Source organism: Aotus nancymaae, unplaced genomic scaffold (genome assembly GCF_030222135.1).
Source record: "Aotus nancymaae isolate 86718 unplaced genomic scaffold, 86718_ANA_hifiasm-v0.15.2.pri h1tg000097l, whole genome shotgun sequence".
Lineage (NCBI taxonomy): Eukaryota > Metazoa > Chordata > Mammalia > Primates > Aotidae > Aotus > Aotus nancymaae.
Genome location: NW_026988512.1, coordinates 2,738,412 through 2,987,500, shown reverse-complemented (window position 1 = coordinate 2,987,500; position 249,089 = coordinate 2,738,412). Strand labels below are relative to the sequence as shown.

Sequence of the window (249,089 nt, the reverse complement as noted above, 5' to 3'; positions counted from 1 at the left end):
AAAATAAACACCCTCTCAAAGTACTGTACTATACTGAATATAATCACACAAGAAGTACTCATTATAAAAAATATACTCCCTCACAAAGAACTTTTTTATACTGAATATAATCACACAGGAAGTACTCCTTTATAAAAAATATACTCCCTCTCAAAGTACTCTTTTATACTGAATATAATCACACTCGATGTATTCTTTTATAAAAAATGTACTCCCTCTCAAAGTACGCTTTTATATTGAATATAATCACACAGGAAGTACCCGTTTATAAAAAATATGCTTCCTCTCAAAGTACTCTTTTATAATGATTATAATCACACAGGAAGTACTCTTTTATAAAAGTTATACTCCCTCTCAGCATACTCTTTTATACTGAATATAATCACACAGGAAGTACTCTTTTATAAAAAATATACTACCTCTCAATGTACTCTTTTATATTGAATATAATCACAATGGAAGTACTATTTTATAAAAAATAAACTTCCTCCGACAGAACGCTTTTATATTGAATATAATCAAACTGGAACTACTCTTTTATTTTTAATATAATCACACAGGAAGTACTCTTTTATAAAAAATATAGACCTTCTCAAAGTACTCTTTTTATATTGAATATAATCACACTCGATGTACTCTTGTATAAAAAATATAGACCCGCTCAAAGTACTCTTTTATATTGAATATAATCACACTGGAAGTACTCTTTTATAAAAAATATACTCTCTCTCAAAGTACTCTTTTATACTGAATATGATCACACTGGAAGTACTCTTTTATAAAAAATATACTCCCTCTCAAAATACTCTTTTATATGGAATATAATCACACTGGAAGAATTCTTTGATACAAAACATACTCCCGCTCAAAGTACTCTTTTATACTGAATATAATCACACTGGAAGTACTCTTTTCTAAAAAATATACTCCCTCTCAATATAATCTTTTATATTGAATATAATCACAGTGGAAGTACTCTTTTACAAAAAATGTACTCCCTCTCAAAGTACTTTTTTATATTGAATATAATCACACTGGAAGTACTCTTTTATAAAAAATAGACTCCCTCTCAAAGTACTATTCTATACTGAATATTATCACACAGGAAGTACTCTTTTATAAAAAATAAACTCCCTCTCAAAGTACTGTACTATACTGAATATAATCACACAAGAAGAACTCATTATAAAAAATATACTCCCTCACAAAGAACTTTTTTATACTGAATATAATCACACAGGAAGTACTCTTTTATAAAAAATATACTCCCTCTCAAAGTACTCTTTTATACTGAATATAATCACACTCGATGTACTCTTTTATAAAAAATGTACTCCCTCTCAAAGTACGCTTTTATATTGAATATAATCACACAGGAAGTACTCGTTTATAAAAAATATGCTTCCTCTCAAAGTACTCTTTTATAATGATTATAATCACACAGGAAGTACTCTTTTATAAAAGTTATACTCCCTCTCAACATACTCTTTTATACTGAATATAATCACACAGGAAGTACTCTTTTATAAAAAATATACTACCTCTCAATGTACTCTTTTATATTGAATATAATCACAATGGAAGTACTATTTTATAAAAAATAAACTTCCTCTGAAAGAACGCTTTTATATTGAATATAATCAAACTGGAACTACTCTTTTATTTTTAATATAATCACACAGGAAGTACTCTTTTATAAAAAATATAGACCTTCTCAAAGTACTCTTTTTATATTGAATATAATCACACTCGATGTACTCTTGTATAAAAAATATAGACCCGCTCAAAGTACTCTTTATATTGAATATAATCACACTGGAAGTACTCTTTTATAAAAAATATACTCTCTCTCAAAGTACTCTTTTATACTGAATATGATCACACTGGAAGTACTCTTTTATAAAAAATATACTCCCTCTCAAAATACTCTTTTATATGGAATATAATCACACTGGAAGAATTCTTTGATACAAAACATACTCCCGCTCAAAGTACTCTTTTATACTGAATATAATCACACTGGAAGTACTCTTTTATAAAAAATATACTCCCTCTCAATATAATCTTTTATATTGAATATAATCACAGTGGAAGTACTCTTTTACAAAAAATGTACTCCCTCTCAAAGTACTTTTTTATATTGAATATAATCACACTGGAACTACTCTTTTATAAAAAATAGACTCCCTCTCAAAGTACTATTCTATACTGAATATTATCACACAGGAAGTACTCTTTTTTTTTTTTTTTTTTTTTTTGAGACGGAGTTTTGCTCTTGTTACCCAGGCTGGAGTGCAATGGCGCGATCTCGGCTCACTGCAACCTCCGCCTCCTGGGTTCAGGCAATTCTCCTGCCTCAGCCTCCTGAGTAGCTGGGATTACAGGCACGCGCCACCATGCCCAGCTAATTTTTTTTTGTATTAGTAGAGACGGGGTTTCACCATGTTGAGCAGGATGGTCTCAATTTCTTGACCTCGTGATCCACCCGCCTCGGCCTCCCAAAGTGCTGGGATTACAGGCTTGAGCCACCGCGCCCGGCCAGGAAGTACTCTTTTATAAAAAATAAACTCCCTCTCAAAGTACTGTACTATACTGAATATAATCACACAAGAAGTACTCATTATAAAAAAATATACTCCCTCACAAAGAACTTTTTTATACTGAATATAATCACACAGGAAGTACTCTTTTATAAAAAATATACTCCCTCTCAAAGTACTATTTTATACTGAATATAATCACAAGGGAAATACTCTTTTATAAAAAATATACTCCCTCTCAAAGTACTATTTTATACTGAATATAATCACAAGGGAAATACTCTTTTATAAAAAATATACTCCCTCTCAATGTACTATTTCATATTGAATATAATCACACTGGAAGTACTCTTTTATAAAAAAAATACTCCCTCTCAGAGTACTGCTTTATATTGAATATAATCACACTGGTACTACCCTTTTATAAAAAATAAACTCCCTCTCCAAGTACTTTTATACTGAATATAAGCACACTGGAAGTACTCTTTTATAAAAAATATACTCCCTCTCAAAGTACTTTTTTATACTGAATATAATCACACTGGAAGTACTCTTTTATAAAAAATAGACTCCCTCTCAAAGTACCTTTTTATATTGAATATAATCACACTGGATCTACGGTTTTATTTTTAATGTAGTCACACAGGAAGTACTCTTTTATAAAAAATATAGACCCTCTCAAAGTACTCTTTTATATTGAATATAATCACACTGGAAGTACTTTTTTATAAAAAATATACACCCTCTCAAAGTACTCTTTTATACTGAATATAATCACACCGGATGTACTCTTTTTTAAAAAATAAACTCCCTCTCAAAGTACTCTTTTATATTGAATATAATCACACAGGAACTACTCGTTTATAAAAAATATGCTTCCTCTCAAAGTACTCTTTTATAATGATTATAATCACACAGGAAGTACTCTTTTATAAAAGTTATACTCCCTCTCAAAGTATTCTTTTATACTGAATATAATCACAGAGGAAGTACTCTTTTATAGAAGATATACTCCCTCTCAATGTACTCTTTTATATTGAATATAATCACACAGGAAGTAGTATTTTATAAAAAATATACTTCCTCTGAACGAACTCTTTTATATTGAATATAATCAAATTGGAAATACTCTTTTATTTTTAATATAATCACACAGGAAGTACTCTTTTATAAAACATATAGACCTTCTCAAAGTCCTCTTTTATATTGAATATAATCACACTCGATGTACTCTTGTATAAAAAATATAGACCCGCTGAAAGTACTCTTTTATATTGAATATAATCGCACTGGAAGTACTCTTTTATAAAAAATATACTCTCTCTCAAAGTACTCTCTTATACTGAATATGATCACACTGGAAGTACTCTTTTATAGAAAATATACTCCCTCTCAAAGTACTCTTTTATATGGAATATAATCACACTGGAAGAATTCTTTTATACAAAATATACTCCCTCTCAAAGTACTCTTTTATACTGAATATAATCACACTGGAAGTACTCTTTTATAAAAAATATACTCCCTCGCAAAGTACTCTTTTATATTGAATATAATCAAACTGGAACTATTCTTTATTTTTTATATAATCACACAAGAATTAGTCTTTTATGAAAACTATAAACCCTCTCAAAGTCCTCTTTTATATTGTATATAATCACACTGGAAGTACTCTTTTATAAAAAATATACTCCCTCTCAATGTACTCTTTTATATTGAATACAATCACACTGGAAGTACTCTTTTATAAAAAATATACTCCCTCTCAATATACTCTTTTATATTGAATACAATCACACTGGAAATACTCTTTTATACAAAATATACTCCCTCTCAATGTACTCTTTTATATTGAAAATAATCACACTGGAACTACTCTTTCATTTTTAATATAATCACACAGGAAGTACTATTTTATAAAAAATATAGACCCTCTCAAAGTACTCTTTTATATTGAATATAATCACACTGGAAGTACTCTTTTATAAAAAATATACTCCCTCTCAAAGTACTCTTTTATACGGAATATAGTCACACTATATTATAAAAAATAGACTCCCTCTCAAAATACTCTTTTATATTGAATATAATCACACTGGAAGTACTCTTTTATAAAAAATATACTCCCTCTCAAAGTACTCTTTTATACTGAATATAATCACAAGGGAAGTACTCTTTTATAAAAAATATACTCCCTCTCAATGTACTCTTTCATATTGAATATAATCACACTGGAAGTACTCTTTTATAAAAAAAATACTCCCTCTCAGACTACTGCTTTATATTGAATATAATCACACTGGAACTACCCTTTTATAAAAAATAAATTCCCTCTCCAAGCACTCTTTTATACTGAATATAAGCACACTGGAAGTACTCTTTTATAAAAAATATACTCCCTCTCAAAGTACTTTTTTATACTGAATATAATCACACTGGAAGTACTCTTTTATAAAAAATAGACTCCCTCTCAAAGTACTCTTTTATATTGAATATAATCATACTGGATCTACGGTTTTATTTTTAATGTAGTCACACAGGAAGTACTCTTTTATAAAAAATATAGACCCTCTCAAAGTACTCTTTTATATTGAAAATAATCACACTGGAACTACTCTTTTATTTTTAATATAATCACACAGGAAGTACTCTTTTATAAAAAATATAGACCCTCTCAAAGTACTCTTTTATATTGAATATAATCACACTGGAAGTACTTTTTTATAAAAAATATACTCCCTCTCAAAGTACTCTTTTATACTGAATATAATCACACCGGATGTACTCTTTTTAAAAAATAAACTCCCTCTCAAAGTACTCTTTTATATTGAATATAATCACACAGGAACTACTCGTTTATAAAAAATATGCTTCCTCTCAAAGTACTCTTTTATAATGATTATAATCACACAGGAAGTACTCTTTTATAAAAATTATACTCCCTCTCAAAGTATTCTTTTATACTGAATACAATCACACTGGAAGTACTCTTTTATAAAAAATATACTCCCTCTCAAAGTACTCTTTTATATTGAAAACAATCACACTGGATCCACTCTTTTATTATTAATATAATCACACAGGAAGTACTCTTTTATAAAAAATATAGACCCTCTCAAAGTACTATTTTATATTGAATATAATCACACTGGAAGTACTGTTTTATAAAAATTATACTCCCTCTCGAAGTACTCTTTTATACTGAATATAATCACACAGTAAGGACTCTTTTATAAAAAATATACTCCCTCTCAATATACTCTTTTATATTGAATATAATCACTGTGGAAGTACTCTTTTACAAAAAATATACTCCCTCTAAATGTACTTTTTTATATTGAATATAATCACACTGGAACTACTCTTTTATAAAAAATAAACTCCCTCTCAAAGTACTATTCTATACTGAATATTATCACACAGGAAGTACTCTTGTATAAAAAATAAACTCCCTCTCAAAGTACAATACTTTACTGAATATAATCACACACGAAGTACTCTTTTATAAAAAATATACTCCCTCACAAAAAACTTTTTTATACTGAATATAATCACACAGGAAGTACTCTTTTATAAAAAATATACTCCCTCTCAATGTACTCTTTTATACTGAATATAATCACAAGGGAAATACTCTTTTATAAAAAATATACTCCCTCTCAATATATTCTTTCATATTGAATATAATCACACTGGAAGTACTCTTTTATAAAAAAAATACTCCCTCACAGAGTACTCTTTTATTTTGAATATAATCACACTGGAACAACTCTTTTATAAAAAATAAACTCCCTCTCCAAGTACTCTTTTATATTGAATATAAGCACACTGGAAGAACTCTTTTATAAAAAATATACTCCCTCTCAAAGTACTTTATTATACTGAATATAATTACACTGGAAGTACTCTTTTATAAAAAATATACTCCCTCTCAAAGTACTCTTTTATATAGAATATAATCACACTGGATCTGCGGTTTTATTTTTAATATAGTCACACAGGAATTACTCTTTTATAAAAAATATAGACCCTCTCAAAGTACTCTTTTATATTGAAAATAATCACACTGGAACTACTCTTTTGTTTTTAATATAATCACAAAGGAAGTGATCTTTTATAAAAAATATAGACCCTCTCAAAGTACTCTTTTATATTGAAAAAAATCACACTGGAACTACTCTTTTATTTTTAATATAATCACAAAGGAAGTACTCTTTTATAAAAAATATACTCCCTCTCAAAGTACTCTTTTATACTTAATATAATCACACTGGAAGCACTCTTTTTTAAAAAATAGACTCCCTCTCAAAATACTCTTTTTTATTGAATATAATCACACTGGAAGTACTCTTTTATAAGAAATATATTCCCTCTCAAAGTACTCTTTTATACTGAATATAGTCACACTGGAAGTACTTTTTTATAAAAAATATACTCCCTCTCAAATTTCTCTTTTATACTGAATATAATCACACCGGAAGTACTCTTTTATAAAAAATATACTCCCTCTCACAGTACTCATTTATACTGAATATAATCACACAGGAAGTACTCTTTTATAAAAAATATACTCCCTCTCAAAGTACTCTTTTATACTGAATATAATCACACAGGAAGTACTCTTTTATGAAAAATAAACTCCCTCTCAATGTACTCTTTTATACTGAATATAACCACACTGGATGTACTCTTTTATAAAAAATATACTCCCTCTCAAGGTACTCTTTTTTATTGAATATAATCACACTGGAACTAATCTTTTATAAAAAATAAACTCCCTCTCAAAATACTATTCTATATTGAACATAATCACACAGGAAGTACTCTTTTCTAAAAAATATACTCCCTCTCAAAGTACTTTTTTATACAGAATATAATCACACTGGAAGTACTCTTTTATAAAAAATATACTCCCTCTCAAAATACTCTTTCATACTGAATATATTCACACAGGACGTAGTCTTTTATAAAAAATATACTCCCTCTCAAAGTACTCTTTAATATTGAATATAATCACACAGGAAATAATCTTTTGTAAAAAATATACGCCCTCTCAAAGTACTCTTTAAACTGAATATAATCAACAGGAAGTACTCTTTTATAAAAAATATACTCCCTCTCAAAGTACTCATTTATACTTAATATAACCACACAGGAAGTACTCTTTTATAAAATATATACTCCCTCTCAAAGTACTCTTTTACACTGAATAAAATGACACTGGAAGTACTCTTTTATAAAAAATATACTCCCTCTCAAAGTACTCTTTTAAACTGAATATAATCACACAGGACGTACTATTTTACAAAAAATAAACTCCCTCTCAATGTACTCTTTTATATTGAATATAATCACACTGGAAGTACTCTTTTAAAAAATATATACTCGCTCTCAAAGTACTATTTTATATTGAATATAATCACACTGGAACTACTCTTTTATTTTTAGTATAATAACACAGGAAGTACACTATTATAAAAAACATAGACCCTTTCAAACTACTCTTTTATATTGAATATAACCACACTGGAAGTACTCTTTTATAAAAAATATACTCCCTCCCAATGTACTCTTTTATACTGAATATAATCACACTGGAAGTACTCTTTTATAAAAAATATACTCCCTCTCAAAGTACTTTTTTATACTGAATATAATCACACTGGAAGTACTCTTTTATAAAACATAGACTCCCTCTCAAAGTACTCTTTTATATGGAATATAATCACACTGGATCTACGGTTTTATTTTTAATATAGTCACACTGGAAGTACTCTTTTATAAAAAATATAGACCCTCTTAATGTACTCTTTTATATTGCATATAATCATACAGGATGTACTCTTTTATAAAAAATATACTCACTCTCCATGTACTCTTTTATATTGAATATAATCACACTGGAACTACTCTTTTATTTTTAATATAATCACACAGGAAGTACTCTTTTATTAAAAATATAGACATTCTCAAAGTACACTTTTATATTGAATAAAATCACAGTGGAAGTAGTCTTTTATAAAAAATATACTCCCTCTCAAAGTACTTTTTTATATTGAATATAATCACACTGGAACTACTCTTTTATAAAAAATAAACTCCCTCTCAAAGTACTATTCTATACTGAATATAATCACAAAGGAAGTACTCTTTTATAAAAAATAAACTCCCTCTCAAAGTACTATACTATACTGAAAATAATCACACAGGAAGTACTCTTGTATAAAAAATATACTCCCTCACAAAGAACTTTTTCATACTGAATATAATCACACAGGAAGTACTCATTTATAAAAAATATACTCCCTCTCAAAGTACTCTTTTATACTGAATATAATCACAAGGGAATTACTCTTTTATAAAAAATATACTCCATCTCAATGTACTCTTTCATATTGAATATAATCACACTGGAAGTACTCTTTTATAAAAAATATACTCCCTCTCAGAATACTCTTTTATTTTGAATATAATCACACTGGAACAACTCTTTTATAAAAAATAAACTCCCTCTCCAAGAACTCTTGTAAACTGAATATAAGCACACTGGAATTACTATTTTATAAAAAATATACTCCCTCTCAAAGTACTTTCTTATACTGAATATAATCACACTGGAAGTACTGTTTTATAAAAAATGGACTCCCTCTCAAAGTACTCTTTTATATGGAATATAATCACACTGGATCTACGGTTTTATTTTTAATATAGTCACACAGGAAGTACTCTTTTATAAAAAATATATACCCTCTCAAAGTACTCTTTTATATTGCATATAATCACACAGGAAATACTCTTTCATAAAAAATATACTCCCTCTCAATGTACTCTTTTATATTGAATATAATCACATTGGAAGTACTCGTGTATTAAAAATATACTCCCTCTCAAAGTACTATTTTTTATATTGAATATAATCACAGTGGAAATACTGTTTTATAAAAAATATACTCCCTCTCAAAGTACTCTTTTATACTGAATATAATCACACTGGAAGTACTCTTTTATAAAAAATATGCTCCCTCTCACTCTTTTATATTGAATATAATCACATTGCAACTACTCTTTTATTTTAATATAATCACACAAGAATTACTCTTTATGAAAAATATAAACCCTCTCAAAGACCTCTTTTATATTGTATATAATCACACTGGAAGTGCCCTTTTATAAAAAGTATACTCCCTCTCAATTTACTCTTTTATATTGAATACAATCACACTGGAAGTACTCTTTTATACAAAATATACTCCCTCTCAAAGTACTCTTTTATATTGAAAATAATCACACTGGAACTACTCTTTTATTTTTGATATTATCACACAGGAATTACTCTTTTATAAAAAATATAGACCCTCCCAAAGTACTCTTTTATATTGAATATAATCACACTGGAATTACTCTTTTATGAAAAATATACTCCCTCTCAAAGTACTCTTTTATGCGGAATATAGTCACAATGGAAGTAATCTTTTATAAAAAATAGACTCCATCTCAAAATACTCTTTTATATTGAATATAATCACACTGGAAGTACTCTTTTATAAAAAATATTCTCCCTCTCAAATTACTCTTTTATACTGAATAAAATAACACTGGAAGTACTCTTTTATAAAAAATATACTCCCTCTCAAACTACTCTTTTATATTGAATATAATCACACTGGATCTACTCTTTTATTTTTAATATAATCACACAAGAAGTACTCTTTTATGAAAAATATAAACCCTCTCAAAGTACTCTTTTATATTGTATATAATCACACTGGAAGTACTCTTTTAAAAAAAATATACTCCCTCTCAATGTACTCTTTTATATTGAATACAATCACACTGGAAGTACTCTTTTATAAAAAATATACTCCCTCTCAAAGTACTCTTTTATATTGAAAATAATCACACTGGAACTCCTCTTTTATTTTTAATATAATCACACAGGAAGTACTCTTTTATAAAAAATATAGACCCTCTCAAATTACTCCTTTATATTGAATATAATCACACTGGAAGTACTCTTTTATAAAAAATATACTCCCTCTCGAAGTACTATTTTATACTGAATATAATCACACAGGAAGGACTCTTTTATAAAAAATACACACCCTCTCAATATACTCTTCTATATTGAATAGAATCACAGTGGAAGTACTCTTTAACAAAAAATATTCTCCCTCTCAATGTACTTTTTTATATTGAATATAATCACACTGGAACTACTCTTTTAAAAAAAATAAACTCCCTCTCAAAGTAGTATTCTATACTGAATATTATCACACAGGAAGTACTCTTTTATAAAAAATAAACTCCCTCTCAAAGTACAATACTATACTGAATATAATCACACAGGAAGTACTTTTTAATAAAAAATATACTCCCTCACAAAGAACTTTTTATACTGAATATAATCACACAGGAAGTACTGTTTTATAAAAAATATACTCCCTCTCAAAGTACTCTTTTATACTGAATATAATCACAAGGGAAGTACTCTTTTATAAAAAATATACTCCCTCTCAATGTACTCTTTTATATTGAATATAAACACATAGGAACTACTCTTTTATTTTTAATATAATCACCCAAGAATTACTCTTTATGAAAACTATAAACCCTCTCAAAGTCCTCTTTTATATTGTATATAATCACACTGGAAGTACTCTTTTATAAAAAATATACTCCCTCTCAATATACTCTTTTATATTGAATACAATCACACTGGAAGTACTCTTTTATACAAAATATACTCCCTCTCAAAGTACTCTTTTATATTGAAAATAATCACACTGGAACTACTCTTTTATTTTTAATATAATCACACAGGAAGTACTCTTTTATAAAAAATATAGACCCTCTCAAAGTACTCTTTTATATTGCACATAATCACACTGGAAATACATTTTTATAAAAAATATACTCCCTCTCAAAGTACTCTTTTATACTGAATATAATCACACTGGAAGTACGCTTTTATAAAAAATATACTCCCTCTCAAAGTACTATTTTATATTGAATACAATGACACTGGAACTACTCTTTTATTTTTAATATAATCACACAAGAATTACTCTTTTATGAAAAATATAAACCTCTCAAAGTCCTCTTTTATATTGTATATAATCACACTGGAAGTACTCTTTTATAAAAAATATACTCCCTCTCAATGTACTCTTTTATATTGAATACAATCACACTGGAAGTACTCTTTTATATAAAATATACGCCCTCTCAAAGTACTCTTTTCTAATGAAAATAATCACACTGGAACTACTCTTTTATTTTTAATATAATCACACAGGAAGTACTCTTTAATAAAAAATATAGACCCTCTCAATGTACTCTTTTATATTGAGTATAATCACACTGGAAGTACTCTTTTATAAAAAATATACTCCCTCTCAAAGTACTCTTTTATACTGAATATAGTCACACTGGAAGTACTCTTTTATAAAAAATAGACGACCTCTCAAAATACTCATTTATATTGAATATAATCACACTGGAAGTACTCTTTATAAAAAATATACTCCTTCTCAAAGTACTCTTTTATACTGAATATAATAACACTGGAAGTACTCTTTTATAAAAAATATACTCCCTCTAAAAGTACTCTTTTATACTGAATATAATAACACAGGAAGTACTCTTTTATGAAAAATAAACTCCCTCTCAATGTACTCTTTTATACTGAATATAATCACACTGGAAGTACTCTTTCATAAAAAATATACTCCCTCTCAAGGTACTCTTTTATATTGAATATAATCACACTGGAACTATTCTTTTACAATAAATAAACTCCCTCTCAAATTACTATTCTATTTTTAACATAATCACACAGGAAGTACTCTTTTAAAAAATATACACCCTCTCAAAGTACTCTTTTATACTGAATATAATCACACTGGAAGTACTCTTTTATAAAAAATATACTCCCTCTCAAAATACTCTTTCATACTGAATATAATCACACAGGAAATAGTCTTTTGTAAAAAATATACGCCTTCTCAAACTACTCTTTAAACTGAATATAATCACACAGGAAGTACTCTTTTATAAAAAATAAACACCCTCTCAAAGTACTCTTTTATATTGAATATAATCACACTGGAACTACTCTTTTATTTTTAGGATAATCACACAGGAAGTACTCTATTATAAAAAACATAGACCCTATCAAAGTACTCTTTTATATTGAATATAACCACACTGGAAGTACTCTTTTATAAAAAATATACTCCCTCTCAAAGTACTCTTTTATACTGAATATAATCACACGGGAAGTACTCTTTTATAAAAAATATACTGCCTCTCAAAGTACTCTTTTATATTGAATATAATCACACTGGAACTACTGTTTTATTTTTAATATAATCACACAGGAAGTAATCTTTTATAAAAAATATAGACCCTCTCAAAGTACTCTTTTATATTGAATATAATCGCAGTGTAATTAGTCTTTTACAAAAAATATACTCCCTCTCAAAGTACTTTTTTATATTGAATATAATCACACTGGAAGTACTCTTTAATAAAAAAAAAACTCCCTCTAAAGTACTATTCTATACTGAATATAATCACACAGGAAGTACTCATGTATAAAAAATAAACTCCCTCTCAATGTACTATACTATACTGAATATAAACATACAGGAAGTACTCTTTTATAAAAAATATATTCCCTCACAAAGAACTTTTTCATACTGACTATAATCACACAGGAAGTTCTCTTTTATAAAAAATATACTCCCTCTCAAAGTACTGTTTTATACTGAATATAATCACAAGGGAAGTACACTTTTATAAAAAATATACTCCCTCTCAATGTACTCTTTCATATTGAATATAATCACACTGGAAATACCCTTTTATAAAAAATATACTCCCTCTCCGAGTACTCTTTTATTTTGAATATAATCACACTGGAACTACTCTTTTATAATAAATAAACTCCCTCTCGAAGTACTCTTTTATACTGAATATAAGCACACTGGAAGTACTCTTTTATAAAAAATATACTCCCTCTCAAAGGACTTTTTTATACTTTTTATAATCACACTGGAAGTACTCTTTTATAAAAAATGGACTCCCTCTCAAAGTACTCTTTTATATTGAATATAATCACACTGGATCTACGGTTCTTTTTTAATGCAGTCAAAGAGGAAGTACTCTTTTATAAAAAATATAGACCCTCTCAAAGTACTCTTTTATATTGCATATAATCACACAGGAAGAACTCTTTTATCAAAAATATACTCCCTCTTAATGTACTCTTTTATATTGAATATAATCACACTGGAAGTACTCTTTTATAAAAAATATACTCCCTCTCAAAGTACTCTTTTATATTGAATATAATCACACTGGAACTACTCTTTTATTTTTAATATAATCACACAAGAAGTACTCTTTTATGAAAAATATAAAACCTTTCAAAGTACTCTTTTATATTGTATATAATCACACTGGAAGTACTCTTTTATAAAAAATATACTCCCTTTCAAAGTACTCTTTTATACTGAATATAATCACACGGGAAGTACTCTTTTATAAAAAATATACTGCCTCTCAAAGTACTCTTTTATATTGAATATAATCACACTGGAACTACTGTTTTATTTTTAATATAATCACACAGGAAGTAATCTTTTATAAAAAATATAGACCCTCTCAAAGTACTCTTTTATGTTGAATATAATCGCAGTGTAATTAGTCTTTTAAAAAAAATATACTCCCTCTCAAAGTACTTTTTTGTATTGAATATAATCACACTGGAAATACTCTTTAATAAAAAATAAACTCCCTCTAAAGTACTATTCTATACTGAATATAATCACACTGGAAGTCCTCAATTATAAAAAATATTCTCCCTCTCAGTGTACCCTTTATATTGAATATAATCACACTGGAAGTACTCTTTTATAAATAATATACTCCCTCTCAAAATACTCTTTTACACTGAATATAATCACACTGGAATTACTCTTTTATGAAAAAAATACTCCCTCTCAATGTACTCTTTTAAATTGTGTATAATAACACTGGAACTACTCTTTTATTTTTACTGTAATCACACAGGAAGTACTGTATTATAAAAAACATAGACCCTCTCAAAGTACTCTTTTATAATGAATATATCCACACTGGATGTTCTCTATTATAAAAAATATACTCCCGCTCAGTGTACTCTTTTATACTGAATATAATCACACTGGAAGTACACTTTTATAAAAAATATACTCCCTCTCAAAGTACTCTTTTATATTGAATATAATCACACTGGAACTACTCTTTTATTTTTAATATAATCACACAGGAAGTACTCTTTTATAAAAAATATACTCCCTCTCAATGTACTCTTTTATATTGAATACAATCACACTGGAAGTACTCTTTTGTAAAAAGTATACGCCCTCTCAAAGTACTCTTTTCTATTGAAAATAATCACACTGGAACTACTCTTTTATTTTTAATATAATCACACAGGAAGTACTCTTTTATAAAAAATATAGACCCTCTCAAACTACTCTTTTATATTGAGTATAATCACACTGGAAGTACTCTTTTATAAACAATATACTCCCTCTCAACATACTGTTTTATACTGAATATAATAAAACAGGAAGTACTCTTTTATAAAAAATATACTCCATCTGAATGTACTCTTTTATATTCAATATAATCACACTGGAAGTACTCTTTTATAAAAAATAAAATCCCTCTCTAAGTACTCTTTTATATTGAATATAATCACACTGGAACTACTCTTTTATTTTTAATATAATCACACAGGAATTACTCTTTTAAAATAAATATAGACCCTCTCAAAGTTCTCTTTTATACTGAATATAATCACACTGGAAGTACTCTTTTATAAAAAATATACTCCCTCTCAAAGTACTCTTTCATATTTAATATAATCACACTGGAACTACTCTTTTATTTTTAATATAATCACAGTGGAAATACTCTATTATAAAAAACATAGAACCTCTCAAAGTACTCTTTTATATTGAATATAACCACACTGGACGTACTCTATTATAAAAAATATAATCCCTCTCAATGTACTCTTTTATACTGAATATAATCACACTGGAAGTACTCTTTTATAAAAAATATACTCCCTCTCAACGTACTCTTTTATATTGAATATAATCACACTGGAAATACTCTTTTATTTTTAATATAATCACTCAATAAGTAGTCTTTTAAAGAAAATATAGACCCTCTCAAAGTACTCCTTTATATTGAAGATAATCACACTGGAAGTACTCTTTTATAAAAAATATACTCCCTCTCAAAGTACTCTTTTATACTGAATATAATCACACAAGAAGTACTCTTTTATAAAAAATATACTCCCTCTCAAAGTACTGTTTTATACTGAATATAATCAAACATGAAGTACTCTTTTACAAAAAATATACTCCATCTCAATGTACTCTTTTATATTGAATATAATCACACTGGAACTACTGTTTTATTTTTAATATAATCACACAGGAAGTACTCTTTTATAAAAAATATAGACCCTCTCAAAGTACTCTTTTATACTGAATATAATCACATTGGAATTACTCTTTTATAAAAAATATAATCCCTCTCAAAGTACTCTTTTATATTGAATATAATCACACTGGAACTACTCTTTTATTTTTAATATAATCACACAGGAAGTACTCTTTTATAAAAAATATACTTCCTCTCAATGTACTCTTTTATATTGAATACAATCAAACTGGAAGTACTCTTTTATGAAAAATATACGCCCTCTCAAAGTACTCTTTTCTATTGAAAATAATCACACTGGAACTACTCTTTTATTTTTTATATAATCACACAGGAAGTACTCTTTTATAAAAAATATAGACCCTCTCAAACTACTCTTTTATATTGAGTATAATCACACTGGAAGTACTCTTTTATAAAAAATATACTCCCTCTCAAAGTACTCTTTTATACTGAATATAGTCACACTGGAAGTACTCTATTATAAAAAATAGACTACCTCTCAAAATACTCATTTATATTGAATATAATCACACTGGAAGTACTCTTTTATAAAAAATATACTCCCTCTCAAAATACTCTTTTATACTGAATATAATAACACTGGAAGTACTCTTTTATTAAAAATATGCTCCCTCTCAAAGTACTCTTTTATACTGAATATAATCAAACAGGAAGTACTCTTTTATAAAAAATATACTCCATCTCAATGTACTCTTTTATATTGAATATAATCACACTGGAAGTACTCTTTTATAAAAAATATACTCCCGCTCAAAGTACTCTTTTATACTGAATATAATCACACAGGAACTACTCTTTTATAAAAAACATACTCCCTCTCAAACTACTCTTTTATATTGAATATAATCACACTGGAACTACTCTTTTATTTTTATTATAATCACAGAGGAACTACTCTTTTATAAAAAATATAGAACCTCTCAAAGTACTCCTTTATATTGAATATAATAACACTGGAAGTACTCTTTAAGAAAAATATACTCCCTCTGAAAGTACTCTTTTATATTGAATATAATCACACTGGAAGTACTCTTTTATAAAAAATATATTCTCTCTCAAAGTACTCTTTTATACTGAATATAATCACACAGGAAGTACTCTTTTATGAAAAATGTACTCCCTCTCAAAATACTCTTTTATACTGAATATAATCACACAGGAAGTACTATTTTAAAAAATATACTCCCTCCCAAAGTATTCATTTATATTGAATATAATCACACTGGAAGTACTCCTTTATAAAAAATATACTCCCTCACAATGTACTCTTTTATATTGAATATAATCACACTGGAACTACTCTATTATTTTTAATATAATCACACAGGAAGTACTCTTTTATAAAAAATATAGACCCTCTCAAAGTATTCTTTTATATTGTATATAATCACACTGGAAGTACTCTTTTATAAAAAATATACACCCTCTCAAAGTACTCTTTTATACTGAATATAATCACACAGGAAGTACTCTTTTATAAAAAATATACTCCCTCTCAAAGTACTCTTTTATACTGAATATAATCACACAGGAAGTACTCTTTTATAAAAAATATACTCCCTCTCAGTGTTCTCTTTTTTATTGAATATAATCACACTGGAAGTACTCTCTATAAAAAATAAACTCCCTCTCAACGTACTCTTTTATATTGAATATAATCACACTGGAACTACTCTTTTATTTTTAATATAATCACACAGGATGTACTCTTTTATAAAAAATATAGACCCTCTCAAAGTACTATTTTATACTGAATATAATCACACTGGAAGTACTCTTTTATAAAAAATATACTCCCTCTCAAAGTACTCTTTTATATTGAATATAATCACCCTGGAATTACTCTTTTATAAAAAATATACTCCCTCTCAAAGTACTCTTTTATATTGAATATAATCACACTAGAACTACGCTTTTATTTTTAATATAATCACACAGGAAGTACTCTATTACAAAAAAATATAGACCCTCACAAAGTACTCTTTTATTGTGAATATAATCACACTGGAAGTACTCATTTATAAAAAACATTCTCCCTCTCAAAGTGCTGTTTTATATTGAATATAATCACACTGGAACTACTCTTTTATTTTTAATATAATCACACTGGAAGTACTCTATTATAAAAAACATAGACCCTCTAAAAGTACTCTTTTATATTGAATATAACCACACTGGATGTACTCTATTATAAAAAATATACTCCCTCTCGATGTACTCTTTTATACTGAATATAATCACACTGGAAGTACTCTTTTATGAAAAATACAATCCCTCTCTAAGTACTCTTTTATATTGAATATAATCACACAGGAACTACTTTTTTATTTTTAATATAATCACACAGGAAGTACTCTTTTATAATGAATATATACCCTCTCAAAGTACTCTTTTATACTGAATATAATCACACTGGAAGTACTCTTTCATAAAAAATATACTCCCTCCCAAAGTACTCTTTTATATTGAATATAATCACACTGGAACTACTCTTTTATTTTTAATATGATCACACAGGAAGTACTCTTTTATAAAAAATATAGACCCTCTCAAAGTACTCTTTTATATTGAATATAATCACACTGGAAGTACTCTTTTATAAAAAATATACTGCCTCTCAAACTACTCTTTTTTTTTTTTGATTTTTTTTTTTTATTGCATTTTAGGTTTTGGGGTACATGTGAAGAACATGCAAGGTTGTTGCACCGGTGCACACCTGGCAGTATGATTTGCTGCCTCCCTCCCCTTCACCTATATCTGGCATTTCTTCCCATGCTATCCCTCCCCAACTCCCCACCCCCCCACTATCCCCCCTCCCCCCAACAGACCCCCGTGTATAGTGCTCCCCTCCCTGTGTCCATGTGTTCTCCTTGTTCAACACCCACCTATGAGTGAGAACATGTGGTGTTTGATTTTGTGTTCTTGTGTCAGTTTGCTGAGAATGATGTTTTCCAGGTTCATCCATGTCCCTACGAAGGATGTGAACTCCTCCTTTTTAATGGCTGCATTATATTCCATGGTGTATATGTGCCACATTTTTCCTGTCCAGTCTATCATCGATGGGCATTTGGGTTGGTTCCAGGTCTTTGCTATTGTAAACTGTGCTGCAATGAACATTCGTGTGCATGTGTCCTTATAGTAGAACGATTTATACTCCTTTGGATATATGCCCAGTAATGGGATTGCTGGGTCAAATGGAATTTCTATTTCTAGGTCCTTGAGGAATCGCCACACTGTTTTCCACAGTGGTTGAACTAATTTACACTCCCACCAACAGTGTAAAAGTGTTCCTATTTCTCCACATCCTCTCCAGCATCTGTTGTCTCCAGATTTTTTAATGATCGCCATTCTAACTGGCGTGAGATGGTATCTCAATGTAGTTTTGATTTGCATTTCTCTAATGACCAGTGATGATGAGCATTTTTTCATATGTTTGTTGGCCTCATGTATGTCTTCTTTTGTAAAGTATCTGTTCATATCCTTCGCCCATTTTTGAATGGGCTTGTTTGTTTTTTTCTTGTAAATCTTTTTTAGTTCATTGTAAATTCTGGATATCAGCCCTTTATCAGACGGGTAGGCTGCAAAAATTTTTTCCCATTCTGTTGGTTGCCGATTCACTCTATTGACTGTTTCTTTTGCCGTGCAGAAGCTGTGGAGTTTGATTAGGTCCCATTTGTCTATTTTGGCTTTTGTTGCCAATGCTTTTGGTGTTTTGGTCATAAAGTCCTTGCCTACGCCTATGTCCTGAATGGTTTTGCCTAGGTTTCCTTCTAGTGTTTTTATGGTGTTACGTCTTATGTTTAAGTCTTTAATCCATCTGGAGTCAATTTTAGTGTAAGGTCTCAGGAAGGGGTCCAGTTTCTGCTTTCTGCATATGGCTAGCCAGTTTTCCCAACACCACTTATTGAACATGGAATCCTTTCCCCATTGATTGTTTTTTTCAGGTTTGTCAAACATCAGGTGGTTGTAGATATGTTGTGTCGCCTCCGACGTCTCTGTTCTGTTCCATTGGTCTATATCTCTGTTTTGGTACCAGTACCATGCTGTTTTGATTACTGTAGCCTTGTAGTAGAGTTTGAAGTCCGGTAGTGTGATGCCTCCCGCTTTGTTCTTTTTGCTTAGAATTGACTTGGCTATGCGGGCTCTCTTTTGGTTCCATATGAAGTTTAAGGTGGTTTTTTCCAGTTCTGTGAGGAAGGTCATTGGTAGCTTGATGGGGATAGCGTTGAATCTGTAAATTACTTTGGGCAGTATGGCCATTTTCACGATATTAATTCTTCCTAACCATGAACATGGAATGTTTCTCCATCTGTTTGTGTCCTCTCTTATTTCATTGAGCAGTGATTTGTAGTTCTCCTTGAAGAGGTCCTTTACGTTCCTTGTTAGTTGTATTCCTAGGTATTTTATTCTCTTTGTAGCAATTGTGAATGGCAGTTCATTCTTGATTTGGCTCTCTTTAAGTCTGTTATTGGTGTATAGGAATGCTTGTGATTTTTGCACATTGATTTTGTATCCTGAGACTTTGCTGAAGTTGCTTATCAGTTTCAGGAGATTTTGGGCTGAGGTGATAGGGTCTTCTAGATATACAATCATGTCGTCTGCAAATAGAGACAATTTGACTTCCTCCTTTCCTAATTGAATACCCTTTATTTCTTTTTCTTGCCTGATTGCTCTGGCTAGAACTTCCAGTACTATATTGAATAGGAGTGGTGAGAGAGGGCATCCTTGTCTAGTGCCGGATTTCAAAGGGAATACTTCCAGTTTTTGCCCATTCAGTATGATATTGGCTGTCGGTTTGTCATAAATAGCTTTTATTATTTTGAGATACGTTCCGTCGATACCTAGTTTATTGAGGGTTTTTAGCATAAAGGGCTGTTGAATTTTGTCGAAGGCCTTCTCTGCATCAATTGAGATAATCATGTGGTTTTTGTCTTTGGTTCTGTTTATGTGGTGAATTACGTTTATAGACTTGCGTATATTGAACCAGCCTTGCATCCCCGGGATGAATCCTACTTGATCATGGTGGATAAGCTTTTTGATGTGCTGTTGTAATCGGTTTGCCAGTATTTTATTGAAGATTTTTGCATCTATGTTCATCATGGATATTGGCCTGTAATTTTCTTTTCTTGTTGAGTCTCTGCCGGGTTTTGGTATTAGGATGATGTTGGTCTCATAAAATGATTTGGGAAGGATTCCCTCTTTTTGGATTATTTGGAATAGTTTCAGTAGGAATGGTACCAGTTCCTCTTTGTATGTCTGGTAGAATTCGGTTGTGAGACCATCTGGGCCTGGGCTTTTTTTGGGTGGTAGGCGCTTAATTGCTGCCTCGACTTCAGACCTTGTTATTGGTCTATTCAGGGTTTCGACTTCTTCCTGGTTTAGGCATGGGAGGAGACTACTGTCCAGGAATTTATCCATTTCTTCCAGGTTTTCTAATTTATGTGCGTAGAGTTGTTTGTAATAATCTCTGATGATGGTTTGAATTTCTGTGGCATCTGTGGTGATATCCCCTTTATCATTTTTTATTGCATCTATTTGGTTATTCTCTCTTTTCTTTTTTATTAGTTTGGCTAGTGGTCTGTCTATTTTGTTGATCTTTTCAAAAAACCAGCTCCTGGATTTATTGATTTTTTGTAGGGTTTTTCGTGTCTCTATTTCCTTCATTTCTGCTTTGATCTTAGTTATTTCTTGTCTTCTGCTAGGTTTTGAGTTTTTTTGATCTTGCCCCTCTAGCTCTTTCAATTTTGATGATAGGGTGTCAGTTTTAGTTCTCTCCCTTCTTCTCATGTTTGCACTTATTGCTATATATTTTCCTCTAGAGACTGCTTTAAATGTGTCCCAGAGATTCTGGTATGTGGTGTCTTCATTCTCGTTGGTTTCGAAGAACATCTTTATTTCTGCCTTCATTTCAGTGTTTATCCAGTCAACATTCAGGAGAAAGTTGTTCAATTTCCATGAGGATGTGCGGTTCTGGGTTTGCTTCTGAATTCTGAGTTCTAACTTGATTGCACTGTGGTCTGAGAGACTGTTTGTTATGGTTTCTGTTCTTTTGCATTTGCTGAGGAGTGATTTACTTCCAATTATGTGGTCAATTTTAGAGTAGGTGTGATGTGGTGCTGAGAAGAATGTATATTCTCTGGATTTGGGCTGGAGAGTTCTGTAAATATCTATTAGGTTTGCTTGTTCCAGGTCTGAGTTCAAGTCCTGGATATCCTTGTTAATTTTCTGTCTCGTTGATCTGTCTAATATTGACAATGGTGTGTTGAAGTCTCCCAGTATTAATGTGTGGGAGTCTATGTCTCTTTGTAAGTCTTTAAGAACTTGCCTTATGTATCTGGGTGCTCCTGTATTAGGTGCATATATATTTAGGATCGTTAGCTCTTCTTGTTGTATTGATCCTTTTACCATTATGTAATGTCCTTCTTTGTCTCTTTTGATCTTTGTTGCTTTAAAGTCTATTTTATCAGAGATGAGAATTGCAACTCCTGCTTTTTTTTGCTCTCCATTTGCTTGGTAAATCTTCCTCCATCCCTTTATTTTGAGCCTTTGTGTATCCTTGCATGTGAGGTGGGTTTCCTGGATACAGCACACTGATGGGTTTTGGCTTTTTATCCAATTTGCCAGTCTGTGTCTTTTGATTGGGGCATTTAGTCCATTTACATTTAGGGTTAATATTGTTATGTGTGAGTTTGGTCCTGTCATTTTGATGCTAGCTGGCTGTTTTGCCCATTGGTTGATGGAGATTCTTCATTGTGTTGCTGCTCTTTACCATTTCGTGCGTTTTTGGAGTGGCTGGTGCTGGTTGTTTTTTTCTATGTGTAGTGTCTCCTTCAGGAGCTCTTGTAAAGCTGGTCTGGTGGTGATGAAATCTGTGAGTACTTGCTTGTTCACAAAGGATTTTATTTTTCCTTCACTTATGAAGCTTAGTTTGGCTGGATATGAAATTCTGGGTTGAAAGTTCTTTTCTTTAAGGATGTTGAATATCGGCCCCCACTCTCTTCTGGCCTGTAGGGTTTCTGCTGAGAGATCTGCTGTGAGTCTGATGGGTTTCCCTTTGTGGGTAACCCGACCTTTCTCTCTGGCTGCCCTTAGTATTTTCTCCTTCATTTCAACCCTGGTGAATCTGATGATTATGTGCCTTGGGGTTGCTCTTCTAGAGGAATATCTTTGTGGTGTTCTCTGTATTTCCTGGACTTGAATATTGGCCTGCCTTGCTAGGTTGGGGAAGTTTTCCTGGATAATATCCTGAAGAGTATTTTCCAGCTTGGATGCATTCTCTTCGTCACATTCAGGTACACCTATCAAACGTAGATTAGGTCTTTTCACGTAGTCCCATATTTCTTGTTGACTCTGTTCATTCCTTTTTACCTTGTTTTCTCTAATCTTCACTTCTCGTTTTATTTCATTGAGTTGATCTTCAACTTCTGATATCCTTTCTTCTGCTTGGTCAATTCTGCTGTTGAAACTTGTACATGCTTCGCGAAGTTCTCGTGTTGTGTTTTTCAGCTCCATCAATTCATTCATATTCCTCTCTAAGTTGTCCATTCTCGTTAGCATTTCATCAAGTCTTTTTTCAAGGTTCTTAGTTTCTTTGCATTGGGTTAGAACATGTTCTTTTAGCTCACAGAAGTTTCTTATTATCCATTTTCTGAAAGCTGATTCTGTCATTTCATCACACTCATTCTCCGTCCAGTCTTGTTCCCGTGCTGGTGAGGAGTTATGCTGCCTTGTAGGGGGAGAGGTGTTCTGGTTTTGGGTGTTTTCATCCTTTTTGCGCTGGTTTCTTCCCATCTTTGTGGATTTATCCGCCTATTGACTTTGTAGTTGCTGTCTTTCTGATTTTGGTAATTTTAAGTCTGCAGCAGCTGAACTCATAAACCCCCTTTTCTTCTCCCCAGGTGTTCTGGCCCAAGGGTTTAGCACTTTATGTTTTTCAGCTGTGTTGCTACCGTTTTCCCTGCCCACAAGGTGGCAGTCTAGTCACACTCAGCCTGCAGAGGCTTCGCTGAGCTGCTGTGGGCTCCGCCCAGGTTCCGTGTGAGCTTCCCTGCAGTCCTGTGGGCGTATTTAGAACTGCTTCCGCTATGCTGGCCCGCCCCTGTAGTGACGGAGTCTCTGTAGTGGCGGGTTGTCTTGGTTACGGCAAATTGCCCCGGGAACTGCAGGGTGTTTCCCGATGGAGGACGCCCCTCCCCCACAGAGCTGGACCGTCCCGGGTTCAGCCGTGTTTCCAGAGGGGCCCTCTTTGTCCTGTAATCTCTTGGCTTGCCTCCTTGCCACAGTTCCCCTCACAGTTCCCCTTGCTGGCGCAGAGGGGACACAATCTCGTTCACTTTGTTCAAGGAGCCGCTGCTCCCCGCCCCCCGTGCAGGCCGAGCGGCTGCTCCGGTCCAACCAGCGGCGCTGGGAATGTGGGGAGCTTCTCTGCGCAATTAAAATCCGCTGCCCTGTGTGCCGCTGCGTCAGCCGAAGCAGCGGCTCTGAGATTCGTGGCACTCCCTTGCCCGGGGGTCTCCTGGCTTGGCTCCCTGCTTCAGCTCCCCTTTCTGGCTCAGAGGGAACTCTGTCTCTCTCGCTCTGCGCAAGAAGCCACTGCCCCCTGCTCCAGGGCGTAGGCTGAGCGGCCACTCCGCTCAAACCAGAGGAGCTGGCGACCCGTGGGGCTTTTCCTCCTGTGAATCTCCGGGTCTGTGGGCAGTAAAAGTCCGTCTGGAAATGCGGGGTCCACTCACCCTCTGCGCCTTCTCTCGGAGCTGCAATCCCGACTTCCTCTTAAGTGGTCATCTTGGATCGATCATGGAACATTGTAAGAATCTCATTTATTTTTAAAATAATCACCCAGGAAAGACTCTATTATAAAAAACATAGACCCTCTCAAACAACTCTTTTATATTGAATATAACCACACTGGATGTACTCTATTATAAAAAATATAATCCCTCTCAATTTACTCTTTTGTACTGAATATAATCACACTGGAAGTACTCGTTTATAAAAAATACACTCCCTCTCAAAGTACTCTTTTATATTGAATATAATCATACAGGAACTACTCTTTTATTTTTAATATAATCACACAGGAAGCGATCTTTTATAAAAAATATAGACCCTCTCAAAGTACTCTTTTATATTGAATATAATCACACTGGAAGTACTCTTTTATAAAAAATATACACCTTCTCAAAGTACTCTTTTATATTGAATATAATCACACTGGAAGCACTCTTTTATAAAAAATATACTCCCTCTCAAAGTACTCTTTTATACTGAATATAATCACACAGGAAGTACTCTTTTATAAAAAATATACTCCCTCTCCAAGTACTCTTTTACACTGAATATAATCACACAGGAAGTACTCTTTTATAAAAAATATACTCCCTCTCAATGTACTCTTTTATATTGAATATAATCACACTGGAAGTACTCTTTTATAAAAAGTATACTCCCTCTCAAAGTACCCTTTATATTGAATATAATCACACTGGAACTAATCTTTTATTTTTAATAGAATCGCAAAGAAGTACTCTTTTATAAAAAATATAGACCTTCTCATAGTACTCTTTTATACTAAATATAATCACACTGGAAGTACTCTTTTATAAGAAATATACTCACTCCAAATGTACTCTTTTATATTGAATATAATTACACTGGAAGAACACTTTTATAAAAAATATACTGTCTCTCAACGTACTCTTTTATATTGAATATAATCACACTGGAAGTACTCTTTTATTTTTAATATAGTCACACAGGAAGTACTCTTTGATAAAAAATATAGACCCTCTCAAAGTACTCTTTTATACGGAATATAATCACACTGGAAGTACTCTTTTATAAAAAATACACTCCCTCTCAAAATACTCTTTTATATTGAATATAATCACACTGGAACTACTCTTTTATTTTTACTATAATCACCCAGGAAGAACTCTATTATAAAAAACATAGACCCTCTCAAAGTACTCTTTTATGTTGAATATAACCACACTGGATGTACTCTACAATAAAAAATATACTCCCTCCCAATGTACTCTTTTATACTGAATATAATCACACTGGAAGTACTCTTTTATAAAAAATATAGACCCTCTCAATGTACTCTTTTATACTGAATATAATCACACTGGAAGTACTCTTTTATAAAAAATATACTCCCTCTCAACGTACTCTTTTATATTGAATATAATCACACTGGAACTACTCTTTTATTTTTATTATAATCACCCAGGAGGTACTCTATTATAAAAAACATAGACCCTCTCAAAGTACTCTTTTATATTGAATATAACCACACTGGATGTACTCTATTATAAAAAATATACTCCCTCTCAATGTACTCTTTTATACTGAATATAATCACTCCGGAAGTTCTCTTTTTTTAAAAATATACTCCCACTCAAAGTACTCTTTTATATTGAATATAATCACACTGGAACTACTCTTTTATTTTTAATATAATCACACAGGAAGTACTCTTTGTAAAAAATATAGACAATCTCTAAGTACTCTTTTATATTGAATATTATCATACTGGAAGTACTATTTTATAAAAAATATACTCCCTCTCAAAGTACTCTTTTATATTGAATATAATCACACTGGAAGTACTCTTTTATAAAAAATACACTCCCTCTCAAAGTACTCTGTTATATTGAATATAATAACACTGGAAGTACTCTTTTATAAAAAATATACTCCCTCTCAAAGTCCTCTTTTATACTGAATATAATCACACAGGAAGTACTCTTTCATAAAAAATATACTCCCTCACAAAGTACTCTTTTATATTGAATATAATCACACTGGAACTACTCTTTTATTTTTAATATAATCACACAGGAATTACTCTTTTATAATAAATATAGACCCTCTCAAAGTACTCATTTATACTGAATATAATCACACTGGAAGTACGCTTTTATAAAAAATATACTCCCTCTCAAATTACTCTTTTATATTGAATATAATCACACTAGAACTACTCTTTTATTTTTAATATAATCATCCAGGACGTACTCTATTATAAAAAACAAAGACCCTCTCAAAGTACTCTTTTATATTGAATATAACCACACTGGATGTACTCTGTAATAAAAAATATACTCCCTATCAATATACACATTTATACTGAATACAATCACAATGGAAGTACTCTTTTATAAAAAATATACTCTCTCTCAACGTACTCTTTTATATTGAATATAATCACACTGGAACTACTCTTTTATTTTTAATATAATCACACAGGAAGTACTCTTTTATAAAAAATATAGACCCTCTCAAAGTACTCTTTTATACTGAATATAATCACACTGGAAGTACTCTTTTATAAAAAATATACTCCCTCTCAAAGTACTCTTTTATATTGAATATAATCACACTGGAACTACTCTTTTATTTTTAATATAATCACCCAGGAAGTACTCTATTATAAAAAAAATAGAACCTCTCAAAGTACTCTTTTATATTGAATATAACCACACTGGATATACTCTATTATAAAAAATATACTCCCTCTCAATATACTCTTTTATACTGAATATAATCACACTGGAAGTACTCTTTTATAAAAAATATACTCCCTCTCAAAGTAGTCTTTTATACTGAATATAATCACACTGGAACTACTCTTTTATTTTTAATATAATCACACAGGAAGTACTCTTTTATAAAAAATATAGACCCTCTCTATGTACTCTTTTATATTGAATATAATCACACTGGAAGTACTCTTTTATAAAAAATATACTCCCTCTCAAAGTACTCTTTTATACTGAATATAATCACACAGGAAGTACTCTTTTATAAAAAATATACTCCCTCTCAAAGTACTCTTTTACACTGAATATAATCACACAGGAAGTACTCTTTTATAAAAAATATACTCCCTCTCAATGTACTCTTTTATACTGAATATAATCACACAGGAAGTACTATTTTATAAAAAATATACTCCCTCTCAAAGTACTCTTTTATATTGAACACATTCACACTGGAACTACTCTTTTATTTTTAATATAATCACACAGGAAGTACTCTTTTATAAAAAATATGGACCCTCTCAAAGTACTCTTTTATACTGAATATAATCACACTGGAAGTACTCTTTTATAAAAAATATACTCCCTCTCAATGTACTCTTTTATATTGAATATAATCACACTGGAAGTACTCTTTTATAAAAAATATACTCTCTCTCAATGTACTCTTTTATATTGAATATAATCACACTGGAACTACTCTTTTATTTTTAATATAATCACACAGGAAGTACTCTTTTATAAAAAATATACTCCCTCTCAAACTACTCTTTTATACTGAATATAATCACACTGGAAGTACTCTTTTATAAAAAATATACTCCCTCTCAATGTAGTCTTTTATATTGAATATAATCACACTGGAACTACTCTTTTATTTTTAATATAATCACACAGGAAGTACTCTATTACAAAAAATATAGTCCCTCTCAAAGTACTATTTTATACTGAATATAATCACACTGGAAGTACTTTTTTATAAAAAATATACTCCCTCTCAAAGTGCTTTTTCATGTTGAATATAATCACACTGTAACTACTTTTTTATTTTTAAAATAATCACACAGGAAGTACTCTTTTAAAGAAAATATAGACCCTCTCAAAGTACTCTTTTATACTGAATATAATCACATTGGAATTACTATTTTATAAAAAATATACTCCCTCTCAAAGTACTCTTTTATATTGAATATAATCACACTGGAACTACTCTTATTTTTAATATAATCACACTGGAAGTACTCTATTATAAAAAACATAGACCCTCTCAAAGTACTCTTTTATATTGAATATAACCAGACTGGGGGTACTCTATTATAAAAAATATACTCCCTCTCGATGTACTCATTTATACTGAATATAATCACACTGGAAGTACTCTTTTATAAAAAATACAATCCCTGTCTAAGTACTTTTTTATATTGAATATAATCACACTGGAACTACTCTTTTATTTTTAATATAATCACACAGGAAGTACTCTTTTATAATAAATATAGACCCTCTCAAAGTACTCTTTTATACTGAATATAATCATACTGGAAGTATTCTTTTATAAATATATACTCCCTCTCAAAGTACTCTTTTATATTGAATATAATCACACTGGAACTACTCTTTTATTTTTAATATAATCACACAGGAAATACTCTATTATAAAAAACAAAGAAACTCTCAAAGTACTCTTTTATATTGAAAATAACCACACAGGATGTACTCTATTATAAAAAATATACTCCCTCTCAATATACTCTTTTATACTGAATATAATGACACTGGAAGCACTCTTTTTTTAAAAAATATACTCCATCTCAAAGTACTCTTTTCTTTTGAATATAATCACAGTAGAACTACTCTTTTATTTTTAATATAATCACACAGGAAGTAGTCTTTATAAAAAAATAGACCATCTCAAAGTACTCTTTTATACTGAATATGATCACACTGGAGTACTCTTTTATAAAAAATATACTCCCTCTCAATGTACTCTTTTATATTGAATACAATCACACTGGAACTACTCATTTATTTTTAATATAATCAAACAGGAAGTACTCTTTTATAAAAAATATAGACCCTCTCAAAGTACTCTTTTATACTGAATATAATCACACTGGAAGCACTCTTTTTTTAAAAAATATACTCCATCTCAAAGTACTCTTTTATATTGAATATAATCACACTGGAACTACTCTTTTATTTTTAATATAATCACACAGGAAGTAGTCTTTATAAAAAAAATAGACCATCTCAAAGTACTCTTTTATACTGAATATAATCACACTGGAAGTACTCTTTTATAAAAAATATACTCCCTCTCAATGTACTCTTTTATATTGAATACAATCACACTGGAACTACTCATTTATTTTTAATATAATCACACAGGAAGTACTCTTTTATAAAAAATATAGACCCTCTCAAAGTACTCTTTTATACTGAATATAATCACACTGGAAGTACTCCTTTATAAAAAATATACTCCCTCTCAAAGTACTCTTTTATATTGAATATAATTCACTTTAAGTACTCCTTTTTAAAAAATGTACTCCGTCTCAAAGTACTCTTTTATATTGAATATAATCACACTGGAACTACTCTTTTATTTTTAATATAATCACACAGGAAGTACTCTTTTATAAAAAATACACACCCTCTCAAAGTACTCTTTTATATTGAATATAATCACACTGGAAGTACTCTTTTATAAAAAATATACTCCCTCTCAAACTACTCTTTTATACTGAATATAATCACACTGGAAGTACTTTTTTATAAAAAAAAATACTCCCTTTCAAAGTACTCTTTCATATTGAATATAATCACAATGTAACTTTTCTTTTATTTTTAATATAATCACACAGGAAGTACTCTTATAAAGAAAATATAGACCCTCTCAAAGTACTCTTTTATATTGAATATAATCACACTGGAAGTACTTTTTTATTAAAAATATACTCCCTCTCAAAGTGCTCTTTTATATTGAATATAATCACACTGAAACTACTCTTTTATTTTTAATATAATCACACTGGAAGTACTCTATTATGAAAAACATAGACCCTCTCAAATTACTCTTTTATATTGAATACAACCACACTGGATGTTCTCTATTATAAAAAATATACTCCCTCTCGATTTACTCTTTTATACTGAATATAATCACACTGGAAGTACTCTTTTATAAAAAATACAATCCCTCTCTAAGTACTCTTTTACATTGAATATAATCACACTGGAACTACTCTTTTATTTTTAATATAATCACACAGGAAGTACTCTTTTATAATAAATATAGACCCTCCCAACCTTCTCTTTTATACTGAATATAATCACACAGGAAGTACTCTTTTATAAAATATATACTCCCTCTCAAAGTACTCTTTTATATTTAATATAATCACACTGGAACTACTTTTATTTTTTATATAATCACACAGGAAGTACTCTATTATAAAAAACATAGAACCTCTCAAAGTACTCTTTTATATTGAATGTAACCACACTGGATGTACTCTATTATAAAAAATATACTCCCTCTCAATGTACTCTTTTATAATGAATATAATCACACTGGAAGTACTCTTTTATAAAAAATATACTCCCTCTCATAGTACTCTTTTATATTGAATATAATCACACTGGAACTACTCTTTTATTTTTAATATAATCACACAGGAAGTACTCTATTACAAAAAAAATAGACCCTCACAAAGTACTCATTTATACTGAATATAATCACACTGGAAGTACTTTTTTATATTAAATATACTCCTTCTCTAAGTGCTCTTTTATATTGAATATAATCACACTGGAACTACTCTTTTATTTTTAATATAATCACACTGGAAGTACTCTATTATAAAAAACATAGACATTCTCAAAGTACTCTTTTATATTGAATATAACCACACTGGATGTACTCTATTATAAAAAATATACTCCCTCTCGATGTACTCTTTTATACTGTATATAATCACACTGGAAGTACTCTTTTATAAAAAATACAATCCCTCTATAAGTACTCTTTTATATTGAATATAATCACACTGGAACTAATCTTTTATTTTTAATATAATCACACAAGAAGTACTCTTTTATAATAAATATAGACCCTCTGAAAGTTCTCTTTTATACTGAATATTATCACACTGGAAATACTCTTTTATAAAAAATATACTCCCTCTCAAAGTACTCTTTTATATATAATAAAATCACACTGGAACTACTCTTCTATTTTTAATATAATCACACAGTAAGTAGTCTTTTAAAGAAAATATAGACCCTCTCAAAGTACTCCTTTATATTGAATATAATCACACCGGAAGTACTCTTTTATAAAAAACATACTCCCTCTCAAAGTACTCTTTTATAGTGAATATATTCACACAGGAAGTACTCTTTTATAAAATATATACTCCCTCTCGAAGTACTGTTTTATACTGAATATAATCAAACAGGAAGTACTCTTTTATAAAAAATATACTCCATCTCAATGTACTCTTTTATATTGAATACAATCACACTGGAAGTACTCTTTTATAAAAAATATACTCACTCTCAAAGTACTCTTTTATATTGAATATAATCACACTGGAACTACTCCTTTATTTTTAATATAATCACACAGGAAGTACTCTTTATAAAAAAAATAGACCATCTCAAAGTACTCTTTTATACTGAATATAATCACACTGGAAGTACTCTTTTATAAAAAATATACTCCCTCTAAAAGTACTCTTTTATATTGAATACAATCACACTGGAATTACTCTTTTATTTTTAATATAATCACACAGGAAGTACTCTTTTATAAAAAATATAGACCCTCTCAAAGTACTCTTTTATATTGAATGTAATCACACTGGATGTACTCCTTTATAAAAAATATACTCCCTCTCAAAGTACTCTTTTATACTGAATATAATCACACTGGAAGTACTCTTTTATAAAAAATATACTCCCTCTCAAAGTACTCTTTTATACTGAATATAATCACACTGGAAGTACTCTTTTATAAAAAATATACTCCCTCTCAAAGTACTCTTTTATATTGAATATAATCACACTGGAACTACTCTTTTATTTTTTATATAATCACACAGGAAGTACTCTATTACAAAAAAATATAGACCCTCTCAAAATACTCTTTTATACTGAATATAATCACACTGGAAGTACTTTTTTATAAAAAATATACTCCCTCTCAAAGTGCTCTTTTATATTGAATATAATCACACTGGAACTACTCTTATTTTTAATATAATCACACTGGAAGTACTCTATTATAAAAAACATAGACCCTCTAAAAGTACTCTTTTATATTGAATATAACCACACTGGATGTACTCTATTATAAAAAATATACTCCCTCTCAATGTGCTCTTTTATACTGAATATAATCACACTGGAAGTACTCTATTATAAAAAACATAGACCCTCTAAAAGTACTCTTTTATATTGAATATAACCACACTGGATGTACTCTATTATAAAAAATATACTCCCTCTCGATGTACTCTTTTATACTGAATATAAACACACTGGAAGTACTCTGTTATGAAAAATACAATCCCTCTCTAAGTACTCTTTTATGTTGAATATAATCACACTGGAACTACTCTTTTATCTTTAATATAATCCTAAAGGAAGTACTCTATTACAAAAAATATAGACCCTCTCAAAGTAGTATTTTATACTGAATATAATCACACTGGAAGTACTTTTTTATAAAAAATATACTCTCTCTCAAAGTGCTCTTTCATATTGAATATAATCACACTGGAACTACTCTTTTGTTTTTAATATAATCACACAGGAAGTACTCTTTTAAAGAAAATATAGACCCTCTCAAAATACTCTTTTATACTGAATATAATCACATTGGAATTACTCTTTTATAAAAAATATACTCCATCTCAAAATACTCTTTTATATTGAATATAATCACACTGGAACTAGTCTTTTATTTTTAATATAATCACACAGGAAGTACTCTATTATAAAAAACAAAGACCCTCTAAAATTACTCTTTTCTATTGAATGTAACCACACTGGACGTACTCTATTATAAAAAATATAATCCCTCTCAATGTACTCTTTTATACTGAATATAATCACACTGTAAGTACTCCATTATAAAAAATATACTCCCTCTCGATGTACTCTTTTATACTGAATATAATCCCACTGGAAGTAATCTTTTATAAAAAATACAATCCCTCTATAAGTACTCTTTTATAGTGAATATAATCACACTGGAACTACTCTTTTATTTTTAATATAATCACGCAGGAAGTACTCTTTTATAATAAATAAAGACCCTCTGAAAGTTCCCTTTTATACTGAATATTATCACACTGGAAGTACTCTTTTATAAAAAATATACTGCCTCTCAACGTACTCTTTTATATTTAATATAATCACAACGGAACAACTATTTTATTTTTAATATAATCAAACAGGAAGTACTCTATTACCAAAAAATATAGACCCTCACAATGTACTCTTTTAGACTGAATATAATCACACTGGAAGTACTTTTTTATAAAAAATATACTCCCTCTCAAAGTGCTCTTTTATATTGAATATAATCACACTGGAACTACTCTTTTATTTTTAATATTATCACACTGGAAGTACTCTACTATAAAAAACATAGACCCTCTCAAGGTACTCTTTTATATTGAATACAACCACACTGGATGTTCTCTATTATAAAAAATATACTCCCTCTCGGTTTACTCTTTTATACTGAATATAATCACACTGGAAGTACTCTTTTATAAAAAATACAATCCCTCTCTAAGTACTCTTTTACATTGAATATAATCACACTGGAATTACTCTTTTATTTTTAATATAATCACACAGGAAGTACTCTTTTATAATATATATAGACCCTCTCAACGTTCTCTTTTATACTGAATATAATCACACTGGAAGTACTCTTTTATTAAATATATACTCCCTCTCAAAGTACTCTTTTATATTTAATATAATCACACTGGAACTACTTTTATTTTTTATATAATCACACAGGAAGTACTCTATTATAAAAAGCATAGAACCTCTCAAAGTACTCTTTTATATTGAATATAACCACACTGGATGTACTCTATTATAAAAAATATACTCCCTCTCAATGTACTCTTTTATAATGAATATAATCACACTGGAAGTACTCTTTTATAAAAAATATACTCCCTCTCAAAGTACTCTTTTATATTGAATATAATCACACTGGAACTACTCTTTTATTTTTAATATAATCACACAGGAAGTACTGTATTAGAAAAAAAATAGACCCTCACAAACTATTCTTTTATACTGTATATAATCACACTGGAAGTACTTTTTTATATAAAATATACTCCCTCTCAAAGTTCTCTTTTATATTGAATATAATCACACTGGAACTACTCTTTTATTTTTAATATAATCACACAGGAAGTACTCTTTTATAAAAAATATAGACCCTCTCAAAGTACTCTTTTATACTGAATATAATCACACTGGAAGTACTCCTTTATAAAAAATATACTCCCTCTCAAAGTACTCTTTTATATTGAATATAATTCACTTTAAGTACTCCTTTTTAAAAAATGTACTCCGTCTCAAAGTACTCTTTTATATTGAATATAATCACACTAGAACTACTCTTTTATTTTTAATATAATCACACAGGAAGTACTCTTTTATAAAAAATACACACCCTCTCAAAGTACTCTTTTATACTGAATATAATCACACTGGAAGTACTCTTTTATAAAAAATATACTCCCTCTCAAACTACTCTTTTATACTGAATATAATCACACTGGAAGTACTTTTTTATAAAAAAAAATACTCCCTTTCAAAGTACTCTTTCATATTGAATATAATCACAATGTAACTTTTCTTTTATTTTTAATATAATCACACAGGAAGTACTCTTATAAAGAAAATATAGACCCTCTCAAAGTACTCTTTTATATTGAATATAATCACACTGGAAGTACTTTTTTATTAAAAATATACTCCCTCTCAAAGTGCTCTTTTATATTGAATATAATCACACTGAAACTACTCTTTTATTTTTAATATAATCACACTGGAAGTACTCTATTATGAAAAACATAGACCCTCTCAAATTACTCTTTTATATTGAATACAACCACACTGGATGTTCTCTATTATAAAAAATATACTCCCTCTCGATTTACTCTTTTATACTGAATATAATCACACTGGAAGTACTCTTTTATAAAAAATACAATCCCTCTCTAAGTACTCTTTTACATTGAATATAATCACACTGGAACTACTCTTTTATTTTTAATATAATCACACAGGAAGTACTCTTTTATAATAAATATAGACCCTCCCAACCTTCTCTTTTATACTGAATATAATCACACAGGAAGTACTCTTTTATAAAATATATACTCCCTCTCAAAGTACTCTTTTATATTTAATATAATCACACTGGAACTACTTTTATTTTTTATATAATCACACAGGAAGTACTCTATTATAAAAAACATAGAACCTCTCAAAGTACTCTTTTATATTGAATGTAACCACACTGGATGTACTCTATTATAAAAAATATACTCCCTCTCAATGTACTCTTTTATAATGAATATAATCACACTGGAAGTACTCTTTTATAAAAAATATACTCCCTCTCATAGTACTCTTTTATATTGAATATAATCACACTGGAACTACTCTTTTATTTTTAATATAATCACACAGGAAGTACTCTATTACAAAAAAAATAGACCCTCACAAAGTACTCATTTATACTGAATATAATCACACTGGAAGTACTTTTTTATATTAAATATACTCCTTCTCTAAGTGCTCTTTTATATTGAATATAATCACACTGGAACTACTCTTTTATTTTTAATATAATCACACTGGAAGTACTCTATTATAAAAAACATAGACATTCTCAAAGTACTCTTTTATATTGAATATAACCACACTGGATGTACTCTATTATAAAAAATATACTCCCTCTCGATGTACTCTTTTATACTGTATATAATCACACTGGAAGTACTCTTTTATAAAAAATACAATCCCTCTATAAGTACTCTTTTATATTGAATATAATCACACTGGAACTAATCTTTTATTTTTAATATAATCACACAAGAAGTACTCTTTTATAATAAATATAGACCCTCTGAAAGTTCTCTTTTATACTGAATATTATCACACTGGAAATACTCTTTTATAAAAAATATACTCCCTCTCAAAGTACTCTTTTATATATAATAAAATCACACTGGAACTGCTCTTCTATTTTTAATATAATCACACAGTAAGTAGTCTTTTAAAGAAAATATAGACCCTCTCAAAGTACTCCTTTATATTGAATATAATCACACCGGAAGTACTCTTTTATAAAAAACATACTCCCTCTCAAAGTACTCTTTTATAGTGAATATATTCACACAGGAAGTACTCTTTTATAAAATATATACTCCCTCTCGAAGTACTGTTTTATACTGAATATAATCAAACAGGAAGTACTCTTTTATAAAAAATATACTCCATCTCAATGTACTCTTTTATATTGAATACAATCACACTGGAAGTACTCTTTTATAAAAAATATACTCACTCTCAAAATACTCTTTTATATTGAATATAATCACACTGGAACTACTCCTTTATTTTTAATATAATCACACAGGAAGTACTCTTTATAAAAAAAATAGACCATCTCAAAGTACTCTTTTATACTGAATATAATCACACTGGAAGTACTCTTTTATAAAAAATATACTCCCTCTCAAAGTACTCTTTTATATTGAATATAATCACACTGGAATTACTCTTTTATTTTTAATATAATCACACAGGAAGTACTCTTTTATAAAAAATATAGACCCTCTCAAAGTACTCTTTTATATTGAATGTAATCACACTGGATGTACTCCTTTATAAAAAATATACTCCCTCTCAAAGTACTCTTTTATACGGAATATAATCACACTGGAAGTACTCTTTTATAAAAAATATACTCCCTCTCAAAGTACTCTTTTATACTGAATATAATCACACTGGAAGTACTCTTTTATAAAAAATATACTCCCTCTCAAAGTACTCTTTTATATTGAATATAATCACACTGGAACTACTCTTTTATTTTTTATATAATCACACAGGAAGTACTCTATTACAAAAAAATATAGACCCTCTCAAAATACTCTTTTATACTGAATATAATCACACTGGAAGTACTTTTTTATAAAAAATATACTCCCTCTCAAAGTGCTATTTTATATTGAATATAATCACACTGGAACTACTCTTATTTTTAATATAATCACACTGGAAGTACTCTATTATAAAAAACATAGACCCTCTAAAAGTACTCTTTTATATTGAATATAACCACACTGGATGTACTCTATTATAAAAAATATACTCCCTCTCAATGTGCTCTTTTATACTGAATATAATCACACTGGAAGTACTCTATTATAAAAAACATAGACCCTCTAAAAGTACTCTTTTATATTGAATGTAACCACACCGGATGTACTCTATTATAAAAAATATACTCCCTCTCGATGTACTCTTTTATACTGAATATAAACACACTGGAAGTACTCTTTTATGAAAAATACAATCCCTCTCTAAGTACTCTTTTATGTTGAATATAATCACACTGGAACTACTCTTTTATCTTTAATATAATCCTAAAGGAAGTACTCTATTACAAAAAATATAGACCCTCTCAAAGTAGTATTTTATACTGAATATAATCACACTGGAAGTACTTTTTTATAAAAAATATACTCTCTCTCAAAGTGCTCTTTCATATTGAATATAATCACACTGGAACTACTCTTTTGTTTTTAATATAATCACACAGGAAGTACTCTTTTAAAAGAAAATATAGACCCTCTCAAAATACTCTTTTATACTGAATATAATCACATTGGAATTACTCTTTTATAAAAAATATACTCCATCTCAAAATACTCTTTTATATTGAATATAATCACACTGGAACTAGTCTTTTATTTTTAATATAATCACACACGAAGTACTCTATTATAAAAAACAAAGACCCTCTAAAATTACTCTTTTCTATTGAATGTAACCACACTGGACGTACTCTATTATAAAAAATATAATCCCTCTCAATGTACTCTTTTATACTGAATATAATCACACTGTAAGTACTCCATTATAAAAAATATACTCCCTCTCGATGTACTCTTTTATACTGAATATAATCCCACTGGAAGTAATCTTTTATAAAAAATACAATCCCTCTATAAGTACTCTTTTATAGTGAATATAATCACACTGGAACTACTCTCTTATTTTTAATATAATCACGCAGGAAGTACTCTTTTATAATAAATATAGACCCTCTGAAAGTTCCCTTTTATACTGAATATTATCACACTGGAAGTACTCTTTTATAAAAAATATACTGCCTCTCAACGTACTCTTTTATATTTAATATAATCACAACGGAACAACTATTTTATTTTTAATATAATCAAACAGGAAGTACTCTATTACCAAAAAATATAGACCCTCACAATGTACTCTTTTAGACTGAATATAATCACACTGGAAGTACTTTTTTATAAAAAATATACTCCCTCTCAAAGTGCTCTTTTATATTGAATATAATCACACTGGAACTACTCTTTTATTTTTAATATTATCACACTGGAAGTACTCTACTATAAAAAACATAGACCCTCTCAAAGTACTCTTTTATATTGAATATAACCTCACTGGATGTACTATATTATAAAAAATATACTCCCTCTCGATGTACTCTTTTATACTGAATATAATCACACTGGAAGTACTCTTTTATAAAAAATACAATCCCTCTCTAAGTACTCTTTTATATTGAATATAATCACACTGGAACTACTCTTTTATTTTTAATATAATCACACAGGAAGTAGTCTTTTATAATAAATGTAGACCCTCTCAAAGTACTCTTTTATACTGAATATAATCACACTGGAAGTACTCTTTTATAAAAAATACAGTCCCTCTCATAGTGCTCTTTCATATTGAATATAATCACACTGTAACTACTCTTTTATTTTTAATATAATCTCACAGGAAGAACTCTATTACAAAAAAATATAGACCCTCTCAAAGTACTCTTTTATACTGAATACAATCACACTGGAAGTACTTTTTTATTAAAAATATACTCCCTCTCAAAGTGCTATTTTATATTGAATATAATCACACTGGAACTACTCTTTTATTTTTAATATAATCACACTGGAAGTACTCTATTATAAAAACCATAGACCCTCTCAAGGTACTCTTTTATATTGAATACAACCACACTGGATGTTCTCTATTATAAAAAATATACTCCCTCTCGGTTTACTCTTTTATACTGAATATAATCACACTGGAAGTACTCTTTTATAAAAAATACAATCCCTCTCTAAGTACTCTTTTACATTGAATATAATCACACTGGAATTACTCTTTTATTTTTAATATAATCACACAGGAAGTACTCTTTTATAATATATATAGACCCTCTCAACGTTCTCTTTTATACTGAATATAATCACACTGGAAGTACTCTTTTATTAAATATATACTCCCTCTCAAAGTACTCTTTTATATTTAATATAATCACACTGGAACTACTTTTATTTTTTATATAATCACACAGGAAGTACTCTATTATAAAAAGCATAGAACCTCTCAAAGTACTCTTTTATATTGAATATAACCACACTGGATGTACTCTATTATAAAAAATATACTCCCTCTCAATGTACTCTTTTATAATGAATATAATCACACTGGAAGTACTCTTTTATAAAAAATATACTCCCTCTCAAAGTACTCTTTTATATTGAATATAATCACACTGGAACTACTCTTTTATTTTTAATATAATCACACAGGAAGTACTGTATTAGAAAAAAAATAGACCCTCACAAACTATTCTTTTATACTGTATATAATCACACTGGAAGAACTTTTTTATAAAAAATATACTCCCTCTCAAAGTTCTCTTTTATATTGAATATAATCACACTGGAACTACTCTTTTATTTTTAATATAATCACACAGGAAGTACTCTATTATAAGAAACATAGAACCTCTCAAAATACTCTTTTATATTGAATATAACCACACTGGATGTACTCTATTATAAAAAATATACTCCCTCTCGATGTACTCTTTTATACTGAATATAATCACACTGGAAATACACTTTTATAAAAAATATACTCCCTCTCAAAGTACTCTTTTATATTGAATATAATCACACTGGAACTACTCTTTTATTTTTAATATAATCACACAGGAAGTAGTCTTCTAAAGAAAATATAGACCCTCTCAAAGTACTCCTTTATATTGAATATAATCACACTGGAAGTACTCTTTTATAAAAAATATAGTCCCTCTCAAAGTACTCTTTTATACTGAATATATTCACACAGGAAGTACTCTTTTATAAAAAATATACTCCCTCTCGAAGTACTGTTTTATACTGAATATAATCAAACAGGAAGTACTCTTTTATAAAAAAATATACTCCATCTCAATGTACTCTTTTATATTGAATACAATCACACTGGAAGTACTCATTTATAAAAAATATACTCACTCTCAAACTACTCTTTTATATTGAATATAATCACACTGGAACTACTCCTTTATATTTAATATAATCATACAGGAAGTACTCTTTATAAAAAAAATAGACCAACTCAAAGTACTCTTTTATACTGAATATGATCACACTGGAAGTACTCTTTTATAAAAAATTTACTCCCTCTCAAAGTACTCTTTTATATTGAATACAATCACACTGGAATTACTCTTTTATTTTTAATATAATCACACAGGAATACTCTTTTATAAAAAATATAGACCCTCTCAAAGTACTCTTTTATATTGAATATAATCACACTGGATGTACTCTTTTATAAAAAATATACTCCCTCTCAAAGTACTCTTTTATACTGAATATAATCACACTGGAAGTACTCTTTTATAAAAAATATACTCCCTCTCAAAGTACTCTTTTATATTGAATATAATCACACTGGAACTACTCTTTTATTTTTAATATAATCACACAGGAAGTACTCTATTACAAAAAAATATAGACCCTCTCAAAGTACTCTTTTATACTGAATATAATCACACTGGAATTACTTTTTATAAAAAATATACTCCCTCTCAAAGTGTTCTTTTATATTGAATATAATCACACTGGAGCTACTCTTTTATTTTTAATATAATCACACTGGAAGTACTCTATTATAAAAAACATAGACCCTCTAAAAGTACTCTTTTATATTGAATATAAGCACACTGGATGTACTCTATTATAAAAAATATACTCCCTCTCGATGTACTCATTTATACTGAATATAATCACACTGGAAGTACTCTTTTATGAAAAATACAATCCCTCTCTAAGTACTCTTTTATATTGAATATAATCACACTGGAACTACTCCTTTATTATTAATATAATCACACAGGAAGTACTCTTTTATAATAAATATAGACCCTCTCAAAGTACTCTTTTATACTGAATATAATCACACTGGAAGCACTCTTTTTTTAAAAAATATACTCCATCTCTAAGTACTCTTTTATATTGAATATAATCACAGTGGAACTACTCTTTTATTTTAAATATAATCACACAGGAAGTAGTCTTTATAAAAAAAATAGACCATCTCAAAGTACTCTTTTAGACTGAATATAATCACACTGGAAGTACTCTTTTATAAAAAATATACTCCCTCTCAATATACTCTTTTATATTGAATACAATCACACTGGAACTACTCATTTATTTTTAATATATTCACACAGGCAGTACTATTTTATAAAAAATATAGACCCTCTCAAAGTACTCTTTATACTGAATATAATCACACTGGAAGTACTCTTTAATAAAAAATATACTCCCTCTCAAAGTGCTCTTTTATATTGAATATAACCACACTGGATGTACTGTATTATAAAAAATATACTCAATCTCCATGTACTCTTTTATACTGAATATAATCACACTGGAAGTACTCTTTTATAAAAAATATACTCCCTCTCAAAGTACTCTTTTATATTGAATATAATTCACTGGAAGTACTCCGTTATAAAAAATATACTCCCTCTCAAAGTACTCATTTATATTGAATATAATCACACTGGAACTACTCTTTTATTTTTAATATGATCACACAGGAAGTCCTCTTTTAGAAAAAATATAGACCCTCTCAAAGTACTCTTTTATATTGATTATAATCACACTGGAAGTACTCTTTTATAAAAAATATACTGCCTCTCAAACTACTCTTTTATACTGAATATAATCACACTGGAAGTACTCTTTTATAAAAAATACATTCCCTCTCAAAGTACTCTTTTATATTGAATATAATCACATTGGAACTACTTTTTTATTTTTAATATAATCACACAGGAAGTACTCTATTACAAAAAATATAGACCCTCTCAACGTACTATTTTATACTGAATATAATCACACTGGAAGTACTTTTTTATAAAAAATATACTCCCTCTCAAAGTGCTCTTTCATATTGAATGTAATCACACTGTAACTACTCTTTTATTTTTAATATAATCACACAGGAAGTACTCTTTTAAAGAAAATATAGAGCCTCTCAAAGTACTCTTTTATACTGAATATAATCACATTGGAAATACTCTTTTATAAAAAATATACTCCCTCTCAAAGTACTCTTTTATATTGAATATAATCACACTGGAACTACTCTTTTATTTTTAATATAATCACACTGGAAGTACTCTATTATAAAAAACATAGACCCTCTCAAAGTACTCTTTTATATTGAATATAACCACACTGGACGTACTCTATTATAAAAAATATACTCCCTCTCAATGTACTCTTTTATACTGAATATAATCACACTGGAAGTACTCCTTTATAAAAAATATACTCCCTCTCAAAGTACTCTTTTATATTGAATATAATTCACTTGAAGTACTCCTTTTTAAAAAATGTACTCCCTCTCAAAGTACTCTTTTATATTGAATATAATCACACTGGAACTACTCTTTTATTTTTAATATAATCACACAGGAAGGACTCTTTTATAAAAAATACAGACCCTCTCAAAGTTCTCTTTTATATTGAATATAATCACACTGGAAGTACTCTTTTATAAAAAATATACTCCCTCTCAAACTACTCTTTTATACTGGATATAATCACACTGGAAGTACTCTTTTATAAAAAATATACTCCCTCTCAAAGTACTCTTTTATATTGAATATAATCACACTGGAACTACTCTTTTATTTTTAATATAATCACACAGGATGTACTCTATTACAAAAAATATAGACCCTCTCAACGTACTATTTTATACTGAATATAATCACACTGGAAGTACTTTTTTATAAAAAAAAACTCCCTCTCAAAGTGCTCTTTCATATTGAATATAATCACAATGTACCTTTTCTTTTATTTTTAATATAATCACACAGGAAGTACTCTTATAAAGAAAATATAGACCCTCTCAAAGTACTCTTTTATATTGAATATAATCACACTGGAAGTACTTTTTTATTAAAAATATACTCCCTCTCAAAGTGCTCTTTTATATTGAATATAATCACACTGAAACTACTCTTTTATTTTTAATATAATCACACTGGAAGTACTCTATTATGAAAAACATAGACCCTCTCAAATTACTCTTTTATATTGAATACAACCACACTGGATGTTCTCTAATATAAAAAATATACTCCCTCTCGATTTACTCTTTTATACTGAATATAATCACACTGGAAGTACTCTTTTATAAAAAATACAATCCCTCTCTAAGTACTCTTTTACATTGAATATAATCACACTGGAACTACTCTTTTATTTTTAATATAATCACACAGGAAGTACTCTTTTATAATAAATATAGACCCTCCCAACCTTCTCTTTTATACTGAATATAATCACACTGGAAGTACTCTTTTATAAAATATATACTCCCTCTCAAAGTACTCTTTTATATTTAATATAATCACACTGGAACTACTTTTATTTTTTATATAATCACACAGGAAGTACTCTATTATAAAAAACATAGAACCTCTCAAAGTACTCTTTTATATTGAATGTAACCACACTGGATGTACTCTATTATAAAAAATATACTCCCTCTCAATGTACTCTTTTATAATGAGTATAATCACACTGGAAGTACTCTTTTATAAAAAATATACTCCCTCTCAAAGTACTCTTTTATATTGAATATAATCACACTGGAACTACTCTTTTATTTTTAATATAATCACACAGGAAGTACTCTATTACAAAAAAAAATAGACCCTCACAAAGTACTCATTTATACTGAATATAATCACACTGGAAGTACTTTTTTATATTAAATATACTCCTTCTCTAAGTGCTCTTTTATATTGAATATAATCACACTGGAACTAGTCTTTTTTTTTTAATATAATCACACTGGAAGTACTCTATTATAAAAAACATAGACATTCTCAAAGTACTCTTTTATATTGAATATAACCACACTGGATGTACTCTATTATAAAAAATTTACTCCCTCTCGATGTACTCTTTTATACTGAATATAATCACACTGGAAGTACTCTTTTATGAAAAATACAATCCCTCTCTAAGTACTCTTTAATGTTGAATATAATCACACTGGAACTACTGTTTTATTTTTAATATAATCCTAAAGGAAGTACTCTATTACAGAAAATATAGACCCTCTCAAAGTACTATTTTATACTGAATATAATCACACTGGAAGTACTTTTTTATAAAAAATATACTCTCTCTCAAAGTGCCCTTTCATATTGAATATAATCACACTGGAACTACTCTTTTATTTTTAATATAATCACAAAGGAAGTACTCTTTTAAAGAAAATATAGACCCTCTCAAAGTACTCTTTTATACTGAATATAATCACATTGGAATTACTCTTTTATAAAAAATATACTCCCACTCAAAATACTCTTTTATATTGAACAGAATCACACTGGAACTACTTTTTTTTTTTAATATAATCACACAGGAAGTACTCTATTAGAAAAAAAATAGACGCTCACAAAGTATTCTTTTATACTGTATATAATCACACTGGAAGTACTTTTTTATATAAAATATACTCCCTCTAAAAGTGCTCTTTTATATTGAATATAATCACACTGGAACTACTCTTTTGTTTTTAATATAATCACACTGGAAGTACTCTATTATAAAAAACATAGACCCTCTCAAAGTAGTCTTTTATATTGAATATAAGCACACTGGATGTACTCTATTATAAAAAATATACTCCCTCAATGTACTCTTTTATACTGAATATAATCACACTGGAAGTACTCTTTTATAAAAAATAAAATCCCTCTCTAAGTACTCTTTTATATTGAATATAATCACACTGGAACTACTCTTTTATTTTTACTATAATCAAACAGGAAGCACTCTTTTATAAACAATACAGACCCTCTCAAAGTACCCTTTTATATTGAATATAATTACACTGGAATTACTCATTTATAAGAAATATATTCCCTCTCAAAGTACTCTTTTATATTGAATATAATCACACTGGATGTACTCTTTTATAAAAAATAGACTCCCTATCAAACTACTCTTTTATATTGAATATAAACACACAGGAATTACTCTTTTATAAAAATATACTCCCTCTCAAAGTACTCTTTTATTTTGAAAATAATCTTACTGGAAGTACTCCTTTATAAAAAATATACTCCCTCTCAGAGTTCTCTTTTATATTGAATATAATCACACTGGAACTACTCTTTTATTTTTAATATAATCACACAGGAAGTACTCTTTTATAAAAAATATAGACCCTCTCAAAGTACTCTGTTATATTGAATATAATCACACTGGAAGTACTCTTTTATAAAAAAATACTCCCTCTCAAAGTACTGTTTTATATTGAATATAATCACACTCGAAGTACTCTTTTATAAAAAATATACTCCTTCTCAAAGTACTCATTTATACTGAATATAATCACACAGAAAGTACTCTTTGATAAAAAATATACTCCCTGTCAAAGTACTCTTTTATATTGAATATAATCACACAGGAAGTACTCTTTTATAAAAAATATACTCCCTCCCAATGTACTCTTTTATATTGAATATAATTACACTGGAGGTACTCCTTTAAAACAAATATACTCCCTCTCAAAGTACTCTTTTATAATGAATATAATCACACTGGAACTACTCTTTTATTTTTAATATAATCACACAGGAAGTACTCTTTTATAATAAATATAGACGTCTGAAAATTCTCTTTTATACTGAATATTATCACACTGGAAGTACTCTTTTATAAAAAAATACTCCCTCTCAAAGTACTCTCTTATATTGAATATAATCACAATGGAAGTACTCTTTTATAAAAAATATACTCCCTCTCAAAGTACTCTTTTATACTGTATATAATCACACTGGAAGTATGCTTTTATTTTTAATATAATCACCCAGAAGAACTCTATTATAAAAAACATAGACCCTCTCGAATTACTCTTTTATATTGAATACAATCACACTGGAAGTACTCTTTTATAAAAACTATACTTCCTCTCAAAGAATTCTTTTATATTGAATATAATCCCACTTGAAGTACTCTTTTATAAAAAATATACTCCCTCTCAAAGTACTCTTTCATACTGAATATAATCACACAGAAAATACTCTTTTAAAAAAAATATAGACCCTCTCAAATTCACTTTTATACTGAATATAATCAAACTGGAAGTACTGTTTTATAAAAAGTATACTCCCTCTCAAAGTACTCTTTTATATGGAATATAATCACACTGGAACTACTCTTTTACTTTTAATATAATCACACAGCAAGTACTCTATTATAAAAAACAAAGACCCTCTCAAAGTACTTTTTATATTGAATATAACCACACAGGATATACTCTTTTATTAAAAATATACTCCCTCTCAATGTACTCTTTTATATTGAATATAATCACACTGGAAGTACACTTTTATAAAAAATGTATTCCCTCTCAAAGTACTCTCTTATATTGAATATAATCACACTGGAAGTACTCTTTTATAAAAAATATACTCCCTCTCAAAGTACTCTTTAATACTGAATATAAACACACTGGAATTACTCTTTTATATTTAATATAATCAACCAGGAAGAACTCTATTATAAAAAACATAGACCCTCTCAAATAACTCTTTTATATTCAATATAACCACACTGGATATACTCAATTATAAAAAATATACTCCCTCTCAATGTACTCTTTTATACTGAATATAATCACACTGGAAGTACTCTTTTATAAAATATATACTCCCTCTCGAAGTACTCCTTTATATTGAATATAATCACACTGGAACTACTCTTTTATATTTAATATAATCACACAGGAAGTACTCTTTTATAAAAAATATACTCGCTCTCAATGTACTCTTTTATATTGAATATGATCACACTGGAACTACTCTTTTATAAAAAATATATTCCCTCTCAAACTACTCTTTTATATTGAATATAATCACACTGGAAGTACTCTTTTATAAAAAATATACTCCCTCTCATTCTACTCTTTTATATTGAATATAATCACACTGGAACTACGGTGTTATTTTTAATATAGTCACACAGGAAGTACTCTTTTATAAAAAATATAGACCCTCTTAAAGTACTCTTTTATATTGAAAATAATCACACTGGAAGTACTCTTGTATAAAAAATATACTCCCTCTCAAGTACACTTTTATACTGAATATAATCACACTGGAAGTACTGTTTTATAAAAAATATACTCCCTCTCAAATTACTCTTTTATATTGAATGTAATCACTCTGGAACTACTCTTTTATTTTTAATATAATCACACAGGAAGTACTCTTTTATTAAAAATATAGACCCTCTCAAAGTACTCTTTTATATTGAATATAATCACACTGAATGTACTCTTTTATAAAAAATATACTCCCTCTCAAAGCACTCTTTTATACTGAATATAATCACACTGGAATTACTCTTTTATAAAAAAGATACTCCCTCTCAAAGTACTCTTTTAAATTGAATATAATCACGCAAGAAGTACTCTTTTTTAAAAAATATACTCCATCTAAATGTGCTTTTTTATACTGAATATAATCACACAGGAAGTACTCTTTTATAAAAAATATACTCCCTCTCATAGTACTCTTTTATATTGAATATAATCACACTGGAACTACTCTTTTATATTTAATATAATCACACAGGAAGTACTCTTTTATAAAAAAGATACTCCCTCTCAAAGTACTCTTTTATACTGAATATAATCACACTGGAAGTACTCTTTTATAAAAAATAGACTCCCTCTCAAAGTACTCTTTTATAGATAATATAATCACACAGGAAGTACTCTTTTATAAAAAATATACTCCCTCTCAAAGTACTCTTTTATATTGAATATAATCACACTGGAACTACTCTTTTATTTTTAATATAATCACACAGAAAGTACTCTTTTATAAAAAATATACTCCCTCTCAAAGTTCTCTTTTATATTGAATATAATCACACTGGAAGTACTCTCTTATAAAAAATATACTCCCTCTCAATGTACTCTTTTATATTGAATATAATCACACTGGATGTACTCTTTTATAAAAAAAATACTCCCTCTCAAAGTACTCTTTTATATTGAATATAATCACAATGGAAATACTCATTTATAAAAAATATACTCCCTCTCAAAATACTCTTTTATACTGAATATAATAACACTGGAACTACTCTTTTATAAAAAATATACTCCCTCTCAAGGTACTCTTTTATATTGAATATAATCACCCTGGAAGTACTCTTTAAAGAAAAATATACTCCCTCTGAAAGTACTATTTGATACTGAATATAATCACACAGGAAGTACTCTTTTATAAAAAATATACTCCCTCTGAAACTACTCTTTTATATTGAATATAATCACACTGGAACTACTCTTTTATATTTAATAGAATCACACAGGATGTACTCTTTTATAAAAAATATAGACCCTCTCAAAGTACTCTTTTATACTGAATATAATCACACTGGAATTACTCTTTTATAAAAAAGATACTCCCTCTCAAAGGACTCTTTTTTATTGAATGTAATCACACTGGAACTACTCTTTTATTTTTAATATAATCACACAGAAAATACTCTTTTATAAAAAATATAGACCCTCTCAAAGTACTCTTTTATACTGAATATAATCACACTGGAAGTCCTCTCTTATAGAAAATATACTCCCTCTCAAAGTACTCTATTATATTGAATATAATCACTCTGGAAGTACTCCTTTATAAAAAATATACTCCCTCTCAACATACTCTTTGATACTGAATATAATAACACTGGAAGAACTCTTTTATAAAAAATATACTCCCTCTCAAAGTACTCTTTTATATTGAATATAATCACACAGGAAGTAGTCTTTTATAAAAAATATACTCCCTCTCAAAGTACTCTTTTATACTGAATATAATCACTCTGGAAGTAGTCTTTTATAAAAAATATACTCTCACTCTAAGTACTATTTTACTGAATATAATCACACAGGAAGTACTCTTTAATAAAAAATATACTCCCTCTCAAACTACTCTTTTATACTGAATATAATCACACAGGAAATACTCTTTTATAAAAAATATACTCCCTCTCAATGTACTCTTTTATATTGAATATAATCACACTGGAAATACTCTTATAAATATATACTCCCTGTCAAAGTACTCTTTTATATTGAATATAGTCACACTGGAACTACTCTTTTATTTTTAATATAATCACACAGGAAGTACTCTTTTATAAAAAATATAGACCCTCTCAAAGGACTCTTTTATATTGAATATAATCACACTGGAAGTACTCTTTTATAAAAAATATACTAACTCTCAATGTTCTGTTTTATATTGAATATAATCACACTGGAACTACTCTTTTATTTTTAATATTATCACAAAGGAAGTACTCCTTTATAAAAATTATAGAACCTCTCATAGTACTCTTTGATATTGATTATAATCACATTGGAAGTATTCTTTTATAAAAATATACTCCGTCTCAAAGTTCTCTTTTATACTGAATATAATCACACAGAAGTACTCTTTTATAAAAAATATACCCCCTCCCAAAGTACTCTTTTATACTACACATTTATTTTTAAAATAATCACACAGGATGTACTCTTTTATAAAAAATATAGACCCTCCCAAAGTACTCTTTTATATTGAATATAATCACACTGGAATTACTCTTTTATAAAAAGTATACTCCCACTCAAAGTACTCTTTTATACTGAATATAATCACACTGGAATTACTCTTTTATGAAAAATATACTCCCTCACAATGTAGTCTTTTATACTGAATATAATCACACCGGAAGTACTCTTTTATAAAAAATATACTCCCTCTCAAAGTACTGTTTTATACTGAATATAATCACACAGCAAGTACTCTTTTAGAAAAATTATACTCCCTCTCAATGTACTATTTTATATTGAATATAATGACACTGCAAGTACTCTTTTAAAAAAATATATTTCCCTCTCAAAGTACTCTTTTATATTGAATATAATCACACTGGAACTACTCTTTAATGTTTAATAAAATCACACAGGAAGTAATCTCTTATAAAAAACATAGACCCTCTCAAAGTACTCCTTTATATTGAATATAACCACACTGGATGTACTCTATTATAAAAAATATTCTCCCTCTCAATGTACTCTTTTATACTGAATATAATCACACTGGAACTACTCCTTTATTTTTAATATAATCACACGGAAAGTACTCTTTTATAAAAAATATAGACCCTTTCAACGTACTCTTTTATATTGAATATAATCACACTGGAAGCATTCTTTTATAATAAATATACTCTCTTTCAAAGTACTCTTTTATATTGAATATAATCACAATGGATCTTCTCTTTTATTTTTAATATAATCACTCAGGATGTACTCTTTTAAAAAAATACAGACCCTCTCAAAGTACTCTTTTATATTGAATATAATCACACTGGACGTACTTTTGTATAAAAAATATACTCCCTCTCATGTACTTTTTTTTACTGACTATAATCACACTGGAAGTGCTCTTTTATAAAAAATATACTCACTCTCAAAGTACTCTTTTATATTGAATATAATCACACTGGAAGTACTCCTTTATATTGAATATAATCACACAGGAAGTACTCTTTTATAAAAAATAAACTCCCCCTCAAAGTGCTATTCTATACTGAATAAAATCACACAGGAAGTACTATTTTATAAAAAAAAAAAGCCTCTCAAAGTACTCTTTTATACTGCATATAATCACACAGGAAGTACTCTTTTATAAATAATATACTCCCTCTCAATGTACTCTTTTATATTGAACATAATCACACTGGAAGTCCTCCTTTTTAAAAAATATACTCCCTCTCAAATTACTCTTTTATATTGAATATAGTCACACTGGAACTACTCTTTTTTTATTAATATAATCACCCAGAAAGTACTCTTTTATAAAAAATATAGACCCTCTCAAAGTACTCTTTTATACTGAATATAATCACACTGGAAGTACTCTTTTATAAAAAATATACTCACTCTCAATATACTCTTTTATATTGAATATAATCACACTGGAACTACTCTTTTATTTTTAATATAATCACACAGGAAGTACTCTATTATAAAAAACATAGACCCTCTCAAAGTACTCTTTTATATTGAATATAACCACACTAGATGTAGTGTATTATAAAAAATATACTCCCTCTCAATGTACCCTTTTATACTGAATATAATCACACTGGAAGTACTCTTTTATAAAAAATATACTCCCTCTGAAAGTACTCTTTTATATTGAATATAATCACACTGTAACTACTCTTTTATTTTTAATATAATCACACAGGAACTACTCTTTTATAAAAAATATACGCCATTCTCAATGTACCATTTTATACTGAATATAATCACACTGGAAGTACTCATTTATAAAAAATATACTCCGTCTCAATGTAGTCTTTTTTATTGAATGTAATCACACTGTATCTACTCTTTTATTTTTAATATAATCACACAGGATGTACTCTTTTATAAAAAATATAGACCCTCTCAATGTACTCTTTTATATTGAATATAATCACACTGGAAGTACTCTTTTATAAAAAATATACTCCCTCTCAATGTACTCTTTTATACTGAATATAATCACACAGGAAGTACACATTTTTAAAAAATATACTGCCTCTCAATGTACTCTGTTATATTGAATATAATCACTCTGGAAGTACTCTTTTATAAAAAATATACTACCTCTCAACGTAGTCTTTTATACTGAATATAATCACACAGAAAGTACTCTTTTATAAAAAATATACTCCCTCTCAATGTACTCTTTTATATGGAATATAATCACACTGGAAGTACTCTTTTATAAAAAATATACTCCCTCTCAATCTACTATTTTATACTGAATATAATCACACAGGAAGTACTCTTTTATAAAAAAGTTACTCCCTCTCAAAGTACTCTTTTATATTGAATATAATCACACATGATATACTCTTTTATAAAAAATATACTCCGTCTCAACGTACTCTTTTATACTGAATATAATCACACAGAAAGTACTCTTTTATAAAAAATATACTCCCTCTCAATGTACTCTTTTATATGGAATATACTCACACTGGAACTCCTCTTTTATAAAAAATATATTAACTCTCAAATTACTCTTTTATATTGAATAAAATCACACTGGAACTACTCTTTTATTTTTAACATAATCACACAGGAAGTAGTGTATTATAAAAAACATAGACCCTCTCAAAGTACTCTTTTATATTGAATATAACCACACTGGATGTACTCTATTACAAAAAATATACTCGCTCTCAATGTACTCTTTTATACTGAATATAATCACACTGGAAGTAGTCTTGTATAAAAAATATACTCCCTCTCGATGTACTCTTTTATATTGAATATAATCACACTGGAACTACTCGTTTATTTTTAATGAAATCACACAGGAAGTACTCTTTTATAAAAAATATAGACCCTCTCAAAGTACTCTTTTATATTGAATATAATCACACTGGAACTACTCTTTTTTAAAAAATATACTCCCTCTCAGTGTACTCTTTTATACTGAATATTATCACACTGGAAGTACTCTTTTATAAAAAAGATTCTCCCTCTCAAAGTACTCTTTTATACTGAATATAATCACACAGGATGTACTGTTTTATAAAAAATATACTCCCTCTCAAAGTACTCTTTTATACTGAATATAATTACACAGGAAGTACTCTTTTATAAAAAATATACTCCCTCTCAAATTACTCTTTTATTTTGAATATAATCACACTGGAACTTCTTATTTATATTTAATATAATCACACAGGAAGTACTATTTTATAAAAAATATACACCCTCTCAAAGTACTCTTTTATATTGAATTTAATCACACTGGAAGTACTCTTTTATAAAAAATATACTCCCTCTCAAAGTACTCTTTTATTCTGAATATAATCACACAGGAAGTACTATTTTATAAAAAATATACTCCCTCTCAAAGTACTCTTTTATATTGAATATAATCACACTGGAAGTAATCTTTTAAAAAAAATATACTCCCTCTCAAATTTCTCTTTTATAGTGAATATAATCACACTGGAAGAAATCTTTTATAAAAAATACACTCTCCCTCTAAGTACTCTTTTATGCTGAATATATTCACACAGGAAACACTCTTTATTAAAAGATATACTCCCTCTCACAGTACTCTTTTATATTGAAAATAATCACACTGGAAGTACACTTTTATTTTTAATATAATCACTCAGGAAGTACTCTTTTATAAAAAATATGGACCCTCTCAAGGTACTGTTTTATATTGTATATAATCACACTGGAAGTACTCTTTTATAAAAAATATACTCCCTCTCAATGTACTCTTTTATGTTGAATATAATAAGACTGCAAGTACTCTTTTATAGAAAATATACTCCCTCTCAAAGTACTCTTTTGTATTGAATAAAGTCACACTGGAAGTACTCCATTATATTGAATATAATCACACAGGACGTACTGTTTTATAAAAAATAAACTCCCTCTCAAAGTACTACTCTATACTGAATATAATCACACAGGAAGTACTATTTTATAAAAAAAAAAAAACCCTCTCAAACTACTCTTTTATATTGAATATTATCACACTGGAAGTACTCTTTTATAAAAAATGTACTCCCTCTCAAATTAGTTTTTATATTGAATATAATCACACTGGAAGTACTCTTTTATAAAAAATATACTCCCTCTCAAAGTACTCTTTTATACTGATTATACTCACACAGGAAGTACTCTTTTATAAAAAATATACACCCTCTCACAGTATTCTTTTATACTGAATATAATCACACAGCAGGTACTCTTTTGTAAAAAATATACTCCCTCTCAATGTACTCTTTTATATTAAATATAATCACACTGGAAGTACTCTTTTATAAAAAATATACTCCCTCTCAAAGTACTCTTTTTTATTGAATATAATCACGCTGGAACTACTCTTTTATTTTTAATATAATCACACAGGAAGTACTCTATTATAAAAAACATAGACCCTCTCAAAGTACTGTTTTATATTGAATATAACCTAACCGGATGTATTCTATTATAAATAATATACTCGCTCTCAATGTACTCATTAATACTGAATATATTCACACTGGAAGTAGTCTTGTATAAAAAATATACTCCCTATCAAAATTCTGTTTTATACTGAATATAATCACACAGGAAGTACTCTTTAATAAAAAATATACTCCCTCTCAAAGTACTCTTTCATTCTGAATATAATCACACAGGAAGCACTCTTTTATAAAAAATATACTCTCTTTCAAAGTACTCTTTTATACTGAATATAATTACACAGGAAGTACTCTATGATAAAAAATATACTCCCTCTCAAAGTACTCTTTTATATTGAATATAATCACACTGGAACCAGTTTTTTATATTTAATATAATCACACAGGAAGTACTCTTTTATAAAAAATATAGAAACTCTCAAAGTACTCTTTCATACTGAATATAATCACACTGGAAGTACTCTTTTAGAAAGAATATTCTCCCTCTCAAAGTACTCTTTTATATTGAATATAATCACTCTGGAACTTCTCTTTTATTTTTAATATAATCACACAGGAAGTACTCTATTATAAAAAACATAGAACCTCTCTAAGTACTCTTTTATATTGAATATAACCACACTGGATATACTCTATTATAAAATATATACTCCCTCTCAAAATACTCTTTTATACTGAATATAACCACACTGGATGTACTCTATAATAAAAAATATTCTCCCTCTCAATGTACTCTTTTATACTGAATATAATCACAGTGGAAGTACTCTTTTATAAAAAATATACTCCCTCTCAAAGTACTCTTTTACACTGAATATAATCACACAGGAAGCACTCTTTTATAAAAAGTATACTCCCTCTCAATGTACTGTTTTATATTGAATATAATCACTCTGGAAGTACTCTTTTATAAAAAATATACTCCCTCTCAAAGTACTCTTTTATATTGAATATAATCACACAGGAACTACTCTTTTATTTTTAATATAATCACACAGGAAGTACTCTTTTATAAAAAATATAGACCCTCTCAAAGTTCTCTTTTATATTGAATATAATCACACTGGAACTACTTTTTTATATTTAATATAATCACACATGAAGTACTCTTTTACAAAAAATATAGACCCTCTCAACGTACTCTTTTATACTGAATATAATAACACAGGAAGTACTCTTTTATAAAAAAAAAAAAGACCCTCTCAAAGTAGTCTTTTATATTGAATATAATCACACTGGAACTACTCTTTTATAAAAAATATACTCTCTCTCAATATACTCTTTTATACTGAATATAATCACACAGGAAGTAATCCTTTATAAAAAATATACTCCCTCTCAAAGTACTGTTTTATATTGAATATAATCACACTGGAACTACTCTATTATATTTAATATAATCACACAGGAAATACTCTTTTATAAAAAATATAGACCCTCTCAAAATACTCTTTTATATTGAATATAATCACACTGGAAGTACTCTTTTATAAAAAATATACTCCCTCTCAAAGTACTGTTTTATATTGAATATAATCACCCTGGAACTACTCTTTTATTTTTAATATAATCACACAGGAAGTACTCTTTTATAAAAAATATAGACCCTCTCAAAGTACTCTTTTATCTTGAATATAACCGCACTGGAAGTACTCTTTTATAAAAAATATACTCCCTCTCAAAGTACTCTTTTATACTGTATATAATCACACAGGAAGCACTCTTTTATAAAAAAATATACTCCCTCTCAATGGTACTGTTTTATATTGAATATAATCACACTGGAACTACTCTATTATTTTTAATATAATCACACAGGAATTACTCTTCTATAAAAAATATAGACCCTCTCAAAGTTCTCTTTTATACTGAATATAATCTCACTGGAAGTACTCTTTTATAAAAAATATACTCCCTCTCAAACTACTCTTTTATATTGAATATAATCACACTGGAACTGCTCTTTTATTTTTAATATAATCACACCGGAAGTACTCTATTAGAAAAAACATAGACCCTCGAAAAGTACTCTTTTATATTGAATATAACCACACCGGATGTACTCTATTATAAAAAATATACTCCCTCTCAATGTACTCTTTTATACTGAATATAATCACACTGGAAGTACTCTTTAATAAACAATATACTCCCTCTCCAAGTAGTCTTTTATATTGAGTATAATCACTCATGAAGTACTCTTTTATAAAAAATATACTCCCTCTCCAATACTCTTTTATTTTGAATATAATCCCACTGTAAGTACTCTTTTTTAAAAAATAGACTCCCTGTCAAAGTACTCTTTTCTATTGAATATGATCACACTGGAAGTGCTCTTTTATATTGATTGTAATCAAACAGGAAGTACTCCTGTATAAAAAATGTACTCCCTCTCCAAGTACTCTTTTATATTGATTATAAACACAACACGAGAACTTCGTGATGCATGCACAATTTTAAACAGTCGAATTGATCAAGCAGAAGGTACAATATCAGAGGTCGAGGACCAGCTCAGTGAAATGAAACGAGAAGACAATAATACAGAAAAAAGGATGAAAAGGAATGAGCAAAGTCTCCCGGAAATATGGGACTATGTTAAAAGACCTAATTTACGTTTGATAGGTGTACCTGAATGTGACGAAGAGAATGAATCCTAGTTGGAAAATGCTCTTCAGGATATCATTCAGGAAAAGTTTCCCAACCTGGCAAGGCAGGGTAATATTCAACTCCAAGTAATACAGAGAACACCACAAAGATATTCTTCAAGAAGACCAACCCCAAGGCACATAATCGCCAGATTTATTAGGGTTGAAATGAAGGAGAAAATACTAAGGGCAGCCAGAGAGAAAGGTCAGGTTACCCATAAAGGGAAACCTATCAGACTTACAGCAGATCTCTCAGCAGAATCCCTATAAGCCAGAAAAGAGTGGGGACCAATATTTAACATCCTTAAAGAAGAGAACTTTCAACCCAGAATTTCCTATCCAGCCAAACTAAGCTTTATGAACGAAGGAAAAATTAAATCTTTTGCGAACAAACAAGTACTTAGAGAGTTCACCACCACCAGGCCTGCTTTACAAGAGCTTCTGAAAGAAGCACTACACATATAAAGGAACAAGCAATATCAGCCTTTCCAAAAATATATCAAAAACCAAAGAACTTTAACACAATAAAAAATTTATATCAACTAATGGGCAAAACAGCCAGCTAGCATCAAACGCCGGTATTAAACTTATATATATTTTAATTGGATAAAAAGCCAAAACCCATCGGTATGCTGCATCCGGGCCCATCTTACATGCAACAATACACAAAGACTCGGAGAGAAGGAGGAAGATTTACCAATCAAACAGAGAGTAAAAATAAACTAATAAACAAAGAGCAGGAGATGCAATTCTCACCTCTGATAAAGTAGACTTTAAAGCAGCAAAGATCAAAAGAGTCGAGGAATGACATTACATAATGGCAAAAGGATCAATGCAACAAGAAGAGCTAACGATTCTATAGATCAACGAGATAGAAAATTAACAAGGATATTCAGAACTTGAACTCAGACCCGGAACAAGTAAACTTAATAAACATTTATAGAACTCTCCACTTCAAATACACAAAACATACATTACCACCTCACACCTATTCCAAAGGTGACTATATAATTGGAAGTAAATCACTCCTCAGTAATCGTATCGCATTTCATAGGTTTAAATTAAATATTGGTTGGCTGTTTGTTTGTTATGTTCTTCACTTATTCCTTCTTGACTATATCATTAAGTATAATTATCAGTATAAAAGAGATTTTCAATACCCATTACTAACTTGCATTCTAGCCTGGGGAAGAAAGCAATACTCCCATTCTCTCTCCCTCTTTCTTTTCCTTCTCCCTCCTCCCCATTCTCTCTCTCTCTTTCTCTTCCTTTTCCTCCTTCCTATTCTCTCTCTTTAAAAAAAAAAAAAAATCACAATGGAAGTACTCGTTTATATTGAAAATGATCACACTGGAAATACTCGTTTATATTGAATATAATCATACAGGAAGTACTCTTTTATAGAAAATATACTCCCTCTCAAAGCATTCTTTTATATTGAATATAATCACACAGGAAGTACACTTTTATAAAAAATATACTCCCTCTAAATGTACTGTTTTTTTTTTTTGTTTTTTTTTTGTTTTTTTTGAGATGATGTTTCGCTCTTGTTACCCAGGCTGGAGTGAAATGGCGCGATCTCGGCTCACCGCAACCTCCGCCTCCTGGGTTCAGGCAATTCTCCTGCCTCAGCCTCCTGAGTAGCTGGGATTACAGGAACGCGCCACCATGCCCAGATAATTTTTTGTATTAGTAGAGAAGGGGTTTCACCATGTTGACCAGGATGGTCTCGATCTCTTGACCTCGTGATCCACCCGCCTCGGCCTCCCAAAGTGCTGGGATTACAGGCTTGAGACACCGCGCCCGGCCAATGTTCTGTTTTATACTGAATATAAGCACACTCAATGTCCTCTTTTATAAAAAACACACTGCCCCTCAAAGTACTCTTTTATTATGAATATATGCACACTGGAAGTACTCTGTTATAAAAAATATAGTCCATCTCAATATACTCTTGTATATATAATATAATCACACTCAAATTACTCTTTTATAAAAAATATACTTCCTCTCTGAGTACTCTTTTTTATTGAATATACTCACACTGGAAGTACTCTTTTTTTAAAAAAAAACTCCCTCTCAAATTACTCTTTTATATTGAATATAATCTCCCTCAAAGTACTCTTTTATAAAAAATGTATTGCTTGAGAAATTATTCTTATATTGAATATAATCACACTGGAACTATTAGAAATAATATACTCCCTCTCAAAGTACTCTTTTATATTGAATATAATCACACACAAAGTACAAATTTTTAAGAAATATAAAACCTCTGAATATACTCTTTTATTCTGAATATAATCACACTCAAAATCCTCTTTTATAAAAAATATACTTTCTCTCAAAGTACTCTTTTTTTTGAATATAATCACAAGAAAAGTACTCTTTTATATTGAATATTTTCATACTCGAAGTACTCATTTTTAAAATATATACTCCCTCTCAAAGTACTCTTTTATATTGAATATAATCACACTTAAGTTACTCTTTTATAAAAATATGCTCCCTGTCAAAGTACTATTTTATTTTGAATATAATCACACTGGATGTACCCTTTTATAAAAAATATACTCCCTCTCAAAGTACTATTTTATATTGAATATAATCACCCTCAAAATGCTTTTATAAAAAATGTTTTCCCACTCAGAATACTTTTTATATTGATTATAATCACAATCAAAGTACTCGTTTATAAAAAATATACAGCCTCTCAAAGCACTCTTTTATTTTGAATATAATCACACTAAAATTCTTTATGTGAAAAATATACTCCCCCTCAAAGTACTCTTTTATAGTGAATATAATCACACTGGAAGTACTCTTTAGTAAAATATATACTCCCTCTTAAAGGACTATTTTATTTTGAATATAATCACACTGGAAGTACTCTTTAAAAAAAAATATACTCCCTCTCAAAGTACTCTTTTATATTGAATACAATCACACTCAAAGTACTCTTTTATAAATAATATACTCCCTCTCAAAACACTTATTTTTAATATAATCACACTGGAATTACTCTTATAAATAATATACTCCCTCTCAAAGTACTCTTTTATATTGAATATAATGTCACTCAAAATACTCTTTTATAAAAAATATGCTGTCTCACAAACTCCTCCTTTACTTTGAATATAATCACACTGGAAGTACTCTTTTATGAAAAGTATACTCACTCTCAAAGTTCTCTTTTATATTGAATATAGTCACACTCAAATTACACTTGTATTTTCTTTTAAGAAGGGCTGGGATTAATGCAAGTGTCTCAGCAAAATGCTACCACAAGAGGGTGTAGGGCATGCTCTGCTCTAGAGACAGACACACATTCACAAACACACACACACAGAAAATATACAAACACTACTGGTAGTGTAAAGCCAAATACGTAGTAGTACAAGGAGGGCATTGAACACATCTATGCTCCAAAGAAGGAGAGACCTTTCCCTAATTCACACGTGCATTCTCCCTCCTTCTCCCCCAAACCTGCCTCATCCTCAAGCCCACGCATGATTACAGAGAATACAATTAGGCGGCACTATCAGGTTACATAATTGTCAACGATGCTCTCATTAAAACAACAGCACAGTCAAACAGACAGCATGCTAGCATATGAAAGGGGATTAATTTTTTCACACATGGCTCATGATGAATGTAGCCACACAAGGAGGACTGCAGCTGTGCTGTGCACCGGGCATAACTGAGAGAACGGCCACCTACCAAAGTGCTTCACATTCTCATTTCACCCTCAGAGGCAGAAAGGAGGACTGCAAAGGACTCACGGGTCTCCCATGCACTCTGCAAATGACTCCCATTTCTCCTGTGGACCAAAAGAAACAACAAAAGTAGCTTTTTATTTGTAGAGCACACAACTTTTGGAAAATACACAGCTAAATCTGTCCCCGCTTTTTCGCACTTAAAGCGGGGACAGTTTTAGCTGTGTAATTTGAAAATCTTGCCTGCAAGTGCATAGAAGATGAAGTTAGAATGAGGGAATTGTGTCCACTTGAGTTGAGCATTCTTTCAGTGAGAAAGGATCTGGTTTTATTTTAACTCTTTAGAACTGATTCTCATTCATGTCAATCAACTGTGAAATTTCTGTGTTAATTTCTAGCAGAGGTAATAGAGTTAATCCAAAATCATAGGTGTATGTAAGTCCAGGTTGAAGAGTATACTCAAAATCCCAGGCACTGAGCTGAAAAAGGGATCATTTCCCCGTGGGTCTTACGTCTCACAGAAACCGCTGTGCGAAAATCGAGAAACAGATACAGAAAGTGACTGGCCTAAGGCTTGTCACTTGAATGTGAGTGGCTGAATGAGTGGCGGATGGTTGGAAATGAAATCCAAATCTCCTGACCTCTAATTTCAGAGGGTGCAGTGCCTCCCCAATGCCCAATTTTAGAGTTAAATGGCTTAGCAAGGGCTCTACTGGGTTGAAGTCAACCTGAAAAGACATTAGATTCCATCCGCACAGTCATTGCCCCCTGGTCTCTAATGAGAATTTGCCCATTTATAGTTGTAACACTGGGTTTAACCTGAGAGATCTTGACTTTCAGCCTGTAACTTTTGAAAAGGGTTGATATACTTAGGAGTTCCTGCTACAAAATAAGAGTCAAGGACCCTCTTCAGCACAGAAGAGCTGGCCTTAGTGGTAAATGGAAAAGGAGCTCCTTTAAATCACCACTCTGTCATCGATCATTAAGAAAACTTTCTAAGAACATGCATGTATTGTGTTTTTAGGAGGGCTCGGATTTATGCAAAGTTCTGAGTAACATGCTACCACAGGAAGGTGGAGGTCCTGCTCAGCCCTAGAGACAGACACACACATACAAACACACACACATAAACTTTAGACACACAACTGGTAGTGTCAAGCCAAAGGCTTAATAGTATGAGGAGGGCACTCAACCCATCCATGCTCCAAAGAAGGAGAGACCTTTCCCTAATTCACACGTGCATTCTCCCTCCGTCTCCCGCAAACCCGCCTCATCCTCAAGCCCACGCATTATTACATAGAATACAATTAGGTTGCGCTATCAGGTTACAGAATTGTCAACGATGCTCTCATTAAAACAACAGCACAGTCAAACAGACAGCATGCTAGCATATGAAATGTGATTAACTCTTTCAGACATGGCTCATGATGAGTGTAGCCACACAAGGGGGACATCAGCTATGCTGTGCACCGAGTCTAACTGAGAGAATTGCCACCTCCCACAGTGCTTCACACTCTCATTTCACCCTCAGGAACAGAAAAGTGGACTGCAAAGACTCATGGGTCTCCCTTGCTGTCTGCAAAGGACTCCCATTTCTCCTGCGGACCAAAAGTAACAACAAAAGTAGCTTTTTATTTGTAGAGCACACAACTTTTGGAAAATACACAGCTAAAACTGGCCCCGCTTTAAGTGCTACAGCACTTGCGTAATTTGAAAAAGTTGCCTCTAAGTGCATAGATGATGAAGTTAGAATGAGGGAACTGTATCCACTTGAGTTGAGTATTCTTTTACTAAGGAAAGAATTTGTTATGTTTTAATTCTTTAGAACTGATTGTCATTCTTGTCAATCAACTGTGACTTTTCCATGTTAATTACTAGCAGATGTAATAGAATTATTCCAAATCATAGGTGTATTGAAGTCTCGATTGACAAGTATTCTTAAGAAACCAGGTACTGAACTGAAAAACTGTTGTTTTCACAGTCGGCCTTAGGGTCCACATAAATCACTGTGCAAGAATCGAAAAACAGAGACCGAAAGTGACTCGCCTAAGTCTCTCAGAAAATGACTCTCAGACTTGGCATGCATTGGAAGCCCCTCCCCAGGTTTCTCTGACCCTCAAATTAAAACAGCAATACCAGCTCATCCCTGGTCTCCAGCTCCACAATCCTCAAGCTGTAACAGCAGCAGCTGCTCCTCCCTGGATCTCCAACGCAATGACTCTCAGACTTGAAAGGCCTCTCGAGGCCCTTCCCATATCTCTCTGACCCGGGAATGAGAACAGCACCACCAGCTCCTCACTGGGTCTTCAGCTATACAATCCTCAAGCTATAAGAGCAGCAGCAGCTCATACCTGGATCTCCAACTCAATGACTCTAAGACTTGGCAGGCATCACAAGCCCCTCCCCAGTTCTCTCTGACATTCAATTTAGAACAGCAGCATCAGCTCCTCCCTTGTCTCCAGCTCCACAATCTTCAAGCTATAACAGCAACACCAGCTCCTTCCTGGATATCCAGCACAATGACTCTCACAGCTGAAATGCATCACGACCCCCTCCCCATGTCTCTCTGACCCTGGAATTAGAACAGCAGCCCCAGCTCCTCCCTGGGTCTCCAGCTCCACAAACCTCAAGCTCTAACATCAGTACAAGCTCCTCCCTGCATCTCCAGGTCAATGACTGTCAGAATGGGCATGCATCACAAGCCCCTCCACAGGTCTCTCTGACCCTGGAATTAGAACAGCAGCCCCAGCTCCTCCCCGGGTCTCCAGCTCCACAAACCTCAAGCTGTAACAGCAGCACCAGCTCCTCCCTGCATCTCCAGCTCAATGATTCTCAGACTGGGCAGGCTTCACAAGCCCCTCTACCGGTCTCTCTGACCCTGGAATTAGAACAACAGCACCATCTCCTCCCTGGGTCTCCACCCCACAATCCTCAAGATATAAAAGCAGCACCAGCTCCTCCATGGATCTCCAGCTCAATGACTCTCAGACTTTTCAGGCATCACAGCCCCTCCCCATGTCTCTCTGACCCTCAAATTTGAACAGCAGCACCAGCTAATCACCGGGTCTGCAGCTCCAAGACCCTCAAACTTCAACTGTAGCACTAGGTCCTCCCTGGGACCAGGAGCTCCGGGAACCTCAGAGTTACACGGAGGCATCAATGGCTCCTCCCCAAACTCCAGCTTCAAGATCATCAAATTTAAACTGCAACACCTGTTCCTCCCTGGACTCCAGCTCCGCGAAAATCAAACTTAAACTGCAGCACCTGTTCCTCCCGGGTCTCAAGCTCCACGACTATTAAATTTAAACTACAACACCTGCTCCTCTTCAGGTTCCAGGTCCATGACGCTCAATATACCACACCTGCACTGGCTCCTTCCCAATCTCCAGCTCAACAACTGTCAGACTTGACAGTATGCACCAGCTCCGCACCACAGTTAAACATCCATCAAATTTCTCTTTTATTTAGAATATACTCACCCTCAAAGTACTCTTTTATTTAGAAAATAATCCCATTAAATTACTCTTTTATATTGAATATAATCACACTGGAAGTACTCTTTTATAAAAAATATACTGCCTCCCAAAGTACTCTTTTATATTGAATATAATCACACTCAAACTACTCTTTTGTATTGAATATAATCACACTGAAAGTACTCCTTTATAAGAAATATACACCCTCTCAAAGTACTCTTTGATATTGAATATAAACACACACAAAGTACTCTTTTATATTGAATATAATCACACTGGAATTATTCTTTTATAAGAAACGTACACCCTCTCAAATACTCTTTTACATTGAATATAAATACACTCAAAGTACTGTTTTATATTGAATATAATCACATTGGAGGTACTCTTTTATAAAAAATATACTCCCTCTCAAAGTACTCTTTTATATTGAATATAAGGACACTGGAAGTACTCGTTTATATTGAATATAATCACACAGAAAGTGTTCTTTTATAAAAAATATACTCTCTCTCAAAGTACTCTTTTATAATGAATATGATCACACTGGAATTACTCTTTAATATTGAATATAATCACACAGGAAGTACTCTTTTATAAAAAATATACTCCCTCTCGATGTACACTTATATAGGGAATATAATCACACTGGAAGTAGTCTTTTATAAAAAATATACTCCCTCTCAAAGTACTCTTTTTTATTGAATATAATCCCACTGGAAGTACTTGTTTATATTGAATATAATCACACAGGATGTGCTCTTTTATAAAAAACATACTCCCTCTCAAAGTACTCTTTTATATTGAATATGATCACACTGGAAATACTCTTTTATAATGAATATAATCACATACAAAGCACTGTTTTATAAATAATATACTCCCTCTCCAAGTACTCTTTTATATTGCATATAATCACAGTGGAAGTACTCATTTATATTGAATATGCTCCCTCTCAAAGTACTCTATTATATTGGATATAATCACACAGGAAGTACTCTTTGATAAAAAATATACTCCCTCTCAAAGTACTCCTTTATATTGAATATAATCACACAGGAAGTACTCTTTTATAAAAAATATACACCAACACAACGTACTCTTTTATATTGAATATAATTAAACAGGAAGTACTCTTTTATAAAAAATATACTCCCTCTCGATGTACTCTTTTATAATGAATATAATCATTCGGAAGTTCTCATTTATAAAAAATATACTCCCTCTCAAAGTACTCTCATATTAAATATGATCACACTGGAAGTACTTTTTTATATTGAATATAATCACACAGGAAGTACGCTTTTATAAAAAATATACTGCCTCTCAAATTACTCTTTTATATTGAATATGATCATACTGGAAGTACTCTTTTATATTGAATATAATCACCCAGGAAGCACTCCTTTATAAAAAGTATACTCCCTCTCATAGTACTCTTTTATATTGAATATAATCAAATAGGAAGTACTCTTTTAGAAAAATTATAATCCCTCTCGATGTACTCTTTTATACTGAATATAATCAAACTGGAAGTTCTCATTTACAAAAAATATACTCCCTCTCAAACAACTCTCTTATATTAAATATGATCACACTGGAAGTCCTCTTTTATATTGAATATAATCACACAGGAAGTACTATTTATAAAAATTATACTCCCTCTAAAAGTACTCTTTTTATTGAATATGATCACACTGGAAGTACTCTTTTATATTGAATATAATCACACCGGAAGCACTCTTGTATGAAAAATATACTCCCTCCCATAGTACTCTTTTATGTTGAATATAATCACACAGGAAGTACTCTTTTATAAAAATTAAACTCCCTCTCAAAGTACTCTTTTATACTGAATATAATCACACAGGATGTTTTCTTTTATAAAAAATATACTCTCTCTCAAAGTACTCTTTTATATTGAATATAATCACAGTGGAAGTAGTGTTTTAAAAAACATATACTCCCTGTCAAAGTACTCTTTTACATTGAATATAATCACACAGGAATTACTATTTTCAAAAAATATAATCCCTCTCAAATTACTCTTTTTTATTGAATGTGATCACCCTGGAAGTACTCTTTAATATTGATTATAATCACACAGGAAGTACTCTTTTATGAAAAATATACTCCCTCCCATAGTACTCTTTTATATTGAATATGATCACACAGGAAGTAGCATTTTATAAAAAATATACTGCCTCTCAAATTACTCTTTTATATTGAATATAATCACACTGGAAGTACTATTTTATATTGAATGTAATCCCACATTAAGTACGCTTTTATTAAAAAATAAACTCCCTCTCAAAGTACTCTTTTATACTGTATATAATCACAAAGGAAGTACTCTTTTATAAAAAATATGCTCGCTCTCAAAATGCTCCTTTATATTGAATACAATCACACTGGAAGTGCTCTTTTATATTGAATATAATCACAAAGGAAGTACTCTTTAAAAAAAAATATACTCCCTCTCAATGTACTCTTTTATATTAAATATAATCACACGGGAAGTACTCCTTTATAAAAAATATACTCCCTCTCAAAGTAGTCTTTTATATTAAATATGATCACACTGGAAATACTCTCTTATATTGAATATAATCACAGAGGAAGTACCCTTTTATTAAAAATGTACTGCCTCACAAATACTCTTTTATATTGAATATGATCACACTGGAAGTACTCTTTTATATTGAAAATAATCACACAGGAAGTACTCTTTTATAAAAAATATACTGCCTCTCAATGTACTCTTTTATATTGAATATGATCACACAGGAATTAGTCTTTTATAAAAAATATACTCCCTCTCAAATTACTCTTTTATATTGAATATAATCACACTGGAAATACTCTATTATATTGAATATAATCACATAGGAATGACACTTTTATGAAAAATATACTCCCTCTCAAAGCACTCTTTTATATTGAATATGATCACACTCCAAGTGCTCTTTTTATTGAATATAAACACACAGGAAGTACTCTTTTATAAAAAATATACTCCCTCTCCAAGTACTCTTTATATTAAATATAATGACACTGGAAATGCTCTTTTATGTTGAATATAATCACACAGGAAGTACTCTTTTATGAAAAAATATACTCTCTCTCAAAGTACTTTTTATATTGAATATAATCACAAAAGAAGTACTCTTTTATAAAAATTAAACTCCCTCTCAAAGTACTCTTTTATACTGAATATAATCACACAGGATGTTTTCTTTTATAAAAAATATACTCTCTCTCAAAGTACTCTTTTATATTGAATATAATCACAGTGGAAGTACTCCTTTAAAAAAAATATACTCCCTGTCAAAGTACTCTTTTACATTTAATATAATCACACAGGTAGTGCTCTTTTATAAAAAATATACTCCCTCTCAAAGTAGTCTTTTATATTAAATATGATCAAACTGGAAACACTCTCTTATATTGAATATAATCACAGAGGAAGTACCTTTTATTAAAAATATACTGCCTCATAAATACTCTTTTATATTGAATATGATCACACTGGAAGTACTCTTTTAAATTGAATATAATCACACAGGAAGTACTCTTTAAAAAAAAATACTCCCTCTCATAGTACTCTTTTATATTGATTATAATCACACAGGAAGTACTCTTTTATTAAAAAATATACTCTCTCTCAAAGTACACTTTTATATTGAATATAATCACCCTGGAAATACTCTTTTATATTGAATATAATCACACAGGAAGTACTCTTTTATAAAATATATACTCCATCTAAAAGTACTATTTAATATTGAATATAATTACACAGGAAGTATTCTTTTATAAAAAATATACTCCCTCTCAAGGTACTCTTTTATACTGAATATGATAACACTGGAATTAGTATTTTATTTTGATTATAATGACACAGGAAGTACTCTTGTGTAAAAAATATAATCCCTCACAAAGTACTCTTTCATATTGAATATAATCACACAGGAAGTACTCTTTTATAAAAAATATTCTCTGTCTCGATATACTCTTTTATACTGAATATAATCACACTGGAAGTACTGTTTTATAAAAAATACACTCCCTCTCAAAGTGCGCTTTTATATTGGATATAATCACACTGGAAGTACTCGTTTATATTGAATATAATCACACACGAAGTGTTCTCTTATAAAAAATATACTCCCTCTCCAAGTACTCTTTTATATTGTATGTAATCACACTGGAAGTACTCTTTTATAAAAAATATACTCCCTCTCAAAGCACTCTTCTATATTGAATATGATCACACTGGAAGTGCTCTTTTGTATTGAATATAATCAAACAGGAAGTATTCTTTTATAAAAAATATATTCCCTCTCAAAGCACTCTTTTATATTGAATATAATCACACAGGAAGTACTCTTTTATAAAAAATATACTCTCTCTCAAAGTACACTTTTATATTGAATATAATCACACTGGAAATACTCTTTTATATTGAATGTAATCACACAGGAAGTACTCTTTTATGAAAAATATACTCCCTCTCAAGGCATTCTTTTATATTGAATATAATCACACTGGAAGTGCTCTTTTATACCAAATATAATCACACAGGAAGTACTCTTTTAGAAAAAATATATTCCCTCTCAAAGCACTCTTTTATATTTAATATGATCACACTGGAAGTGCTCTTTCATATTGAATATAATCACACAGGAAGTACTGTTTTATAAAAAAAATACTACCTCTACAAGTACTCTTTTATATTGAATATATTCACACTGGAAATACTCTTTTATATTGAATATAATCACAGAGGAAGAACTCTTCTATTAAAAAATATACTCTCTCTCAAGGTACTCTTTTATATTGAATATAATCACACTGGAAGTACTCTTTTATATTGAATATAATCACACAGGAAGTACTCTTTTATAAAAAATATACTCCCTCTCATAGTACTCTTTTATATTGAAAATAATCACATAGGAAGTACTCTTTTATAAAAAATATACTCCCTCTCAAAGCATTCTTTTATTTTTAATACAATCACACTAAAATGCTTTATGTAAAAAATATACTCCCTCTCATAGTACTCTTTTATATTGAATATAATCACACTGGAAGTTCTCTTTAGTAAAATATATACTCCCTCTCAAAAGACTTTTATTTTGAATATAATCACACTTGAAATACTCTTTTATAAAAAATATACTCCCTCTCAAAGTACTCTTTTATATTGAATATAATCACACTCAAAGTACTCTTTTATTAGTAATATAATCCCTCTCAAAACTCTCTTTTATTTTTAATATAATCACACTGGAATTACTCTTATAAATAATATACTCCCTCTCAAAGTACTCTTTTATATTGAATATAATGTCACTGAAAATACTATTTTATTAAAAATATACTGCCTCTCCAACTCCTCCTTTATTTTGAATATAATCACACTGGAAGTACTCTTTTATGATAAGTACTCTCCCTCTCAAAGTACTCTTTTGTATTGAATATATTCACACTCAAATTACACTTGTATTTTTTTTTAGAAGGGCTGGGATTAATCCACGTCTGAGCAACATGCTACCACAAGAAGGTGGAGGGCATGCTCTGCTCTAGAGAGAGACACACATTCACACCCACACACACACAGAAACTTTACAAACACTACTGGTAGTGTCAAGCCAAATGCTTAGTAGTATTAGGAGGGCATTGAACCCATCTTTGCTCCAAAGAAGGAGAGACGTTTCCCTAATTCACACGGGCATTCTCCCTCCTCCCCGAAACCTGCACGATCCTCAAGCCCATGCATTTTTACATTGAATACAATTAGGCGGCGCTATCAGGTTACAGAATTGTCAACGATGCTCTCATTAAAACAACAGCACCGTCAAACAGACAGCATGCTAGCATATGAAATGGGATTAATTTTTTCACACATGGCTCATGATGAATGTAGCCACACTAGGAGGAGTGCAGCTGTGCTGTGCACCGGGCATAACTGAGAGAACGGCCACCTACCAAAGTGCTTCACACTCTCATTTCACCCTCAGAGGCAGAAAGGAAGACTGAAAAGGACTCACGGGTCTCCCATGCACTCTGCAAATGACTCCCATTTCTCCTGTGGACCAAAAGACACAACAAAAGTAGCTTTTTATTTGTAGAGCACATAACTTTTGGAAAATACACAGCTAAATCTGTCCCCGCTTTTTAGCACTTAAAGCGGGGACAGTTTTAGCTGTGTAATTTGAAAATCTTGCCTGTAAGTGCATAGAAGATGAAGTTAGAATGAGGGAATTGTGTCCACTTGAGTTGAGCATTCTTTCAGTGAGAAAGGATCTGGTTTTATTTTAACTCTTTAGAACTGATTCTCATTCTTGTCAATCAACTGTGAAATTTCTGTGTTAATTTCTAGCAGAGGTAATAGAGTTAATCCAAAATCATAGGTGTATGTAAGTCCAGGTTGAAGAGTATACTCAAAATCCCAGGCACTGAGCTGAAAAAGGGATCATTTCCCAGTGGGCCTTACGTCCCACAGAAACCGCTGTGCAAAAATCGAGAAAAAAATACAGAAAGTGACTGGCCTAAGGCTTGTCACTTGAATGTGAGTGGCTGAATGAGTGGCGGATGGTTGGAAATGAAATCCGAGTCTCCTGACCTCTAATTTCAGAAGATGCAGTGCCTCCCCAATGCCCAGTTTTAGAGTTCAATGGCTTAGCAAGGGCTTTACTGCATTGAAGTCAACCTGAAAAGACATTAGATTCCATCCGCACAGTCATTGCCACCTGGACTCTAATGAGAATTTGCACAGTTAAAGTTGTAACATTGGGTTTAACCTTAGAGATCTTGACATTCACCCTGTAACTTTTGAAAAGGGTTGATATACTTAGGAGTTCCTGCTACAAAGTATGAGTCAAGGACCCTCTTCAGCATAGATGAGCTGGCCTTAGTGGTAAATGGAAAATGAGCTCCTTTAAATCACCACTCTGTCACCAATCATTAAGAAAACTTTCTAAGAACATACATGTATTGTGTTTTTAGGAGGGTTGGGATTTATGCAAGGTTCTGAGTAACATGCTACCACAGGAAGGTGGAGGTCCTGCTCAGCCCTAGAGACAGACACACACATACAAACACACACACAGAAACTTTAGACACACAACTGGTAGTTTCAAGCGAAAAACTTAGTAGTATGAGGAATGCACTGAACCCATCCATGCTCCAAAGAAGAAGAGACCTTTCCCTAATTCACACGTGCATTCTCCCTCCTTCTCCTCCTAACCTGCGTCGTCCTCAAGCCCACGCATTATTACATAGAATACAATTAGGCGGCGCTATCAGGTTACAGAATTGTCAACGATGCTCTCATTAAAACAACAGCACAGTCAAATGGACAGCATGCTAGCATACGAAATGCGATTAATTCTTTCAGACATGGCTCAAGATGAATGTAGCCAAACAAGGAGGACTGCAACTGTGCTGTGCACCGAGCCTAACTGAGAGAATGGCTACCTACCAAAGTGCTTCACACTCTCATTTCACCCTCAGAGGCAGAAAAGAGGACTGCAAAGGACTCATGGTTCTCCCATGCTCTCTGCAAAGACTCCCATTTCTCCTGCGGACCAAAATTAACACAAAAGTAGCCTTTTATTTGTAGAGCACACAGCTTTTGGAAAATACACAGCTAAAACTGTCCCCACTTTAAGTGCTACAGCACTTGTGTAATTTGAAAAAGTTGCCTCTAAGTGCATAGATGATTAAGTTAGAATGAGGGAACTGTGTCCACTTGAGTTGAGCATTCTTTCAGTGAGAAAGGATCTGGTTATATTTTAACTCTTTAGAACTGATTCTCATTCATGTCAATCAACTGTGAAATTTCTGTGTTAATTTCTAGCAGAGGTAATAGAGTCAATCCAAAATCATAGGTGTATATAAGTCCAGGTTGAAAAGTATACTCAAAATCCCAGGCACTGAGCTGAAAAAGGGATCATTTCCCAGTGGGCCTTACGTCCCACAGAAACCGCTCTGTGAAAATCGAGAAACAGATACAGAGAGTGACTGGCCTAAGGCTTGTCACTTGAATGTGAGTGGCTGAATGAGTGGCGGATGGTTGGAAATGAAATCCAAATCTCCTGACCTCTAATTTCAGAGGGTGCAGTGCCTCCCCAATGCCCAATTTTAGAGTTAAATGGCTTAGCAAGTGCTCTACTGGGTTGAAGTCTACCTGAAAAGACATTAGATTCCATTCGCACAGTCATTGCCCCCTGGTCTCTAATGAGAATTTGCCCAGTTAAAGTTGTAACATTGGGTTTAACCTGAGAGATCTTGACTTTCAGCCTGTAACTTTTGAAAAGGGTTGATATACTTAGGAGTTCCTCCTACAAAATAAGAGTCAAGGACCCTCTTCAGCAAAGATGGGCTGGCCTTAGTGGTAAATGGAAAATGAGCTCCTTTAAATCACCACTCTGTCATCGATCATTAAGAAAACTTTCTAAGAACATACATGTATTGTGTTTTTAGGAGGGCTTGGATTTATGCAACGTTCTGAGTAACATGCTACCACAGGAAGGTGGAGGTCCTGCTCAGCCCTAGAGACAGACACACACATACAAACACACACACAGAAACTTTAGACACACAACTGGTAGCATCAAGCCAAAGACTTAGTAGTATGAGGAGGGCACTGAACACATCCATGCTCCAAAGAAGGAGAGACCTTTCCCTAATTCACACGTGCATTCTCCCTCCTTCTCCCGCAAACCTGCCTCATCCTCAAGCCCACGCATTATTACATAGAATACAATTAGGTTGCGCTATCAGGTTACAGAATTGTCAACGATGCTCTCATTAAAACAACAGCACGGTCGAACAGACAGCATGCTAGCATATGAAATGTGATTAACTCTTTCAGACATGGCTCATGATGAGTGTAGCCACACAAGGGGGACATCAGCTATGCTGTGCACCAAGCCTAACTGAGAGAATTGTCACCTCCCAAAGTGCTTCACACTCTCATTTCACCCTCAGAAGCAGAAAAGTGGACTGCAAAGGACTCATGGGTCTCCCTTGCTGTCTGCAAAGGACTCCCATTTCTCCTGCGGACCAAAAGTAACAACAAAAGTAGCTTTTTATTTGTAGAGCACTCAACTTTTGGAAAATACACAGCTAAAACTGTCCCCGCTTTAGCACTTAAAGCGGGGACAGTTTTAGCTGTGTAATTTGAAAAACTTGCCTCTAAGTGCATAGATGATGAAGTTAGAATGAGGGAACTGTGTCCACTTGAGTTGAGAATTCTTTTACTAAGGAAAGAATTTGTTATATTTTAATTCTTTAGAACTGATTGTCATTCCTGTCAATCAACTGTGACTTTTCCATGTTAATTACTAGCAGAGGTAATAGAATTATTCCAAATCATAGGTGTTTTGAAGTCTCGATTGACAAGTATTCTTAAGAAACCAGGTACTGAACTGAAAAAGTGTTGTTTTCACAGTTGGCCTTAGGGTCCACATAAATCACTGTGCAAGAATCGAAAAACAGAGACAGAAAGTGACTCACCTATGTCTCTCAGAAAATGACTCTCATACATGGCATGCATTGGAAACCCCTCTCCAGGTTTCTCTGACCCTCAAATTAAAACAGCAATACCAGCTCATCCCTGGTCTCCAGCTCAATGACTCTCAGACTTTACAGGCATCACAGCCCCTCCCCATGTCTCTCTGACCCTCAAATTAGAACAGCAGCACCAGCTACTCACCGGGTCTGCAGCTCCAAGGCCCTCAAACTTCAACTGTAGCACTAGGTCCTCCCTGGGACCAGGAGCTCCTGGAACCTCAGAGTTACACGGAGGCATCAATGGCTCCTCCCCAAACTCCACTTCAAGATCATCAAATTTAAACTGCAACACCTGCTCCTCCCTGGACTCCAGCTCCGCGAAAATCAAACTTAAACTGCAGCACCTGCTCCTCCCGGGTCTCAAGCTCCACGACTATTAAATTTAAACTACAACACCTGCTCCTCTTCAGGTTCCAGATCCATGACGCTCAATATACCACACCTGCACTGGCTCCTTCCCAATCTCCAGCTCAACAACTGTCAGACTTGACAGTATGCACCAGCTCCGCACCACAGTTAAACATCCATCAAATTTCTCTTTTATTTAGAATATACTCACCCTCAAAGTACTCTTTTATTTAGAAAATAATCCCACTAAATTACTCTTTTATATTGAATATAATCACACTGGAAATATTCATTTTTTTATAAAATACTGCCTCTCAAAGTAGTACTCCTCAATAATCACACTGGAAGTACATTTTATAAAAAATAAACTTCATCCCAAAATACGCTTTTATTTAGAATATAATCCCAAAAAATGTACTCTTTCATATTGAATATAATCACATTTGAAGCACTCATTTTTAAAAAATATACTGCTTCTCAAATTACTCTTTTATATTAAACATAAACCCAGGCAAAGTGCTCTTTTATAAAAAATATACTCCCTCTCAAAGTATTAATTTATTTTGAATATAATCCCACTAAACTTACTCTTTTATATTGAATATAACATTGAAAGTACTCTTTTATAATGAATATACTCCCTCTCAAAGTACACTTTTACTTTGTATATAATCCCACTCAAAGTACTCTTTATTAATAAAATACACCCTCCCACAGTACTATTTTATTTTGAATATACTCGAACACAAAGCAGTCTTCTATAAAAAATATGAACCCTCAGAAAGTAGTCTTTTATATTGAAGATAATCACACTCAAATTACTATTTTATAAAAAATACACTGCCTATCAAAATATTATTCTATATTGAATAAAATCACACTCAAAGTACTCTTTTGTATTGCATTTGATCACACTGGAAATACTCTATTATAAGAAATATACACTCTCTCAAAGTACGCTTTTATATTGACTATAAATACACACAAAGTACTCTTTTATATTGAATATAAGCACACTGGAATTAGTCTTTTATAAGAAATATGCTCCTTCTCAAAGTACTCTTTTACATTGAACATAATCACACTCAACGTACTCTTTTATACAAACTATCCTCCCTCTCAAAGTACTCTTTTATACTGAATATAATCACACCCAAAGTACTCTTTTATAAAAAATATACTCCCGATCAAACAGTCTTCAACACTGAATATAATCAAACTGGAAATACTCTTTAATAAAAAATACACTCCCTCTCAAATTACTCTTTTATATTCAATATAATCACACTGGAAGCACTCTTTTATAAAAAATATACTCCCTCTCAGACTACTATTTTATATTGAATATAATCACACTGAAAGTACCCTTTTATAAAAAATATACTCACTCTAAAAGTACTCTTGTATATTGAATATAATCACCTGGAAGTACTCTTTTATAAAAAATATACTCCCTCCCAAAGTACTCTTTTATATTGAATATAGTCACACTGGAAGTAATTCTTTATATGGAATATAACCACACAGGAGGTACTCTTTTATAAAAAATAAACTCCCACACAAAGTACTCTTTTATATTGAATATAATCAAACTGGAAGTACTCTATTATAAAAAAAATACTCCATCTCAAAATACTCATTTATATTGAATATAATCACACAGGAAGTACTCTTTTATAAAAAATATACTCCCTCTCATAGTACTCTTTTATATTGAATATGATCACACTGGAAGTACCCTTTTATATTGAATATAATCACATGGGAAGTACTCTTTTATAAAAAATAGACTCCCTCTCAAAGTACAATTTTATATTGAATAAAATCAGAAAGGAAGTACTCTTTTATAAAAAATATACTCCCTCTAAGAGTACTCTTTTATATTGAATGTAATCACACAGGAAGTACTCTTTGATAAAAAATATACTCCCTCTCCAAGTACTCTTTTATATTGAATATAATCACACAGGAAATACTCTCATAAAAAATATACTCCCTCTCCAAGTACTCTTTTATATTGAATATAATCACACTGGAAGTTCTCATTTATATTGAATATAATCACACAGGAAGTACTCTTTTATAAAAAATATACTCCCTCTCAAAGTACTCTTTTATATTGAATATAATCACACAGGAAGTACTCATTTATAAAAAATATACTCCCTCTCAAAATATTATTTTATATTGAATATAATCACACAGGAATTACTCTTTTATATTGAATATAATCATACAGGAATACTCTTTTATAAAAAATAGACTCCCTCTCAATGGACTCTTTTATATTGAATATAATCACACAGGAATTACTCTTTTATAGAAAATATACTCCCTCTCCAAATAGTTTTTTATACTGAATATAATCACACAGGAATACTCTTTTATAAAAAATATACTCCCTCTCAAAGTACTCTTTTATACTGAATATAATCACACAGGAATCACTATTTTATTAAAAATATACTCCCTCTCAAAGTACTCTGTATATTGAATATAATCACACAGGAAGTACTCATTTATAAAATATATACTCAATCCCAATGTACTGTTTTATATTGGATATAATCACACAGGAAGTACTCTTTTATAAAAAATATACTCCCTCTCCATGTACTATTTTATACTGAATATGATCACACTTGAGGTACACTTTTATAAAAATATATTCAAACAGGAAGTACTCTTTTATAAAAAATATACTCCCTCTCATAGTACTCTTTTATATTGAATATAATCACACGGGAATTACTCTTTTAAAAAAAAATAGACTCCCTCTCAAAGTACTCAGTTATCTTGAATATAATCACACTGGAAGTACTTTTTTATATTGAATATAATCAGACACCAAATACTGTTTTATAAAAAATATACTCCCACTCAATGTGCTCTTTTATATAGAATATAATCACACAGGAAGTACTCTTTCATAAAAAATATACTCCCTCTCATAGTACTCTTTTATATTGAATATAATCATACTGGAAGTACTCTTTTATAAAAAATATATTCCCTCTCCAAGTACTCATTTATATTGAATATAATCACACTGGAAGTACTCGTTTATATTGAATATAATCACACAGGAAGTACTCTTTTATAAAAAATATACTCCCTCTCAAAGTACTCTTCTATATTGAATATAATCACACAGGAAGTACTTCTTTAAAAAATATACTCCTTCACAAAGTACTCTTTTATATTACATATAATCACGCAGGAAATACTCTTTTATAAAAAATATACTCCCTCTCGAAGTACTCTTTTATACTGAATATAGTCACACTGGATGTACTCTTATAAAAAATATACTCCCTCTCAAAGTACTCTTTTATAATGAATATAATCACACTCGAAGTACTCTTTTATAAGAAATATACTCACTCTCAAAGTATTCTTTTATATTGAATATAATCACACTGGAAATACTCTTTTATAAAAAATATACTGCCTAACAAAGCATTCTTTTATATTCAAAATAATCTCACAGGAAATGCTTTTATAAAAAATACACTCGCTCTGAAAGTACTCTTTTATATTGAATATAATCATACTGAAAGTACTCTTTTATAAAAAATATACTGCCTCTCAAAGTACTCTTTCATATTGCATATAATCACAATGAAACTATACTTTTTAAAAAAATATACTCCCTCTCAAAATACTCTTTTATGTTGACTATAATCACTCTGGAAGTACTCTTTTATAAAAAATATACTCCCTATCAAAGTACTCTTTTATATTGAATATAATCACACTGGAAGTACTCTTTGATATTTAATATAATCACACAGGAATTACTCTTTTATAAAAAATATACTCCCTCTCAAAGTACTCTTTTATATTGAATATAATCACACAGGAAGTACTCTTTTATAAAAAATATACTCCCTCACAAAATACTCTTTTATATTGAATATAATCACACAGAAAGTACTCTTTTATAAAAAATATACTCCCTCTCTAAGTACTCTTTTATATTGAATATAATCACACTGGAAATATTGTTTCATATTGAATATAATCACACAGGAAGTACTCTTTTATAAAAAATATACTCCCTCTCAAAGTACTCTTTTATATTGAATATAATCACACAGGAAGTACTCTTATATAAAAAATATACTCCCTCTCCATGTACTCTTTTATATTGAATATGATGACACTGGAAGTACTCTTTTATATAGAATATAATCAAACAGGATATACTCTTTTATAAAAAATATACTCCCTCTCATAGTACTCTTTTATATTGAATATAATCACACTGGAAGTACTCTTTTATAGAAAATATACTCCCTCTCAAAGTACTGCTTTATATTGAATATAAGCCCACAGGAAGTACTCTTTAATAAAAAATATACTCCCACTCCAAGTACTCTTTTATATTGCATATAATCACACTGGAAGTACTCTTTTATAAAAAATATACTCCCTCTCCAAGTACTCTTTTATATTGAATATAATCACACTGGAAGTACTCTTTCATACTGAATATAATCACACAGGAAGTACTCTTTTGTAAAAAATATACTCCCACTCCAAATACTATTTTATATTGAATATAATCACACAGGAAGTACTCTTTTATAAAAAATATACTCCCTCTACAATTACTCTTTTTTATTGAATATAATCACACTGGAATACTCTTTTATATTGAATATAAACACATAGGAATTACTCTTTTATAAAAAAATATACTCCCTCTCTAAGTACTCTTTTATATTGAATATAATCACACTGGAAGTACTCTTTTACATTGAATATAAACACACAGGAAGTACTCTTTTATAAAAAATATATTCCCTCTCCAAGTACTCTTTTATTTTGAATATAATCACACAGGAATTACTCTTTTATAAAAAATATACTCCCTCTCCAAGTACTCTTTTATATTGGATATAATCACACTGGAAGTACTCTTTCATATTGAATATAATCACACAGGAAGTACTCATTTATAAAAAATATACTCCCTCTCAAAGTACTCTTTTATATTGAATATAATCACACAGGAAGTACTCTTTTATAAAAAATATACTCCCTCTCCATGTACACTTTTATTCTGAATATGATCACACTGGAGTTACTGTTTTAAATAGAATATAATCAAACAGGAAATAGTCTTTTATAAAAAATATACTCCCTCTCATACTACTCTTTTATATTGAATATAATCACACTGGAAGTACTCTTATATAAAAAATATACTCCCTCTCAAAGTACTCTTTTATATTGAATATAATCTCAGAGGAAGTATTCTTTTATAGAAAATATACCCCCTCTCCATGTACTCTTTTATATTGAATATTATCACACTGGAAGTACTATTTATATAGAATATAATCAAACAGGAAGTACTCTTTTATAAAAAATATACTCCGTCTCATAGTACTCTTTTATATTGAATATAATCACACTGGAAGTACTCTTTTATATTGAATATAATCACACAGCAAGTACTCTTTTATAAAAAATATACTCCCTCTCAAAGTGCTCCTTTATATTGAATATAATCACACTGGGAGTACTCTTTTATAAAAAATATACTCCCTCCCAAAGTACTGCTTTACATTGAATATAATCACACAGGAAGTACTCTTTTATAAAAAATATACTCCCTCTCAAAGTTCTCTTTTATATTGAATATAATCACACAGGAACTACTCTTTTGTAAAAAATATACTCCCACTCCAAGTACTCTTTTATATTGAAAATAATCACACAGGAAGTACTCTTTTATAAAAAATATACTTCCTCTACAAGTACTCTTTTATATTGAAAATAATCACACTGGAAGTACTCTTTTATATTGAATATAATCAAACAGGAAGTACTCTTTTATAAAAAATATACTCCCTCTCAAAGTAGACTTTATATTGAACATAAGCACACAGGATGTTCTCTTTTATTAAAAATATACTCCCATTTCAAGTACTCTTTTATATTGCATATAATCACACAGGAAGTACTCTTGTATAGAAAATATACTCCCTCTCCAAGTACTCTTTTATATTGAATATAATCACACTGGAAGTCCTCTTTTATATTGAATATAATCACACAGCAAGTACTCTTTTATAAAAAATATACTCCCTCTCAAACTACTCATTTATACTGAAAATAATCACACAGGAAATACTCTTTTATAAAAAATATACTCCCTCTCCATGTACTATTTTATATTGAATATGGTCACTCTGGACGTACTCTTTTATATAGAATATAATCAAACAGGAAGTACTCTTTTATAAAAAATATACTCCCTCTCATAGTACTCTTTTATATTGAATATAATCACACTGGAAGTACTCTTTTATAAAAAATATACTCCCTCTCAAAGTACTCTTTTATATTGAATATAATCACACAGAAATTACTCTTTTATATAAAATATACTCCCTCTCAAAGTACTCTTTTATGTTGAATATAATCACAATTGAAGTACTCCTTTATATTGAATATAGTCACCCAGGAATTGCTCTTTTATAAAAAAAAAAACTCCCTCTCAAAGTACTCCTTTATATTGAATATAATCACACATGAAGTACTCTTTTATAAAAAATATACTGCACTCAAAGTACTCTTTTATATTGAACATAATCACACTGGAAGTACTCTTTTATATTGAATATAAACACACAGGACGTACTCTTTTATAAAAACTATACTGCCTCTCAAAGTACTCTTTTATATTGAATATAATCACACCGGAAATACTATTTTATATTGAATATAAAAAGACAGTAAGCACTCTTGTATAAAAAGTATACTTCCTCTCTGAGTACTCTTTTATGTTGAATATATTCACAGAGGAAATACTCTTTTATAAAAACTATACTTCCTCACTATGTACTCTTTTATTTTGAATATAATCACACTGGAATACTCTTTTATAAAATATATACTCCCTATCAAAGTACTCTTTTATGTTTACTATAATCAAACTGGAAGTTCTCTTTTATATTGAATATAATCACACAGGAAGTACTTTTTATTTTGAATATAATCACACTGGAAGTACTCTTTAAAAAAAAAATACCCCCTCTCAAAGTACTCTTTTATATTGAATATAATCACACAGGCAGGACTCTTTTATAAAAAATATACTCCCTCTCAAAGTACTCTTTTATATTGAACATAATCACACAGGAAGTACTCTTTTATAAAAAATATACTCCCTCTCAGTGTAGTCTATTATATTGAATATAATCACACAGGAAATACTCTTTTAGAAAAAATAGACTCCCTCTCACAGTACTATTTTATATTGAATATAATCACAACGGAAGTACTCTTTTATATTGAATATAATCACACTGGAAGTACTCCTTTATAAAAAATATACTCCCTTTCAAAATACTCTTTTATATTGAATATAATCACAATGGTAGTACTCTTTTATATTGAATATAATCAAACAGGAATTAGTCTTTTATTAAAAAAAATACTCCCTCTCAAAGTAGTCTTTTATATTGAATATCATCACACAGGAAGTACTCTTTTATAAAAAATATACTCCCTCTCCAAGTACTCATTCATATTGAATATAATCACACAGGAAGTACTCGTTTATATTGAATATATTCCTACAGGAAATACTCTTTTATAAAAAATATACTCCCTCTCAAATTACTCTTTTATATTGAATATAATCACACGGGAAGTACTCATTTTTAAAAAATATACTCCCTCTCAAAGTACTCTTTTATATTGAATATAGTCACCCAGGAACTACTTTTTTAAAAAAATATACTCCCTCTCAAAGTACTCTTTTATGTTGAATATAATCCCACAGGAACTACTCTTTTATAAAAAATATACTCCCCTCAAAGTACTCATTTATATTGCCTATAATCACACTGGAAGTACTCTTTTATATTGAATATAATCACACAGGATGTACTCTTTTATAAAAACTGTACTCCCTCTCAATGTACTCTTTTATATTGAATATAATCACACAGGAAATACTCTTGAATAAAAAATATACTTCCTCACTGAGTACTCTTATATATTGAATATAATCACACAGGAAGTATTCTGTTATAAAAAATATACTCGCTCTCAAAGTACTCTTTTATACTGATTATAATCACACAGGAATTTATCGTTTTAAAAAATATACTCCCTCTAAAAGTACTCTTTTATATTGAATATAATCACACTGGAAGTACTCTTTTACATTGAATATAATCACACAGGAAGTACTCTTTTATAAAAAATATACTCCCTCTCAATGTACTCTTTTATAAAATATATACTCCCTCTCAAAGTACTCTTTTATTTAGAATATACTCTCTCTCAAAGTAACCTTTTATTTAAAATATACTCACAAATATTCTTTTATAAAAAAATATACTAAATCTCAACGTACTCTTTATAGAGAATATACTCACTGTTAAATCCTTTTATAAAATTATATTCACTCTCAAAGTAATCTTTTATTTAGAATATACTCACTCTCAAAGTACTCTTTTATTTAGAATATACTCACTATCAAACACTCTTTTATAAAAAATATACACCCTCTCAATGTACTCTTTTATAAAAAATATACTCTCTTTCAAAGTATCTTTTATTTAGAATATACTCACACTTAAAGTACTCTTTTATAAAAGTATACTCCCTCTCAAAGTACTCTTTTATTTAGAATAAACTCACCCTCAAATTACTCTTTTATTTAGAATATACTCACACTCAATGTACTGTTTTATAAAAATTATACACACGCTAAAAGTACTCTTTTCTTTATAGTATACTCACTCTCAAAGTACTCTTATTTAGAATAGACTCACACTCAAATTACTTTTTATAGAGAATATGATCACTCCCAAAGTACTCTTTTATAAAAAACATACTCATTCTCAAATTACTCTTTTATAGACATTATACTCACTCTCATATTAGTCTTTTATAGAAAATATACTTACTCTCAAAGTACTTTTTTATTTAGAATATACTCACTCTCAAAGCAGTCATATAAAAAATATATTCCCTCTGAAAACACTATTTTATAGAAAATACACTCAATCTCAAAATACTCTTCTATAGAGAATATACTCACTCTCAAAGCACTCTTTTATAGAGAATATACTCGCTCTGAAAGTACTCTTTTATACAAATACACTCACTCTAAAAGTACTCTTTTTCTTAGAATATATGCACTCTCAAAATACTATTTTATTTAGAATATAATCTCTCTCAAAATACTCTTTTATTTGGAATATACTCACTCTCAAATTACTCTTTTGTAAAAAATATACTCCCTCTCAAAGTACTCTTTAATAAAAAATATACTCACTCTAATAGTACCCTTTTTCTTAAAATATATGCACTCTCAAAGTACTCTTTTATTTAGAATATAATCCCTCTCAAAATACTCTTTTATTTGGAATATACTCACTCTCAAATTACTATTTTATAAAAAATATACTCCCTCTCAACGTACTCTTTTATAAAATATATACTCACTCTGAAAGTACTCTTTTGTTTAGAATATACTCACTCTAAATGTGCTCTTTTATTTAGAATATACTCACACTCAAAATATTCTTTTATACAAAATGTTGTCCCTCTCAAAATGCTCTTTTATTTCGAATACACTCACTTCCAATGTAATCTTTCATTTAGAATATACTCACACTCAAACTACTCTTTTACAAAAAATGTACTACCTCTCAAAGTACTCTTTTATATAAAATATACTCGCTCTCAATGAACTCTTTTATTTAAAATATACTCATGCTCAAAGTACTCATTTATAAAAAAGATACTCCCTCTCAAAATACTCTTTTATTTACAATACACTCACTCTCAAAGCAATCTTTTGTAAAAAATATACTCACATTCGAAGTACTCTTTTATAAAAAATATAGTCACCCACAAAATACTCTTTTATTTTGAAAATACTCATATTCAATGTACTCTTTTATAAAAAACATACTCCCTCTCAAAGAACCCTTTTTTTAAGAATATACTCATACTCAAAGTACTCTTTAATAAAAAATATACTCCCTATCCGAATACTCTTTTATAAAACATATAATCCCTCTCAAAATACTCTTTTATTTAGAATATACTCACTCTCAAAGTAATCTTTTATCTAGAGTATACTCACTCTTAAAGTACTCTTTTATTTAGAATATAATCACTCTCACAGTACTCTTTTATTTAGAATATACTCACTCTCAAAGTAATCTTTTGTTTAGTATATACTCACTCTCAAAGTACTCTTTTATTTATAAAATAGTCACTCTCAAAATACTCTTTTATTTAGAATATACTCCCATGCAAAGTACTCTTTTATAAAATATGTACACCCTGTCAAATTACTCTTTTGTTTAGAATATACTCACACTCAAAGTACTCTTTTATTTAGAATATACTCACAGCCAAACTACTCTTTTATAAAAAATATACTCCCTCTCAAAGTACTCTTTTATTTAGAATATACTCACTCCCAAAGTACTCTTTTATTTAGAAAAAACTAGCTCTCAAAGTACTCTTTTATTTAGAATATACTCACTCTGAATGGACTCTTTTATTTAGAATATACTCACCTCAAAATTCTCTTTTATTTAAAATATACTCCCTCTCAAAGTACTCTTTTATTTTGAATATACTCACACTCAAACTACTCTTTTATAAAAAATATACTTGCTCTCAAAGTACTGTTTTATAAAAAATATACTCCCTCTCAAATTGCTCTTTTATTTAGAATATACTCACACTCAAAATACTCCTTTATAAAAAAAATACTCCTTCTCTAATTACTTTTATAAAAATACACTTCCTGTCAAAGCACTCTTTTATTTTGAATATACTCACTCTCAAACTACTGTTTTATAAAATATATAATATCCCTCAAAGTACTCTTTTATACACAATATACTCCCTCTCAAAGTACTCTTTTATTTAGAATATACTCACACTCAAAGTACTCTTTTATAAAAAATACACTTCCTCTCAAACTACTCTTTTATTTAGAATATACTCACTGTCAATGTACTCTTTTATAAAAAATACACTCACACTCAAAATACTCTTTTATAAAATATACACTCACATTAAAATACTCTTTTTCTTAGAATACATGCACTCTCAAAGTACTCTTTTATTTAGAATATAATACCTCTCAAAATACTCTTTTATTTGGAATCTACTCACTTTAAAATTACTCTTTTATAAAAAAGAAATACTCCCTCTCAAAGTACTCTTTAACTAAAAATATACTCACTTTTAAAGTACTCTTTTGTTTAGAATATACACACTCTAAAACTATTCTTTTATTTAGAATATCCTCACACTCAAAATACTCTTTTATAAAAAATATTCTTCCTCTCAAACATTCTTTTATTTAGACTATACTCCCTCGCAAACTACTCTTTTATTTAGAATATACTCACACTCAAAGTACTCTTTTATAAAAGTATACTCCTTCTCAAAGTACTCTTTTATTTAGAAGATACTCACCCTCAAAGTACTATTTTATTTAGAATATACTCACACTCAAATTACTCTTTTATAAAAATTATACTCACTCGACAGTTTTCAGAAGATGGCCAGTTAGGTGGAGCTTGGGATTGCACGTCCGAGTGAAAGCACAGAGGGTGAGTGGATGCCGCATTTCCAGACGGATTTTTACTGCCCACAGACCAGGAGATTCACAGGCAGAGGAGCCCCACGTGTTGCCAGTGTGGCCGTTTTGGCCGGCGTGGCTGTTTGGCCTGCGCCCGGGAGCAGCGGTTCCCAGTGCAGAGTGAGCGAGATGGTGTCCCCTCTTAGCCAGCAAGGGCAGCTGAAACAGGGAGCCAGGTCAGGAGATTCTCGGGCAAAAAAGCGCCACGAAACTCAGAGCCATGGTTTCAGCCGGTGCAGCGGCTTCCGGTACAGAGCAAATGAGATGGTGTCCCCTCTTAGCCAGCAAGGGGAGCTGAAACAGGGAGCCAGGCCAGGAGATTCCTGGGCAAAAAAGCACCATGAATCTCAGAGCCTCACTGGTTTCAGGCAGTGCAGTGGGTTGCCACACGGGAAATCACACAGATCCCGGCACCTATTCAACAGGCGACCAGGTCACCTGGTAGAGGGCCGACCGTTCAACTAAAACACAAAAGGCTCTGAGGCAGGGAGCCAGGTGACCAGGCCCAGCTGGTCCCACCCCCCACAAAAACAAAAACAAAAACAAAAAACAGCAATTGGAAATGCCCTGGGTTGAGACTTTAACGGCAAGCACAACTGAACCTGGGATGGTCCAGCTCTGTGAAGGAGGGGCGTCCACCATTATGGAGGCAGCCTGCAGTTCCCGAGGTAATCTGCCATCACCAAGGCAACACACCATTACAGAGAGAGTCCGTCACTACAGAGGCAGGCCAACATAGCGGAAGCAGTTCTAACTACACCCATATAAACAGGACTGCAGGGAAGTTCACACAGCAGCTGGGCGGAGCCCACAGCAGCTCAGCAAAGCCTCTGCAGGCTGAGAGTGACTAGGCTGCCCCCTTGTGGGCAGGGAAAACGGCAGCAGCACAGTGGAAACTCATAAAGCCCTACCTCTCTGGGATAGAACACCTGGGGGAAAAAAAGGGGGTTTATGAGTTCTGCTGCTGCAGACTTAAACTTACCAAAATCACAAAGTCAGCAACTACAAAGTCGACAGGTGGATAAATCCACAAAGATGGGAAGAAGCCAGTGCAAAAAGGATGAAAACACCCAAAACCAGAACACCTCTCCTCCTACAAGGGATCACAACTCCTCACCAGCAAGGGAACAAGACTGGATGGAGAATGAGTGTGATGAAATGACAGAATCAGCCTTCAGAAAGTGGATAATAAGAAACTTCCATGAGCTAAAAGAACATGTTCTAACCCAATGCAAAGAAACTAAGAACCTTGAAAAAAGACTTGATGAAATGCTAATGAGAATGGACAACTGAGAGAGGAATATGAGTGAATGGATGGAGCTGAAAAACACAACATGAGAACTTCACGAAGCATGTACAAGTTTCAACAGCCAAATTGACCAAGCAGAAGAAAGGATATCAGAGGTCAAAGATCAACTCAATGAAATAAAATGAGAAGGCAAGATTAGAGAAAACAGGGTAAAAAGGAATGAACAAAGTCAACAAGAAATATGGGACTATGTGAAAAGACCTAATCTATGTTTGATAGGTGTACCTGAATGTGACGAAGAGACTGCATCCAAGCTGGAAAATGCTCTTCAGGATATTATCCAGGAAAACTTTCCCAACATAGCAAGGCAGGCCAATATTCAAATCCAGGAAAGACAGAGACCACCACAAAGATATTCCTCTAGAAGAGCAACCCCAAGGCACATAATCATCAGATTCACCAGGGTTGAAATGAAGGAGAAAATACTAAGGGCAGCCAGAGAGAAAGGTTGGGTTACCCACAAAGGGAAGCCCATCAGACTCACAGCAGATCTCTCAGCAGAAACCCTACAAGCCACAAGAGAGTGGGGGCCAATATTCAACATCCTTAAAGAAAAGAACTTTGAACCCAGAATTTCATATCCAGCCAAACTAAGCTTCATAAGTGAAGGAAAAATAAAATCCTTTGTGAACAAGCAAGTACTCAGAGATTTCATCACCACCAGACCGGCTTTACAAGAGCTCCTGAAAGAGGCACTACACATAGAAAAGAACAACCAGTACCAGCCACTCTAAAAACACATGAAATGGTAAAGAGCATCAACACAATGAAGAATCTGCATCAACCAACGGGCAAAACAGCCGGCTAGCATCAAAATGGCAGGATAAAATTCACACATAACAATATTAACCCTAAACATAAAGGGACTAAATGCCCCAATCAAAAGACACAGACTGGCAAATTGGATAAAAAGCCAAAACCCATCAGTGTGCTGTATCCAGGAAACCCATCTCACATGCAAGGATACACAAAGGCTCAAAATAAAGGGATGGAGGAAGATTTACCATGCAAATGGAGAGCAAAAAAAAGCAGGAGTTGCAATTCTCATCTCTGATAAAATAGACTTTAAAGCAACAAAGATCAAAAGAGACAAAGAAGGACATTACATAATGGTAAAAGGATCAATGCAGCAAGAAGAGCTAACGATCCTAAATATATATGCACCTAATACAGGAGCACCCAGATACATACGGCAAGTTCTTAAAGACTTACAAAGAGACTTAGACTCCCACACAATAATAGTGGGAGACTTCAACACACCATTGTCAATATTAGACAGATCAACGAGACAGAAAATTAACAAGGATATCCAGGACTTGAACTCAGACCTGGAACAAGCAAACCTAACAGACATTTACAAAACTCTCCACCCCAAATCCACAGAATATACATTCTTCTCAGCACCACATCACACCTACTCTAAAATTGACCACGTAATTGGAAGTAAATCACTCCTCGGCAAATGCAAAAGAACGGAAACCATAACAAACAGTCTCTCAGACCATAGTGCAATCAAGTTAGAACTCAGAATTCAGAAACCAACCCAGAACCGCACAGCTTCATGGAAAATGAACAACTTTCTCTTGAATGTTGACTGGAAAAACAATGAAATGAAGGCAGAAATAAAGATGTTCTTCAAAACCAACGAGAATGAAGACACCACATACCAGAATCTCTGGGACACATTTGAAGCAGTCTCTAGAGGAAAATATATAGCAATAAGTGCCCACATGAGAAGTAAGGAGAGATCTAAAATTGACACTCTATCATCAAAATTGAAAGAGCTAGAGGAGCAAGACCAAAAAACTCAAAACCTAGCAGAAGACAAGAAATAACTAAGATCAGAGCAGAATTGAAGGAGATAGAGACATGAAACACCCTACAAAAATCAATAAATCCAGTAGCTGGCTTTTTGAAAAGATCAACCAAATAGACCACTAGCTAGATTAGTAAAAAAGAAAAGAGAGAATAACCAAATAGATGCAATAAAAAATGATAAAGGGGATATCACCACAGATGACACAGAAATTCAAACCACCATCAGAGATTATTACAAACAACTCTATGCACATAAACTAGAAAACCGGGAAGAAATGGATAAATTCCTGGACAGTTGCCTTCTCCCAAGCCTAAACCAGGAAGAAGTCGAAAACCTGAATAGACCAACAACAAGGTCTGAAGTCAAGGCAGCAATTAAGAGCCTACCACCCTAAAAAAGCCCAGGTCCAGATGGGTTCACAGCCGAATTCTACCAGACATACAAAGAGGAACTGGTACTAATCCTTCTGAAACTATTCCAAATAATCCAAAAAGAGGGAATCCTTCCCAAATCATTTTATGAGACCAACATCATCCTGATACCAAAAGCCGGCAGAGACTCAGAAAGAAAAGAAAACTACAGACCAATATCCATGATGAACATAGATGCAAAAATCTTCAATAAAATACTGGCAAACCGATTGCAACAGCACATCAAAAAGCTTATCCACCATGATCAAGTAGGATTCATCCCGGGGATGCAAGGCTGGTTCAACATATGCAAGTCTATAAACATAATTCACCACATAAACAGTACCAAAGACAAAAATCACATGATTATCTCAATTCATGCAGAGAAGGCCTTCGACAAAATTCAACAGCCCTTTATGCTAAAAATCCTCAATAAACTAGGTATTGATGGAACATATCTCAAAATAATAAAAGCTATTTACGACAAACCAACAGCCAATATCATACTGAATGGGCAAAACCTGGAAGCATTCCCTTTGAAATCAGGCACTAGACAAGGATGCCCTCTCTCACCACTCCTATTCAATATAGTACTGGAAGTTCTAGCCAGAGCAATCAGACAAGAAAAAGAAATAAAGGGTATTCAATTAGGAAAGGAGGAAGTCAAATTGTCTCTATTTGCAAACGACATGATTGTATATCTAGAAGACCCCATCGTCTCAGCCCAAAATCTCCTGACACTGGTAAGCAACTTCATCAAAGTCTCAGGATACAAAATCAATGTGCAAAAATCACAAACATTCCTATACACCAATAACGGACTTAAAGAGAGCCAAATCAAGAACGAACTGCCATTCACAATTGCTACAAAGAGGATAAAATACCTAGGAATATAACTAACAAGGAACGTAAAGGACCTCTTCAAGGAGACCTACAAACCACTGCTCAACGAAATAAGAGAGGACACAAACAGATGGAGAAACATTCCATGTTCATGGTTAGGAAGAATCAATATCGTGAAAATGGCCATACTGCCCAGAGTAATTTACAAATTCAACGCTATCCCCAACAAGCTACCAATGACCTTCTTCACAGAACTGGAAAAAACCACCTTAAACTTCTTATGGAACCAAAAGAGAGCTCACATAGCCAAGTCAGTTCTAAGCCAAAAGAACAAAGCGGGCGGCATCACACTACCAGACATCAAACTATACTACAAGGCTACAGTAATCAAAACAGCATGGTACTGGTACCAAAACAGAGATGTAGACCAATGGAACAGAACAGAGGCCTCGGAGGCAACGCAACATATCTACAACCATCCGATCTTTGACAAAGCTGATAAAAACAAGCAATGGGGAAAGGATTCCCTGTTTAATAAGTGGTGTTGGGAAAACTGGCTAGCCACGTGCTGAAAGCAGAAACTGGACCCTTTCCTGACACCTTACACTATAATTAACTCCAGATGGATTAAAGACTTAAACATAAGACCTAACACCATAAAAACCCTAGAAGAAAACCTAGGCAAAACCATTCAGGACATAGGTGTAGGCAAGGACTTCATGACCAAAACACCAAAAGCATTGGCAACAAAAATGAAAATAGACAAATGGGACCTAATCAAACTCCACAGCTTCTGCACAGCAAAAGAAACAGTCATTAGAGTGAATCGGCAACCAACAGAATGGGAAAAAATTTTTGCAGTTTACCCATCTGACAAAGGGCTGATGTCCAGAAGTCACAAAGAACTAAAATGTATCTACAAGAACAAAACAAGCCCATTCAAAAGTGGGTGAAGGATATGAACAGACGCTTTACAAAAGAAGACATACATGAGGCCAACAAACATATGATGAAAAAATGCTCAACATCACTGGTCATTAGAGAAATGCAAATCAAAACTACATTGAGATACCACCTCATGCCAGTTAGAATGGCGATCATTGAAAAATCTCGTTTCCACGTGCAGCAGAAGAGGCCAGCACGTTCCTGGCGGGGCAGTGGACAGCGCCGGGAGCCCGCGTGACGTGGCCCAGACGCTAAGCTGCAGCCAGGGCCAAACCGCCTGCTGGGAGCAGCCCCTCGCACTGGTCTGGAAGCCCGTCTTCAGCCCCGCCCACCCCTGTGGGTTTAGAGCACGGCCCCGCTCCGGGACGACACTGGCAGGCACGCGGGGCCACAGAGCTGCGTCCCTCGCTTCACCGTCCCCGGCCAGCCCTCGGCCAGGGCTCTCCTGCCTGTACAAGCCACAATTCGTTGGGCACCTTCCTACAATTTGCATCGCTGCCTTCTGTTAGACGGTTTGTTTCTCCTCCGGACAACGTCAGGTAACAGAATCCAGGTGGCTGGTCACACGGACAGCCACTCCCCTCAGTTCCCCACCCCCGTGGCGCACCCTGCCCTTTATGACGCCTCTGGCCTTTGCGCTCTGTTGACGCTGCACCTCCCTGCTGTGACAGTGTTAGTGGCCAGTGTCCTTTTGGTGTCCTTTGACAGGAAAGCATCGCCTAGGGTTGTCACACTGCCAGGCTGTACCTCTGTTCAACCAGCTGTGGATTGAGCCGCACAGGATGTACTGAGAGACAGGCACCAGTTTGTAGCCAACTGACGCTAAGACTGACCAAATATCAGAATAGAAACTCTCGTTTATGGAAGTGTAGGTGTGACTACGTATAGGATAAAATACAAGAACAGCTGACCCTGAATGGTGGAAAATCAGAAAAACAACTCATTTCTATAGGATTCCACTGAACCCCAAATGGTAATGGACACTGTGGGAAGCCATGCGCTCCTCCTGGCAATGGGCAAGGCCAGCTGTCCTCAATCTAGCACTTTGGATGGAATTCTGGGGGAAAAAAAAAAAGCCAGCAAGGTAATGGCATATTTTGTCTATTACAGTCTTTTGACAAACACAATTGGATAAGGCATTTATATCTGAGGCATTTTATGGCATATTGCAAACATCTAGCATTTGCAGTAACTTTTTTTGTTGGTTTTTGTTTTTTTTTTTTTGACAAGCGTCTTGCTCTGTCACCCAGGCTAAAGTGCAGTGGTTCCATCTCAGCTCACTGCAACCTCTGCCTCCCAGGTTCAAGCAACTCTCTGTCTCAGCCTCCGGAGTAACTGGGATTACAGGTGCCTGCCTCCATGCCTGGCTTTTTGTAATTTTTGGTAGAGAAGCGGTTTCACCATGTTGGCCAGGTTGGTCTCAAACTTCTGACCTCAAGTGATCCACCCACCTTGGCCAAAGTGCAGGAATTACAGGTGTAAGCCACCGCACCCGGCCAAGCATTTCCATTCACTTTGAATTTGGAAATGCATGTAGCTTGAAGAACAATTTTGGAATGAATGCTCAACAGAAACCGATTACCAAGAGAAAAATGCTGGCTTACTACAATCTAGTAAAAACTGGTAGATTACACAATTATGTAGCTAAAAAAGAAACCCTGGTAATGTTTTCCCACTTAATTTCAAAGCTTAAGAAGAGGTGTGTTAAAGACTCTAAAAGCTGGAATTATGTCAGAAGCTTCACTATTAATATGGTCATGGCTTATATGGTGTATTGCTTAGCACTTTTGAAGCTCTATCCTTAATTTCGTTTTGTTTTCTTTAGAATCAGAGTCTTGCTCTAACACCCAGGCTGGAATGCAGTTGTGCAATGATAGCTCACTGAAGCCTCGAACTCCTAAGCTCAAGGGATCCTTCCACTTCAGCCTCCCGAGTGCCTGGGCCTGTAGGCATGTGCCACTGCATCCAATTACTCCTAGTGTTCTTACAACCCATACAAAGATCTCTTTGTGAAAGGCAGTTTGATATGCTGAGAAATTTTCTCAAAGTCCACTTGTCTCCCCCATTTATTTGGAAAACAGAATTACATTATAAGGAAAAAGTAACTATGTTGAAATTTCACTTAAGCCAATACCCTTTGATACAAACTGGGTTATTATGCATTTATAAAAGATGCCCTCTGCTGGCCATGAAAAAGATACATTTTATGATCTAACAGGGGCAGTATATTCACTTTATTATAAATAGGAATTAGGAAACTCCCATTCCCAATTGCTACAAGAATAAAATACCTAGGAATACAACTAACAAAGGAAGTAAAGGACCTCTTCAAGGAGAACTACGAACCACTGCTCAATGAAATAAGAGAGGACACAAACAGATGGTGAAACATTCCATGCTCATGGGTAGGAAGAATCAATATCGTGAAAATGGCCATACTGCCGAAAGTAATTTATAGATTTAACACTATCCCCATCAAACTACCAATGACCTTCTTCACAGAACTGGAAAAAACTGCTTTAAACGGCCGGGCGTGGTGGCTCACGCCTGTAATCCCAGCACTTTGGGAGGCAGAGGTGGGCGGATCACGAGGTCAAGAGATTGAGACCATCCTGGCCATGATGAAACCCCATCTCTACTAAAAATACAAAAATTAGCCGGGTGTGGTGGCACGCGCCTGTAGTCCCAGTTACTCAGGAGGCTGAGGCAGAAGAATCGCTTGAACCCAGGAGGCAGAGGTTGCAGTGAGCCGAGATTGTGCCACTGCACTCCAGCCTGGTGACAGAGCAAGACTCCATCTTAAAAAAAAAAAAAAAAACAACTTTAAACTTCATATGGAACCAAAAAAGAGCCTGCATAGCCAAAACAATCCTAAGCAAAAAGAACAAAGCTGGCAGCATCATTGTCAGACTTCAAGCTATACTACCAGGTAACAGTAAACAAAACAGCATGGTACTGGTATCAAAACAGACACATAGACCAATGGAACAGAAAAGAGGCATCCAGAGCAACGCCACACATCTACAACCATCTCCTTTTTGACAATAAATGGTATTGGGAAAATTGGCTAGCAATGTACAGAAAGCAGAAACTGGACCCCTTCCTGACACCTTATGCTAAAATTAACTCCAGATGGATTAAGGACTTAAATATAAGACCTAACACCATAAAAACCCAGAAGAAAACCTAGGCAAAACCATTCAGGACATAGGCATAGGCAAGGACTTCATGACTAAAACACCACAAGCATTGGCAACAAAAGCCAAAATAAACAAATGGGACCTAATCAAACTCCACAGCTTCTGCACAGCAAAAGAAACAGTCATTAGAGTGAATCAGCAACCAACAGAATGGGAAAAAATTTTGCAATCTACCCATCTAACAAAGGGCTAATATTCAGAATCTACAAAAAACTGAAACAGATTTACAAGAAAAAAACAAAGAAACCCTCTAAAAGTGGGCGAAGGATATGAACAGACACTTTACAAAAGAAGACATATATGAAGCCAACAAACATATGAAAAAATCTCATCATCACTGGTCATTAGAGAAATGCAAATCAAAACCACATGGAGATACCATCTCACGCCAGTTAGAATGGCGATCATTAAAAAATCTGGAGACAACAGATGCTGGAGAGGATGTGGAGAAATAGGAACACTTTTACACTGTTGGTGGGAGTGTAAATTCATTCAACCATTGTGGAAGAAAGTGTGGCGATTCCTCACGGATCTAGAAATAGAAATTCCATTTGACCCAGCAATCCCGTTACTGGGTATATATCCAAAGGACTATAAATTGTTCTATTATAAAGACACATGCACATGCATGTTCACTGTGGCACTGTTTGCAATAGCAAAGACCTGGAACCAACCCAAATGCCCATCAATGATAGACTAGACAAAGAAAATGTGGCATATATTCACCATGGAATACTATGCAGCTATAAAAAATGATGAGTTTGTGTCCTTTGTAGGGACATGGATGAACCTGGAAACCATCATTCTCAGCAAACTGACACAAGAACAGAAAATCAAACACCACATGTTCTCACTCATAGGCAGGTATTCAACAATGAGAACATGTGGACACAGAGAGGGGAGCATCAAACACTGGGGTCCAAGGGGTTAGCTAAGGGAGGGATAGTGGGAGGGAGGGTGGGGAGGGATAACATGGGGAGAAATGTCCATTATGGGTGATGGGGGGATGGAAGCAGCAAACCACCTTGCTGTGAAGGTACCTATGCAACAATCTTGCATGATCTGTACATGTACCCCAGAATCTAAAGTAAAATAAAGAAAAAAACCAAAATCATAAAAAAAGGAATTAGGAACATAAATGCAAAAAAATCAAAAAAGTCATGTTTTTCTCCCCACTGTGCAGAAGTGCTTTTTGCTCCATGCTCAGTAGCTCGTGCCTCCCTGTGAGATGCCATGCACTTTGCAGTTGTCACTGGGTGCTGCCCCATGACCATTCCCCCGCTCTGCCCCTCACCCCAACACACTCCCTCCTCCCTTCCCAAAGGAACCCAGTCTTGTGCAGGGGGTCACTTTCCTCCACACAGCCATGGGCTCGGTTCATCCCAGTTCCCTGCCCCTGCTGGTCTTGGGACAAGCAGATGGGACAGGAGGGGAGGCTACTGAGAGGTTTCTGGGGTTTCCAGCCAAAAGGGATTATGGGACCCCCCCAGTGGGATGCACTCTCCTCCCACGAATGTTGCGTTGGTGCGGGGCACCTAAGGCCAGTGGCGGCAGCAGCCTCGGCTAGCTGACAGCAAGCTCAGCTGGGTCTGGCCTCTCTCAGGACTTAGAGAAGCTCCCCTCTAGCCCAGCTGACTCCGGAGTTCCTTTCTTACAGCTCAAGACGCCCTAGTTGACGTAACACCCAGTTTGAGAAATGCTTCTAGAAAACTCACCTGGAGAGGCCCCACTCAGCTTTCCCTGCTCAACTTTGGGATGACACAAATGGGACCATCCACAGTGACTCACTGCAAGGAAAGGGTGGCAGGAGGAATGACAACTGTTCCCACAGCCCCACGAATGTTCTCATGGGCACCTTGGACACATGCTCATCTTACAGCACTTAAATATTTATTTTAAAAATCCACATCACTTTGCTTTAAAAATGTTTATTTAGTGCCTGCAATGTACAAGGCACTGTTTGGCGCCATGAGGAATACACAAACGAACACGGCGTGATTCTCGCCTTAGGAAGCTCACAGTCTAGCGTGGGAAATTAGAAATTGCACATGCACACAAATAAAAGTCACACCAGCCAAAAAGCACTAAATGCTGTGAGATTGATTACATTACAAGAACCCAGAGGAAGAAAACACTATTTAGGGATGAGAATAAGAGATTAGAGAAGGTACCTCAGAAGTAAGGGGTTTAAAAACAATAGATCAAATGAGATAGGAAAAAATTCAGAGGAAAATGCAACCCAGGAAGGCTCTAATTGAAACCAGAAGCAGAAGGTACTTCTGTGATGTGATGGAGGCAGGAGAAGCCCTGCTGGCCTGAATTTAGAATGGGAGGGGAGGGGAGAGGAGGGGAGGCTGGAAAAATGTGTGGGGATAAAGAAGGTGAGTATGTGTGCCAGGCAAAGGTGTTTCTATTTCAATGGAGGTTTCTCAAAGAGAGGTGATCTGGCTGGAGAAAGCTTAATCTGGTGGCAATGGACAGGTGGCTTTAAGAAGGCGCGGACGAGGGAAGGAGGCTGGTTTGAAAATGATGACAAGGGTCTGGACTTGAGTGATGTGGCAGTGACAATGAGAACGGAGTAGCTGCAGGTGGAAGACGGAGACAGAACTGGGGAGATCTGGCGGAGGTGAGGCGGGCGGAAAGATGACAGCAGGTTTATACCGAGACGCGTGATCCATTCACAAAGCCAGGGAAACCTAAGAGGACACGCTTTGCATTTGAGGAGGGGAGGGTAGGGCTGAGGCTGAGACCAGGGCTGGCCTCCAGGTGGAGGGGTCCAGCAGACAGGTACAAGCCGGATGAGAGTTCAGGGCACAGGGCAGAGCCAGAAACAGACGGAAAGCTGCCATGCAGAGACGAGGGTGAAAGCAGCGGCACAGGCTAAGGCCCATCTCACCAGGGAAGGGCGGGTAAAGCACAACCCTGTGACCACGTGTTCCTCAAAGAGGACATCCCCACAGCACACTCAGGAGGGTGACGACGCCTCCCACCAACAGTGCTGTGTGTCTCTGTGTCCCCGATTTCACGCCTAAGAAACAACATCTTTGGCTATGTGATGACAAGCAGGAACACTGCCTCCATTGTGGAGGGTCATCTTGAAAAGACTTACTTCAATGAGAGTTTTTAAAAGTTTTCATTATCATTTATTTTGAAGAGTTTTCTGTAATAAAACTTTTTTTCTGAAGATTTCAGAAAAGCTATCAATGTCTGTCACCTCATCATGTCTAAGAGCTGGAAGGAAACCGAGAGTCATCCCCACCCTGTGACTTCACAGATGAGGAAGGCAAGGCCCAGGCTGGCCAAGGATCTTGCCCAGCACCTCACATAGCAGGGACGGCTCAGCTAGACCCACGGGCATGGGCAGAGCCTGCCCTCCCCACAGCCACTCCCATGGCCCATGGCTGCCATCCAGATGCACAGAGAGATGGGAAGCAAAGAAGACAGAGGGACAGGCAGACAGATAGGCAAGAAGGGTTGGGAATAACACATCTATATTTTAACTTTCCGAGAGAGGATAAGAAAAAATGGCTTGTGCTAGACATTTTTTGGACCCACCAAAGCCTTACATATCTGAAAAGAAAATTACTTTGGCTTTCTGGAAACATTAAACTGCATTGAATCAAAAAAATAGACTAAGTTATGACACATCACATCTAGTAAGCCTCATAGCAGCCGCAGTAGGAGTGATGGCATTTCGTGTTGGTATGTGCATATGTGTGGAAAGGAAGTTTGCAGGGAAATAAGGTCAGCAAGAAGCAGATCTTGGATTCTTTCATCCAACACGGAAGAAAAACACCCATGGCAATTCCCTTTTGGAGAGTTAAAGCCAATCTCCTTGGAATGAAGTTCCAAATACATTCATTTCCACAGAAGATGGAGGAAAACACAATTACATTTCAAATCTGTAAGTCACAAATACATAGGCAGAGTCCTGGAGAGCCGTGTCATGGTTAACCAGTTTGAGGACATCAGTGTCTTTCCCCACATTCTGTAAACACACAGCCAGTCAATTTCCTAATGAATGCTTCCCTTTAACAAAGCCTGCTTCGGTCCTCCCTGCAGGCCCACTAGAGTCCTCCAGCAGCACGTGTCAGCGGGAGCCATCAGATTTTCCAAAAAATCTTCTTTCTATAGAGGATGTAGGCAATGAGCACCCAGAGGGCAGTGGCAGCAATGTTCTGAGTCAGGTGCTCCCTGTGGGACTGGTTGTCCTCCAGCTTCCACTGAAAGGGGAAGTAGTTCTCAAACACTTCATGGCCAACATACACCAGAATAGAATTCATTCCTTAAGAAGAGACATACAGAAGATCACGTTTCTCACAGAGGAGTCACATCTGATCCTATTTAATTCTTGAAACCAGTTCAAAGGAAAAACAGAAAGAATGCACTTCCATTACTGGCTACTGCCAAAAGTAAGTGATGCATATCTTAGGTATTGAAGTGTAAACTATATCAAAAATTATTAGAAGGCCGGGTGCAGTGGCTCGCGCCTGTAATCCCAGCAATTTGGGAGGCCAAAGTGGGTGGATCACTTAAGGCTAGGAGTTCAAGACCAGCCTGGCCAACATGGTGAAACCCTGTCTCTACTAAAAATACAAAATTAGCCGGGGGTAGTGGCATGCACCTGTAATCCCAGCTTCTTGGGAGGCTGAGCCACAAGAATCACTTGAACCCAGGAGGTGGAGGTTGCAGTGAGCCAAGATCACACCACTGCACTCCAGCCTGAGCAACAGAGCAAGATTCTGTCTCAAAAAAAAAAGTTATTAGAAAATATTCACTTTATAGCAGTGCAATTCTTGAATACTAAATCTGAAAGGAAAGCTAAAATTATTATTAATAACATATTTTCTAGGCAGAAAACCTGAGGGCCAAAGAATGTAACTATTCCTAGAATCAAAGGGCTGAAATGAGGCACTGAAATGATCTGGTCTGTCTCTTAGACCTTAGGTGGAACTGCATCTAAATCATTCCATGTATCCCTTGGAATCACCTCTTGATATTTCTTCTAATGCACAATCTCTAAGGTAGTGGATTTATATTAAGAAAGCATGCATAACCTCATTATTAAAAACCAGAAAATGGATAATGTGCCCCAAATCATTTCTACTCTTTCACAATTTGGTATAGCCTGAAGACACAGGTGGAGTCACAAACTGTCATACGTGGGTGAACACAGGGTGGATGCTTCGGAGCAGGCCGGTGACGTCTGGTGTGACCTGGGACGGTGTGGCCCCTGCTGCTTCCTCCCTCAGCCTGGCTCTTGGACACCTCCTGCCAGGGCGGTGGCTCGAGATCCCAGCACCAAGGAGGCTCCAGAGCTCCCTGGGCCTGTTCCCCTGGTCACCATCACCAATTCTGTTTGGGGCTGGTGACTTACCTGGATAAAAGAACGGGGTTCCTGTCCACAGCCCCTTCACGTCCACAACTGGGTACAGAACCAGCAGGATGAAGAAGGCAAAAGAACTGAGCGTGGTGACGTATGACAGGGACCTGGAAGGGACAAAGGAGGTGTTTCAGTGCTCATGCAGAGCACATCCAGTTGCAACATGAACAATCATCCATAACAAACATAAAACATCAGGCTTTTTCCATACATACCAGAGATTTTTGTTTACTGGAATAAAGCCTTCATTTTCAGAAACTTTCGTCAGAGCAACAGAAATGAGCCCCTATAATGGGGAAGAGAAGGATGCTAACATTTTATATTATTATCTCAAAAAACACTTGTGTTTCAACACCCATATATATTAGTTATTTAATCACGTAGAGAGGGCTAAAAATTGTTCTTATATTTTTCTCTTCTAACTGGAAACATATTTTTAAAATGAACTAAAAAATATTCTCCCAAAATATCTTCCGAATTCTACTGAGTTGAAGACGGTAAGCTTATTGATTAAATGACAGTGACTCCTGAGAGGACGCATGGCTGCGGTCAGGGTGAAATGCACAGAGAGTCAGCCTTGCAAAACTCTCCTTTCCGCATAATCTGGAAGTTGATGTCTACAACCTGGTCAGATTCACCCAGCCTCTCTGATACGGCCCTTCACACACAGCCCATACCTCAGATTTATTCAGGCATTCCCGGCTGTCTCATGGCAAATACTATCTTATTTATAAAGACATTCTCCTAAAAAAATAAGTCTGTGCATTTAGCTGGAAAGATGTATTCCTCTCTGTTATTCAAGTGGAGAAAATGGTGCCTGCTGCCATGTGGTGACAATGGCTATCCCAGTGTTGCTAAACATTTTATTCCTTTATACATGTGAAGAAGGAAAGGAATTTTAGTGAGGAACGCTGCTTACTTACAAGAATACAACACCAAGCAGTGAATCGAGTGAGGATGTCTTTGGTCCGAGCCTTGTAATACAATAGTATTTTTCCTGCCTGCAGGAGAAAACACTGTGTGACCAAAAGAATTGCCAAAGGGATATTTTTATTTCATACTCATCCACTGTCTTAACTACGAGACACACAGATTCACTTGCTGGGTGTGCTACTAGGTGCTGGGATTACAGGGAGGAGGGAAACATCACCCCTGCCTTTGCCTAGTGGAGGCTGAGGGAAGAGCGTGGGACAGAGAGGAAGGCCCTCCCCGGGGAGGAGGAGGAGGCATCAGACAGGAGGAGCCAGCCACATCTCGGGTCCTGCAGGGAACGCAGAAGCCCAGGCATGAGGAGGAGAGGGGGCACACAGGCAGGCTCCGTGGCTCTCACTTCCAGGCAGGGCCCATGGAGGATTCTCCCCAAAGGTGACAAGGGTCCCCTCAGACTAGCCTGCCTGCTCAGTGCCCCAGTCTGGGCAGTACTCGGAAAAGGGACTGGGACAGGATGGAACCAGAGGCAGGGAAACATGTAAAAACAGTGAAATATGGACTTTGCATACAATCCCTCTGAAATTAGGAATTAAATTTTGAAAATATCAAAGGATAAGAAGCTTTAAAAATAATTTGTAGTAATAGCTAATATTAATCAATGTTTTTTATGTGCCAGTTTAGAACTTTACACAAATTAACTTATTCAATCCTCGAAATGCCTTTCTGAAGTAGGTGCTGTTGAAGCACAGAGGGGGTCAGCCAGATGCCCGAGGCCACCCGGCCGGGAAGTGGCAGAGCTGGACACAAACCCAGGGAGCATGGCTCCAGGTCTGCCCTCCGAGCCTCCCCGCTGGACCGACCATGCCAGGGGCACGGATCTACCTAGACAGTGTATGCAGGGATTCCATGAATATATTGAAAAGCACAATATCAACTAGAAAGGGCTATACAGATAAAGATACTACTTCTAAATACAAAATTACTGAATCACCAAAATGTACAGCTGACCCTTGAATAACACAGGTTTGAACCGCGTGGATCCACTTATATTCAGATTCTCTTCCGCCTCTGCTACCCATGAGACATCAAGACTGACTCCTCCTCTTCCTCCACCACCCCCTCCTCCTCCTCCACACCTCCTTTTCCTCTTCCACACCCTCTTTCTTCTCTACCCCTTCCTCTTCCTCCACCCCTTCTTCCTCCTCCAGCCCCTCTTCCTCCTCCTCCTCCACACCCTCCTTCACCTCAACTACCTCCTCCTCCTCCACCTCCAGCCCCTCCTTCTCCTCCACACCATCCTCCTTCTCCTCCATCCCCTATTCCTCCACCCCTTCCTCCTCTTCCTCTGTCTCCCTCCTTCTCCACTCCTCATCCTCCTCCTCCTCCTCTTCCTCCTCCTACTGATGAGGATGCAGACCTTCATGATTAATGAATACTCCCACTTAATGAACAGGACATAGATTTTCTCTTCCTTATGGCTTTCTTAATACCATTTCCTTTCCTTAAGCTTACTTTATTGTAAAAATACAGCGTATAATATTTATATAAAATATGTGTGAATCAACTGTTGATGTTATTGGTAAGGCTTTGGGTCAACAGCAGGCTATTATCATTTAAGTTTTGCGGGAGTCAAAAGTCCTCTGTGGATTTTGCACTGCACGGGGGCCAGTGCCCCATGCCCCGAGGTGTTCCAGGGCTACCTGTGTATGCGTAAGATCTGCACTACCCAGCGGCCGAGACACTAGCCACAAGTGACCATCTCAATTCAAAATTCCATCAGGGAAAATTTAAAATCCAGTTCCTCAATCACACTCGTCACATCTCAAATGCTCAACAGTGACCCTGGCTAGGGAATGTGCCACCGGACAGCAAGAAGAAGAAATACTTCATCACCACAGAAAGTTCTGCCGGCACTGCTCTCCAAAAGTCTTCTCCCCTCCCGGTTAGCGCCCCTCAAACAAGAGTTTCAAACATCAACAAGGAGAACTTTGGGGACTGAAATCAAAACTACTCAGAACTTTAACAAAACAGCAGGTGAGATCAACCAAGAATAACCTGTATTAACTTTGGTAGAAATTCGCCTGCCCTGAAGCCATGACAGTGTTGCTGTGGTTTGATATCTGCCCCTCCACATTTCCTATGTTGAAACCTAATCACCAAGGTGGCGGTATCAGGAGGTGTGGCCTCAGGAGGTGACTGCAGTGCGAGGGCTCCACCCTCAAGAATGGCCTCAGAAAAGGGCTTGGGGCCGTGAGTCCTGTCTCTGCCCTTCCACATTCCAGCAGGTGAGGACACCCTGTGAGGACACGGCATTTGTCCCCTCTGAAGGACATGCCCCAGTTGAGTTGCCACCTTGGGAGCAGAGACCAGACCCTCACCAGACAAATGAACCTGCAGTGTTTCTGTTCTTTATGAATTACCCAGTCTCGGGTATTTTGTTACGTCAGGACACACAAACAAGTGTACATGAAAGAAGTGTGACAAACGGCACGGTGACCTCCCAATGTTACCAACACCCACACACTGCAAACTCCATCAGAAAATCTTTTTCTTTTTTGAGTCAGGGTCTCACTCTGTTGCCCAGGCAGGAGTGCAGTGGTGCAATCAAGGCTCACTGCAGCCGCAGCCTCCTGGGCTCAAGTCATCCTCCTGCCTCAGCTCCCAAGCAGCGGGGACTACAGGTGCGAGCCATTGTGCCTGGCTAATATTTTTAATTTTTTGTAGAGACAGGGCCTATGTTGCCCAGCATTGTTTCAAACTCCTGGACTCAAACAATCAATCCTCCTGCCTTGGCTTCCCAAAGTGTGGAGTAACAGGCATGAGCCACCGCACCTTGGCAAGGGAAACCTTTTATCCAGAAATTGCCATGCTAAGATAAGCCATACAAATAAGAGTTTTTTTGAGACTATAAGAATTATATCTAATTACTTGAATGTGCTGAATTTCAGTAACTTCTGGTTCTGCACAATCTGTCAAACACAACAGAATGTTTTAGTCTAACAGCACAGGAGAGAATATGCTTCCAATTATTTAAATGAAATGATTTTTAAATGAGTGATGAATAAAACATCATACATTGTCAGAAAAAGTAACCTAATGAAATGAAGCCATACCTGAACTCCTAAAAAGGCCATCAGGATGGAGCTGATGGTGCCCAGGATGCCCTCAGGGTCAAAGGCCACCTCAGTGTGGTAAAGCACCTTAACAAACAGAAGCAGAAGGCAGCGCTCACTCAATGACCCGAAAACACACACAAACAGCTCCTAGACCCAGTACAAACCTGAGTACACTCCAGTAGGCCATGGTTTTCTGTTTTTGCTGCAGAAATTCATTGCCTACTTACAGGGATTACAGGCAGATTGCTTCTGGCTAAGAAAGTGTGTGATGTGGACACTCAGCAGGGAACAGAGATGCCTAGGGACAAGCCCCAGTCCAGCAGCCACTGTGATTGCAGCAAGGGCAGTACACAGCGCTGGTCAACGACCTGGTGACATGACGCCTCCCTGACCAGCTTCCAATGCAATGCACAGTACCTTCCTAATTTCCAGATTTATTCTTTTTGGTCAACCCTACTGTAGCATCAACGGCTTCCTATCTTCTTTTAAGGCAAATAACATTTTTAAATATTTTTCTTTTTTTATTATAAAATAAATGTTACTACAGAAATTGTACTGGAAATTTACTGGACCTCTGGAAATGAACAGTGTGGCAGGTGCTGTCATGCATCCTCAGAGCCCTTCCACCCTTTCAGCATGGAAGCTTTCATTCCACCAGCTGCTGGAAGTATTCATGACCACAGCTCTCAGATGGGTGCCTCTTCTGGATCTGCCCTTGACTAAAGAGAGCTGCCTCTCCAGGGATCAGCCTTTTGCTGGGGCCTTTCCACATCACCCAGGGGTAGGAAGGGCCCAATCCCTTGCTTCAATTCAGAACAACTCTGCAGCACCACCCTGGTGCCCCTGAGATTGGCTGGGGCCTTTGTTGGGGTTCAGTGCAGCTCAACTTCTGCACCATCCTCCCTCCTTAATTCCCCAGCAGGAATTGACCCCTGCAAGGACTGCTTGATCAAATTCTGGAAATCTGACATACAAAAGAGCACTGTGCTATGATCATTTACACAATGTGTTCTCACTTGCTTTTTTTTTGTTTGTTTCCTTAGAGGGACGGAGTCTCGCTGTTGTTCAGGCTGGTCGTGGACTCCTGGGCTTAAGCAATCCTCCTGCCTCAGCCTCCTGGGTCTCAGCCTCCTGAGTAGCTGGGAATGCACGTGTGAGCCACTGTGCCCAACTCCACATTCTCACTTTAAAATTCAACATAATGTTTACACACTGCCTTATAGTGAGCCCTAAAGTCATTAAGTTAGCTGACTTTTCAAATAAACATCAGTTCTCAGTGGGTTGTATTACATGGACATGGTTTAAAGTTGGCTGGCTCCTTCTACTTTCCTTCACTTCCGAAAGCCTGAGCTTCCAGTTCTAAGTGAACTCGAGTCTCACTCACAGCTGAAGACGGGTGCTGGTAAAGGTGATCGTCTCCCAGCAGCACGCGGTCGATGTAGCCCGCAGCTCCTCCAGTACAATTTGGATACTTGCCAAAATCTCCAATGCCCCCAGGACCAAGATAACCGCTAGAAAGGCGAAAAACATATGTAAATGACAAGACCTCAGAAGGGCTAACAGAGGGACAGGGAATTAAAAAAAAAAAAACCTCAGGAGGGGTCATGATGTATATGGCTATGCATGCAGCCCAATTAAGAGAGCGCCAAGCACGCACCAGCTAAAAGGTCCCTCTGGCTAGTGCAAGCTCACCAACGAACTGCTCCCAAACTGTGCAGGTGGGAGACCTAATTTCTGTTCAAACTGACCCTCATACCACCCACAGGGAAATCACTCTGGACACATGCCAATCTCCTCTCCCCATGCAAAGAAGGCCTCAAAGGAGGAGGAAAGGGAAAGAGAATTCCTCTGACTTGAGACGTGTGAAAGCTATAAGCCCAGAACCTCTTACTGTCCAGAACAGGACATCCACAAGAGATGACCCTCAGGGGTTCGCTTACGTAGGGCACCCAGGGACTGGCAGGAGGAATGTCAAGCCCAGCCACAGGCCTTCCAGCGCCAGGATGAGCAGCCACTGGGGCCAGCTGGACGTGATGTCTCGAAGAGAAACACAGCTCCTCTCCTGAGTGGGGGCAGAAGAATAAAACACGCATGGACTAAATGCAGATAGAAGGGGACTGAGCACGTCTGAGAAATTCTGGGTGACAGGCAGCTCCTCTCCTGAGTGGGGGCAGAAGAATAAAACACGCATGAACTAAATGCAGATAGACGGGGACTGAGCACGTCTGGGAAATTCCAGGTGACTCTTCTTGGCCTTTTTGGCAGTAAGACAAAACTTGCTGACGATGAGTCAGATCTCCAGATGCTCCCTCTCCATGAAATCTCACAGCAAAGCATTTGCTCAAAAGAATTCCAAAGACAATTATATGCCTGTGCCCAAGAGAACTGAAAACATAGGTTCGCACAAAAACTTGTACACAAATAGACACAGGAGCATTGTTCACAACAGCCAAAAAGGGGAAACAAGTCAAATGTCCACCCAGAGATAAACAGGTGAGCAAACGTGGTGCGTCCCTACAAGGAACCTACCTCAGCAGTCCTCGAATGAAGCGCTGACACATGCAACAACATGGATGAGCAGCCAGACGCAAAAGGCCACATGTTATACAACTTCATGTACAGGGACTGCCTAGAACAGGTACACACACAGAGACAGACAGCGGACTGGCGTTGCCTGGGGCTGGGGGAGTTGTGAGGTATGGGGAGTGACTGGCGGTGAGTGCAGGGTTCTTCATGGGGTAAAGAAGACCTTCTGGAATTACAGACTGGTGACAGCTACACAACTCTGAATACGGCAAATATCTGCGAATTGTACACTTTGAACATGCGAGTTTTATACATCAATATACCTGTCATTTAAAAATTAAAAATAAAATGTTTAAATAAAATGAAATTCAAACTTTTGGATCTGTGTGGTTGAAGGAAGAAAGGGTGCAGCCCACGTGCTCAGTGTCCCACTGAACCCCTCACCCTATGGTGACGGCCCTGGATGTGCCTCCGTGGACCCTCAGGTCCCACAGAAGGGCTGAAATGGCGGCTTTGCTATCCGTGACCGACCGAGCTCCGTGCCCACTCATGCACGTCTCACCTCTCCTTCACCTTAAGGAAATTCACAGCCGGGGGACACATTACACTGAGGACAAGGGCAGAGGAGGGACGAGTAACAATGACTAAAACGCCCCCCAAAATAGATAACTAACATTACAAGAAGCACCCAGAGAACATGGGATTCAGTGATGAACTTGCTAGTTACGTATCTTGAAAAAAGCTAGAAAACAACACGGCTTTATTAACTGACTGTTGAATAGGCTCCAAATGGAAGACTTTAAACATTTCCACTCGAATTTTTGCCACTAATGGTGGGTGGGGGAAAGAAGTAAGTGTCAGCTGGGTAAACTCCACCCAACGATTTATAGTAAGAGAGGAAGTAATCACAAACGCGATGAAACTCTGACATGCTTCCAATGAAGAAGCAATACAAACAGCCAAGCACAATATCGTCATTCTCCCACACCCTACCCAGGGATCATCCTCAAAACTGAACTTTATAGCATTTGAATAAATAGCAAAATGTTACATGAATTTTACACATATATAAGCTATGCTACAAGGAAATTGAAAAATTGGCAATAATGCCCCATGAGACTGAACCAGCAAACTGGATGCTGGTGGTATTATTTAATACCATCAAGAATGGGGCCAGGCATGGCGGCTCACACCTGTAGTCCCAGCACTTTGGGAGGCTGAGGCGGGTGGATCACTTGAGCCCAGGAGTTCAAGACCAGCCTGGGTAACATGGTGAAACCTTGTCTCTACAATAAATACAATCATTAGCTGGAGATGGTAGTGCATGCCTATAGTCCCAGCTACTCCGGAGGCTGAGGTGGGAGAATCACTTGAGCCTGGGAGGTCAAGGCAACAGTGAGTTGAGATCATGCCCCTGCACTCCAGCCTGGGTGACAGAGCGAGACCCTGTCTCCAAAAAATAAATTAAAAAAGAATGCATTTGAAACTAGCAGAGAGGATTTTGCATGTTCCTGACACAAAGAAATGATAATAACTGTGTGAGGTGATGAATATGCTAATTACCCTGATTTGATCATTACACACTGTATGATACACGGGTATCACAATATTACTTCGAGCCTTATAAATATCAACATATCAACTAAAAATAAGAATGCATATAATTACTGCCTGCTGACAAATTTAAGAGGATAGATCTCATGCCATGTATATTTTACCATAATAAAAAAAATTGATATAAAGATTAAATTAAAATAACTAAAGTGGAAATCAGAATGTATTCGATTAGCAGAAGTACAGTATTCCATGCAGAAATTTTAAAAGTTCTAAAAACAATATCCCACTTTGTTCTCCCTTTTAAAAAAAAAAAAAAAAAAAACAGTTTTGGCTGGGCATGGTGGTTCACACTTGTAATCCCAGCAATTTAGGAGGCCGAGGTGGGAAGATCACCTGAGTCCAGGAGTTTGAAACCAGCCTGGGCAACATGGTGAGACCTTGTCTCTACAAAAAAATGAACAAAATTAGCCAAGCATGATGGTGCGCTCCTGTAGTCTCAACTAATCAGGAGACTGAGGCGGGAGGATTGCTTGAGCCTGGGATATTGAGGCTTCAGTGAGCTGAGATCGCACCACTGCACTCCAGCCTGGGCAACACAGCAAGACCCTGTATCAACAACAAAAATGACAACAAAAAGAACACAGTTTCTGGCCAGGCATGGTGGCTCCCATGTAATCCCCACCCTTTGGGTGGCCAAAGCTGGGAGGATCACTTAAAGCCAGGAATTAGAGACCAGCCTGTAAAACATAGTGAGACTGTGTCACTATACAATACATATTTTTAATTTATAAAAGTTTTATTTTTATTAAAACATGGTTTCTCACCGAAGCACAATGTTCAGGCACGGGTTTAGCAAAGAGGAGCTCCAACACAGCAACCACAAAGTAAGTAACTCCCAAGCGCTGCAGCACGCCAGGGATGCGCACCTTGTCCCAGGACACTGCGGAAGACACAGTTAAGCCAAGTGTTAGCCAAGACCTCTCATCTCATCCCAGGACAACATTATTTGTTTCCTAAATGGGAAGACATACCTGTATTGCATCTAAGTAAGTCTTTTTTAAGCTCTTGGACATAGAAATACATATGGTCAAGAGACATGGGCTCAGCCCAGCTTCCAAAAACAGGCCAATCCCTCTTAACAGAGGGAGGGTCAGGGACGTGACTCAAACTCAAAACAGGAAGCTGGCCAGATGGGAGACTGGGAAAAGAACCAGAGTGTCAGCCGAGCATGGTGGTTCGTGCCTGTAATCCCAGCACTTTGGGAGGCCGAGGCAGGCAGATCACCTGAGGTCAGGAGTTTGAGACCAGGCTGGCCAACATGGTGAAACCTCATCTTTACTAAAAATGCAAAAATTAGCTGGGCATGGTGGCGCGTGCCTGTAATCCCAGCTACTCAGGAGGCTGAGGCAGGAGACTGGCTTGAACCCAGGAGGCGGAGGTTGCGATTGCAGTGAGCCGAGACAGCGCTATTGCACTCCAGCCTGGGAGACAAGAGCGAAACTCCATCTCAAAAAAAAAGCAAAGCATCTTACTCAGGTGTGGGGATAAGCAGGACCGCACCTGACTCCGGCTCTTTCCTATTAGGAATTTGCAATCAACTCGCACGTCCGCCACGACCTCACAGGCCCGACACAAGCCACTAATTGACCCTCCCTGCCCTACCAGCTACCCGGCTATATCACCGCAAGAACAAACCTCGGTAAGAAACCCTAAAATGAAGCCTACTGGAAGCAGTGGCTCACTTTTTGGAGATCCATCATGTCCACTCTCATGTGAAACACCACCTGGAAGTGACCTCCACCTCTTGCTAGTGCCTATAAAAGTGCGTATTGCCTGAGGGATCCATTTGGCCATTGCCTAGACATCTGTGTCCTCTTTTGCTAAATGACAGTGCAAGGCCCTTGAGGACAGTGACTAGTGCCCTCCCAACTCTGATACCGGTTCAAAGCAGCGGGCTCACAAGTCTTCCCTCAGCTCTCCTGTCCCTGCATACCACCAGACTAATGACAAAGAGATCACTCCTTCCAGAAACCCAGCTGCTGTACAAGTGCCAGCGAAGGTGGATTCATGAACTGCTGCACAGTATTGAAAGCTGATGAAACCAAAATAGCAGGGGGCAAAGCTGGAGACCAAGGTGGCCTGGTCTGGTCCCTGCTGTGCCTCTCACTACACTCAGATGATCCAGAGAAAACCTTCAATCGCTCTTGGCCTCAGGCTTTTCCTCTGTACAAGAGAAGGGTTTGAGGAGTCTCAGAGGCTCCTTCCGGGTCTAAAATTCAGTAGTAATAATACTACTCACAGTTAGACAACCACTGCATATACTTTCCTAACAATTACCCTATTTGCAGGCACCTGAGATGGAGGAATTGCATTTTTTTCCAATTATAACATATAGTTTCCATATTTCAACCTGAACATATATAACAGAAGGAAAAGGTACTTACATGGACCAAGGCAATAATTGGGATTCACAATGATAATTCCTATGCAGATTAACAGGAAACTCCTCCATGCAATCTTCCCCAGCAATCTGAATTTTGAACATCCCCGTTGCAGTATAGAAGTCATTGATAGAAAAATAGAAGTTCCCATAATAAATACAAACCTAAAAATAATCCAGTTATTAATAGGTGGCCATTTCTAATGTTTTTGTCTGTATATCATTACCATTTTATAATATGCTATATAAGAGAAGCAACCATACTCTGTTTAAAGTAGCCAATTACTGAAATAATACTGACCTACCAGTAGAGGAAGAGGTGAGAATATAGCCTCATGGGGCTGGGAGGTTTTTGACAGTACATCTTTGAGTCCTGTCTTAGGAGAAAATTTCTTTAATATGAAATGGAATTTCCAAGGACAACCCTCCCATTTCATTATCGAAAAGAAATGATGATGATGATGTCACAATAATGTCTCCAAACAACTAGACATTCACTAGCACACCCTCAAAGCCCTTGAAAAACAGACATTTGAATCATTTCTACACACTTCTGTGCCTGAAAGAAAAATGAAAGCTTACTTTTTTTCTGTCTATTTAGTCTGAGACATACACATTTTTCCTTTCTTTTCTTTTACCATGCTAAATTATCTCTTTTACAAACAAAAGTTAGAACACTGATTTTTCTAATTACTTGGAAAGGGATCACAGAGATGAAAGTTCGCTTTTGCTGCATTCCTTGGTGTCTCTGGGAAAAACTGAAAGCCTTTCCTCAGAGATTTGGAACATGACAAGGATGCCTACCTTTCACCACTGTTATTTGACATGATACTGGAAATTCTACCTAAAGCAGTCAAAAAAGAGAAACAAAAAAGGGGCATCCAAGTTGGAAAGAAAGAAGTCAAAGTATCCTTGTTTGCAGATAACGTGATCTTACATTTGGAAAAACCCAGACTCTACCAGAAAACTATTACAACTGATCAACAAATTCAGTAAAGTTGCAGGATACAAAATCAACATACAAAAATCAGTAGCATTTCTATATGTCAACAGCAAACAATCTGAGAAAGAAATCAAGAAAGTAATTCCATTTCCAATAGCTACAAATAAAAAAGTACCTCAAAATTAACTTAACCAAAGAAGTGAAGGATTTCTACAATGAAAACTATACACCAATGATGAAAGAAATTGAAGAGGGCATCAAAAAATGGAAAGAAATTCCATGTTCATAAATTAGAAAAATTAATATTGTTAAAACGTCCACACTAAAGCAATCTACAGATTCAATGCAATCCCTATGAAAATACATTCTTCACTGAAATAGAAAAAATAATGCTGAAATTTATATGGAACCTTAAAAGACCCAGAGTAGCCAAAGTTATCCTGAGCAAGAAGAACAAAACTGGAGGAATCACATTACCTGATTTTAAATTATACTACAGAGCTACAGAAATGAAAACAGCACGGTAGTGGCTTTAAAAACAGGCACACAGATAGTGGAACAGAATAGAGAACTCAGAGATAAATCCATGTATCTACAGTGAACTCATTTCGACAAAAGTGCCAAGAACACACATTGGAGAAAGGACAGTCTCTTAAAAAAAAATTATGCTGGAAAACTGGATATTCATACGCAGAAGAATGAACCAAGACCCTTATCTCTCACCATATAAAAAAGCAAATCAAGCCGGGCACAGTGGCTCACGCCTGTAATCCCAGCACGGAGGCCGAGGCGGGCGAATCACAAGGTCAGGAGATCAAGACCATCCTGGCCAACACAGTGAAACCCCATCTCTACTGGGGAAAAAAAAAAAAGATTAGCCGGGCGTGGTGGCACACGCCTGTAGTCCCAGCTACTCGGGAGGCTGAGGCAGGAGAATCACTTGAACTCAGGAGGCAGAGGCTGCAGTGAGCCGAGATCGAGCCATTTGCACTTCAGCCTGGGTTACAAAGTGAGACTCTGTCTCAAAAAAAAAAAAAAATCAAATTAAAATGGATTAAAGACTTAAATTTAAGACCTCAAACTATGAAACTACTAAGAGAAAACACTGGGGAAACACTCCAGGACACTGGACTAGGCAAAGATTTCTTGATTAACACTCTACAGAAGCACAAGTAACCAAAGCAAAAATGGACAAATGGGATCACATTAAAAAGCTTCCACACAGGAAAGGAGACAATCAACAAAGTGAAGAGACAACCCACAGAATGGGAGAAAATATCTGCAAACTACCCATCAGACAGGCAATTAACAGCCAAAACATAGAGGTGCTCAAACAACTCTATAGGAAAAACATCTAATAATCCAATTAAAGATTGATAAAAAGGCTGGGCTCGGTGGCTCACACTTGTAATCCCAGCACTTTGGGAGGCCAAGGCAGGTGGATTACCTGAGGTCAGAATTCAAGACCAGCCTGGCCAACATGGTGAAACCTCATCTCTACTAAAGATACAAAAATTAGCTAGGTATGGTGGCACACACCTGTAATCCCAGCTACTTGGGAGGCTGAGGCAAGAGAATCGCTTGAACCTGGGAGGTGGAGGTTGCGGTGAGCCAAGATCACACCAATGCACTCCCACCTGGGCTACAGAGTGAGACTTCATCTCGAAAAAAATAAAAAATAAAAAAAAGACAAAAGATCTGAACAGACATTTCTCAAAAGAAAACATACAAATGGCAAACAGGAATATAAAACGGTGCTCAACATCACTGATCATCAGAGAAATGCAAGCTACGATGAGGTATCATCTTACCCCAGTTAAAATAGCTTTTATCCAAAACACAGGCAACAACAAATGCTGGTGAGGATGTAGGGAAAAGGGAACCACTGTACACTGTTCATCACGGACAACAGGGGAGACGTTCCTCAAAAACTAACAACAGAGGTACCGTATGATCCAGCAATCCCACTGCTGGGTATAGATGCAAAAGAAAGGAAATCAGTGCATTGAAGAGATACTCCCATCTTTACTGCAGCACTATGCACAATAGCCACGATCTGGAAGCAAACTAAACAGCCATCAACAGACACTTAGAAAGAAAATGTGGTGCATATACACAGTGGAGTACTATTCAGCCATAAAAAAGAATGAGATCCTCTCATTCGCAACAACATGGATGAAACTGGGACAGTATGTTAAGTGAAATAAGCCATGTGAAGTCAAACTTCACGTGTTCCACTTATTTGGGAGCTAAAAATTAAAACAACTGAACTCAGGGTGATAGAGAACAGAAGGATGGATACCAGAAAGGAAGGGTAGTAGGGGGGAGAGGCAGAGGGATAGTTAACGAGGACAAAAATACAGCTGGATGGAATGAACAAGATCAAGTCTTCGATAGCACAACAGGGTGACTGCAGTCAACAATAATTTACTACACATTTAAAATAACTAAAAAATTATAATTGGATTGCTTATAACACAAACTAGTAAATGCCTGAGGGGAGGGATACCCCATGTACCCTGATGTGATTATTATGCATGTATCCTGTAATATATATACCTACTATGTACCCACAAGAATTTAAAATTCAAAGTAAAAAATAATAATAAGGCTGGTACTACCTAATAATGAGGGAGCAATGTCACTCAATGCATCATAGTAAAGATACAAATTTCACATCACATAGGTAATGTCCCTTCACAAGAATAAGAAGCCACGAATTATCAGAGACAGAATTGAATTACTCAACTATTATTTTAAATTTTAGTTTATGACTATCATTGCCCACCTATATATCTATCAGCATTTTCACTGATACCAATATACTGTATTTCTTTAGGAAATATGATTTTATAATTACTTTCAGGATTAATGGAACTGAACTATGTGTTCAGAATTTATAATTTCCTACAAGATTTCAGGATCTTGGATACTGTATCTACATTAACAAAATATTCCCTACAAAATCACTCTTTTATACACACACGTGTAGGCACTGTGTCAAGTGTGAGAACCAGCCAGTAAGGACATCCTAACCACATAACACAGGCCCATCTCAGAGAGAGCCTCCAGCATCATCTGAAAAACAGGAGATTGGAGTCAACCCGTGGAAGAGAAGAGGGCAGACCGCCAACTCACCATGGGAACACGAGGTCAGCCACCGTCAGCCCTGCAGAACAAGTACAAAGCATAAGCAAAAAGACTCTAGAATGCAAATATCTCCTAAATCTAGTGTGGACTTCATTACACACTGGTATAGAAAGTAAACTCAGGGCCGGGCACGGTGGCTCACGCCTGTAATCCCAACACTTTGGGGGGCCGAGGCAGGAAGTTCACCTGAAGTCAGGAGGTTGAGACCAGCCTGGCCAACGTGGTGAAGCCAATGTGGTGAAGCCCTGTCTCTACTGAAAACACAAAAATTAGTCGGGTATGGTGGTGGGCACTTGTAATCCCAGCTACTCGGGACGCTGAGGCAGGAGAATCGCTTAAACCTGGGAGGCGGAGGTTGCAGTGAGCCAAAATCGTGCCACTGCACTCCAGCCTGGGAGACAAGAGTGAAACTCTGTCTCAAAAAAAAAAAAAAAAAGGAAACTCATAGGCCAGGTGTGGTATGGCTCACACCATAATCCCAGCACTTTGGGAGGCTGAGGTAGGAAGATCGCTTGAGTCCAGGAGTTTGAGACCAGCCTGGGAGACAGAGTGAGACACAATCTCTACTAAGAATTGTTTGAAAACACTAGTCAGGGATGGTGGCGCACACCTGTAGTCCCAGCTTCTCTGGAGGCTGAGGTGGGAGGATTGCTTGAGCCTAGAACTCGAGGCTGAGGTCAGCCATTACCACACCACTGCAATCTAGCCTGGGCTACAGAGTAAGTCTCTGCCTTAGAAAAAAAGAAAGTAAACTCACAAACTCTTCCTTGAGACTGCAAAAGAGCACTGGGCCAGGCTGGGACAATTCCTATGAACATAACTAGACACAGGAGAGCTGAACTATACAGGCAAGTGTGTTACATTTAAGAAGCACTAATCGATTCTTAAAACAACTACCAAGCCAGACCTACAGCTATTATTCACCACCACTCAGACCAATCCTAGTTCAATGCCATCTCAAAAAGGACCATTAAGTCCTAGAAGACGCAGCCACCAAAAGCATGGCAGCTGAAATAAAAGGCTTATCTGAACATGACCACACTCATTTACAACCAAATCCATATCATACTCTGCAGAGTCCCTCAGTCACACAGCAGAAACTTGAGTCTGTTATTACAGTGAAGTTTTACAGATACACAGAACTGACGGGCTTGCAGAATCATCTACACGTCACCCTAGAGGGCAGGAGTTCAGTGGCCCAGAGGAGGCTCCTCGGACTCATTTCTGGAGTTTCTGGGGAGAATGCTGAGTGATTTTCCCGCAAGGATGTATATAAACAACATTACTTTTAGGAAATATCTTACCATTCCAACTCGCGTGTTTGAAATACCAGTATTTTCCTCCTCCATAATTGACGAAGACCATGAGTGTGAGAGCAATCCTAGAAGAAGCCAACAAAGAGAAGTCTATCAGGGTTTGCCATGTGGAAAGGAAGGGCTGAAATGAAGACACATTTATACTCACAAGGTAGAGTCATGCAACAATGCAATTCCACTGAGCAGTTTACTACACAAGACAGACATCGAGGCCAAGAAGCAGTTACTCTCTAATCAGTGCCGTGAGGACCACGCACTGAAGTTCCTCACTGTTCTCTAATCAGTGCCGTGAGTACCCTGCACTGAAGTTCCTCACTGTTCATCAGTGCCGTGAGGACCATGCACTGAAGTTCTTCACTGTTCTCTAATCAGAGCCGTGAGGACCACGCACTGAAGTTCCTCACTGTTCTCTCATCAGTGCCGTGAGGACCATGCACTGAAGTTCTTCATTGTTTTCTAATCAGTGCCATGAGGACCATGCACTGAAGTTCCTCACTGTTCTCTCATCAGTGCCGTGAGGACCATGCACTGAAGTTCTTCACTGTTCTCTAATCAGTGCCGTGAGGACCACGCACTGAAGTTCTTCACTGTTCTCTAATCAGTGCCGTGAGGACCATGCACTGAAGTTCTTCACTGTTCTCTCATCAGTGCCGTGAGGACCATGCACTGAAGTTCCTCACTGTTCTCTCATCAGTGCCGTGAGGACCATGCACTGAAGTTCCTCACTGTTCTCTAATCAGTGCCGTGAGGACCATGCACTGAAGTTCCTCACTGTTCTCTCATCAGTGCCGTGAGGACCATGCACTGAAGTTCTTCATTGTTTTCTAATCAGCGCCGTGAGGACCATGCACTGAAGTTCCTCACTGTTCTCTAATCAGTGCCGTGAGGACCATGCACTGAAGTTCTTCACTGTTCTCTCATCAGTGCCGTGAGGACCACGCACTGAAGTTCCTCACTGTTTTCTCATTCAGTGCTGTGAGGACCATGCACTGAAGTTCTTCATTGTTTTCTAATCAGCGCCGTGAGGACCACGCACTGAAGTTCTTCACTGTTCTCTAATCAGTGCCGTGAGGACCCTGCACTGAAGTTCTTCACTGTTCTCTCATCAGTGCCGTGAGGACCATGCACTGAAGTTCTTCACTGTTCTCTAATCAGTGCCGTGAGGACCATGCACTGAAGTTCTTCACTGTTCTCTAATCAGTGCCGTGAGGACCATGCACTGAAGTTCTTCACTGTTTTCTAATCAGTGCCGTGAGGATCATGCACTGAAGTTTTTCATTGTTTTCTAATCAGTGCCATGAGGACCATGCACTGAAGTTCCTCACTGTTCTCTAATCAGTGCCGTGAGGATCATGCACTGAAGTTCTTCACCGTTTTCTAATCAGTGCCGTGAGGATCATGCACTGAAGTTTTTCACTGTTCTCTAATCAGTGCCGTGAGGACCATGCACTGAAGTTCCTCACTGTTCTCTAATCAGTGCCGTGAGGACCATGCACTGAAGTTCCTCACTGTTCTCTAATCAGTGCCGTGAGGATCATGCACTGAAGTTCTTCACTGTTTTCTAATCAGTGCCGTGAGGATCATGCACTGAAGTTTTTCATTGTTTTCTAATCAGTGCCGTGAGGACCATGCACTGAAGTTCTTCACTGTTCTCTAATCAGTGCCGTGAGGACCATGCACTGAGGTTCTTCACTGTTTTCTAATCAGTGCCGTGAGGATCATGCACTGAAGTTTTTCACTGTTTTCTAATCAGTGCCGTGAGGACCATGCAGTGAAGTTCCTCACTGTTCTCTAATCAGAGCCGTGAGGACCATGCACTGAAGTTCTTCACTGTTCTCTAATCAGTGCCGTGAGGACCCTGCACTGAAGTTCCTCACTGTTCTCTAATCAGTGCCGTGAGGACCACGCACTGAAGTTCTTCACTGTTCTCTAATCAGTGCCGTGAGGACCACGCACTGAAGTTCTTCACTGTTCTCTAATCAGAGCCGTGAGGACCACGCACTGAAGTTCTTCACTGTTCTCTAATCAGTGCCGTGAGGACCACGCACTGAAGTTCTTCACTGTTCTCTAATCAGTGCCGTGAGGACCACGCACTGAAGTTCTTCACTGTTCTCTAATCAGTGCCGTGAGGACCACGCACTGAAGTTCTTCACTGTTCTCTAATCAGTGCCGTGAGGACCACGCACTGAAGTTCTTCACTGTTCTCTAATCAGTGCCGTGAGGACCACGCACTGAAGTTCTTCACTGTTCTCTCATCAGTGCCGTGAGGACCACGCACTGAAGTTCTTCACTGTTCTCTCATCAGTGCCGTGAGGACCACGCACTGAAGTTCTTCACTGTTCTCTCATCAGTGCCGTGAGGACCACGCACTGAAGTTCTTCACTGTTCTCTCATCAGTGCCGTGAGGACCACGCACTGAAGTTCTTCACTGTTCTCTCATCAGTGCCGTGAGGACCACGCACTGAAGTTCTTCACTGTTCTCTAATCAGTGCCGTGAGGACCACGCACTGAAGTTCTTCACTGTTCTCTAATCAGTGCCGTGAGGACCACGCACTGAAGTTCTTCACTGTTCTCTAATCAGTGCCGTGAGGACCACGCACTGAAGTTCTTCACTGTTCTCTAATCAGTGCCGTGAGGACCATGCACTGAAGTTCTTCACTGTTTTCTAATCAGTGCCGTGAGGACCATGCACTGAAGTTCTTTATTGCTAACACTGCCAACATGATGTCTTAACCAATGTTTACACTGTACTGTTAAACCATATAACTTAAAAACATAGCAATATATTTCCGATAACTCAGTTTGTGTTAATTATTTAGACATCTCAGGTTAAAGAACTCTAATAGAAGGCACACAGCCAGCTGAATCAGCAAGCTCAGAATTACAATCTTGGATCGTTTTCTGTCATTAGTCATAAGACCCTGGGCAAGGTTCTCATCAGGAAACTCACCTGTAAAAGACAGAAAATGCCCTAACCACATGTACCTATTAAGGAGAATGATGTATTTTACAGTGGCAGTGCCTGGCACATTTTAAGCATTTAATAAATGTTAGTTCCTTCTATCTGTGACCGTCTTATCTCCAAAAATAGCAATGGTGACTGAAGGTAGAATAATAGATTCTGGAGGTGCTACTCTTTGAGGCTAACTGTGCAGAATGCTGAGGGTGCTGACCTTGGGTGTCAACAGGGTAATTTAGGAGACTCTGTAACTCAAGTGCCTGCAAGCAAACCCTGGCTTTCCTATTTGCTACCTAAGTGACCTTGGGCAAGTTATTTCACTCAGCAGCATAATTTCTTTTACTTTTAATGTGTATCAGGCACATTAAAAATATGTATCTCATAGGATTACTAAGAGATTAAATAAATTAAGACAAGTTAGAACAGTGACTGGCACATTGTGAGACCTCCACAATTGTTAGCAAGTTTCATTATGATCATATCATTCTTACTACATGCTTCCAATCTACCTGCCAGGGTACTCAAGGCTTGATGAGGTTAGGGCAAAGTTACAGGGTTGTCATCAGAATTCAGAAGGCTTCAGTAGAAATAAAAGAGCTGACACCTGTGTATTCATTCTTAGCTATACAGTTTTTATACTTTATTTTCGGATTTCAGTCCTGGCCTTTGTTCTTCCACCAGGGCTATGGTATGAGGGTTGCTCTGGGTACTCTGGGCACTCAAGTCACTCTAGCAGGGCAGGAGCAGCCCCCCACTGCCACACGCTGCTGCTTCCTCACTAGACTAGCGCGTCTTCTGAGCCATCAAGCTACTGACTGGACATGAGGTATAGTCTGTAGCCCCAAGTAACAGCCACCTGCCCAAATGAAAATGCCCTTCACTCAGCAGACGGAACATCCAAGTGGACACTGGCTCTGGCCTCGTCCACTTCTCCTCAGTCAACATAGACACTGAGGATCACGATGGTCTTCCAGTTTAGAGAGGCTGCTGACTTGACTTTTACATCCAAGAAATCCTTCCTAGCCTAGAAAGCAAAAGATATGTAAAAGTCCTTAAAAGCTAAAAGTGTGTTTATGTGTAATTATGTAGTCTTGTGACTACCTGCACCCACTGTGCTACAGGGAGCCCCACGTACCCCCTGAAGGTGTCCACACTGTGGAGGCGGAGCGGCGGGGCAGACGGGTGCCACACTGCTGGCTGCACATCACCATCGAGAGGGTCTGTCCTGCTGGGAGATCCCAGCTCCTTCAGAAAAAAAAGGGAGAAAGAAGACAACTCATAATGCTAAGGAGTAAATTTCATTTTTTGATTTATTTAGGAAAGACAGTAATAGAGTAGAAAGTTAAAAACAGTTTTTCTGCAGGTGTGGTGGCTCAACACCTGTGATCTCAGCACTTGTGGAGGCCGAGGCAGGCAAAGCCCTTGAGCCCAAGAGTTTGAGACCAGCCTAGGAAACACGGTGAAACCCCGTCTCTACAAAAAATACACAAATTAGCCAGGTGTGGTGGCACACACCTGCAGTCCCAGCTACTTGGGAGGCTGAGGTGGGAAGATCACCTGAGCCCAGGAGGTTGAGGCTCCAGTGAGCCAGACCACGCCACTGCACTCTAGCCTGGGCAATAGAGTAACATCCTGACTCAAAAAATAAACAAGTTTTTCTAAACAATACTTGGATTTGCTTTTGTAAAGATCCTATCCAGACATTTGGCTTTCTACTTTATCAGCTTTTCCTGCCTATTACTGAGTTTGCCAGTGGCCACGTTGAAAAATGACACCAAATAAATTAGTCCATGAGTGCATTTAGCACAAGCACAGAAGCCAACATCCCCATAAATGAGCCTGAATTTATTAACACAAATTTAATGGCAGATTTAAATCATTAGAGGAGGCCATCGGCATTTATAGATTTAATAGTGATGTCTCTTATTCCTTTGTTTTAACCGTAACACTCTCTACTTAACTGGATTGATTCGACAATGCTGCCTACAGAATGAAAAATGTCTCTACCTCATGTATTCTGAGACACCCCAGAGTTCCAACGTCACCGAACCGAGAAGGGATGGAGCCCTTCCCAGGAGCTGAAGAGAGGGCTGCTCTCTATTAGGAATGCAGAACCTACAACCTGCCCTTCCTCAATATAAATATAAAACTGGACAACAATGATTAAATTGGAAACTCTAAATTCCAAGTTTAGAAAACCACCTGGGAAACACACTATGCATCTCATAACTTACAGAATTGATGAGGCGATCAGTTTCTCGAGAACTTATGGCCTTAGAAATCCAATTATTAAAGTCATCCAAACTGAAAATAAATAAAAGCCTCTATTAATTTATTTTCATTGGCAGAATTGTTTGAATGACTGGATATTATATTGAAATAAAATTAAGGCTCACATTCTATATTAAGTAATTAAACATTCTAAATTTTTTTTTAACAATATACAAATAGAAATCACAGTTTTCAGCAGCTCTACTTATAAATGCTCAACCCTGACAGCAGAGTCTCCTCAACAATAAAACAGGAATGATGAGAGAGCTGTCATTAAACACTTGAGAAGGTAAATGAGATCACTGTTCCCCATAGCTGGGATTCTCACCAATAATGCTATTAAAATTAAAATAGCAAAAATTTAGAAACAATCAATTACTCAAAACAGGGAAGACTAAACGCAGAATATGAAAGCTGTGTGATACAATGTGATACAGCCAAGAAAATAAAAGAATGTGGGCTCTATCCATACAAAGAAACATGAAGATGAACATAAACTATCAGGCCAGGCACGGTAGCTCATGCCTGTAATCCCAGCAGTTTGGGAGGCCGAGGTGGGTGGATCACTTGAGGTCAGGAGTTGGAAACCAGCCTGGACAACATGGTGAAACCCTGTCTCTACTAAAAATACAAAAGTTAGCCAGGCGTGGTGGTGCATGCCTGTAATCACAGCTACTCAGGAGGCTGAGGCAGGAGAATCACTTGAACCCAGGAGGTGGAGGAGGGCTGCAGTGAGCCAAGATCGCACCACTGGACTCCAGCCTGGGTGACAAAGTGAGACTCTGTCTCAAAAAAGAAAAAAAAAGATAAACAATTAAATACAAAAAGCAAAAACCTAACATCTACATTCAACTACAAATATTACAAATAAATTAAAAACACACATGTGGACACTGGGAAAACTTGAAAGCAACTTTGGGGTGATTCAAATAGTTAATGTACTGGGTTCTCTTTTTATATGGTTGCTTTATTTCAAAAAGAAATATAGATGACATTAAATTGATTTACATGACTAACAAAAGATAAATATATTAACTGGTTTTTCTTGAAAATGAGATTTCTACCTGGGAAAAAGCCTTTTGAAAAGTATATCCTACCCTGGCATAAACAAATTATCCAGTGCATAGGATTTTTTTCTCTTTTATTTTTCGGTCATGAACAGTTGCAAGCGTATACAGAAGCAGAGAAACTAGTACAGGCACACCTCAAGATACTGCAGGCTTGGTCCCAGACCACCACAATCGGCCAGTGTCACTATATCACAATACAGTGACTCACAAATGTTTTGTGACCCAGTGTATACGAAAGTTATATACTACAGTATACTACAGTCTATTGTGTGCTATAGCATTATGCACAAAAAGACAGTTTACATACTTTAATGTAAAAATGTATTGCTAATAAAAAGTTAATGATTATTTAAGCCTTCAGCAAGTCCTCATCTTTTCGCTGGTGGAGGATCTGGCCTCCGTGTTGATGGCTGCTGAGGGGTCAGGGTGGTGGCCACTGAAGGTTGAGGGGGCTGTGGCAACTTCTGAAATCAAGACAATACAGTTTACCACATTGACTTCTCCTTTCACAGAAGATTTCTCTGTAGCATGCCATGCTGTTGGATAGCATTTTACCCACAGTTAGACCTTCTTTCAAAATTAGAGTCAATCCTCTCAAACGCTGCCTCCATTCTATCGACTAAGTTTATGTGATATTCTAAACCCTTTGTTATCTCAACAGTGTTCACAAGGTCATTACCAGGAGTAGATTCCATCTTGAGAAACCACTGTCTTTGCTCATCTGTAAGGAGCAACTCCTCATCCAATAAGTACTGTTAGCAGTTCAGTCACATCTTCAGCCTTCGCTTCTAGTTTCTTGCTATTTCCACCACAGCAGCAGTTATTTTCTCCACTGAAGTCTTAAACCCCCAAGTCATCCTTGAGGGCAAACTCCTGTTAATGTTGGTATTTTTACTTCCTCCCATGAACCACAAATTTCTTAATGGCTTCTACAATGATGAATCCTTTCCAAAAGGTTTTCAATGGACTTTGCCCAGATTCATTGGAGGAATCATGGCAGCTATACAGCTTCATAAGATGTATTTTTTAAATCATAAGACTTGAAAATCAAAATTACTCCTTAATCCATGGGCTGCAGAATGGATATTGTGTTAGCAGGCATGAAAACAACATTCATCTGCTAGTACATCTCCATCAGAGCTCTTGGGTGACTTGTATTGTCAATGATCAATAATATTTTGAAAGAAATATTTTTTTCTGAGCAGTAGGTCTTGACAGTAAGAGATGCTGGAACAGATGTGCTGTCATCAGGCTTCATTGTTCTATTTATTGAGCACAGGCAGAGGAGATTTAGCATAAATCTCAAGGGCCTTAAGACTTCCAGAATGGAAAATGAACATTGGCTTCAACTTAAAGTCACCAGTTGCATTAACACCTAACAGGAGAGTCAGCCTGTCCTGTGAGGCTTTGAATTCTCCTTCCTGGCTATTAAAAGTCCTAGATGGGCCAGGTGTGGTGGCTCACACCTATAATCCCAGCACTTTGGGAGGCCCAGGCAGGCAGATCACGAGGTCAAGAGATTGAGACCATCCTGGCCAACATGGTGAAACGCCATCTCTACTTAAAAAATACAAAAACTAGCTGGGCGTTATGGCGTGCGCCTGCAGTCTCAGCTACTCGGCAGGCTGAGGCAGGAGAACTGCTTGAATCCAGGAGGCAGAGGTTGCAGTGAGCCGAGATGGCACCACTGCACTCCAGCCTGGCGCCTGGCAACAGAGCAAGACTCTGTTTCAAAAAAAAAAAAAAAAAAGTCATCTTCTTCCATTAGAAGGCTGTTTCATCTGTACTGAAACTGTTGTTAGTGTAGCCACGGTCATCAATGATCTCAGCTGGACCTTCTGGAGAACTTGCCGCAGCTTCTCCATCAGCACTTGCCGCTTCACCTTGCATTTTTAGGTTACGGAGATGGCCTCTTTCCTTAAACCTCCGGAACCATCCTCTGCCAGCTTCCAACCTTTCTTCTGCAGATTCCTCACCTCTCTTAGTCTTCACAGCACTGAAGAGAGCTAGGGCCTTGCTCTGGGTCCTGCTTTGGCTGCAGGGAATGGTTTGATCCTCTATCCAGACGACCCAAATCTTCTCCACATCAGCAGTAAGGTTGTTTCCTTTTCTTTTGAGACAGAGTCTAGCTCATTTGCCCAGGCTGGAGTGGCTGGAGTGCAGTGGCGCAATCTCAGCTCACTGCAACCTCCAATTCCCGGGTTCAAGCAATTCTCCTGCCTCAGCCTCCCGAGTAGCTGGGACTACAGGCGTGTACCACCATGCCCAGCTAACTTTGTATTTTTAGTACAGATGGGGTTTTGCCATGTTGGCCAGGTTGGTCTCGAACTCCTGACCTCAAGCAATCAACTGGCCTCAGCCTCCCAAAGTGCTGGGATTACAGGTGTGAGCCACTGAGCCCGGTCTGTTTCACTTTCTTATCATTTGTTTATTCCCTGGAGTAGCACATTTAATTTTTTTCAAGAACTTTCACAACTTGGCTGTTTGGCATAAGAGGCCTAGCTTTGGGCCCATCATGGCTCCCGACATACCTTCCTTACTAAGCTTAATCATTTCTAGCTTTTGATTTAAAGTGAGAGACATGCAACTCTTCCTTTTACTCAAACACTTCGGAGCCACTGTAGGGTAATTAATTGGCCTAATTTCAATATTGTTGTATCTGAAATAATAGAGAGGCCCAAAGAGAGGGAGAGAGATGGGGAAGCGGTGGGCGGGGCAGTCAGAACACACTCAACGCTTACCGATTAAGTTTACCATCTTACATAGGTGGGCTCGATGGCATCCCAAAACAATTACAGTAGCAACATCAAAGATCATTGATCACAAATCACCATAAAAGATACAATATTAATTAAAAAGTTTGAAATATTAAAAGGATTACCAAAATGTAATGCAAAGACAAGAAATGAGACATGCTGTCGGAAAAATGGTGCCAACAGAATTACTCAATGCAAGCCTGGGCAACACAGTGAGACCCCCATCTCTACTTAAAAAAAAAAAAATTATCATGGTGGCACATGTCTCTAGTCCCAGCTACCTGACAGGCTGACGTGGGAGGATTGCTTGTGCCTGGGAGGTCAATAAGGTCAGTAAGTGTTGAGTATGTTCTGACTGTTTCCCCATATCCCTCCCTGTTTTTGGGCCTCTCTATTATTTCAGATACAACAACATTGAAATTAGACCAATTAATTACCCTACAATGGCTTCTAAGTATTGGAGTAAAAGGAAGAGTTGCATGTCTCTCACTTTATTTTTTATTTTTTGAGATGAAGTCTCACTTTGTCACTCAGGCTGGAGTGCAGTGGCATGATGTTGGCTCACTGCAAACCTCCACTTCCTGGGTTCAAGTGATGCTTGTGCCTCAGCCTCCTGAGTACCTGGGATTACAGGTGTGCACCACCACACCCAGCTAATTTTTCTGTTTTTAGTAGAGATGGGGTTTCACCATGTTGGCCAGGCAGGTCTCGAACTCCTCCTGAGCTCAAGAGATCCGGCCGCCTCAGCCTCCCAAAGTGCTGAAATTACAGGCATGAGCCACCCTGCCTGGCCACATGTCTCTCGCTTTAAATCAAAAGGCTGTAGTGTGGGAGGTCAAGGCTGCAGTGAGCTGTGATGGCACCACTGCGCTCCAACTTAGGAGACAGAATGAGACCATGTCTTGGGAAAAAAAAAAAAAAAAGAATTGCTGGATGCAGGATTGCCACAAACCTTCAATTTGTAAAACATGCAATATCCGTTAAGTGCAATAAAGCAAAGCACAGTAGCACAGGGTCTGCTGAATAATGGACCTCCATCATCCAGCTTCAATAAACGTTGAAGCCAATCTTACTTCATCTGTCCTCTCACCCACTGTCCCTCATTCCTGACTTGGAATGTTTTGTAGAAAATCCTAGACATCATATCAGTTAATGCATAAACACTTTATATGTATCTCTAATAGATATGGACTTTTTTTTATTTCTAAACATAATCATAATACCCTTGTCACATTTTTAAATGATAGCAGTAATTCCTTAAAATTGTCACATAGCCAGTTCAGTTTCCCTGTTTCATAACTTTTTTTTATAGTTTAGTGGTTCAATTCAGTATCCAAACATGATCCATAGGCCCAAGGCATACATTTGCAGTTTCTCCTTTTCCCTCACAACTCAACTCTCGTTTCTAGTTTATTCAGCATGGATAACATCGCCAGCACATGCAACATGTTAAATACACACATCTAAGAAAGAGTGAAAAGGAGAAGCTACGATTTTTAAAAATAAAACAAAAATACTTAATTTTCTTGTTCATGCCTGTTGCTCAAGTGAAAAGAAGAGAGGCTGTTTATTCTCTCAACTATTTCTGGTTGTTTTTTGGCTCACAGTCATCTGAACCTCCCTGGGTATGTTAGGAAGCAAGGGGGAGGGGAATAAGGGACTCTGGCTTTGCCAAGAACAGCATTCTGCCCACAGGCTGGAAGGGCAGAATCATGCGCAAAGAGAAGTTTCGGTCCCACATGGGGCCAGGTGGACTTTCTTTCCTTTGAAAATGCTTGATCTCAGCTATCAGGTTTTTTGTTTTGTTTTTTTTTTTGAGACTCCCTGGCTGGAGTGCAGTGGCGTGATCTCAGATCACTGCACCCTAGTCTCCCAGGTTCAAGCAATTTTCGTGCCTCAGCCTACCGAGTAGCTGGGACTACAGGCACCTGCCATCACACCTAGCTACTTTTTGTGTTTTTAGTAGAGACAGGGTTTCATCACGTTGACCAGGCTTTTCTCAAACTCCTGACCTCAAGTAAACCGCCTGCCTTGGCCTCTCAAAGTGCTGAGATTACAGCCATGAGCCACCATACCCGGTCTAGCTATCAATTACTTTAAAAAGTCATGAAATATGACCAGTTATGGTGACTCATGCCTGTAATCCCTGAACTCTTGGAGGCCGAGGCAGATGGAACACTTGAGTCCAGGAGTTCAAGGCCAGCTGGGCAACATAGCAATACTCCATCTACACTAAATATGAAAAAAAAAAAAAAGAGTTAGCTGGGCATGGTGATGCATGCCTACAGTCCAGCTATTTATGAGTGTAAGGTGGGAGAATCACCTGAGCCTAGGAAGTTGAGGCTGCGGTGAGCCATAATGGCACCACTGCACTCCAGCCTGGGTGACAAGAGTGAGACTCTGTCTCAAAAAAAAAAATAAAATCCATAATAGATCCATTCATGTGAAAAGCATCCTGATATATTGAAATAACATTTGCATTTTATCAAAAGATTGGTAAGATAATACCTTAACTCAAACAAATGAAACTTCCCTGCTAGAATCTTCCTCTATTCCTAAAACAGTCAGGTTACAAACTGCTTCTAGGCAACAAGTGCTTCTTTTACCCTATACACAGTCAAATTCCTCATACATGGAATTAAACTATCTCTAAGATGTACAAAGCTAGAGTATCACAGCGCAGAAATTCCCCAAAGCTTCAGCGTTTGCCCCGCTAGCTGACGTAGAGGTTAGGTTTCCATTCTTCCAATTTGGGTATCGCTCACCAATAAAACCTTGTGGTCCTTCTTGAGACCCCGACAAGATAAGCATGAGAAAATTCACTCTTACTCTTTTTAAAACATGAAAAAACTTTCCTTTGAAAGCTGATTAAACTGGGCCTGGATCTATTTGACTGTCTTTTTCTAGTCCACTAATTCACTCTTGCCAGAATCACCTGTTCACCACACAGAGCAGAACCAGTCCCTTCTCCACGTTGGCTAACAAACTAACCAAGGGACAGGGAGTCTATGCTGAGGTCTTGAGGAACAGCCACCAGGCACCCATCTGTGCCACCAGATGCCTGTGCTGGCAGAGGCTGGGCAGCTGGACTAGAAGGTGCCACCTCAGGGCTCAGGGCCAGAGATGGGCCAATGCGGCAACCTCCTCCCAAAATTGTCACAAGCCACTTCCGGTCGCTGAGAACCAGGATGCTTTAGGAAATAATGATTTCTCAAGCATTTTCTTCCTCATCAGCCACGTGGGAGGATGGAAGGCAAAAATCCACAAGAACCTTTTTTATCACTTCCCGTAAGTCAGAGACCACGTCTTAGTCTACGTAAGTCCCTGAAGCCTAGCAGCGGATGGACATGGGGGACACAGAAATGTTCCTATCATCAAAGAATGACGATCACTTGAGGGTCACAGCTGCCTGTTCTGAATGTCCTCCCCGCACATCTTACCTCAACAAGAGCCTCAGAAAGGATATCACAATGATGAGAGCGAGACCAGTAAGGAATGCAATGCTCACAGCTAGAAAAAGAAAAGAAAACACCCTTCAAAGATGTCATCATGAACACCAAAGACATCACGTCATTACATTTCATCTATAAATGAAAACCAATGAGGGGAAGCCTAAATTCTCATGCTGAATTTCCTACAAATAATTGAGAATGCTCATCCTGAAGGGAGTCACAACTGTCATTATAAAAAATATCAAACATAAACAAAAGCATGGAGAATGGTACCATCAACCCGTATATAACCCATTACCCAGACCCTAGAATTATCGAGATATTGTCCCTGTTGCTTCATCTGTAACTACCTACCCACCCCACATCTTCCTTTTTCTGGCTAAACTATTTCTTTAAGAATCCATCATATCATGTTATCTCATTCTTATATACTTCAGGATGTGACTCTAAAGCCCTTATAAAGACAGCCTGATGTCATGCGCCTCCTGACACGAGGCACTGAGAAGGACCCAGCCTTGCTTCTGTTGTATTCTACTAAAAAATGTAAAACCTCCACCTGTTCATGAGAAAACACCAAACATCAAGCAAATCCAAATCAAGGACAGTCAACAAAATAACCAGACATTACCCTTCAAACCGTCAGGGTCATGAAAGACAAAGAAAGACTGAGGAAGTGTCCTGGACTGGAGGAGACGAAGGAGATCTGACAGCTAAATGCAGTGTGGGATCCTACATCAAAGCCAGCACCGCAGAAGAATACTAAAAGGGACATTTAGAGAAGTTTAACCCTGTAGATAGTACTGTATCAATGTGAGTTCAATGTTAAGAACAACGTTAAGTTCCTGGTTTTGGTAATTGTATGTGGGGTAACTATACTACGATTTCACAGTTTAGGGTTTAGGGGAAGCTAGGTGAAGGGTATTTGGGAACTCTTTCGGCAACACTTCTACAAATCTAAAACTATTTCAAAACTAAAAGTAGCTTTGAAATGGATATTTTGTTATACAACCACAATGTCATCTGAAATTAACCATAACTTCCTGGCTGACACTGAAAGTGCACCTGCCGTGGTTGACCCCTGACTGGTGGATGTGTTCACCTGGTAAAAATTCCCCTTCACCTCATGGTTTCTTCTGAATCACTTACTTCATTAGGGGTTGCAACATATCCTGCCCTTTGGCTGTATTCATTACCTGACATTCTTCTCCACAGAATTTTCCCTCAACGGGGACTATTTGGTTACCCTGAATTACAGTTAAAACGGGCAAAATAAATGCTTAAACCTCTCCTTTCAACTAACAGCTTTAGATCACCCTAGTTAACATCAGGTGCCCTGGTTACCTACAAAGACAAAGCACTGTTTGTGTTTTGTTTGGGAAGGCAGGCCTTGCTCATTTTAGTTTCATGTGACCTCATGGTTTTTACACATTCATTATCTTTCTTCAATCACATATATTATTCTTCTTAATGCTTAACGTGTCCTCCTCCATTGGCCCTTTCACACTGGCTCCTGCGTTCTTTTGATAGAACCTCACAGTCTTTAATAGCTTCCCTGTGAACAGTACTTGCTCATGCCGCAGGCACTGGTTACTGCCTTTTGAAAGGCAGCACACACAGTTACCTAATGGGAAACTCAGAAAGGCAGATTTTCTTCCTTGGGGTTACTGGACAATGAACGATCCCTCCTTTATCTAAGAGGACCCCGGACTGTCAGCGGAAGACATACGGGAAATACAATACCCTTCCTCCTAAAACAAGGAGAGATATTTGACAGCCATTTACCCTATTTCTAGTTTCTTTCCACTGCATTAACTTTTTTGGCTTATTAATGCTTCATAATTAAACTAAAAACTATGAGAATATATTGATATATCATATAATATTTTTCTGGGACAAGGTCTGGCTCTATCACCCAGGCTGGAGTTCAGTGGTACAATCTCGGCTCAGTGCAACTTCTGCCTCCCAGGTTCAAGCCATCCTCCCACCTCAGCCTCCTGACTAGTTGGGACTACAGGCATGTACCACCAGGCCTGGCTAATTTTTGTATTTTTTGTAGAGACAGGGTTTCACCATTTCACCCAGGCTCATCTCAAACTTGTGAACTCAAGTGATCTGCCTGCCTTGGCCTTCCAAAGTGCTGGGATTACCAGCATAAGCCACCATGCCAGGCCAATATATAATTTTTTAATGTCACATAATTTTATTATTATATTCAAATAATAAACATATTATAAACATACCATATTTATAAATTGTACCATATTGTAAATTGTAGGATAAATAACCTATAATTTATGTGAATTTTTTTGTTGGTGGGGTGCTCATCAGTGATCTAAGATTCAGGTTTTCAATTACAGAAAGTATTACAGACTGCTCTGCTTTACAAACAGTACTCAAAAACTGAAACCTCTGAAAATGCAAATGTGAAAATCAACAGAGAACATATACGTACGAAGGTTACTGTCAACTGGATCCTCGTTCACAGCCAGGTCGCAGGCAATTTCACTGACTCCATTATGGATGTACTTTACCAAGAGAGAATAGTTTCCAAATTCTCCAAATTTATATTCCAACCTATAACCATTAGGTAAAATTAAGACAAATGGTTAGATTAGGAAATAAGAAGTTGGATTTTGCTAATGTCATGAAGGCAGAATAATACATGTTCCTGGGTACAGACCAGAAAAGATAAAGAAAAATACGGTAAAGAGAAAAAAAGCTGGCCGGGCGTGGTGGCTCATGTCCGTTATCCCAGCACTTTGGGAGGCCGAGGCAGGTAAATCATGAGGTCAGAAGATCGAGACCATCCTGGCTAACACAGTGAAACCCCATTGTCTCTACTAAAAATACAAAACATTAGCTGGGTGTCGTGGCATGCACCTGTAGACCCAGCTACTCGGGAGGCTGAGGCAGAATTGCTTGAACCCGGGAGGCAGAAGTTGCAGTCAGCCGAGATCGCACCACTGCACTCCAGCCTGGGCAACAGAGTGAGATTCTGTCTCAAAAAAAAAAAGAGAAGAAAAGCTAAAACCAAAATAGAAACAGAGAAAATGCAGACTTCACTTAGGTCGTATCATGGCAGGCACAAACCTACAAACTTCTTTCTCTTCCAAGGTGTTGTTCAGCTGTAGAACAGATCCGTGCTGGGTGCTGACAGGGGTGGCTGCAATGCTAGGCTTCCCCGCTTTTGGACTCTGAGGAATGTTTACCAGAACCTGAAACAAGCACTGTAAATAAAAGCACAATAGGTCAACTGCCAGGGATTTTCAAACATCTGTTGATTGTTGGAGGACATAAATGTCCAACTGGAGATCCTGACATGATTTTTCCTTCATATGTATAGGAAAACCTCCAAATTTCAGTAATTTTAAATTTACCTATTATTGTATATTAAAACAATGACTGGGACAGGCACAGTGGCTCAGGCCTGTAATCCCAGCACGTTGGGAGGCCGAAGCGGGCAGATCACCTGAGGTCAGGAGATCGAGACCATCCTGGCCAACATGGTGAAATCCTGTCTCTACTAAAAAATACAACAATTAGCTGGGTGTGGTGGCACATGTCTGTAATATCAGCTACTCAGGAGGCTAAGGCAGGAGAATCGTTTGAACTAAGGAGTCAGAGGTTGTAGTGAGGCAAGATCATTCCACTGCAGTCTAGCATGGTGACAGAGTGAGACTCCATCACAAAAAAAATGACTGTGTCACTATGGAATTGTACAATCTTTTTTTTTTTTTTTGAGACGGAGTTTCGCTCTTGTTACCCAGGCTGGAGTGCAATGGCGCGATCTCGGCTCACCGCAACCTCCGCCTCCTGGGTTCAGGCAATTCTCCTGCCTCAGCCTCCTGAGTAGCTGGGATTACAGGCACGCGCCACCGTGCCCAGCTAGTTTTTGTATTTTTAGTAGAGATGGGGTTTCACCATGTTGACCAGGATGGTCTCGATCTCTTGACCTCGTGATCCACCTGCCTCGGCCTCCCGAAGTGCTGGGATTACAGGCGTGAGCCACCGCGCCCGGCCGGAATTGTACAATCTTTATAGGTAAACTTCACAAATAAATAACCAGTGCATATATTAATCTTGCATTCTGTTGTTTTATTTTCCCTCTTGTTGCCCAGGCTAGAGTGCAATGGCACAATCTTGCTTGACTGCAACCTCCGCCCTCACCCTCTGCCCCCACATTCAAGCAATTCTCCTGGCTCAGCCTCCCAAGCAGCTGGGATTACACGTGCCCGCCACCATGCCTGGCTAATTTTTTGTATTTTTAGTAGAAATGGGGTTTCACCATGTTGGCCAGGCTGGTCTCAAACTCCAGACCGCCTGGTGATCCACCAGCCTTGGCCTCCCACAGTGCTGGGATTACAGGCATGAGCCACTGCACCTGGGCTGTTTTAAATTCTTCAATTTGTCCACAGCATCACTGTTGTATGTCAGTGATCCTACTTGCTTTATTCTAACGATGGTCTTACTTGCCCTACATCTAACACCTTGACAGCAGTCTTTTTCCCCACTCAACTTGTTTTTCTGTGATCTTAGAGCTTTATTAAGTCTTTTTAGAAGACATTTTGCCTATTCACTGAATTATCTGATTCCTGTCACTTTTTAATTTTAGCTATTGTTGATTATTTTCAAGATTCCTTCAGGTTCTTCTTGTAGGCCAATACTTTTTTCTTTGTTTATGCTACTTTTTCTTAATAGATTTTTTTCAATTTTTTCTTTTTTTTTTTTTTTGAGACAGTCTCACTCTGTCATCCAGGCTGGAGTGCAGTGGCACAATCTCAGCTCACTGCAACCTCCAACTCCCAGGTTCAAGCAATTCTCCTGCCTCGGCCTCCTGAGTAGCTGGGACTACAGGCACAGGTCACCATGCCTGGCTAATTTTTGTACTTTTAGTGGCAAAGGGGTTTCACCATATTGGCCAGGCTGGTCTCGAACTTCTGACCTCATGATCCAACCACGTTGTCCTCCCAAAGTGCTGGGATTACAGGCATGAGCCACCACACCCAATTTTTTCTTGCTTCATATTACTTCACAGATATTTCAATAGGTTTATTCAAATAGAGAAGGTATGTCTATTGCTCCATCATCTTTTCAGCTGGTGCCCATACCAGAGATTTTAAGTTTGTTTTTTAAGGCCATTTATAGTAAACAGCCACTCAGTATAAATTAAAATTCATATTTTTTTTCTTTTTTGAGATGGAGTTTTGCTCTTGTTGCCCAGGCTGGAGTGCAATGGCGCAATCTCGGCTCACCTCAGCCTCCGCCTCCCCAGTTCAAGCGATTCTTCTGCCTCAGCCTTCCAAGTAGCTGGGATTACAGGCATGCACCACCATGCCTGGCTAATTTTGTATTTACAGTAGAGACGGAGTTTCTCCATGTTGGTCAGCCTGGTCTCAAACTCCTGACCTCAGGTGATCCGCCTGCCTCAGCCTCCCAAAGTGCTGTGATTACAGGTGTGGTGGCTCACACTAACAAAATAGCAAAAATATTTTATTTTATAATTTAAATTTTTATTTTAGATTCAGGGGCACATATGCAGGTTTGTTACATGGGTATATTGCATGATGCTAAAGTTTGGGGCATGAATGATCCTGTCACCCAGGTGGTGAGCACAGTACCCAACAGGTAGTTTTTCAGCCCTATAGGTACTACCCAGGCTACAGCACCCAAGGTTCTCAGTACTTAGTACTCAGTACTGCAGCCCAAGCAGTCCCCAGTGTCTACTATTCCCACCTTTTATATCCATGAGTGCCCAATGCTTAGCTCCACTTAGAAGTGAGAACATGCAATATTTGGCTTTCTGTTCCTATGTTAATTCACTTAGGATAATGGCTTCCAACTGCATCCATGTTGCTGCAAAGGATCTAATTTCATTCTTTCTTATGGTTGCACAGTAGAGTATTTTATTTTACATGAAAGAATAGCCTTGTCCTTAAAAATCAACGAGGTCTAGAACAGGAGTAAAACCTTCCGAGAAAATTCGTTTGTTATCATCAGGGAGGCGGGGCCCTGGAATAAGTGTCGCTCCCTCAACGTGCACCTCCCTGCTGGCTGAAGGAGTGGGGTCCCACTCCTTCCTGCTCTGGTCCAGCAAGAGGGTTATGCTCTAGAGAAGAGGGAAATAAAACACGGTCCACCAATGTTGTTCATCACGGAGAACTGGTTTTTTTAAAGGATGAGTAGATGAAAAGACAAAAATGGAAGCTGCGCATCGCTAGGCATCCTCCCCTGACTGTATTTCTTCTGATTCTTTATATAGCTTCTTTGTTTCCTTACCTGTAAAACTGAAGTTAACTTGTGAAGGGCTTTAGATATGAGAACGTTAAGGTTCCTGTCAAACAAGCCCCAAAGCAAACAGAACTGTGAGTGTGAACTGATACATACGTGATAACAGGATTCGGATTTCCAGTAGACAGTCAGGTTGGTCCCGAGAAGTTCATTATGGATAAGTAGCAAAGCTTGATCCATCTTCAGCTCCACATGTCTTTTTTTGTCTAAGTCTGGTAAAAATTAGGAAAATTTTTTTTTTTTCTTTTTTTTTTTTGAGACGGAGTTTCGCTCTTGTTACCCAGGCTGGAGTGCAATGGCGCTATCTCGGCTCACCGCAACCTCCGCCTCCTGGGTTCAGGCAATTCTCCTGCCTCAGCCTCCCGAGTAGCTGGGATTACAGGCACACGCCACCATGCCCAGATAATTTTTTGTATTTTTAGTAGAGACGGGGTTTCACCATGTTGACCAGGATGGTCTCGATCTCCTGACCTTGTGATCCACCCGCCTCAGCCTCCCAAAGGAAAATTTTTAAAAAAGAAAAAGAAGGCACCTGAAAGAGGCATTAGAAACAAAGTATATTTATGTGAACAGTGGCTTCCAGTAGTGCTTTTCAAAAGCCTACACGCTAGGGTTTCTGGGGTCTCTCAGACATTACTTCGTGTATGCAGAGATGTGTGTGTCTACATGCATATGCACACACACACGCACACAGACAGGTTTCCTTTTGCAGAGATGTCTCTACTACAAGAGGATTCAGTCAACACCACTCATATCTAGTGCACAGAAGGATCCTGTAAGGAACTCATATTCATCAAGTGCTAAGATGTGACATGTACTGAATTTAGTAGTTTCTCTATAATAATGACAATCTCATGAGCGAGGTATTTTCCCCACTTTACAGATGAATAAATTAAGCCTCTCAAGAATTAGGTCACTGCCTGTGGCCATGGTTTTTTAATGAAATCACTGACATGAACCCAATTTGTGTGATTCTAAGTTCAAGCTTTCTCCCCTACCATGTTACTCAGCTGCGAGTACAGCCAGGCAGCTTGTTAGAAATACAGAACTCGCCTGAGTCAGAGAGTGCAGGTTAGCAGGACCCAGAGGTGGGGTGCACGTCCTAGAAAGTCTGAGAAGTGCTACTTTCTATCACTTTGGAGTCTGGAATCTCCTAATTTCCATGGCAGATCGGAGAGGAGTAAGGAGAGTTTCAAGACAAGCCTCAGTCTGAAGGGCAGAGAGACCCACTGCTCCTAGATTCACTCATTACACTGCTCACCAGTTCACTAGATGATGTGTTGAGGATGACAGAAACATGACGTACATTCTAAAATCATGTGTGCCCACTTGGTAGGAAAAATAAAGTGAACTGCTCTGTCTAAAGTCAAAGCAAAGTGGTTCATTTCAACCAACTGGGCCATTTATATAATATTATATAAAAGAGAAGTCAATTTATCCTCTAAGTAAATTTACCCAAAAGAAAAAAATGGGGAACTGCTTAATAACACAATGAGGAAGGTCTCTATTTTCTAATGGGAAAGCTTCCTCTGGGCCCTCCAGTCACTCATTTGAATGGCAGAATCAGGAATTCTTCATGTAGCCAGCTCAATCCCTCATTTTAAAGTTTATCTTAATTTACCCTTATTTAGCGCTCAGTGAAGACAAGCCCTGCAGTATAAAACTCTTAATAATCCACTACAGCTTTTTATTCTCTAGGCCAAAGAAAGCTTTCACAATCATTTTTTCTGTTCTTTGGTCTCCTGGAAAGCTTTCAGTGGAAGCAGTGTTTGGGACCTGGGGTATAACATAGTGGGATAAATTCAAGTTAAACCTGAATCTGAACCCCAATGTGCCTCAGTTTCCTCACCAATGAATTAGAGGTCATAAGAGTAAGTGCCTCATGAGACTGCTGGGAAAGTTAACTCGACTAGCTACGAAGTGCTTGGCCCAGAAACAAAACAAGTGCTGAACACATGGAAGTTACAGTGATCCAGGCCACGTCCAACCAATGCAGAAGCCAACAGAGCCTTTTCAGGATCAGGAACACCCAGTTAAATTTTTTTTTCTTTTTTTTTTTTTTTTTTTCCGAGAGACAGAGTCTCACTCTGTTGCCCAGGCTGGAGTGCAATGGCATGATCTCAGCTCATTGCATCCTCAACCTCCTGGGCTCAAGCGATCCTCCCATCTCAGCCTCCAAAGTAGCTGGGACTACAGGAGCACGCCAGCATGTCCAGCTAGAGTGTGTGTGTGTGTGTGTGTGTGTGTGTGTGTGTGTGTGTGTGCGTATTTTTTTGCAGACACAGGGTCTCACCATGTTACCTAGGCTGGTCTCGACATCCTAGGCTCAAGCGATCCGTCCACCTCGACCTCCCAAAGTGCTAGGATTACAGGCGTGAGCCACCACACCAAACCCAAGAGTAAAATCTTTAACCAAAAACAGGCTTTTGAATAGCTTCTGATACGCGTCACGAAATTTCCCTCCAATAGTTGTGCTGATTTCCTTTTTTTTCTTTTTATTTTTTGAGATGGAGTCTTGCTCCGTCGCCCAGGCTGGAGTGCAGTGGTGCGATCTCAGCTCACGGCAACCTCCACCTCCCAGGTTCAAGAGATTCTCCTGCCTCAGCCTCCCAAGTAGCTGGGACTACAGGTGTGCGCCACCATGCTCAGCTAATTTTTTGTATTTTTAGTAGAGAGGACTTTCACCCTGTTAGCCAGGATGTTCTTCGATCTCCTGACCTTGTGATCCGCCCGCCTTGGCCTCCCAAAGTACTGAAATTACACGCGTGAGCCACCGCACCCGGACAGTTGTGCTTGTATCTAACGACAACTGTGATGGTTGAGATCTCCCAGGTAATACAAAGAACTACGCTTACTATCTGCCAGACCCCAACAGCCCTAAGAAAGAGCTCCTGGTGTCTCCATTTGGGGATAAGGCACTGAGGCCTAGAGAGGTCAAGCAGCTTGCCTAAGGTCACCTCCTGGCAGCCAGGATTTAAGCCTCGGTCCATCTAACCGTGCACCTAACCCCTAACCAGTCTCCTGAGCCTTGGCAGATCCCTATCAGCCCAGCCTGATTAGCCTTTCCATGTTTCCCTCATTTGTTAGCCTGGTGGATAGAAAATGGCACGTCCTAATTATTTCCATTTTGAATTTGTGATTAACAAGTTTCAACATGTTTTCCAAATGTTTATCATCGGTAAGCGTCTTTCATATGAATTCTTGAATTATTTTTTTAACCACCTTTATTTAATCCCTGAGGCCTTCTGAGGTATTTGCATAACTTCTCTACATTAAAGACAAAAATCTTAAATCCTTTGTCAATTTGTCATCATTTTAAAATAGTTCTTTCTCATTTCCCTTCTTCAGTTTTAATGGCTTCCATTTTCAAATTTCTAGTCACTCTCTGTAGACTTTTTCCTACACTTGATCATAGCTAAGAGCCCACGAAGCCATGATCTTTTCCTTCGTAATTTTTCCACACATCATCATCCCTTCGTAGATGGAGTAAGTGCGGTTTTTAACTCGTTTCCCTGAGCCTTCAGTGGCGGGTGGAATAGGTACTTGTTGTATATTTAGATTGTCCCCGTGAATTTTGGGCTGAAAGCTCTTCATTGTCATGTTACTAACTATGCCATTTGGGAATGTGCAGAGGGGCTCAGTGTTCGCTGAGTATCAGAATTACCTGAGGAAGCTTTAAAAAAAACAACCCTGGCCCTATTCCAGACCATTTAAATCAGAATCTCTGCCCAATCAACATGATTTTTTAAATTTCCCACAAAAAACAACGAACCTCCCGAACGGATTTGAGTGTGCAGCCAACGGTGAAGACCGCAGCTGGAGACTGTCAGGGTAACGCTAGCGGATTTTGACACCTTTCTTTTTACTATGAATTATTTGAATGTGGTTTTTAAAAATAATAATAATAGTTTGTATCACTTACAGACACGACCAAAGGACCCAATTACTAAGCCATCAAATATGACCTCGAAACCGAGCTTGATGTTCAGCCTCAAGAAAACGCCGTCACCTCCCCACACAGCTAACCTAAGAAATTCCAGGGCAACACCCACAGAGCGTTACAGAGAAAAGAACAACTTGTTCCTTCTCTCTCCTCTGGTCTACATCGTCTTCATAAGCAAATAACCCAATAAAGTCACCTTTCAATAGTGCGGGGGTAAATGTTACACCTTTATTTCCTTTCCCAATATTTAATTTCTGGTTCTAACTCTCTGATCTTTGCTGGACGTATTTTTAAAGACATGTTCTATTTATTTTTTTCAAGTAAATGCTGAATTTTCAAAAAGAGGGCAGATGATGATGTTTTTAGCAGAAAGCTGTGCAGCCCAAACGTGGGATTCAGGCGGCAGGGGGAGCCTTGCGGCCACACGCGGCTTCCCCTCACTACATGCGATTGCTACTTACAGACCACCCGTCCCCAAAGTAAGTGTCCTTGGATAAGCTAATACTGGTGCTAAAAAAAACAGCGTGTTCGACGGGCTCTGTCCCTGACAAACTGTGATCAGGCAGATCACATGACCTCCCCGGGGTCCCTGCCATTAGGGGAGCGCAGAAGACCGAGGTTGGGCGGAGCAGAGAACAAGCACACAACATGTCATCTGCTGAGCCGCGTTTCGAACATTCACGACGTCTTCCTCCAGCTTCTGCTTGGGGAGGAGGGGCCGTTTGAACTCCACACGCAGACACGAAAACCTCGTCTTCTGACCAAGAAAAGGGCGTGGAAGGGGACAGGCAGGCGACTCCCACCGTTCCAGGTATGGACCCTCGTCAAGCACTGACCCAAAGCGGTTTGCGGTGCTTGCCCGAGCCCTCGCGGGGAGCCGGGGCTCCCGGTTCAGGGGCCTAGACGGAGGCCTGGAATCTGTATTTGCCACCGTTTCCCCCGCGAGTTCGAAGAGCGAGCCAGTTGTGCAAACACGAGGCAAAAGCGCCCAGCCCGGCCCCTCCCAGGCCGCGACCCCGACCCCGACTCGGCGGCGGCGGCGGCTTCCCTGTCACCCTGGAGAGAAAATGCACCCAGAGGCGGCGCCAGGGAGCGCTCGCGCGGGACGGGCCCGCGGGCTGCAGGCCATCTACGCGGCCTCAACCCCAGCGCGGGCGGCCGAACTCGCGTCCCAGCCTCGGGCTTCCCCCGCGCCGAAGCCAATGGGTCGCACGGCTTCCGCGCCACGTCCTCGGAGGCCAGGCCCTCGGGAAGGGACCCTGCCTTAAGTCCCTCGGAGCAACGGACGGGGTGCCAGCGGCGCCCGAGCCCCCGGCCCTCGGCTGGCCCGCGTCCTGGCTGCGCGCGTGGGGGTTGCCCGCATCCCGATCCAAGGCCTCTGTTTGGACAGAAGGCTCCAGGACGCCCAAGTGACGCTCCGCCGCGGCGCGAACCGTCCCCTCCCCCGGCTCCTGGGCCCAAGTCCGGCCTCCGGTCCGGGGCGCGCGACCGCGGAGTCGCAGCGGCAGCGCAGGCAGCGGAGGCGGTTCCGGCCGGGCCTGGGGAGGGAGGGGCGGTGCCGCGGGGAGCTGACGCCGCGCTCGGAGTCGGCCGGGCGGCGGGAGGGGGCGCGCACTCACCTCGTGGCGGCGAGTCCCGGGCGTCGCGCTCCGCGGAGCCGCCGGGGACCCGCAACGCAGCGCTCAGCACGGACGCCGCCAGCAGCAGCGCGGCCGGCGCCCAGGCCGCCCCGCTCATGCCCACCGCCCGCTCGGCCGCCCCTGCCGGCCCGCCGCGCCCCGCCCTGCGCTGCTCCGCCGCGGCCGCCCGCTCGCCCGTCATCGCCCCCTCCGCTGCCGTCGCCGCGGCCTGACTCACCGCGGAAGGGGAGGCCCCCGGGGCGGGGCCGGGCCGTGCTAGGTCCCGCGCTGGGGGAGCTGGCCAGGAGAGAAGTCGAGGCTCCGCGCCCCGGTGCGGGGTGTGTCTGTCCTCGGGAGGAGAAACGTCCCCGAGAGAGGCCGCGGCGGGCCCGGAGACTTCCTCCTCCCTCCGCCTCCCCCGGCGGTGTTCTCCCAAACTCCGGCGCGCGCCGGCCACCCTCCACCCTCCGCAAGGGTGTCAGAGCCCTCCGTCCCGGTTTTGGAAAACGCCTCAGTAAGCAAGACTGCCAAGTCCCTGCCCTCCAGGCGTTCATTACGCAGAGAGAGGCACGACTTAGAAGTCACCAAGCGGTCCCACCTCTTGGAGGAGCCCCCGGCCAGGCTGATGAAGTGGAAGGGAGCGGGCAGGGGGGTCTGCACACCCACTCCTGGCTGTATGTCGGGAGACGCTGTCAAAAGTATGAGGGGCAGGTACAGTAACCTGTAGCAAAGGCGCTTTGTAACTGCAAAACCTTGTCGACAAGCTGAATGTCCACCAGCTAGAAAACGGACAAACCGCCCTACGGCAGGGGAAGTGCGCTACAGCTTCCCGCATCCGCACGGATGAACCTCAAAAAACAAGACTGGGGAAAATGCAAATTGCAGAATGCCCTTGTAATAACTTATATAAAGCAAAACAATACTGTATGTTGTTTAGGGACATCCATATATGTAATAAAAATACAACGGTACACATGCAGATGTCGTGGGACTTTTCCTTACTTCAGCTAAAGATGGATGGGGTCCTTTGTCACGCCGCAGGAAACATTACGCAGACAATGTGAAGGATAAGGCAGGGCTTTATTGGGTAAAAAGGAAGAAAAGGGGGAACAGGGACCCTCCTCACAGATTAAATCCCAGGTTCCAACGAGGAAGAGGAGGGGCCGGGCTCCTCCCCGCAGCAACGGAGAAGCGAACTTCCGTGGCTCCGCCCCGGGCCCGGTGCGCACTCCTCCCAGCGCGCAGGCCAGCTGGAGTTTTAGGGAGCCCTTCCCACCTGGCTATCTCATTCCCACCCCCAAAGAAGTCCATCTCACTGCCGTTAGAAGAAGGATAAGGACAGGGCCAAAGACCGATCGAAACTGCTTCCTACCGACAGGGGGCTCTATTTGGGAAAATGGCGGTCAGAGCTCCCTCAGGGGCTATTCTAAGAGTCCCCGGCAGAAGGGGCGATGGTCCAAGGCTCCAGCTGCATGACCGTTCCGAGTCTGATAGCCTGAAAGCGAAAAGAGACAAACCGGGTTATTAAAAAGCATGTCTCAGAATTAAACAAGGGGGCTTGGCGTGGTGGCTCACACCTGTAATCCCAGCACTTCGGGAGGCTGAGGTGGGTGGATCACTTGAGGTCATAAGTTGGAGAACAGCCTGGCCAACATGGTGAAACCCCGTCTCTACTAAAAATACAAGAATTAGCCAGCCCTTGGTGGCGCCTGACTGTACTCCCAGCTACTCGGGAAGTTGGGGCGGGAGAATCGCTTGAACCCAGAAGGCGGAGGTCGCAGTGTGCCGAGATCTCTGCTGCACCCCAGACTAAGCAACAGTGGGTCCGTCTAAAAAAAATTTTTTTTTAAATGAAACAAGGGGAGGCGTGAGGACAGCTCAAAATTCCTGAGGCCTTTTACCAATTTGTACACCGGGGGGCGGGGGGGAGCAAAATCCGAATGGTAAACAACTTTACCCTTTTGCTGGCATGTTGGACTTCTGAGTTCCCTTCTCCTAAAACCAATCCTAAGCCAACCAGTTTAAGGTTTGGGAAATTAAGTCTTTCCAATTTGAAGGATGCATCTGAGGGGGGTGTCCTGTAGGATGGAAACAATTACCTGTCTGTGAGGCAAGAACCGAAGAGGAGAAAGGATAAAAGAAGGCATTTTTTCAAAGGAGTCCCAGAGCTTCAAGATGCATTTGAAAGTGGTGCAGATGAAGATGAATGGCTACCCATCTAGAAAGTGGGGAGCAGGCATTCCTGGTTCCCTTCTCTTCCTAGTAGATACCTGGGGTACTAGGTGAGGGAGAGAAGAAAGCATCCTCTTTCCCTCTTCCATCCTTGCATCCCCGAGTCCTGGCAACCTCGGCAAGTGCTCCCATGGGTGCCAGAGGGGCTTGCATCATGAAGCAGGGCTCTAGGGGGTGGGAATGATCTGGGCTGCCCATGTACGCCCTTATCATCCCTGCTGTCAGTAGCCTTGGAGTTCCCTAGACCTCATTTATGCTGAGGAGTTGAGGGTTGCATGGACTCCTTACCATAAGCCGAACGCTCAGGTAAAACTGTGGAACTGAGTCCTCCAACACGGGAGAGAAAAGCATGTCTTGTGACACACCAGGTGACTGGTGGTTAGAGGTATGCTTGCTAGGATTTGGATGCATGGGCTTGGCTTTGATTACTTTCCCAAAAGGAAACCTCTGAATGATGGGCAACCTATTTATTCCCATCACCTGGCAGAATTTGCAGGATAATTGCTCAGAATGAGAATACTAATCCAGATTTTTAACATTACCCATTTCTCTCGTTCTTTCTGAGCTGCAGCTGGAGATTACCGGCTGGTTCACACAAACAAGCAAGTTTAGTCTAAAAATGTAGGCAAAAACTTAAAAACAACTGAATTTAGGCCGGCGCGGTGGCTCACACCTGTAATCCCAGTATTTTGGGAGGCTGAGACGGGAGGATCATGAGGTCAGGAGTTCAAGACCAGCTTGACCAACATGGTGAAACCCCGTCTCTACTAAAAATACAAAAATTAGCTGGGCGTAGTGGCGCACGCCCCGTAATCCCAGCTAGTCAAGATGCTGAGGCAGGAGAATTGCCTGAACCTGGGAGGTGAAGGTTGCAGTGAGCCAAGATCGTGCCACTGCACTGCAGCCTGGGTGACAGAGTGAGACTTTGTCTCAAAAAACAACAACAAAAAAACAACTTAAGAAACAGATGGCAAATGTATAAGTTTTGGAACATAATTTCGCTCCAGTCCTCGTTTTCGTTAAAAAAAAAAAAAAAAGAAATTATGATGGGACTCAATTGTTTGCAAAATAGATTTTAGTGTCATACTGGGTCTGGTTATTTGCATAAAGTGCAGCAAGAATAATTATTTCTACATAGGCCTTTTATTGGCTTTGATGAAACTCTGTTCCACAGAGAATCTCAGATAAGACCTTTTAAAGCCAAGCCCAGCCATGAGCTAGGCTAATCCTCTCCCCTTAAGGTCCCAGGATAAACTTGGAGCCCCTGGACCTGTTAGAAAGTGACATTATTTACTGACCACAGGTCAGGAACCCTGTCCAGGGGCTGCATAGACAAGAGTATGAGGCTTGTATTGGCTCTGCGAGTCAAGATTTGTAGGGTCCAGCCCTACAGGGTTCTGTGAGCCCCCCGCTGCTGGTGCAGTGACGAGAAACCGTACAAATAAAAGACACAGCCAGGTACGGTGCCTCATGCCTGTAATCCCAGCACTTTGGGAGGCCGACGTGGGTGGATCACCTGAGGTCAGGAGTTTGAGACCAGCCTGACCAATATAGTGAAACCCCATCACTAAAAAATAATAATGATAATAATAAAGAAATAGACACAGACGTAGAGATAGCGAAAAGAGAGTCTGGGCCCGGGGGTCCACTGCCAACCAAAGCGCAGAGTCCTGCAGTGGCCCCGAGTGCCTGGACGCTCTAACTTCTATTGAGTACAAAGCAGGGGGCAGAGAAGGTCGGGTGAGGTAACGGTGGTCAGTGACAGGGTGAGATAAATCACGTGTCTTGGAGATAGGGGGCCCAGAACTTTCAAGTAGCTGACGAGGAGAAAACCTAATACGTCAGCACTCTTTGCATATTTGTCAGAAATATCAGGGACATTAAGATTATGTTACTATTATTAATTCTCATCTTCTGAGAAAAAGAGAAACCAGGTGCAGAAGTGGAGCGTGAGAGTGGACATGGAACATGACCACTGAAGCGCAGCATCACACAGAGATAGTTAAGCCCCCGGATGTCTGTGGGCCTCCCTGACAGCCATCAGGCCTTACCACAAGAGCTTGGAGGACCGGAGTTTTCTCCTAATTCCCCAGGAAGGAGATGTCTCGGCCATTTTGGACATCTCCTTCCCTAGCTGGCTAAACGGTGGGCACCTTCACAGTGCTGGCGCTGCCGCACAGACAAGGTGCCCTCCAGCAGCCCTTGTGCAGGCATGACAGAGGGCTTAGAGCACCTTGCCTTAGGATCGCTTTGTTCATAATGTCACCTCAGCTCCATGCTTCATAACCTGATAATCATTAGTAAAATTAAAGGTTATATTGATTGTAGATGATTATATAAGGGAGTAACTATGTGCTTATATTTCTAATTCTTTTCTAAATCAATATTCATATGGGAATAGGCTGAGACTTCAGACCCTTGCCACGGCACTTGTGGGATTCCCCTCCCACAAAGATGACTGACTCTTTTTTTTTTCTTTTTTTTTTTTTGAGACAAAGTCTCACTCTGTTGCCCAGGCTGGAGTGCAGTGGCACGATCTCAGCTCACTGCAACCTCTGCCTCCCAAGTTCAAGCAATTCTCCTGGCTCAGCCTCCTGAGTAGCAGGGATTACAGGCACAGCCTTTCACTCAAAGCCTTGGGAAAATAACCAGTTTTTCTAATTGTGTCTTGTTGCAAAAGATAAATGGATTGTTACTGCACTGATGCAGACAACTATCTTTCCATAAGTTAAGAATACTCACAGATAGTTTCCAAATTCTAGAGGAACTAGGCCAGGCATGGTAGCTCACAGCTAATCCCAGCACTTTGGGAGGCCAAGGCAGGTGGATCACTTGAGGTCAGGGGTTCAAGACCAGACTGGCCAACATGATGAAACCCCATCTCTACTAAAAATACAAAAAGTAGCCAGGCATGGTGGCACACACCTGTAGTCCCAGCTACTTGGGAGGCTACAGCAGGAGAATCACTTGAGCCTGGGAGGCAGAGGTTGCCGTGAACCAAGATCACTCCATTGCACTCCAGCCTGGGTGATAGAGCAAGACTCTGTCTCAAAAAAAAAAAAAAGGAACCAGGCAAAGAGAAACAAACGTGCTCCAAATTTTGTTCACACAAGTATATCTTTCTCCATTATTAAAGACCATAAATAGTTTAAAATAAGTTTCCTTGACTCTGAAAAACAAAACAAAGACTGGCAATATTCCCAGCAAGTTAAAAAGGTTGCTTCAGCTTTCTGAGTTCAGTCCATTTAGTTCTTGTTCTGCTTGATATTTGTGAACACTTCATCTCTTTATGAGTCCTATACAATTTCCTTTATGCCAATGTTCCAATCTCCAAAGTTACCAGAAACCTGCATTTGAGAGTACCTATCAAAGTCCTATTGCTTATTATAAACCATCTTTTGAAAAGGATTAAAACAAGACAACAATTGTCTGTGAATAGCAAAATGAATGTCCAGGGTAGTTGCCGTTAAAAACACAATTAACAAAGAAGTTTGGTTATCTCCATCGTTTACAATAACTTCACATAACAACCTTAATTATGATTGACAGCATATACTTGGACATTACAATTTTAGAAATCCCATACAATTTTGGAACATATATTAGCATTATTCACAAAAATATAACCTAAAGAAAACTGAACAACATTTTGGCAATCCCATGTACCTAAACATGTCAAACGACCTTGTTCCCCTATTTTTCTGGATGTTGCAGGTACCCTCTGAACCACCCAAAAAGCCAGACATCGGGAAAGACAATTTTGAAACTGAAGTTTGATTTTAGGAAAGCTGTTAAATATATTTGAAGTTTAAAACACTTGATGTAGTGAAATAGAATTCCAGATTACCATAAATTATTTATTTTGCCAAAATGATGACTCAGAAATTTTAAAGAAGCAAAAACCTTTTATAACCCTCTACAGATTTTGCCAAAGAGCAGATTAGTGCTTTAAGAATACCTTGTTTTGCTTTTATTTCAATGCTTAATTTACAGAAAAAACACATAATACCCTTTTGAATTAATCAATATGTTCACATAGAGAACCCCTTTGCAAGATTAATTTCCACAATGCTTCCACTACTTGTTTGAACCTTCAACTTCATCCCATCTAATTTAAAGCAATCTTTGGCAGGGTACAGTGGCTCATGCCTGTAATCCCAGCACTTTGGGAGGACGAGGAGGCAGATCACCTGAGGTCAGGAGAATGAGACCAGCCTGGCCAACATGGGGAAACACTTTCTCTACTAAAAATACAAAAATTAGCTGGGCGTGGTAGTGCACATCTATAATCCCAGTTACTTGAGAGGCTGAGGCAGGAGAATCTCTTGAACCCAGGAGATGGAGGTTGCAATGAGCTGAGATTGAGCCACTGCACTCCCGCCTGGGTGACAGAGTGAGGCACTGTCTCAAAAAACAAATTATTTAAAATAGTAAGAAAAAATTCCTTTAACCCTAGGCAAAAATTTACATTTCCATGCCTTCTTATAACCTTTTACAAAAAAACACATTTGACCAGGCGCCGTGGCTCACACCCATAATCCCAACACTTTGGGAGGCTGTGGTGGGTAGATCACAAAGTCAGGAGTTTGACTAGCCTGGCCAACATGGAAAAACCCCGTCTCTACTAAAAATACAAAAATTAGCCAGGCGTGGTGACACTCCCTGCAATCCCAACTACTCGGGAGGCTGAGGCAGGAGAATCGCTTAAACCCAGGAAGCAGAGGTTTCAGTGAGCTGGGATTGCACCACTGCACTTCAGTCTGGGCAACAGAGCAAGACTCTGTCCCAAAAAAACAAAACAAAAAACGTTTTACTGTTCTTAAACACCTTGCATGTAAATCTATTTCCAGTGGTCTCAACTACATGTTATAATAGTTAACTCCTACCAATTTTTAACTTTAATGTAAAACCTGGTAAGTTGTTTTGCATGCTAGGTGCAGCCAAGGTTTGACTCCTAGCATCATTAAGGGTGTGCTTAGTTCCATGTGTTCCCAGGCCTTAACAGTTGTGAAACCAGAAAATCAAACAGTTCTCAAAACCAAAAAGCAGTTTCTAACCCTAAAACACTTAGCAAACCTTGCATCTGACCTGCATAATTTAGTCCCCCATTTACATTTTGATGGCTTCTGCTTTTTACCAATAATGTTTAAAGCTGTTTTTATTTCTCAAAGATTAAAGTCACATGAACTGAAAGATACCGCTGCTTTAATTTTCTCTTTTAAAAAATATTTGATCTAAGCACTTGTGTTTTTTTAGGCCAAATTAATTAGAGCTCTTTTTACAGACATCATACATAACACATATACAGTTACACAGGCAGGCAGAAGAAAACCAATCGCTGGGTCAGACCCTTTAAGAGACAGGGCTAGGAAAACATGCAGATATCAAACCAGAAAGGAACTCATTCCCTAAGGCAGAATTGCTAAACAAAGCCACACCAGGGAGTTAGTTAGAGGCCAAGCCCCAGGTTGTAAAACAACACGGAGGCCTGCAGTGAAGTTCCCTAGGAACCACACAGACAGACAAAGCACCCCAGTGTGCAGGCCAGCTGGGAGTTTCTCTAGGGACCCTTTCCCACTTGGCTGTCTCAGAAAGATAAGCATTAAATTATAAGGATTGAGAGCTGGAACGGAGGAGAATCTTAAGGGCTTCACTGGCAGCATTTCATTGCTTACGTGGGTGATAGGGTGCACCCTGTATTATATTTTATACTTTTTTGGGTGTCTGAATTATTTGATAATTTTTTAAAGCTACAAGACAGTGTGATTAGTGCTGTTAGGAGAAGGACGAGATGCTAAGGTGGCATTTGACAGAAGAACCCAGGCTTGTCTGGGAAGGCTTACAGGAGGACTGTCATTTAAGTTAGCCAGGAGAAAGCAGGAAGAGTGCTCCCAGAAGAAGGAACAGCCTTTCCAACAGCCCAGAGAATATGTCGCTTAGTGAAGGAACTGAAAGAAATCTGGGGCGAAGAGAACAGGGTTCTGTGATGGGAGAGGGGAGTCAGGAGGTGAACTAGACAGCAGAGTTGAGTACAGGCTTCTTCCTAAGCACAGTAGAAGCTGGTGGTGAGTTTGAAGGTGGAGAATAACTCAGGAAGTAATGGTCATGGGCTATCTCACAAACTCAAGTTCAGTCAAATCATTTTTCTCAAAGAAAGCCCCTATGCCAGAATGTCAGGAAGGTCAGGTACTCCCTCTTTCCTCTTCACCCCCTGCCCCACTGTTCAAAATCGAGGAGCTGACGGACGCTGGCATCAGAGAGGTCTGGCAAGGCCACGGCCAACTAGTCTTCTGCCTAACATACAGCAGCACCTCTCTCTGGCCCGGCCCTGGTGAAAGCCACAGGAGTCACTGAGTGAATGTGCCCTTCTCTTTTCGCTTGGAGGCCAGCTTTGTCACACCCTCCATGATCAGGAGTCTGTAGTTCCTGTCTTAGGGCTGCGCATAGCATAGCTGTTCCTGTACCGGAAGGACCCTTCCCCACCCAGACATCTCATGGCTCCTCCCTCACTTCATTCGGGTCTCATTTAAGGGGGTCTTCCACAATAACCCTATCTAAAGCTAAAATGTGCCCCACATCCTGCTTTTCTTCATTACGCTAATCTGTCATTATGTGTATTTTCCTGCCCCACTTGTACTAGAATGTACGTTCCATGAACGCAAGGAGTTTGTCCTACGGGTAAGGACCTTCTCATTAGACTCTCATACATCAACAACAGCTCCAAAATCTCATGGCTTACCCCAACAAAAATCCCTTTCCTGTTCACACTAATGCTCACAGCAGAAGAGGCAGTAGGAGGACCAGGCAGCAAAGCCTACACTGGCTCTTCAAGCGCCTGCCTAGAAGACATGTCTATGATTTCCTCCGCATTTATCTGGCCAGAGCAAGACATATGGCTCCATGTGACCAATAGATTCAACACCTGTTCAACTCTCAGCAACTAGAAAAAGAGAGAACTTCCGGCCAGGCACAGTAGCGCACGCCTGCAATCCCAGCACTTTGGGAGGCTGAGGCGGGTGGATCACCTGAGGTCAGGAGTTCGAGACCAGCCAGACCAACATAGAGAAACTCCGTCTCTACTAAAAATACAAAAATTATCCAGGCTTGGTGGCGCATGCGTAATCCCACTACTCAGGAGGCTGAGGCAAGAGAATCACTTAAACCTGAGAGGCATAAGTTGTGGTGAGCCGACATCGCACCATTGCACTCCAACCTGGGCAACAACTGTGAAATTCCATCTCAAAAACAGAAAGAAAGAAAAGATAGAACTTTCTCAGTATGATAAAGGCATCTCTAAACAACAGCTAACATGACATTTGCAAAGACTGAATGCTTCCCTCCGTGGATCAAGAACCATGCAAGGATACACAATAAGGCAAAGAAATAAAAAGCGACAAACTGGCTCCATTCAAAGACGGCTGATTGTACGTGAGGAAAATCTTAAGGAATCTACCCCTCAAAAAGCTACTGGAACTAATGAGTTTGTGAAGGTCACAGAATTCAAAGTCAATATACAAAAATCAATTTTATTTTTATTATCTGGATATAACTGGATGTTGACACTGAAAAAAACTGGAATTTACAATAGATTTTTTTCTTATAAAATGGAAATTTTTTTTTTTTGAGACAGAGTTTTGCTCTTGTCACCGAGGTTGGAGTGCAATGGGACCATCTTGGCTCACTATAACCTTCCCCTCCTGGGTTCAAGAAATTCTCCTGCCTCAGACTCTTGAGTAGCTGGGACTACAGGCATGCGCCACTATGCCCAGCTAATTTTTTTGTATTTTTAGTAGAGACGGGTTTCACCATTTTGGCCAGGCTAGTCTCAAACTCCTGATCTCAGGTGATCTGCCCACCTCAGCCTCCCAAAGTGGGAATTTTTTAAATTTAACAAAACAGGTACAAGATCAGAACACAGAAAACTACAAAACATTTGAATGAAATTAAAGAATACCTAAGAAGTTGGAGAGATATACTGTGTTCCTAGATTGGAAAAATCATTACTGTTAAGATGCCAGTTCTCTCTAAATTGATCTTTAACTTCAGTGCAATCCCAGTCAAAATTCAAGGAGTTTTTGTTGTTATTAAAACTGACAAGCTGATTCTAAAACTTTATGTGGAAATGCAAAGGACCTAGAATGGCCAAAACAATTTTGAAAAATAACAAAGTTGCAGGTCTTACAACTACCTGATGTTAAGATATACTAAAAAGGGACAGGATAGAGAGCCTAGAAATAAACACACACACTGGCTTTTTCGCCAAGCTGCCAAAGGAATTGAATAAAGGAAAGGATAATCTTGTCAATAAATAATGTTGCAACAACTGGATATCCACATGGAAAGAACCTTGATTCTCACCTCACACCACATACAAAACCGAACTAAAAATAGATTACTGATCTCAACAAAAAAGCTAAAACTATAAAACTTCGGGAACTCCATGACCTTGGATTAGGCAAAGATTTCTTAAATAGCATGTAAACCATTAAAAAAGAAAAACTGTAATGAAAGACATTGCTAAGAAAATGGAAGGCCAAGTCACTATGAGAAAATATTTGTAAAACATATATCTGAAAAAGAGTCTTAATACCAGAATTTATAGCGAACTCTTACAATCCAATAATAAAGCAAATGACTTTATTTTTAAATGGGCAAAAGATTCATGTATCAAAAAATATATGAACTGCCAATAAACATGAAAAGGTACCTAGCATCATCTGTCTTTAGGAAAATGCAACTTAAAACTACACTGAATCCTGGCATTTTGGGAGGCCAAGGCAGGAGAATTTCTTGAGCCCAGGAGTTCAAGATCAGCCTAGGTAACGCAGTAAGACGCCATCTTTACAAAAAATACAAAAATTAGCTGAGCATAGTGGCATGCACCAGCTTCTTGGGAGGCTGAGGTGGGAGAACTGCTGGAGCCTTAAGGAGGCTGAGGCTGCAGTAAGCCATGATTGTGCCACTGTGCTCCAGCCTGGGCAACAGAGCAAGGCCCTCAAAAAAATAAAACCACTTACACTGAAAACTAATCACACCCGTTAAAACAGCTAAAATTAAATAGGCTAAAATCAATAACAAGTGTTGGCAAAGACGTGGATCAAACGGAACTCGTACACTGCTAGGGGAAAATAAAATGGTACAAATAATTTGGAAAACGGTTGCAAATCTATGAAATTAAACATACACTGACATATGACCATCTGACCAATCAGGTATTTGCTCAAAACAAATGAAAACAATTGTTACACAAAGACTTGTATTTTAAGGTTAACAGCAGTTTTATTCATAATAATCCAAAACTGGAAACAATGCAATATCCATCAGCAGGTAAATGAAGAGTGTGGTACAGCCATACAATGGAATAACTATGCACCAATACATATAACCTACTGATACATGCAACAACAGAGATGAACCTCAAAAACATTACACTGAACAAAAGCAGATGCAAAAAATATATACTACACTATATGCTGTGGTTTAAATACTTGCGTCCCTCCAAAATTCATGTTGAAACTTAATCTCCAATGCAATAGTAATAAGAGGTGGGTCTTTGGTGGGTCTTTGGTAAGCTCTTCCATGGTAAATGAGCTTAAGCCCTTTAAGAGAGGGGCTGCACACAGCATTTGCCCCCACCTTTTTTAAATTTTTTATTTTTTGCCCATCTGCCCCATCTACCATGTGAGGACACAGTGTACAAGGCACCATCTTCAAAGAAGAAACTGGGCCCTCAGACACCAAACCTGCTAGCGCCTAGATCGTAACCTTTTCGGCAGCCAGAACTGTGAGAAATAAATTCCCATAATTTATAAATTACCCAGTCTCAGGTATTTTGTTACAGCACCACAAACAGACTTAGACACTGTATGATTCCAATACTGGAACTCTAGAAAAGAAATTCTAATTTTTCTAAAAAGAAAGGAGAGAGTCATTGCCTGGAGCCAGCAGAGGGGAAAGGATTGATTGGGATGGGAAACAGGAATTTGCCGGTGTGACAGAAATGTTTTGTCTCTTCACCTATGGGGATAGTGACGCAAGTACATAAATGTATCAAAACTCATCGAACACTTAAAACTGTTGCATTTTATTACACGATGAGTCAAGAAGTGGAGTTTTTAAAAACTCAATTATATTTCTTCCTGGAGCAAAGAATGACTCTGAGGTTTCTGGCTTGGGAAACCAGATGCATGCTGTGCCACCTACAGATGAGGAAACACAAAGCAGATTCTGAAGGAAACACAAAAACCAGATTATCTGGGAAATCTTGAGCCTGAGATGTTCTTTAGAAAAATGTTCATTTAAATATCTTCTCCATTTATTAATTGGACTGTTTGGATTTTGTGTTGAATTACAGGAGTTCTCTATGATCACTGGATGTCAATTCCTTATTAGATATATGAACCTGCAAATAAAATAGATGTACAGGTCTGGTGAAATAAGAATTTGGGAAAAATCAGCACATATATGGCAAGTGAATGAGATCACCCAGGTAATGTGTTTAAGGCTAACAACAGAACCTTCAGAAGTACTAGGGATGGACAGAGACTGAGAAGCCAGAGTGACAGGAGGAAAACTAAGAGAGTATGATGTCACAGAAGCCAAGGCTTGTATATTACAAGGAGGAAACAACAAAAGATTATACACTCAAAGCCAGGCGCACTGACCCACTCACGTAATCCCAGCACTTTGGGAGACTGAGGTGAGTGGATCACGAGGTCAGGAGTTCGAGAACAGACTGACCAACATGGTGAAACCCCATCTCTACTAAAAATACAAAAATTAGCTGGACGTAGTGGTGCACACCTGTAATCCCAGCTACTCTGGAGGCTGAGATAGGAGAATGGCTTGAAACCAGAAGGGAGAGGTTGCAGTGAGCCTAGATCATGCCACTGCACTCCAGCCTGGGTGACAGACACTCTGTCTCACAAAAAAATAAAAATAAAAAAATAAAAAGATTATCCACTCAACTAAGCTACCCAGTCCTTAGGAACCCAGTGACAGCACTTTCTGGGCAGTAGTAGCAGCAAAGGTCCAACTGCCTTGGGTAAAGGAGTCAAAGGACTATAAAGAAGTGGAGGCATTTCAACAAATAATGCTGGGATACTTGGACAGCCAAATGCAACAGAACGATGTTTGACACTGACTTTACATCATATATAAAAATTAAATCAAAGACCTTAATGGCTCAAAGACCTTAATGTAATAGCAAAAACTATAAAATTCTTAGAAGAAAACATAGGAGTAAATATTCACGACCCTGGATTTGGCAGTGGATTCTTACATGCAACACCAAAAGCAAGAGCAACCAAAGAAAAATGCAGATACATTTTGTAAGGCCGGTTGCCTTGCTGGGAGCACGGATGCACAACCCCCACCGCCAGGAGCTCAGAAACATCCCCCCTCCCCTAGCCGGGAGCTCGTTCACACCCCCCCGCCCCTCGCCAGGAGCTCGCGCACACCCCCCCTCCCTTGCCAGGAGCTCACGCACACACCTCCTTCCCTCGCCGGGAGCTTGGACACACAGCCCCCCCCACCGGGAGCCGAGAAAAAAAGTCCCACCAGGACCTACCTGATAGCATTTTGTCCCATCTGGGCCCCACTCCTCACCTGCCATTTTGTCCCATCCGGGCCCCACTCCCTGCCTGCCATTTTGTTCCATCCGGGCCCCACTCCCCACCATTTTGTCCCATCCAGGCCCCACTCCCCACCATTTTGTCCCATCTGGGCCCCACTCACCTTGGGCACAACCAATCACATGCCTCCACTCCCTATAAAACCCCATGTCTGAGAGGAGTCCGCGTGACTTCTCCGGCCCCTCCTGTTGGACCGCAGAACCTCACCCGGGAGCCTGAATAAAACCCTTTGCATTGAATCTTCTTGTGCTGACCTCAGTTTCTTCTCTTTAAACTTGGCGAGAACAAACCTTACATATGGTGCCAAAACCCGGGGGGAGTTGTAAGACCCCTCCTGGGGGAAACTGACTTCTCCACACAAAGCCGGACCGGGAAGCCACCGTTCCACCACAAAGTAAGACTTCTGTTGCCCACTACCCCACCCACTGTCTGCCTCATAAGGTCCTGCTCGAAACCGCTGCAGCGTCAGGGATTCTCGCCGTGGGTCCAGGACCCCGGCCCCATCTCGAGGACCTGAGCATAGAGGAGACGTCCTTACACTCTTGTCTTCTCCCCGTGAGGGGTTTCTCAGGGTCAGGATTTTGAGGGAGATGTCCCCACCTTCCTGAACCGTCTTGTCTCCGGTGCTCGGTAGCGCGGCTCGGGACGCTGAGCCGCTCTTCCGACCATCTCTGCAGCAGCGACTGAGGTGTGGGTACTCAGAAGCCCCATTCGAGCAGCCCTGCCTCAGGGCAGAGCCAAACCCCCCGGCTTATACCAAAATCTTTATTTTAAACTAGCCCAATTGGCATAAACGCTCCTGTTAATGTAAGAAACTGTATTTTCGGTTTCCTTCTTTTTCTGTTTCTCTCTTTTTTTCTCTTTTCTTCTCTCTCTCCCTCTCAAAATGACAGCCGTACCTCACCCTAAAGATGGCGGCCGCTTCCCGCTCTTAGCGCTCGCTCGCTCGCTCGCTCTCTCTCTCTCTCACTTAAGATGGCAGTCACTTCCCGCTCCTAACTCTATCTTTCTCTCTCTTTCTCCCTCTGTCCCTCTCTTTAGTTTCTCTTCCTAATTCCAATGCGAGTGAGTGAGTGAGTGAGTTTATGTGTAGTCCCACGGCCTAACAGCTACGGGGCTTGTGTGGGCCTCCACCCATGGTTCCACGGGGACGTCATAAGGCATAACTGTGATTCACCTCTGGACTGAAAAGTTCTGAGGTGACCAGGCCCGAGGGTTATATGGGTACACCTTAGCCAAGACGCCCCTGAAACATCCCTTCAGGGATGTGGCCGGGAAGGCATCAGACTGGTCTCCCATCTGGGGGGCACCCACCCTTTGTCTGTCAGTCTTGTATGTGGTACTGTCTTTATTGTAACCTCTAATTTTGCCATGTGGCAGACAGTCCTAGCCTGGTCTCTCTTTGTTTTCCTCCTTATTACCATCATTGCATATATGGTACTGTCTTTATTGTACCCTCTAATTTACCTATGTGGCAGACAGCCCTAGCCCTGTCTCCATCGCCCAGGTGCTCCTAGCCAAAGAAACCTCCTCTTTGCCCTTAGCCCCTCCACCCTCCTTCTCTTCCTTTTCTGACTCCGACATGCCTGAGGAACTCTCCTCTCTGCTTGCCCAACCCAATAATCCTCTGCCCTATGACAGACCTCAACCCCCCTCAGCTTCTCCACCTCCTAATTCCAACCTGGCCTCTCCTGTTAGTGCTCACACCCGCTCACACTGTGCTCCTAACGACGAAACCTCCCTCCTTTGCCCCCTCTGCAAGGTGGCCGGAGTAAAGAGCATTGTCCGAGTGCACGCTCCCTTCTCCCTCTCCAATCTATCCATCCTCACCCCAGACGAGCGGGACTGGGTTTTTACAGCAGCCCGAGCTCTTGTAGCAACCCTGAGACCGGCAGCCCACCAAACATCCGGTGGGGGAGGTCCATCAAAACCCTTCCAAAAGGCTCCAAGGGCCCGGCCCAGGCCCTGTTTCAGATGTGGTCAAGAGGGACATTGGGCCCAGCAGTGCCCCTGTCCTCGTCCACCTCCTGGACCTTGCCCAAACTGCAAGCAGACTGGACACTGGAAGGTTGATTGCCCGTCCTGGACCACAGGCCCACTCCCCGCACCTCTATGTGAGGAGCAGGCTGGTCCACAGGAAGCAATCCCTTTGCCTGAATTTCTCGGCCTTCTGGACGACTGATGCAGCCCGGACTCGAGGACCCCCATCACCCTTGCCGAGCCCAGGGTAACACTGCAGGTAGCGGGTAAGTCCATTTCCTTCTTAGTAAACATGGGAGCTAACTATTCCTTCCTACTCAGGGCCTAGCATACCTTCCCAGGTCTCAGTCCTTCTTTACCATTCCTCTACACTCTAAGTCTTACTTTCTCTTTGAAAATCCTTCAGCCAGCCTTCATCCCACTTCTCTACTCACCTCGGCTACTTTGTTTCCTCTTCCATCCCATTCCCCCTCCCCAGCCCATTCCCCAGGTGTAACAATGGATACATTTGTTACACCTCAGAAGGGCCTAACCTTCCTCTCTCTAGCCCAGACCTTACCTCTTCACCTCCGAGAGGATACTTTTAGTGTAGTGGGACCCTAACCAAAGTTATAAATGCCTCTCTCTCCTCCCTTTGTGTGCCCATTACTATAGTCTCTCAGTTAAAGGTATACAGGTAAGCTGAGCTCCTATCTCTCCTTACGCCTCCCTCTGCTCCCCGAAACAAACGAGCAGTCTGTCTTCCTCCCAATAGTTGTTGGTCTCTCTCTAGCAACCTCTCTTGCAGCAGCTGGACTTGGGAGCAGTGCCCTAGGGTACAGTGTCACTTCAGCTGCTCAACTGGAAGACAAGCTCCGTGTGGCCACTGAAGCGTCAGCCACCTCTCTGGCCTCCCTCCAGCGACAAATCACATCACTGGCCCAGGTAACTCTCCAAAACCGATGGGCCCTTGCCCTATTAATGGCGGAAAAAGGAGGCACCTATATGTTTCTCCGGGAAGAATGCTGCTATTACATCAATGAATCAGGCCTAGTAGAAGAGAACATCAACACCCTCCACCGTCTCCAGGAAGACCTCCGTAAAAAGCAAAATACAGGAGTTTTGTCCCTAAACTGGTGGCATCCCATGCTTGCCTGGCGAACCCCTATCATCACTCCTATCATCGTAATCTGTTTGCTATTACTAATAGCTCCTTTTCTTCTCAGGTTCCTACAAGCTCGTATGCGAGAAATTAGATGAGTGGCTGTTAACCAAATGCTGCTTCATCCCTTCGTCCGATTCTCAGTCAAGGCACCAGCCAACTGACCTGTCCCCCTTACTTCACCCCTATTCAGCAGGAAGTAGTCAGAAAGAGTGGCACCCTCTATCTATCACCAAAAGGTCGGAATGTAAGGCCAGCTGCCTTGCCAGGAGCACAGACGTGCACACACCCCCTCGCCAGGAGCTTGGACACACACCCCTTCCCCTCGCCAGGAGCTCAGGCACACCCCCCCTCCCTCGCCAGGAGCTTGGACACACACCCTCCTAACTGGGAGCCCGGAAAAAAAGCCCTGCCAGGACTTACCCGATAGCATTTTGTCCCATCCGGGCCCCACTCCTCGCCTTCCATTTTGTCCCATCCAGGCCCCACTCCCCGCCTGCCATTTTTGTCCCATCCGGGCCCCACTCCCCGCCTGCCATTTTGTCCCATCCGGGCCCCACTCCCTGCCTGTCATTGTGTTCCATCCAGGCCCCACTCCCCACCATTTTATCCCATCTGGGCCCCACTCACCTTGGGCACAACCAATCACACGCCTCCACTCCCTATAAAACCCCAGATCTGAGAGGAGTCCGCGTGCCTTCTCCGGCCCCTCCTGTCGGACCGCAGAACCTCACCCGGGAGCCTGAATAAAACCCTTCGCATTGAATCTTCTTGTGCTGGTCTCAGTTTCTTCTCTTTAAACTCGGCGAGAACAAATCTTACACATTTGACTTCATAAAAAATTAAAACTTTGTGTATCAAAAGACACTACCAAGAAAGTGAAGACAACATACCTGGAAGAAAATAGCTGCAAATCATATATCCGATAAGGAACTAGTATAAGGAATACATAAAGAACTCCTACAACTCAATAACAACAAAAAAACAATCTGATTTGTAAATGGGCAAATTTAAAAACCGACAAAAAAATCTGAATAGACATTTTTCCCAGGAAGATATACAAATAGCCAACAAGCATATGAAAAGGTACAAGATCATTAGTCATCAGGAAAATGCATATCAAAACCACAGTGAATCCTGTGTTCACATACTGGAAGCCTTAATAGTGGTAAGATGTCAATACTACCCAAAGCACTCTACAGATTAAATGCATTATCTATCAGACTTCTGATGGCAGAATCCCAAAAATATAAAAATCCATCTAAAATGTATATGAAATCACAAGGGACCCTGAACAGCCAAAATAATATTAAAAAAGAAAAAGTTGGGCTGGGCGCGGTGGCTCACGCCTGTAATCCCAGCACTTTGGGAGGCCGAGGCGAGTGGATCACAAGGTCAAGAGATCAAGACCATCCTGGTCAACATGGTGAAACCCTGTCTCTACTAAAAATACAAAAAATTAGCTGGGCACGGTGGCGCGTGCCTGTGATCCCAGCTACTCTGGAGGCTGAGGCAGGAGAATTGCCTGAACCCAGGAGGCTGAGGTTGCGGTGAGCCGGCATCGCGCCATTGCACTCCATCCTGGGTACCAAGAGCGAAACTCCATCTCAAAAAAAAAAAAAAAAAAAGAAAAAGAAAAAGTTGGACATCTCACACTTCTGAATTTCAAAAAGTACTACAAAACTATGGTAATCAAAAAACCGTGAGCCCGGCTCTCAACTCCTCCACAACAAAGGACCAAAAAAGCAAGGAGATAACCACGAGTCAGGTAGAGCACCAAAGACAGAACACTTTAACTCAGCAGGGAAGTGACAGGGAACCTCTGAGGCACAAAAGGAGCAGTAAACAAAGCAGCCAGTGTGTCTTGGATTGGCTCAGAGGTAGGAAGGACATCTCATTTCCAGGAAAAGAAAAGTGAAAGAACCCTAGTGGTCCACATTCCCAGGACAGATGCCGGCACCCACAGAGGATGCCATCAGCCTTCACAGGCCCTAAGCCCAGTATACGGAGTTGCCTGGACTCCATGCAAATGTGTTGTTCCAGAAAGGGAATTCTACTGGATCCTACCCACATCCCAAGAAACATGCTGCTGTGGCACAGCACCATTTTAAAAGCCTAGCCCCCACCAGATTATATCCTGCCTTGGGGTCCAATAGCCCCTGCAGTCCACATCCCTGAGCCCCCAGGAACACCCTCCCACATCCAACCAGAAGGCTGCAATACCACAACTACCCAGCAATGCAGCCAGGTTCCCAGTACTTTGACCCATGTAGTGTCTTATAACCCAGGGAACAGGCAGTGTAGCACACCAGGGAGGCTGCCCCCAGGAAAAAGGGAGCTGAAGCTCCCAGAATCTGGAAGCCACCTTCCCAACACCAATGCCACCAAGAGAACCCTGCCCCTCTCAGCAGGGCAACAGCACACCTGCGTGCACCTTCAGGGGGCCTGAGGACCAGTGTGTCCATATGTGCCATCCAAGAACCTAAAGACAGCCCTGCCCTACCCACTGCCACCAGTGTTCTCAGGTGCCATCTTTCCTTCATGCCACTACTGGTGCCTACATGCTCTGTCAGGGGGCCTGAGGACTGGCCAACCCCATCCAACACCACTGGTGGCCACACACACAATCCCAAGGCCTGAACAGGCCTGCCCCACCTACCACCACCAGTGCCCAAGCAACTGCATCACCTAGGGAATGGAAACTAGCCCATTCATCCTGCCACAGGTACTGCCAACAGCTGTGATTGCCACCTGAGGGTCCAATGTCCAGCCCACTGCTGCTACTGCCAGCACCATAAATTTTGCCCTGGGGCTTGAGGACCAGCCAACCTGGGCCCCCCACTACCATTCAGTACCAAGCGCTTACACCAGCTGGGGTCCTGAAGACCAGCATGCCCAGCCCATTGCCAGCCACCACAGCTAATGCCTGCACATGCCACCAAATGGCCCAGGGACTGGCCCCTCTGGCACCCCTGTCCCCAGAAAAGCCCCACAACAGTCTCAACTAACAAAAACAGCTTAAGCCACTGAGGACTCACAGACACCAGTGACACTGACTACAGCTGAAGAAATCATTGATACTGTGCCCACCAGAATGAAAGCCAAAACATCCTACTCAGCCAAAACTATAGATATGCCTACAAAAAAGTATTTCCTTATGAAAGCCAATCCATAAAATTGGAAGAAGCAACTATTCCACTAGATGAATAGATATCAATGTAAGGACACAAGAAATATGAAAAAGCAAGGAAACTTGCCCCAAAGAGATACAATACCTCCAAAGAGACGCAATGATTCTCCAGTAACACATCCAAAAGAAAAGGAAATCCATAAAAATGCATGAAAAAGGCCAAATATGGTGGTTCACGCCTGTAATCCCAGCACTTTGGGAGGCCGAGGCAGGCAGATCACCTGAGGTCAGGAGTTCAAGACCAGCCTGACCAGCATGGAGAAACCTCATCTCTACTAAAAATAAAAAATTAGCTGGGCGTGGTGGTGCATCCCTGTAATCTCAGCTACTAAGGAGGCGGAGGCAGGACAATCGCTTGGACCCAGGAGGCGGAGGTTGCAGTGAGCCAAGATCACGTCATTGTACTCCAGCCTGGGCAACAAAAGCGAAACTGTCTCAAATAATAAAAATAATAAAAGGCCTGAAAAAGAATTCAAAATAATGATCTTAGGGAAGCTCAGCAAGTTACAGATAATACAAATGAATTAGGGAAACAATTCATGATCTGAATAAGACACTCAACAGAGACAGACAGAAAAATAACCAAACAAATCCTGGAACTGAAAAATTCAAAGAATAAAATTTTTAAATACAACTGAGAGCATCAAAAGTAAACTAGAGAAAGCAAAACAAAGATTTTCTGAACCTGAAGACAGGTCTTTTGGAGTAATCCAGTCGGACCAAAAAAATGGGACACCATCAAGTGAACACATATTTAAATTGTGAGTGTTTCAGAAGAGGTGAGAAAAGGCATAGACAACCTATTTAGCAAGATAATAGTCAAAAATTTCTTAAGTCTTACAAGAGATACAGACACCCAGATACAGGATGCTCAGTGATCCCAAAAAAAATTCCAATCAAAAAGGTCTTCTGCAAGGCATGTCATAGTCAAACTGTCAAAAGTCAAAGAGAGAATTCTAAAAACAGCAAGCAGAAAGCATCAAGTCACAGATGAGACTTTCCTGGAAAAAATTTAAAAAAGACACCACCTTACAGGTAAGGGAGAATGATAAAATATATTGCAGTGCTGAAATAAAACTGCCAGCCAAGAATACTAAACTAAGTAAAGTTATCCTTCAAAATTGAAGGGGAAATAAAGTCTTTCGCAGACAAGCAAAAACTGAGGGAAGGAGGATCCAGGCCCTCGGAGGAGCCTCAAAGTGCCTCATCGTGCAGGCCCTGTGAAGGAGTGCCATCAAGGGTCCCTCAGGGTTCAGGAGTCGCCTCTGGTGTCCCAGGACAGCCAGCGATTGCATCCAAGGGCAGGAAGGGCAACAGGAGGGCTTCTCAGGCCCGGTTAGAAGATCAGATAATGGCCACCCAAGAAATGGAGCATGGAGAAAGGGATCAAAAAAAACTGATGAGCATGGGGAAAGAAAACCTTTTGCAGAAACAGATGAGGAAGACAATGGGGTTGATGTACAGAAGCTACAAGTAATTGCAGCTGCCATTAAACAGGGTCTTGCTGCGCACACACACACACACACACACACACACACAAAGGCTTCAAATGTACACAAAAGTTTGCATCAACACTGAGAACAGAACTAAACGTATTTTGAGAACACAAAAGGCAGAAATGCAGTTGCTGACTTTGCTTTAAGAATACAACATAGACATCCAGAAGACTGAGGAGCAGAAGAAAAACTAAAATATTTCAAGAGCAACAAAAGAGGTGGCAACAAGTTAGCATTGTCAGAAGACAGCAACTGAAAGAGATTAAGCTGCTATATGAACAATTCATGAAGAATATCATGAAAGAACTCTTTCCGGTGAAGAAAGTCAACTTAAAAAACAAATCGCCAAGTTCCAAGATAAAATTGTATAGGAGACGCCACAGCAAGAGTTGGCACTGATTCATAACTTGAGCGACACTAAACCACATGACAGTGTTTTGATATTCTTGTATAAATCAGTATATCTCTTCTATCATTAGTCTGTTTGTTAAATGCCAGACCTCATTTCTGTGATCTGCTGAATGAACCCTAGACAGTTATTAAGAAAGCAGCAAATGCACAGTTATATACATGGTCAGTTCAATTTTAACACTAATGATAATTTAGTTTAAAGAGAAAAAAAGGCCAGGCAGAGTGGCTCACACCTGTAATCCCAGTTCTTTGGGAGGCCAACACAGGTGGTTCACGAGGTCAGAAGTTTGAGACCAACCTGATCAACACGGTGAAACCCCGTCTCTACTAAAAATACAAAAATTAGCCAGGCGAAGTGGTGCACACCTGTAATCCCAGCTACTCGGAAGGCTGAGGCAGGAGAATCGCTTGAACCCAAGAGGCGGAGGTTGCAGTGAGCTGAGATTGTGCCACTGCACTCCAGCCTGGGCGACACAGCAAGACTCTGTCTCAAAACAACAACAACAACAACAGGGAATCATCACAACTAGATCAGCCCTACAAGCAATGCTTAAGGGAATCCTACATCTGGGAGAGAAAGACAGCCATACCACCCTGAATGCACCCAATCTCATCTGATCTTGGAAGACACAAGATGATATCTACCATCATGAAAACACACAAAAGCTTAAAACTCACTGGTAGAGCAGATACACAAATAAGAAAAAGGAGTCAAACATTATGACTATTTAAAAAAACCCACCAAATTATAAAGTAAACAATATAAAAGAAGACAGGTGAAAACCTGTCTCTATTAAAAATACAAGAATTAGTCAGGCATGGTGGTGGGCACCTGTAATCCCAGCTACTTGGGAGGTTGAGGCAGGAGATGATTGAACTCGGGAGGTGGAGACTGCAGTGAGCCAAGATCACGCCACTGCACTCCAGCCTGGGAGACAGAGCAAGACTCCATCTCAGAAAAGAAAACAGAAGATAGAAGATAGGAACAAAATATATACAAGACAATCAGAAAACAACAGAAGCGCAGGACTGAGTTCTCACCTATCAATAAAATCCTTGAATGTAAATAATTTAAATTATCCAATTAAAAGATATAGACTAGCTGAATGGATTTAAAGAAAAAAGATTCAACTATATGTTACCTATAACAAACTCGCTTCACATGTAAAAACACATATAGACTGAAAATGAACAGATGGAAAAAGATATTCCATGCAAATGGAAACCAAAAGAGTGTAGGAATAGCTATACTTATACATAATAGACTTTAAGTCAGAAAACATAAAAAAGGGACAAAGATGATCATTACGTAATGATAAAGGGACCAATTCAGCAAAAGGACATAGCAATTTTAAATATATATGCACCCAATACCAAAGCACCCACATATGTAAACAATATATATGTGATATATAAACATTATTAGAACTAAAGAGAAAGACAGACCCTAATACAAATAATAGCTGGGGATTTTAACGCCTCACTTTCAGTATTGGGCAGATCATCTAGACAGAAACATTGGACTTAATCTACATTACAGATCAAATGGACCTAACAGACATATACAGAACCTTTGGTCCAACAGCTGCAGAATATACATTCTTCTCATCAGCACATGGACCATTCTCCAGCAGATCGTACGTTAGATCCCAAAACAAGCCTCAACAAATTTTTAAAAATCTGAATCATATCAAGTACCTTCTCAGACCACAATAGAATAAAAGTAGAAATTAATAACAAGAGCAACTTTGGAAACTACAAATCCACGGAAATCTAACAACCGGCCAAACACGGTGACTCGTGCCTGTAATCCCAGCATTTTGGGAGGCCAAGGAGGGTGGATCACCTGAGGTCAGGAGTTTGGGACCAGCCTGGCCAACGTGGTAAAATCCTGTCTCTACTAAAAATACAAAAATTAGCCAGGGCTGGTGGTGCACTTGTAATCCCAGCTACTCGGGAGGCTGAGGTGGGAGAATTGCTTGAACCTGGGAGGCGGAGTGAGCCAAGACCACGCCACTGCACTCCAGCCTAGGCAACAGAGCAAGACCTCATCTCAAAAAAAAAAAGAAAGTCTAACAACCAATTTGGAACACATGCAAATGTACACGTGGATGTGAACAAAGAACCACATGGCTAAGCCATAAAAAACAATGAAACACAAAACTCAGGCAAAAAACTCCACCCTCAAAGTAGAATGCCGTAACTTCCATTCAGCCCTTCAATCCCACCTTCACTGGCTGGACTGGTTTTCACAGCATCTCTCTTGCCTGAGGCATCACGGTATCTCTAAGCGTATCCAAGACCTTCTGGTAGGTGTCCAGAATGTCCTGAGCAGTGGGTCTTTCTGAGGGAGTCCGGCTCTTGCATGCTTTGTGAATATCAAACAAATGGAATCGGACCATATCACTCCCTTCAACGTGCCCCAGAAGGAAACTGGAGATGTCTGGGATCTTCCAAATGTCGATCTTCTCATCATATGAGGGCATGAGATCATCGCGGAAAGGCGTGTCCTCTCCATAGGGCCACAGTTGCTCTGGAGCCACAAAATCCCCATGCAGCTCCCTGTGGCCGCACTTTACCAGCGTCCCGGAACTGTGGTTCACCAGGGGTAAGGCGTCCAAGTCATTTGCCACAATGCTGAAGTTGCTTGTCAGCAGATACTGGGACAGCGTCTTCGGCAGGTCGTTGGAGTCGCACATGACCCGCTTGCCCACGGGGCTGTGGTGCAGGTAATGAATGATGCTGACATAGTCCACGGCCAGCTGCAGCCTGTGCTGCCACGTGTTCACATTTTGGTACTTTGAAAGGTTTAGTATTTCTTCCAGGTTACTCAAGGAACCTAGAGGATGATACTCAGTAAGAATAGTGTTGTCATCCTCACAATAGCCAAGCAGTGTGACAACATGTGCGCCTTGTAGAGATTTCAGCATCTGCAGTCCATGGAGGAAATCATCTTTCATCTCCAGGCTGGTGAGCCGTGAGAGAGCAACTTTGCGCTCCTTCCACTCAGACAGAAAGACCTGCAACAAAGCCACAGAGAACATCAAGACTGAACTCTCACCTAATTTAGTGACCAGAAACAACATGTATCTTTTAAGTAGCAGGTGTTCTGCAGAAGACACAGAAATTAACGAGGGGCAGACTCTGTTAGAGTTGCTCTCTATCTAGTTATGAAGATGGGCTGATGACAAGCAAGGCATTCAGCAAAGGCAAGTGCCACCTCAGTGGGTGGAACCTCAGGGCAGGACACTGAGAACTGCTACAGAAGGTGCCGGAAGGCTTCTGGAATCTGGTCTTACAGGACAAGGGGGACTTGCAGATTCGATGTAGGGCAGGGGAGTGCTGGCTCAGGAAGGAAGACTCCAATAACCACATGGCAGAGAGGAGCGGCAGGTAGACTGCCAGTTCTAATGGACCACGGCACAGTGGGTGGGCAAGAGGAGGAGGCGGGGGAGTGGCCTGGAAAAGTGGGTAAGTGTGGAGACCCTGAAAAGCCTACATGAGGCTGTAGAGCCCTGCCCATCAGATGTAACAATGTTACCCTGAAGTAAAGACAGGAGCTGAAATACTACACAAACACTAGACCTGCTCATAGAGTCCACAGCTAATACAGAAGAGCAAGTGCACATTGCTGCCTTGGATTTCCATCTTTCATTTGCTTGCAGGAAGCACTGTAATTAAGGAAAGAACCTCTGATCTTTTGCTTAAATCCCAAGAGAAGGCAGAAGATTACAAAACGGAAAGCAGGCTCGGGACTCAGGAGATCCTTGCCCCACATTCATTCTGCAAGCGATGTGCCGTGTCATTGTTCAAATAAAGGTTACGGTTTCCAAAGCAGTTTTTTGCATTATTTATCAAGGGAAACTAACATCTAAATCTAAAATCTAAGGCAATAATCTGAAACAGGTAAGAAGCTCTAGGAATAAAAATCTGGCATTATTTATAGAAGCATAAACTGAAACTTACCAAAAGATGGGGAGCAGTATGATAAACATAGTGAGAACCCATCTTTACAAAAACCTTTTTAGAAATTAGCAGGGTGTAATGGAGCATACACTTACCTCCAGCTACTCAGGCGACGCTGAGGTGGGAGGATCACTTGAGCCCAGGTAGTAGAGACTGCAGTGGACGATCATCACATCACTGCACAGCTGGGCAACAGAGTGAAGCCTTATCTCAAATGTGTGTGTGTGTGTGTGTGTGTGTGTGTATATCATGGGGTCACCAAATGTATACATTTAAAGAGTTATAACAGATAAAAGTAATGTTACAAACAAGAAGTATATAAAACTATTTGTATAATATTGTTCCAACTGCATAAAACAAGACAAATTTCTATGTGCTGTAACACATAGATAAGTAGACAGATGACCAAATGAGAAGATCTACTGCCATCATTACCCGCCAAAGCCTGTGCTAGCTTGCACTTTCACCAGCAGCGCCTGAGAGAATCTGAGGAACACACCCTTTGTCACACCAGATGTTACCAATGTTTGTAATCTGTGCCGATCAATGGATGAAGATACCTTGCTGTTTTAATTTGTATTTCCCTATTACTAATGAGGCTGGGCATCTGTCATCTTTTTAGGCATTTCTGTATTTCTGCTGTCAAAAGTCTGTTCAGTCGTTTATCCAATTTTCTACAGGGTTGTCTGCCTTGTGCTTATTAATTACTAGCTCTTTTTATTCAGCTGACCCTTGAACAACATGGGTTTGAACTGTGCAGTTCACTTACACATAAATTTTCTTCTGCCTCTGCCATCCCTTGGATACCAAGACCAACCTCTCCCCTTCTTCCTCCCTCCTCAGCCTACTAACTGTGAAAAAAAAAAGGATAAAGAAAGAACTTTGTGATGGATGATGGATCCACTTCCACTTCATGAACAGTAAATGTATTTTCTCTTATGATTTTCTTAATAACATTTCTCTATCTTAAGAATACAGTATATAATACTTAAAGTATAGTTAACCAACTGTTTATAATATCAATAGTAGGCTTTTAGTTGTTAAGTTTTTGAGGAATCAAACACTATAAGCAGATTTTTTATTATGTGGGGGGTCAGCACCACTAATCTCCACATTGTTGAAGGGTCAGTGTATTACCTATGAGACCCTTTATTATAAATGTAAAAGACAAGATCCAGAAAATAATTAGCCCAGACGCATTGGCTCACACCTAGCACTTTGTGAGGCGGAGGCAGGAGGCAGGAGGACTGCTTGAGCCTGGAGTTCAAGACCAGCCTGGGCAACATAACAAGACCTCAACTCTTTAAAAAAGTTTGTTTTAATTAGCCAGGCATGGTGGCACACACCTGTGGTCCCAGTTACTCAAGAAGCTGAGGTGGGAGGGATCGCATGAGCCCAGGAGTTCGAGGTTGCAGTAAGCTATGATCGCACCACTGTACTCCAGACTGGGCAAAAGAGAGACTGTCTCTAAAAAAGAAAAAGAAAACAGTTAACTTAGTTAGTGTGGTCTTACAAGATTTAACTGCTGTGTAGTCATATGTGTCATCATTACATCAATAAACATAAGTCCTTGTCACCATGAAATTTAGACACTAGTGCAGGGGGCAAACAATTAACAAAATATATAGGAAATGAATAAAGTATGAGAAATTTGCCTTAGAGAAAAATTAAGCAGGGATGGTTTGCAATTTTAAATGGGGTTGGAGGAGTTCTCACTGGGGTGGCCTTTGAGCAAGACCTCAAAGGAGGTAAGGGAAGGAGCCATTTGGTATTTGTAGAACTACAGCCCAGGCAGAAAACAGCAAGGGCCAAGGGCCCTGGGGTGGAAGCATGCCCACAGGCTTCCAGAACAGCATGGCCCTGATGCTGCAGTAGACTGAACACGGACCATGGAGCAGGAGAGAGCTGGCAAGAGGGTGCAAGCCTCCCAGGGCCTTGTCGTTGCAAGGGCTCTTTTACTCAGAAAGAGACAGAGAGCCACCAAAGGATTTTGAGCAGAAAAGACACTATTGACTAATAATTTAGTAGAAGCATTCTGAGTGCTATGTGGAGAATAGACTGAAGAGGTGGGGAGCAAGTGTGGAGCAAAAAGACCATTTTGGAGTTTGATGAAACAATCTAAGTCCAGGGTCACGGTGGCTTGGAGAGGCTGGACTGAGAACTGGTTCAAGCCTGAGGAATGGTCAAGCCTAGGTCTCTTCTGAAAGGAGAAACAATGTAACTTGCTGATGAACTGAATGTGGATGAGAGAGCTCAGGATGCTGCCCAGATAGACGGCCTGAACGGAGGGACTGGAGTTAGGAAAGAATAAAGGGCGGGTGGGCTCTCAGGGAGATCTGGGACACAGTGAGTTTGAGAAGCCTCTCAGACACCCAGGTACATGTGGGGTAGGCAGATGGATAGAAAAGTCTCGAGTTCAGGGAAGTGGTCTCGGCACAGATAAAGCCAGAAAGCTGGGTGAGGTCACCTGGGGGCAAGCATGGAAGACAAAAGGTCCAGGGTGGAAAGGGACGAGGAGCTAGAGCTGGCAGGAAGACGAGGAGTGGATGCTATTCCTCCATGCTTTAAACAGATTGTTCATGTGACATCTTTCCAGATGGCAACCATTAAATACAGCCTCAAGCATTAAGACATCACAAAGAATACTTCCAAAGGTTACACGAAGTAAGAGCTACAAAATAATGCAAGAGAAAGAATCAAATCCACTCTTTTGAAAGGATCCAACCGATACTATATGGATTTTTAATGTAATATACAGCAGGTCCTTCAATTAGTCATTTCATTATAATGATGAGAAAAAAAAATTGACTCCCGGCTCTGCTAGAATCTTCCTTCTTCTCATTATTCCTGTTGCCCCATATCTACATTCCAGACTTTAGGCAGCTCCCCAAACACAGGGGTGCTGTGTCCTTAAGATGACGAAGACAGTGCGTATCTGGTTCTTTCAATGTAATCTTGGGTTTAAAAATCTCAAAGGCATGAGTCCCCAACTGTATCCCCAGGGAATAAATTGGGGAGAGAGAAAGCAAGAGGAGAAGGGAACTTCTGCTTTGTACTTCACCTCCAACTAAACATTTGAACTGAGTGTGCTGCTTTCATAATTTTTTAAAAAAAGAATAAAGGAAAAGCAAGGAGTTGATCTGTCTTTCACAAACCAGTGAGTGCGGTCACGGGGCAAAGCTAATGCTCCTGACAATTCCAAACACAGATCAAACACAGGCAGGGAGTGGAGGGGCAGCAGTGTCTGCACACTGACTGAGGAAACCAAGACTATTTCATTATATTATTTGATTTTGAGACAGGGTCTGTTCCATCACCCAGGCTAGAGTGCAGTGGGGGAAATCTTGGCTCACTGCAGGCTCCAGGCTCACAAAATCTTCCCACCTGAGTCTCCCAAGTACCTGGGTCTACAGGTGTGTGCCGCCACACCCAGCTAATTTTTATTTATTTGCTTATGTATTTATTTATTGTAGCAAGGAGATCGTACTCGCTTGTCCAACTCCTGGCCTCAAGAAATCCTCCTGCCTCGGCCTCTCAGAGTGCTGGGATTACAGGTGTGAGCCACCAAGCTGGCCTCCCAAGATTTTATGAGGATTTAACTAATGAACCTTTGTGTTCAGACTCCTAAAATAGAAACTGGGTACAACCACATATTTGGCTAGATTCCAAGGACACACCTTCGATGTCCCCAGGGGACTTACATACTTTTAAAACAGACTAATAAAAAACAAGATACAGAGAGCTGGAGGGAGGATGAGAGTGGAAGTTAGGGGCAACAGGGAAAGCTTCTCAAAGTGATGCTGAGCTGAGACCTGAATGATGAGGTCTTGGCCAAGGCAAGAGGAAGAGAATTTCAGGCAGAGAAAGGCAGTGCAAAGTCCCCAGGGTGAGAAAGGGCTTGGTTTGATCAGGGAACAAAAGAGCAGGGGACTGTAGGGCAGAAACTAGTGCCTAGGGTCAGGGGAGGGAGGCCAGGGCGGGTTTGGTTATTAAGAGGCTGGGATTTTTTTCTTTTTCCTGAGGAAATGGGAAGCCACCCAAGTTGTTTTTAAGAAGTGGCATAATCTGGTTTGTATTTAAAAGATGACTGTGCATGGTGAACGGCAAAAGAAACAGACCTGTGGAAGGTAAGAGATAATGAGGACTTACTGGAGACGGCCAGTGGACAGAGGTTATCAAACACATGTGGACGAGCTGTGAAAAAAGAATGGATGGAACTGCTCTTGGCTTAACTGAAGGGGAAAGGGAGGACTCAAGGTGACTCCCAGGTTTCTGGCTTGAGCAACTTGGTGGGAAGCAATGCCATTTGCTGAGCCAGAGAAGGCTGGGAGAACAGGTTTCAGAAGGGAAAATATCACAAGTTCCACACTGGACATGCAGAGACACTGAAGACACCTCCAAGTAGAGATGCCCAGTACGTAGTGGGATATACAAATCTGTGGCTGGGGGCAGAGGTACAGGCTGGAGATATAAACTTGGGAGTCGCCAACATACGAAATGTATTTAAAGTAACGGCACTAGATTCCATCACCTAGGAGCAGATCTAAAGACTCAGGAAGAGGGTCCAGGAAGGAGCCTTGAGAAAGTTTCTTGCGTCAGTACTGTTCACATTCGGTCCAGATAACAGCTGAGGGGCCAGGGCCGTCCTGTGGGTTACAGGATGGGTAGCAGCATCCCCTGGCCTCTACCCACTGGATGCCAGTAGCAACCCCCATGCCCCTAGTTGTGACAACCACAGATATCTCCACACATTGCTAAATGGCCCCCTGAGAAGCAAGACTGCTTATGGTTGAGACTCAGTGATTCAGAGTAAGATGAGGGACAGAAGCCAGCAAAGGAGAGTAATTAGGAAAGGCCGTGAAGGGAGGAAGCAAACGAAAAGCATGTGGTTCCCCCTGCAGAGCCCGGACTGCAAGGAAAGGAGTCAACTGGATCAAGAGCTGCTGAAAAGATCAAGAAGACGAGAACCAAGAAACATCCAACCAGGAGTTGCTGATGGCCTTGATGAGGCTGATTCACTGGAGGGCTGGTGTCGGGAAGCCACACTGAGCCAGGATAAAAGTGCAGCTGGGGGAGATGAGGCAGAGACAAAGTCAGAGCAGCTCTATTATGAAGGTAGCAGAGGAAGGGCCTTGCTACAGGACAAGGTAAGCCAGGGAACAGGATTTCTTTTTTAAAGAGTATTTGTAACAGCAATAGGGGTGGTGCTGGTGGAAAAGACTAATGATGAGAGAGGGAATGACCTGTGTGTGAAGTTGTGAGAAATCAGGGATTGGTCAGGTGTAGTTCCAGCTACTCAGGAGGTTGAAGTGGGAAGATCCGTTGAGCCCAGGAGTTCAAGCTTGCAGTGAGCTATGACAGCACCCCTGCACTCCAGCCTGGACAACAGAGAAAGACCCTGTCTATAAAAAAATAAAAATAAAAAAATAAAAAGAAATGAAAAAAGAAGTCAAGGATGATACCTGTGCTGGTGGGTTTGTAGACCTGGTGGTGGGAAGGTGAGGATGTTCCCACTGAGTGGCTTCTGTTTTCCTAACTTATGAAACAACATCATTAGCTCAGAGAAGGCCTTGGGGGTATTTGAGGAGGTAACTGGTATCAGAGAAGAGGAACAAAAACTCACTAAGGGAAAAGAGTGAGACTTCTGGGTGTCCAGGGGCACATCTGAGGTCCGTGCTGTGCACAGAAAGCATGTGGCTGTGGAATTTCTCTCCTGCTCCTGTGCAGTGGTTCCAGTGCAGATGCACAGTGGGGTTCAACCGGGCTTGGGGCTGCTTTGGCCAGGCATGACGGAGAGAAAGGCACAAGGAAACTGTTGCAGGTTGTTTGCAAGAGTGATGAGATCAAAAGCCTGTGGAATCTCCACTGGGTGCCTGTGGGAGTGATGACAGGAGGCACTGTCAGAGATGGGATTGAGACACTGGAGGTCGCCACGAGATTGAGCAACTGTTGGAGCAAGAGTCCTAGGAAAGGAGGTGGAGATCGGAGCGGGGGGTCGTCAACTTTGGAAATAGAAATTCCTATTGAAAAACCTATGCCTTCCAACTTGCCACAGTAAGGGGGCCCCTGATTAGAAGTGGGTCACTTATAAGTCGGTTGTTAAAATAAGTGGCTACATTCAGGATAATGAATCTCCTCTGTGCCAGAACCTGCATGCACATGGGGACAAGGCTCCTAATCAACCCACGGTCTCCACTCACGTGCAAAAATATTCTGTCCTAAAGGTAAGTTTCAGCCAAGGAAAAAACAAAAATCAACATAATGGCACTTTTGTCACATTTCACTTTAATAAAACTACATTACTCCAATTTATTACCCACATTATAAAATCCCACAGCTGGATGGGCATGATTTGTCAAGTTTCCCTAAAATTAAATCTATCCTCAAGCAACAGGTGTGATCTGCAACCACCAAAGTTATTGAGAAACATACCCTCCACGGTGAAAAGCAATTCTGACAAAGAACCTCCAAACGCTTCTGGGCAACCGCAGCAGCCTGGATGAGGGGAGCAGTCCCTCGAGTGGCGACTCAGAGACTGAACTAACTGTGCGTCCTCCTCTCAACTGACGTCCCTTCCCTGGTGTCCTTGCCCTGCTTTGTCTTCTTCGCACACGTCACTAACACACTGTATCACATATTTGCTTCTTAGTTTCCTTTGTTTTCTGACTGCCCGACTAAAAAGCATCTTTCATGAAGACAGCAGGGTCTCTGTTTCATAACTGCTGCCTCCACAGCACCTACAAGAAACAAAGAAAACTTTACCTTGTTTCTACAAACTCCTCTCCCTTCTCCTGATGGGCTTTTCCTTTTTGTTGCTGTTGTTGTTGTTTTTGGGGGCGGATGGATCTTGCCCTGTCACCCAGGCTGGAGTACAGTGGCGTTATCTCGGCTCACTGCAATCTCCACCTCCTGGGTTCAAGCAATTCTCCTACCTCAGCCTCCCAAGTAGCTGGGACTACAGGTGTGCGCCACCATGTCCAGCTAATTTTTTTGTATTTTCAGTAGAGACAGGGTTTCACCATGTTGGCCAGGATGGTCTCGATCTCCTGACCTCGTGATCCGCCCGCTTTGGCTCCCAAAGTGCTGGGATTACACATGTGAGCCACCATGCCCAGCCCGGGCTTTTCCTTTAAGATGCCTCCTTTCCATATTCATAGAGGAGGCAGCCATGAGTCCCAGTCTCCGAATCTTAGTCTCCGAAAATAAGAGCCAGCAATTTATCAAGCTGCAGCCCCAGGGACACATTTCCCATTCTCTCCCTGCCTTTTGCCACTTTCCAATGCATCCTCACAAGGCACTGTCTCTGTTCCTAGAGTCACCCTTTGTTATGCCAGGAAGCCTCAGTTACCACAGAAACAGCGACCACATAAAATGCAGCACACCCTGGTTGCCAATGAGACAAAGGCCCCTCAAGCTTCTATTTGAGAACTGAACTCACTCCTCTGGGGTCTTATCCTTTGCAAGCAAAAACATTTTTAAAAACAAACTTTTAAAAAAGGACTCATCACTTAACTGACACCACAGAAATACAAAGGCTCATTAGAGACTATTATGAACAACTATACATCAACAAACTCAAAAACCCAGAGGAAATGGATAAATTCCTGGACACATACACACTACCCAGAAGAACCAGAAGACCTGAAAAGACCCGTAATGAGTAATGAGGCGGAATCAGTAACAAAGTCTCCCAGCAAACCCAAGTGCAGGACTAGGTGGTTGCACAGCTGAATTCCACTGCATTTTTAATGAAGAACTGATACCAACTCTTCTCAAAATATTTCAAAATATTGAAGGGAAGGAATTCTTCTAAACTCATTCCACAAGGCCAGCATAACTCTGATACCAAAACCAGATAAAGACACAACAAAAAAAGAAAACTATAGACCAGTATTCCTCATGAATATAGATGCAAAAATCCTCAACAAAATACTAGTGAACTGACTCCAACAGCACATAAAAAAGAACATGTGCCATAATCAAGTGGGATTCACCTCAGGGATGCGAGGATGGCTCAATGCACACAAATCAAGAAATGTAACAGATCAAGAGAACGAAGGACAAACACCAAACAAACATCTCAGTAAACGCAGAAAAAGCGTTTGATAAAATTCAACATCCCTTCATGATAAAAGACCCTAAACAAATTAGGTACAGAAGGAACGTACCTTAACCCAATAAAGGCCACATATGAGAAACCCACAGCTAACATCATACTGAATAGGGAAAAGCTCCAGCTTTTCCTAACGAAGGGAATAAGGATGCCAACTCTCACCATTCTCATTCAACACAGCACTGGAACTTCTAGCCAGAGCAATTAGGCAAGAGAAAGAAAGAAAGGGCATCCAAATTGGTAAGGAAGAAGTCAAACTGTTCCTGTTTGCAGTTGACATGATCTGATACAGAAAAAAAAAATAATAATAACGTCTCTACCAAAAAACTCTTAGAATTGATAGTAAATTCAGTGAGTTGCAGGATACAAAAATCAACATACAAAAAGCAGTAACATTTCTATACACGAATAACAAACTAACTGAAAAAGAAATAAAGAAAACAATCCTATTTATAATAACTACAAAAAAATACGTAGTGTGAAAGGAAAATGAATTTCAGAACCCCAAAAGCACTAAGCCAAAGGAAATGTCAAGCTGGGAACTACATCAAGGAAACCTGCCTCACATTGTATTCCTAAACAAGGTAGCTAAAAATATAAAAAGCTACATACCTCCCCCACAATTTGCCCACATGAAAATTACTTGTGGGCCTCAAGATCTGTACCCTAAAACAATTACGTTGAATTTCACCATGGCAATGTAAACTAATAGCTTACCTTCACAGATGCAGAACAGAAGTTTTATCTCTGCTCACCTGAGACAAATGCGTAACTGATTGCTTCCTCTGCCCTATTGTTTATGTAAAAATGCAGATCAACTGAGCCAGACTAAATTGTGTATTCAGTGAAAGACTGATCACAGATTCAAAAGAATGCAAACTTTTGTCTCTTATCTACTTAAGACCTAGAAGCCCACCCCTCCCAACCCGCTCAACCCCACCCAACCTCCCATCCCACCCCCATTCCCCTACCCCCAACTCAGAGTTAGCTCGCCTTACTGGTCTGAACCACTGTACATCTTATATATATTGATTAATGTCTCCCTAAAATGTATAAAAGTAAGCTATACCCCAACCACCTTGAGCACATGCCATCAGGACCTCCTGAGACTGTACATCCTAAACCTTGACAAACTTTCCAAATTGCCTGAGATTTGTTTCAGATATGTTAGGTTCACACTAGGAATAAATTCAAAAAAGGAAGTAAAAAGTCTCTACAAAGAAAACTGTAAAATGCCAATGAAAGAAACTGAAGAAGATACAAAAAAGTGGAAAGACATCCCACACTCATGAACTGGAAAAATTAATATGGTTAAAATGATTATATTGCTCAAAGTGATTACAGACTCATACCTGTGGTTAGCTAGCCCCGCTCTGGCGACGGATCTTGAACTGGGGACTAACTCTGGCACCATCTCTGACCTCTGGCACTGCTGACCCAGTGTGCATGGATTTAATTACAATGAAGAAATTGTCCTGGGGAAATGTCCCATAACCATAGCCCTATCACAGGATGTCTGTAGCCCCACTGCAAGGTGTCTGATTCGGTGAGTATTCCAGCTGCTGCCAACAGCCCCTTCCTTCTCCTGATTTGTTGGCCTCTCTCAAGGTGCTGCTGTCTCTTGGTAGCCTTGTGGGGTATCTGTGTGTAATCTGATTGCGATGTGTCTGTCTGCAGCCCCATTACAGGGCATCTGTCTGTAGTCCATTATGGGGTATGTAAATGGACAAAGAATAGGGGACTTGTTTGGAGGAATATGCTTGGTTTGCGACTAGGTCTGGAATCTGTGTCTTGAAGGCCTTCTGTTTGTGTGTGTGTGTGGTGTGTGTGTGTGTTTATGTGTGGAGGGGGACCCTGAAGGAATTACTGATGGACGTCCAGCAAGCCTAACTCAGAGTGACTGTCTGCTCTTCCATCCTGCCTAAAGACTGCCCATTGAGTCCCTGCTAGGAGGTTATCTCTCCCCACTGTGAGTGGATTAAAAGACAACAGGAACCAACAGAAGAAAGTTTAAGCCTTGCCAGGTCGATATTGGGTGCTACACACAGTAACTAGAGTCTGTTTTGTTACGTGTCTTTTGCCTCAGCTGTGATGAAAAATGTTAATTCAGTTCCCCATGCAGCCTGCTGGGCAGCATCTTACAAAATTAAGAATCTTGCCTATGGCTCCATAAAATGGAAAAGGGTGATTTTCTTTTGTAAAGTGACTTGGCCCCCCACAACCACAGCTATGGCACATGAGCAGGGTCATCAAAAGCCACTCCATTCAAGGGAACCTGGAAACCTACTATGCCGTCATAAAGGAGAATTTACCAGCCAAGTCTCTCACGCTTGCTCTCCCTCTCTCTCTCTCTCTCTGCAGATTGTGTGTTTATGCCTGTGCACATACAAACAGTAAACATCACTGTCTCCTCTGCAAAGGTTTAATTAATAATAAAAGGATTTGTGAGACTAGTCTTAGGCTGCAGCAAATCTGGGGTACTTTGTGTTAAAAATTTGTCTTTCTGTGTTGTTCTACAATAGAGGGGTATCACAGGACAAAACATGGGCTTAGGACCCCTGTAAGCCTGCTTTTCAAGCCAGCCTGCAGGCTGGTCAGTTACAGACTTTGCTGGGGGTCCCTGAAACCAATACCAGATAAAGTTTCTTTGTTTTATGTCCTTGAGAGCTTAGCTTTGTAACCATGTGGGGATATTTTCTCTTGGTCTCCACCATGCAGAAGACAGCAATTTAGGGATTCATGTCATAGCCCTAACAATTATCTTAAGCAGTTAAAAGCCTTTGCAAGCTCAAATTAACTCCTCGAGGGTCCCTCTGAGAAAACAGAACTCACTCAGTGTCGTAGCTCAGTAGCCAAGGCTTTGTCTTCCTGCAGTGGTGGCTCAGATTTAATTCTTGGCTTAGAAAATGAGTCCTTTCTGGTTTTTCATTTGTGTAACTTTTTGCCATTTATTAATTCCTTTCCTGCCACAGACAGCTTTTGATTTCCTGTCTTAAACTTTCCTTTCTCTAAACTACCTTTGGGGAAATTATAAATCTTGTAAAAGAAAAAAAAGGAAACTGCTTACCATCTCTTTGGGGCATCTTATGTGTCCACATTTAAGTCATTACCTTATTTAAAACTTACTAATCTCATGAGATGTTGCCTGTGCTAAAGTTCAGAAGCCAGAAATATTGATTCTCTCTCCTGGCTAGAGTCTGATAATAGAGACTTAAAAAGAAAAAAATTAAGAGCTATATGGTTAAAATCAACTTCATTAAAAATGAATATCCAACCTACATATATATTTTAAAAGGCTGTATATTTTTTTCTCTTCTTGTATCCTGGATGTTTTTTAAACATGTTTTTGTTCGTTTGTTTCTCTTCTCAGTCGACAATTATTTCTCCATTTTGCCTTCTTGCCCTCCTTGATGCTCACAAGAGAGAACCTAAGAATTTCTAACAGCAGATAGATCTCTCTCAAAATCTAAGGTTCTGTTCAGTTTTACATTATGTCACCTGATTTTTTTCTTTTTGTTTTTTTCTTCTTTTGGGAGTGTCAGAAATTATTTTTCATTAGGAGACAGCTTTGGTATGTAATAACTAGACAGTAAATGTACTTTTGGGGATAAGCTGATTCCTTATTTTTGGGATCCAGGATCTGGTATAAAAATAAGACCCTTAATTTCTGGAGATCAGTTTTGCCTTCCAGCTGTGTCTGCTTAGTAAGCCATAAAAACTGCAGGCTTTAAAGAGAAACTTAAAAACTGGCAAATGAAAACCCTTACAACTATAGGATCCTCTGTCTGTGTAATTATATGTATTGTGTGTGATGCTTACACAAAAGAGCTCTAATTAACTGGCTTAAAGAAAAATGAGCCCTTAAATCAAATACTTAGTCAGAAAAATTAAAACTAAGGCTTTTTAATTCACATGACTTTATTAACTTTTCAGAAATAAAGACAGTTTTAAAGACTATTGCTAAAATTAAAATGTCTTCAAAATTTAGACATTTGGTCTAAATTGGGTCAGATATTAGGTTTGCTAAATGCTTTAAGGTCATACACTGTTTCTTTGACTTTTGAAAATTGTTCTATTTACTTATCTTGAAGCCATTAGATTCTAGATAAGGCCTTGGGACACATGGAATTAACCACGGCCCCTAGCTATGCAAAAAAGGTTATAAAGAAATTTTTTTTTGAGACAGACCTTCACCCTCGTTCCACAGGCTGGAGTCTAATGGCGCAATCTCAGCTCACTGCAACCTCCAGCTTCAGGCGATTCTCCTGCCTCGGCCTCCCGAGTAGCTGGGACTACAGATGCCCACCGCCACACCCAGCTAATTTTTGTATTTCTAGTAGAGAGAGGGTTTTACCATGTTGGCGAGGCTGGTCTTAACCTCCTGACCTCAGGTGATGTATCCACCTCAGTCTCCCAAAGTGCTGGGATTACAGGCATGAGCCACCATGCCTGGCCAGGAAATTTTATATAAGAAAATATCGTATATGATAAAATCTTGTCCTAAAGAAAAATGACTGGTTTAAAAAGGAATGTTTAGGAAAAGTCAGAAAGCCCAAGCATGTCGAAATGGTCTGTGTAAGTCGTGAACGGATTCATGAAAGGAAATTTATGCAAGAAATGCTGTATAATTGAAAGGTTGTTGGGCCTCCTAAATGCTTCCTAAAATGCCACTATGACTCTTACTGTACACCTTGCCTGTTTTATAGCTAGCTAAGGCCCAAGACATGTGGAGTTAGCCACATCCCCTAGCTACATTGGAAAAAGACCTTCTTGTGTCCTAGGCGCCACACCTACTACATAATTGAAATTGCTTATGAACCAGGCTCTCCACCAAAAGTAAAAGTTGCTAAGAGTTAACAGTGTAACGTGTATTTGAGACTACTGAAAAAACAGTTCTACACGCAAGGTATGTAAGGGAAGTAAAATGTATTTTTGGTAAAACATTATGAGAACGCATGGGAAAGTGGGTTTCTTGCCTAACTTTAGATAAAGGGTTAAAAGATTGCTTTAGGGACGGATCCAAGATGGCCGATTAGGAGCAGCTCAGGATTGCAGCTCCCAGAGAAAGTGTGGAGGGTGAGTGGACGACGCATTTCCAGACGGATATTTATTGCCCACACACCAGGAGATTCCCAGGCGGAGGAGCCCCACGGGACGCCAGCGTGGCTGTTTTGGCCGACGTGGCTGTTTCGGCTGGAGCAGCTGTTTTGCTCGGTGCCCCGGCACAGCGGCTCTCCATACAAAATACACAGGTCCGGGCACCATTTTAGCTGGCGATTGGACCTCAGGGAAGACAGAGTCACCCATTTAACTGAGAGAAAAGGGGACTGAATCTCCAGGCCAGGAGATTCCCGGGCAAAAAAGCACCACGAATCTCAGCGTGGCTGTCTCAGCTGGCACAGTGGGTCGCTGCATGGGAAATCACACAGATCCCGGTGCCTTTTCAACAGGCAACTGGAAAACCTGGGAGACAAAAAAAAAAAGGCTCTGAGGCAGTGAGCCAGGTGATCAAGGCTCGGCTGCTCCCACCCCCACAAAAAAACAGCAATCAGAAATGCTCTGCATTGAGAGTTTCACAGCAAACACAGCTGAACCCAGGAGGGGCCAGCTCTGTGGGGGAGGGGCATCCGCCATTACCGAGGCAGTCCACCACTACGGAGGTAGTTTGCCATTACCGAGGCAGCCCGCCATTACAGAGAGAGTCCGGCATTATAGAGGTGGGACGCCATTGCCGAGGCAGTTCTAACTACACTCGTATAAACAGGACTGCAGGGAAGTTCACATGGCCGCTCGGCAAAGCCTCTACAGGCAGACAGTGACTAGGCTGCCTCCTCGCTAGGCAGGGCAGCCCTGAGAAAAGGCAGCAGCACAACAGAAACTCATAAATAAAGCCCTAACTCCCCAGGACAGAGCACCTGGGAAAAAAAAGGGGGGGGGTTATGAGTTCTGCTGCAGCAGACTTAAATGTACCTACACAGCAGCTCTGAATGAACAATGGAGCTTACAGCTCAGCACTTGAGCTCCTATAAAGGACATACTGTCCCGTCAAGCAGCTCCCTGATGCCCATATGTCCGAAGAGTCACCACATAAAGGAGAGCTCAGACTGACATCTGGCGAGTATCCCTCAGGGACAAAGAAAGCAGAAGAAACTGGCAGCAACCCTTACTGTTCTGCAGCCGCTGCAGGTGATCCCCAGGCAACAGGGCCTGGAGTGGACCTCAGCAGTCCTACGGCAGAGGGGCCTGACTGATAGAAGGAAAACTAAGAAACAGAAAGAAATAACTTCATCATCAACAAACTGTACGTCCACTCAGAGACCCAATCTGAAAGTCAATGACTACAAAGATGACAGGTGGATAAATCCACAAAGATGGGAAGAAACCAGCACAAAAAGGATGAGAACACACGAAACCAGAATGCCTCTCCTCCTACAAGGGATCACAACTCCTCACCAGCAAGGGAACAAGGCTGGATGGAGAATGAGGGTGATGAATTGACAGAATCAGGCTTCAGAAGGTGGGTAATAAGAAACTTCTGTGAGCTAAAACAATATGTTCTAACCCAATGCAAAGAAACTAAGAATGTTGAAAAAATATTTGACAAAATGCTAACAAGAATAAACATCTGAGAGAGGAATATAAATGAATTGATGGAACTGAAAAACACAACACGAGAACTTCGCAAAGCATACAAAAGTTTCAACAGCCGAATTGACCAAGCAGAAGAATGGATATCAGAGGTCGAAGATCAACTCAATGAAATAAAACGAGAAGGCAAGATTAGAGAAAACAGGGTAAAAAGGAATGAACAAAGTCAACAAGAAATATGGGACTATGTGAAAAGACCTAATCTACGTTTGATAGGTGTACCTGAATGTGACAGAGAGAATGAATCCAAGCTGGAAAATACTCTTCAGGATATTATCCAGGAAAACTTCTCCAAACTACCAAGGCAGGCCAATATTCAAGTCCAGGAAATACAGAGAACACCACAAAGATATTCCTCAAGAAGAGCAACCCCAAGGCACATAATCGTCAGATTCACCAGGGTTGAAATGAAGGAGAAAATGCTAAGGGCAGCCAGAGAGAAAGATCGGGTTACGCACAAAGGGAAGCCCATCAGACTCACAGCAGATCTCTCAGCAGAAACCCTACAAGCCAGAAGAGAGTGGGGGCCAATATTCAACATCCTAAAAGAAAAGAACTTTCAACCCAGAATTTCATATCCAGCCAAACTAAGCTTCATAAGTGAAGGAAAAATAAAATCCTTTGCGAACAAGCAAGTACTCAGACATTTCATCACTACCAGGCCTGCTTTACAAGAGCTCCTGAAAGAGGCACTAAACATAGAAAGGAACAACCAGTACCAGCCACTCCAAAAACATACCAAATGGTAATGAGCATCAACACAATGAAGAAACTGCATCAACTAACGGGCAAAACAGCCAGCTAGCATCAAAATGGCAGGATCAAATTCACACATAACAATATTAACCCTAAATGTAAACGGGCTAAATGCCCCAATCAAAAGACACAGACTGGCAAATTGGATAAAAAGCCAAAACTCATCAGTGTGCTGTATCCAGGAAACCCATCTCACATGCAAGGATACACAGAGGCTCAAAATAAAGGGATGAAGGAAGATTTACCAAGCAAATGGAGAGTAAAAAAAAGCAGGAGTTGCAATTCTCGTCTCTGATAAAATAAGACTTTAAACTAACAAAGATCAAAAGAGACAAAGAAGGATATTACATAATGGTAAAAGGATCAATGCAACAAGAAGAGCTAACGATCCTAAACATATACGCACCCAATACAGGAGAACCCAGATATATAAGGCAAATTCTTAATGACTTACAAAGAGACTTTGACTCCCACACAATAATAGTGGGAGACTTTAATACCCCACTGTCAATATTACACAGATCAACGAGACAGAAAATTAACAAGGATATCCAGGACTTGAACTCAGATCTGGACCAAGCAAACCTAATAGACATTTACAGAACTCTCCACCTCAAATCCAGAGAATATACATTCTTCTCAGCACCACATCGCACCTACTCTAAAACTGACCACATAATTGGAAGTAAATTACTCCTCAGCAAAAGCAAAAGAACAGAAATAATAACAAACAGTTTCTCAGACCATAGTGCAATCAAGTTAGAACTCAGAATTCAGAAACCAACCCAGAACCACACAGCTTCATGGAAACTGAACAACTGGCTCTTGAATGCTGACCGGATAAACAATGAAATGAAGGCAGAAATAAAGGTGTTCTTCGAAATCAACGAGAATGAAGACACAATGTACCAAATTCTCTGGGACACATTTAAAGCAGTGTCTAGAGGAAAATATATAGAGAAGAAAATCAATAAATGCCCACATGAGAAGTAAGGAGAGATCTAAAATTGACACCCTATCGTCAAAATTGAAAGAGCTAGAGGAGCAAGACCAAAAAAACTCAAAAGCTAGCAGAAGACAAGAAATAACTAAGATCAGAGCAGAACTGAAGGAGATAGAGACACAAAAAAACCCTTCAAAAAATCAATAAATCCAGGAGCTGGTTTTTCGAAAAGATCAACAAAATAGACACACCACTAGCCAGATTAATAAAAAAGAAAAGAAAGAAGAATCAAATAGATGCAATAAAAAACGATAAAGGGGATATCACCACAGATTCCACAGAAACACAAACCATCATCAGAGATTAATACAAACATCTCTATGCACATAAACTAGAAAATCTGGAAGAAATGGATAAATTCCTGGACACTTGCACCCTCCCAAGCCTAAACCAGGAAGAGGTCGAAACCCTGAATAGACCAATAACAAGGGCTGAAGCTGAGGCAGCAATTAAGAGCCTACCACAAAAGAAAAGCCCAGGTCCAGATGGGTTCACAGCTGAATTCTACCAGACATACAAAGAGGAACTGGTACCATTCCTTCTGAAACTATTCCAAACAATCCAAAAAGAGGGAATCCTTCCCAAATCATTTTATGAGACCAACATCATCCTGATACCAAAACCCGGCAGAGACTCAGCAAGAAAAGAAAACTTCAGGCCAATATCCATGAACATAGATGCAAAAATCTTCAATAAAATACTGGCAAACTGAATGTAACAGCACATCAAAAAGCTTATCCACCATGATCAACTAGGATTCATCCCGGGGATGCAAGGCTGGTTCAACATACACAAGTCTATAAACGTAATCCACCACATAAACAGAACCAAAGACAAAAACCACATGATTATCTCAATTCATACAGAGAAGGCCTTTGACAAAATTCAAGGCCTTTATGCTAAAAACCCTCAATAAACTAGGTATTCACAGAATGTATCTCAAAATAATAAAAGCTATTTACGACAAACTAACAGCCAATATCATACTGAATGGGCAAAAACTGGAAGCATTCCCTTTGAAATCAGGCACTAGACAAGGATGCCCTCTCTCACCACTCCTATTCAATATAGTACTAGAAATTCTAGCAAGAGCAATCAGGCAAGAAAAAGAAATAACGGGTATTCAAATAGGAAAGGAGGAAGTCAAATTGTCTCTATTTGCAGACGACTTGATTGTGTATCTAGAAGACCCTATCACCTCAGCCCCAAATCTCCTGAAACTGATAAGCAAGTTCAGCGAAGTCTCAGGATACAAAATCAATGTGCAAAAATCACAAGCATTCCTATACACCAATAACAGACTTAAGAGAGCCACATCAAGAACGAACTGCCATTCACAATTGCTACAAAGAGAATAAAATACCTAGGAATACAACTAACAAGGAACGTAAAGGACCTCTTCAAGGAGAACTACAAACCACTGCTCAACGAAATGAGAGGACACAAACAGATGGAGAAACATTCCATGTTCATGGTTAGGAAGAATCAATATCGTGAAAATGGCCATACTGCCCAAAGTAATTTACAGATTCAACGCTATCCCCATCAAGCTACCAATGACCCTCTTCACAGAACTGGAAAAAAATCACCTTAAACTTCATATGGAACCAAAAGAGAGCCCGCAGAGCCAACTCAACTCTAAGCAAAAAGAATAAAGCGGGAGGCATCACACTACTGGACTTCAAACTATACTACAAGCCTACAGTAATCAAAACAGCATGGTACTGGTACCAAAACTGAGATACAGACCAATGGAACAGAACAGAGGCCTCGGAGGCAACACCACACATCTACAACCATCCGATCTTTGACAAACCTGATAAAAACAAGCAATAGGGAAAGGAGTCCCTGTTTAATAAATGGTGTTGGGAAAACTGGCTAGCCATGTGCAGAAAGCAGAAACTGGACCCCTTCCTGACACCTTACACTAAAATTAACTCCAGATGGATTAAAGACTTAAACATAAGACCTAACATCATAAAAACCCTAGAAGAAAATCTAGGCAAATCCATTCAGGACATAGGCGTAGGCAAGGACTTCATGACCAAAACACCAAAAGCATTGGCAACAAAAGCCAAAATAAACAAATGAGATCTAATCAAACTCCACAGCTTCTGCATGGCAAAAGAAACAGTCAATCGAGTGAATCGGCAACCAACAGAATGGGAAAAAATTTTTACCGTCTACCCATCTGACAAAGGGCTGATATCTAGAAAATACAAAGAACTAAAACATATTTACAAGAAAAAAACAAACAAGCCCATTCAAAAGTGGGCAAAGGATATGAACAGACACTTTACAAAAGAAGACATACATGAGGCCAACAAACATGAAAAAATGCTCATCATCACTGGCCATTAGAGAAATGCAAATCAAAACTACATTGAGATACCATCTCACGCCAGTTAGAATGGCGATCATTAAAAAATCTGGAGACAACAGATGCTGGAGAGGATGTGGAGAAACAGGAACGCTCTTACACAGTTGGTGGGAGTGTAAATTAGTTCAACCATTGTGGAAGACAGTGTGGCGATTTCTCAAGGATCTAGAAATAGAAATTCCATTTGACTCAGCAATCCCACTATTGGGTATATACCCAAAGAACTATAAACCGTTCTACTGTAAAGACACATGCACACATATGTTCACTGCAGCCCTGTATACAATAGCAAAGACCTGGAACCAACCCAAATGCCCATCAATGATAGACTGGACAAAGAAAATGTGGTACATATACACCATGGAATACTACGCAGCCATCAAAAACGATGAGTTCGTGTCCTTTGTAGGATCTTGGATGAATCTGGAAACCATCATTCTCAGCAAACTGTCATAAGAACAGAAAGCCAAGCACCGTATGTTCTCACTCATAGGTGGGTGTTGAACAACGAGAACACGTGGATTCAGGGAGAGGAGCATCACACACAGGGAACAGTTGAGGGGGTAGGGGAGAGACAACGGCGGGGGTGGGGAGGGATAACGTGGGGAGAAATGCCAGATATACTATGCACCAAAAGTAAAATAAATTAAAAAAAAAAAAAAAGGGCCGGGCGCAGTGGCTCACGCCTGTAATCCTAGCACTTTGGGAGGCCGAGGCGGGTGGATCACGAGGTCAAGAGATTGAGACCATCCTGGTCAACATGGTGAAACCCCAACTCTACTAAAAATACAAAAAATTAGCTGGGCATGGTGGCGCGTGCCTGTAATCCCAGCTACTCAGGAGGCTGAGGCAGGAGAATTGCCTGAACCCAGGAGGCGGAGGTTGCAGTGAGCCGAGATCGTGCCATTGCACTCCAGCCTGGGTAACAAGAGCGAAACTCCGTCTCAAAAAAAAAAAAAAAAAAATTCTGGAGACAACAGATGCTGGAGAGGATGTGGAGAAATAGGAACACTTTTACACTGTTGGTGGGAGTGTAAATTAGTTCAACCACTGTGGAAGACAGTGTGGTGATTCCTCAAGGACCTAGAAATAGAAATTCCATTTGACCCAGCAATCTCTGAGTATATATCCAAAGGATTATAAATCGTTCTACTATAAGGACACATGCACACAAATGTTCACTGCAGCACTGTTTACAATAGCAAAGACCTGGAACCAACCCAAATGCCCATCGATGATAGACTGGACAGGGAAAATGTGGCACGTATACACCATGGAATATTATGCAGCCATCAAAAATGATGAGTTTGTGTCCTTTGTAGGGACATGGATGAACCTGCAAACCATCATTCTCAGCAAACTGACACAAGAACAGAAAATCAAACACCGCATGTTCTCACTCATAGGTGGGTGTTGAACAATGAGAACATATGGTCACAGGGAGGGGAGCATCACACACTTGGGTCTCTTGGGGGAAATAGGGGAGGGACAGCGGTGGGTGGGGAGTTGGGGAGAGATAGCATGGGGAGAAATGCCAGATATAGGTGATGGGGAGGAAGGCAGCAAATCATACTGCCATGTGTGTACCTATGCAACAATCTTGCATGTTCTTCACATGTACCCCAAAACCTAAAATGCAATTAAAAAAAAAAAAGTTACAAATAGAACTAATGTATTTGATCCAGCAATTCCACTACTGGATATATATATCCAAAGGAAAGGAAATCAATATATTGAAGAGATATGTGTACCCCCATGTTTATTGCAGCACTATTCACAATAGCCAAGATATGAACTCAACCTGAGTGTCCTTCAGCAGATGAATAAAGAAAATGTGATGTATATACAAAATGGAATACTATTCAGCCATAAAAAATAAGGAAATCTGTCCTTCATGGCAACATGAATAGAACCAGAGGACATTATGTTACATGAAATAAACTAGGAACAAAAAGTTAGACACTACAAGTTCTCATTCATATGCAGAAGTTTAAAAAAGTTTACCCAAAGAAGTAAAAAGCAGAACAGAGCTTTCTAGAGGCTGGGACGGGTGGAGCAAAGGCAAGGATAGGGAGAGATTTGTTAAAGGACACAACACTACAGCTAGAGAGGAGAAGCACGTTCTGGTGTTTTATAGCATCACAGGATGACTATAATTAACAACATATTGTACACTTTCAAATTAACAATATATTATATACACTTTCAAATAGCTAGAAGTGAGGTTATTGAATGTTCCCGACTGAAATGAGCGACAAATGTTTGAGATGATAGATATGCCCTGATCCGATCACTATACATGGTATATAGGTATGGAACCATCACTATGTATCCCTCAAATACGTATCATTAATATGTGCCAATTAAAAATGTTTTCAAAATCAGTATAATACCATCAGAGAGTTCGAAAAACAGGGGGAAAAAGTTCTCCATAATCCCCCTTTCACCCTAGCACAATTTCTATCATTTTCATATTTTTCTTTTTTTTCTTTGGAGATAGGGTCTTGCTCTGTCACCCAGGCGGAAATGCAGTGACAAGATCATGGCTCACTGCAGCCCCAAGCTCCTCGGGCTCAAGAGATTCTGCCACCTCAGCTTCCCAAGTAGCACGTGCCACTATGCCAGGCTAATTTTTGTAGAGACGGGTTTTGCCATGTTGCCCAGGCTGGTCTGGAATTCCTAGGCTCAAGTGATCCACCCATCTCCACCTCCCAAAATGCTGGGATTACATGTATGAGCCACCACGCCTGGCCTCTATTTATCTACATATATATACAATTTCACAGTTGAAAAGTCCATTATACAGTTTTGTATCTTATTTTCTTCACTTATTATCACAAGGTTTTCTTCGTGATGCCTCCTGGGGTTCCTAACTACACGATGGTTGAAGAATATTCCGCCAAGTAAATGGGCCATCATTTAATGAACTATTCTAAAAGTGCCGTTTCTAGTTTTCTATCACTATAGCACTCCTTTATGCATTTGGCCTTTTTCCTGCCTTAGATCACTTATTAAGATAAAGTTCCATCGGGAGGCTGAGGCAGGCAGATCACTTGAGGTCAGGAATTCAAGACCAGTCAGGCCAACATGGTGAAACCCCGCCTCTACTAAAAATACAAAAATTAGCCAGGCATGGTGGCACACACCTATAGTCCCAACTACTTGGGAGGCTGAGTCACAAGAATCACTTGAACCTGGGAGGTAGAAGTTGCAGTGAGCCAAGATGGTTCCACTGCACTCCAGCCTGGGTGACAGAGTGAGACTCCATCTCAAAAAAAAAAAAAAAAAAAAAAAAGATAAAGTGCCAGATATGCGGTTACTGAGCTCAAGGAAGGATAGACACTTAGAGCCAACAGGGCTCCTAACACTCGATGCCACACTGTGTCCCCAAAGGATGAACCCTATGCCTACTGCAGCACTATTCACAATTACCAAGAAACAGAATCAACCAAAACGTCCATCAACAGATGAATGGACAAGAAAATGTGGTGCACGTACTCAATGGAGTACACTTCAGCAGTAAAGAAGGATGAAATTCCGTAATTTGTGCCAGCATGGATGGAGCTGGAGGACCCTGTGTTAAGTGAAATAACATGATGACAGCGATCAGAAATGAACCCAGACTCACTCTCTTCACCGCTCCTTCCCCGACACGCTTCAGCTGTCTCACTTCTGTTCTCAGCTCCTCGCAGGACAGCCAAGGTGAACAGTTTTTCATCTGTCCTATCCTGAAGTGACCATAGGGACAGTGTCTGGGGTCCACCAGGGACTGCCGAGGGGCAATGAAGAAGCGGTCGAGGCAGAGGTAGAGCAAAGTGTTCATCAGGGCCATGACCAGCAGCAGCCCAATGGCTGGGGGTACCTCTCGGGGAGCGAGGCCTCTCCTGCTGTTCTGGGGCTGCTTTTCCATGTTGACGGCCTCTGTAATTTCCTAAAATACACAATGAAACAAGAAGTCGTTACAGTCAGCTTTCATTTTCGAGAATGTATTCTGATGCCTCTTCTATTCAAGGGTCCTGTAAGCCACAACATTACCATGAGGACTAAAGCAGGTATCGAACACCAAGCTTACCCCAAATGCCCAATGTTAGCTTTTCCCATAATCATTACTTTTTATTACAATGTGGGTTCCTCTAGATTAGATTACATTAAGCGGGAGGTGTTCGTGTCTAACTGTCCAACTCACAGTAGCATGCATTGAATAGATGCTCGTGAATATTCAGTAAAATGAAAGCAAAATGTATTAGCTGGTGGGATGAGGACAGAGGGTGGACAAAGGACAACCTGCTTAGGGTAGCAGGTGGAGGCTGGGAGGTTGAAAGTCTCTTGAACCCAGCTAATCAGCTGTCCTGTTCCCTGGGAGGTACTCAGAATCCCCTGAACAGTTTCAAGAAGCAAAAGCTGCTCTTCAGCAGTTATGGAAGTTACATTTGGGATAAAAGACTGAGGCTGGGAGACCAGTTAGGAGGTCCTGGTTTATGACCAGGGACAGGAGCTGACAAGTGCACGAGCTAGAATAACAGTAGTGAGATGAGAGAGATGACCACTCAGAGGTGACACCAGCGATAAGTGACCACCAATAAGGTGTGGGCTCTACCGCTGGAGCCGTTCAAGGCCACGGTGGAGGGGCCTGGGAGCAGACAGGCCTGAAATAGGACCCTGGATGGCAGAAGTGATTTACGCAAGCAGAATGGAAGTGTATGGAGACTTTAACAGTGGATGTGGCCATGCCAGTGGGAGCCAGCTGAACAGCAATGGAATGCCAGGGTACTGGGACAGAAATGGGCCAGAGACAGTTGTGACATGCAGGTTACCTCCAACACGCATCTCCTCCAGTTCAGGTCTCCATCCAGTTACTTGGTCAGTCCATGCTCTGGCTGGCGCCCAGGGACCAGCCTGGAAATACCCTGCCGCAAAGTACCAAACAGGACGTGTGTAAACAGAAACTGTAGCTCTGTACCCAGACCAATCGCCATAGTCCAAACGGCCCACGTTCCCCAGGGGCCCTTCTCCTGCCTCAAGTCCAGCTGTCCTCTCAAGCCCCAGGACAGAGCAGTGCCATGGGGAAGCTCTGTGCTGCCTCACCAGCCTCTCCGTCCCAGTCTGCTCCCTTCACCTCCATCACTGACTTCCAGCTGCTCATTCACACAACATGTCCTGAGCAGCTTCTATGTGCCCAGCCCTGCACTGCGCGCTGGAGACACACGAGTGAATTATGCCTGCCTGGTTCTCATCCTGCTGGAGCTTAGGGGAAAGTCTAGTGGGGAAGACAGACAATAAACAAGTAAACAAAAAGGTTTATCATCATCCTGTGATAAGGGTTCAGGACAGAGAGCAGCACCCGGAGGAAGCATCCCAGGAGACCTCTCTGAGAAGGTAACCTTCACACTGAGACCAGAGGCCTGAGAGGAGCCAGACATGAAAAACCCAGGACAGGAAGCTCGTTCCTACCTCCTCCTTAAGAAAACAAAATCCACTCCCTGGCCGGGCGCGGTGGCTCATGCCTTTAATCCCAGCACTTTGGGAGGCCAAGGCGAATGGATCACGAGGTCAAGAGATTGAGACCATCCTGTTCAACATGGTGAAACACCATCTCTACTAAAAATACAAAAATTAGCTGGGTGTGGTGGGGTGCGCCTGTAGTCCCAGCTACTTGGGAGGCTGAGGCAGAATTGCTTAGGAGGCAGAGGTTGCGGTGAGCCGAGATTGTGCCATTGCACTCCAGCCTGGCAACAGAGCAAGACTCCATCTCAAAAAAAAAAAATCCACTCCCATTCACAGAGCTGGGACAAGAAATCAATGAAACCACAAAGTTCACAGGAAACGGCATTTCTCTTAAGAGCACGCTGCAGCCATAAAGTGTCAAAAACCCCCTTTGGATGGAGACTCCTTTCTTACTATTTAGAAATTTGGTTCTGTACAATCACAGACTACCCGAAATTCTGCAGTTTGAAGTCTTATCAGTTGGAATAAAACATCCCACTCTTTCCTGGAGGATCAAAGTCACTCTGACACAGACAAGCAATCTCAATTTCCACACAAGGCAGAGCTTCAGATAAGGGGTTTCTGGAAACAATCCTGCATGTTTATGTTAACCTGGTAGTCTCCAAGGAAAGAGGACCACTTTGCAGTCCAGACTAGATCCTGAGCCCTTTACACTCAGTCTACACGGCTTTCAGCCCATCAAAACACTACTTCATTTACATTTGCCTAAACTTCACTCATCTCCAAAATTCTATGATTTTCTTTTCTTCTTTTTTTTTTAGGGGAGACAGAGTCCCGTTCTTGTCGCCCAGGCTGGAGTGCAGTGGTACGATCCTGGCCCACTGCAACCTCCACCTCCTGGGTTCAAGTGATTCTCCTGCCTTAGCCTCCTGAGTAGCTGGGATTACAGGTGCCTGCTACCACACTAGGCTAATTTTTGTATTTTTAGTAGACACGGCATTTCACCATATTTGACCAGGCTGGTCAAACTCCTGACCTTGTGATTCCCCCCCCCCGGCCTCCCAAAGTGCTGGGATTACAGGTGTCAGCCACTGCAACTGGCCAATTTTCTTCCTTTTTTTTTTTTTTTTAAGAGATAGGATCTGACTCTGTCACTCAGGCTGGAGTGCAGTGGTGCAATCACAGCTCAGTGCAGCCTCAAACTCAAGCAAGCCTCTCACTGCTGCTTCCTAAGTGGGACTACAGGTGCGCACCACCACATCCAGCTAATTTTTGTTTTTTGTTTTTGTTTTGTAGAGACTGGGTCTCATGATTTTGCGTAGGCTGGCCTTGAACTCCTAGCCTTAAGCAATCCTCCTGCCTCAGCCTCCCAAACTGCTGGCATTACAGGCATGAGTCACCACGCCTGGCCTTTTAAATTTATTTTCATCCCCTCCACAGCTCTACTCACCCCCCTTCATCAGTATTCCCTGGAACCTCAACACACTCCAGTACCCTACAGACACAAGCACACAAGTTCACACTGTTCTGGCACCCCTGAGCATACTCCAGACCTCACACTGCTGACTCTCCCAACAATGGCATACCACTTCAGTGCCTCTATGACTCTAAACCCACAGTAGCAGCCTCTGGAATGCCTTAAATCATCCAGCTGCCCCTTCCTAAAGTGTCTCTGTGGTCAGGGATACATGCGCACCTCACAGCACCTTGACCCTTAGTGCACTGGGCCTCTGACAGCACCAAGACCCTTCCCATACCACCACCCCGTGCCCCACACAGATCCACAATCTTCACCCCGCTAGCACAGGGCTCCCACCATCCTCCTTCCACCAGATCCCCCCATGAGGTCCTTCCAGCTCTGCCCCATTAGCATGCACTAGGCTCCGACTACCCAGACCTTTATTAGGACATGCACACACCCTCCACGGCAGAGCACTCGAGTCTTTCAACCACCTCCCCTCCATAAGCGCCCTGTTTTCTCCTACCCCTCAGGCCCCCACAGACACACACACAGCGTTAACACCATACCACTCTCATCACCACACACAAAGCCTCAGAGGCCTATTAGCACACATCCTGGTGCCTCTACCACCCTACCCTCCATTAGCGCACACTGGGCCTCTCTCCAGGAGTAACCCCTATTAGCTTGTCTTGGAACTTCCTTGACATCCTACCCCTGTAATACACCCATGGGTCCCTTACTCACTCTGCAGCCCCCTTCCCTAAGCACACACTGGGCCTTGAGCCTCACCCGCTATAAGACTCTCCACCACATGCTCCAAGCCCTGCTCAGCCCAGGCCCCCACTGGCAAAGCTCCGGTCTCTCCCCACTCCAGCACCTATTCCCACACCTCTGCTCCTCTGACCCCCTGCTCCCCATCAGCACTCATGGCACTTCCCATTCCCAGTTTCCTGAACCAGGCCAGGTCAGAGACGCCACGAAGGACACCCACCCTGGTGCCCTCAGATGATTCTCTGTCCCTTGATGGAGACACACAAGTCCCGCCAGTGTGCAGTCTCGCTTATCACAGCGAGTCAATAAACACGACAGGTGTGTCCCAAGTGGCCTTAGGCTGGCTGGAAGGTCACCCTCTCCTTCTCCAAACATATACCACCTCTTCCCCAAACTTCACTCTCAGCTGATCATCTAACAAGATCATCCTATTTTACTGGAAAAACAGAAGCAATCAGAGAGCATTTCCACCAGTTCCCAAGCCCCACCCCGGGTTCCTGCAGTCTCCTGTTACTATGAACTGTGTGTTACCCTGAAACTGGCCCCATGCCCAGCTCAGGCAAACCCCAAGCCCAGCTCTGTCCTCTCATTCTCTCCAACTCACCGCTACTCCACCCAAACTGACCTTATCACAGTCAGGCAGCACGGGTGACCTCCACATCACTAAACACAACAGTCAAAGCCCAGCCCCCATCTTCCTTGACCTATCAATGGCATCTAGTGTGACTGATCACTCCCTACTTACACACCTTCTTTACTTGGTTTCCAGGAAATTACACTCTGGCAGCTCCTCCTCATCTCTGAGTCCACTTAGTGGGGTCCCCCAGAGCTCAGAGCTCAGACCTCTGCCCACACTCCCTGGGAGAGCTCACCCAGACTCTGGACTTTTCATCTCTGCCTGCTGACAACTTCCAAAGGTAAAACTCCAATCCCAGCCTCTCCTCAGAACTCAAGGCTTGCTTCTTCGACATGTCCATGTGGATGTCTGATGAACAACTCAAAAGATTCAAAAATCAATACCAAATAACTCAATTTAAAAATGAGCAAAGGGCCAGGCATCGGTGGCTCACACTTGTAATCCCAGCACTTTGGGAGGCCGAGGTGGGAGGATCGCTTGAGCCTAGGAGTTCCAGACCAGCCAGGGCAACCTAGTAAGACCTTGTGTCTACAAAAACCAAATTTAAAAATGAGCCAGGCATGTTGGCATGTGCCCGTAGTCCCAGCTATTCAGGAGACCAAGGCTGCAGTGAGCTGTGATCATGCCACAGCACTCCAGCCTAGCTGACAGAGGCTTTGTCTCAAAATAAACAAAATAAGATGTTTAAAATGGGAAAAGGACTTGAATAGACATTTCACCAAAGAAGATACACAGATAGCCAACAGGCACATGAAAGATGCCCAGCTGCACCAGTCATCAAGGCAAACACAGATCAGAAGTGTGACAAGGTGGCATTTCACACCCAGGAGGATGGCTATAATACAAAAATCAGTAACATGAGTTTAGGGGGATGTGGAGAAACTGGAATCCTCAAACATCACTGGTGGGAAAGTAAAATGCAGCCACTGTGGAAAGCAGTCTGGCCACTCCTCAAAAGGTTAAGCACAGTCACCACATGACCCAGCGACTCCACTGCCCAGTGTGTACCCAGGAGGACTGAAGACACCTGTGCTCATGCACACACTTACACATGAACGTTCACAGAAGCATTATCCACAACAGCCAAACAGTGGAAATCACCCAAGTGTCCATCAGCTGATGAATGGACAGACAAAATGTGGTACATCCACAAATGGAGTATTATTCCGCCATAAAGAAGAATAAAGCACTAATTCATGCTGCAACATAAGTGAACCCTGGAAACATCACGCTCAGTGAAATAAGCCTGAGAAAAAGATCATACTGTGTACTATTCTATTTACATGAAATGTCCAGAAGCAGCAAATGCAGAGACAGAACACAGATTCGTGGCTGTCAGAGGCTGGGGGGTGGGCGTGGAATAGCTGCTGACAGGGATGGGGTCTCTTTTTGTCTACAATGTTCCTAAATTAGACAGTGATGATGGTTGTACAACCTTGTGAATATGCTAAATACCACTGAACTGTGCACTTTAAAATGTCAAATGTTATGGTTTGTGAATTATATCTTCACTGAATTCTCCCCTTAACATTTAAAAAGATAAAAGCATTCTCAGCTCTCAGGCTATACAAAACGAGCAGCAAGCTGTGGTTGGCCAAGCCTCGCCTTAGGTGACAGCATTGCTTCAGGTCTGCCAAAGGCCCAGGTGACCTCATCCACTCCTGGGGCACTGGCAGCCATCTGAACTCTGATGCTTTCTAAGTCTGCACTGCAGCCCAGATCTCTCCTACGTTTTGCTCACTGGGCTACCAAGATATGGGATGTCCACTCCGGAACTCCTACCTGTCCCCACATGCCCCTCCTCCAGGGTTCCCTTGGTGATCGGCTCATGACCCAACCACCCACTGAAGTCACAGACCAGGTGTATGACTTGATTCTGCCCTCCCCTAACCTCTAAACCAACCAATTACCACATGGAGTCAATGCTCCCACCCAAATCTCCCTCACAGCTGCCCGCCTCTCTCCTTCCTTGCTGCCTTTCCCACCCCACCCCCACCTTCCCACCTCCCGTGTAAGCCAGCCGCACCTCTCACCTGGGTTTCCACAAAAGATTCCCACGAAGACACCCAGTTCTTCCTCTTTTCCAGTCCATTCTGAGGATTACACAGCAAACAATAGGATCCTTTTTCTTTAATTAAATGTTTCACACACAGAGAAAAATTAAAAACATCAATGAACATCCATCCAGCTTTGTCAAGTTACGTTGCATCATTTTTTCAGATTTTTTTTAAAGAAATTAAATATTACAAATAGAGTCGAAGTCCCTCTGGACTCCTTCCCATCCAGTTCTGCTCCCTCCCAAGAAGTGATCACTGTCTTCAAGTTGTCAAGTTGGTGGACATCAGAGATTCTCAAACTGAGGTCCCCAGACTGGTGGCATCAGGAACTTGGGAGAAATGCAAATTCTAGGGTCCTCACCCCAGACCTACTGAATCAGAAATGAAAATCTGTGTTTTAATAAGTCCTCTAGGTGATTTGGATGCATGCTAAAGTCTGAAAAATACTGGTATCTCTAAGTCCTGCACATGCCATCTATCTATCTATCTATCTATCTATCTATCTATCTATCTATCTAATCGATTATCTAATCCATCTTATCTATTTACCTACCTACTTACCTATCCACTTAAGACCCGGAGTCACACTATGTTGCCCATGCTGGACTCTGGGCTCAAGTGCACCTGGGACTCACTACAGGCATGGGCCACTGAACTCAGCTTCCCATATGTGATTTTTATTTTCACCACAAGTATGTGCCCATAAATAATACATTATGTTTTCCAGCTTTATACAAACAGTGGTGGGCTGGTATTATCCTCTTGCAACTAGCTTTTTGAAAAGCTCAAGGTTACGTTTTTGAGATTTATCCATGCAGATACACAAAGTTCCAGTTCACTATTTTCAACTGGTTTGACTTTTCCACAATTAGTGAGACAAGTTATGTACACATCTCCCCAGGCATATGTGGAAGTTTCTCTCATACATGCAGGGAGAGCTTTCTAAAGCACAGATCTGGTCCCACTTTGCTTAACATTCAAAAGCCCCCAACTCAGCCCTCAGGATCAAGTCCAAACTCTTATGCGGCCTCCTGAAATCTAAACCCTACCTCCCTCCCTAGACCCTCCCTGCACCCCACACCCCAGCCCCTGAGCTTTCCTCAGTCCTCAAAGGCTCCCTTTTTGGGAGGCCCAGGCCCCGGCTTCCTCTAGATTCTGAGCACTAAGAGGCCTGCCTGCCTGTCCTGCTCACTACTGTCCTGTTCCTGGCATGCGGCAGGTACTCGGCAAAGACGCACCAACTGCCTGGTCACTCTGCACCTCTCCCTCTTCATGGCCTCAGCCGCACAGGCTGCTTTCCCTCTCCTGTATTCGCTTCACCGAATCTGCTCTTCCTCTCCTCAAGGCTCCCGTCCTCTGAGGCCCCTTATCTGCCACCTCCTTCTCCAATCCGAGTTCCCCAGCTCAAACCCCATGGTGAATCCTTTCAACTCTCCAACGCTCTTCATGCCTAACCTCCCACCAATCCTTCCTTGCCACTAGGGGTGGAGTCAGGTTTTATGGGGCCTGAAGCTTATACAACTGGGGGCAAGGGGCAGTAATGCTTTAAGGGAAGAATACACAATTATGAATGAAAAACTGCTGAGCCCCTTGCCAGGGTTTTGGAAGGTATTTGTGCAAGTGAAGCGTCTAGAGGCTTCATCATAAACCCAGATCTGCTTGTCATTCACCAGCCCCGTGTAACTTGCCCTGTGCACTTCTTCATTTCCACTCAAAGGCTGCCAAAATCGGCTACAAAACTCTGTAGGACTCTGGAAATGCGTATTTTCTTACCTGTGTTGGACCCTCATCATTACTCAGAAAACCTTTAATGCATTTCTTGCTGAATCTAAATTTTATATTCCCCAGTAACCTTTTCTATAAGCCTAAGTTCTCACATTCACTTCTGAATCCTCTCTCAGCAAAAAGAAACCAAACCAAAATGAAATAAATAAATAAATACCCAAAAATTCATCTGAATGTCAACTTCACACCAGTTCTGTGAGGTGGATATAATTGTTGTTATTCCCATTTCACAGATAAGACAACTGAGTCAGAGATGAAGTAATATATCCAATGTCACTAAATTATACACAGAAGAGCCAAGTTTTCTGGCCTCAAGCCCATTCTTCCTCTGCAATGCTCAGGAGCTGAACTAAATCAAACCCACTGTGGTCACCTGGGGGCTGCCTGGGGGACCCTGGGACTGCTGGTTTCTTAAAGAAGACTTTAGCCCACCTCAACCCCGATTTGCTTTTTTGTTTCAGAGGCATATTCTGGAGTCGGCGGCCCAGAGCACAGGATGAGGCTGTGTGGCTGAAGGAACTTTCCGGTCCAGAAACAAGCAAAAACCACTGAAATTTACTGGTCCTGAAAAACAGCCTGCACATTAAGGAATAAAGAAGGTGGGCAGATTGGGCAGGAGAAATTCGGGCACGACATGTAGGAAGGCTTGCTGATGATAGAGAAAAACGTGGGATCCACTGCTCTGCATTTACAGCTTAAAGAAAAAAGAAAACCACAGGAATAAAACTAGTTTTTACCGACTTACAAGGTATTTTCTACAACTAGAGAAGACAGAGTAGTGTCATTCAATACAATTTAGAGTAGAATTCCATTTTGCCAATAAAGCACAAGGTACATGAAGAGGATTATTTTAAACATTCTGGATGTTTATTTAGCCTTAGGGTTCTATAGCAAAGGCAAAGGGTGGTAAAGACAAGATTATGCAACAAAACAGCAACATTTTGCTCTCTAAAAAAAAGAATATGATCACACTTAACACACCCGGGCAAAAATGATCTCGTGCAGAATAAACGCCCAAAGGCAAAGAGCTGAGGTGGAGTCCTTTCTGGTTTTTCCGTTTTGTTTTGTTTTGTTTAGTTTGTTTCTAAATAGAGAAAGCCTCCGCCAGGCTCTTGCCTGTGATTCCAGCATTTTGGGAGGCCGAGGCAGGTGGATCAACTGAGGTCAGAAGTTCGAGAACAGCTTGGTCAGCATGGCGAAACCCCGTCTCTACTAAAAACACAAAACTAAGCCTGGCGTGGTGGTGGGTGTCCATAACCCCAGCTACTCGGGAGACTGAGGCAGGAGAATGGATTGAACCTGGGAGCCGAGATCGCGCCAATGCACTTCAGCCTGGGCGACAGAGCGAGACTCCTTCTCAAATAATAACAAAATCATAGAAGCGGCCTCACACTGTCCCCCAGGCTGGCGTGCAATGGCGCGATCTCGGCTCACGGAAACCTCCGCCCCCGAGTTCGAGCGATCCTCCCGCCTCGGCCTCCCGAGTAGCTGGGATGACAGGCGGGCCACCGCGGCCGGCCACGTTTTTAATAGAGACAGGGGTTCCGCCATGTTGCCCAGGCTGCTCTCCCCCGAGCTCAAGCGATCCTCCCGCCTCGGCCTCCAAAACCACCGGGATGACCTGCGGGAGCCCTCGCGACCGGCCCCCGTCGGGTCCTTCAATGTCCAGCTCCAGCGCAGGGCGGGGCCCCGCGCAGCCTCCGGACCGCTCGCGTGGTGGCGGCCGGAGCTGCGGGGGGTGCAGGCCGCGTGACGTATAGGCCCCGCGGAAAACCTAGCTGCAAGCCCCTCGCCCCTCGGCCCTCGCCGTTGAGCCCTGCCGCCCCTCGAACCCCTGCCCCTTGGCCCTCTCGCCCCTCCTCGCCCCAGCACCTACCTGCAACCCAAGTCTCCGCGCCCCCGGCCACCCCGGGCCAGCACGCACTGGGCCTACTGCGCTTGCGCGCTCGGAAGCGCGTCCTGGGGGCGAGCGCGACGCTGCTGCCCCCTGGCGCCCACCTCCGACCGTGCACTGAAGCCGGAGCGAGCGCAGCGGCGGTGCCAACGCGCACCTGCCGTGCCAACGCGCACCTGCCCGGTCTCCCGCTCTGGCTTCTGCTTCCCGAACTTGCGAGGACGATTTTGCGTTGACCGACTATTGCTTCAGCCTGGTGCCAGGCCCGTGCGGAGCAGCTGTCAGATCTCGACGCACTGCGAGGCCGTGGGTTCCAAAGCGTAGTCCTCAGACCCGCGGCATCAGCGGGGGCCTTGCCGGGAAGGCGGATTCCCCACTCCGGCCCAGACCCGCTGCGCGGGGACTCAGATGCCTCAAGTTCGAGACTCGCTCTGTCACGGAAACTGTGCGCTCAGCCCAGACGCCGTAAAGCTGAGCTGCACACATCAGGGGCAGCACACGAGACCTAGGCAAGCCTCTGCAGAGAAGTAGGACTGGGCAAGGGCAGGGAAGACAGCCGGTGGCCGGCCGGGAGCACCACACGCACGCGGGCGCTTGCTCCAGGGAACCGAGAGGGAGGCTTGCAGCGTCGAAGTCAGCCTGGGGTCATGGAACGTCTGGGTTGTGTACATCGCAAGTGTTAGCTGTTTCTACCCTGACACACTGCGAAAGTTCAGAATCAAGACACTAACACTATGTAGGATAAAAAACGGAACCTGTACTAGCAACCCAAACAGTATCAAAGTAACTACGGGCAACTTTTGCCTGTCACATGGACAAATAGCAAAAGAAGAATGGTAACACCTCCCGTCGTTAGAGTCCTTGCACTCCTACAAGTGAGTGTAAATTGGAGTTCCTCCTGCGGGCCCTAGCAAATCCCAGTTCTAGGAATTTATCCTTCAGAAATAATATGTCTGCAGGATGTATGCACAAGAGATCTTGCTGAAGCATTGTTGATAAGGGATATTTATACTAGGGGAAAAAAGAAACCTAAATGTATAATAGGGGTTTCTGAAAGAAATTATATTACATCCACAAGCCATGAAAACTGATGCTGTCTAACGGGTGCACAATTTCAGTTTGAGAAGATGGTAAAGTCCTGGAGATGGATGGGGATGATGGTTGCACAACAATGTGAATATACCTAATTCCGCTGAACTGTACACTTTCAAATTGTTACAATGGTAAATTTTATGTTATGTATCTTTTACTACAATGTTTTTAAAGTTATGCTATAGATCTATATATATATATATATAGTCAGGAAAGGATAGCCATAATATATGGCCAAGAGAGGAAGCAATCTCATTTTTTAAAAATATGTATTTATAATCCTATATATACATATATATTCCAATGGTTACCTCCAATAAGTAGAATTTGGGGCAATTTAAATTCTCCATTCTTGCTTATATGTATTTTTAAATGTTTATGCAATAAATAGATATTTCTCCATATATGTGTGTGTGTGTGTGTGTGTGTATATATGAACCATCAACCTGGTAGCAGTATTAGACATGTATGACATATCTTAGAAGGAAGGCATTTAGAAAGATCATAAAACAAATCTATTAAATTAATAATAACTTTTTAAAATAAAGTAGGCCAGGCACGGTAGCTAACACCTGTTATCTCAGCACTCTGGGAGGCCAAGGCAGGTGGATCACTTGAGGTCAGGAGTTTGAGACCAGCCTGACCAACATGGTGAAATCCCATCTCTACTAAACATACATAAATAAGCCAGGCATGGTGGCAGGCACCTGTAGTCACAGCTACTCAGGAGGCTGTGGCAGGAGAATTGCTTGGATCCAGGAAGTGGAGGTTGCAGTGAGCCAGGATCACGCCACTGCACTCCAGCATGGATGACAGAATAAGACTCCATCTCAGGGGGTGAAAAAAAGAAGAAAGTCAAAGGAAAATAGGTGAGATATGAGAAACTTTGAATATGAGAATTTTGAAGGGAAAAAAATAGGCATTGAAATTTTACTAGATGTAGGGAATTAAGGAAATAAATAAAGTGTAGTCAGTTCAGCTATAACATATTTTAAAGACACAAATTTGTTTCAATATGATTGATACATTAAGAATTAAGCATAACACAAATTTCCTATTTGGTTGGTTGGTTTTGTTTCATTTTGGTTTGATTTCAGAAAGTCTCACTACATTGTCCAGGTTGGCCTCAAATTCCTGGCCTCAAGTGGTCCCCCTGCCTTATCCTCCCAAAATGCTAGGATTACAGGTGTGAGCCACCAATTTACTGTTTCTAGATATGTGATTTCATCCTGGAGAGGCACTAAGGGAATGCGGAAAATGATCCTCTAAGCCACACTGCATAGGAATACACAAGGTATGCACATGCACACCCCTCAACATCGATCGCATTCTTTGATACACTGTTATAAGCCACACCCACAGACACCTGCTGTTACAGCTTTCTGCCAGATTTCAGATAACCCTGTCCCCACCACCTCACCATAACTTAACAAGCTGCTCTCCTTCTAAGCCTGCTTCCACTGGCAAGCTCCAGGTCTTCTTTAAGGTCAAGTACCGTGTTTATTATCAAACTTATGCACTCTTAACCACCTGAAATGTGTAAAACTGTGGCATCATTTTTGTTAGGTTTTTCATTTTTATTACTTAAAAATTTTTTTAGACAGTCTCACTCTCTGTCACACAGGCTGGAGTGCAGTGGCGCAATCTTGGCTCACTACAACCTCCGCCTCCCAGGTTCAAGCAATTCTCCTGCCTCAGCCTGCAGAGTAGCTGGAATTACAGATTCCCGCCACCATGGGAGACTAATTTTTGTATTTTTATTGAAGATGGCCCATCTGGTCTCAAACTCCTGACCTCAAGTGATCCACCTGCCTTGGCTTCCCAAAGTGCTGGGATTATAGGCATTGAGACACTGTGCCCAGCATTGCCGTTTTCGTGAACACTGGAGTAGACACTGCTTGGCATATACCACTGAATTGCTATAAAAATAGGATGATGAGTTTTGGTTTTTCATAAAATGAAACCTGCTGGCTGACAGAGTTGGCTGTTGGCATCAAGATAGAAACCAATTGACCAGGCATGGTGGTTCATGCCTGTAATCCCAGCACATTGGGAGGCTAAGGTGGGCAGATCACCTGAGGTCAGGTGTTCAAGATCAGCCTGGCCAACATGGTGAAACTCTGTCCCTACTAAAAATAAAAAAAAAATTGGCCAGGTGTGGTGGTGTGCACCTGTAATCTCAGCTACTCGGGAGGCTGAGGCAGGAGAATCACTTGAACCCAGGGAGCAGAGGTTGCCGTGAGCCAAGATGGCGCTACTTCACTGTAGCCTGGGCTAAAGAACGAAACTCCATCTCAAAAAAAAAAAGATAGAAACCAATCAGCAGCTCTCTTTGCTGAGTTCTTTGCCACGTGGCCACCATTTCATGCCTAGAGGCTTTTGTGGGGTGCTGGCTGGGAAAGGGTGAAACTTTAATACTGATGAAAAATTAGAGTAATTAAAATCAAACCAAAATTTTTTTTTAAAAGGCAGAATTTGATGCACCATTAAACTGGTTGTGTCACCCTTTTTTCTTCTAATATCTTCGACCTGAGTGTAGCCGAATACCTGGAAGTGAGTGTCGTGGGCACACAGACTCGGGAGAAATCCTCTGCTTCTGGCTCATGGAGCAGAAAAGGAAACTCCTAACACGCAGAGGGAGTGCAGAAAATTCCCGTTCTATTTTCATTTCTTTGCACTCCAGCCCCTAGTCAAGCCCGTGGCCAGAGCAAAAAGCTTCAGTAGCCAAAACTCTGAGGGAGAGAGAGAGTCCCATTCAGTGGCACTGCATCACCAAGAGGACAGACACAAATGGTGTTTTGTTATTTTTGTTTTCCCACTATGCGGCACAACTGTGGAAGTGGACAGCTCCCCCAAGCGAAACTGAAAGCGGGAGGTTTCTGACCAGCGAACCGAAACCTCAGGGAACCTGAAAGCACTGAGAAGACAGTGGAACGGGAGTGCATCCGGCACGCAACCTCAAAGAGTTGTTTTTGAACTCGGGCTCACCGCTGGCCTGCCTATCACAGATTTAATGAGCACACCACTCAGAGAACTGTGCTCGTGAACAGATTTTTTGTTCAGGTACCAAACTACTAGGGGCTGCAGCCATGAGATCGATCCAAATAGCCCTGCAGAGGATATGAACGCAGAGCTCACTTTGGAACACTGCCCCCAGAAGAAGATTGGAACCTGCAGCCTGGTGCACGTGCTAGTGCATGTGCTTGCTTCAGTTAAAATGTTGGCCAGGCAAGGTGGACCACAGGCACACACCACCACTCCTGGCTAACAGTATTTTTAAAAATTCTGTAGAGATAGGATCTTGCTATGTTGCCCAGGCAGGTCTTGAATTCCAGGGCTCAAGCAGCCCTCCCACCTCAGCCTCCCAAAGTGCTGGAATTATAGGCATGAGTCACAGCACCTGGCCTCATTATGCTTTTTATTAAGCTATCTCTATGAGCTTTGTTGAGTCCAAAGCCCCAAATCCAATCAGTCTGGGCCACTGATGATAGTTTCTAAGAGTAACTGCTTTTTTTTCCCCCCTCCAAGACTGAGCCTCGCTCTGTTGCCCTAGCTGGAGTGCAATGGCACCATCTTGGCTCACTGAAACCTCTGCCTCCCAGGCTCAAGCAAGTCTCCTGTCTCAACTTCCCAAGTAGCTGGAATTACAGGCACCCATCACCACGCCTGGCTAATTTTTGAATTTTTAGTAGAAACAGGGTTTCCCCATGTTGGCCAGGCTGGTCTTGAACTCTTGACTTCAAATGATCCACCCCATCTCAGCCTCCCAAAGCGCTAGGATTACAGGTGTGAGCCATCACACCCAGCTGAGAGTAACTGCTATCTTATGAGAACCTCTCTCTATAGTTTTTAATCCTTATTACACCTTTGAAATGGTCTACATAGAAATGACATTTTGTGGCAACTTCAAAAATCAGAGATTTTTGGATTCTAAAAACAACAAAAACATGTAAAATGTCAGAAATAACACTTCGCAAATATATTTTCTTCAGAAAGTATTAAAAAAATTTTTTTGTTTTGAGACAGTCTCTGTCACCCAGGCTGGAGTGCAGTGGCAAGATCTTGGCTCACTGCAATCACTGCAACCTGTACCTACTGGATTTAAGCAAATTTTCTGCCTTAGCCTCCTGAGTAGTTGGGATTACAGGCATGCACCACAACGTCCAACTAATTTTTGTATTTTTGGTAGAGACAGGGTTTCACCACATTGGCCAGGCTGGTCTTTAAAACTCCTGACCTCAGGTGATCCACCTGCCTCAGCCTCCCAAAGTGCTGGGATTACAGGTGTGAGCCACTGCGTCCAGCCATTAAAATATAAAGGATAACAATTTAACTTTATATGATTTCTTTATTTAACTTTGGTGCTTTGACAGAACAAAAATTACAGATAAAGTGAGACTGAGGCCGGGCCCGGTGTCTCATGCCTGTAATCCCAGCAATTTGGGAGGCTGAGGCAGGAAGATCCCTTGAGGTCAGGAGTTCATGACCAGCCTGGCCAACATGGTAAAACCCCATTTCTACTAAAAATACAAAAATTAGCCAGGCATGGGGCTAATTAGCCACACTTGGGGCAAGAGTGAGTGAGACTCTATCTAAAAAAAAAAAAATCAACATATAAAAATAAATAAATAATAAAGAAAGAAAGTGAGATTGAATTAAGTCCAGGTACAGCAAGCCAGCTTGCTAACTACTCCCAACTCCTTCCTGGCATGGCATCCTACATCACAGAGGCTGGAAAGTTACAAACCACATTTCCCAAATTCCTTTGCATTAAGATTTTAAGACTTCCTGGCAGGGCACGGTGGCTCACATCTGTAATCCCAGTACTTTGGGAGGCTGAGGCAGGTGGATCATGAGGTCAGGAGATCCAAGACCATCCTGGCCAACATAGTGAAACCCCATCTCTACTAAAACACAAAAAACTAGCTGGGCATGATGGTGTGCACGTGTGATCCCAACTACCTGGGAAGCTAAGGCAGGGGAATCGCTTGAACCCGGGAGGCAGAGGTTGCAGAGAGCCCAGATCACACCACTGCACTCCAGCCTGGGAGGTCAAGGCGGGTGGATCACCTGAGGTCAGGGGTTTGAGACCAGCCTGACCAACATGGTGAAACCCCGTATCTACTAAAAATACAAAAAAAAAAAAAAGAATGAACGGCGCCTACTGGGAGGCTGAGGCAGGAGAATCACTTGAACCTGGGAGGCGGAGTTGTGAGCTGAGATCGCGACACTGCACTCCAGCCAGGACAACAGTGAGACTCCATCTGAAAAGAAAAGACATCCCGTTGGTTCTTTCCAATCAGATGCACTGCAATGAGCCGTAATTTGGAACCACACTACATGGGAAGAGCAGCAGATGTGCCTTTTATGGAACACGCCGAAACAGCACAGTCTTGGAGCAGCCAGGGTGTGGCTCCTCATTCCTCATCTAGCAGTTTTCTGATTCTGGACAGGCGGCAGCAACGGGACGGTCCAGTTGTGTACTATGGTTTGGGAATGTACTTCTCAAAGATTAGGCAATTCTTCTGTGAGATATTTATAAACCTGAATAAACCCTTTGGGTTTAAACTACCTTGAGTGGATTTTCTCACTTTTTCAGTCAAGAACTGATCAATTCACATTTTAACATTTCCTCCAACATATCACGTTCCTAGTTTAAAGTTTTATAGCAATATTTTCTTCTTCAATTGCTTTTCTAAGCTGAGACAATGTGTCTTCTATAATATATAGTTAAATGCTATTAAAAAATCAAACTACTGTACCACTGCTTTTAGATACAGCTATAATTTTATTACAAAACCGTTCTTTTGGCATTAGTTGGTTACAGTGATAGCAAGATTCTGTGAGTGTGCAGACCAGCTCTGATGGAACCACTGTATTCCCTGCTTACTGAACCGAACTTCAGCTACCTCATATCCATGACATACAAGCGACCGCAGTCGTAACTGCTGCAAACCCTGACACGTGTACCCCTGAGGGAGGAGCTGGTGCTGAGGGATTAGATCACATGCTGATAAAACTACAGAAGTTCCTTGACGGGACTTTTTCTTTCCCCGCCCATCCAATGACTGTGCTTTAGAAGAATCACATTACTTAGAGCTAGTCTGAGTAGCAGCAGCACCCAAGGAGCATCAGTTCTTGTTAAAAAGCAATACCTGTACGATGTACTTTTACACCACAGGCAAAGGGAAGGATCACTCTAGTTTTAAATTCCTGCATAGATTCCCTTAATAGAAAAAGCATTCCGTCAAGTTCTTCTGGACGGTGTTACTGCTGTACATTTGTTGGTGAGTCATTTTCTGTGCTGTGTTTGCTTTGCAGGGATCTTCCAATGTATCTCCAATATTCCTTTCTAATAGTGTCCTTTTCTTTAGCTAGGATTTCACATAACTAAAAACAAAAAATAAAAATTTATTAAAGTAATATGTAATTCAATCTCAAGGGCAAATGCCTTTGAGCCAATACAATTTAATTCAGATCATATTCAAATGTGACATGCTGTTAGAGACAGGCTGTGTCCCCAGGTGATGTCAATGCTGCCCCTAACTCTTCTACTGAATTCTGAGTAACAATGTTGAAAGGGGCATGAATATCAGTGGCACTGGGCAGACCGTTCTGAGATACCAAAGTGAATGCACTGAGCCGCACCCGCTTACCTCCAATGCTTTATTCAGAATGTCTTCCTTATTGTCACATTGGTTTTCCAACATGTCTTCATAGATATCCACAAGAAAGGCAATCAGGTAGGGGGAACTATGACTGGGTTGTAAATCAAGTAATTGATTTAACAGATTAGGATATTTGGAAAGACCACGATCCTGCAAAATCCTAAAAACAACAACAAAAAACACTTGATTTTGTGAAGGAAGAACAAAAGCAGCAGGAAGATCAAGAGAAAATAAACCCTGAAACGCAAACAAGAAAGCGAGTTATTTTGAATGAATGAAGCTGAAACTGTAACGAAACTTTTAAGTTACATCAGTCTTATCATAAACAATTAGATAATTAAGAGCTGGCCAGGTGCAGTGGCTCATGCCCATAATCACAACACTCTGGGAAGCAGAGGCAGGGGAACACTTGAACCCAGGAGTTTAAGACCAACCTGGGTAAAACAGCAAGATCTCATCTCTAACTAAATTTTTTGAAAAATCAGCCATGCCTAGTGGTGCCGCCTGTAGTCTTGGCTACTTGGAAGGCTGAGGTGTGAGAATCCTAGAGCCTATGAGATCGAGACTACAGTGAGCCATGATCATGCCACTGCCCTCCAGCCTAGGCTACAGAGTCATCCTGTCCCAAAAAAAAAAAAGGATAATTAAGAGCTAAGTAGAATTAAGTTTTTAAAAATGAAGTTTAAAAGTCTTCATTTATAACTTAATCTGTACAACATGCAAAACAAATCATTTTAAAAAGTGAAGGACAACCAGGAGAGATGTTCTTGTCTTTTCTTTTGAGACAGGGTCTCTGTCACCTGGGCTGGAGTGCAGTGGTATGATCTCAGCTCACTCTTACCTCCACTTCTAGGTTCAAGCAATGCTCATGCCTCAGCCTCCCAAGTAGCTGTATTACAGGCATGTACCAACATGCTCAACTAATTTTTGTATTTTTAGTAGAGATGGGGTTTTGCCATGTTGGCCAGGTTGGTCTTGACCTCCTAGCCTCAAATGATCCATCCACCTTGGCCTCCCAAAGTGCCGGGATTGCAGGCATGAGCTAATGCGCCCAGCCCGCTTGTCTTTTCTTGAGCCCCCCTTGACATATCTCCAAGGATGACTTCTTCCATACTTCACATCCTTTGAGCCTAGTTTCCTTGAAGACCTTTAAGTTCAACAAGGAACTAGGTTATGTCAGTGGCCAGGCAAGTGAAATCTTTTCTATTTGAGGAGTAAGTTAACTTGTAGGTGTTAATCTCTAGAAACAAAAACAGCAAGGCTGACTGTCCATTGGAAAAATCTTCTTGTAAATCAGCCTGCTTTACTGTGTTCCTGAGCCGAACAGAGCCTGGGGGTGTATGTGTTCCGTTCTTTGATATAAAGACTACAGGATTTGGCCAGGTGCACAGGCTCACACCTGTAATCCCAGCACTTTGGGAGGCCAAGGTGGGTGGATCACGAGGTCAAAGAGATTGAGACCATATTGGCCAACATCATGAAACCCCATTTCTACCAAAAATACAAAAATTTGGACTTCCACCAGATGGCTGAATAGGAACAGCTCCGGAGTGCAGTTCTCATCGAGAGCAACGCAAGACAAGTGATCTCCGCATTTCCAACCGAGGTACCAGGTTCATCTCTCAAGAGGACTGGCTGGACAGTGGCTGTAGCCCAAGGAGGGCAAACCGAGGCAGGGTGGGGTGTTGCCTCACCCGGAAAGTGCAAGGGGCCAGAGAAATCCCCCTCCTATGCAAGGGAGGCCATCAGGGACTTCTCCAGTCACTCAGGCTCAGATATTGCACTTTTCACACGGTCTTTACATCCCACAGACGAGGAGATTACTGCTGTTACTGACAACACCAGCCCCGCAGGTTTCCAGCACAAAACTGGGTGGCCATTTTGGCCAGTGCCTAGAACACCTGCAAGACAGAACCACCCATTCCCATGAAAAAAAGGGGGCTGAAGGCAGAGAGCCAAGTCATCTGGCTTGGTAGGTCCCACCCCGACAAAGACCAGCAAGCTGAGACCCACTGGCTTGAGATTTTCCACAGCCAGCACAGCAGTTTGTGTTCGACCTGGGACGGTCGAGCTCAGTGGGGGTAGGGGTATCTGCCATTCCTGAGGCAGTTCTAACCTTCCCTGTGTAAACAAAACCGCAAGGAAGTTCACACAGCAGCTGGGCACAGCCCACGACAGCTCAGCAAGGCCTCTGCAGGCAGACTGTGACTAGACTCCCTCCTTGCTCGGCAGGGCATCTCTGAAAAAAGGCGGCAACACATCAGGGACTTATAAATAAAGCCCCACCTTCCTGGGACAGCACACCTGGGAAAAGAGGTGGTTCTCAGTTCCACTTCAGCAGACTTAAATGTCCCTGCCCAGCAGCTCTGAAGGGAACAACGGAGCTCCCAGCACAGCACTTGAGCTCTGATCAGGGACAGACTGCCTCCTCCCGTATATCCAAAGAGACACTTCATACAGGAGCACTCTGGCTGACCTCTGGCAGGTACCCTTCCAGAACAAAGCTACAAGAGGAAGAAACAGGCAGCAATCCTTGTGGTTCTGCAGCCCCCACAGGTAACTTCCAGGCAAGCAGGGTCTGGAATGGGCCTCCAGCAATCCTGCAGCAGAGGGGCCTATTAGAAGGAAAACTAAAAAACAGAAAGAAATAGCTTCTACAGCAACAGAAAGGACATCCACTCAGAGACCCCATCCGAAAGTCACCAACTTCAAACACCAAAGGTAGATAAATCCACGGAGATGGGAAGAAACCAGCACAAAAAGCTGAAACCACCAAAAACCAGAATGCCCCTCCCCCTCCAAGGATCACAACTCCTCACCAGCAAGAGAACAAAACTGGATGGAGAATAAGTTTTGACAAATTTACAGAAGCAGGCTTCAGAAGGTGGGTCATAACAAACTTCTCTGAGCTAAAGGAGCATGTTCTAAACCAATGCAAAGAAACTAAGAACCTTGAAAAAAGGTTAGACAAAATGCTAACTAGAATAACCAGCTTAGAGAAGTACATAAACGACTTGATGGAGCTGAAAAACACAGCAAAAGAACTTCATGAAGCCTACACAAGTTTCAATAGCCGAATAGATCAAGCGGAAGAAAGGATATCAGAGATTGAAGATGAACTCAATGAAATAAAACAAGAAGGCAAGATTAGAGAAAACAAGAGTGAAAAGAAATGAACAAAGCCTCCAAGAAATACGGGATTATGTGAAAAGACCTAATCTACGTTTGATCAGTGTACCTGAATGTGACAGGGAGAATGAAACCAATTATCTTCAGGATATTATCCAGGAGAACTTTCCCAACCTAGCAAGGCAGGCCAACATTCAAATCCAGGAAATACAGAGAACACCACAAAGATACTCCTCAAGAAGAGCAACCCCAAGGCACATAATCATCAGATTCACCAGGGTTAAAATGAAGGAAAAAATGCTAAGGGCAGCCAGAGAGAAAGGTCAAGTTACCCACAAAGGAAAGCCCATCAGACTCACAGCAGATCTCTCAGCAGAAACCCTATAAGCCAGAAGAGAGTGGGGGCCGATATTCAATATCCTTAAACAAAAGAACTCTCAACCCAGAATTTCATATCCAGCCAAACTAAGCTTCATAAGTGAAGAAGAAATAAAATCCTTTACAGACAAGCAACTGCTGAGAGATTTCATCACCACCAGGCCTGCCTTACAAGAGCTCCTGAAGGAAGCACTAAACATGGAAAGGAATAACCAGTACCAGCCACTGTAAAAAAATACCAAATGATAAAGACCATTGACACAATAAAGAACTGCATCAACTAATGGGCAAAACAACTAGGTAGTATCAAAATGTCAGGATCAAATTCACACATAACAATATTAACCCTAAATGTAAATGGGCTGAATGCCCCAATCAAAAGGCACAGACTGGCAAATTGGATAAAGAATCAAGACCCATCAGTGTGCTGTATTGAGGAGACACATCTCATGTGCAAAGACACACATAGACTCAAAACAAAGGCATGGAGGAAGATTTACCAAACAAATGGAGAGCACAAAAAAGCAGGAGTTGCAATCCTAGTCTCTAATAAAACATCCGGACTTTAAACCAACAAAGATCAAAAGAGACAAAGAAGGGCATTATATAATGGTAAAAGGATCAATGCAACAAGAAGAGCTAACTATCCTAGATATATATATACCCAATACAGGAGCACTCAGATACATAAAGCAAGTTCTTAACTACCTACAAAGAGACTTAGACTCCCATAAAATAGTAGTAGGAGACTATAACACTCCACTGTCAATATTAGACAGATCAACGAGGCAGAAAATTAACAAGGATATCCAGGACTTGAACTCAGATCTGGACCAAGCAGACCTAATAGACATCTACAGAACTCTCCACCCCAAATCCACAGAATATATATTTTTCTCAGCACCACATCGCACCTTCCCTAAAACTGACCACATAATTGGAAGTAAACCACTCCTCAGCAAATGCAAAAGAATAGAAATCATAACAACCAGTCTCAGACCACAGTGCAATCAAATTATAACTCAGGATTAAGAAACTCACTCAAAACCACAACTACATGGAAACTGAACAACCTCCTCCTGAATGACTACTGGATAAACAATGAAACGAAGGCAGATATAAAGATGTTCTTCGAAACCAAATGAGTATGAAGACATAATGTACCAGAATCTCTGGGACACATTTAAAGCAGTGTCCAGAGGAAAATTTATAGCACTAAATGCCCACATGAGAAGCAAAGAAAGATATAAAATCGACACCCTAATGTCACAATTAAAAGAACTAGAGGAGCAAGATCAAACAAATTCAAAAGCTAGCTGAAGACAAGAAATAACTAAGAGCAGAACTGAAGGAGATAGAGACACAAAAAACCCTTCAAAAAAATGAATGAATCCAGGAGCTGATTTTTTGAAAAGATCAACAAAATAGATAGACCACTAACCAGAATAAAAAAGAAAGAAGAATAGAATAGATGCAATAATAAATAAATGGCATATCACCACCAATTCAACAGAAATACAAACTACCATCAGAGATTACTACAAATACCTCTATGCATATAAACCAGTGATCTAGAAGAAATGGATGAACTCCTGGACACTTACACCCTCCCAAGACTAAACCAGGAAGAAGCTGAATCCCTGAGTAGACCAAGAACAAGGTCTGAAGTTGAGGCAGCAATTTATAGCTTACCAACCAAAAAAAGTCCAGGACCAGACGGTTCACAGCCGAATTCTACCAGACATACAAAGAGGAGCTGGTACTATTCCTTCGGAAACTATTCCAAACAATATAAAAATACGGAATCCTCCCTAACTCATTTTATGAAACCAACATCATCCCGATATCATGAAATCAGTATCATGAAAATGGCCATACTGTCCAAAGTAATTTATAGATTCAATGCTATCCCCATCAAGCTACCATTGACCTTCTTCACAGAACTGGAAAATACCACCTTAAACTTCGTATGGAACCAAAAAAGAGCCCGCATAGCCAAGTCAATTCTAAGCAAAAAGAACAAAGTTGCAGGCATCACACTCCCTGACTTCAGACTATACTACAAGACTACAGTAATCAAAATAGCATGATACTGGTACCAAAACAGAGATATAGACCAATGGAACAGAACAGAGGCCTTGGAAGTAATGCCACATCTACAACCAACTGATCTTTGACAAATATGAAGGAAATAAGCAATGGGGAAAGGATTCCCTGTTTAACAAATGGTGCTGGGAAAACTGCCTAGCCACGTGCAGCAAGCTGAAACTGGACCCCTTCCTTATACCTTATACAAAAATTAACTCCAGATGGATTAAAGATTTAAACATAAGACCTAACATCATAAAAAACCTAGAAGAAAACCTAGGCAATACCATTCAGGACACAAGCATAGGAAAGGACTTCATGATGAAAACACCAAAAGCAATGGCAACAAAAGCCAAAATAGACAAATGGGATCTAATTAAACTGAAGAGCTTCTGCACAACAAAAGACACAGTCATTAGAGTGAACCAGCAACCAACAGAATGGGAAAAAAATTTTGCAATCTACCCATCTGACAAAGGGCTAACATCCAGATTCTACAAAGAACTTAAACCAATTTACAAGAAAAAAAACCTATCAAAAAGTGGGCAAAGGATATAAAGACACTTTACAAAAGAAGACATACATTAGGCCAACAAACATATGAAAACATGCTCATCATCACTGGTCATCAGAGAAATGCAAATCAAAACCACACTGAGATGCCATCTCACGCCAGTTAGAATGGCAATCATTAAAAAATCTGGAGACAACAGATGCTGGAGAGGATGTGGAGAAATAGGAACACTTTTACACTGCTGGTAAGAGTGTAAATTAGTTCAAGTACTGTGGAAGACAGTGTAGCGCTTCCTCAATGATCTAGAAATAGAAATTCCATTTGACCCAGCAATCCCATTACTGGGTATATACCCAAAGGATTATAAATCATTCTGTTATAAAGACACATGTATACGTATGTTCATTGCAGCACTGTGTACAATAGCAAAGACTTGGAACCAACCCAAATGCCCATCAATGATAGGCTGGATAAAGAAAATGTGGTACATACACAACATGAAATACTATGCAGCCATAAAAAAAGGATGAGTTCATGTCCTCTGCAAGGACATGGATGAAGCTGAAAACCATCATTCTCAGCAAACTGATATAAGAACAGAAAACAAAATACTGCATGTTCTCACTTATAAGTGGGTCTTGAACAATGAGAACACATGGACACAGGGAGAGGAACATCACACACCAGGGCCTGTTGAGTGGAGGGAGGTAGGGGAGGGATAGTAGTTGGTGGGGGGATTGGGGAGGAATAACATTAGGAGAAATACTTAACGTAGATGACAGGGGGATGGATGCAGCAAACCACCAAGGCATGTGTATATCTATGTAACAATCCTGTATGATCTGCACATGTGCCCCAGAATTTAAAGTATAATAAAAAAAAAATACAAAAATTAGCCAGCATGGCAGTGTGCATCTATAGTCCCAGCTACTCAGGAGGCTGAGGCAGGAGAATCGCTTGAACCTGGGAGGTGGAGGCTGCAGTGAGCCAAGATTGTGCCACTGCACTCCAGCCTAGAGACAAGACAGACTGTGACTCCGTCTCAAAAAAAAAAAAAAAAAGACTTTTGGATTTATGAATTGGATTCATAAATACAATTAAAATGGCATTATTTACTGGTGGATTATTCTGAAAACAGTGTTGGCAGGTGTTTGAGAGGTGCAGAGAAGGGTAGAGGGCACTTTTCCAGAGTTTCCATAATGCTGTTATACTTCTGCTCTTAGATCCAGAAAAATGAAAAATTATTTACTATCCTTTTGGAATCTGATTATGGAATATACTCCATGATGCATCATATAGCCACTTCTTTTTTTAAATAATAAAACAACAACAACCTCTTACCCTTTCAAATAGTTCCATGCACTTTCATTATGTGGGACTAGTTTAATCATTTCCAGTGTATATCTGAAAGAAAAATGTATATACAATTTTAAAAGAACAGTGCAATGATGAGACACAGTTTTAGTAAGATTGTGGCACAGCTTTGGAAACATACTTTCACTTGTGTCAGCATATCTCTCTTAGCTGACTGTGGCACCTCTCCAGGTCATATTTAAATCAGAGAGTCTCTCGAGGTTGCAGCTGTCAATTCAGTTCTAGGGAAGGACACATAACTAATCTAAAAGTTTCAATTTACAACAGGAAAAAAATTAACATGAAATATTTCCTTTAAGGCCAGGTGCAGTGGCTCACACCTGTAATCCCAGCATTTTGGGAGGCTGAGGCAGGCAAATCACCTGAGGTTGGGAGTTCGAGACCAGCCTGACCAACACGGAGAAACCCTGTCTCTACTAAAAATACAAAATTAGGCTGGGAGCGGTGGCTCACGCCTGTAATCCCAACACTTTGGGAGGCTGAGATGGGTGAATCACGAGGTCAAGAGATCAAGACCACCCTGGCCAACATGGTGAAACTCCGTCTCTACTAAAAATACAAAAAGTAGCTGGACATGGTGGCACACGCCTGTAGTCCCAGCTACTCAGGAGGCTGAGGCAGGAGAATTGCTTGAACAAGGGAGGTGGAGGTTGCAGTGAGCCAAAATTGCGCCACTGCACTCTAGCCTGGCCACAGAGCAAGACTCTGTCTCAAAAATAAATAAATTAACTAATTTAAAAAATAAAATAAATAAAATACAAAATTAGCCAGGCATGGTGGCACATGCCTGTAATCCCAGGTACTCCGGATGCTGACGTAGGAAAATCACTTGAACCTAGGAGTCAGAGGTTGCAGTGAGCCAAGTTCACACCATTGAACTCCAGCTTGGGCAACAAGGGCAAAATTCCATCTCAAAAAAGAAAAGAAAAGAAATTCCTTTAAATATGGAAAATTTTCCTTTTGAAGGAAACATCAGCTAAAAGAAGGAGGCTTCTCATTTACTGGTAAAGCACCCTTGGGAAAACAGTCTAAGCTCTACTTATATCCCAACAAATCCTTAGTCACTGAAATAGGACAATTTACATAATCTTAACTATCATTAAAAAACAGCATGGAAATTATATACGCAAACAATAAAAATGAAAAACGAACGCAAGAATGTATTTCTTAATATTCCGAAGCAAAATGACTCGTAAACTGCGACGTGATTCTGTCAAAACGGGTGCTCCACACTTGTCTTCCCCTTAAACAGATAAAATAGAATCCAGACCTGATCACCACACATCCTAAGGGAGCCACAGAACTTGCCTCACCACACACTTGCTCAGGTAAGTGAGTCACTGACTAAAGCTTAGTAGTCTTGGTTCTGTTGCAGTGCTCTTACTATAAGATCTTTTTTTTCCCCACAGAGTAATAATAAACTCATTCAACATTATAAAAATATTTCTCCAACTACTTCTACATGACTTCATGTTTCCAATTCTTTGCGAAACCATGTCCCTCCGGGTCTTAGCTGGTCCTCGTTTAAGAGTCTTAATTTCGTGTTGGCGACATCTAAATTTTTATTTACATACATGTGCACTAAAGCATTACCTACCTATTTTTATGGTTAAAACATTAACTTCGGCCGCGCATGATGGCTCACACCTGTAATCCTAGCGCTTTCATAGGTTAAAGCAGAAAGACTGCTTGAGGCCAGGAGATAAGACCATTCTGGGCAACATAGGGAGACCTTACCTCTACAAAAAATGTTAACAATTAGCTGGGAGCAGTGGCACGCGCCTGTAGTCTCAGCTACTCAGAGGCTGAGGTGGGAGGGTTCCTTAAGCCCAGGAGCTCAAGGCAGCAGCGAGCACTCCAGACTGGGAAGAGTGAAACCCTCTCTCTTAGGAAAACAAAACAAAACAAACCCATGAACTTTGAGGTCAGGCTCCCTAGCTTCAAATCCTGGCCCCATAAATTATCTATGTGCTCTTAGGCAAATTGCAGAATTACCTAGAACCTCAAGTTCTTCATGAAGTGTCTCAGAGAACTGTTAGAATTAGCGGCACATCGTATAAACGCTTGATAGATGCTGTTATTGGTAGTACTAGAAGACTAGGCACTCGTAGTCTAGAAAAAGGGCTATGACACATTAATCTAGGTTGCTGTGTATAAACGTTTGCAAGTGTATTTATAAAGTTTGGGGAAATTCACCCAATTATAGCTCACTCTGGAAAATGTGATGTGGGATGAAGAAAAGTAAGAGACTTTGACTTCTTACTTTATAGAATTTAGTACAATTTCCCCCATAACTACACTGCATTACTTTTATAATGAAAAGATGACAAAAATAATTATGTACATCTATCTGTATGCTAAGAGTTAAAAGTTAACAAACTGTAAATTCTAGACACCTACAGCTACTCTTAACATTTTAAATACTTCCTTAACCCATCTAAGGAAAATAAATATTAAATATAGGAAGCTCTTTTAGATTCTTGGGTAATTATTTCTGTTTCTATGTGACAAGAGGATCTGTGCTTATTGTGAAAAAGGCAGTGATCTGCCTCTGGAAAGGCTAAAAATTTGCATTTTCAAAACTCTTCATATTCAATTTTTAAAATACTTTGTTACTTTTAACTACTGTCAATCTTTAGACCAGCAATGTTCAATAAATCCGCCAGTGATGATGGAAATGTTTTTTGTATGTGCCGTCCAATATAGTAATCACTAGCCACATGCGGGTACTGAACACCTGAAACAGGACATGTGCAATGGAAGAACCGTATTTTTAATTTTTTTATAATCATACTGATTGAAACTTAAACAGTCATATGTGGCTAGTCACTACCATACTAAACAGCACAGGTATACCTTGCAGATATCAAAGGTTCTGTTCTAGACCATCTCAATAAAGCAATTTTATCACAATTAAGCAAGTCACGTGACTTTTCTGTTTCCCAGCACATAAATTATGTTTACACTATACTGTAGTCTAGTATGCAATAGCATCATATCTAAAAAAGCAATGTACATACCTCAATTTAAAAATACTTTATTGCTAAAAAATGCTAATGATCATCTGAGCCTTCAGCAAGTCGTAATCTTTCTGCTGGTGGAGGGTCTGGCCTCCATGTTGATGGCTGCTGACTGATCAGGGTAGGGTGCTGGGTGCTGAAGGATGAGGTGTCTGTGGCAATTTCTTAAAATAAGACAACAATAAAAGACTTCTCTGTAGCATGTGATGCTGACAGCCTTTTACTCACAGTAAAACTTTTCAGAACTGGAGTCAATCCTCTCAACTCCTGCTGCTGCTTTATCAACTAAGTTTAGGTAACAGTCAAGATATTAAAAATCCTTTGTCGTCATTTCAACAATGTTCACAACGTTGTTACCAAAAGTAGATTCCATCTTAAGCAACTCCTTCCTTTGCTCATCCGTAAGAAGCAACTCCTCATCTGATCAAGTATTATCATGATGCAGCAGTTCGGTCACATCTTCAGGCGCCACTTCTAATTCTAGTTCCCTTGCTGTTTCCACCTCAGCAGCAGTTCCTCCTTCCTCTAAAGTCCTGAACCCCTCAAAGTCATCCATGAGGGCTGGAATCAACTTCTTCCAAACTCCTGTTAATGTTGATATTTTGATCTCCTCCCATGATTCACGAATATTCCTAATAGCATCTAGAATGGTGAATTCTTTCCAGAAGATTTTCAATTGACTGCGCAGATTCACTGGAGGAATCACTATCTATGGCAGCTATAGTCTTACAAAATGTACTTCTTAAACAGTAAGACTTTAAAATCAAAATGACTCCTTTATCCAGGGCTGCAGAACAGATGTTGTGTTCGCAGGCATGAAAACAGCATCTCTTTGCACATCTCCATTAGAACTCTTGGGTGACCAGGTCCATTGTCAATGAGCAGTAATACTTTCAAAGAAATTTTTCTGAATAGGCCTCAAAGAGGGCTTAGAATTTTCAGTAAACCATGCTGTAAACAGATGTGCTGTCATCCTGGCTTTGTTGTTCCATTTATAGAGCACAGGCAGAGGAGATTCAGCATAATTCTTAAGGGCCCTAGGATTTCCGGAATAGTCACTGACCACTGTTTTAAACTTAAAGTCACCAGCTGCATTAGCCTCTAATAAGATTCAGCCAGCTGTGTGAGGCTTTGAAGCAGTGCTTCCTCTCTGGCTATGAAAAGTCCTAGATGGCATCTTCTTCCAATACAAGGCTGTTCACACTGAAAATCTTGTTTCTACGCAGCCACCTTCCTCAGTGATCTCAACTGGATCTTCTGCAGCAGCACGTGCTACTGCACCTTGCACTTCCATGCTGTGGAGATGGCGTCCTTCTTACCCCTCATGAACCAACCTCTGCTAGCATCCAAATTCTCTTCTGCAGCTTCCTCACTTCTCTCGGCCTTCATCGAATTAAAGAGAATAAGGGCTTCCTCTGGATTAGGCTTTGGGTTAAGGAAATGTTGTGGCTGGTCTGATCTTTTATCCAGGCCACTCAAACTTTTTCCGAATCGGCAATAATGCTGTTTTGTCCATGTGTTCGCTGGAGCAGCACTTTTAATTTCCTTCAATAACTCCTTTTGTGCATTCACAATATGGCTAACTGTTTGGTGCAAGAGGCTTAGCTTTGGACCTATCTCAGCTTTTGACATGCACTCCTCATTAAGCTTAATCACTTAATCACTTCTAGCTTTTTATTTAAAGTGAGAGGCTGTGACTCTTCCTTTCACTTGAACACTCAGAGGACATTGCAGGGTTAAATGGCTTAATGTCAATATTGTGGTGTCTCAGGGAATAGGGAGGCCTGAGGTGAGGGAGAGAGATGAGGGAACACGTGCAACAGTGATATCTGCTATTTTATACAGGTGCAGTTTGTGGCACCCCCAAAGAATTACAATCGATGACTGATCAAAGATGACTGATCACAAATCACTAGAACAGATATAATGATTATGAAAAAATGTGAAATACTGAGGAGTACCAAAACGTGACACAGAGACACAAAGTGAGCACATGCTGTTAGAAAAAATGGCACTGACAGACTTGCTCAATGCAAGACTGCCACGAATCTTCAACTTATATATATTTTAAAAACCCAACCATAATATCTGCAAGGCTCAAAAAATCAGGTATGCTTTATATAGGAGAGCAGTAGAAAGAAAGCATAAAGTGTGCTTGAGGGGTAGTGTGTGCTCCAGACGTAAGCCCAAAGCGGGGCATTAAAGTGAGACGTGGATTGAAGCCTTTTATAAATTTCAAGTCACCAGAATCCTGTATAGCAGATAAAATAAGAGCAAGCTGCCTCAATCCAGGCAAAAGCAAGGGCTTGGAGGATGACAGGCAGGTGCACCATACAAATCAGCTCCGCCCAACAGTCGTTCAAACATGTCTATACTAAAATTATGACTCCCACCTCACCAGGCTCCAAAAACAGTAAGCCTATTCAAATTGTGAAACAGACACTCAGATACAATGGACAAGTAAGGTCAGAAAAATCGTGGCTACTAATGTTTATGGATACAACATAGAAATTGATGCCAACTCAGAAATTTCTAGCTCTAATAATAGCTCTTTGTATAGTGGTTCTCAACTTGAGGGTGACTTCTCTTCTTGGGACAGCTGGCAATGTCTGAAAACATTTTTGTTTAAGGACAGGATGCTGCTAAACACCCTAAAAAACACAGGACAGCCCCCTACAACCAAAAGTTATTCAGCCCCAAATCCTGCATTAGGGTAACATGGCATCTGGGGATGATTATCTAAAATGTGACAGAATTTAATGAGATAGTTTTAAAATAAAGCTTCTTAGACAATACCCCATAACACTGGAATTCTTTTTAATCTCCAGTAACAGTATTTCGAGAAACCTAAGATAGTACAAGCAGAGGTATACTATGTTATTTGTAAATCTATCATTGTATGTTTCACTCAGTACTCTGTCCTCTTTTAGTTCCTTGGGGTAGGATCTTGATCTGCTATATCCCCAGTGCCTGAGACATGGTAGGCATGCAAAGATGTTTGTAATGAACGAGCAAGTGAAGAAGATTACTAACTGGACTTCTCTCTCCAAGACAGCACGATCATTGTAGCCAGTGGTGTTAGAAATGACAAAGTATCTTTGGTTCCAGACAGAGTTATTTCTCACATCCGCTTTGAGAAGTTGGTCCACATACTGCAGTTCATTATCCCAAAGTTTAAATTCCTAAAGGAAAAATTTAGAAAAACCATCCAATTAGAAATGTCCCATTATTTATGAACAATACAAATAAATAAATAAAACTTCAACAAAGAAGGTAGAACTGAGGACACAGGATTTATCACAAATTCAGAAGGCAGAGGGGGATACAGTATGAAACTGATGACAGAGACCGGAAAGACACATACAGAAAGCAGTAAAAAGACAGCAAAGAAAATTTGGGGGAAAACCCCACCAAACTCACTAGTAAGAGAGTAAGTGACCACAGTGTAGATATAAATTTGATGTGACTTGATATTAATATATCAAAGTAAAAGGGCAGCATTCAAAAGTGCACATACATGACAGAATTACATTAAAATACATGGAGAGAAGCATACATGCCCAAGAGTGGTGGCTCACACCAGCAATTCCACTGCTTCGGGAGGCTGAAGCAGAAGGAGTTCGAGACCAGCCAAGGCAACATAAGGAGACCACATTTCAAAAAATAATAAAGGCAGGCTGTGCACGGTGGCTCACGTCTGTAATCCCAGCACTCTGGGAAGCCGAGGCAGGCGGATCACCTGAGGTCAGGAGTTCAAAACCAGCCTGGCCAACATGGCAAAATCCCGTCTCTACTAAAAATACAACAATTAGCCAGGCGTGGTGGCAGGCGCTTGTAATCCCAGCTACTTGAGAGGCTGAGGAATGAGAATCACTTGAACTCGAGGCAGAGGTTGCAATGAGCCAAGATAGAGCCACTGCACTCCAGCCTGGGAGACAAAGTGAGGCTCTGTCTTCAAAAATAATAAAAATAAAAATAAAAAAATTAGTCGAGCATGGTGGCACATGCCTAGAGTCCAGCAACTCAGGAGGCTGAAGAGGGAGGATTGCTTGAGCCCAGGAGTTTAAGGCTGCAGCAAGCTATGATCACACCACTGAACTCTGGACAACAGAAAGAGACCCTGTCTCAAAAAACAAAAAGAAAAGAAAAAAGAAATATACACAATTGGACCAAAATATAAATTTTTATTAATTTTTGAGATGGAGTCTTGCTCTGTCGCCCAGGCTGGTGTGCAATGGCATGATCTCAGGTCACTGCAACCGCCATCTCCCAGGCTCAAGCAATATTCTTGCCTCAGCCTCTCAAATAGCTGGGACTATAGGCAGGCGCCACCACAACTAGCTAATTTTTGTAGTTTTCATAGAGATGGAGTTTTACCATGTTGCCCAGGCTAGTCTTGAACTCCTGAACTCAAGCAATCTGCCCACCTCAGCCTCCCAAAGTGCTGGGATTACAGGCATAACCCACCGTACCCAGCCAATATAAATTCTTTATATTATAAAACTGTCTTAAAAAAAAAATCATAGGGGGAAGAAAACCAATAAAGATAATTTAAAAGAGGAGAATGATAAAACTTATTAATACTTAGAAAGTAGGGGACATTAACTATGAAAAAGATAATGGAGTTTTCTTATTTGATAACAGCAAAAAAAGTAAGAATCTCCTGTGATAGTCCCCGATTTTACAGGTGATCATGAAAAAAATGCATTAAGGAAAGTAATTTTTGTGAAAGTTCCTAGCGGAGTTCAGTGATCCTAGTGTGGACCACTGATTGGTGTCCTCCCACTGTTCCCAGTCTCCAGCATGCTAAGTATAGAAAGAGAGCGTAAACATCTACAAGCTGTTTTATCAGTGTAACAATAATTTTATGTCCATTGAATCTAATAACAAAAAATTGGGAATAGTGTTTTCTATACATATGTGTTTCTGTTTGTTTTCACTCATATAAGTTATAAAATTAACACAGTGCCCTGTGTACCCTTCACTTAGATTCCTCAAATGGTAAACATCTTACTAACTGAAGCGCAATCCCAAAACCAGAAAATGACATCAGCACATTATTGTTAATAGAATCACTAACTTGATTCATATGTTTTTGGTTTTTTTGTTTTTGAGATGGAGTCTCACTCTGTCACTCAGGCTGGAGTGCAATGGAGCGATCTTGACTCACTGTTAACTTCTGCCTCCTCGGTTCAAGTGATTCTCCTGCCTCAGCCTCCCAAGTAGCTGGGATTACAGGTGCCCACCACCACGCTCGGCTATTTTTGTATTTTCAGTAGAGACAGGGTTTTACCACGTTGGCCAGGCTGGTCTCGAACTCCTGACCTCAGGTGATCCGCCTGCCTTGGCCTCCCAAAGTCCTCAGATTACAAGCGTGAGCCACTGCACTCAGCCTATTCAGATCTTGTATGTAGTCACTTGTGTGTATGTGGTACAGGTGGGGAATGGGGGCAGAATATAATTCTACACAATTTTATCCTATGTATAGTATAACCACTACAATCAAGATGCAGAACTATTCCCTTAGCACAAAGAAACTGCCTGATGCTACCCCTTTATAGCTGTACCCCTTTTTCCCTCACCCTGGCAACCTCTAATCCATTCTCTACGTCTATAATTTTGCTATTTTAAGGATGTTCTCTCAATGGAGCCATGCAGTATGAAACCCGAGACTCCCTTTTCCACTAAGGATCATACACTTGAGATCCATTCAAGTTGTTGCCTGTACGGATCGTTCATTTATTTTGACTGTGAGTAGTATTCTGTGCGTGTGTATATATTTCATTTTTATTTATTTTTTTTAATTGAGACAGTCTCACTTTGTCGCCCAGGCTGGAGTGCAGTGGCGCGAGCATAGCTCACCATAGCCTCAACCTCTTGGGCTGAAGTGATTCTCCTGCCTCAACCTCCTGAGAGCTGCAAACACAAGCATGTGCCACTATGTTTGGCTAATTTTTTTGTATTTTTTACAGAGACAGGGTTTTGTCATGCTGCCAGGCTAGTCTTGAACTCCTGGCCTCACAGGATCCACCTGCCTGGGCCTCCCAGTGTTGGGATTACAGGTGTGAGCCACTGCACCCAGCCTCATTGTAAAATTTCATATAAAATGTATAATTTTATATAAAATACATCACACTATATTTTATATAAATGAGACATACATGAAATACAGTAAAATACATCCAACCTGTGATGTATTGGGGGCAAAGAAGGGTTCTTCACTCCTTCACTTAAGAAGCTCTAGTACAGTCAATGCCAATGACATACAGGACATGAATGTTTATAATTCATGTTTAAAACTTTTAAAACTAAAATTTTACATTTCTAATAAATGTCATAATTTTTTTTTTTTAAATGGAGTCTCAGTCTGTCACCCAGGTTGGAGTGCAGTGGTGTGACCTCAGCTCACTACAACCCCTGCCTCCCTGGTTCAAGCAATTCTTCTGCCTCAGCCTCCCAACTAGCTGGGACTGTAACTGTGTGTCACCACGCCCAGCTAATTTTTTTATTTTTAGTAGAGACAGGGTTTCATCATGTTAGCCAGGATGGTCTCGATCCTCTGACCTTGTGATCCGCCCACCTTGGCCTCCCAAAGTGCTAGGATTACAGGTGTGAGCCACTGCACCTGGCCATAAAATATTTTTTAAAGAACTGCCTCAGAGTCCCATTTTACATCATCAAAGAATATGCTGAATTCTTTAAATCCTGATTGAAAATAACTAAAATATTAATAAAATAGCTTTCCATATAGAAATAGACCAGAGTTCCTTGGCTGTGACACTGCTGAGAGTACAGGCTGGATAATTCTTTGTTGTGGGGGGGGCTGTCCTGTGCATTTTGGGATGTTTAGTAGCATCCTGGTCCTCTACCCGATAGCTCCCAATAGCAACATGCCCCAAGTTGTAACAACCAAAAATGTCCCATAGGGGACACAATCACTGTGGCTTGAGAACCAGTGACTATCTTTTTTTTTTTTTTTAATAAAAATAAACAGAGAAAATCTGTTGTTTTTTGGAGATGGAGTCTTGCTCTGTAGCCCAGGCTGGAAGTGCAAGGGTGCAATCTTGGCTCACTGCAACTTCTGCCTCCTGGGTTCAAGCCATTCTCCTGCCTCAGCCTCCCGAATAGCTGGGACTATAGGCACACACTGACACACTCAGCTAATTTTTTGTATTTTTTTGTAGAGACGGGGTTTCACCGTGTTGCCCAGACTAGTCTCGAACTCCTGAGCTCAGGCAATCCGCATGCTTCAACCTCCCAAAGTGCTAGGATTACAGGCATGAGCCACCATGCCCGGCCAAAACCTGTTCTTAAACTGTGAAGACCAGGGAAAAGTGGCACACAGTCCCCCTATCACAAATTATGCAGTCGAATTTCCCCCAGTTGGGGAAATGACAGGGGTCAGCACATCCAGAGTGCAATGAATGAACTTTATCCTGGGAAAACCACCTCAGTGATCATATCTCCCATGCCAGGTAAGTAACTCACATAATATATGTATGTCCTACTTGGAACAAGTTATTTCCTTTTTATTTAGCATATGAAAATTTATACACAGATTCTCTTCAGTTTTCAGAATTCATTATAGTTGAAATCATTACCTTTTAAAAAATTATATTGGCAACATATAAAATCATAATATATTAAATGTCGAAAGAAGATAATTATGTGTACTTTATAAAATAAATAGAAATGTATAAACTACAACACAATTAAGAGATATTTTTAAGTCTTTTCCTCATAGGAACCTTTTATAAGAATCTCAGTAAGAAGCATGCCAGTTAAGGGGGCTTTTCAAAAATACTGGTTATGTTCTCGGTCTTAACCTGTTGTGGTAGATGGAGAGAGCCGTGCGTATGTGTAAAATGTATATGCTTTTATGTGATTTGTTTTTCAGAAATAAGTAAAAATATTGAATACCTTTACAACATGTTATTCCTTTAATCAAATTTGGAAAAATTCAAAACTTTTTAAATTTCAAATATTTCGTGAAATGCTCTTGGGTCTAATGAACAGTGCAGAAAGTAGCAATCCCTAGAAAAAAATTCACAGGAAACAACACTAGAATTGTTTGTTAAAATAAAAAACCCAGAGTGGGAGTTAACAACTATTCTATTCAGGATTTAGCAAAAAACTTTAACACGTGGGTAGAAGTAAAATACTTAACAGTTACTGCAAACTCATATTCCAAAGTTTATCTATGAAAAAAACTTAATATATGCCTTTGTTAATTAAAATAATACATTTGTAGTTAAAATACGCTTTTTATACTCAATTTGCTAACAAATGTGTGACACAATTCAATTTTAAAAATATTTAAAATTTACTATATCCAAAGAGATTATAAAGGTTAGCTAGCATGAAGGATGTCAGGTTTTAATTAAGTATTTGAGTAATTCTTTTTTTGGAGACAAAGTCTCACTCTCTCACCAGGCTGGAGTGCAGTGGCACAATCTCAGCTCACTCCCTCTGCCGGGTTCAAGCAATTCTCCTGTACTTTGTGTGCAATGATCTTTATATGTGTGTGTTTTAGTTTAGAAACAGATTTTAATAGTAATTTTAGTTAGTTCAGTTAAAAAAAAATCTGAAAAACACTGTACAAGAAAGGCAATACCTGAATAACCCACTGTCGATGCTGCCAGGCATGATAATTCTTTGCATCCTGATTAAGAATATCAGCAATAAATTCAAGCTCCTGAGATGGATCTCTTAGCCATTCCACTAATACTCGCCTATGATGCCTAAAGCCCAGAGAAGAAGGGAGAGAAGTTTTTTGTTAATTTATCCAAGAACTAAAATATCAGCTGCACATGTTGGCTAGGTAACATGGAAGGACACACAAGAAACAAAAATTCATCTCTAATTCTCAAGACACTACTGGAGAGAAAAGATAACACAAAAATAAGAAAAAAATTCAGATAGTTTATCTCAAACTACAACTGGAAGTACAGTAATCCTTCGACAACCATGAAATTGTGTCAAAAAATTTTGAAACATTACTAGATTGTATAATGAGACAAGAGAAAATGTGATTATCTTACTGAGTACATAAGTTCCTCTACTTACACATGCCTACCAATTTTCGCTAAGTGCAAAGTGTTACCACACAAGTGGCTTCTCATTCCACAAATTAGTGGGCAGAACTGAATTCAATGCTGCACTGGCAAGTAGCTATGACAACTTGCAAACTGTCAACAGAGGAGTTTCTATACTAGAAAAACAATTAAGAGTTTTATATTGGGTTCTGTTTTATAATTTTCTTTAGCTGAAATAGTTATAGAAATCTATTAGTGAAATGTTCTAAAATTCACTATGGTGATGGTTGTATAGATCTTATATGTACTAAAAACCAATTATATACTTTGAATGGGGGAATTGTATGGTAAGTAAACTGTATCTCAATAAAACAGATCTTTAAAGCAATCTATTAGAGTATAACATTCTTTATACTAAAAGTGAGCAGAACCATAGGAAAAAAGGAAGAATTTAATGCTTAATGAATGACCTATTCTACATGCCTGGAAAATTTAAAAATTTGTCTTACAGATTATTAAGACAAGATACTACTAAAAAGAAAATCATAGGCCAGGCGCGGTGGCTCACACCTGTGGTCCTAGCACTTTGGGAGGCTGAGGCAGGCGTTATCACCTGAGGTCAGGAGTTCGAGACCAGCCTGGCCAACATGGCAAACTCCTGTCTCTACTAAAAATACAAAGAAATTAGCCAGGCGTGGTGGCAGGTGCCTGTAATCCCAGCTACTCAGGAGGCTGAGGCAGGAGAATCAGTTGAACCCAGGAGGCAGAGATTGCAGCGAGACGAGATTGTGCCACTGCACTCCAGCCTGGGCGACAAGAGCAACACTCTGTCTCAAAAAAAAAAAAAGGGAAAGAAAATCCTAGACAGGTTTCCAAATATATTTTAGAAATCTTTCAAGTCAGTGAACACTAGCTGCACTTTATTTTTCCAGGTTGTCGCTGAATTCAGTAATTTAGGAAACACTAAGAATCAGATCCTCCAGGATATCAAACTGAGGAAGAAAGTTCATGCTGATGTTCTCCGATTTAAGGAGTTACAGGGCTTTATATTATAGCATAAGTTTTCATAGTTAGAAGTTAATAAAAAGTGATTAGTTAACTGGGATACAGAACTTGCATTGCCTGTACTATACTAGTTACAAAAGGAAAAGAGTAGACAATTAAAAATGTACAATTTAAAAACTGCTGGGCTTTCCACAGCAGCTACTTTTGAGTGATTTTTGTGTTTTACCTAACAGTGGGTGATGAAATGCTAACGACAGTGTCTGCAGTATCCAGAAAAGAAAAGCAATTTCTCTTTAGCAAAAACGGATGTAATCAAATACTAATGCCTGTGATGTCAGAATTTTTTAGCTACAGATTTTTATAAAAAAGCACTTTAATTCCACCGAGTAAATAACTTTAGTGAGGGTCTGAAACTCTCCATTTAAACACTTTTCTCATTAAAACAACTATTTTATAACGTAATTTCTTAGAAATGCAACAATCTTGTAATAAAGACACTACAGCGGTAAAGATTTTAGTTTTTAATTTTTATTTTGTTTAGACAGAGTCTTGCTCTGTTGCCCAGGCGGGAGTGCAATGACACACTCTCGGCTCACTGTAACCTCCACCTCCCAGGTTCAAGTGTTTCTCCTGCCACAGCCTCCCGAGTAGCTCGGATTATAGGTGCACACCATCACATCACGCCTGGCTAATTTTTGTATTTTTTGTAGAGACGGGGATTCACCATGTTGGCCAGGCTGGTCTCAAACTCCTGACCTCAAGTGAGTCACCTGTCTCAGCCTCCCAAACTGCTGGGATTACAGGCATGAGCCACTGCGCCTGGCTGCAGTGGTAAAGTTTTTAAATAAAATTCTACAAATAGAAATTCGTACAATAGCTACTACTTTCATCCTTTGCCGAATAATGTTATTTACTTTTTTTTGTATTTGCAAATAATCTTATTAACTGGACACAATTATGCACTGTTAGGTTTATCATGTTCTAATTCTTGGGAAATTAATCATCTAGCTATGGTGACATACGCCTTGTTATTTGATTCTGCAGGTGATTATTCCACAGCTGGGCAAGATGGCAGTTAATGCTCCATGTTACCCACATTTGAGATGAAAGTGCTTCTTCTGCTAAGGTAACCTGTGTACTGCCCCGCTTCCCGACTCTCCCTTGATGCTATTCTGTTCTCTCGTGAACTCTCAACCTCTCTCTCTGTATTAACACTCTCCCTTCACCATGATGTCTTCACCACCTTGAAAAAACAAACAAAACCCCACAGCCCTGACTACTGCATTCATTTCTCAGAAGCTGAGCTTCTTCACCTCCTATCTGCAGGTCAGCACCAACCCCAGCACCAGTGGGAGGACTGCGTGTGGCAAGGACACTGGCTGAGAAGCACCTAACTAATCTACTGCTCTGCCACTTTCAGCCCTTTTTTGACCTCTCATCTCAGTAGCTGATATGTCATTCATTCTTTTTTTTTTTTTTTTCTGAAATGGAGTCTTGCTTTGTTGCCCAGGCTGGAGTACAATGGTGTCATGATCTCGGTTCACTGCAACCTTCCCCTCCCGGGTTTAAGTGATTCTCGTGCCTCAGCCTCTCTAGCAGCTGGGATTACAGATGCACACCACCACCCTGGCTAATTTTTGTATGTTTAGTAGAGACAGGGTTTCACCATGTTGACCAGGCTGGTCTTGAACTCCTGACCTCAGGTGATCCGACCGCCTTGGCCTCCCAAACTGCTGGTATTACAGGCGTGAGTCACCACGCCCAGTCCATTCCTTTTTTCTCAAAACTCTCTCTTCTCTTGATTTAATGTCACAACACTAACTTCTTGTTTTCTTTCTCAGTCTTCCTTGCACACTTCTCTGCCTTTTAAATGATCCATTTGTTTGGTTTTCCTTTGTTTCGGTATTTTTAAACCAAAGTTTTGCTCTGTTGCCCAGGCTGGAATGCAGTGGTGCGATCTTGGCTCACTGAAGCCTTTCCCTCCCAATTCCCAATTCAAGCAATTCTTGCGCCTCAAACTCCCAAGTATCTGGGACTACAGGCATACACCACAATGCCCAGCTAATTTTTGTATTTTTAGTAGAGATGAGGTTTCAACAGGTTGACCAGGCTAGTCTCAAACTTCTAAAGTCAAGTGGTCCACCGGCGTTGGCCTCCCAAAGTGCTAAGGCATGAGTCACCACACTCAGCCTATTTGTTTTTGAAAGAATCTCGCTCTGTCGCCCAGGCTGGAGTGCAGTGACACAACCTCGGCTCACTGCAACCTCTGTCTCCGTGGCACAAGTGATTCTTATGCCTCAGCCTCGCGAGTAGCAGGGACTATAGGCACGCACCACCTCGCCTGGCTATTTTTATTTTAGTAGAAACAAGGTTTCGCCATGTTGGCCAGACTGGTCTTGAACTCCTGAGCTGAAGTGACCCACCCACCTTGGCCTCCCAAAGTGCAGAGATTATAGGCATGAGCCACTGCACCCGGCCAGTGTTGTTTTTTATAGAGACACGGTCTTGCTCTGTCACCAAGGCTGAAGTACAGCGGCACCATTATGGCTCACTGGAGCCTCCAACTTCTGAGCTCAAGTAATCCTCCTACCTCCACCTCCAACAGTGCTGGCATCACAGGCATGAGCCACAGCGCCTGGCTATTCATCAATGTTCTATCCTCGACCTTCTCCTCTAACTCCCCTTGAGCTTCCTCACCCACAGCTAGGACTTCAACTACCACTTCCAGAAAGCAAACAGCCCCTAAGTCTTGCCATCACTTCAAAAGAGCATTTCTCAGCCAGGCGTGGTGGGTCATGCCTGTAATCCCAGCACTTTGGGAGGCCAAGGCGGGCAGATCATGAGGTCTAGAGATTGAGACCATCCTGGCTAACACACTGAAACCCTGTCTCTACTAAAAATATAAAAAAAGAAAAAAAATTAGCTAGGCATGGTGGCACACACCTGTAGTCACAGCTACTCAGGAGACCGAGGTAATAGAATTGCTTGAATCCAGGAGGCAGAGGTTTTAGTGAGCCAAGATTGTGCCATTGCACTCCAGCCTGGGCAACAGAGTGAGACTCACTCACAAAAAAAAAAAAAAAATAGAGCATTTTCAACTAATAGTACTGCACAGCCGTCCACAGTTTTTCTGCATGCAGATCAAACTCCACTTGTCCATTACTGACCCCATCTTTCTCTCCCAAAAACGTGCTGCTTTGGTCGGGCGCAGTGGCTCATGCCTGTAATCCCAGCACTTTGGGAGACCGAGCCAGGTGGATCACTTGAGGTCAGGAGTTTGAGACTGGCTGGCCAATATGGTGAAACCTCGTCCCTACTAAAAATACAAAACTTAGCCAGGCATGGTGGTGCGTGCCTGTAATCCCAGCTACTAAGCAGGAGAATCGCTGGAACCCAGGAGGCGGAGGGTGCAGTGAGCCAGGATCACACCATTCCACTCCAGCCTGGGCAACAGAGCCAGACTCTGCCTCAAAATAAAGAAAGAAAAAAAAACTGCTGCTTTGCCTCCCAAATTGCCAAAGTAGCCAGTTGTCAAGCCAAATATATAGTCATTCTCTGTCACTCCCTCAATAAATTAAACTTCAAAACCTGTTGCTTTTATACAAAATCTCTCAGATTTACCATTCTCTCCCACAGCCCTGCCACATTTTGAGCCTCAGCTCTTCTAACCTACACCACGACAATGGCCTCCCAGACTCCAGGCTTCCAGAAATGTGGACCTATTCCAGTGCAGCCTCCACCTGCCATCAGGGTTAACCTTCTATGACACAAGTCTAATCACGTTACTTCCTTAATTAAAACTTGTCACTAGCTTTCCACTGCCACTAAGATCAGTGCAAACTCCTTGTCCCTATTCCTGAGGCCACCTGCACCACACAGAACTACATAGTTCTCCAGGTGCATCATGGTCCTTCATGCTTCTGCCCAGAACACTTTGACTCAAGGGTCCGTCCTTTCAAGTCTTCCTTAAATCTCAGGAATAAAGATGATACGATGTGTGCAGGTCGTAATGTTGGGAAAGAGTAAGATGGTGGTAACTCCTGTACTGTGAGTAGGCAGGAAGAGGCACCAAAGTGGAGACAGCCTTGGTGGGAGGGTAGACAGCCTCTTCTACTTCACCATTTTCACCTCTTCACCACCGCTGCCACCACCACCACGCCACACTACACCACCACACACCACTGCATACCACACCACACACCACTACTACGCCTCACACCATCACACACCACTACCACTCCACCACTACACACCATCACACCACCACAGCACACCCCCAGACATCACACCACCATAGCACCACACACCAAACCACATTATCACACACCATCACACACCACTAGCACACCACACCATACCACTACACACCATCACACCACCACACGCCATACCACCTCACATCACACCATACATCACCACCACCAGACATACCACCACATCACCACACATGCCATACCATACCACCACCATCTCACACCATCACCAAGACATACCATACCACACCACCACATCACACCACACACCACCACGCCACACACCACACCACCACTGCAGCAATTCCAGCTGCTATGCACACTGGCTACTGTTCAAACTCTTTCTTATTTGTTCTCTGCCTACTCCGTAATGCCTCTTTTTCCCTACTGTGTTCCACTACCTTCACCCATAACAATCCCCACACTCTTACCTGTGCTAGCCTAGGGGCTTATTTCTCACACTCAACAGAAAACATTTTTCAAGTTTTTCAAACATACTCTAATTTTTTCTGACTCTAGCAGTACAGCATACCACATTGAAACTTTAAATAATAATGGCAGCTAACATTCGAGTGTTAACTACAGGTCAGGCACCATTTTGAGCACTAAACGTAAGCTATTTTCTTTAATCATCCTAACAATCCTATGAGGCAGTTAACAGTAGCTCCAATGTAAAGGACTTAAATTACAAAGAAACAAAAATTTCCCAATGATCTCATCGTCCATTAGCAAGTACTATTAATATTAGCACCGTGACATCCTTTCTTCCTATTTCCATCTTACCAAACTTGATAGTTTTTGGGCTGCTCCTCAATTATTGCAGTGATGTAGTTCATTTCCTCATGTAGATCCTTCTGAAGTGACTTTAAGAGAACTCTCCGGAAATGCCTAGGGCAAATATAAAAAAGCCAAAGTCGCATTAGTCCACAGAAGTTGCCTAGTAACAACATCAAACACAGCTACAAGTCAGCACTACAGTTAGATAAATTTTTGGCAGGTATTCTGTATAATTTAACAATTATATGGCTGGGCATGGTGGCTCACGGCTATAATCCCAGCACTTTGGGAGGTCAAGGCAGGCAGATCACAAGGTCAGGAGTTCGAGACCAGCCTGGCCGATATGGTGAAACCCTGTCTCTACTAAAAATATTAGCCAGGCATGGTGGCACGTGCCTGTAGTCCCAGCTACTTGCAAGGCTGAGGCAGGAGAATCGCTTGAACCTGGGAGACGGAGGTTGTAGTGAGCTGAGATTACGCCACTGCACTCAGAGCGAGACTCCGTCTCAAAAAAGAAAAAAACAATTACAGGCTGGGCATGGTGGCTCACGCCTGTAATCCCAGCACTTTGGGAGGCCAAAGTGAGCAGATCACCTAAGTCAAGAGTTCAAGACCAGCCTGGCTAACATGGTGAAACCTCGCCTCTACTAAAAATACAAAAAAAAAAATCAGCTGGGCGTGGCGGCATGCACTTGTAATCCAGCTACTCAGGAAGACTGAGGCAGGAGAATCACTTGAACCCAGGAGGTGGAGGCTGCAGTTGGCCAAGATTGTGCCGTGCACTCCAGCATGGGCAACAGAGAGGAACTCCATCTCAAAAAAAAAAAAAAAAAAAAAAAAAATACAGAGGTACTCTGTATAAAACTGCTTGTGGGTGTCCAAATTCATACAACTATCTCTGGTGACTAGAACAAATCAGCACATTTAGTAAAAACAGTGAAAGGTAACAAGTATGAGATAGAAGAAAAGTAAATTTCTAAATCTTAAGTAATGACAGAAAACCAACTAAAATTATTTTGAGGTACTACTCTGGTCACCGGTGTTCTGTAATATGAGAATCAAAGACATCTCTTTCCCTATATAGTACAGCTTGTTTCTGTAGATATATTATTCATATAATAAATTAATTCTATTACAAACATTAACAAAATATTTACTGGTAGAACCACCACAAAAATGCTACTTATAAATGAAACAAGTTTCTCTTTAATTTCCCCATAGGTGGAGAACCAACAACAAAAAAAATTTTCCTAAAAAGTTAGTTCTGGCGTATTTTTACTTCAAAATTTCAAAAATTTCAAATTACTAAGTAACGGGCATTCCAGAACCTAATTTTATTAGCTATTAAAATGAATTGTTCACTTTGGGAGGCCGAGGCAGGCGGATCACTTGAGGTCAGGAGTTCGAGACCAGCCTGGCCAATATAGTGAAACCCCATCTCTACTAAAAATACAAAAATTAGCTGGATGTGCTGGCAGACACCTGCAATCCCAGCTACTCAGGACACTGCAGCACAAGAATCGCTTGAACCTGGGAAGCAGAAGTTGCAGTGAGCCAAGATTACACCACTGTACTCCAGCCTGGGCAACAGCAAGACACTCTGTCTCAAAAATAATAATAACAAAGTAAGGCCGGGCGTGGTGGCTCACGCCTGTAATCCCAGCACTTTGGGAGGCCGAGGCGGGTGGATCACAAGGTCAAGAGATCGAGACCATCCTGGTCAACATGGTGAAACCCTGTCTCTACTAAAAATACAAAAAATTAGCTGGGCATGGTGGCGCGTGCCTGCAATCCCAGCTACTCGGGAGGCTGAGGCAGGAGAATTGCCTGAACACAGGAGGCGGAGGTTGCGGTGAGCCGAGATCGCGCCATTGCACTCCAGCCTGGGTAACAAGAGCGAAACTCCGTCTCAAAAATAATAATAATAATAATAATAACAACAGAATAAAATGAACTGTAAAGTAGGAGAGACAATAGTATTTCTCTCCATTATTATTTTTAAAAAGTAGACTTCACGGAGTCTGTAAATATAAGCCCTTGGCTTTTATGGGTAATGACTCCAGGTATACTGCTTTCTTCACAACATCAGTAAACTCGCAGGCAATCTTTAAGTGTATTCTAAGATCCAAAAATGATGAAACACACTGAGAATTCCAGTTAAACAGGCTGGATTAAATAAACGAGTTTATTCTTACTCCCTAATAAAACCCCACTAAAATGACAACAAAGGAATAAACCCACAAGAACAAAGAGAATCTGGGACAAAGATACCACGGCAACTGGAAGAGGTCAACATTATGGGAAGTTTAAGCAGACAGACAAGATTTAACTGACTAAAACACAGAATAAGACTATAAGAAAATTCCAGAAATCAGAGGTATGACCTATTTCCAAAACTGGGGGTCAAAGGTGGGACTAAAAGCAGTAGAAAGAGTATAGAAAAAGAGTCCTTGGCAGTCAAGACCCTTCCCACTCCCCTGAGCAGAAGTGACATCCTCTGTCTTGGGCAGGAGACAAGTGGCTTTATTCTCTGGAAAAATATGAAGCAGAATGGGTTACCAGGCACACTAGAAGGCAGGGTAAGTTAAAGGGTGGAAACGAGGACATTTAAAATGTTGACATACTAAGTTAGAAAAAAAAAGTTTCTATTTCAAATTACAAGGTAAGATCTGCAAAAAGTTGATATCCTAAACAGTAAGACTCTCCTACCATCTTCCCCGGCCTGACCCCCCAGAACTGTGGCAGCCAAACGTACACTCCTTAAGCAATAAACTACTTAATCCTCTTTGAGAGACACTGTCCAAGAGAAAAGATTTAAATACTGACAAGTGAGATTTCACTACAACACAGCCACAGAGAAGCCCTCCGGCTGATAAATCCTGCCACATACACGGCTTTCAATCAGGATTTTTCCTGTCTCTCTTATAAGCATAAAGAGAAAGTCAAGAATTACCAACCATGAAAGAGACCAAAAGAGATGAAAAGATCTCATACTGATGAAATTAAAAAAAAAAAAAAAAAAAAAAAAAGAAGGGGCGGGTGGGGAAGGATCTCTGGCGAGACTCAAGCACCTGCCCCCGCCCTGGCCCCCAGTGCCCAGCCATGATCAAGGCAATCCTAATCTTCAACAACCACAGGAAGCCGAGGCTCTCCAAGTTCTACCAGCCCAACAGTGAAGATACACAACAGCAAATCATCAGGGGTACTTTCCATTTGGTATCTAAGAGAGATGAAAATGTTTGTAATTTCCTATTGGAGGATCCGACAACAAACTGATTTATAGACATTATGCAATGCCAATATTTCGTCTTCTGTGTGGATTCTTCAGAAAGTGAACTTGGCATTTTAGATCTAATTCAAGTATTTGTGGAAACATTAGACAATGTTTTAAAAATGTCTGTGAACTGGATTTGATTTTCCATGTAGACAAGGTTCACAATATTCTTGCAGAAATGGTGATGGGGGGAATGCTATTAGAGACTAACATGAATCAGATTGTTACACAAATTGATACAAAAAATAAGCTGGAAAAATCTGAGGGCTGAGTGGAAGCTCCCGCCAGTGCTGCATCAGCTGTAAAGAATATGAATCTTCCTGAGATCCCAAGAAATATTAACATTGGTGACATCAGTATACAAGTGGCAAACCTGCCCTCTTTTAAACAAAAATTTTAAAAAGCTACTCCCAGGTAAAATCCAGAGGAAAAAGTCATCTAAGTTTACCATGCAGTCGTTTACCAAAAATACAGGAGAAGAGTCTTAACTTTTGCTCAAGGTACTATATAGGAGTTGTGTAAAATCAACATGAAAGTTCATTGTTCCGGTGGGTCGGGGAGAGGCTCCAGACCTGCACACCGCACCCAGAGCTCTCAGCGCTGCTCCCAGCCACAGCCTCCCACACGCCTCGCTCAGCTTCAACATGGCAAAAATCTCCAGCCCTACACGGACTGAGTGGTGCATCAAGTCCCTGACTACTGTTTTCCAGAAGTACGCTGGAAAGGATGCTTGTAACTACACTCTCTTTGAGACGGAGTTCCTAAGCATCATGAATAGAGAACTGGCTGCCCTCACAAAGAACAAGAAGGACCCCAGTGTCCTTGACCGTATGATGAAGAAACTGGACACCAACAACGATGGGCAGCTAGGTTTCTCAGAATTTCTTAATCTGACTGGTGGCCTAGCTATGGCTTGTCATGACTCCTTCCTCAAGGCTGTCCGTTCCCAGAAGCGGACCTGAGGACCCCTTGGGCCTGGCCTTCAAATCCACCCCATTTCCTTCCTGCCTTTCTGTCATCATCTCCACAGCCCACACATCATTCCGAGCCCAGCACACCAGCCGCCTCACGCGGGTCCCACCTGCGGACAGTAATAAACAAAGAAAGTTCACTGTTGCTTTTCTTGCTCAGTGATTTTAAATAAATTGAGTAGTTCCTATATGATTTTTTCTTTCTTTGCTAAACTGCAGTCCTGTGCCCACCTACAGCTTGCCTCTATGTATTGGCTACTACAGTGTTTTAAAAAGTATTTCCGGGGGTTAAGAGGTCACCATGCTAAGGGCCGCGTGGAGGGTGCTGAGTTTGATTCGGACCCAGGCAGTCACCCAGGCCCCAGGCCCCGGGCTGCCGGGCTGTGGGAGCGCCAGGTTTCCTTCCAACCAGTGGGGCCTGCAGCCTCAAAGTCTCCTCCAGGCCACGCGCAGGTATGTCATCCAGAAACCAGTCCAGCCCAGGCAAGTTGATGACCTGCCTCCTTCTACGCTGCTCCAAGACTACCAGAATGTCCCTGGAATTGAGAAGGTTGATGATGTTGTGAAAAGACTCTTGTCTTTGGAAATGGCCAAAAAGGAGAAGCTGAAAGTCATATAAGAACAGCTGATGAAAAAGACTGTTGAAAACCCTAAGGACACCAGATCCCCGGAGGCTCGAATTGTTGCCTTGACCATCAGGATCCGCAGTTATGAAGAACACATGCAGAAACATCGAAAGGACAGAGCCCACAAACGCTATCTGCTGACGAGCATCGACCAGAGGAAAAAGATGCTCAAAAACCTCCGTAACACCAACTATGATGTCTACGAGAAGGTATGCAAGGAGCTGGGGATTGAGTACACCTTCCCACCTCTGTATTACCGAAGAGCGCACTGCCGATTCGTGACCAAGAAGGCTCTGTGCATCCGGGTTTTCCAGGAGACGCAAAAGCTGAAGACGCAAAAAAGAGCTTTAAAGGCTGCAGCAGCAGCCCAAAAACAAGCAAAGCGAAGGAAACCAGACAGCCCTGCCAAGGCCGAACCAGAGATACTCGGAGACAACCAGTAAATTCTGTTCAGTCATTGCTTTCTGTCTTGAAGAATGATAGGAGAGACAATGGGGCTCTTTTTGGTCTGAGGAGGAGGAGAAATTTATTCTTTGATTCAGCTCTGGGATCCTAGAGTCGTGTGAGACAGAGTCCCTGCCCTCACCCACCAGGGGACACACACTCATACAAACAATTACCTGTCATCCAGGTGACATATTTTCAGTGGAGGCAAGACAGAGGATGTGACAGCACAGTGGAAGTGTGGCTGTATGGGTGAAAAGAACTGCTGTAAGAGATGCCTTCCAGACTGGGCCCTAAAGGATAAGCAGGAGTTCACTGGATAGAGACAGGAAGAGAAAGGCTCCTGGGCAGAAGGAATTACAAGTACAAAGGCAAAGAAGTCTAGAGAGAGGGGCATGCTGTATGCAGAGACTGGGGAGAATAAAAAATAAAGCTTGAAAAGCTGAAAAAAAAAATTATTTCCGATATTTCCTTATTTTTTTGGTGTCGGAGTCTCGCTCTGTTGCCCAGGCTGGAGTACAGTGTCGCAATCTCAGCTCACTGCAACCTCTGCCTCCTGGGTTCAAGTGATTCTCCCACCTCAGTCTCCCAAGTAGCTGGAATTACAGGCGTCCCAAGATGGAGTTTCACTGTGTTGCCTAGTCTGGTTTCGAACTCCTGACCTTGTGATCCACCCCCCCTCGGCCTCCCAAAGAGCTGGGATTACAGGCATAAACCACCGCGTCCGACCTGGATATTTCTTTAATTGTGTACAACCTAAAATGTTGGTGGTTTGTATGGATCACAAGTGCAACATTCCTTAATTCCTTTCGCTATCTGTCACACAATTATTATTTAAGGAACCAAGTACGTATTACATGAAAACATTATGACTTTTTTCTCACCACACACAGACACACAAACACACACGACGCTATTTAAAAAAAGAATATTCAGAGAACAAAAAACAGTTCTCCCAAATTAAATGTAGAAATCTTTAAAAATTCATACAAGAGTTAAAAAATAAAATTGAGGAAATATTTCAAAAGAAAATAAAAAGACAAAGAAATGGGTATAAGAAAAGGTAATCCAGGAGATACAACATACAACTAAAAGGCATTCCAGAAAAAGTAAACAGAGGAAAGAGAGAGGAAATTATCAGAAGAACATAAAAAAATCCCCAGAACTTAAAAAGAAGGTTTAAACAAAGGAAATGGAAATCTTCTCAATCTGAAAAGAAGCTAAGAGAAACAGAAAGCGTTTTAAATTTCCTAGAGAAAATAATTTCCAATCTAGAATCCTATTACTATAGTTGAAGAGAGACTACTGATTTTTAATTGTATAAATCTCAGAAATTACTTTCCATCCTTCTACTCAATGACATGACATGCTCTATAAAATGAGAAAGTCAATCAAGAAAGAGAAAGGTATGGGGTCTAGGACACAGGAGATCTAACACATGAACGAGCTGAAGACCAGGTATGCAGCAGCCAACTGGTGAAAAGAAAAATGGAACTGAAGGATGACCTGTGTTCAATAGAAAAATGACACTTCACGTATATCAGAGCATCTGGAAGACAAATTACCTATTGGTACAAAGAAAACAAAATAAAAATGACACTCTGTTAGAAGGAATGTAATTACACTTTAAAATGTGGGTCAACATGAACATAAACTGAGTACTCATTTGTGATGGAGAGAGGGTAGTGGAGAATGAACGATCTTTCACAGAAGGAATAATGTTTAAAATAAAAAAATAATAACAATTAAGCAAATTATCTAGAATATGGAGATTAATTCAAGAAAAAAATCCCTAAGAGTTATTGCCTCTGCGGAGTGGAACTGGCAGTAGGAGGGAATGGGCTGGAGATTGCTACTTTTTTTCATGCAGCTTCTTAAACCCATACTCAAATCGCTATTTTGATGAAAATTAAAGGCCAGGCTTGGAGGCTCACATCTGTAATCCAAACACTTTGGGAGGCCAAGGAGGGTGGATCACCTGAGGTCAAGAGTTCAAGACCAACTTGGCCAACACAGTGAAACCCCATCTCTACTAAAAATGCAAGAAAAGTAGCCAGGCATGGTGACGGCTGCCTGTAATCCCAGCTGCTCGGGAGGCTGAGGCAGGAGAATCACTTCAACCCAGGAGGCAAAGGTTGCAGTAAGCCAAGATCGTACCAACTGCATTCCGACCTGGGCAACAAGAGCAAAACTCCATTCCCCCAACCAAAGAATTAAAGTACAGCTTAAAAAAGAAAGTCACTTCAAGTAAAACATTTATGCAGGGAGTACTGACGATGTATATTACTTACCACACCGTATAATTGGCTGCATTTAATTCAATAGCATCCCGGGTTAGCTTAAAGGCTCTTTCACTTCTTTCGTCACGCTGTAGGACAGCTCGGAAGTAATCATAAACATCTCTAACTAGAGATAGAGCACACAACCGCATTAGGACCATCTTACTTACAACTAGCACTATGATGTACAATGTCGCTATATCTGTGCAGAAGGATACTTTATTGGCCTTTGTATCATTTATACCAAAAAGCAGTCAAATGGCTATGGTTGCCACCCTGATAATGCCCTAGTATCACAGCCACACAAAAAAGCATGGGCTACTTATGTCTAACCAGACGCTTACTGCTTACGTGCATACATAAGAATTCACACCAGATTCCAAATCTCCCATAAGCCTTATGTGTAAAAGGAAAATTAGGGGTGCATACATTCAAATACATTCATATAGCTGTTTTTCTGAAATTTTATTTTGATGATCAGATTTTTAAGTGAAAAATATGTCCAAAGGCAGAAAATTCAAAACAGTACAAAAAGGTTCACACTAAATTTCCATTCCACTAAATTCCCAATCCCTCTCCCCAGAAAAGCAACCATTATTAACTGATTCTACTGTATCCTTCGAAATATATTCTATGCATCTACAAGTAAATAGTCTAACTCCATCCTTCATTTTTATGCAAAAGAGATCCCATCCCACTCTGAGCTTTGCTTTTTTCACTCATACATTATTAAAGATAGTGTAAACTAGGTCGGGCGTGGTGGCTCATGCCTATAATCCCAGAACTTTGGGAGGCTGAGGCAGGCAGATCACCAGGTCAGGAGTTCGAGATAAGCCTGACCAACATGGTGTAACCCCGTCTCTACTAAAAATACAAAAATTAGCTGGGTGTGGTGGCATGGGCCTGTAATTCCAGCTACTGGGGAGGCTAAGGGAGGAGAATTGCTCAAACCCAGGAGGCAGAGGTTGTGGTGAGCTAAGATCACACTAAGCTGAGATCGCACCACTGCACTCCAGCCTGGGTGACAGTAAGACTGTCTCAAAAAAAAAACAACGTTGAATTCATTCCAGAGCAAAATTTAGAAACAACATAAATGTCAAACAACTATGAAATACTACGCAGTCATTAAGAACCAAGCTTCCTTGGCCAGACGCCATGGCTCATGCCTGTAATCCCAGCACTTTGGGAGGCTGAGGCAGGTGGATCACTTCAGGTTAGGAGTTCAAAGCCAGCCTGGCTAATATGGCGAAACCCTGTCTCTACTAAAAATACAAAATTGGCCAGACGTGATGACACATGCCTGTAATCCCAGCTACTCAGGAGGCTGAGACAGGAAAATCGCTTGAACCCAGGGGTCAGAGGTTGCAGTGAGCCAAGATCATGCCACTGGACTCCAGCCTGGGCAACAAGACTGAAACTCTGTCTCAAACAAAAAAAAAAAAAAAAACCTTCCAAATAATTTCAAATTTGTAACAAAATAAAATGTTAACTATATATATAATATATACATATAACATTATTTTACACACACACACACATAAAACATACACATATACATACGCACACTGATAAAATAAACTTGGAGGCTATCAGGCTGGCATAGCTCCAAAGCCTTAGGTTCCTATGTAAGCAACCAAAATCCAAGTCAATGTAAAAGGTAACATGAAACACCATTAAAATATTCTTTTTTTTTTTCTGAGACGGAGTCTCACTCTTGTTACCCAGGTTGGAGTACAATGGCATGATCTCGTCTCACCACAACCTCCGCCTCCCGGGTTCAAGTGATTCTCCTGCCTCAGCCTCCCCAGTAGCTGGAATTACAGGCGCTGCCACCACACCCGGCTAATTTTTTGTATTTTTAGTAGAGACAGAGTTTCACTATGTGGGTCAGGCTAGTCTCAAACTCTTAACCTCAGGCGATCCACCCACCTCAGCCTCCCAAAGTGCTGAGATTATAGGCATGAGCCACTGCGCCCGGCCTAACATATTCTTTTAATTTAAAAATTGTATTGGCCAGGCACAGTGGCTCACGCCCATAATCCCAGCACTTTGGGAGGCCAAAGCAGGCGGATCACAAGGTCAAAAGATCTAGACCATCTTGGCCAACATGGTGAAACCCCATCTCTACTAAAAATACAAAAATTAGCTGGGCGTAGTGGTGCAGGCCTGTAGTCCCAACTACTCGGGAGGCTGAGGCAGGAGAATCGCTTGAACCCAGGAGACGGTGGTTGCAGTGAGCCGAGATTGTGCCACTGCACTCCAGACTGGAGACAGAGTGAGATTCCGTCCCAAAAAAAAAAAAAAATTATGAACAACATACTGTTGTTCATAATTCGAAGTTTCCAATACTTTGCCTTTTTTAACTCAACATTGTTTCTGAGATCTGTTCATGTTATAATAGATCAAAATCCTCCTAATGGTTATATAGTTTCCAGTATCTTACTTTTTCCAAAAAATGCTGCAAATATAGTAGCTAACATATATAGTGCTTACTATGAGCCAGACACTATTCTATTATTTTATGTGAATAATTTACTACATCTATAGTTACTACCATTATCCTCATTTTACACATGTGGAAACAGAGGTACATAGGAGTTAAATAACTTGTCCAAGATTACAGTCAGTAAAATGTGAAGTTAGAATTTGAACCAGATGGTCTGGCTCCAAAGTCTGTCCTCGTAACCTCCTGCGCATATCCTCTCACGCCATGTGCCAGAATGAACCTAGAGTATTACATCAGAAGCAGCACTGCTAGGCTGTAAGACAGGTGCATTTTCCAGTTTTAAGAGATATAACAACACTGCTTTCCAAAATGGCTAAACATATGAAACTGTCACATGAAATGTATGGAGCTCTTCACGTATCTTAATACCTAATATCATAAGACAGTTTTCATTTCTGCCACTTCAATCATAGGTGAAAAATGGCATTCTCATTTCAACCTGTCTATCCTTCATTCCTAATGATTAGAGATTCTTCCTATTTTATTGGCCAATGGTATTTTCTTTTCCATGAATTGCCAGTTCATACCCTTTGTCCATTTTTTGATTAAACTGTCTCCTTATCCTTTTGTAGAAATGACTTACAAGTTTCAATATGGATCCTGCTTTGTATGACGTACCTTCTCTCACACTGCTACTTGTTCAGGGTTGCTTCTGCTGCGGTTTTAAATTGACCCATTTGTCTATAAATGGTTGGCAGGTCAAACTTATCTTTTATTTTATGGTTTTAACTATGGTGTATGTAAGAATTCAAAATGTTAATTTTTCTTTTGTTTGAGACGGAGTTTTGCTCTTGTCATCCAGACTAGAGCACAATGTCGGCTCATTGCAACCTCCACCTCTCAGGTTCAAGTGATTCTCCTACCTCAGACTCCTCAGTAGCTGGGATTACAGGTTCCTGCCACCACGCCTGGCTGATTTTTGTATTTTTAGTAGAGACGGTGTTTCACCATGTTGGCCAGGCTAGTCTGGAACTCCTACCTCAGGTGATCTGACCTCAGGTGATATGCCCACCTTGGCCTCTCTAAGTGCTGGGATTACAGGTGTGAGCTACCACATCCTGCCCAAAATGTTAATTTTATACCTTGAAAAAAAAGGTTATTAATTTATCCTCAATGGAAACATACGATTATTATGTTTCCCCCAACATCTCTAAGTACTTATGAATCTGAAAAAGTTATGGTTTACATTTCTCTGATCACTAGTAAGGTTAATATCACTTTATAGATATTTATATTTTGTGAAGTGTCTCTTCACATATAATATCCTTCAAAGTATGGGAGTTTTGCATTTTAGTGCAGTTATATATTCTGACCTTTTCCTTAATCGATTCTGAGGTTTACATTTTGCCGAAAAATACCTTCTTCACCCTAAGAATGATAGGAATACAATTCTGCTTTTATCTAATTGCACAGCCAACTGTTTCAAACCATTATTTGACTAATCCATCCTTGTCATGAAGGCATAAAACGTCCTTTTTATCATATGTTAATTAAGTTTTCATAGAGTGAGGACCTATTTCTAGAGTCCTTATTAATCTATTTCTGTGCTACTTCCACTAAATCATTTAGTAGTGTATTTGCATACTTAATAAGGAAAATCTGTTTTATTATTTTTTAAACATTTATTGTCATTTTATTTTTTTATTGTCATTTTGTTATCAGAAAAAAAGTTTTTGTAAAAGAATGATCTTAGTAAAGCCTTAGCTGAAAGAACATATATATATAAAATTACAAGACTGTCATTCCATTTTATTCATTTTTCCTTTCCTAGAAGAACTAACAATTAACATTTGCATGACCTTCAATTTACATTTTCATTCATTATAAAAGAACGATACTTTATCAAAGAAAAAAATCCACTCATTCTAATATCCACTCATTTTAATACCACTCAGTTTTGATATTAAACCGAGCCTAACACTTCATTGCCAAAATATATTTTTAAATACTGATGTTTCAGCAACCAAAGTTTATTCTAAAAACAGTAACTCATTTATATTGTATTATACATGCACAATCTCCCAGGCTGTGAGGTCTCCAGGAAGGAAAAGAAAAGCACAATTACATAGTAGCTATTATCTATTATACTGTAACATTCCTTACTTGTTCATTACTTAGAGTATGTCCAGTCTCTGGGCAAAATAAAACTTTTAATCATAAAGATAAATCACCAAGAAAAGCACAAAATTAACTCATCTTAAGTCATTCAGATTTTTATTAGACAAAAATCTGTCATCTATCTTGCTACATAGTTGTGAATTCCAATTCTGCTACTAAGTTTAACTTACAGACCTTTTCCTAATTCAAACAAACTTACATTTGTCACTATAAATGATCTGGACCACGGGATTGGGGCCATCGTTCTGCGGCACTGGATCTATGTCAGCCCATTCTGCTCTGTCCCTGAAAATAGACATTCCCCCACCAGTGGTTACATTCAAATTCAGAAGAAAAAAAAGAACTCTAGTGTTTTAAAAATGACAACAATTACACTTACATTAATATTAGTAACTTACAGGGCTCGTAATGTAATCATGGTTGGATTCTCCATGACCAAGTTTTGCCAATATGCTTTATATATTAAACTACTAAAGTAAAATTAAACAAATAACACCCAGATGCTGAAACATTAATCAAGTTTTCAAATTCAAAGTTTTATAAGTAGAAAACATGTTTTTGCAGCAAGTACACAGTATTTTTTATTTTTATTTTTATTTTTGAAACAGAGTCTTGCACTGTCACCCAGGCTGGAGTGCAGTAGCCGGATCTCGGGTCACTGCAATCTCCACCTCCCAGCTTCAAGCGATTCTCCTGCCTCCACCTCCCAAGCAGCTGGGATTACAGGAGTCCACCCCATGCCCAGCTAATTTTTTGTATTTTTAGTAGAGATGGGTTTCACCATGTTGGTCAAATTGGTCTCAAACTCCTGATCTCAGGTAATCCACTGCGCCTGGCCCACAGTATTTTTAACTTAGAAATCAATCTAACTCATTGGTCTACTAAGATTCTTTGAGTCAGTCAGCATTTTTAAAAGGTCTGAGTAACAAAGTACTAGGAATCGACATTTTAATAAGTAAGCACCATTAATTTACTCAAGAGGTGGTGCGTGTAATCAATAAGAAAGCAGGCTCTGGAATCCGACAATTGCCTAAGTCGTAACATTGGCTCTACCACTTACTAGCTGTGTGACCTTCAGAAAGTTACTTAACTTCTTTGGGCTTCAGTTTCATCATTTATAAAAAGAGGGCAATATTACTACCCACCAACCTTATAAGGTTTTTTGGAGGATTAAATGAGGTAACAGATGTTAAGCACTTAAAGCACCCACTGCAGACAGGCAGCATTCAATGACTACTAATACGCAATGCTAAAATAACTGTATAGTACCAATTCGTGCTTTACAGAAATCTGTGAACCACCCAGTGTGACCAAATTTCTCTTCAAAGCGTTCACTCATATTCTTTTCCTTTCGTTTTTTTTTGGGGTGGGGGGGGAATGGAGTCTCGCTCTAGACATCCAGGCTGGAGTGCAATGGCACAATCTAGACTTTCTGCAACCTCCGCCTCCCGGGTTCAAGCGATTCTCCTGCCTCAGCCTCCCGATTAGCTGGGATTACAGGCGCTCGCCACCATGCCTGGCTAATTTTTATATTTTTAGTAGAGAGGGGGTTTCACCATGTTGGCCAGGCTGCTCTCGAACTCCTGACCTCACGTGATCAGCCCACCTCAGCCTCCCAAAGTGCTGGGATTACAGACATGAGCCAGCGCCTTCGGCCTTCCTTTCACTTTTTATTTCTCTATAATGATCAACTATTGACAGCAAAGATTCTGTGACATCCATGCTAGAAACTGTGTCCATTATACAAGGAGAAATACAAGAGAAGCCGTGACCTGAGAGGGACACCTAAAGCCTGGGGGAGTGGCCTGGAAAGGTAAGGCTGTCATTTAGTCACCAGGAAATCACACACAGTCATGTGAGAACCTGCGTATTTCACAATCCAGAGAGCTGACTTGAGAGTTATGGGGCTACCAATTTAAATCAGTAAAACATTATATCCAAAAAAAAAAAAAACAAACCTCTAGTGACTTCTATTCATTCATAAAATCAAGGTAAACAAGCCACAGAATGGGTTTACCTAGAACTACAGAAGTAAAACTAAGGCGATTATCTCTGCAGGTTCACAGGGCATTAGGGAATCAGCATTACCATCTGAAAGCAAAGAACTGATGGAACTGGGTGTCAGCAAAGACGAGGGGCGTCCCCAGTACACACCACTTGTATTATGTTCGAGGCAATGCAGGGAGGCTTCAGAGAGATTCAGTAACAAATCTCTTTCCAGCCTTCAGCCTGGCTGATACGAGGCGCTAAAATACGGATCGGATGAAAATGCCTCAGTGCTCCAAGCAGAGCAAGCCACGGGAAGCCCTCAGACCTCGTTTTCAGGGTGAGCGAATCTGGCCCCGGTTTACTGCCGACTACCAGAACGGCGTCCTGACCGCTGGGTATTCACTACGTGTTACGGGCACAGCGCTCTGGGCCGTGGAAGAGAGCGGGAAATTTCTTCTATTTACGACCCGCGACGCCGAAAGACCTGAACGAGTGCGACTCGGGGCGCAGCAGTTTCCGCGCGGCTTAAAGCGGGCAGGAAGCCGAGACCCCGCTGTGCCGCGTCCCCACAGTCTCGCGCCGGCGCCGCCCCGGGAAGAGGCGACCTCACGGCCGCTGCCCCGGCCCAGCGCCCCGCACCGGCCCACGCGACACCGCGAGAACTTCGGCCGGGAGCGCGAGCCGCGGGCCTCGGGGCAGCTCGGCCTCCAGGGAGAATCCCGCGCCGCGGCCGCCGCGGGGGCGTTACCTGTATAGGACGTAGGAGGGCGAGTCCAGGCTGAGAAACCCGTCGTCCATGGGGGACGCCACGGCTTCCCCGGCCTCGGCCGCCATCTCTTCCTCGTGCTGCTGGTGGGGCGGCGGTGGGGGCGGCTGGGGCGGCGGCTGCTCCGGCTGCCCTGGCTCTCCGCCCTGCGCAGCCTCCCCGACCCCCTCCGTGGCCGCCATCTCGCCTCGGTCCGCAGCGGAGGTGGTGACGGAGGCCCCGCCCCTCGGAGGCCCCGCCCATCCCTTCCCCGCCAAGCGGGCAACTTCCGGTTTCCTGGGTTTGTTTACTTTTATTATTTTTTTTTTTAAAAAACCATAGAGGTGCTGGCTAGAGGGTCCTGGCTGGCGGCCAGGGTTGAGACGCGAGGTTGCGGTGGGAGCGTGTGGGTGCTGGCGGCGTCCGCCGCGAGGCTGCGCGGCTCTTCCGAGGGGGCCCCAGGATCCCACCCGTCTTCCCTTGTGTCGCCGTTCCCGAGCTTTGCAGATGTCACGCGACCGTATTAGTGCTGTTAGCGGCCCCGGCAGGAAAAGCGCGATGCCTTTTTGGACAGAAGCTTGCGGCTCAGGGTGGCTGGCGGACACTGAGCACTCAGCCCTTTGCGTCCATCTTAGCATTTCCGAAACAAAATATAAAGGCCGGGCACGGTGGTTCACGCCTGACCCCAGCCGCTCAGAGGCCGCGGCGGGAGGATCGCGTGAACCCGGGCAGTCGAGACCAGCCTGGGCAACATAATGCAACCCCTTCTCTACCAAAAATACAAAAACTTAGCAGGGCGTCATATGG

At 39.4% G+C, this 249,089-nt stretch overlaps 4 protein-coding genes, 1 non-coding gene and 3 pseudogenes across 13 annotated transcripts; 3 read left to right on the top strand and 5 right to left on the bottom strand.

Moving 5' to 3' along the window:
* Positions 1–97,190: 97,190 nt before the first annotated feature.
* LOC105733562 (uncharacterized) lies at positions 97,191–98,169 on the bottom strand (annotated as a pseudogene).
* On the bottom strand, positions 97,191–141,130 carry HGSNAT (heparan-alpha-glucosaminide N-acetyltransferase). 5 transcript variants are annotated; one of them, XM_064370008.1, is made up of 18 exons: positions 140,998–141,130; positions 135,532–135,647; positions 132,238–132,374; positions 131,600–131,721; positions 129,136–129,205; positions 121,833–121,902; positions 120,734–120,843; positions 116,628–116,704; positions 115,312–115,342; positions 111,235–111,395; positions 109,615–109,730; positions 106,648–106,769; positions 106,092–106,218; positions 104,705–104,791; positions 101,585–101,662; positions 100,877–100,947; positions 100,656–100,768; positions 97,191–99,563 (listed from the first exon to the last, which is right to left on the bottom strand). In XM_064370008.1, the coding sequence occupies exons 1-18, from the start codon at positions 141,113–141,115 to the stop codon at positions 99,382–99,384; spliced, it is 1,908 nt and encodes a 635-aa protein (XP_064226078.1). In that variant the 5' UTR covers positions 141,116–141,130; the 3' UTR covers positions 97,191–99,381. The 5 variants fall into 5 exon arrangements, with proteins under 5 accessions (XP_064226078.1, XP_064226080.1, XP_064226079.1 ...); XM_064370010.1 differs by having other exon boundaries at positions 97,191–99,501; positions 140,998–141,115; XM_064370009.1 differs by lacking the exon at positions 104,705–104,791 and having other exon boundaries at positions 140,998–141,115.
* A 928-nt stretch (positions 141,131–142,058) lies between these two features.
* POMK (protein O-mannose kinase) lies at positions 142,059–200,028 on the bottom strand. 4 transcript variants are annotated; one of them, XM_064370017.1, is made up of 7 exons: positions 199,980–200,018; positions 196,295–196,389; positions 194,497–194,609; positions 190,761–190,853; positions 189,575–189,877; positions 165,309–166,100; positions 142,059–142,492 (listed from the first exon to the last, which is right to left on the bottom strand). In XM_064370017.1, exons 5-6 carry the CDS (start codon positions 189,854–189,856, stop codon positions 165,330–165,332), a joined length of 1,053 nt encoding a protein of 350 aa, XP_064226087.1. In that variant the 5' UTR covers positions 189,857–189,877; positions 190,761–190,853; positions 194,497–194,609; positions 196,295–196,389; positions 199,980–200,018; the 3' UTR covers positions 142,059–142,492; positions 165,309–165,329. The 4 variants fall into 4 exon arrangements, with proteins under 4 accessions (XP_064226087.1, XP_064226085.1, XP_064226086.1 ...); XM_064370015.1 differs by lacking the exon at positions 194,497–194,609 and having other exon boundaries at positions 199,980–200,028; XM_064370016.1 differs by lacking the exons at positions 194,497–194,609; positions 199,980–200,018 and adding an exon at positions 196,509–197,329.
* Positions 200,029–206,857: 6,829 nt separating this feature from the next.
* Positions 206,858–248,509, bottom strand: FNTA (farnesyltransferase, CAAX box, subunit alpha). Of its 2 annotated transcripts, XM_012476060.2 has the most exons (9): positions 248,286–248,509; positions 245,748–245,833; positions 240,937–241,051; positions 233,337–233,441; positions 226,875–227,001; positions 221,294–221,442; positions 215,208–215,270; positions 207,746–207,917; positions 206,858–207,479 (listed from the first exon to the last, which is right to left on the bottom strand). In XM_012476060.2, the coding sequence occupies exons 1-9, from the start codon at positions 248,483–248,485 to the stop codon at positions 207,357–207,359; spliced, it is 1,140 nt and encodes a 379-aa protein (XP_012331483.2). In that variant the 5' UTR covers positions 248,486–248,509; the 3' UTR covers positions 206,858–207,356. The 2 variants fall into 2 exon arrangements, with proteins under 2 accessions (XP_012331483.2, XP_064226090.1); XM_064370020.1 differs by lacking the exon at positions 215,208–215,270 and having other exon boundaries at positions 248,286–248,485.
* LOC135271908 (U1 spliceosomal RNA) lies at positions 225,586–225,743 on the bottom strand. The gene has a single exon (XR_010340028.1). It is a non-coding gene; the product is annotated as a U1 spliceosomal RNA (small nuclear RNA).
* LOC105733559 (AP-3 complex subunit sigma-1-like) lies at positions 236,433–237,004 on the top strand (annotated as a pseudogene).
* On the top strand, positions 237,249–237,566 carry LOC135271893 (protein S100-A11-like). Its single transcript, XM_064370000.1, has one exon. It carries the CDS (start codon positions 237,249–237,251, stop codon positions 237,564–237,566), a length of 318 nt encoding a protein of 105 aa, XP_064226070.1.
* On the top strand, positions 237,874–238,644 carry LOC105733558 (small ribosomal subunit protein uS15m-like; annotated as a pseudogene).
* Positions 248,510–249,089: the final 580 nt, after the last annotated feature.

Bases quoted from the DNA above. Each gene is read 5' to 3' on its own strand.
- HGSNAT (XM_064370008.1), bottom strand. From the start codon at position 141,115: ATGAGCGGGGCGGCCTGGGCGCCGGCCGCGCTGCTGCTGGCGGCGTCC. The intron at 132,375-135,531 runs GTATGTATCAGT...TTTTATTTACAG, and splicing joins AATCCGAATCCTGTTATCAC to TGCTTGTTTCAGGTTCTGGT. The intron at 120,844-121,832 runs GTAAGTTATGAG...TTTTTTCTGAAG, and splicing joins CTGATCGCCTCATCAATTCT to GAGCTGGGATCTCCCAGCAG.
- POMK (XM_064370015.1), bottom strand. From the start codon at position 189,856: ATGGAAAAGCAGCCCCAGAACAGCAGGAGAGGCCTCGCTCCCCGAGAG. The intron at 166,101-189,574 runs GTGAGTCTGGGT...GCTTTGTTGCAG, and splicing joins GGGAAGGAGCGGTGAAGAGA to GTCTTTCTGTCTGAGTGGAA.
- LOC135271893 (XM_064370000.1), top strand. From the start codon at position 237,249: ATGGCAAAAATCTCCAGCCCTACACGGACTGAGTGGTGCATCAAGTCC.
- FNTA (XM_012476060.2), bottom strand. From the start codon at position 248,485: ATGGCGGCCACGGAGGGGGTCGGGGAGGCTGCGCAGGGCGGAGAGCCA. The intron at 227,002-233,336 runs GTAAGATGGAAA...TCTGGGCTTTAG, and splicing joins CCCAAAAACTATCAAGTTTG to GCATCATAGGCGAGTATTAG. The intron at 215,271-221,293 runs GTTAGTAATCTT...TTTTTCTTTCAG, and splicing joins GTCTTGGAGAGAGAAGTCCA to ATATACACTGGAAATGATTA.